This window comes from Capricornis sumatraensis, chromosome 21, assembly GCF_032405125.1.
Source record: "Capricornis sumatraensis isolate serow.1 chromosome 21, serow.2, whole genome shotgun sequence".
Lineage (NCBI taxonomy): Eukaryota > Metazoa > Chordata > Mammalia > Artiodactyla > Bovidae > Capricornis > Capricornis sumatraensis.
This window is the reverse complement of record NC_091089.1, coordinates 37693070-37925194: the sequence shown is the minus strand read 5'-3', so window position 1 is coordinate 37925194 and position 232125 is coordinate 37693070. Positions and strand designations below refer to the sequence as shown.

General features: G+C 38.4%; 1 protein-coding gene, 1 non-coding gene and 2 pseudogenes across 2 annotated transcripts; 2 read left to right on the top strand and 2 right to left on the bottom strand.

The window, feature by feature from the left end:
* Positions 1-10585: 10585 nt before the first annotated feature.
* On the bottom strand, positions 10586-135625 carry ROCK1 (Rho associated coiled-coil containing protein kinase 1). Its single transcript, XM_068993942.1, has 33 exons — positions 135533-135625; positions 100738-100819; positions 80036-80136; positions 79378-79515; positions 76211-76386; positions 75332-75416; positions 73900-74044; positions 73442-73580; positions 69611-69702; positions 61689-61848; positions 59531-59591; positions 55720-55808; positions 53126-53174; positions 46323-46458; positions 44059-44150; positions 43719-43965; positions 39808-39914; positions 38911-39061; positions 36732-36892; positions 35570-35754; positions 33928-33997; positions 31996-32090; positions 28738-28903; positions 27098-27191; positions 26339-26427; positions 23555-23743; positions 22797-22956; positions 17294-17364; positions 17012-17100; positions 14766-14844; positions 14348-14609; positions 13823-14030; positions 10586-12140 (listed from the first exon to the last, which is right to left on the bottom strand). Exons 1-33 carry the CDS (start codon positions 135623-135625, stop codon positions 12137-12139), a joined length of 4065 nt encoding a protein of 1354 aa, XP_068850043.1. The 3' UTR covers positions 10586-12136.
* TRNAE-UUC (transfer RNA glutamic acid (anticodon UUC)) lies at positions 117913-117984 on the top strand. The gene has a single exon. It is a non-coding gene; the product is annotated as a tRNA-Glu (tRNA).
* Positions 135626-151663: 16038 nt separating the features above from the next.
* On the bottom strand, positions 151664-152056 carry LOC138097478 (proteolipid protein 2 pseudogene; annotated as a pseudogene).
* A 60127-nt stretch (positions 152057-212183) lies between these two features.
* LOC138097638 (large ribosomal subunit protein uL6 pseudogene) lies at positions 212184-212762 on the top strand (annotated as a pseudogene).
* The last annotated feature ends 19363 nt before the right edge of the window (positions 212763-232125 follow it).

The window sequence follows — 232125 nt, the reverse complement described above, 5'->3', positions numbered from 1 at the left end:
CCCTTTCAGGATTTTGCACAGAAATTAACATCAAGGTACTTGGAGGGTATTTCATATAGGCTTGTCTTGGTTGTAACGTGTTACTGTTGTTTCTAACACCTGTTGGGACTCTAGGTTGGATCTAGTAAAGGAACGGACACAGCGCCCCTGACTGCCGCGCAGAAGACTTCCTCGCATCCTCCACTTAATTGTCCTCGACCTCTTTCCCCAGCCTGAAAAAGGAGGAAATGAGACTGGAAAGTTCCTGTTGTTATTTGGTTGTTCAGTCCCCTCTGACCCTTTTGCGACCCCACCTAGAATGTAGCCCGCCAGATTCCTTTGTCCGTGAAATCCCAGGCAAGGATACTGGAATGGGTTGCTGTTTCCTTCTCCAGGACGGTTTCTGAGGCCTCTTCAAACTCAAGTTGTCATGGCTGAAATCAGTTTCATTCTAGATGAGCTACAGAGGAAATAGAACCTGGAAATGAACGAAGGAATTTCGAAGAGGTCCAAATTAAATGTGTTTCCTGCCTAATATAGAGGTTTTATAATGATCCTTTATACTGCAAAAGAGGAGCTGGGATTGTGGCAATCTCAAAACTAAAATGGGCCATATTTCAACCCAGTTGGAGAGTGATTTCATCAGTCTACATCAGGAGTCTTATTCACCCTTCACTATTTCACTATTTAAGACCCAAAATGTGACCAAAAGGACACGAAGATGCTATAGAACATTATTTAAAGTAACGTGTAATATTAAGTCATCATAGGTTCAGATTTTTTTTAATTGGAGTATAGTTGAGTTACAATGTTGCGTTCCTTTCAGATGTACAACAAACATATATATATATACAAAAAATTCTATGTAGAATATATAGATTCTTTTTCAGAATCAGTTCAGTTCAGTCGCTCAGTCGTGTCCCACTCTGCGACCGCATGAACCGCAGCACGCCAGGCCTCCCTGTCCATCACCAGCTCCCGGAGTCCACCCAAACCCATGTCCGTCGAGTCGGTGATGCCATCCAACCATCTCATCTTCTGTTGTCCCCTTCTCTTCCTGCCCTCAATCTTTCCCAGAATCAGCATCTTTTTCGGTATAGGTTATTACAATATTCTTAATATACTTTCCTATTCTATACAGTTGGTCTTTGTTTATCTATTTTATATATAGTCAGTTCAGTTGCTCAGTCGTGTCCAAGTCTTTGTGACCCCATGAATCCCAGCACACTAGGCCTCCCTGTCTATCACCAACTCCCGGAGTTTACCCAAACTCATGTCCATGGAGTCGGTGATGCCATCCAGCCATCTCATTCTCTGTCGTCCCCTTCTCCTCCTGCCCCCAATCCCTCCCAGCATCAGGGTCTTTTCCAATGAGTCAACTCTTTGCATGAGTTGGCCAAAGTATTGGAGTTTCAGCTTCAGCATCAGTCTTTCCAATGAACACCCAGGACTGATCTCCTTTAGGATGGACTGGTTGAATCTCCTTGCAGTCCAAGGGACTCTCAAGAGTCTTCTCAACACCACAGTTCAAAAGCATCAATTCTTCGGCGCTCAGCCTTCTTCACAGTCCAACTCTCACGTCCATACATGACCACTGGAAAAAATATAGCCTTGACTATATTAAAAATATAGCCTTTTGAATATACTATCTAGGTTGGTCAAAACTGTCCTTCCAAGGAGTAAGCGTCTTTGAATTTCATGGCTGCAGTCACCATCTGCAGTGATTTTGGAGCCCCCAAAAATAAAGTCTGACACTGTTTCCACTGTTTCCCCATCTATTTGCCATGAAGCGATGGGACCGGATGCCATGATCTTCATTTTCTGAATGTTGAGCTTTAAGCCAACTTTTTCACTCTCCTCTTTCACTTTCATCAAGAGGCTTTTTAGTAGTTCTTCACTTTCTGCCATGAGGGTGATATCATCTGCATATCTGAGTTATTGATATTTCTCCCAGCAATCTTGATTCCAGCTTGTGCTTCTTCCAGCCCAGTGTTTCTCATGATGTACTTTGCATATAAGTTATATATAGTAGTGTCTGTTAATCTCAAACTAAACTATCCCTTGCCCCAATTTCCCCTTTGGTAACTAAGTTTGTTTTCTGTATCTGTGAGCCTATTTCTGTTTCGTAAATAAGCTCACTTGTACCATTTTTTTTTAAGATTCCACATATATGATATTTATCTTTGTCTTAGTGTAATCATCTCTAGGTCTATCCATGTTGCTGTAAATTACATTATTTTATTCATTTTTATGGCTAAATGGGAAGGTATGAAATACATTGTGTATATAGAACCCCTCCATCCTTATCCGTTCATCTGATGATGGGGCATTTAGGTTGCTTCCATGTCTTGGCTACTATAAATAGTGCTACAATCAACATTGGGGTGCATGTATCTTTTCAATTACTTTTCTCCAGACTTATTTCCAGGAATGGGATTGCAGGATCATATTGTAACTATTTTTAGCTTTTTAAGGAAACTCCACACTATTTTCCATAGTGGCTGCACCAATTTACATTTCCACCAACAGTGCAGGCGAGTTCTCTTTTCTCCATACCCTCTTCAGCATGTATTACTTGTAGACTCGACAATGGCCATTCTGAGCAGGGTGAGTGGATACTCCATTGTAGAGCTTCTCGGGTTTGTTTGTTTTTTGCCTTGAAGTGTGGCACACAGAACTTCTCAGACCAGGGACCGAACCCATGCCCCCTGCAGTGTGAAGCACAGTCTTAACCTAACCTGGACTGCCAGGGAAGCCCTTATTGTAGTTTTGATTAACATTTTGCTGTTTCTCCGATAGGGCTTCCTTGGTGGCTCAGTGCAAAAGAGTCCACCTGCCAATGCAAGAGATGCGGATTTGATCCAGGGTCGGGAAGATCCCCTGGAGAAGGAACCGGCAACGCACTCCAGTATTCTTGCCTGGGAAATCCCATGGACGGAGGAGCCTGGCGGGCTACATACAGTCCACGGGGTCGTAAAGGAGTTGGACATGACTTAACGACTAAACAACAACAGATTTCTCTAATAATCAGTGACGCTGGGCATCTTTTCATGTGCCTTCTGGACATCTGTATGTCTGCTTCGGAGAAATGTCTATTCAGATCTTCTTCCCATTTAAGAAAATGAAACTATTTGGCTGCATCAGGCCTTAGTTGTGGTACGTGGGAATCTTTGTTGTGTTTTTCCTCTGTTAGCTTTCAACATACATCTATTTCTTCAACATCTGTATTCCCCCCACCACACTATAAAACAGAATTGTGGCTTCCCAGTAGACACTCTGGACGTATCAGATGCTGTGAGAACTGGATGTAAGAGAAATTTTTTTGAGCTTGCTTGTTGTATCCATGACAGACTTCTAGTCTGTTTTCAACATACACAGCCCCAACTTTTGGTACAACTAACTTCTAGCCTCACTGGGGGACCTGAATTTAAGACAAAGGGGGCAAAGTGAGGATCTGAAGCAATGCTAGCAATGAAAGGAAGCGTAGAAGGAATTTTGCATGGCTGGTCTCCATGGATGTCTGCAAGAGTTGTAGATAACCAGCCACCCTGGTGCACACCTTATACATGCCTAAGTCCTGATCTACTTGTGTCAAATGGAGAGAATCTTCTCCTTAAGGTGGATTTCTTTAAATAATAAATATATTGGTAATATCTTAACCTGTTTATTTATAAATAAACAAGGTCTGTAAAAGATGGCAGATACCAGAAAGGCTTTTAGTTGGTGAACCCTACCGTTTGTTGCTTGGAATGCCCCCCATCATCTGGCCAACAAAAATCCTATGCATCTCTAATGTATTTAATACTAACTCTTTTACATTTGCTTCAAGCCTGCTCCTATAGCCCATTTCTATCCAGTAGCAACATCACAGCTGTTTGCTCTTCTGATTCATTAAGTATGTACTGAGTGCAAGACCTTCAGTGTAGAAGCTGTGGATACAAAGATGAACCAAACAAAGGTCCTCCCCCTCCTGAGACTTAGAATCTACTAGAAATATTGCAATTGGCTCTGAATTCATCAGAGGTCTTGGCCGTAAACAACAGAAACCTGAGACAAGAAGCTCATGCGTGATACAGGGTAAACTTCCTCAATTATTAGCAAAACCTGGGAACCAGGCACAGGTCATGGGTAGAAACCCAGGGACGTGGGCAGCAGGGAACATAGGCAGGGTCACATCATAGAAACAGTCTGGCCACTCCTGCATGAGTAATTTCAAATCCCAAGTCCACTTCAGTCCCTCAAAATTCTGTGTCCTGAGCAAGAACACATAGTTGACCAATGGCAAGGAAAGGAACGCCGGACTCCACTTCCCACTCAAACACACTGGGCTATGGGGCATAAGCTGCCCCAAATTAAAGGGCTAGGTATTTACTTCTTAGCTCTGCTGTAACAAATTACCAAAAATTTAGTAGCTTGAAACCACACACACACAAACACATATTTATCACTTTACACTTCCGGCAGATGGAAATCCAAGAAGGGTCTTAACCTTAAGGTATTGGCAAGACTACACTCTTTCTGGAGGCTCCAGAGAAAAATTCATTCCTTACCTTCCCCAGATTCTAGAGGCTCCCCACATTCCTCGTCTTCCGGCCCCACTCCAGCCAAGGCACCACTTGACCTCGGCTTCATCCGCCCAGCAATTCTTCTCATTCAGAGCCTCTGCCTCCCTCTTCATAAAGCCCCTTGTGCTTACACTGGCCTCCTCTGGATAACCAGGATATGTTCATTTAAAATCTCTAGAGTAGTGGTAGAGCAGAAACTAACACAACATTGTAAAGCAATTATAGTCCAATTTAAAAAAATAAACTAAATCAATTAAAAAATAAAATCCCTAATCAGACCTGCATATAATCTCCCAGATTTAGGAGATTCAGGCATGGGCATCTTTGGGGAAGCATTACACTGTCTACCATAGGCTTCCTCTTTCATAAAACCCCAGCAAATATGCAAACAACATATATGGATACATTTTATATTCCCAAATAATAAATGAGGAGCAACAGCTTTACTTCATGAGGCCTTCAACAAAGACCAACATTTCTTCCAAAAAGTTCTCTGCTATCCCCTAAAGCAGAACGTCTCAGTTTAATGTGGATGTGAATCACTTGGGATTCCATTAAAGTGCAGACTCTGATTCCACAGGTGTAGGATGAAGCCTGAAAGATGATGCTGTGAAGTGCTGCACTCAATATGCCAGCAAATTTGGAAAACTCAGCAGTGGCCACAGGACTGGAAAGGTCACTTTTCATTCCAATCCCAAAGAAAGGCAATGCCAAAGAATGCTCAAACTACTGCACAATTGCACTCATCTCACACGCTAGTAAAGTAATGCTCAAAATTCTCCAAGCCAGGCTTCAGCAATACGTGAACCATGAACTTCCTGATGTTCAAGCTGGTTTTAGAAAAGGCAGAGGAACCAGAGGTCAAATTGCCAACATCCGCTGGATCATCGAAAACACAAGAGAGTTCCAGAAAAACATCTATTTCTGCTTTATTGACTATGCCAAAGCCTTTGACTGTGTGGATCACAATAAACTGTGGGAAATTCTGAGAGAGATGGGAATACCAAACCACCTGACCTGCCTCTTGAGAAATCTGTATGCAGGTCAGGAAGCAACAGTTAGAACTGCACATGGAACAACAGACTGGTTCCAAATAGGAAAAGGAGTACATCAAGGCTGTATATTGTCACCCTGCTTATTTAACTTCTATGCAGAGTACATCATGAGAAACGCTGGACTGGAAGAAGCACAAGCTGGAATCAAGATTGCCAGGAGAAATATCAATAACCTCGGATATGCAGATGACACCACCCTTATGGCAGAAAGTGAAGAGGAGCTAAAAAGCCTCTTGATGAGAGTGAAAGAGGAGAGTGAAAAAGTTGGCTTAAAGCTCAACATTCAGAAAATGAAGATCATGGCATCTGGTCCCATCACTTCACGGCAAATAGACGGGGAAACAGTGGAAACAGTGTCAGACTTTATTTTTGGGGGCTCCAAAATCACTGCAGATGGTGACTGCAGCCATGAAATTAAAAGACGCTTACTCCTTGGAAGAAAAGTTATGATCAACCTAGATAGCATATTCAAAAGCAGAGATATTACTTTCCCGACTAAGGTCCGTCTAGTCAAGGCTATGGTTTTTCCAGGGGTCATGTATGGATGTGAGAGTTGGACTATAAAGAAGGCTGAGCGCCGAATTGATGCTTTTGAACTGTGGTGTTGGAGAAGACTCTTGAGAGTCCCTTGGACTGCAAGGAGATCCAACCAGTCCATTCTGAAGATCAGCCCTGAGATTTCTTTGGAAGGAATGATGCTAAAGCTGAAACTCCAGTACTTTGGCCACATCATGCGAAGAGTTGACTCATTGGAAAAAGACTCTGATGCTGGGAGGGACTGGGGGCAGGAGAAGGGGACGACAGAGGATGAGATGGCTGGATGGCATCACTGACTCGATGGACGTGAGTCTGAGTGAACTCCGGGAGTTGGTGATGGACAGGGAGGCCTGGCATGCTGCGATTCATGGGGTCACAGAGTTGGATACGACTGAGCAACTGAACTGAACTGAGGATGAAGCCTAAGATACTAACAAGCTCTCAGGAAATCACCCTTTTGAGCAGCCAAGCACTTGTCTTTTTCTGCTTGGTCGGAGTCGGGTTGCAAATGTACCTGGGTCTCAGCCCACAGGAAGAATATACGCGGGGGACGGGGGTAGATAGTTGCGGGAAGCACAGGGCAGCAATATCCTTTTAAGAAAGAGGAAGGAGAGGGATGTGGGCAAATCACGTCCTTTCACATTTCAATAGTGAAAACAATCATATGGCCAAGCCGCATGGAAGTCTGGGAAATGTAGTCTCTCTGAGCTCCAAGACCCCGCGCAATCATTTGATGTATTTGTTGAATAATGTACTTGGGGTGGTGATGATAGGAATTCAGAAATGAAAGAAATTGACGTGAATGGAAAGCAGTTTGGGGTAAGAAGGTTTTAGAGAGACAGAAGAAGAAAAACATCTAAGCAATCAAATTCACTGGTTCAACAAGTATTGATTGTCGACTCCTGGACCCTGCCTGGCAGATGCTAATGGTCCATCAGCAAATGCAGGGAAAAAACTAGTACAGGAAGAGTAAATACGCATGTGGAGGACAGGAAGGGAAGTAGCCAGAAGAGAGCAGAAGACGTGTGTGCAGGGCCGTGGCAACAGATAAGGTAGGGCGGATAATACGGGAGGCAGTTAGGGAGTGCCTGAGTGCCAGGATAAAAGGTTTAGTCTCCTTGAAGCAGTTTTCTATCTTTTTAAAGTCACTTGTCAGCACAAATGAGAAGTGTAATATTGAAATTTCTTCCATGTGCCACACATTTCCAAATGACCTTATTCCAAAGCGAAGATCTAACCTATATCAAGAAATCTTTTATAGGGATCCCTTCTAGTCAAGACAGAAAGACCACTTTAATTTTCTCTACTTCTGTTTTCTACAAGAAAAAGAAAATTTGCATATCGTGTAATTTGGAGCAAGATATTTAGAGCACTGAAGCAGAAAATTAAAGTGGAGAACTGGGTGGTAGTAGCGGGAATATTAGTTTAAAACTCTTCAAGTGAGTTTTCAGTGTGACTGGACGTTCTGTCAAAACAAACAAAAAACAGCAGTGTTGTTTTCTTTCTGATAACTCACCTGGGAACCAGGGCAACAAACTAGAAATTTCCTTCCTCCTAAAAACTTGAATGCATTTTAACGAAGATTGGTGGTGGGCACTGTGTTTGCGAGGAAAATAGGAGTAAAAAATGTAAACACTTTCCAAAGCAAAACAATCTTTTGTATTTTTACCCCCAATTTAGTACTTATCCTCACATTCAGATTTGATTCCACAGAGAACTTCACCATGTGCATGCTAATTTTTCGTATAGTGATTTCTCCTGTTATCTTTCACCATACACAAATCCATTTTCTGGTTGTTATTCAATTTTTAAAGATTACAGAATGTGCCGAAATTTCCAGGTTTTCCCCATAGAGAACCAGAGCAACCAGCAACGTAAGGAACATTTGTTGCGTTTGCCTCTAGCCTTTTTGGAAAAGAGAAGCCTGATTTTCCCTTTGCAAACCAACCCTTCTCCTCTTTCAATGTCAAGGTTTGTGTGAGTCTGACCTCACGTGTAACCGATCAGAACACTACTTCTCTTGAAACCAAGTAGACCCCTGTAAGGGCCTACCCGGGGACAGGTCCCCCACCACATCCACCTCTTGTGTGTAGAAAAGCTTTAGTCTCCAAAGGCTTCCACGAATTCCAAAGAGCAAATTCAATCAGTGAGAAAATGCAGAAAGAAAGGAAAACAGTCAAGCAGATGAAGTAACAATACTTTAGCTATAAAATCAAGTCAAGGAGCTTTAGTTTCCCCTCAAGGGTTCTAGATAATATCTTGAACTATATCCTTGATTTTTTAATTAATTAATTTTAATCAGAGGCTAATTACCTTACAATATTGTAGTGGTTTTTGCCATACATTGACATAAATCAGCCATGGGTGTACATGTGTCTCTCATCCTGTATCATTGATTTGTTTTGCAGTTACTAAAGCCCTGGGCTTCCCTGATGAGTCAGTCTGTAAAGAATCCTCCTGCCAGTGCAGAAGTCCTGGGTTTGATCCCTGGGTCTAGAAGATCCCGAAGAAGGAAATGGCAACACACTCCAGTATTCTTGCCTGGGAAATCCCATGGACAGAAAGGCCTGGCGGGCTATGGTCCATATGCCCAAAGGCTCAGACACAACTTAGTGACTAAATCACCACCAAAACAGAGAAAGTTAACTGCATGCTGACCACCAGCACACAGACCCAAAGCAATTAGAACCAGAAGGCTGATTGAGATTCCCAAAGCATCACCCTAGTACCATCACCATCAACCAGACAAGAATTGTGCACAAGCTGATCACACACCCTGACACACTATCCCTCCGTCTTTACCCATCCGTAAAAGCCACTGGAAGCATGAGGCTTTCTCACTTGGCCCTGCAATCAATACTGTACTTCCCTTCCTTACAACCCAGGGTCAGCAGATTGCCTTGCTGTGTATGGGGCAGGTGGACCCAAGTTTGGTTTGGTAACACCCTCTACACACAAGAACAGGCTCAAGGATAGACATGACTCCAGCAATAAGAGGATTTCCCAGGTCCTAGGAATGACTGCACCCCACTCCAGTACTCTTGCTTGGAAAATCCCATGGACGGAGGAGCCTGGTAGGCTGCAGTCCATGGGGTCGCTAAGAGTTGGACATGACTGAGCGACTTCACTTTCACTGTTCACTTTCATGCATTGGAGAAGGAAATGGCAACCCACTCCAGTGTTCTTGCCTGGAGAATCCCAGGGACGGGGGAGCCTGGTGGGCTGCCATCTATGGGGTCACACAGAGTCGGACATGACTGAAGTGACTGAGCAGCAGCAGCAGGAATGATTAGGCTTTTCGCTGTGATTGCTATACTTCTGGGCTTCCCCAAAGGCTCAGCAGTAAAGAATCCACCTGCAATGCAGGGGATACAGGAGATGTGGGTTCGATCCCTGGATCAGGAACGTCCCCTGAGCGCATGCAGCAGGCAGGGCAAGGTACTGCAGAGCACTAGCAGGCGGGGTGTTCTCCTGACCACGACACTCCCCTGACCTTCATCATGTTGGTGTACTTTAGGATCGAGTGATTTCCTGAACTTAGAAAAGAAGTGTTGACCTGGTTTTGCAATGTGGCATTTGAAGTCATTGCTGAAAACTCTGTCAGTTCTCAATAATTTTATGCTCAAGTTAATATTTTGTTTTGTTTTTAAAAAAAGTCCTCTAGGTCAAGTACATAAAATTCACTGTGTTCTCTGCACTCTACTGGACCTTATTACACTAGACATACTACATTGGGGTGATGGTGACGGTTCTGAGGAGCTAGTAAGGACACTGTCCAGAACTGTGAAGGATCTGAGGTTTACTTGCATGCTTCAAGTCAGCCCACCATCACTCCATGGATCCTGGGTCGAAGCCAAATGACTTTACACTTAAGAGCACAGCAAGCAGCACAAGCTTCACGTTCCCATCAGTTCCCCTCGCCCTCTGAGTCCCACAGGGGTGATGCAGAGTGGTCCAGGGGTTGCTGAGCATGCAGTGGGGTGGGTTTGCATCACAGCTGAGGAGTCCAAAGTTTAGGGTACCTGAATCTTTTACAATAAGCACAAGCAACTCTGCCCAACTTTTGCCCCGGGGAGAAACATTATGTTTATTATACAACAGTAAACAAACCTGCCCTCTCCTTGATGGAAACACAGTTATCTCCCAAGGCTGTTCACTATATAAATCTCCTTGACAAAGACAGGGTAGAACAAAGAAAGGCTGTCAAAGCTTCCATTCTCCGGATGTGAGAAACTTAAGATACTCACGGAGAATTGTTTCTAACAGACATTAGCCAACTTTTCATTTCAATTGTAGCCACTCTTATTTTACAGCACAAACCAGTTTTGTTTTTTAAAAATTCACTTTAATCTAGTCATGAGATTTTACAAACATTTGTATGCAGTCAGGGACTAATTTATAGCATGGTTTCTATTCATCTCATCCATGAGAAAACACCATAGCAGTCATTATTAAAGGTCTCCATCCATAAATTACTTTTATTTCTCATTAAATGAGCACAGAGTCATTAGCATATTAATAACAGATATGTTTATTATTACATATCCATCAGTGCGGCTTTTAATACCACTTGAAACATGCATATCATCCTAGAGACGAATCAGTTTTCCAGTGCTTCTTATCTGATAGACATTACTGCAAAGCCATTATAAATTACTGAGGAGGTATTTGGTTAAAAAAATAAACAATAAATCATACTGCCCATATGAATCAACTCTTGTTATTGAACAAGAGTTTAACAGTATTTATCTGGTAATTCCTATGTTAACTGGAAAACATCACAGATGTATTGCCATAATTTTCTTTTATACTGGGTGCAACTTTCTACATATTTTTGCAGAGTTTTATAAAGTCATTCATTATTTAAGCAGGTAGTTTGATGCAAACATTGTCTCAATTTATCAAAGTCCAACAAAACTCTAAATATTTTAAATTAAACCAATTATCAATGAAAAAAACCCTGAACACACATAATTTTTTGAAAATATGTTTTTTGAAATTTTTATAGTCATGGCAGTAAAATAATTCTCTCAAATTAAGGCACTAAAAGGGCAATGCAACTCCCACTGAAGGTGTTCTAAGAATAATTTACATTTCAAACAGTGCATACATTTCTTATATGTTTGTTAACTTAATGTCTTTATCACTTAAAACCACAAAGAAACACATTATACAATTACAGAAATGATGTACCCCACAAAATGCTTTTAAACTTGGTTCTTTTGTACAATTAGTTCCTAATGTCTCTAGTAGTAAAAATAACTCAATATGGCTTGGCAAAAATGCATAGATTAAATGTAAATTTTTTTTTTGCCTTCTCCCATTCCCCAATCTACAAACTTGCTGAAACACATACAGTATTTCATAAAGCATAATGTAAGATACTTAATTTCCATCAAGTCCACCATGGGCAATCAACAGTAAGGCTTTTAAATTCTACAGTGAGGGCACTGAAGTCAAGTGATATCACTGCTTTCTTAAAATAGTTTTGTATAGTCTTGCAAGAGCATGAAAACTGAAGTTATTTTTTTAAAAACCTTTCAGTTGTCTCATTTTGAGATATTCGCTTTACTCCTTCCATGAGCTGATCTTGATAGTGACAGCCATTCCACTTGAAAGTGAAAGTCTCTTCCCCTCACTGGGATGAGGAAAACTGTTCCATCATGATTGACAGGCGTTTTCTTAGAAATTCAAAAAGGCAGCACCTTTTTAAAAAAAATATATCTAGCTAAGCTTTCCCTCAATTGTACTTGCATTACATAGTAATAATTAATCTAATCTACCTGTAGGCAAACCCGCAATAAAAAAACAGAAAACAAAACAAAACAAACAATCCTCAGTGTGCTTTTGTGCCAAAGCAAGGACAGAATAACAGCAATCTTAACCCTGAAGCCTGTGATATTTGTGTCAAAGGAACAGCCTGTCTGCTCTGCATGGTTAGAGATGCCTGCTTCATCAGGTAGCATCCCACACAATTCCACAAGGCACCAGGTCATGTGGTTAACTGTTGAGGGGGAAAAAAAATAAAAATTGTTAAGTAATGTACTCAGCTGATAAATACAAAAAACAAAACTTGAAAGGAAAGGTACACATACATTATATGTAATAATTAAGTAACACACAAAATTTGGCAAACAGAAAAAGGGAAAAAATACACCATTATCTCTTTTCTGCTTCTACTGTTTCAAACACATTATTCCCCCTACAAAGCTGTAAACCAATTTTAAGTACTTTAGATTTATTCAGCTTTTATCCTGTACAGGAGAGGCTGATACAGGGTTCTACACAAATAAGACTGGAGTGAGGTAATAAAGCACTGGAACAGTACTGCAGCTGAGCAACACAAGGAGGAATGGATGTGAGTCAATCCAAAGAATTAGACTTGGTTACTGATGATACGGAATGAAAGAAACAGGATAAATTAAAGATGGTTTTTAAGCCTGCTTGGAAGAGTTGGGTGACATTAGCAGAGACAAATCAGTTCTAGACTCAAATATCCCTCTCAGTAAAGGATTAACATTCTAGGGAAAGTTTGTATTTGGGATAGGAGAAAAAACATAGGCTTAGAAAGAGATAAAAATGGGTTCCAATGACTATGCCACAAATTGGCTGTGTGATCTGTGCAAGTGGCTTAATTTCTCTGAGTCCCAAGGTTCCATGGATTAGAGAACTTTGAAGATAGCATAGCCACTTCTCAAGAAAGGGTTTAATTATGCCCTGAAATTGTTCATTTTACCATTTAAACTTTTTAAAAAATTTTGTCGAAAGTAGTTAAACTACCCTCCCCCCAAAAGAAGAAAAACTGGGTACTTAAATGAAAAGTTTGTTTGTAATAGTGACAATGTCAAATAATTTTGATTAAAAAAAAAAATCTATGCTAACACAGCTAAAAATAAGATGAGCAAAGTTTCACATGAAGTTATGACCAACCTAGATAGCACATTCAAAAGCAGAGACATTACTTTGCTGACTAAGTTCCGTCTAGTCAAGGCTATGGTTTTTCCAGTGGTCATGTATGGATGTGAGAGTTGGACTGTGAAGAAGGCTGAGCACCAAAGAATTGATGCTTTTGAACTGTGATGTTGGAGAAGACTCTTGAGAGTCCCTTGGACTGCAAGGAGATCCAACCAGTCCATTCTGAAGGAGATCAGCCCTGGGATTTCTTTGGAAGGAATGATGCTAAAGCTGAAACTCCAGTACTTTGGCCACCTCATGCGAAGAGTTGACTCATTGGGAAAGACTCTGATGCTGGGAGGGATTGGGGGCAGGAGGAGAAGGGGACGACAGAGGATGAGATGGCTGGACGGCATCACCGCCTCGATGGACGTGAATCTGAGTGAACTCTGGGAGTTGGTGTTAGACAGGGAGGCCTGGCGTGCTGTGATTCATGGGGTCGCAAAGAGTCGGACACGACTGAGCGACTGAACTGAACTGAACTGATATACCATATATAACACAACCAACGACAATAAAACCTGACATGGAACTAAATAAATACGATATTTATAAATATTCTGAGCTTGAAACAGGAATCAGTTAAACTACTTTGTAAAGTCGTTTTAAGTCATATATAAAGACCCAACTACAAATGATGCCTTTTACAGGGAAAAGAACAATTTGATTTTGGGTTTTGACAGCTATTATCCAGTCACTTAGTGTGAGAAAGGTTAATACCTCAATCCTTACCTAGCTTTTCCAGATGTATTTTTGACCACTTTCCGGAAAGACTGATTTGCAGTGGACCTTGTAGAAAGTGTTCGAGGGGATGCACGCACAAAACCAGATGGTGGATTCTTAGGGATCTTCTTTACTAAATGAGTTACCCATTTTTTTTGTTCATCCTGAGAACACGCTAGCAGCAGCATATCTCTTGCTGATGTTACATCATAACTTACTATTTTAAGAAAAAAGAGCACAATCAAAGTCACATAATACTTAAAGGAGCCCTCTCACAGGTTCTTAACAATTTGAAAAGATTTACTACGCTAAATTAAGCTTGGACAATATCTTCTCTTTTTAATTAAGTCAGAAAATTTAAAGAGAAAACATTAGTCATAACCTAGTAAAAATAAAGTAAAATCAGAAATATATATGTGGCTGGACCAGTGCCAAAACATTACATCTTATTATCTCTTTTCAACTTGTTACAGGAAGTGCTACACTGAAGAAGTTATCTTATTAAATGGTATAAGAATCAGTTTCATGCCTTACCTTTACATGGAGAAATCAAGTCCTCTTTCTTATCTATGTGGTCTCTGTGGCACTTAACATGGCATCTTCGACACTCCAGGGCAGGAGGTGGCTTAAAAACATGCCAGAGAGGTTTGGCACAGGCCTCACAGTTGGCGGGAAAGTGGTAGAGTGTAGGAATGAACTCATGGCCTTTGTGGTTTTGAAAACTTGTTTTTTCAGCTTGTTGTACTGGTTCCACCTCTAAGTCTTTTCTACATTCACCTTCATTTGCATACAGTATCTACATTCAGAAATGGTAAACAGAAGATTAAAAAAGCCTGGATCTGCACAAACAAGTTTCAAATGTATAAAAGTACTGATGCATTTACGTTTACTTCACAAATACACTTATAAGTTAGGTAAAGGATCTACTACAGTTATAACTTCAGATTTTTACCTGGAATATTTTAGGAATTTCTTCAGTTTCAGCTCTGTACACATCTCCTTGTGTTACAGGACGAACATGAAACAATTTACTAAAATGAAAAGAAGATGTAGGCGATTATAAAAACACATTTACAGTAAAAGACAAAAGCAGGTATTTCACTGAAGAGAACACAGAGGTGGCAGATAAGCATAGGAAAAGATTAGTTATTAGAGAAATGTAGATTAAAATCAGAGTAAGTTTCACTATAAACCTATCAGAATTTTTTAAGTAAAGACAGTAATAAAACCAAATGCTGGTGGTGATGCAAAAAAACTAGATCATTCATACAACTATGGCAGAAACAGAAAACTACGGAGCCACTCTGGAAAAAGACTACGGCAAGTTCTTACAAATCTGTATGAAAACTGGCATATGAATGTTCAAAGCAGCTTTATTTTTAATAGGCCAAAATTTAAAAAACGCAAATAAATGGTTAAACAAACTCTTGATATATTCATACAACAGAACACTCAATCATGAAAAGAAAAAAACTACATCTTGGATGGATTTCAAGGGAACTACACTGAGTGAAAAAGCGTATCTCAAACGTTACACACTATTTGATTCCATTTATATAACATCCTTGAAGTGACAAAACTACACAAATGGAGAACAGATTAGTGGTTGCCAGGGATTAGAGGGGGTACAGGAAGGGTGCCCTGTGGCTCCTATGGCCACAACAGGGCAGTGAGGGATCCCCGCGCTGGAATTTCTCTGTGTTTCAGCTTGGGCCTCTTTGACCTATTATTAATGACCAACATAATTATACATTTTTTGAGATGTTCTATGAATGTAATACCAATAAATACTTGACATTTTTAAAAAATGCTTTTCGAATACATCAATCAGGTATGCAATGTTTTCTTTCTCATATTTTGATAAAAGTAGAATTTAATATAAAGCTGTTATTTAAATTTGTTAGGGAAAGAAGTTTATAACATAGTTTAAATAACAAAATAACAACTAAATGGTAAGTCTAAAAATAATTTATACTGTATTGGTGTTTTTCTTTCTGGCTTACTTCACTCTGTATAATCGGCTCCAGTTTCATCCATCTCATCAGAACTGATTCAAATGAATTCTTTTTAACGGCTGAGTAATACTCCATTGTGTATATGTACCACAGCTTTCTTATCCATTCATCTGCTGATGGACATCTAGGTTGTTTCCATGTCCTGGCTATTATAAACAGTGCTGCAATGAACATTGGGGTACACGTGTCTCTTTCAATTCTGGTTTCCTTGGTGTGTATGCCCAGCAGTGGGATTGCTGGGTCATAAGGTAGTTCTATTTGCAATTTTTTAAGGAATCTCCACACTGTTCTCCATAGTGGCTGTACTAGTTTGCATTCCCACCAACAGTGTAGGAGGGTTCCCTTTTCTCCACACCCTCTCCAGCATTTATTGCTTGCAGATTTTTGGATCACAGCCATTCTGACTGGTGTGAAGTGGTACCTCATTGTGGTTTTGATTTGCATTTCTCTGATAATGAGTGATGTTGAGCATCTTTTCATGTGTTTGTTAGCCATCTGTATGTCTTCTTTGGAGAAATGTCTATTTAGTTCTTTGGCCCATTTTATGATTGGGTCATTCATTTTTCTGGAATTGAGCTGCATAAGTTGCTTGTATATTTTTGAGATTAGTTGTTTGTCAGTTGCTTCATTTGCTATTATTTTCTCCCATTCAGAAGGCTGTCTTTTCACCTTGCTTATAGTTTCCTTTGTTGTGCAGAAGCTTTTAATTTTAATAAAGAAAAACACCAATACAGTATACTAACACATATATATGGAATTTAGAAAGATGGCAATGACGACCCTGTATGCAAGACAGGAAAAAATACACAGCTGTGTATAACAGACTTTTGGACTCAGAGGGAGAGGGAGAGGGTGGGATGATTTTGGAGAATGGCATTCTATCATGTATACTATCATGTAAGAATTGAATCGCCAGTCCATGTCTGACGCAGGACACAGCATACTTGGGGTTGGTGCATGGGGATGACCCACTGAGATGTTATGGGCAGGGAGGTGGGAGGGGGGTTCATGTTTGGGAACACATGTAAGAATTAAAGATTTTAAAATTTAAAAAATAAATAAATTAAATAATTTTTAAAAAAAGAATAAAAAATAAAAGATCTGCATCTCAAAAAAATAAAAAAATAAAAATAAAAATAATTTAACACTCAACAGACTTAAGATTGAATAAAAGGCAACTTACTCAATGTCCAATACCATAGACGGATTAGATTGTTCCTTATCTTGTTCATCATTATAGAACAAAATTTTTTTGCTGCTTACCACAACATACTAAAATGAAAAAAACAAGGGGAAGAGAAAACATCAGTATTAACTTGGTTTAAAGTGGTAAGTATAATACTTGCCTTTTATGTCTAGATTATATTGTATCAATCTAAAAATAATGACAATTAATATAAGCTCTATGATTTAAAAATAAAATATACAACAAAATATCAACTAAAAAAAATGAGTTATATGGTACCTGTTTCTTCCAGCCATATCTTTTGATATTTCCTCTATTGGGTATTGAAAGCCAACCTTCAATTCTTGATTCTAGATGGAAAAAAATATATAGTATTCTGTCACAAAAGGAAAAGCTATTACAAGCTGTCTGACAGCATGCAGCAGCAGGCATTGGAACACAGCTACATGAGTAAGTGCTAAAATCTGCTCTTTCATGCTTCAATCACACAAATCAACTTTAATGGCCATACAAAAATTGCAGAAAAAAATTCCAAGCCACTTTCCCCTTAAAATTAACTTTCAGTACTCAATCATAAAAGTATGAAATAATGACACTACCCTTAACAGCCAGGCAAGACTGGAATGGATTGCAGCTTAAATGGGATATGATACAGAAGACTTTAAATATCACTTAACATTGATATAAAAGTACTGAGCCAAAAAAAAAAAAAATGCAGCAAGTGGAACAAGTCAGAGAGGCATGATTTACATGAGAAAGAGCAAGCAAAAGTACAGAAGTGTCCTATTACTCACAGAAGATAAGAATAGAAGATAAATAAATAAGGAATGCAGGCAGAACCAACTAGATATAAAGAATAAGAGACAAGCATTTTATTTGTTTTCTCAGTACAATATTCTGATAAACGATCTGGTAAAACATCTATTAACAATTTCATTGAAAGTGTCCAAATGTGGATGCGGAGAGATTCCCTAATTCTAGTGGTAAGTCCAATTACAATTCTTAGCAAACTAAAGAGGTATAAAGCCTTTAAAGTTTGTAGTATCAGAATCAACAGTAAAAGAACACGGAATTCAGCAGGTAAAACTGATAATCTTTTACCAGTTTGTGCCCACCAGAAACTCTCTAACTCAATCAAGGCATTTTATAATGATTATCATTAACGTTTAAATATATTAAATACATACTAAATATAATTAATGTTTATGATTCCATTTAGAAATTATTTTATATCAGGTGAGAGATAAGACAATAATTTAATTTTTTAGATCTATTACATTTGAAATACAGACGAAAAGCAACCAACTTTAAGGTACAATGCTATGTGACATTATACCTTTGTTTAAATCATGAGCCTTAGGGGAATATATATTACCTTCCTCTGTGTAACTTAAAAGCTGTAAAACAGTCTGGTCTTAAAAGTAATGATAATAGGTAACATTTATTATATATTTATTATTTATCAAGTGCAAGTAATACCTCATATATAATCTATATATAACCTCATGAACATAAGATATTACATTCTCAGAAATATAAAAGAAGATGGGTCCTCCTATCATCCTCCATTTACAAATAAAGAGACTAAGGCTTAGCAAGGTGAACTGACTTGCCCTAGAGTAATCCTAGCAACTGGCCAAGCTCCAGGGTTCACCCAGGCAATCTAATTCTGAGTTTCAATTCCTAGAGCACAGTGCTAATCTTTCCTTAGACAAACTGCAGTTAATTGAATCAGGAGTGATGATCTTGTTGCAGCTTCTTCCATGTACCTAATGGCCTCTGATTTTGTTATTCTCCTTCATTTAGTTGTTAAAGTGGAAGAAATAATGAGAAACTTCAGTTCAAAGTGATCCTCTTCTCCCAACTTTTTTCTTAGTTGGCATTATTATTTTGTTCATCAATAATTAATCTGTCCCATTAGGCAGTTCCTTTGAAAGTTTGAGAGCAGGGTACCACATCCTAACACTTAAAAAAAAAAAAATATATATATATATATATACACCCCAAGGCATCTGACATACAGAGTAGGTACCTGATACACCTGTTAAAAAATTATTATTCTGTAGTTCTTTCTCTCTTAATTAGCCAAGTAAGTGAAAGTGAAAGTGAAGTTGCTCAGTCGTGCCCGACTCTCAGAGACCCCATAGACTGCAGCCTACCAGGCTCCTCCGTTCATGGGATTTTCCAGGCAAGAGTACTGGAGTGGGTTGCCACTGCCTTCTCCAAGTAAAGTCAAGTAAAGTCACACTCTATTTAAATAATGGTTGTAATTTAGAAACCACATGGCTAATTTATATTCAATAACATACAGAAGGTTGCTGATTATTCACAAATATTCTAATTTACAAAAGGAAAAGTTATTGCTAGGAAAAGTTCCCTTCAGTGTGCCAAAGTCCATTTCATACCAGTAATTCCTCACTAAAAATAAAAGACATAAAAGCCATGGAAATCTTGACATTTATACAAAATTGTATATGCCAAAATATCCTCCTTCCAAGCTATTTCTCTATGAGAATAAGTGCCAGAAATATATAAGCTTTCTGGTTCTAGTTTGGATTAATTTGCCAGTGTTTTCTTTGAATATACTGACTGAAATATATTTTCAATGAATTGTTGAATGGTGCCATTTCAGTGTTCCTATAGAAATTTTATACATCAAAGGCATTTTATGAATTAAATAAGCCCAATTTTCTATCTGCCCTAATTGAAATCAAATGAAGAAATCAGAAACTCAAAAAAAGTGCTGAAGATATATGAAGGTTTTTGACAATTTAAAGTTATTTTTTGCCAATGTTATAACAGAATTTTAGTCTTTCCTTCCAGTGAATTCCCTTCAGAGAAGCAGGTAAACCAAACTCAGTGATTAAAAAAAATTACTTACTCTTGTCTTATATGCAACTTAATATACCAGTTTTTTATTCAGTTCTTTAAAATTATTTTTAGTTGTAAGGACCTCCTTTAAAACTATGACCACCTGTGACCTAAGTGGCAACCCGAAAGTATAATATTCTAAATTCTTCTATAATACAAACAGAAATCAGCTTCTCCAGATAAATAAATGTGGAGGACTTCTAAGTCTAGATTATTATCAATAACATACTATAGAAGTACAAAAAAAAAAAAAAAAAACTTGGTCCCAGGTCTCATTTATTTGTAGAGAAATTTGAACTTAAAAAAAAATTTTAGATGTGCATGATTGCAATATGAGCAATTAACTCCTTTAAGAGTTAATTATATGTAACTCATATAAGAAAGAGGATAATGTAAGAAAGAGGTGTAAATCAGTACCAAATACAGCCAATTCAAACATCAAGACTAATCTCTGAAGACTACCAAAGTTTACTTGGATGAACTACATATTGCTTAAGAAACACAGCTAGAGAACCATTCCAAAAAATTAATTGAGAAGTGATATAAAAAAGAAAAAAAAATCAATCAATGCTCAAGAATTCAGATGTACTGATTATCTCCAATCACTGATCAGTCTTCCAAACTAAATAAAATTAATCATTACCTTCAAAAAATCTTTCAGACATGTGAATGATAGGTAACTCTCAAATTAAGAATGAATGCCAAAACTTTTTACAATTCTTTCTAGATATGACCGCAAAAACTTAACTTTATTTGCCAGAGGTCTAGTAAATGGGAAGACTTTATAAACATAGACTTTCAAGTAAGTAGTACTCTTGCTTGGAAAATCCCATGGACGAAGGAGCCTGGCAGGCTGCAGTCCATGGGGTCAAAAGAGTCGACACGACTGAGTGACTTCACTTTTACTTTTCACTTTCATGCACTGGAGAAGGAAATGGCAACCACTCCAGTATTCTTGCGTGGAGAATCCCAGGGACAGGGGAGCCAGGTGGGCTGCTGCCTATGGAGTCACACAGAGTCGGACACAACTGAAGTGACTTAGCAGCAACAGCAAGCAGTAAGATATCTGATACAGAGGTAAAGTAACGTTGATGATAATTATCCATAATTTCTACCTCCGATATGAAAGTCACAGCCTCCAATATGAAAAGGTGCAGCACTGTAAAGACCTCTGTAAAATTTCAAATTCAGAACACAGTAATAGAGAGAGACCCTGACTGGTCAGTGGAGAATGGCCACCAGCACCTATTTTTCCCCTCTGCTTGAACTTTGAAAATATTAAAAGCAAAAATCTCTCAAAATACACAGCTATACTAAGTATAGCTCAGAATGGAACCAGTAGAACCATTTAAAAATTTCTTTTGCTGACCGATCCCTCCTGAATAGACTTATTAGATCAGGATTCTGAAAAAGACAACGAAGGCATACATAGTAAGACATTATAAACAAAGCTGAAGGGAAATGGATGGAATAAAGACAAAAAAACTTTTGAACGCAGGACCTCTCCAGTGAGAGCACAAAGCCCTTACAACTGAACCGCCAGGAATTCCCATGTCATATTCTTTCTTAACTGATAACTGGGTCATAACTTTACAATGATGCTCAAACAACAGCTGAAGCTAGAGATTCTTATTAAATCCAAAGTGATCCTCTGATAAGGAAGTGAAGCTACAAGATTTTCAAGAGGTTGGAGGTTTCAGAGAGCCAAAAATGGGAAAACAGAAGGAATTTTTTGACCATCGGAGTAAGAAATATTTATTCCCTGCCCTTCCCTTTCCAGATATCTCATTTATGGGCTGGCAAAGCCACAAAAGAATGACTATTACATAGAATACATATCAGAAGTGAATTCACTTCCTATTTTGAATTTCACTTTCTTGACCAATAACAACAACATGAAATTTTCTAGGTAGCCTATCACGTTTCTTATTTCAAATTCTCAACAACAACAAAAACAAGTAATATCTGTTAACATAGATCCTTATCATATCAAATGTGGTGATCTGTATCTTTCTTTTCATGCATTATTCAGGAACTACATTAATTAAAATCTACTTCAAGTTTAAGACCACTTAAAACTCTCAAGACCTTGAACTAAGAATATGTAGTACATTAAATGGGTATGTCTCTGTGTGTATATGTATACCTTTAACACTGACAATGCATGGTTTACTATTTATAACCTATTAATTTCTAAATTGAACCTGCATCACGTGTACTGCTCATCTCTGTTAAAGACATAAATGTACTAAAATCCACACTACAATGTATCCAAAAATGAGGCAGTATTTTTCTTTCAGATTCTCCACTGGAAAAAATAAAATAAAAAGAAGAGAAAGTCTGACATCCTAGCTCCTCACTTTTGTGTTTACTTCACTCCCTGCCACCTCTCTACACCTCCCAACTGCTTTTATCTACGTCTCCAAATTTGAAACTTTAAGTCTGGTTGAAGTTTATCACTATAGCACTAGGTAGGATTCTATATAGAGCTACTATGGTTCTGATTATTAAGTACAGTTCTTAGTTCCAGCACAAAAATACATAAAACACTAAACAGCTGCTACACATAAACACATGTACAATTTTCCTTAAACACTGAGAGTTGTAGCAGCAGTTTTGACTTTCACCACAGGGATGGGCTACTCAATACTGATTCATAAACTTCAGGTTTCTATTTAATAAGAGCCATTCAGACCTATTTTAAGAGCCTAAGATTGTTTATGACTATAAAATGCTTTCATGCTATAAAATGCAGTAAGTATGCAAATATCAGACTCTGGGCCATGAGAAACGTAAATCCCTTCTTAAGAATTCATGGACAAAATGACAGAGTTACAAATCCAAAAAAAGAAATCTACATTAATTCCCATATTTTAGCAAACTTGAATGAAGTAACAGAAATTATTCTTACCTGGAAGGTTTCCATCAGTTTCATCAGCACTGGGAAAACTAGCAACACTTGTAGAATCGGAAAGGTCCAAAAGTTTGGCACGCAGCTGCTCAATGTCACTCTCTTTGCTGGCCAACTGCATCTGAAGCTCATTCTTATGTGTACATTCTTCTACCAATTGCTATTTAAAAAATAAAAAAGTAACAAGATAATATAAACAATTAAGTTCAAATCTCCAACATTAGAAACTAAGAATCAGTGGAGTTATAAAATACGTAACCGAGAATTGCTAATACTAAAAACTGACTATAAACTTCACAAATGTTTACCACCACAGATTGTAATACAACTATAAAAACACAAGTTCTCTTCCTCAGTAATACACTGCATGCATAAGCTCCTTTTCTCTTTGCTTTAAAAAAGTATTTTGTTTTTTTTTCTTCTAAAACACAAAGCATTAAAAACCAAACTCAAACACCTGTTAAAACAATAGAAAATGCTTTTATGGTTCCAAATGAAAGTGTAAAAGATACAGAGGAAAACCCTTAGTGGTTTCTCCAAAAGTAGCATTTCTAATCAAGCAGATGCTAAGGGGTAAAAATTACTCAAGTTATAGTTAACAGAGTATCTTCCTAGTTTGTCAAGATCATGGTTCATATTAGAGTAATAGTAATCAAACTGGGAAGAATATAAACCTAAATATGCATTTTTTATACTCAACAAGTAAGATAAATAGCTAGGTATATACAGTAATAACAAATGCACACACACAACCTTACCGCTTGCATTTCATTCAGCTCCTTCTGATGTTTCACTACCATTTGGTTGAATTTCTCTCTTTCCTGGTTGAGTTCAAGTTGGAGCTTTCGATTTTCTTTTTCTTTCTTTCTCAAATCCTGCGTATTTGCTTTCTTTCTATCAATTTTAAAGTCCTTTCGATTCATTATTTCTGCCAACTTGTTAACAGCCTATTTTGATATTAAAATGTTATTAATAAGGTTCTTTATTGTAGCTATTCAATTTAAGCCTCCAGTAAAAAAATTTTTTTCCTTCAAAAACATTTCCTTCAAAATGTGGGTGTGAAAATTAGGAGAACCTAATGAAGTTTGGAATAGGATAACTGGTAGCACAAGTAAGTATTACTGACTCATCTCATTGTTCAAATGTTTAATAAGAAACAGATAAGCTTACCAAAAATCCAGTTACTGCTCAACAATTATTCAGCACTTACTATACTGCATGTAAGCACTCTGATAGGCACTAGATATACGGACAGAAAATACAGTTAACCCAAAGACATCCTAGTCTGGCAGAGGAGCTGGAAAGCAAGCATGACAGTGCTGAGTGGAAAATCAGGAAAAAGAAGCAAGCAAGGTGCTACAGAAGCAGTACCTAACTGAGACTAGGAGAGGTCAGGGAAGGCTTCCTGGAATACCTGCATTTGTGTCCACGTATGTTTCTTAAAAAGACCAACAGGAATCGAATGAGCAAAGTAGAAATGGTATTAAGGAGGGGAGCCAAGAATGACACAAGAATTAGACGAAACAGTACACAGGCAAAAAGGCTCAAGATAATTCTTTTCTTTTAGACAAATAGGAGAGCGGGTGGATGAAGCACCATACTCAGGCCCTCCTGAATGGGAAAGAGGTTGTAAATATAGTTGAGGCTAACCCCTTTGGCCAGAAGGAAAAAATATATTCTAAATAAGACAGAACTGTTAAAAGCACAGGGAATTAGTTACATAAACCAAGAAAAAGAAACATAAGCTATGGTATATCTGTCCTGTAGTAGCTAAAAAAAAAAAAAATCAGATTTTTCCATCAAGATAGAACAAATCCCTAACCACTATCATTTCCATGTAGATTAGATCCCATCAAGGATAAAGAACCCTTGAGTAATTTTTTTAGTGCAGTAAAGGCTTACTTCACCGAACTCATAAACGGCTATTTAGTTTTTTCCAGCAGTAAATCTAACAAAAAAAACACAGAAGTATAATGTGAAGAACATGAAAAGCTATTATAGTTATCACTCATCAAAGACTATCTCTGCTAAAGCCTTCTCTTTTCTTTCAATCTACTGGGTGCATATCCTTCTAGACTTTTCCTAAAACTATAAGTAGATTATATATAAATGTTTCCATTTTAAATGGAATTTTGCAACACACTGTGTGCTGCAACTTGCTCCCTAAATTTAATACTGTATTAAATATCTATTTCTCTGTGTCCTTACATGTAGATCTACTTCATTAATTTTTAATGGCTTCTTTGCATCTCATTGTATGGGTTAGTTTTAGTTTCTCACTTTTAAAAATAACATAGCAATTTTATTTCTGTATATTTCTTTTGAGAATTTACGGAAGTATTTAAATAGGATAAATTCCTAAATGAGCACATACTGGGTCACAGAATATGCACATTCAAATGCTTTCTTCTATTAAATTGTTTTTGTATGAATGAACGTTCCCCATGTGCTTATAATACTCACAGCTGAGTATCATGACTCATTAAAACCTGTCAATTTGATTGTCAAAAAGATATCTCATTATTGTTTCCATTCTTATTTCTTGCTTTACTACTGTGGCTGAACCTTTTCTGTTTTGGTCACGCCTTGAGGCATGTGGGATCTTAGTTCCCTAACAAGGCTCAAACACATGCCTCCTGCAGTGGAAGCACAGAGTCTCAACCACTGGAGCACCAGTAAGTCCCCATGGTTGAGCCTTTTAAAAAAATCTTTACTGCTTTTTTTTCCTCAAGTGTCCCTTGGCTTTTTCTTTTTTCTACTGAACTTTTTTCCTATTTGCAGATCCTCTTTATATTTATCTGTATATGCTGTAAATACTGGTCCTAGTTAATTTTCTTTCAACTTACGTTCTTTTGGAGTATGTACAAAAATAAATGTCAATCTTTATCTTCATGATCTATGTTTACAAAGAGAAGTAAAATCTCCACTGAAGGATTTTCAATGACTATTAAGTGCATTTTTGAAAAATTACTTTAGTTGAAGGATTACTGAGAGAGAATGGATTAGTGGTAAGGAGCTATAAGTACAAAATATTTTACTGTAATAAAAAAAAAAAGAACTGAGGTACACAGTACCTTTTGAAGAATTAAAAACTACTGGATGCCTACTGGTACAATGATAAGATATCAAGTTTTAGTGTAAAAAACTGATCTAGCTGCAAAATACAAAGCAAAATGATACATCCACCCCTTTTAAGTTTCTTACTCCCCATTCTTCTCTTTCTTTTCATTCTTCTCTCTTGACTTCAGTCAAGCATACGCTTTCTCCTCATTAAGTTTTCCTACTGTCAACTATGGGTCCTCCATACAATCTAAAACATATTTTTTACTAATCAGATAACTAGACAAATTAGCTTTCTTAACTCAACTGAAATCCTATTTCCTGAATAAGACTTCTATATTTAATGAAAAAAGAGTATTACATTATTTGTTCCAATGACTTGACAATCTCAGTTTAAAGAAAAAGGAAATGAAGAGCAAATACTAACTTCTGAATATGATACTCAAATACAAACATACGGGGAAGGCTAACCGCACGTATACCTGTGTTTTAAGGGTTCGTTCTGTATTGATATTCTTTTCAAAGGCAGCCTTAAGGATATTGATCTCCTCCTCCTTCTTCAATTTATATTCTGTCAACAAATTATATAAAATGTCATATATAATATGCCATTAATTTCTGCCTTGCAAAGTAACAATGTCCTTTATTATTCAAAATAGTATATACTACATAGTAACTTTCAGTGCCTTCATTAAATAATTCTTTTTTTCAGTTTATTGAGGTATAACAGACAAATAAAATTTTAAGATTTTAAAATGTACAATGTGAAGAACTGATATATGTATACACTGTGAAAGGATCCCCCCACAATCAATTTAATTAACACATACATCACCTCATATATTTACCTTTTTGTGGGGGGAGTGATGGTGAGAATATTTAAGTTCCCTAAGATAATACTTAGGGGCTTCCCTGGTGGCTTAGACAGTAAAAAATTCACCTGCAATGCAGGAGACCTGGGTTCGATCCCTGGGTCGGGAAGATCCCCTGGACGTCATAGCCACCCACTCCAGTATTCTTGCCTGGAGAATTTCATGGACAGAAGAGACTGGTGTGCTACAGTCCACGGGGTCACAAAGAGTCAGACACAACTGAGTGACTAACACTATTCAAGGTAAAACTTAAGGCTACACAAGTTATTTAACATATGAAAACAAATTCTTCAAAACCCTAACACATAACAAAGATTTACCTCTGAACTTGATTTTAATGTTACAATTTTTTAAAAAAATCTTACATACCTTCCTCTGCCTTCCTCATTTTATCAGTTAGCTCTTCATTTTCTTTTCTTAATAATTCAATATCTTTGGTTAGCATGCTGTTCGTTTCTTCAAGCTAAACAAAGCACAGAATGGTTGAAGTTGTCTAGTCTCTGCTACTCTCATATTTAAAGCAATAATCTTTAAAAAAATACTTGCATTTTCCATAGACAAGGACAGGTCAGACACTGCTTAACTATAAAAATGTCTGGTTTCCAGTTTGAAATATGTGGAAGTGATTAAAAATATTTTAAAGTAACTGTTAACTTCCAAAAATTATTTCAGTGTGCATGTATACATACACAGTCATACAAATGAAAGGACTACGAAATGTAATGAAATAAGAGCAAGACTAAAAACTAGGAAATGTACATTTAGTTCTCTGTCTCTGTGACCTCAGCAAGTCACAATCTTTCTGGGCCTCAGTTTCTTCATCTGAATAATGGTGACAAAAAGCACAATTTAAAATGTTTGGCTATTAGCATAAATGATACCACTGTGGACCCATATATTTCCTCCCTATTTATTCCTTCCCTGACCCTACCCAGACCGCACTGTGTGATAAAATCATTTCTTTGTCATCAAGGGCTTCTTAGGTAGTAGATATTATTTAATAATCAGAAGTGGCCTCTATGTTCTGTAGTCCTCAAACAATGATGAAGACCTTTGCTGACATATTCCTGATGCCGACAAGACTAGTTACCCATTCTTAGGAACTAGGAACGCGCTTCCTATTTTTAAGCATATGCCTTCCATACCCTAGGTTAACTATAAAATTGTTCCAATGGTCCTCTGGTGGTGTGGCGTGCAGCAGGAATGCTTCTAGATCATTTTCTGCCTGAACCCACTCTGTGACTACTGGACCCACAGTAACTTGTCCAAAGACTGTACAGAGCTGCCTACCTTGGTGTTTTAGTCTAAAGATACCTTCTCAGTTCAGTGGGCGCTTTTCATTCTCTCTGCCCTCCAACAATTACTTTCAGTAATTTACTTGTTCCCCATTCTATTTATATGACTGCATTTAATCTTCCTAAGAATCCTATGACACAGAATCTGAGGCTTGAAGAAATCAAAGCAAACTGCCAAGATGATGTTAACTTCTCAGGGGCAAAGCTGTGGTTTGAATCCAGATCTACTTACACCAGAGCACTTGATGGCGGCTTTACCACCAAGAAGATAACTCTAATTCCCCTTCCTAGACCCATAATCTATTGACGATACTATACATCTCAGGAATAGACAACTGTTTGTAGTAATGGTTTCTCTATAATGGATTTGTAGATATACACAAAGTATTTTTGTGGATATCCACATCCCAAAATACCATCTCTGAATCTTACAGAATTTTGGCCATGAAATCAGTTGCAATTTACTAAGATAATAAAGCAAAATATATTAAGATCTATAACCAGAAAGGGGGAAAACCCCCAATATACTGAATAAGAATTTCAATTATTAACCATTGTTTTAGATTATATAAACTATTTTATATATGCATACAAGGAGACCATTGTGTGTAAGGAAATACTCATGCACATACACTTACCCAAACACTTTAAAATGCGGCCTGTTTAGACTTTTCAATTAATTTTAATCACATAACTTAGCTAACTATCACTTACCCGACTAAGAGAGTGATCTTTATCTGTAATCTCTTGTCGATTTCTCGAAGCAGCTTTCTTGCTTTCTTGGGTTAGTTCAAAATACTGCTCTTCCAGAAGCCCTCGAGCCAACTGCTCAGATTCAGCCTTTGTTTCTGCTAGATCCAACTGAGTAGCAAGAGTTTCTCTGGTAGATTTAAGAGAGAGAGGAGTATAAACAAATCCAATGCATTCTTCCAACTTAACTATATGGTTAAAAACACAATTCTATTTAAATGATAAAAGAATCAAGTATTCTATTTCTTAAAACAAACCCTGAACTCATTACAAACTTTCTAGAAAAGTAACCTCTCACACTTTGAAAAAGGATGCTAAAATTTTGTCCATATTATTTTGCTTAACTAAGAAAAGGTAATAGAACAATGGCAAGCAGTCTACTCCTGAAAAGGAATTTGCTGGGATCTGGAAGGAAAGGCAGCATGGCACAGTGGGAAAGTCACTGGCTTGTAAATCAAGAGGCCAGACCTAGACCCTGATCCCCTTCTATCCCCATTCTATCCCATTGGGTAGGGACACTAGGCAAGTTCCTTACACTTAAAAGAACTCAACTTAATCAAATCCATAAAATGAGAAGATTAAGCTACATTATTTTTGAGGTCACTTCCAGCTCTGAAATTTAATAAGATTATGAAGATTTATAAATAGATTTGCAAACCACTATAAACTATTCTAGGAATGCTCCTTGGGAATTACCCTTTAAAGCCTCTAAGAATTGACATTCGGACCACAACCAGATCACTGCAGTTTGCCTGCTCTTCCTAGGAAGAGAAACTGTCTTCAATAAGTTATTTCAGTCATAACTGTAACCTGTACATACAGTAGGTGCTCAATAAATGTTTATTAAATAAATGAATGACTTCTACCTACTTTCTATTAAGGGAGTAATACAAATAAAATTTTCTGTCTCAAGCCTAAAGAGGAAGATATATAGTAACTACAAAAACCAGTAATAATATCCATTCTTTTGTCCAACAAATATTTAAAGTTCCTGTGTGCCAAACACTGTTCTGGGATTTAAGGAATACAGCAGTAACAAACTCCTTGCCCTCAGAAAATATATATTAGCAAGGTGAGACAATTTAAAGAAATGAACAATATACAGTACGCCACAGAAAACAATAAAAGGAAAGGTGAAGAGGCTGTAAGTTGTGGTCACTATTTGGTTGAGGGCGATCAAGAATGTCTCTCTACTAAGCTGATATTTGAGCAAAGAAAAGGAGGAAGTAAGAGAGGAGCCACACAGGTATCTGAGAATGCTTTCAGGCAAAGGAAACATCTAATAAGAAATGTTCTGAAGGAAGCTAATGTGAGGGGTGTTGGTGGTTGTGATAAGTGAATTGGGGAGAAAGAACAGTGTTAGAAGGCTTTCTAAAACAACAGAGGGACTCTGGCTTTCACTCTGAGTACTCCATTTTAAAGCGATCATTCAGGCTGCTGGTTAAAATCAGACTTAGTAGGGGGACAATGGCAGAAGCAGCAATATAGTGGCAGAAGCAGCGAGCAGAAGCAGTGAGGAGACACCTGAAATAATCAAGACTGGAGATAATGGCAGTTTGGATCAAGTTGGTAAATGATGAAAAGTGGTGAGAAATGATCAGATTCTGGACAGGCTTTTTAGTTACAACTAGGCTATATTGATGGATTGCATGCAGAATGTAAGAAAAAAAGACAAGAGTCTAAGATGATGCCAACTTTTGGATTTAAGCAACTAGGACTAACAAAATAGCTAATACTGACACGGGGAAGACAGCAAGGAACAGGCGGGGGAGTAAGGCATTTTTCTGGACATGTTATATATGATATGCTTGTTAAACACTCTAGTGGAGATGTCAGACAGCTGGATTTACAAGTCTAAAATTCAGGGGAGAATATACTTGTACACTGATGTTATTTAAAGCCATTAGGCTGGATGAGAACAAGCAGGGAGTGATCCCTCGGGCCCTCCATAGTTTAAAACGACAAAGGAGCAAAGACGGGTGAGGAAGAGGAGACACTTCAATAGGCGGAAAGGAGTTCGGTGTCACAGAAACCAAATGAAGCAAATTCAGAGACAGTAATCAATGATGACAACTGCTGCTATTAAATAAGATAAGATAAAGCTCCAGGTGACCTTGAAAAAGGTTATTTTGGTAGAGTAATGGGTGCAAAGTTTTGAATGAGCTCCAGAAAGAATAAGAGAAGAGAAACTGAAGGTAAATGGTATGTCAATTTTCAAGGAAGTTTGCTACAAAAGGAAGCAAAAAACAGGTTGTAAGTAGATATACAGTTTAAAGAAAAGGAGGTTGTTTTTTAAGAAAATGTTTACCTCTATGCCTATGTAACAATGGAAATGACTACAGAAAGGAAAAAATGATACAGGAGTGTAACTGATTCACTTTGCGGTACACCTGAAACTAACACAACACTGTGAATCAACAACACTCCAAGAAAAATTAGAGAGAAAAAGAAAAGAAATAGACGAAAGATGAGAGAATCATCGGAGTCACAGGCAGAAAAGGATGGGATCGAAGGGCTGCCTTTTAGGTCGACTCATGTTAATTTTGTCTATTTTCATGAATCAGAAGGAAGGTTGGGTTTACATGTACAGCTGCAGACAAGTCAGTGGCTGTGTTAGTGGAAGAGAGTAGATGTCCTATGACTTTCAGGAAACAAGATTATTTGCTGAGAATGAGAACAAGAAGAAGTTGTTGATCTGAGGAGGGAGGAAAAGCTAAGGCATACAACAATACAACAACGTGAGAAAACTAGCTTCAATGTCTTTTCTTACACCCTCCAGCTATAAGCAGTTATTAAACTTAATAGATTCATAAGACTGCCTCCTTGTAAAGCCCTAAGCACACATGCAATAGAAATTAATCTGCCTTATAATACTAAGAGGAAGACTCTAAAGTATCTTTACCTAACATAAAAATTATAATTTCCAAATACTACATGAACTATGAACTACAGATGTTTGAAGATTGAGAGACCTTTGAAAACAATTTACTGTCACAATTTAGTGAATCTGTACAACTGCTATAATGTTAAAGTACCAAATTATTTTTCACCATAAAGGCAAATTTTAGTCAACATTTAGTTTGATTTGTTCTGAATTGGGCCAGTAAGATTTGCTATTCCACTGCCATAAGAATAAAGACACATCTACTCTCTGTTTAAACTTAAAAGTTAAGAAATCTTTGCTGTAGGACTGATTCTTGTTCTAAAGTAAAATGGACATACTTTTCACTTTGTAGTTCCTGTATTTTCTTTAAGTGTTCTCTGTTTTTTTCTTCAATTTCTTCCTTAAGTTCCTTTACCTGGGTTTTATAAAGTGTCTGCAAAACAAGTGATAAGAATAAATAAGTGTATTGATGGGGTTAAAAGCAATTTGGTAGTTCTTTATAAAGTTAAACAATTAACGTATGATCTAACAACTCCACTCTGAAGTATCTACCGAAGTAAAAATATATATCTATACAAAGTCTTAGACCTGAATTTTCATTGCAGTTTTATTTCATAGTAACATGAATTTTCATTGCAGTTTTATTTCATAGTAACATGAATTCTCATTGCAGTTTTATTTCATAGTAATAGATGCAGAGGTTATAAACTTCCAATTGTGAAGTTAATTTCTGTTTTTTTAGCACTTTTTAGTTTAAAAGATAAGGAAAAAACAGTGAGGACCAGCAAACAGCTGTGGAGTATGACTTTTACACTGTATACTTAATTATCCCTCTGAGAGACAGCACTTCTCTAGGGGAAAAATACATTTCTACAAGAATGCAACTGAAAGAAAAATGATGGCTAGCTCTGGTTTGTTTACAATTTCTAAAATGAAATAGTCCATTCTGCCTTTAGTAATCAGATTCTCATTTCTCCAACTTCAATTACTGAAATTTATATGTGGAATCAATGAAGAAATAAAAATAACCTGATCTGAAAGCCAAAACTAAAGAAAATCTTAAATTCAGCTCATAAAAACTTATCAAATTTAGCAACGTCTAACCCAGTCCTCACAAGCAACAGAATAAACCAAAACTAAAGATAGTTAATAGTTTCTATTGTTTTATAAAGGCAAAAATCAAGAATCCATAAGAACTACCACAAATCACTTGGACATCCATCCCCAAATACGGAGGCACTGAAAGATTACCCTATGGAAGTCTACGGACAGAAAGGTGTGCTTGATATTATAGACCGCTGTGTAGAAGTCACCCCCACGCACTGTAAAAATGAAGGCTAATTTACATTCAGGGAAAAGGTTTTCAACAATCTTGAATTTTTTTTTTTAATTTAAAAACATATTCCAGGGATTGCATAATAAGCCAAGAAGAAACAGACAAAAAATGGAAAAGTCACCAAGTTTATTAGCATGAAGCTCATAACTGTATGAAATTCCATAGAGCTCTAACAATACCCAGATTTTTTACTGAGGAAATCATTACTTCCAATATTGTTCATACTTGGTTTCTAGGGCATATTCAGCAGTGCATCTCAAACTCTGTGCATTTAATTACACTGCTTAAAGCCCATAGTAAAGGTGGCTTGCCAGTGAAACAGAAACAGAGCAGCTAGATAAATGTCAAACTGAAATGTTAGGGCACAAGCTTGGCAACCAAAAATTCAGAGTTTTCAATAAAGCCTCAAAGCAATAGCTATAAATGCTCATCAACAGTAGTAATGAAAATAACCTGGCCTATAGTAAAAAAAGAAAATGATTTTTATGGAGAAAAAGTGTAACAGATTCATAAAGTGCACACAGAGCCAAAACAGGAAAAATCTCTTGAACATTAGTTATACCCACAACTGCATGCAGCGAGAGCTACACACACATGTACGAAGGCCACTGTGATGTGCACACATGAACCACACATGGTAATACTGGCACTCTAACCCACCAGAGCTTGGTACCAGGCAGACAGAACTCTCAACAGACTCTTCTAAGTAGCTCCAGTTTGAAAGCAATTCTGGAAATATTTGCACAAAAATAGTCATTTCTTTATAACTTAGACTACCAACACAGATGCAGAAATGAAATGTGGAGAAGGGGATATACAACGGGAGAAAACTACTTCATAGTCATTTGAAAAAGAATCACAGTTCACATTAAACATCCAAACCCCTTGTTAAGTCAGCTTTGGAAACAGTCTACATGTTAAAAGTGATTCTCACCGAGAAATACTGCTCCGCTTCCAGCTGATCCTGCAGCTCCCGCATCTGCCCTTCATTCCCTCTGTACTGTCTTCAGACAAAAGAGAAAGCAGTAAACAAATGCTCCTACTTTCACTAGACTTTATATTCTTTGTTTCTTAAAGTTGCTAAAACAAAAGTTTACTAAAATAACCTCTGTTTTAAAAAAAATCATACTTTGTTATTCAGTATTACTTAACTAGTTGTATTTGGTTAGGACACACAGTCTGGTGCCATTTTGGTCCTTGTAAAATGATAACTATGAAAAGCAGAGGGAACCATTTTCTACTGAAGTTCACTTTCAGGAGAATATTAACTGTGGATGAATCCAAATGCAAAAGTAAAATGATATTATTTTGGTAAATTTTTGTAAAGAACAGCTTTCTTAGGGGTACATTTAAAATGTCTTATGCAGTAAGTAGATTATTAAAAACGTGAACATATTAAATAAATGATAAGAAAAATTTAGTACTATACTTTATGATTAATTAAGCACAAGGGTGGGGTGGAAATGAATACTCAGATATGGAATGAGAAGGGAGACAATAACAACAGCTGACAACACAGATAAAGAGAGATGTACATATATAGAATACATATATGTAAACACCACTCACAGAGAGGAAAGGACTCAAAAAGTCAGATACACAATGCAACCCAACACACAGCTAATTCAACAATGAACAATTCCATCTGCAGCTCATGGTAAAAGCTTTTTACTTTCAGCATATGGTTGACAGAAATTATTAGCTGAATGAATTATTAGTTGAATGTTGAGTGCAAGTTACTGTGGGAGAATATTATAAAACACCTTAACTTGGTGAAAACAGTGGCTCTAAAGGGGAAAAGAATTTCAACAACATAAACTCAACGAAATTAAGAGAGACAATTCTACACAAGAGTTATAGTGTTGTACATGAAGCTGGCAAGTGAATGTAACATAAATTTGGAGGAAATAAAATCCCATGACTTGGCTTAAGGCATCCCCATCTTTGACATTAAATCTCTGAAGCATGTCCTTACACAAATTCTGAAAGTCTCAGTGACATCTTGCTGTGTTTCTATTTCAAGTAAGCAGACACATCACATCTCAAGAATAGAGAAAAAGGACACTGCATTCTGAGATGAACCAAAGAAACAAAACAAACACACACAGGGTCATCATGTCTAATTCTAGTCTCTAAAGTAAAGAAAACTTTTGAATATTTTCTGTAAGGTACTAAATCCTTGATAAGAAGGTTATTCCTGATGTTTGTAATTCTAGTGTGATGATAGATGATTTTTGTGGATATGGAAATCATATAAAAACACTATTTTTCTACCATAAACAGACTTATTGTAAAGTCAATAGTCCTGACAATGTCTTTTTTTCCCCCTTTAATAACTGCATTTTGTTTTGTTGTTTTTTAATAACTGCATTTGTTTTAAAGTCTGCCCTTCCAAAGCCTGAGCCTCCTTGCAAACTTTTGCAAATAAATTTTTATTTTTTCTAAACGTTTTTTTCCTAAATCTTAATTTCACAAACTCTAAGTACATAATCTATACACATATAAAATATCAAACACATAAGCAAATGTTGAACACACACACAAAAGAAATCAAGAATGTTATTTCCGAGACTTACTTTGTAAGCTGAGCTAATTCAAATTCTAATAATCTCTTTGCTTCCAATAAAGTATTTATTTCCTGTTTCATCTGCTTTTCTAAACCTTTTAAATTGTCTGCCTCAAATGCTTGAGTCTTCAATTCATTTTGTAACAACAGTCGCTTATTTGATTCCTGCTCCAGCTGCAGGGTTAGATTCTTAACCTATGAATGAGAAAAATAACTGGGATCGTAAATCTGTTTAGTAATTTATCAGACATTATTTGAACGAATACTAATCAAACCTCAAGTACACTATTAACCTCAAGTACACTATTTCCTTATACAAACAGAAAATATCTGTATCCTAAAGAGTCTCCACTGTTTTATGCATTTATTGCTAAAGAATTTAGTGTTAAATCAAATGAATCCCCAAATTTCAGATATGAGATCTTGGAGGGGAAAAAAAAAATCTGGTTTCTTTGTATGATACCTGTATGGAAATTCTGGAGGAGAAGGTGAGTATAAAAGTTACCTTTGGAGCGACATTCCTAAATGGTACTTAAGTTTATTAGTTCATTCAGAAATGTTGTGCTCTAATCTACAGCTCTGCAAAGTTTACCCCCAAAATTGAACATATATTGAATTCAATTCAATAAATATTTATCAAGTACTTATTGGGTGTAAGGACTAAAATGCTCCAAATTCTTACAGTGGTTATAATTTCCTTCATGATCTGTTGCTTACTTTTCTGGCACTGTCCCTGGCCATTCTCTGAATCCAATCGTACTCCTCAGACCTTCCAGTGTGATGTACTCTCCATCACTGCACAGTGCTATCACAGGTTATTCTCTGTCTTCCCCTCTTCATTTACTCCTTCTTCAGCTTGTAAATGTCAAACCCTTGGTGAGGTCTCCATTAACCTCCTGAACACGACTAGCCCTGATACTAACTTGGTATGTCCTTTTTAAGTATGTCATGCTTGTCATGACAATGTTAATATCTGTCTTTCCCCTTGGGTTGCAAATTCCACGGAGGTCAAGCCCAGAACTATCTTATTTCGTACCTTATAGCAGTGAACACAGATATATGTAGGTAATTTTATTTAAATCTCCACCATGTTTAAATTATACTGACTTTTTAGTCATAACAATGATTTTCTCCTTTATAAGATGAATGAAACTCAGAACTGTTTTTCTTACTTCATCCTCCATCCTGTCTTTATTTTCAATCAAATGCTCCAGCTTCTGCTGAGATTGTTTCAGATCAACATCTAGCATAGAACACTGCTTCTCAATCTGAACAACCCTATTTTCAGCCTTCTCTCGAGCTTCTCTCTCCTCCTTCAGCTTTTTTTCCATCTCTGTGAAAGAAAAAGTTAAAAATATACATTTAACGAAAAAGACTACTTTAATACTTTCACTTTCATGGGCTGCGTAAGACACTTAGGTGTCAAAAACCCCTACTGTTAACAGCCTGGGATCTTTTAGAGCTATTCATTACTGAAGTAAACTTAATTTTTGCAATGCATATAAAAAAGATTCCATGATAGTGTAATACTTAATTACTATCAGAAGATACCAGTCTATAGTAAGGTTCCTTTCTTGATCAACATCAAAGAACTAAGGTTCTAGAGGTTACTTTACTAGGGTCCTGAAACTCTTGCGTTGTACCATCAGGATTCAAATTTAGTAAATCTGCTATCTCACTTTCAGGCTGTCTTGTCTAGGTGACAAAATAGAAACCACCAGAATGGGGTTTTTTGAATAACTCCCAGATTTCCAGCTTGGATGCTGAATATCACTATCATCCATAGCCATGATAATATTTCCCATTTATTGAAAGCTTTCTGTGTAAGGCACTTTAGTGCATTTTCCCCCATCTAATTTTTTTGAAACAGTCATAAGAGAAGCTAAGCGGCAAAGCAGATTTGTCTGATTACAAGCCTGGGCTCATAAAAACAAGATAATCATTAACCAATACAGTAAGAATAGCAGGAAGAGCAGGTTTGACATATCAGATCACAAGTTTATCTCTTGAATAAACTGAATTTAAGGTGCCAGGTGACACTTCAGCTTACAATAGGTTAAGAAGTGAGTAGAAGGTGAAGAAAAGGAAGACATCTTTTTAGAAATCTGGCTATAAAGGGACAGAATAAAATAGTGCCAATCAGGAAGGACCACAGGTTGCTGCAATGGTTTGTCCTTTTTTTTTTTTAAACAGATGAGAAAGATTTGTACATGTTAACAAGAAGAAGGGATTCAGTGGAGGACAAAGGTTGAGAATAAAGGAAAGAAAAAGTAATTAAGTTGAGATAAGAGACTGGATCTGAGTATGCTGCCTGCTGCCAAGTCGCATCAGTCGTGTCCGACTCTGTGTGACCCCATAGACTGCAGCCCACCAGGCTCCCCCGTTCCTGGGATTCCCCAGGCAAGAACACTGGAGTGGGTTGCCATTTCCTTCTCCAATGCATGAAAGTGAAAAGTGAAAGTGAAGTCGCTCAGTCGTGTCCGACTCTTCACGACCCCATGGACTGCAGCCTACCAGGCTCCTCTGTCCATGGGATTCTCCAGGCGAGAGTGCTGGAGTGGGGTGCCATTGCCTTCTCCAGATCTAAGTATAGGTAGAGCATATTAGCAAGGACAGGAAAAGGATCACGCTCTGCTAAGATGAGAGAGATGATAATGAAGATGGTAAAGGAGCAGGACATCCTGCCCAAATCAGAGAATTAGATTCTGAGGAGTTCAAGTCTATGACTTCACAGTTTCTTTTTGAAATAGGAGAATGTTCACCTAAAAGCAAAGTGATAAAGACATGGCATAGGAAGCTAGAGGAGAAGAAAAATTTAGGAGAAGGAATTGATGAGTGACATATATAAAAACAACAGCTCACTTGAGGCTGAGGACAATGCACTGAGATAACACCCATCTAAAGAACTAGCTGAAGCAATGAAAAGCGGCTGGCTGGTCTGATTCAGGGTTGCATTTAGAGGCATAATTCAGTGGAAATACAAAGAAATAACAGAGTTGAAGGTACAAAGCATGAAAAGTGAATCAACAGACAATGGGTTTCAGAATGCATCTCAAAGAAAACAAAGGAAGGGGCTGAAAAACTGGGAGAAATGAGAATACACTGACTTTTACAGGGAGAGAAGGGTGGTACCGGGAGCAGAGCATGGTGGAGTAAGGGAACCAGCAGGTGAAACTTATTTTAAAAAAAGAAGGCTTCAAAAATGAAAAAAAGGAAGGCCCCCCTTTCCCAGAACATCACTTATAATGTCTAAGAGTTTAAACTACTACACAATGAAATTTGATCAAAATCAAAAATTTTTGTCATTATTTAGAAACTAAGCATGTAGAAAATATTAAAATTGACACTTACCACACATTGCAACAGTCTTTGCCTCTTCAATAGATTGATGTTTGTCAGTTAAACGAGCTTTGGTTACTTTATGTTCATTTACCTCTTGTTCTAACCGTTGCTGTAATGATTTAAGCTTGTAGTTTAAATCTATTTCTAAGTTGTTCTTTTCCTGTAAAATGAGAATGAGAGTCAAGTACTACGCTGTGCGAAAAGCAAATCATTAAATCTTACATTAATTTTATCTCTTAAGTGATAATATATGAATCACACTGGCTTGAAATATTACACTATATGTACTTAAATACTTTTACTCAGAACATAATTTTATATTTATACTTCTTGTGCACTTCACACTATCTATAATATCTTACTTTAAAAATCACAATGGCTGCTGCTAGGTCACTTCAGTCGTGTCCGACTCTGTGCGACTCCATAGATGGCAGCCCACCAGGCTCCCCCATCCCTGGGATTCTCCACAATAAGCACATATAATTAAAAACAAAGTATCACCTCTCTGTGCCCTCTACCCTCCTTTCCCAAGTGAATCATTAGCCGGGGCTGATGGCAAGGAAGATTTCTATCATATTCAAAAGGGTTCACTGAGAGTATCAGAGAACAACAGGACAGTTCTTCAGGTCATTTAAATTTTTTTGCTACCATTTAAAAAACTAATCTCTGTTACATTTGCATTGTGATGATCAGATATCTAACATCCTTCAAGGATAAAAACAAGTAAGTAACACTCTAAAAAAGCTCAAAATAAGATCCACATACATCACACACCAACCAACCATAAAAATTTTCAGAAATGTAAACATATAGAGATTAGGAACGAATGGTCTCTCAGAAAATCACCTTATAATATCTGGTAATCAGGAACACTATCTCATAATTGGTATACATTAAATCATTTACCTTTTCTGAATGATTAAGCATGTCTTGAGCCTCTTTTCTTTCTCCTTCCACTCTTTCAAGATTATGTTTGAGATGCTTCACCTCCTCTTGTAAAGATGTAATTCGAGCTGTCAAGTGAGAAAAAAGTTCAAATCACAGTCACTGAGAGAGAAATCCTTTTTTTTTCCCCAGCATGATTATTAAGATTAAAAAAAAGCTTTAAATCTCCAAGTAGTAAATTTATTTTATTACTTGTAGTTTGGAATAGCTACAACAGTACTGAAAAAGAACAATGAAACTGAAGAACTCAAACTTGCAATTTCAAAACTTACTATAAAGTTACAGTGACAAAAACAGTATGTTCCTGGCATAAGTACAGACATACAGACCAACTGAATAAAACTGAGACTCTAGAAACAAAACTGTACACCTATAGCCAACTGCTTTTTAACAAGGATACCCATACCCATCAGTGAAGGAAACCAGTCTCTTCAACAAACTGTAATGGGACACCCAGATGCATGCATGCTAAGTTGCTTCAGTTGTGTCTGACTCTTTGTGACCCCATGGACTGTAGTCTGCCAGAATTCTCTGCCCATGGGATTCTCCAGGCAAGAATACTGGAATGTGCTACCATTCCCTTCTCCAGGGGATCTTCCTGACCCAGGAATCAAACCCTTGTCCTCTTACGTCTTCTGAATTGGCTGGTTCTTTACCACTAGCGCCATTTGGGAAGCCCTTTGGCAATGTGTTATGAGATATGACACCAAAAGCATAAGCAATATATTTTAAACTGGACTTCATCAAAATTAACTTTTGTACATCAAAGGACATTATTAAGAAAAATGAAAAGACAAACTACAAAAGAGGTGTAAATATTAGCAAATCATATACCTGATAAGGTCTTACCTGGACTCTTTAAAAGTCAACAACAAAAAGACAAAAAAAATAAATGCACAAAAGACATGCACAGACATCTTTCCAAAAAGAATATACAAATAGCCAATAAGCACATGAAAAGATTGCTCAACTAATCACTCACTAGGAAAATTAAAGTTAAAACCACAATGAGACAATGCTGGTAGAAACTTAAAATGATGAACAATGCTGGTGGAAACATAAAATGAGATGTGGCTGTTATGGAAAATAGTCTGGAAGTGCCTCAAAATCAAACCTAGCATTACCACGTGACCCAGCAATTCTACTCCTAGGTATCCGAAAGATTTGAAAGCAAGTATTCCAATAAATACTTGTATCGGAATTTCACAACAGTGCTATTCATAACAGTCAACAGGTGAAACAACTCAAAACTCAAATGTCCATCAACAGATGAAGAGCTAAATGAAAATATGGAATATATATATATACACACACACACAGACACACACACACATACAACAGGATATTACCCAGCTATAAATGAATGAAGTACTGATACATGGTACATCAACCAATGTTAAAAACATGCTAAGTGAAAGAAGCCTAAACTAAAGGTCACAAATTATACGATGTCATTTGTATGAAATATTCAGACCAGGTAAATTCAGAAATATAGAACAGATGAGTGGTTGCTAGGGGCATACAAGGGAAGGACAGTTGAATGGGCACAAAGTTTTCCTCTGGGTTAATTAAAATGTTTTGGAACTCGAATGTACTGAACGCCACTGAATTGTATACTCTCAAATGGTTAACTTTAGGTTATATGAATTTCACCTCAATAAAAAAATATACAAAAGCAGTTAGAAATACAAGCGGGCAATGAATAAAAACTACAGTCATAGTGATTATTTTTCAAACATGTTTCAAAATTTGGCAAATCAAAGAGACAAAAAATAAATGGAATCTTAAAAATCTGATTAGATTAGAAAACTGATCTACTATTTCCAAAAGTTAAATCCAAAAACATACCAAGAAAAATGGTTACATAATTTCCAAATGCCTGTGTAACAGTTAAAAACAAAAGTACATTACACTATGATATATGACATGAAGCTAAGCTTTTTTTTTTTTTTTCATTTTTAAAGGGTTGCAAACCGTAAAAAAGAAAAACATGTAACAGAGATCATATGTGGCCCACAAAACCTAAAGAATATAATGTCCAATTACATTTGGGAAGTCATTTCCCACACACATGAAGAAGCTTCTGCTCATCAGTGTACATAGAGAGCATTCAACTAGCAAATAACCATCACTTTACCACAAGGCCAGCCTCCCAAACTGTAAGATCTATACTGAGGGATCTAAAATGTCTTAAGAACCATAAAAAGTTAATGCAAAAATTTTATGTGTGCATGTGTGTGTGTTTTACCACAATGTACTTTTTATATGTATGTTGAGGCTCATATAAATTCTGCACATTTTTTAATGTGTATGAGCTTCGATTCACATGTAAATAAAAAAATAAACCTTCAAGGAAGCATTGAAAAATGATACACATTAATGGTAAGTCATGCTATGAATCTTCCTTAACTTCACCAATATCTAAAAAGTCAGTTAAAACCACTGTTGATAAACACATAATGATGGTCTCTTCCTTAAAAGCAAGCACTTCAAAGCTCAGTAGTATCTGGAAAATCACTAACTCAAAGAATTTTAGAATTGCAAGAATTTATAGGAGTCACCCAATCTTCTTGGTTTACAGATAAAGAAGGCAGACGAAGTGACATGCACACAGCTAATAAGCTGTATATTAAGGCCTAGAGAGGCAATTTAAGGACGTGGCATATGAGGCTTTTCTAATACATATAATGAGGATACTTTCTTGGTTGTATTCAGATCTATTTTAAGCCTAGTCCCTGAGAAATAAGATTGTGCAACACTCCTCAGCTGAGAACCAATGGGAGACCCTAATTTCTGTTTCCAAAGTCCAAAAACTGACCCTGACCTCTCTCCACAGAATTAGAGCTGATCGTCAAGTCTCAGGAGACTCCAAACTATGTTCCCATCCTGTGACTTAGGTTAAAATGCACTACCCCACCCCCTACTTTTCCCTGAAAGATCTGGCAACTTCCATGCATGTCTGTTTTGATTAGGTAGTATGGATGCTATCGCTTACAGAAATAGAAAATAGAAGAAAAAAAAAAAGTGAGAAATGGTTAAAGCCAGGCATCCTGTTGAAAACAAACTGATTTTATTAGTGACGAGTATTCCTTTATTCACTGTTAGTTATATTCCATCTTTTTCCTTTTAGACTCAGAAAGACTGCTGATATCTCTAGTTCTAACCTTTCCAAGTACTGAACTTTTTATTTGCAGTGGGATTCTCTTACTGCTGTTTAGTTTCTATTTCTACCAACAATGCATGAAGAATCCCGGGTTTTAATAGTAATAATCTTCTCTACCTGGATTAGTTCCACTTTCAGTAAGACTTCTGTGAATTGGACACTTTTAAAAATTAAGGTTTCAGTAATCTGGCTGTAAGACTGGAAATAACCACATTACCTCCATCACAAGGGTACCTGAGAGAGGGAAGAAATTACAATTTGATACGAATTCTCCTGAAAGAGAAAGAATGCTAACCATTTCCAGTATTACCAAGGTCATTTTCTTTTTTTATTGAAGTATACTTGATGTACAATATTATATCAGTTACAGGTGTACTATATAGGACAATATGATCAAAAATACTTTACCTTACACTTAAAAATTACTAACACACAAAAGGACAAATACTGAGGTACCACTTCTATGAGGCGGTCAAATTCACTGAGACATAAGGTAGAAGGGTGGTTACTAGGGGCTGCAGACGAGTGGGAAACGGGCAGGTACTGAGTACAACTTTTTAGTCTGGGAAGATAAGAAAGTTCTGGAGATGGACAGCAGTGATGGTTGCACAACACATGACTGTACTTTGTGCCACTGAATTGTACAACTAAAAATAGCTAAAAAGGTAAGTTTTAATGTCTGTTTTACCACAATAAGAAAAAATATTACCTTGTAGGTCTCCAATCTTCTCAGAATCATGACCTCTATCTCTTCGTTCGGCTTCTAATACAGCCTGCAGTTGGTAATAATCTTTGTCCATTTGTGACTTGGAATTCTCTAAAATTCTATTTCTCTCTTGCAGTTCTCTGTTTAGGGACTCTAGCTGAGTGATGGATTTGCTCATCTCTGTGTGACTCTTCCTTAATCTAACCGCTGTGTCCGATTCTGTCCTAAGTAAGTCATTGGCTTCTTCTAGCTAATTTAAAAAGAGAGCAAGAAAATAGGTTTTGTTTTTTTTAACCAAAACACATATTTATTATAATTAAAAAATCTCATTCCAAAAACTTACCTGCTTTTGTAATTGTGCCAGCTTCTCATTAGCAAGCTGTGAATTCTGGCTGACTTTCTTCAAGTCTTCCAACTGATCTTTTAATGTAGAAACTAGAAAATGAACACAAATGTAAGTTTGTGTTGAGGAAGCATACAAAACCCTTTTAGAAAAAAAAGGAAATTTGGTCTTAGGCCATGAAAGTCAGTTATATTAGCTCTAAATTTCATCTTGGAATTACTTACATTTGAAATTTATTTAAAAGTAGAGTACTGTTTTATAATATACAATGCAAAAACAGATTTGTGTCCACTGTTACATTTCAAATTCTTCTATTCTTTTGATAAAGGTTAATCTATTAATGAAATGACATGGCTATTATTTCTTTTTTACTGTATTCTTTTTTGAGGGGGACATGCTGCATGGCATGTAGAATCTCAGTTCCCCAACCAGGGATTGAACCCACCCTTGCCTTGGAAGCACACTATCTTAATCACTGGACCACCAGGGGAGTCCTGATACAAAGCTAATTTTAATGTTCTCTGTTTTTGAAAGTAAAAATCTTTGCTTACTTCAATTACTTTCAAAATGATCCAAAATTTAAAAGGTACCAAATGGTATATAGTACAAACATGAGTCTTTCTCTGAGCACATTGTTTTCCAGCCCCTCTGGCTCTCCTCCTCAGCAACTACTAACTTCTTGCACATCCTTCCTCAGATAGTCTGTGTATCCATACCCAAATATATGAGAGCACAAATGTGTGTTTTCACATGCATATCTGTATGTATATATATATATATATAAATATACACACACACACACACACACATATAAACATACATATATATGCACTTCAGTTCAGTTCAGTTCAGTCGCTCAGTTGTGTCCAACTCTTTGCAACCCCATGAATCGCAGCACACCAGGCCTCCCTATCCATCACCAACTCCCGGAGTTCACTCAGACTCACGTCCATCGAGTCAGTGATGCCATCCAGCCATCTCATCCTCTGTCGTCCCCTTCTCCTCCTGCCCCTAATCCCTCCCAGCATCACAGTCTTTTCCAATGAGTCAACTCTTCACATGAGGTGGCCAAAGTACTGGAGCTTCAGCTTTAGCATCATTCCTTCCAAAGAAATCCCGAGGCTGATCTCCTTCAGAATGGACTGGTTGGATCTCCTTGCAGTCCAAGGGACTCTCAAGAGTCTTCTCCAACACCACAGTTCAAAAGCATCAATTCTTTGGTGCTCAGCCTTCTTCATAGTCCAACTCTCACATCCATACATGACCACAGGAAAAACCATAGCCTTGACTAGACAGATCTTAGTCGGCAACGTAATGTCTCTGCTTTTGAATATGCTATCTAGGTTGGTCATAAATTTTCTTCCAAGGAGTAAGCATCTTTTAATTTCATGGCTGCAGTCACCATCTGCAGTGATTTTGGAGCCCCAAAAAACAAAGTCTGACACTGTTTCTACTGTTTCCCCATCAATTTCCCATGAAGTGATAGGACCGGATGCCATGATCTTTGTTTTTTGAATGTAGAGCTTTAAGCCAATTTTTTCACTCTCCACTTTCACTTTCGTAGCATATATAAATATGCCGTTTTCTTTTAAACAATTAGTATTTTTTTAAGATACATTTTAGAGATTCTAAGTTTATAAAGAAATGCTTTATTCTTATAAAATGCATAGTACTCTACCATATACACTAAAGTTTATTATATCACAGATTACATTTACATTGCTCATAATTTTGGCAATTTAAACAACTCTAAAATTAATAATTTTATGTACCAGTAGGCAAATGCACAAGTGTATGTGATATAAATTACTAGAAGTGAAGTAATTGGATCCAAGGATGCAGAGAGATATTTTAAATTTGCATCACTAATATCAAGACACATAAAACTATAGTTTGGTAGTTCTCAAATGTGGCTACTTGTTAGAAGTGCTGAGAGAGCTTATTAAATATACCAATGCCCAGTCTACATGTCGAGGTGAATTAAACTAGAACTTCTGGGGTTTAGGTATTAGTATTCTTTAAAGTTTCCCAAGAGATTCCAATTCACACACAAGGGTAAAAATCACTACCTGAGCTATAACATTCTACTGTTTTTAAATATGCTATAAATTTATTTTGGGCCATGGGTATTAGCTCTTGAGGGGGCTTAGGACTGAGTCTTCAAAAATATATCATAGGAACTAAATTTAAGACAATCTGAAGACAAAGACCTCAAGACAGTGTTAGAAATTTCAGTGTTTTTCAAAGGAAAAGCAACAACTTACCTTCATTTTCTACGTTCCTCCTCTTCTCATTTTCCTGTTCTGCTTTTCTTTGGTATTCATTAATTCTGTGCTGTAGCAACATTTTCTCCTTCTCAATCTGAGATACCGTAGATTCTAGATTTCTTCTTTGAGTCCCCTGAAATTATAAGAAAAGTTCACCACTGCGATTAATACTCCTCATTTCTTCAACTGAGTTCTTCAAAGAACTCAGCTCTTTTTTAAAAAGTACACAATTAAATAAGATAGATATTTTGGCTTTAAAATCACATAGTATTTCCTAATAATGATACCTACAGTAGAATTAGCTTGCCTTAGAAGAAAACAGTAATTTTATTTTAACTAGATATATAAAATTTTCAGAGATTAAGAAAAAATCCATGAACATAAAAACCACCCTATGAATCTTGTCAGATTGAAGGTCACTGGATCAGTTTAACATGAACACAAATAATACCAATATTTTGGCTTATTTACAATCCTAAATTTAAGAAATGAAATACACAAGGGCTCAGATAACAACTGATATTATTATTATTTGATAATTCAATGGTACAAAACTCAAATGATACCAAAGGTTAGTGTTTGTGGTTTAACTTCACTAGTCCCTATATGAGGTCTCCCTTAATTTCTCTTCCTGTTTCTGTAACAATTTATCTTTCCTAAGATGTTCTATGTATGCATGTACCTACTTAATGTATATTAGAAAGTAATGAAAAAGATACTTTAGAAAATGAAACTAAGGGGAGAGGAGAGTTAAAGGAAAAAAAAATACTCCAAATTCTACAACTTAAGAAAAAAAAACTTCTGCTTCTGCATTACCACCATCAGCATATCTTACATTTAATGCTATATTTTTCTCTTTAAGATACCACATTGGACAAACCTTTTACAGTGTGTGTTTTTCTGGGCTTTCCCATCTATAAGTGAAACCCATCTTTTAAGTAAGATGCTGCCAGAGAGATACAATAAAATTTGACAGAGACCATCCAGACTCCTTTCAGTTATAAGATTTAACATTTTAACTTTCATCTTTTCATTTTGAAAATCTGAAATGATTCTACATTTCAGAAGTTCCACAGACAGTGAGTACATGTAGCCTTCCACTCAGTTTCCCCTAAGAATACATTATATTTAACAATGGTACAATAACCAAATCAGGAAATTGATACTGATATATATACATCATGTGTAGTTTTATGTCATTTTATCTCATGTGCAGATTCACAGAACTACTACCACAACCAAGATACAGAACTGCTTCATCAGCACAGTGATCTCCCTCCAGTCACTACTTATAGCCACATGCACCCCTCACTTCTCCCACCATCGACATCCCTGGCAACCAGTAACAGGAGGTCTTCCATCTGCATAACGCTGTCATTTTTAAAATGTTATCTTAATGGAATCATACAGTAGGGATCTTTTGAGATTAGCTTTTTACATCCAACAAGTATCTCTGCGATCCGTCCAAGTTATTGTGTATAACAATCGTTCATTTTCCCAGCCTACAGCTTATCATGTTATCATCTTATCAGAATCTTTCACAGAGCAAGCACTGCTAGTTTTGACAAAGTCCAACTTATCGAACTGTCTTCCTTATATGGATCACGTCTGTGGTGTAATGTATAACTTCACCAAGCTGTAAGTCCCAAGGATTTTCCCCTATATTTTTTCCCTAGAAGTTTTATATTTTTTATGTTCCTATTTAAATATATAATGTTTTTTAAGTTAATATTTGCCTAAGATGTAAGACTGGCTGAGATCCATATCTTGGCCTATGAATACCTCATTGCCCCAGTACCACTTGCTAAAAAGACTATCCTTTCTCCACTGAATTGCTTCTGCACCTTCATCAAAAATGAGGTGGCCATAATTGAGGGTAACTGATCCACAGTTTCTTTGCAGTACTATCTTTGCTTGGTTTTGGTATCTTGGTCATTCTAGCCTCATAAAATCCACTGGGGAATGTTCCTTTCGTTTATATTTTCTAGAAGAAAGTATAGAATCGGTGTTAAGTCTTCTTAAAACACTTGGTAGCTTCGTCTAGTAAAACCATCTGGTCCTGAAGATCACCTTTGGAGGAGCTTTTAAATTATGAGTTCACTTTAATAGTTATATAGGGATATTCATATAATGTATTTCACATTATATGAGTTGTGGTAGCCTATATTTTTGGAGGAATTTGTCCATTTCACCTAAATCTCACACTTCAGTGTTTAGAACTGTATTATTTCCCCAAGAATTTTTTAAATATAGCCATAAGAGTCTGTAGGAATATGCCCTGCCTTATTCCTGATACAGATCATTTGTGTCTTATCTTTCCTTTGACAATCTTGCTAGAGATTTGTCAATTTTTTGACCTTTCCAAACAGCTGGGTTTTTTATCATTGATTTTGTTTTCCTGTTTCCAATTCCATTGATTTCTGCTCCTTATTTTTCCTTCCTTCTCTTTGCTTTCAGTTTATTTTGCTCTTCTATTTCTAGGTTCCTGAGGTAGGAGCTTAGATGACTGATTTGAGACAGTTCATCTTTTCTTTTCTTCCTTAATATTTTATTGAAGTATGGTTGACTTACAATGTTTCAGGTGCAGAGCAAGATGATTCAGTTATACATGTACATGTATATTATTTTTGAAGTCACCTTCCATTATAGGTTATTACAAGATATTGACTATAGTTCCTTGGCTACAGTCATCTTTTCTAATGTAAACGTTTCAATGCACACATTTCTCTTAGAGCACTATGTTAGCTGCATCCCACAAATTTTGATGTTTATCTTCATTTTCATTGCTGAAATATTTTTAAAAGGAGGCAGACCCATAACTTTATGAGATATAATTAACATCATATTTTTTCATTTCCTTTGAGACTCTCTTCGTTCACCTATGCATTATTTAAAACTGTTTTGTTTAATTTCCATGTGTTCACAGAGCTGTCTGATACTTTTCTGTTATTCATTCTAGCTTGGTAACATTTTGGTCAGAGAACACACTGTTTATGACTTTAATTCTTTGAAATCTGTAGTTTGCTTGGTATGTGGTCTATCTTGGTACATATTTCTTGAGTGCTTGAAAAGAATGTGTCCTTTGCTATTGTTAGGCGGAGGGGTCTACAAATGTTGAATAGATCCCACTGGCTGATGGTGTGGCTGAGTTTGATATATTTGCTGATTCTCTGTCTAGAGGGTGATATTTAAAAGTCTTCAACAGTATCACAGATTTGTCCTTTCAGTTTTATCAGCTTTTGCTTCACGTATTTGGTAGCTCTTCTGTTTGGTGAATACAAATTTAGGAATGCTATATCTTCTCAGAGGATTGACATTTTTGTCATTCTGCAATGTCCCTCCACCAGTGATAATTTTATTTGCCCTGAAGTCTACTTTACCTGATTTCAATACTGCCACCGCTGCCTTCTTTTTGCTAATGCTTACATGATGTATTTTTCCATCTTCTTACCTTAAAGCTGTCCATACTGTTACATTTGAACAGTTTCTGGTACATAGCATATGGGTAGGTAATTTTTAAAAATTTACTCTGACAATCTGTTTTAACTGCTGCTGATTTTAATTTACATTTAATATAATTACTGATATATTAAAGGCTCCCGTTTTGTTTCTATTGTGTTCTGTTTTTCTCTTGTCTTTCTGTAGGTTACTTGAAAATTTTTTTAGAATTCCACTTGCTTTATCTAGTGTTTTTAAGCGTATCTCTCTATAATTCTCAGTGGCTGCTCTAAGTATTACATTATATTACTCGTATTGGCTTATGACCAGTTTGATTAAAAAGTGTAACGTTATCTCTGCTGATACCTACTTATAATTGTCTAAAAATTTCTTCTACACATATGGAGAACCACATTGAACAACACTGTAATTTCCACTTCAACTGTCAGATGTAATATAAAACACTGAAGAGGAGAAGGAACACACAGTGTGTTTACCCATAGTTTCACTCTCCGTTGTTGTTTCCTCTTTCCTGGTGTTTCAAGATTTCTTAATCACTTCCTTTCTATTTAGAGAATTTCCTTTAGCAATTATTTTAGGGATGGTGTGCCGGTGACAATTTCTCTTGGTTTTCCTTCATCTGAGAACATTGTGGTTCTCATCTAGGATGTTTTCACTGGATGCAGAATTCTCAGTCAACAGCTCTTTTTTCCTTCAGCCCTCAAAAAAAGCAGTACCATTTCCTCTGTTCTCCATGGTTTCTGTTAAGAAATCTGTCATTTGCATTGTTCTTCCCCATTAGGGAAATGTCATTTGCTGCATTTAAGATTTCTTCTTTGATGTTAGTTTTCATAAATCTATTGTCTGTCTTGGTGTGGATATCTTTGGGTTTCTCCTTTTTGTGGTACACTCAGTTTCTTGTAGGCATGTATCTTTTGTTTACAGGTTCACATCTTTCTCCACAATTGTGGAATTTTCAGCCATCATTGCTTCCTGCCCTCTTCACTCCTCTTTTTCAGCAATTCCAAAAACACAATATAAGAACCTTTCTGCTATAGCCCCAGCGGTCACTGAGGCTCTGTCACTTTTTCTGTTATTCAGAGTAGGTAATTTCTATCCATCATCAAGTTCCCAGACTCTTTTCCTTGTATCCTTCACTGTGCTGCTGAGCCCATCCCCTGAGATTTTTATGTCAGGTATTTTTAACTTTTGGTTGGTTCTACATCTTTTACGTCTTTGTTAAGACTTTCTAGTTTATAGTTTTCATCTGTTTCAGGTATATTTGTAGTTGCTCATTGAAACATGATGATTCTTTCAAATCTGTGTCAGGTAATTTAAACATCTGTGTTATCTCACTGTTGGCATCTGTTTATTGTCTTTTCTCATTCCAGTTGAGAAATTCCAAGTTCTGGCTATTATGACTGATTTTCTAATGAAATCTGGACATTCTGGGTATTATAATCTGGGCAATTTTTTAAGGTTTTCTGTTTCAGCAGGCCTCTCTGGTCACTGTTCTGGTGGGATGATGGAAGTGCTGCCTCATTTCTCTCAAATGGAGGTAGAAATCTAGGTTTTTCCACTTGGTCTTCAATGACACACGGGTTTGGAGGGGGAGTGGATCCTCTTCACCACTGGTGGAAAGGGGAGTTCTGGCACCCCACTAGGCTTCCTTGGATGATACCATGAAGGCAGGAGGGTACCTGGTCACTGCTTCCTACATGACCCCCATAGACACTGCAATGCGGGGGCGGGCACTCATTTGTTCAGTGTCCAAAGTGTTAACTCTCTACAACGCCTCTTCTGACACCAACACAACAGGGAGCAGGAAGGGGGCCTTGCTAACTGCCAGAAGTGGAAGATGAGATTCCCACATGGTCTCCAATGACACTGTCTTTGTGGGGGGGTGGGGAGGGTGGAGGGAGGGCGGGGGGTGGGGGGGGAGGGTTGGGCAGGAAGGCTCATCACTGCCCAGCAGAGATGCAAGTCCCTCCAATGGACCTTCCTGGTCATGAGGCTGGAAGTCTGAGCTCCCAAATCTGTCTCTGCTGGTGGGGATGGGGTTACATTTTCTATGTTGTGTTTGGTGAACAGAGCAGTGACTGTAAGTTTTCTGATTTGCTAGCCTGCTGCTTTCTTGGTCCTCTACTTAGAGAGTGGTGTTTTTCACCTGTGCTTCTTGGTGTTCCCAGACTGCTGGCTTATCCAGTACCCAGCATGGAATACACACTGCAAGCAAACAAAAACCCAAAAAACCCAGAGTACTTATTATTGCATCATTTCTGGAGGTTCAAGTATTCTAGCTGGTCTGTCTTCCCTCCACCTTTCACAATCTTTTAAATTTTTTTTTGTTTAATGCCCAGGGTTTTTAAGCTGTATTTAGTGGGAGAAATAGGGGAAAGGACTTTCACTCCATCTTTATAGAAGCAGGACAATTTTAATTTTATAATTAATATTTCCCTCTTTACCTTGAATTTAGAAAGCCGAGTAACTTAAACCTAGCATATTTGTTTTTTATCTGTGTTCTAGAAATGAAACAAAAAGTGGGGATATACAAAAAGAATTTCTTAAACATTCAATGTCAAATATTACAGTGCCAGGCCAAGTCCACAATGACTAACGGCAACTTGGTAAATATTACATAAATCTGTCCAGACTGTGTTTATTTGAGGCTATGAATATGGGGGGAAAGAAAACAAAAAGCCCACCACCACTGACATATGCTATTCTTTAGGAGAAAATTAAGACAGCACAAAAATCATCAGAAAGATTAAATCTAAACAGGACAAAGGATGTAAACAGTGAGAGGAAGGACTTTGGGAAGATATTCACAAGGTAACCAAAAGGAATAAAAATGTGCTACATACTTGCAAAAGAACATCTGAATCATAAAATGTTCATGCAGTATTTCCCTGATAGTAACAAGTTCTTGCTAAGTGACGATAGAAAAAAATGATTCCAAGATTCATATAATTCCCATTTGATCATATGAAATTATGTTAATGTAAGTCCTTTTGAAGCTGTATTCTTCCTTCTTTCCTATCTGTCTCTTTCTGCTACAGTTCTAGACTCAACTTCTCACCTCCTGCTCCTTTCTCTCTTCAACTATTAAGAACCACTAAACTGAAATTCATGTACTAAAATTTGAGCATGGTTCTAGAATAAAACCACACAAAAGGAACTAAAGCATAATCTAATTTCACATGAACTTTCAGCTCCAAAGTGAGGCTTTCATCATGATTCTTTGGTCCTGTTCTATACTGCAACCTATCAAGTTCAGATGTAACATTCTCAAAAAACAAAACAATCTGAAAGAGGGAAAAACTCTAAAAAAGGACAACTTCTGATGAGAAAACAAAAAGTACCTCTTCATCCAATTCTTTCATTATCTTGTCTAGTTTTATGTTTGACGTTCTGTAAAAGTAAAAGCAATACAGATTAGAAATACATTTACTTTTTACTGCCTATTTAGCTAAGATTTCTTAACCTTTTTTGTGTGTATGCTGTGGACCCTTCTGAAGTCAAGTCTGGTGAAGCATTTTCACAAAAATATTTTTAAAGCATAAAATACACAGGATTAAAAGGAAATGTGAAATACAGTCATGAACTTTTAAAAACAGTGTGATTCACTAATATACATGTTTTATTAATATATTAAATGACATAATCTAGCAGTAGTAATTTTAAAGTAGTAATAAGCATAAATGGAATTTAGAGATAATATTTGCATTCTAGGAAAATATTTGTGTGATTTCTACTGGTAATAAAAAAAATTCACAGCTACTGGTAATACTTGTAGATTACTATGTTCATAATTAAAGAAAATGCTGAATTTCAGTTAAAGGTTACAGAATAGATTCACTATTCTCCCCCAAGTTTAAGGACCTTAAATTCCATGCATGGATGCTTTAGGCGAGGTTCAAGGATTCTAGGTTAAGGAGCCCTGAATTCCCCAGGCAATACTTGCTACTAAACAAAGATCAATCATTTAAACTTTAATGCAGGATTAAAAAAGGTGGCATATATAAAGCAAACTTGGTAACTTGGGCAAAAATTTGAGATAAACTGAAAGGGTATCACCTCCATCACAATTCATATTTTGGACTCTAAACACATTTCTGCGCTTCAAATCTGTAGACACAATGCTTTACTTGGATGTCTCACCAAATACTTCATTCAGCATGTCCAAAGCTACACTTATTCCCTCTGCCCCACACCCCTGGCACAGTACCAATCTGCTGTTTCGCTGCGATCTCCAAACAAGGACCCCACCTGGGAATTCTCCCTGAATCATCTTCCTCCCTCATTCTCACTTAGTGAATAAATATCAAGTACTGCCTTATTAACCAGAGAGTTCTTTTTAAAAAGCAAATTTGATCTTTTGTTTTCCTTTAAGTTTAATAAATTTATTGCTTTAGAGAGATCAAATCCTAAAGGAAATCAGTCCTGAATATTCATTGGAAGGACTGATGTAAAGCTGAAATTCCAATATTTTGGCCACCTGATGTGAAGACTCATTGGGAAAGACCTTGATGCTAGGAAAGACCGACGGCAGGAGAAGAAGGGGACAACAGAAGATGAGATGGCTGGATGGCATCATCGACTCGCTAGACATGAATCTGAGCAAGCTCCAGGCTTTGGTGATGGACAGAGCAGCCTGGTGTGCTGCAGTCCATGGGGTCACTGCAACACAACTGAGCAACTGAACTGTACTGAATGCCTTTCAATCACCCTTAGGATAAATTCCAACTTTCTTATCTTTTCAAAAACAGAGTCTTCCAAGATTTAGACTCTCTTAACCTACCCAATAGACTGAGGAGCCTGGTAGGCTGCAGTCCATGGGGTCGCTAAGAGTCGGACATGACTGAGCGACTTCACTTTTACTTTTCACTTTCATGTACTGGAGAAGGAAATAGCAACCCGCTCCAGTGTTCTTGCCTAGAGAATCCCAGGGACGGGGGAGCCTGGTGGGCTGCCGTCTACAGGGTCGCACAAAGTCAGACATGACTGATGCGACTTAGCAGCAGCAGCAGCAACCTACCCAAACCGATTTGAGGTCACCACCTCCCTCCCCATCACACATGCACTCATTTTCGTATAATTACTGGCCACTTTGGCCATTCTTAATTTCTTCATTAAATTGATCCCTACTACCATCACTATCACTAATTTGTCATTTGCCCTTTAGCTTTAATTATACAAACTGTTCAACATTTATATAACCAATATTTATCCATTTCCTTCTCCTTATTTCTATGTTTTACACCCAGAAATTCCTTACAAATCCCGTGTTCAGGATTATATTAAAGTGCTTTTCTAAAAAAAAGCCTGTATTAAATGCTTCACCATTTAATCTATAGGCAGCGAGCAGTTTACTAGTTTCTTCTCCGCTAGTCACAAAATTGCCAGTCTTACCAATTCCATTTTTTGAATACTTCATCTCCATATTACCTACTTTTATTTATTCAATACTAACCACTAACAGTAACTATAAAATGTTAAAGTTTGTAATAAGTAACTCAGCATTATACTAGGCTACTTTAAATTCTCTTGATCACTTTACATTTTAATAAATATATTGGCTCTTATTAAATATAGACTCGCAGGACAAAAAAATTCTGAAAAAATACTGTTCTAAAGAAGCAAAGTGGAAATTAAGAGTGTTTGCATCAAAAATTTAGTGAATTTTTTAAATTTAGTGAATTTTAATCTTCAACAACTTTTACATTTTAGAAAGTATCTTATCTAATGTAAACTAATTTTCCCTGTCAGCTAATTACAATGGGAGAGAAAATGAGTAAATCAGTGAATCAGTATTAAGTGAATAGTCTGCACTGTATGTATATCAGTGGCAATCTTTACATCCCTACCTTACTTCCATCCACTTTTAGGGATTTAGAGTGCAAACAGGCATTTGCTATGCAACTTTTAATGGGAAAAATGTAAAGCATATTCTCACCTGCACTTCTGCTCCATTTCATCCTTTAATTGCATTTCATTATGTAACTGTTCTTCCAGCTTATAAATTGTTTTCTGCAAATTTTCCTGCTTTAATTAAAAACAACAAAAACTCACTTTAATAAGAATATTCAGAGAATTTTAAAATAGCAAGTTTATATTACCATTTTATTTATAGCTGTTCACAAGGAAAGTATCTGATCCAATCTTACCTTTTTCCCTTTTGTCTGAAATTTTTATTAACTCAACAAGCATTTCCTTCTAACACTAATATGTCAGGCACTGTGGCTGGCACTAGTAATATAAAAATTCAAAAGATTTGGTCCCAGTTCTCATAAAGCTAATAGTTAAATAGTGGGACACAGGGAATAGGAGGGGGAAAAGAACCTATAATAACTCAAAGACATATACACAAAATATTATGATGTGGTAGATATAAATAAAATTACACATAAGGTGTATTGCACAAGCAGAGGACAGACCTCATCTGCCAGGAAGATGGAATGTTTAAGATGAGACGTGTAAGAAGAGAAGTATTTACCAAGCAGAGGAAGTGAAAGAATGAATGCATTTTGGCCAAAATGAATGAGTCCGAAAGTAGAGAGACAAAGAAAATATGATCGGATAATGAGGAGAAATCACATCCAGAGAACAGAACATACAGGGAGACTGAGTCACATAACAGCTGAAAAGGCAAGTGGGACTATTTCCTTGTATGCAGAAAAGGAGTTGGGCACTTTAACATGTAAACACTTTAAAAGGGAAAATGACAGAGTGTTGGCATTTTAGAAATATCACTTCAGTAAAAAAGAAGGTGAATACATTAGATAGCAGAGAAATTCTAGACAAAGAAAAATCAATTAATAGACAGTCCAGGCAAAAAAGAATACACAGGTCTAATGCAAGGAAGAAGCTGTAGAAATTGAAGAGAAAATGAATTACTACATCAACCAGAAGGCAGAATTTATGATCCAGCAACCGATTAGAAATAAGAACAGAATAGCATTATAAAAGATGTATGACAAAAAGAATTACTGGGGAGAGGATGGAGAGAGAAAGGCTGAGTTCAGCTTTGGCCTAGGTTGAGGTGTCTGAAAGTTGTGCAGGAAGAGAAGTCCATTCAGAGAGAAAGAAAGGATTCAGGTCTAAAGCTCAGAGAAACAAGCTCGTCACACATGAGATTAATTATAGAAAATGGGCAGAGAGCCAATGTCAGAAGTACTTTGAGAAACATTTAATAATTAAGGGGAGGGGGAAGCAGAAGGAGAGCCTGCAAAGAGGACTGAAAATAAAATCCAGAGGCAGAAAGAGAAAAGGCAAGAAATAATGAGAATATGAGAGTTCTTAGAGTTCTGAGGACAACAGAGTGCTCAATGTCAAATGCAACAAAAGAGAAAAATAAGATATGAAATGAAAAATATTCATCATATTTGGCAACTGCAAAGCTGTTCTCTGGCATCTCTGCTAGACAGATTTCAGAGAAGAGTTGAAAATTAAATTGGTTGACTTTTATACTTTGTTCTGCTGCTGCTAAGTCGCTTCAGTCGTGTCCGACTCTGTGCGACCCCATAGACGGCAGCCCACCAGGCTCCGCCATCCGTGGGATTCTCCAGGCAAGAGTGCTGGAGTTGGGTGCCATTGCTAGGTTAACAGAAATAGTAGGCACACAAGTGTTTTCTTCTTCCCCTCTGATCCTGAACAGAGCGAAAGATAAGAGCCACTGACAGAAATTTATGGCAATCACCGCTGAACGAGATCAACCCAAAGTAAACACGCTACCACTGAATTATTTAAGTCCTAATGTACCTCTATACTTACAGATACGTAATACAGTGAGAGTGGAGTTATAACAGCTCCTTATTTTCACCTTCTCCAGATCAAATGTGCTTTAATTTTGAAGATTTCTGAGCCCTGGTTAGCTATATAACTTGGCAAATAGCTTTATTGGGATGAGAATTTAAAAGAGAAAAACCCGTAATAGCTAACAGGTACCCACACAGTTCATTCCCTTTTTTCTCACTTCCCCTTCCCACCATATGCTCTCTCGAATGTAAATGGAAACATATGAAGGAGAAAGAGAACAATTTTATCAGCTTTTAAAAATGAATGCTGCCTATTCCTCGTCTCAATTAAAAATACAGCCTACAGCACACAGAGTTCAAAGACTGGTTTAAGGACAGCCAGGTTTATTTAAGAATATTTCCAGTTAACCCAAAAGGACCTTCTCAAACATAAGCAAGTAAAAATTTTTTAAATCCACTCTCTTATGAGCTACTCTCACAATGAAAAGAACTCATGTTTCTAATATTTACTTCCTATAGTAATTCACTTTTCAGGGTCAAATGAGAGGACGCTCACTGTACTAGTTCCTCTCCATTGGCCACCTCTCCCTTTCAGGCTCGAAGATCCATCCTCTCCCTTCTTTGTCATGCAATTTACAGACTGCATTACATGGGCTCTTCTCTCCCATGATGTTAAAGTTGGTTTCAGCCAACAGGTGCCACTAGCTGGAGATCAGTTGGGAGAAATGAGATTTCCACTCTCCTCTTGCCTTATTGTGGCTTTGGCAGTGTTCTCTGTTCTATGCTCCTCTTTCATGATTCTCCACATTCTCTCCGAGCTGTGGGAACAAGATTTGGCTCTCCTCGTCCTTCAGACTAGGGGCGATGGCTTCGCACTGCTGTCAGTCAATGGCTGCTTTACACCCGTTATTTACTGCTCCCTGTGATTCTGCTCATGACACCATTTACAGTCCCTTCATTAAACTCTCTTCACTTCATGGACAAACAAAATGTGGTACATAGATATAACAGAATATATTAAGCCTTAAAAAGAAATGAAATTCTGATACATCTACAACATGTTTGAGCCTTGAGGACATTAAGTAAGATAAGCCAACCACAAAAGGTCAAATATTGTATGATTTCACTAATACTCAAATTCATAGAGACTGAAAGTAAAGACAGCAGTTATCAGGGGCTGGAGGGAGAGTGGAATACAGACTTTAATGGGTAGAAAGTTTTAGTCTGGGATGAAGAAAAGGTTCTTGAGACGACAGTGGTGATGACTGCATAACAATGTGAGGGTGCTTAATGTCACTTTAAAATGGTGTTAATAAAATGGTAAATTTGTGTTACATAAATTTTATCACACACACAAAAAAACTCTCATTTAAACTTTCTGAATGTGCCATCTGTTTTCCTGTCAAGATTCTACCTGATGCACTGATTTATCATAAATTCCTAATTCCAAAGATTAAAAAGACCATCTCTGAGGGGACTTCCCTGGTGGTCCAGTGGCTAAGACTCTGAGCTTTCAACACAGAGGTCCTGAGTTTGATCCCTGGTTGGTGAATTAGATTGCACGTGTTGCAACCAAGACCTGGTGCAGCTAAATAAATAAATTTAAAAAAAAAAAAAAAAGACCACCTCTGTCAACCTGTGTAGCAACGTGTAGTTTATTAACTGCTTCCACATATAATATCCCATTTGATATTCAGGCAAAAAAATCAAACAGGAGAGGAGACAGTAGGTAAAAAAATGCTGTAAAAATTTAGTCTTGGGACTTCCCTGGTGGTCCAGTGGTTAAGATTCTGAGCTCCCAATGCAGAGGGCCCAGGTTCGATTCCTGGTCCGAGAACTAGATCCCAAGAGTTCACATGTTACAACTAAGACTTGGCACGGCCAAATTAAAAAAAAAAATCAGGCTCACTAACTACACATTCGGAAACAATATATATATTAGTATCATGTATACAAAATACATTATCCACAAAACAGCTTTTAAAAAAGTAACAATAAGAAAATACCTACCAAGCTTTTATCCACATTAGAGCTAGTTCTGTTATCGTTAGGATTTGCTGAAGATAAGTATCTGGGAAGAAAAAGTTTTTAAAAGAAAACAAAACAGTCTTTAATATCAAGTAGTAACCAGTAACAAATACTATATGCCTATTTTTTGAACTTACTCTGCTTTTAAAAATTGAGTGCAGGTTCTTAATTCTTTATTTTTACAAACATAACACAGAAATAACACGTATATTAAATAAAACCCACAGCTAGGTCTGAAGTGGTCTTCCCTGGTCGCTCAGTCAGTAAAGAGTCTGCCTGCAATGAGGCAGACCTGGGTTGAAACCCTGGATAAGGAAGATCCCCTGGAGAAGGAAATGGCAACCCACTCCAGTATTCTTGCCTGGAGAATCCAATGGACAAAGGAGCCTGGTGGGCTACATACAGTCCATGGGGTCACAAAGAGTTGGACATGACTGAGCAACTTCACTTTCACTTTCATGAGACATGAATACAAGGAAAAATCACAGAACATAATCTAGAGTATGATAATGTAGTACAAATAGTGCATGTGTGTCTATAATGACTATTTAATTCAAGATTGCCTTTGTGTAGAAAAAGTAATCACTTTTGTGTAGAAAAAGTAATTAACTGCTGAACTCTACTATAGAAAATCTAAAAACACTTAGGGGGGTTGTTTATTTCAACATCTTGAATGTTTTAGAACACTCAAGACAGAATAATTGATAAAAACATAAAATTTTTTAAAGAGAAAAAAAGAAAGAATGCTGGAACAAACATACCACTTTACAGGGTCTCTGTGCATTTCAACATAAAATAGTTCCAATATTACAGTCATAGAGTATTAGGGAGGGAAAAGAGATTAAAATACTGTCTTTTTCTAGGGGTCAAAACTCAAGTATTACCTACTTGTCTGATGATACAGAGAAAGTATTCTAGCATCAAAAGAACAAAATTATTGTCTTATAGTTGGATTACTGGAGAAATTTCATAACACAAGACTAAACTGAATTCCTGTTTTCTAAACTTGACCTGAATTAACCTCTTTTTAAAAGTTTTGACTAAAATGACAAGATGTTTCACTTTAAAAGAAAGTGAGCTATAATAACCTCAAATTTAATCGTTACTCCAAGAAATTCAAATGTCTATTACCATTTGAATGGAGTATAATTTGACTAGAAGTACATATTCTAAAATAAAGCAGATTTGACATACCCAGTTGATGCTGCCACATAGTTCAGTTCACTTTTATATACTGGTGTAGCATTTTATTTAGATTTCTGTTGTGTAGTATTCGCCAACCTACATTGTACAACTCATCCATTTCCTCACTAGGATATGAACATCTCAAGAGAAGACTCTGTATTTTATTAATCCTTATACCTGACGAAGAGTAGACTGTCAAATGTGTCTGTTGAATGAATGCCCAGCATATAAAAATAACATTTCATTTGTATCTGAAGTCCACTAGAAAAGCTAAAACTAACACTGGCTCATACTAATGATAATAATAACTAATACCGAGTGCTTATGCCACGCAGAACATTGCTCTGTTTTACTGTGTTTTGATTCATTTAACCCCTACAACAACCCTGAGACACAATTATTATCCCCATCATCCCTATTTTTGAGGAAATGAAGGTATAAAAAATCAAAGCTATTTGCCTAAGGTCACAAGGCTTATAACATAAAATATGGTGAATTCACTGTGAAGTTTTATGAAGGAATCACTTAATTTTTTGAAGAATTGAAAACTATAGGCCTTTTGTAACATCAATATAGTGATGATAATGCTAGAAGACTACATACTGTTTAAAAATGCCTTATAAAACCAGAACTCTTTGGATAACAGGATTAAGCAAAATATCAATAGTAACAGAATCTCTTGAACTATTAATAGCTGTAATGTGAAGAAACATTAAGTTATTCAGCAAAGAATTTCTGAAAAACAATATCCTGAGCATGGATGAGTTTGAAAGATACTAAATATGAAATCCTGGAAATATAATTAATTGGTGAATGTGACATATTAATATATATTTTTATACACCATTAAATCTACTTTAAATATTCTAAGGTAAATTTTAGATATCCCTAAGAAAATAATATGACTACAACAAAATCAGTGCCTACCCCCAAAACCAATGTGTAGCATACTTACCTACGATTGCTATAATATGTAAATCCTACAAAAGGTAGTTGATTGCCAACAAAAGCTTTAGGTATAGGGAATGTTTCTTCATCTCCTTTATCTTCTTCCAAGTCATCAAAGTTACTTGTGTCTATGTCACTACTTAAATCAGGTACAACTGGTGCCACAGCTAAAAACAGAAACAAAATTAGTTCATTTCAAATTTAATATCAAGTGAAGCAATGATTTTGCACTAACTACTAATGATTTCCTACATATAAATAACTTGTGAACCACAAATTCTAAATGGGCTAAATTCTATTACAATAAGCTTTACTAGGATTATTAATCAGCAGCTACAGATCATGGATTATATAATTCTGTAAATCAATTATTTTCAAAAATAATTATGATAATTATCATATATACATCAAGTTTAATTTGAGTATTACAAGTCAAGTATTATTAAGGTTTGTTTTAAAATACACTGTAGTATAAGATGTGCAAAAGCAATTAGGACTATAGAAAAGACTGTTCAGAAACTACAGGGCAAAACAAATTGCACTTAAAGTTGGTTACCAACAGTATTTCATTTGTTAATCTGCTCTACAGCAAACTAGAAATCAGCAAACTAGAAAGCATCTCTTAGCAGTCTTGGATATAGTTAATAATTTGTTACTGAAATATTTTTACTTATCTAGAATCTAGATAATCAGTATTCCCCTACCCACCAGCTCAATAGCTCTATAAGAGCAAAGTTTTCTTTTTTTTCAATTAACTGATTTATAATATTGCATTTCAGGTGTAAAGCTAAGTGATTCACTTATATGTGTGTGTGTGTGTATGTGTGTGTATGTGTGTATTTTTATTTTTTCCCCATATTCTTTTCCATTATTGGTTATTATTACAATATACTGAATAGGGGCAAAGTATTTTGAATTATATTTTCAGATTCTTTTTCCATTATTGGTTATTATTACGATACACTGAATAGGAGCAAAGTATTCTGAATTATATTTTCAGACTACCAATAGTTATCTTCCTTGAATTAAGTGATTAGGGACAACTCAGGTAAGTCTTATAAAATGGCTGTTGGGAAAAGAGAACAGGGATACAAAACCTCAACAAAGAATCTTCTTCAGGAGTTCTAAACTTGATGGGAAACAAGACCCACATACACTTAAAATAAAGCTGTATGTGACAATGCAAATCTTCACGACATAGAAAACATCATATGAAACTAGTACTGCCACTGTCTTCTTTTGGAGCTTAAATATGCTACAGAAAGTACATACAAAAATAAATATTTGGAAAAACATTTTCTAGTTTAAAGATATAGGAGTATAATAAAATATAACTGAAATATTATCATCAAAACATTCAATAATTATTTTGCATACAATCATTTCATGTTCCCTAAGAGAAGAAGAGCAAACAGAAGTAACTGACATTACAATCTTAATTTCACACATAATTTGTATTATTGCTCTACTAAATCATCTGGGTATTCCAGGCAAGAAGTAACTTTTGTTGTGCATCTCAGATACCGTGACCTATCAGATAAATTTGGGAATAAAACAACACATTCAATCCAAAGAAGCTGCAGTTCTAACAGTGTAACAGGAAAAGAGCTTTTCCACCATTTTCTTTCCTTAATGGCCAAGAAAACTGCCCAACTAGACGATTCTAGCTTCCTGACATTAACTGCCTAATTTGTGGAAAGAGGGGGAGAAAAGGATTGTCATTCCTTATGTAGTACATCCTCTTAGCACAAATTTAACCTTAAAACAGTAGTTCTCAATCAGGGACAAGTTTGGGCCCTCAGGGATATTCAGTAATGTCTAAAGTTCCCAATTAGGGACAATTTTGGCCCCTCAGAGATATTCAGCAATGTCTGAATGTCAGAAATGTCTGGGTGCATAATTTTTGTTGTCACAACTGGGGGAGGGATGTTGCTGACATCTGGTGGGTAGAGACCACATCCTTTCCAGCATTTGTTATCTGTAGATTTTTTTTGATGATGGCCATTCTGATCAGTGTGAGGTGAAGACATTGTATATTGACAAAAGGGTCAATTTATGAAGAAGATATAACAATGATAAACATATGTGCATACAACAACAATTCCAAAGATACACATATACACATATAAATGACATAAAGGAAACAGTTCTAAGAGTGTCTTCAATAACCCACTTTTAATAGTGAACAAAAAAATCCAAACAGAAGATAAATAAGAAAATGGAAGACTTGAATAATCCTGTAAACCAAACAGATACAACAGAAAAATAAAGCATACCCCAACACCAATAGCAGAATACACATTTTTCTCAGGTGCACATGGGACTTTTCCATGACAAACTGTATGTTAGTTCAAAATACAATAAATTTAAAGAGGCTGAAATTATACAAAGCATTTTCTCCAACCACAATGGAATGAAACAAGAAGTCAATAATAGAAGGAAAATTAGAAGATTCACAAATATGTGGAAATTAAACAGTATTCTCTTAAACCATGAGCTGAAGAAATGAAAAAGAAAGAAAGAAAGAAAATGCTTTGAGATGAATGAAAATGAAAACAACATACCAAAACTTATGGGATTCAGTGAAAGCAATACTTAGGGAAGCACTTTATTTTGTAAATGCCTATGTTATATCAAAAAAGCATCTCAAATCAACAACCCAGACTGACACTCTAAGAAACAGAAAAAGAGTAAATCAAGCCCAAAGCTAGAGGAAGGAAAGAAAAAATACAGATCAAAATGCAAGTAAATAAAATATGTAACAAAAAATGAACCATGAAAATTCACAAATAATTGGTTCTTCAAAAAGATCAATCAAATTGGCAAATCTTTTACTTCAATAAGAAAAAAGGAGAAGAGACATGAACAACTAAAATTAGACATTAAAGTGGGGACATAATTATCAAGCTTCTACAAATCAAAGGAATAAAATTTAAAAAGTAATTCCAGAAACACAAACTATCAAAGCTTACTTGTAAAAGAAAATTTGAAAAGACCTATGGTAAGAGATTTAATAAACAACAAAAAAATGTCTCAACAAAAAGCCCAAGACAAGATGGTTTCACAACTGAATTCCATCAAACACATAAAGAAGAATTAATGCCAATCCTCACAGTTTTCCAAAGACAGAATAGGATAAAACATTTCCTAGTTCATCCCATGAAGCCAGAATTACTCTGACACCAAAGCCAACCAAGATGCCACAAGAAAAAAACACAAACCAATATCCCCCGGTTGCAAAAATCTTTAACAAAATACTAACAAATGGAATGTAGCCACATATTAAGAGGGTTATAAACTATGATCAAGTGGGATATATTCCAGGGTGGCTCACCACATGAAAGTTAATCAGTGTAATACATCACATTAATAGCATGAAGAAAAAAACCCACATGATTATTTCAGATAACACAGAAATGGCGTTTTACAAAATCCAACATACTTTCATTACAAAAATATTCAGTCAACAAGGCATAGAAGCGAACTTCCTCTATATAATAAAGGGCACTATTGAAAAATCCACAGCCCATACCATATGCAACAGGGAAAGATTGAAAGCTTTTCCCCAATGATCAGGAACAAGACAAGGAAGGATGCTCAATTTCACTACTGCTACTCAACAACATGCTGAAAGTGTAATCAGAGCAAACAGGCAAGAAAAGAAAATAAAAGGCAGCCTAACTGGAAACACATTCAGTAATTGCTCTAAAAATTTCACTGTTTTTTCAGGAATGGAAAAACCCATTCTAAAGTTCATATGGAATCTCAAGGGATGCCAAATACAGGCATACCTTACAAATATTGTGAGCTCCACTTCAGATCAGAGCAATAAAGCAAACAGTGGAATAAGGTGAGTCATGTAACTTTTTTTTGGCTCCCCAGCGTGTACAGAAGTTATTTTAACACTATAATGTAGTCTATTATGTGTGAGACAACAACATTATGTTTTAAAAACTGTTAAAATTAAAAACCTAATTTAAAATTATGGCCTTAACGAAAAAATATTTTACTGCTAAAAAATGCTAACCATCATCTGACCACACAGTGTTGCCACAGATCTTCAATTTGTAAAAAATTGCAGCTATCTGTGAAGTGCAATAAAGCTAGGTATGTCCATAATCAAAACAATCTGTAAAAAGAAGAACAAAGTTGGAAGATTTAGACTTTCTGATTTTAAAAGCAACTACAAAGCTACCACAATCCAAACTGTGTAGTATTGGCATAAAGACAGGTATATAGATCAATGGAGTACAATAGAGAGTTCAGAGATTAAACCCTCACGTTATATGTTCAAATGCTTTTTGATAAGGGTACCAACACTATTCAAGGAAAAAAGGACAGTCATTTCAACAAATGCTGCTGGGAAAACTGGATATCCATATGCAAAAGAATGAAGTTGGATTCTTATCTTACACTATATACCAAAATTAACTCAAAAGAATGGAAACCAATGACTCTGACAGATATTTGTATACCAATGACCAGAGAAACATTACTCATCATAGCTAAAAGGATAAGCATTCTGAAGTATCAGTCAATAGAAGAATGGATTTTTTTAAAAAGTGGTATAAACACACAATGGAATATTATTCAGCCTTAAAATGGAATGAAATTCTGATGCAGGCTATAATATGGATGAATCCTGAAGACAAGCTACTGAAATGTCAATCTCAAAAAGATAAAGAATGTATGAATTCACTTGTTTGAAGCAGCAAGAAAAGTCAAATTCATAAAGCAGAACAGTGGCCACTGGGGTTTGGGATAAAGGGAGAATGGAGATTTAAGCTTTATTGTGTTATAGAGACTTAGTTTAGGGTGATAGAAAAGTTCTGAAAATGGATAGTGATGTGGTTACACAGCAGTCTGAAGGTGGTTAATACTACTGAACTGTGTACTGAAAAATGGTTACAACGATAAATTTTAAGATATTTATCCTTTATGAAAATAAAAGAGAGAATCTTTCTTAAAGTTTATTGTTTTTAAAAGAACCCAACATAATGCTGAGGCAGTCTAAACTTCTAAGACCCTAAAACTTGCTAGCTCCTAAATTTTTTATCCACAAAGCCTACATTATCTTTTTCATGAAAATATAAAATCCTAAGAGAGGACACCAGACCTGATGGAAAAACAGAACCTAAAGTACCACATATGTGCATATAATTAATTGTGTTTGCTTTTAACTAAACTGAAAACTCGTCACATGTTTTGACAGTTACCACAGTTTACCATAAGTGTCTCCCATCAAGTAGAAGGTGGATTAAGTAATGACAATATCTTATCTGAAATGAGATCATGAATGGCAAAGTTTTTCAAGTAACCACATGTTATATGTAAGACAGCATTATTAATGTGTTATTATATGTAATAACTGTTATAATTTTGTTTTCCCTAAAATTTAACTGCCAACAAGTGCCAATCCCCTGCATTTCTAATCTATATAATACTGAATAGTAGAAATCCTTAAATGGTACATGGTATTTCACAAGATCAAAGATGTTGCAGTCAAACAAACTGAGACTTCAGTCCTGACGTTGTCATTTGCCAGCAGTGTGACCTGCAGAAAACCATTTAGGTCTTCTCATTTCTTCTTGTCTTTAATCTGTCATTTCTTCTATTCTATCCCAAATGAGTAGAAAAAGTAATTTTACAGTCTTAATACTTAGTGCCTCTAAATTAAGAGTGAGTAAGATCAGGAAGCTTGTGGAAATTCTGCCAAAAATCAAGCTGTTTTGTATTTGTACCCTGCTCCCACACGACCAAGGAACAGATGGTGAAGATTGCCGTTATAACTTGCAGACATGTTAAGTGATAAAACTACCAAAAGAACTATTATTTGCAAAACAGCAAGAAGTCTTGCCAAAGAAAATTAGAGAGGCAAAAGAAAATTAAAAAGAACTGTAACTGTTATATAATTTTTAAAATCTTGGCAGGTCAGAGAGGTCAGTTCAGAATAGAAGTATTCTTGGTATTTTAGGGGTGGGAAGTAAAGAAGGGGTAGGAAGAGAGAAAGGGAAGAAGAGAACAGCAAGTTCTACAGACTTCAATTTTTGTTTCTTTTTTTACAGTAAGCACAAAATAGGAGCTATTAGGATTAGGGAAAGCTCTCAAAATGCTCAGGTACATTAAATCTAAGTAGACTGTAGCAAACCATCGGTAAAAAAAAAAGATACAGAAATGGTAATACTACCTATTTATAGAAATTCTTTAAACATGCAGTTCATTTGATTTAAATCAATGACACAATTCATCTTACTTGCTTTTTCCATAAACAGTTATAGTAAGGGAGTATAATATAAAAAATGCCACTGCTGTGGACACCCCAATTCCACTAGACTATGAGCTGTTTTCCTAGTGTCTGCAATAGAGCTGTGCTCAGGATAAAGCAGATGGTCAATACTTGCTGACTAGACTGCCTCCTCTCCTAATTAATACCAACTTTCAATAAGCAAAAGGAATTATGTCTTCCCTACTTTTCACAGTGAATTACTGTATAGTTACTCTGGAATTATTTATGCATAGCTTCACTTTGAAAAAGAAGCAACAGAAAGATATTATTTGGTAGTTTCTGTAGTTCTCTTTTTAAATTTTCTCTGATTTACAATGGTAAACGTATGTTTCCCGCCTTCTGAAACTTTACTGAGAGCATAATTTGAATAAAAAACAGAATTTTTCAAAGCAGTCACTTATCATCTCACTCTACTCATCTCTGTCTTGCAAGCTTCTCTCGCAACAGGAAAACAATAATCATGTCATATTTACTTATGAGGAGGAGGAAGTTCCTTATTTCCCAGTGTATAACTAACTGTTAATAGAGTTTCTCAAGGTGACGCTGCTCCTGCAGCTTCTCCAGACAGCAATGTCAGTATCTGCAGTGGTGTCATTTCTTAATTTCCAGAAAATTTTTATTTCCCCTTTTCCCTCTTTAGTCAGTTTTACAGTTTAGTACAATATATGTACTGTACCTGAAGGCAATATGATATATAACAAGGATATTTCACTAATACTGGCAAACCTACATGATCTATTTCTTCAAAATTAAAAAGAATCATCTCTTGCAATTTCAACTAGATAGGGAGATCTTAAGAGGAACACCTAATTTGTAACTGTTTCTAAAATAGCTGAGTTCCTGTCATACTTACTGTCCATTGCTGATGCTGCAGCAGGAAGTTAAGGACTGACATACACTATTCTTTCTCTGCTAAGTGAAAAAGGGAACAATTCCTGAGACTTCAGCAAGGGAAAGGTGAATTCTTGGCCTCCCAAATCCACAAAGATCATGGGAACCTTTGGTGCCATGATGATTCCGATTCAGCTACATTAAACAAGGTTTTCTGTGAACTGTCATAATCTCAACTGTTTTTTAAACAGGGAAATAGTCTAAATGGACTTAAAATTAACTTCCTGTATACTACAAATTTTTATTTATTTTCATCGCAAGCAGCAAGTCTGAAAGAACCAAGCATACCATAATTTCTTACATGCTAACACAAATTAAATTCTGATAGAACCTCCTTATACTTTAGGTTTTAGCAAAAACAAGAGAATAAACTTCTTTCTCCCCACAAGAAATATTACCTCTTAATTACTGACTTCCTCTATAGTGAGATACTGAAGTCTATACAAAGCAATTCAACAAAGATCAAGTATCACATTAGGATTGCTGAGCCCAACTCCATTACATGTACAAAACATTTCATCTTGGCATACTGAATGGAACATTAGAGAAGGAGCAGTGTATTTTCCCCAATATTATCAGTCTCTCTTTAACTAGATTAGGACAACACTTACACAGCTTTGGATTTTCATCAGATTTTGTGTGCTTTGGATTTTCATCAGATATACATTTATTTTAGGAAGGCAGTTTCAACAGACTATTTACCACAACTACTTTCAAATATTCACTGTAACGTGCAAGAAGAAACAACTTACTGTCTCGAAGTGTTTCCCAAGCCCACTGATCATTTTTGAAGAAGAGATGTCGTTTGATTTCTTCTACACCATTTCGCCCTAATCTCACCTCTCTGAATAGAGAGAAAAGGAGAAAAATCATTAATCATTTAAGATTTTATTACTATTATCAACTCATATTTATTTTTGGGCATAATGCTAAGTTTGTGCGAGATGATAAATACAATTCTGTGTCACCCTGAAATTATGTTGACTATCAGGATAATTTTCAGCATACATAAAAAATAAGTTGAAGATTGAGAATATTAAAGAATTTTTTCCAAAGAAAAACACACACACACCAAAATACCCCACAGATTTATCGATCCTCCATGGTTTTTCTACTGACAACAAATAACCAGATGAATCACTTTCCTTGCTTCATTAGCCTAATGAATTTTCTTGATAGGTTTTTTAATAGAGGTAAATATATTTTTTGCAACTAACAACTTTATTTCACGCCAGCAACTTAAAAAAACTCCGAAAGATATTTTAAAAATAAAATTTCCATTTTATCCTCTAGTACATACTTCTGACCAAACACCAATGACAACTAATTCTTGACCCTCCTACAAAATTGAGCTTTATAGACTATGCCAAAGCCTTTGACTGTGTGGATCACAATAAACTGTGGAAAATTCTGAAAGAGATGGGAATACCAGACCACCTGACCTGCCTCTTGAGAAACCTATATGCAGGTCAGGAAGCAACAGTTAGAACTGGACATGGAACAACAGATTGGTTCCAAATAGGAAAAGGAGTACATTAAGGCTGTATATTGTCACCCTGCTTATTTAACTTATATGCAGAGTACATCATGAGAAACACTGGGCTGGAGGAAGCACAAGCTGGAATCAAGATTGCTGGGAGAAATATCAATAACCTCAGATATGCAGATGATACCACCCTTATGGCAGAAAGTGAAGAAGAACGAAAGAGCCTCCTGATGAAAGTAGAAGAGGAGAGTGAAAAAGTTGGCTTAAAACTAAGATCATGGCATCTGGTCCCATGATTTCATGGCAAATAGATGGGGAAACAGTGGAAACAGTGGCTGACTTTATTTTCCTGGGCTCCAAAATCACTGCAGATGGTGACTGCAGCCATGAAATTAAGAGACGCTTATTCCTTAGAAGGAAAGTTATGACCAACCTAACCAGCATATTAAAAAGCAGAGACATTACTTTGTCAACAGAAGTCCATCTAGTCAAGGCTATGATTTTTCCAGTGGTCATATGTAGATGTGAGAGTTGGACTGTGAAGAAAGCTGAGTGCCAAAGAATTGATGCTTTTGAACTGTGGTGTTGGAGAAGACTCTTGAGAGTCCCTTGGACTGCAAGGAGATCCAACCAGTCCATTCTAAAGGAGATCAGCCCTGGGTGTTCATTGGAAGGACTGATGTTGAAGCTGAAAGTCCAATACTTTGGCCACCTGATGTGCAGAGCTGACTGATTGTAAAGACTCTGATGCTAGGAAAGATTGAGGGCAGGAGGTGAAGGGGACGACAGAGGATGAGATGGCTGCATGGCAGCACCGACTCAATGGACATGGGTTTGGGTGGACTCTGGGAGTTGGTGATGGACAGGGAGGCCTGGCATGCTGCAGTTCATGGGGTTGCAGAGTCAGACACGACTGAGTGACTGAACTGAGGTGAATGGGACAAGCTACTGATCCTTGGCCTCTTCCGTAGGCACAGAAAAAAAGCATTTTAAAATGTGCCTTTAGTTGAGCTGGAAAGAGGAACTCAGTACCATGTGCTTTAGTACAGCACTTGTAAACAACAAAAATCCCAAACTTTTTCATGAGTTAAACTGTTTTAGATATAATGAGACACTTTAAATGACTTTCACTGACTCTCTCAGACTGGATTAGGGAACCTCTCCATGGTTCTTTGGTACATGATACTTGAGAGTACTTATCTCCGTACAGTAAGTATCTCATCTGTTTGTCTGCTTCCCACAAAGGGCTAGGTCACAGTGGAGAAGAGGCTGTGCACCTTGTTCAATTCTATACCCCAGCATGGTTTTTATATTAGACTACATTTATATAGTGCTTATATTAAAATACAGAAATTTCAAAAACTATCATGTTTCAGGTTCTAAAGGACATATTGAAGGAGGATAAATTAATTTTAATTAAAGTGAATCCAAAACTGAAACATATTTAAAGGTACAAAGCCCCTCTAGTACTTATATTAACCATATACAACCTTAAGCCCTAAATGTAATCTTAGTAAGTCATCTGGTTCATATTTAAATTTTAGAAGTAAATGACAAGGAGATATATATATATATATATATATATATATAATATGCCATTTCTGTTTCTAAGACACTTACGTGCATTTACATTTATAAAAAATGCTTGTTGAAACTAGAAGACCATGTTAATGAAGGAAGAAGGTAGGAAATAATACTTTTTTTTGTACAGCTCTGCACTATCTCCTTAATTTCAAAAAGTATATGCCAGATATAATTAAATCTTTTCCCCAGCTTTACTGAGGTATAACTGGCAAATAAAATTTTAAGATTTTTAGCTTACATTGTGACAATTTTCACTGGAGAAGGGAATGGCAAACCATTTCAGTATTCTTGCCTTGAGAACCCCATGAACAGTATGAAAAGGCAAAATGATAGGATACTGAAAGAGAACTCCCCAGTTCAGTAGGTGGCCAATATGCTACTGGAGATCACTGGAGAAATAACTCCAGAAAGAATGAAGGGATGGAGCAAAAACAATACCCAGTTGTGGATGTGACTGGTGACAGAAGCAAGTCCCTTGGACTGCAAAGAGATCCAACCAGTCCATTCTGAAGGAGATCAGCCCTGGGATTTCTTTGGAAGGAATGATGCTAAAGCTGAAACTCCAGTACTTTGGCCACCTCATGCAAAGAGTTGACTCACTGGAAAAGACTCTGATCCTGGGAGGGATTGGGGGCAGGAGGGGAAGGGGACGACAGAGGATGAGATGGCTGGATGGCATCACTGACTCGATGGACGTGAGTCTGACTGAACTCTAGGAGTTGGTGATGGACAGAGAGGCCTGGCGTACTGCGATTCATGGGGTCGCAAAGAGTTGGACACGACTGAGCGACTGAACTGAACTGAACTGTGACAATTTTATATTCATACATATACACTGTGAAAGGATTCCCCCAACAAGCTAATTATCACATCAATCACTTCACATATTTACTTTTCCTGTTTCGGCTGGGGGGAAGAACATTTAAGTTCTAGCCTCTCAACAAATTTCAGCTACACAATGCAGTATTAAATGGCATCAACTGAAGACACATCATCATTTTTCTATCACTAGGAAAAAAAAAATGCCCTCAATTAAATTAGTATATGCCATTGATCTTAAGATGCACTCTAATTTTAGAGATTTTGACATGTCTCTAAAAAAAAAAATAAAACCCTCAGGGAATTCCCTTTCACTGCCTGGGTTCAATCCCTAGTTGGGGAACTAACAGTCCACAAGCCATGCAGCATGGCCAAAAGAACAACAACAACAAAACCAGACTCAATAAAATATACTATCATCTTTGTACTTAAGCTAAAATTTTAACAATGAAAAAACTTACAATCTGATCTAATCATCAGAAAAGAATCTTTTACTATCCCAATTTCTTTAGGTAAGGTAATTGAGATCCAGAAAAATCAGAAAATTACATCAGGTTTTACTGTCATGAAAGACTTGAAGAATGGTAACATTTTTATTTCAACAGTGCAAATAAGGAGCTCAAAAATAGACCTTAAAAATTGAGCAGCAAAATGAAAGTTTCCTTGAATAGTGTTCCATGTTAAAATTATTTACCTGTCAGTAAGGAAGGCACAAATAAGATTTTTTGCTTCTTTTGATATGTCATTATCATCAGGGAAGGTAAGAGAATTTTTATGGTTCATAATCTTACTGTAAGTTCCAACCAGAGAATCTGCATAAAATGGTGTATCACCTGACAAATTGACAGGGAAACAAAGCAAATTAAGATACATTTAGAGAAATAAGCTTCAAAGGAAAAGTCAATGTTACTGCTTAATGATAATTAACTATGCATAAACTAAAAACATACACTGAATACATAAAAAGAAGTAACACATCAAGTTTGTCAAAACACACAAAATATGTGTTTTTGGATCACAGCTTGAATCAATCTGTTTTCTACTAACAAAATCAACATTGCTTACTTATTGTAATCTTTTATCAGAAGAAGCCAAGTCTAAGTATGGAGATGAACAACTGTTAAGAGGTACATAAAATTCTCCTTTACTCACCTACAAGCATTTCATATAAAAATACCCCAACTGACCACCAGTCACATTCTCGTCCATAATAACCATCGCCACCTTGAGATTTTAATACTTCAGGGGAAATATAATCAGGTGTTCCAACTGCTGTATCACATCGTACCATGCCTTCCTAAGTAGAGGTCAAATTTTCAATTAGGATATAAATGTAAAGCGTCAATTATTCCACATGAGTTTTTTCTTAATGTAACCTGTAGAACTGTAAGTCTTTATAAAAATATCATATTAAAACCTAATGCAAACTTGACAAAAAGTAATAAATAGCTTAATCCTATATACATACTACGTACATAATATATTCATGTGTATGTGTTTACAGATACTTTTACTTTGTAATAACTTTCACTAGAAAGACATAGTGAATATATTAATTATTTTTCACTTATTATTTTTTTATTAGACCATTTATTATTCCTCCAGTTGAAACAATAAGATGATCTCAACTGCAGAGAACAAGTATATAAGTCACGGCAAATATGTTGAGGAACTGACAACAGATCACTTGATAACATTAATACATAAAAGGTGATTTAACTGCTTTTTACTAAAATAGTCAGTCAATTTAACTATACTTGAAATAAGAGAAAAAACCATGTAAGAAGCGACCATACACATATAAAACAGGAAGGCACATGCATGGAGAAAGGGCATAATAGTGTTAAGCCCACTGACCTCCATTTACTATACATTTTAAACCTCTCTCCAAAATAAAAACAAAACTATATATACCTGTTACTTACTGTAGCTGGTATTAATGCAAGAGAATTATCAATGTTTATACAAAATTCTCACATAGGGCTTTCCTCCTAACCAGTTAAGTTTCCTTTGGAAATAAATACAACTTTCTGGTTATTCTTCTATGATAAATTTCAAAGAATATAAACTGTTTCAACTGAAAATAAAGCAGCATACTTGCTACTTCAGCCATGTACATGTTATTTATTATATAATCAGTGAGCATGGATATCTTTTATGACCAACTCCCAAAATAAGTAGTAAGATCTTTTCATGTTTAATACAAGGCTAAGTAAAACACTAAGAAATACATGTATTACTGAAATCTAGTTTTTATGAAAGTTGCATTTTAACACTGGCATTAGTATCTAGTGCCATTTAAACTAAACGCTTTTCTAGTTAAAATAGTGGACATTACAGAGTTATTTCAAAAGATTCAGTAAATCTGGCAATCCACACTTCCCCTAAATAGGGGAAAAAATTAAGTCCTTACAAGTTACTAACACAACAGTGAAACCATGGCATTTCAGTCCAACAAATATGACAGGGCACATCAGTTCTGTACACGTCTAGATATGGTTAGTAATTCTTAAATTCTTAAAATATTTTGCAAAAAGCACCAATCTTGAATTAGCAAAACTAAATTAAAATCTAATTATTTAACCTTATTCATCTTCATACAAGTACCAAAATCTGCTAACTTCAAATGTCCAGATTTATCCAGCAGCATGTTATCAGGTTTCACATCTCTGAGGAGGGAAAAAAAAATACAATATGTCTGAAATGGGTCATAAACTGATACAAATTATATGAGGCAATGATTTTAGGTCAGATATCCTCACTCAGTTTAGGTAAGACCACCTTTAAACTACATGAGCTCTCTCCACATCTATAAACTGAACTTCATCAAGGAGACTCTCTCATATGTTATGTCTCAGAAGAAGACATGTAATATTCCCTTCGAAGCAGAGTTTGATTCCTCCAAAAGGAAAATCAAGTCATTTGAGAGAGAATAACCATAAAAAATGTAACATTCAAACATAAAAAGTAACTGAAACACACAAGATAGATAAATACATAAATATCCCTAGAAGAGGGTCTTAAGTCACTTGCGTTTTTTTATCCCTGGCACTGAGCACAGTAATTGCACAAATTCAATTGGTGTTTGTAGAACAAATGAAACTACCCTTCTAACAAAGAAGTATGATCTATTCACTAATCAAAAGCAAATTAATTTGAATGTAAAAATTAAAAGCATTTAATACCCTGGAAGATACCTTTAAAAAATAGCTTATACATTTTACTTTTTAGGACACTATATAAAAGCCTTATAATCAAATTAAGAAATATTAAAGAGTACATTTATATCAACAGTAAACTGAAATGTTAGAACTACAAATTTCAAAGTTTTAAATCCTGAAATACCACTTATGTCATATGGAAGAATAAGTGGACTCAGAGGGGGATGTGTTAACCAAATAAAGTACTTATTTTTAGCTTCTCTCTTCGACAAATGAGAAAATTTAAACATTTTTCTCTTTACCTATGGATAAAACCCATGGAATGGATTGCATCCAATGCAAGAACTACTTCTGCAGTATAGAATCGGGCCCATTTTTCAGGCACATCATAGTTGCTCATTAAATTTACAAGATCTCCACCAGGCATGTATTCCATTACCATGTAGAGATAACGATCATCTTGGAATGCATAAAATAGCTACACAAATACAGAAAAACAAAGAAATTAATTAAGATTAAGCAAAACTGTTTCATTTAAGAATTGTCAAAAATACTAGTATAATTAAAATAATCAAATGCAGTAGTTGTAAGCACTGTTTTTAAAAAGGAAATAAATACAAACATAAATAGCACAAAGAACTTTGCATATGTCAAGGAATTATTAACTGGTTATTTCTGAGGAGCTGGAGGCTTTTTTCTCTACATTTTCTGTATTAATTGAATTTCTTATACTGAGAATTTTTAAAAATTATAACAGTTTCAATAAAGGATATACAATTCTTCTAAGCAAAGATATATTGTAGTTCTAATTTAAGTTGTACATAGTGGGGTTTAATGTTAAATTTATATTGATATCACAATTTTCCAGTAGTCTAATAAATTAGGCTTTAGTTTTAACTGTCTCTGACTAGCTGTGTGACTAGGCTATTATATAACCTCTCAAATTATCTGTGACTATATCCTTCTTGGGAGACTATATGAACTGTACTGGGACTATACGATATTTGACTGTTATTTGTTGCACAGTCTGCATCTAGATGCCTGGCAGTTGGCAAGTACTTAATGAATGTTCAATGAACAAAAGCACAAATTTAATCTATAAATTGAGGATGTAGCTAATGGGGATTAACTGCCTTTCTGGGTTGTTAAAAAGAGAATAGCGAATACTGAAAGCACTTACTACAACAGGTGCTCAGTAAACAACTGCAGTCAGTAGGAGGAGCAGCCAACAGAGAAGCAGGAAGAGGGCAAAAGAGTCAAAAGCAGGAAGGGGAAGGTCCATCAATATGAAATTGGCAACAATATCAGGCATAAATATATGACCAGGGTTGAAGTTAAAAGGAGAGCAAATTTACAAAAGAACATTTTTTTTTTTTCTTTTTTGGCCCTGACGTGCAGCTTGTAGGATCTTAGTTCCCTGATTAGGGATTGTACTGCGGCCCAGGGCATTGAAAACCCCAAATCCAAACCACTGGACCACCAGGGAATTCTCTACAAAAGGACATTTTAAGTAAACACGATAAGATTAGAATACAACTAAACTAAATGAAAGAAGCCCTAGAGAAAAAGTATAAATTATAACTAATTTACCTAGGCAGTTATATCTTTAAATTATTTTTGTATTTCATTTTTTTCAACAGCGTTTTATGATTTTAGCTACGGATTTAGTAACTTCAGTTATTTTAGTTATGGATTTAGTAACTTATGGGCTTCCCTGGTAGCTCAGCTGGTAAGAAATTGCCTGCAATGCAGGAGATCCTGGTTTGATTCCTGGGTTGGGAAGATCCCCTGGAGAAGGGAATGGCTACCAACTCCAGTATTCTGGCCTGGAGAGTTCTAAGACAGAGGAGCCTGGCAGGCTACAGTATATGGGGTTGCAAAGAGTCAGACATGACTGAGCGATTTTCACTTTCACTTAGTAACTTTAATTACAAAATATATACTTAGAGGGAAGGATAAGAAACTAAGTGGTGCCTCATGGCTATCCCAGGTTAACATGTACAGTGAATCACTCGGACACCATAATTAAAGGAACATTGCTGATCTGGCGGCAGTTTCCCTATTTACAGACAATGTATCAAGAAAAATAAAGATTAAAATTCACAAGTTGTAAATTTAACCTTAAACGTTTATGTCATGTTTTTAACTCTTTACACAACATTAAACATTCCTCATATCAGTGGTTCCCAACCAGAAAGGGAAACTGTTGGCGTCCCACAGCCCCGATTCGCCCACTCTCCCCAACACACCACAATGCCTGAACACAATTTTAGTTGCTAATAGCTGGTGTGTGGGGGGAGAGGGCTGCTACTGGGAGGACCTGGGCAGAAGTCAGGGATGCTGTTACAAACCCTATAAGGCACAGAATAGCCCCCAGCAGTAAAACATCACATGGCTGAAAGGAAAAAGAAAGTTAGTCGCACAGTCGTGTCTGACTCTGTGATCCCATGGACTGTAACCCGCCAAGTCCTCTGTCCATGGAATTCTCCAGGCAATAGTACTGGAGTGGGTTGCCATTCCCTTCTCCAGGGGATCTTCCCAACCCAGGGCTGGAACGTGGGTCTCCTGCACTGCAGGCAGATTCTTTACCAACTGAGCTACTGGGGAAGCCCTCACATGGCTGAAAATGTCAACAATACCAAGGCTGAGAGACCCTGCTCTATATAGCTGATACAAACAAGAATAGACATTTCAAGTATAAAAAGCCTTATTATGCAAATCTTAAACATATTTCATATTCTTTTTATACCAATTACTATTATGCTTATTTAGGACAGTTTTTATTACATAGTATAAATAAAGAAGCTACAGAATTCATCCTAGGAATTCAGAAATGATCTAGCTTAGTAGTTTTACTCCATTTTTTAAACCAGAATATCTTATCCCCCTCACATGAAATCTTAATAAGAACCCCAATATATAAGACAAATAAAACATGCAGATGCTCTAATTGAAGCAGCAATAGAAAACCCAGAATTATAACCTATCCCAATAACTGCTTGCTGCCATGACTCCCAGTGAGGTACCTATTCAGTTGAAAATAACCAATCTAAGCCAACTTTCACATTTTTGAGCAGTGAAACTGAGGCTCAAAGATGGAAATAACCGGGCCACAACTTCAGGTAAGCCTGTGGCAGTCAAGACCAGGACCTACAATTACTGACTTTCTGATGTATTTTTCCTTCCACTGAAAAACCTGAAGCCAATACAATATTATTTGGAGGCCTAGCTTAACTTTTTTTCCTTCCTTCTCCCATTTTCTTCCATTCCATATAATGAGAGACAAATATTTACTTCCTTCCTAGAGATGATTCAGTAACATTAAATTTTATGATTTTAAAAATGACACATTACTTTTATAACTGCCAATAAATTCTCTCTTACTGTTCACTAAAAACCAAAGTCAGCTTCTCAGATATGTTAAGTTACAAGCCAGTACAACAGCAATGAAACAACGGCAAAAGCATACCTGAACAACCCAAGGACTGTTAGCAAAAGCCATGATGTCCCTTTCTTCCCAGAAAAAAGCAGAATCAGATCTCTTAATCATTTCAAATTTGCTGAGGAGCTTCATAGCATATACCTTCCTGGTGGATTTATGCCTTACCTTTGAAATGGAAAATAATGAACCTTTCATTAACATTTAAAGATCAGCGTTTACACAAACAATTTACTAAATAATCTAACATTACTGTCTGGCTGTTTTAACGTCTCTTCTGAATTACCCCAGTAAGATCATGTTAAGGCTTTAAATACCGTAAGTAATATTAGGAAAAAAAACTTTATTCCCTATATTATGACATCCCTTCCCTTCTCCACTCTGCTACGGATGCTACTTCCTGTTTAAAAACTTACTATGCCACAGCATTTTAGATGGAGTAGTATCAGGAGTAAAGGCTTCTCTTTTGATGCTTGAAACCTCTTCTCTACCCTGAATGCTTGGGGAAAATATTTCACACTACTGCTGAATGAGACTCTAGGCTTTCATATCAGTAGGCAAGAAAGTCTAGAGCAATTTAAAGCAAGACTTTTATAAAATCAATACTTTTCCAAAACATCATATGTGAAACAAACAAGTAGATTTTTTAATTTTAAAAAGATTTTTTAATCTCATTAAAATAACGTACCAGTTGAACTTCTCCAAATGCACCTCTACCAATCACCTTCACTACTTCATAATCTTCAGCTTTCATTCGTAAATCTCTAATTTTATTTATTGTGTCTTTATCTGTATGAAAAGAAAAAGTTTATAATTTAAAATCACTGAAGCAGTATAACTAAAACTGCTTATTTAACATTCAAGTTCTTGAGAAACAACAAAAAACAAAGATGTGCATTAAAAATTATTTGATATAGGTAAAATATGAAGTTATAAAAGAGAGAAATGCTCAATGTGCTGAGAATTGTTTTCAACAAATTTTGGAATGACTTCACTCTAGCTGTTAAATAATTTTATTAAAATCTGACCAGAACATTTTTCAAAAAAAAAAAACATATACTACATATATACTGAAGATAATCAGTTCATTAGTTCCTGGTATTTCAAGTATATATCAACTTTGAACCAACGGGCCACAGGTAGATATTTTAGATTAATTAAACAAATCTTTTTATCAAGTCAGTTTTGATAATCCTTTTAAAAAGATATAATTTAAAATATCAAAGGTAAAATAAACATGCTAAAGAATGATATACTTATTATATTTCTCTATTTGAATGGAGACTTTAAGTTAAAGCACACAGTGGGAATCTGCAATTATTTATACAAACCTGTCACACTACAAACTACAATAATTTAAAATCCCCACTGGGTAGATATTCTAATTCCTAATTTGGTCATAGATTAAAATAGGGCTATTTTAATCCACATGGGTCAACACTGGCATGAGATTACATGGAAAAGCTTCACATTTCAGAGTTGTACAAAATACAGGGCAGCTGTTAAGTTCTAGTTACTAATAAAAGCTGCATATAATATCTTGTCTTTCTTCTGAAATGCACAATTTAAACGTGTGTTTGTATACCTTATGGCCTATAAACACATGCAACAGAGAGTAAACTTCCACACAGGAATAATATAAGTACATTTAATTTTAGATCACATATCTATTGGAAATGCATCAGCAAGATACAAACAATAATCAATTTACTGCAGAAACATTTGTGTTAACCATGCAGTGTCTACAGTAATCACTGTAGATACAGAAATGTAACTTTAAAAACATAGTCTCTGCTTTTATGGATTTCAGATGAAACAGAAACAAACAAACAAATAATAATACCAAAAACTGCAAAAAAGGGAAATAAAGTACAAGCACAGAGTTTGTGGAATAACAAGGATGACACCTAACCTAAGCCTGCCTGAGAGGGAGATAGCGAGAAAAGGCTTTCTGGAGGTGACAGAACCTGAAACAAGGCTTAAGAATTGAAAAAAAAGAAAAAAGGAGTAGCAGTTAGCTAGTTGGGAAAAAGAAAAGAGAGACTAACAGGCAGATGGGCAAATATTAGCAAAGGAACAGCAGAACTGTTTGCACTGCTGGGGCATCAAGTCTGTGGGAAGGACTTGCAAAGAGAGGCTGGAGAGTCCCAATCTAGTTAATAAGGAGCTTGAACTTTACCTATAGGCCAATAGCTGTAAAATTATTATTTCATCAACAAAAAATATTTTTCACATTAAAGTTTAAAAGCAGTACAATATGAAGAGAGATAAAAATGCTCTGCTTCAAGAGGATCATGGCGGTGGGTGGTAGCAGAGGAACTGCTTTGTATACCTCTCTTACCGCAGCCCTGACGAGTCCTGCGGGGTCTGCTGGGAACTAGAACCACCACCTGAAAACCACCACTCTGTGCGGGAAGCCATGAAAAGAAAGAGGTATAGAAACAATACAGTCAAATCTGCATTTCAGCTACTCCAGCGACTATGTAAAAGATAAATTCAATAAAGGAAAGGCTGGGGGGTGGGGAGTATTTTAAGAGTACTATAATACTCTAGATGAGAAATAAGGAAGTCATGAACCAGATAATGAGTTATATGATAGCCTATGGAGTTGAGAAAGACCCCTGGCTTTCGTTATACCAAGTTTAGAGCCATAAACAGGATATTAAGTCTGTAGTTTTGGGCCCCGAAAATATGTCTGCTGCAAATTTATGTGGAAGTAGAGATTTCGCTGCTTCTTTTAATTTCTAACAGCACAAGTTACAAAGCTGCTCAACATTACTTGCGATTCAGACAATATTAGTTGTCAAAAATGACTTCATTACATTTCAGTTTTGCAAAGAAGTGCTGTTTTGCCTTGTAATTTTAGGTTAAAGCAAAAACTAATGTCCAAAGTCAGTGTTCAGTGGTAACTCAATGACAGTTGGGAGTGGTTCTCTTCATCAAGAAAAATCTTCATTTGGTCAGTTCTTCCTACCATGCAAAATACCACAGACTGGGTGGCTTAAACAGACTTTCATTTTCTCCTAGTTCTAGAGACTCAAAGGCCAAGGTCAGGGGCCAGGAAGTTTGGTTTCTGGGGAGATTTCTCTTTCTGGCTTGCTGGCATCCAGCATCTCTCTGCATGCTCACAGGACATCTTGTGTGCTGTGCAGGTGAGGACACTAACCCTGTCACCAATTCCATTTTATCAGAGTCCCACCTTTATGATCTCATTCAACCTGAACTGCCTCTTGTTTGGCCCTATCTCCAAATACAGTTATACCGAGGAGCTAGGGATTCAACAGACAGATTTGGGGGACAAAAATCCATAAACAATCACAATGAAATATTACCACTGCTAAGACACTGACTTGCTGCATGCAAAGATAAATGGAAATATTCAGCTTCAATTACTGTCAAAAATGTACAGAATTGTTAATGTGTAAGTCCATGAGACTGAATGAGGTTTACCACTGATACTGTGGCTCAGTAACACATGATAGATCCAAATACTTTCCAAAAAGTACTTGCTGCTGTCTACAAACTACAGGCTTTAAACATCTTGTGTTTTCACAAGATCTGTTACTTCAACTAAGCCATTTTCTGCACCATACCTAATTTTAACTACCATCCCTTGTCACACATCTCATCACTCAATTATCTTGCTTTTAAATTGACTATTGCTGCTGCTCCCAACAGTCTTGATGCTTTGAGCAACTACTGTTCTTGCCAAGAAGCTAACAGTCTTAAGGAAGTTATTCTCCCTATACATATTTGCTCTGCTGCTGCAAACACGATCAGCAAACAGCTTTCTCTGTGTGGCTAACAAATAAGCCACTTGTAAACTTACATAAGGTCATAACATCATTTTTCTTCCTTCATTTTGTAAAGAAAATTCTGCTGTGATGGGATATTCTCTTTTAAATTTTCTGGGCTTTTCTTACTGTTACTTTCCTGTGAGTTGGGAATGTTATGGTGAGTGCTTATTCTGCTCCTGTCAATGCCCACTGCACTCTTTCAGCACAGCCACAGTGTCACTGAGTAGTAACACAATGCTTCACCCTCTAACTTGAAGAAATAATCCACCCTTCACTGTGGTGCAAAATAAAACAACATTCAAGTCCACGTTTCTTTTCCTTTTTTGTTCTGACATGATGGGCATGCACTGACAATGGAAAAAAAATAAAATGCTGTGGTATGGTGATACACATGGAATGCTACTGAGTTATAACTGCAGCACTGTGATTTACAGTGCTGAGCAATGGTGTGAAGCAGTAAAGAGGCCATGTGTGATTTCCGTCACAACTACTCAACTTTTCAACTTGTGCTGTAGCAGATAAGTAATCTGGAGAAGGCAATGGCACCCCACTCCAGTACTCTTGCCTGGAAAAATCCCATGGATGGAGGAGCCTGGTAGGCTGCAGTCCATGGGGTCGCCAAGAGTTGGACACGACTGAGTGACTTCACTTTCACTTTTCACTTTCATGTATTAGAGAAGGAAATGGCAACCCACTCCGGTGTTCTTGCCTGGAGAATCCCACGGACAGGGGAGCCTGGTGGGCTGCTGTCTATGGGGTCGCACAGAGTCAGACACGACTGAAGTGACTTAGCAGCAGCAGATAAGTAATCATAGACAATACAGAAAAGAATGAGCATAGCTATGTCTCAATAAAACTTTAGTTACGGACACAGAAATCCATATAATTTTCATGTATCATGAAATACTATTAATCTTTTGATGTTCTATAAATTATTTTTAAAAATATAAAAACCATTCATAGCTCATAAGCCATCCAAAAACAGATGGTGTGCCAGATTTGGCCTGTGGGCTGTAGCTTGCCAACCCCGGCTCCAATGGAAACCCAGCCCCCTGACCCCACTTGCCCACCAGCTCTACAGTGGTGCCCTTTACACTCCACGTGCTCACCCTCCAGTGGCCCTGGACGCAGGACAGGTGAACCCCACTGCCATCTCTACACACTTACTCAGTTTTGCTTTTCACGTTTAAAAGGTTGTATCTCCCACTACCTCTTACTGTCACTGTAATCTATTCACCCCCAGCTCATCACATCTCACTGCTAGATAATTCTGGTTTACTAACCTTCTCTCCAGGATTTTCCTAATTCTTCAGGATTTTAACACACCCACAGATGATTCTTCTAATAACCTGGCCTCTCAATACCTTTAACATCTCTCTTCCAAGGATCTTGTCCTCCACTTTATCTCAGCTGCTCATTTCCACATACTAGATCTTATCAATATCAGTAATTACAGTCCTCTCTTCATTTCAAATCCTACACTCACTAGGCACTCCCTCAACTTTCCCGCTCATTCCCTCCAACAACTCAACCCCAACAATCCCCAGCTCACCAAGATCTCCGAACCCAGTGACCCTATCTGGTTTTACTGTACCTCACTGCACTGAAAGGTTCTCTTTCTTATCTACCCAGCTTAAATTACACAATCAAACATTATAATTACTCGCTTACATACAACTTTAATGCCTTGGCTCTTTTCTGCCTCATTGTAGTTTGGCAAAACCGTAATTTCAGCTAAATCTAACTCTATAGCTAACTTGATGCCAGCCCCCATGTAGTTGAATATGTCTGGATAAATACATAAAATCATACTGACAGATCCCACTTTAACTCCATAATCGCAAACATAAAGCGTGCCCTTAATTCTGCTTGGCAATCATACATTTCTTTAGTATATTCACTCTTCCACTCTACTAGAGACAATAATTCACATTTTCTTTTCTCTTTTCAAACCTCCCACTGATTCTTGTTCATAGCTAATGACTGTGTTGGCTACTACCCTGAAACAATGAAAAGAAAACTGTCACAGACTTACCATTAAATATTTATATTATATATTCATATTCAACCACCAGCATGTGCCCTCATATATGTAGTCTCTTCACTTTTACTATCTGAGAAAACTGCTCTTTCACCAATCCCTCGACCAGTGATGTCATCCTCACTAGCTCAAGGACATTGCTCCAGCCATTCTCCCCTCTTTCTGCTGTGTCACTAGCTTTCCCCTTCCTAACAGGATCATATCATGCCATTTTCATTCCCATCTTAAACAAACAAACCTCCTGACACCATTTCTCTCACTAGCTACTGCCCGATTACTCAACCCCACTATGGCAAAATTCCTCAAAATCTGTCTATACTCTATGTTTAAATCCTTCTAATCTGCTCTAAAATCCTTTTGGGGTAGTCTTTGGTCATTACCTTTCTATCAAAACTGCTGGTCAAGGAGTTCCCTGGTGGTCTAGCAGCTAGGATTCAATGCTTACACTGCCAGGGCCCAGGTTCAATCCCTAGTGGGGTAACTGAGCTCCCACAAGCTATGCGGTGTGGTCAAAATTAAAAACAACAACAACAACAAAAGACAGGACTAAACTGCAAGTCACAGGTGACCACCATGTTGCTAAATTCCCAGTCTTCATCTTGATACATCAGTACTTTCTGACAGTCTGATGACCCCTGTTATACATACTCGACTTCCAGGGTACTACATTCCTACAACAGTACTAAGGGTAATTTTTTTCCAACATCAAATGATTTCTTCTCAGCTGCTTTTGCTGGTTTCTCCCAGATTTCTTAATACTAAAGCTTCTCAAGGCTCAGTCTTTCATGATGCATTCTTCTGTGTTTACACTCACTTATTTGGTGGACTTTGAAAAAGCACTGACATGTCAACCACTCCCAATTTTTTTTCTCTAGTTCAGAACTCTCTCTGAAACTTAAGATTTATATATTCAATTGCTTATACATTATATCCACTTAGTTAACAGACACCTCAAATTTAATGTATCTGACTGAAGAGGTGTTCTCACTTCAAACCTCTACCTAGGATTTCAACATGTCAGCTGATGGGTCAGTTTTGCTTGAGGCAAAAACCTAGGGGCATTCTTGACTCCTGTTTTATCTTGCACTCCACATCCTATCTGGCTGACTTTGCTTTTGAAATATATCCGGAACCTGATAATTTCTCACGCTCTACACTGCTACCATGCTGGACCGAGTCACCATCATGTCTTCTCTGGACTACTGCAATCGCTGCTAAACTGCAATCATTTCTTAACTGATTTCTGGTGTCTATCCCTGCCTCTCAATAGTCTGTTCTTAGGGGCAGTACTGTTACAACACAAGTCAGATCATGTCACTCCTCTGCTAGGACTCTCTAAGGTCTTGCCATCTTACCCAGAGCAAAAGTCAAAGATCTTACGATGGCCTACAAGACTCTACATGACCTGCGCTCCCCATTTCCTTCATTCTTTGACATCATCCTACTATTCTCTCCCTTGCTTAACCCTCTCCAGCTGCAATGGCTTCCTTGCTGCTGTCCAAACATGCCAGGTACACTTCTTATAGCCTTTGCATTGGCTGTTCCTCTGTATGCCATTTCTATCCTTAAGCATCCATATGGCTAACCCTCTCAACTACTTCAACTCTTTTCTCCAATACCACCACTGAGTGAACCCTATCCCAGTAACTGTACTTAAAACTGAAGAATTCTTAGAACTCCCAAGCCCATTTTCCCCAAAGTAAACATTAACCTGTTTCTTATGAAATTTAATACTAGCAAAATGATAAAATTGCTAAGCCCTTATTACTTCTAAGACCAATAAGCAGGAATGTGTGACCACCAGATCCTTTTAACAATTTGTGACTGACAACTGTGTTGAGCCAGGTGACGCTGGCAGAAAGTTAAAATTCAGAGAAGTATGAACTCAGAGTGGAGAAGGAAATGGCAACCCACTCCAGTATTCTTGCCTAGAGAATCCTGTGGACAGAGAAGCCTGGTGGGCTGCTGTCCATAGGGTTGCACAGAGTCGGACACAACTGAAGCAATTTAGCGTGCATGCATTGGAGAAGGAAATGGCAGCCCACTTCAATATTCTTGCCTGAAGAATCCCAGGGACAGGGGAGCCTGGTGGGCTGCCATCTAAGGGGTCGCACAGAGTCGGACACAACTGAAGTGACTTAGCAGCAGCAGCAGCATGAATTCAGAGAAGCACGGGTAGCGAGGATGAAATGGACAAACTGAGTCATAAGAAACCACCGTAAGTTTTGATAGGCCACAAATTAGCCAAACATCTCTAAATAAACACATCAAAAGATGAGCGCAGAAAGATTGAAAATTTATAGTTTCAGGGTTATGAAAAATTAAATATTTCAATCACATACAGACTCTTTAACTTTCTAGAAAGCAAACAGATGGTTTTTCTTTAGTCTTTTTTTTTTAAATCATACTTTATACACAATAAATTTTACTTCTAGGAATACATATACGTACAAAAGAGTATTACAAAACATTTAACTTGTGTTACTGAATAATAATTACATAGAATGTTGTTCAACATATGATGTTGAGCAGAGATTAAACTGCACATGGTATATGAACTCAATTTTCCAAAAACATAAATATATACTGTTACATACACACACACACACACACACACACACACACACACAGAAAAAAGCCAGAAGGGAATATACCAAAATAATAACTGCAGTAGTTTCCAAGTATGGTGGGATTGGAGATTATTTTATTCTTCACATTTTCCATTTACTTCAAGTTTTCTATGATTCTGTTGCTTTCTAATGAGAAAAAGATATATTTTGCCTAATTTAGGGTCCTCAATTATAAAGTGCATCATATTTTACGTACCACTATAGATTATAAGATATCCCTAATTATTTAAAAAATGTTTTAAGAAAATGTCAGAATAAAGTATGGCAATAAAAACTGTGTACAATGCACTATTTGTCCAATATACTGCCACTCACTGCATAAAGAAATCCAGTACGCCTTGCACACGTCTAGAGTAGTCAAGCAGTCCTAATAAGCTCTAAAATGATCTAAAACATATCTAGAAAATCTACAATGTAAGATTCAATTCCCTAAATCCTAATTTTGTTTCAATACAACAGTTAATAATAATAATAAATTATTCTAAGCCCCAATGTTCAAATAGGATTCAAGCTCCAGGAAGATGGGGCATGTTTTGCCAGTGTGCACACAGGTATACACACACATAAGGAGTAATCTAGTTTGAGAAATAGATCAACAAAAATCAAAACCAAACCCCAAACTCCTCAACACAGCATAAGATGGCTGTTAGATACTATTCTCCAGTCTTTTATTTCTAGATACTCTCCTCAACAATGCTCTGGCAATGCCCAGTTACTTGCAGTTTCCCACACAGAGATGCTGCTTCACATCTCCAGTCCTTTGTAAATGTTGATCACCCATCTGAAATGACTAGCCTCACTTTATTTGAGCAAGTCACTATCAAGCAAGATCTAATTCTTTATCCATCTCCTCCTCAGCCATTCCTGATGCCCTCAATCTAGGGTGTGTGTGTGTGTGTGTGTCTGGTGTGTGCGTGTTTTGAGCAAGTCACTGCTGCTGCTAAGTCACTTCAGTCATGTCCGAATCTGTGCGGCTCCGTGCGACTCCATAGACAGCAGCCCACCAGGCCCTGCCATCCCTGGGATTCTCCAGGCAAGAACACTGAAGTGGGCTGCCATTTCCTTCTGCAATGCATGGAAGTGAAAGCAAGTCACTACCAAGATCTAATTCTTTATCCATCTCCTCAGCCATTCCTGATCCCCTCAATCTGACAGGCTGCCTACCGCGCACATGCATGTGTCCCCCTTCCCAACTCTTTGCAACTTCACGGGTGTGTGTGTATGTGTGTGTGTCCGTCCCCGACTCTGCAACACCATGGACTGTTGTGTGGCCCACCAGGCTCCTCTGTCCATGGAATTTGCCAGGCTAACATATCCTACTCCAGGGGATCTTTCTGACCCAGGGATGGAACTCGTGTCTCCTGCATCTCCTGCACTGGCAGACAGATTCTTTACCATTGCACCCTGCCTTCCTCCTCTGGGACACTGCTATTTCCGTATTGTTTCATCTGTCAACATGGCCTGGAATTGTTTGTATTTCTTCTGTTAGATTGTATATTATCATTTCCTGAAGGGTGGAGACCACACTTCATTCATGAATATGTCCTTGATGTATGCATGTGCTCAATAGATACTTACTGAAACATACAATGATATTATTTACAAATGGCCACAATCACTCACTGCTCTTATCTGTTCAGAGAAAACCTATATGTTCAGGTACATACATTTACTCCAAAATAATAAAAGTATATACTTAAAAAATCACTCTTGGGTTTCTCAAAATGTTAAACAGAACTATATGACTTGAGAATTCCACTTTCAGGCATCTACCCAAGAGAAATGAAAACATACACCCACATAAAAACTTGTGCACATTCACAGCAGCATTTATTCATAATATCCATAAAGCAGAAAACAATCCAAACGTTCATCGACTGATGCATGGATAGATAAAACGTGGCATTATCTATAAATGGGGTAGTATTTGGCAATCTGAAAGAATGAAATACATGCTACAACATAGATGAACCCTGAAGAGATCATGCTAAGTCTAAAAATTCAGTCATAAAGGATCACATACTGTATGAGTCCAGCTATAGGAAATGTCCATATTGGCAAATATATACAGACATTCCCTAGGGTTGGGGAACTTGGAGAGAAATGGAAGTGACTGCTAATGGGTATCGGGTTTCTTTATGAGATGATAAAATGCTCAAAATGTAACTGAAGTAATGACTGTAACAACCTTATAAATGCAGACAAAAACCAATGAACTGTATACTTTAAATGGATCAATCTTCAGTACATAAACTATATCTCAATAAAGTAGTTTTTAAAAAAATCAATCTTGGGTTTGGCAATGATTTTTACAAGCAACACCAAAAGCACAATCCATAGGAGAAATAAATGATAAATAGAGCTTGTCAAAATCAAAAACATTTACTCTGTAAGATAGTATGTAGTCTTCTGAGTCTGGAGATGTAGCTTATTGATGCTCCTCTGCACTGAGCATCTGCTGGACTGGTGATCAGACTCCAAAGAATCAAGTATGGAAAGGAAAAATAGTAACTTTCCAAGGGAGAAGCCTGGCAGACACTATCTTAAAACAAGTGATAAAGATGAATATTATCACTAGTGAATCACAATGATATCATATATACCAAATATAATGTGATGAGAAGCACATGTCATCTCTGTGGTACTCATCCTCAAAACCCATAACCCCTGTGGAACTATGAGAAAACATTGGAAAAAACTAAACTGCGGAAAGTTCTACAAGATACTTTATCAATAATCTTCAAAACTGTCAAGGTCAGAAACATAAACAAGGAAAGCTTGAGAACTCTGACAGACTGGAGACAACTACGGAAAAATGGCAACTAAATACAATGATATATGCTAGACTGCATTCTGGAACCAAAAAAAAAAGGAGATTAGTGCAAAAACTGATATCTAAGTATGCAGTTAATAGTAATATACCAACTTTAATTTCTTAGTTTTGTCAATGTACCACAGCTATAAAAGATGCTAACATTACAGAAAGCTGGATGAAGGGCAGCTGCACGATACTGTGTACTATTTTTGCAACTTTTCCATGAGTGTATTCCAACATAAATAATTTATTTTAAAACTAAATAAAGAGAATATTTAACATTTGTATATGAAAATCTGATTTAGTAATATTTTACTTGTAATAACTTCAAACAAGATCATGTAATACCCTAAATTAGACTGCATACTATATTCAATTTTATGGCTCCACTAAAAAAATTCTAACTTTTATACCACTTTCTGGTATAAAACTGAATTTTGGCAATACATATATCAAAATACAAACTGGATGCAACTTTTGACTCAGAAATTCCTGGAATTCACTCCAAAGAAAGGAAAAGCAAGTATACCAAGCTGTATGTACAAAAATGTTAATTACAGCCTAAAACAGTGAAAAACTGGGAGGAACCTGAGAACCACCTATTATAGAGCCAGTTTTTAAAATCATGGCACATTTATTCATCAGACTATGTGTATTCATTTAAAAATATGTGTTATCTATACTCATTGGCATAAAAAGACACTCTACAATGTGCTTTTTCACTGAACAAGCTATGGAGAGCTGACAGAAATGTCCTACTGATTTTTATTTGGGCTGTTCTAACTTTTTGCCCAAATGACAATATAATCTATTGATATTCCAAAGTATTTGCAGACCTGATTTTGCCAGATACATTTCTTTAAGTATTAGATTATGCTCCTGAAGATTATTAGTTTTAAACTATCCTAACTTCTCTCCAATATACCTGACCAATCCTAGATATTATTATTTTTATCTTTCTTCCTCAGATTGCCAGAGGTTAAGGGTGTTCTTATTTTAACCTACATTTCTTGAAATATTAATGCATTTGTTCATCTATTAACTGCTCATTGGTCATTTTAATTTTTTCTTCTTTATACTACATTTTCAATTACTTTGTCCATTTTTATAGTTTCTGGTTTTCTTATGGACTGGAAGGATCTCTTCAAACATTAGGAATATAATTCTTTTACATATGTTGTCATTTTTTCCAGTTTTCTTTATAAAGTTCTGAAATGACAAAATCTGTCAATGTTTACTTTACAGTTTCTGGCCCTTGCTTTAAAAAAAAAAAATTAAAAAGTCAATCTCTACTAGAAGACTATACATGTAATACTTATAATTTCACCTAGTACTTTTTCATCTTTACATTGGTTCAAGCTGTAGAGACAATTTCATTTTCCTTGCATATATAATTTAATAAGCAGAAAAGTATCATGATTTTAACAAGTTTAAAAAATAAGTATTTTACATTTTGAAGCATGCCTGAGTAATGAAATATTAAGACTTTAAGATGGGGGAAAGAGGAACAAACTTAGTGATGATCATCACTGCCTGTTTACATATATATAAATATCTAATTAAGTGTATAACCCATGAAATGTTGTTTTGGAAAGGAATTTAAGTAGCCACTAAAGAAAAGATAAACTCCATTAAAATACTGTACAGTAGGTTACTAAATACAATTACTTGGAAAAATAAAAACTTGAGAAAATAAAAACAAAAACATCTTTTTACAATGATGCATGTCATTTAGCCTTTAGTGCAGTGATTTACTACAATAACAGAACCTATTGAAAGGGGATACCTCTTGCATTTCTCTAATAATCAGTGATGTTGAGCACCTTTTCATGTGCTTTTTGGCCCTCTTTATGTCTCCTTTGGAGAAATGTCTACTTAGGTCTTCTGTCCATTTTTTGATTGGGTTGTTTGTCTATATTTTCAAAAATTAATCCCTTGTTAGTAGCAATGTTTGCAAATATTTTCTCCCAGTCCAGTGGCTGTCCTTTTGTTTTATGGTTTCCTTTGCCATGCAAAAGCTTTTAAATTTAATTAGGCCCCATTTTATTCATTTTTGTTTTTATTTTCATTAATCTAGGAAGCAGAAAGTCCAAAAAATAAATTATTGCTATGATTCATGTCAAAGAATGTTCTGCCTATGCTTACCTCTAAGAGTTTTATACTATCTAGTCTTACATTTAGGTCTTTAATTCATTTTCAGTTTATTATTTTATATGGTATTAGAAAATGTTCTGCAGTCCCATTTTCCCAGCACCACTTACAGCAGAGATTGTCTTTTCTCCATTGTATATTCTTGCCTCCTTTGTCGCAGACTAATTTACCATAATTGCACAGGTTTATTTCTGGGCTTTCTATACTGTTCCACTGATCTATGTCTGTTTCATACCAGTACCATACTGTTTTGATTAGTAAAACTTTGTAGTATAGTCTGAAGTCAAGGAGCTTGATTCCTCCAGCTCTGTTCTTTCTCAAGCTTGCTTTGGCTATTCAGGGTCTTTTGTGCTTCCATATAAGTTAAAAATATTTTGTACTAAGTCTCTGAAAAATATTGCTGATCCATAAACTGCCTTGGGTAGGATGGCCATTTTAACAATACTGATTCTTCCAATACAAGAACACAATATATTTTCCATTCTGCTTGTGTCATCTTCAATTACTTTCATTAGTACCTTAGAGTTTTCAGAGTACAGGTCCTTTGCCTGCAGGTTTATCCCTAAGTTTTTTTTTTTTTTTTTTTTGATGCTATGCTATATTGGAGTGTTTCCTTAATTTTTATTTCTGATATTTCACTTTTAGTGTATATATACAACAGATTTCTGCATATTAATTTTGTATCCAGCAACATAATTCATTGATGAATTCAAGTAGTTTTCTGGTAGCATCTTCAGGATTTTCTGTCTATAGCACATCATTTGCAAATAGTGACAGTTTTACCTTTTTCCAATTTGGATTCCTTTTACCACTTTTTTTCTCTGACTGCTGTGGCTACGAGTTCCAAAACTATGTTGAACAGAAATGGCCAAGAGTGAGCAGCCTTGTTACTCATCTCAGAAGAAATGCATTCAGATTTATACCATTAAGTATGATGTTAAGGTTTGGTAATATATGGCCTTTATTATGTTGAGGTATGTTCCTTCTATGCTCACTTTGAAGAGCTTTTATTACAAGTGGATACTGAATTTTATCAGAAGTTTTCTCTATATCTATTGAGATGATCATGTTTTTTACTCTTCAATTTGCTAATGTGGTGTATCACACTGATTGATTTCCAGATATTGCAATATCTTTGCATTCCTGGAATGAGCCCCACTTGATCATGGTATATCATCCTTTTACTTCATTGCTAGAACTGGTTTGCTAGTGTTTCGCTGAGCATTTTTCCATCTACGTTCATCAGTGATAGTGACTATGATTTTCTTTTTCTGTGATATCTTTCTCTGGTTTTGGTATCAGGGTGATGGTGGCCTCACAGAATGAGTTTGGAAGTATTCCTTCCTCTGCAAAATTTTGGAATAGTTTTAGAAGGATAGGTATTAACTGGTCTCCAAACGTTTGGCAGAATTCACCTGTGAAGCCACCTTGTCCTGGACTTTTGTTTGTTGGCAGTTTTTAAATTACTGATTAAATTTCAGTGCTGGTAACTGGTCTATTTGTATTTTCTATTTCTTCTTGGTTCAGTCTTCGAAGACTGTGCTTTTCTAAGAATCTGTCCATGTCTTCTGGGTTGTCCATTTTACTGGTGTACAGTTGCTCATGAAAAGTGAAAGTCACTCAGTCGTGTCCAACTCTTTGAGACCTCATGGACTATACAGTACATAGAATTCTCTAGGCCAGAATACTGGAGTGGGTAGCCTTTCCCTTCTCCAGGGGATCTTCCCAACCCAGGGATCAAACCCAGGTCTCCTGCATTACAGGCAGATTCTTTACCAGCTAATCTACAAGGGAAGTCCAAGGATACTGGAGTGGGTAGCTTATCCCTTCTCCAGGCAATCTTCCTGACCCAGGGATTAAACTGGGGTCTCCTACATTGCAGGTGGATTCTTTACCAACTAAGCTATCAGGAAAACCCATAGTAATCTCTAAGATTCGTTGTACTTCTGTGGTGTTGGTTTTAACTTCTTTTTCATTTCTGATTGATTTGGGCCCTCTCCCGTTTTTTCTTAATGAGTCTAGCTAAAGGTTTATCAATTTTGTTTATCTTTTCAAAGAATCAGCTTTTAGTTTCACAGATCTTTTCTATTGTTTTTTAGTTTCTATTTATTTTTGCTCTGATCTTTGCTTCTTTAATTCTACTAACTTTGGGTTTTGTTTGTTCTTCTTTCTCTAGTTGCTTTAGGCATAAAGTTAGGTTGTTTATTTGAGATTTTTCTTGTTTCCTGAGATAAGCTTGTATAGCTGTAAACTTCCCTTGCTGGGTTTATTTTTTTAATCCAAACAAATTCTCTACCATATTTTTACTTTCAGGTTCATGGATTTTTTTTCATACATACAACGATCTCCATTCTGTTCCTGTAGACTGATAAGATTTGTTTAATAAGTATGCTTTTCTAAAAGATTCATATAATTATGAATCTTGTACCCCAAAATCTCTGTTAAATTCATAATGGTTTACAAACATAAACAGCCAAAAATTAATGTTTTCAAATCTGCCCCTCCTCCTCCTTTCATTGCATCAGTTCAGTTCAGTTGCTCAGTCGTGTCTGACTCTTTGCCACCCCATGAACTGCAGCACGCCAGGCCTCCCTATCCATCACCAACTCCCGGAGTTCACTCAAACTCACGTCCATCAAGTCGGTGATGCCATCCAGCCATCTCATCCTCTGTAATCCCCTTCTCCTCCTGCCCCCAGTCCCTCCCAGCATCAGGGTCTTCTCCAGTGAGTCAACTCTTCACATGAGGTGGCCAGAGTACTGGAGTTTCAGCTTTAGAGTCATTCCTTCCAAAGAACACCCAGGACTGACCTCCTTTGGAATGGACTGGTTGGATCTCCTTGCAGTCCAAGGGACTCTCAAGAGTCTTCTCCAACACCACAGATCAAAAGCATCAATTCTTTGGTGCTCAGCTTTCTTCACAGTCCAGCTCTCACATCCATACATGACCACTGGAAAAACCATAGCCTTGACTAGAGGCTTTTTGGGGCTCCAAAATCACTGCAGATGGTGATTGCAGCCATGAAATTAAAAGACACTTACTCCTTGGAAGCAAAGTTACGACCAATCTAGATAGCATATTCAAAAGCAGAGACATTACTTTGCCAACAAAGGTCCGTCTAGTCAAGGCTATGGTTTTTCCAGTGGTCATGTATGGATGTTGAGAGCTGGACTGTGAAGAAAGCTGAGCACCAAAGAATTGATGCTTTTGAACTGTGGTGTTGGGGAAGACTCTTGAGAGTCCCTTGGAATGCAAGGAGATCCAACCAGTCCATCCTAAAGGAGATCAGCCCTGGGTGTTCTTTAGAAGGACTGATGCTGAAGCTGAAACTCCAGTACTCTGGCCACCTCATGTGAAGAGTTGACTCATTGGAAAAGACCCTGATGCTGGGAGGGATTGGGGACAGGAGGAGAAGGGGGCAACAGAGGATGAGATGGCTGGATGGCATCACCGACTCGATGCACATGAGTTTGGGTGAACTCTGGGAGTGCGTGATGGACAGGGAGGCCTGGCGTGCTGCAATTCATGGGGTCGCAGAGTCGGACATGACTGAGCGACTGAACTGAACTGAACTGATACCTTAAAGTTGCTATACTTTACTGAGACGTGAGCTTAATTACTAATGAAAAAGATCTTACTCCATATTCCAGGTATATTCTTAGGTCACTACATGAGATACCTGTCAGCAAAAAATAATTCAAAACAAAACATTTACATTCAGAAAACAATTCTGATGTACCCAGTAATGAAAACTATAAAAATCTATATGAATTAATTCCAGAAATATGAAGAATACTATCCTATGAAAACCTATTACTCTCTGTGAAATAGTACATAAATACAACTTCAGGAGTTGAAGGTGAATGTCATATTGTCATGTAAATGAGAGTCCCACAGTATGCACCCTTTTGTACCTGGCTTTTTGGGGGCAGGTTTCCTGTTTTTTTTTCATTTACCACTCAGTGCTTCTGAGATTTATCAATGTTGTTGCACTTATCAGTAATTCACTCTTTCTCACTTTTGAATCTTCCATTACACGGTATACCACAATTTATTTATCTATTTACCAGCTCATGTACATTTCTGTTGCTTCCAGTTTACAGCAATTATAGACAAAGGCTCCTTAAACATTCTCATAAGTCTTTGTGTGTATACATACATATTATATTTCTCTTACGTAAATACCCAGCAGTGGGATCCCTGAGTTATCTGATAAATCCATGTATAACTTTGTAAGAAAAAGGCCAAACTGTTTTTCAAAGTGGCTCACCATTTTACAAACCAACCAGCAATGTTTCAGAGCTCAGCTGTTCTGCATTTTCACAGACAGTTGATACTGTCAGTTTTAAAATTTTAGTTATTCTAATAGGTGTGTACTGATATTTCACTGTGGTCATAATTTGCAACCTCCTAATGACTAATCACGTTGAGCAACTTTTCATATGTGTATATTTTTAAGGGGGAGAAACATCTATCCAAACCCTTTGCCCATTTTTAAATTGGGCTGACTTTTTATTATTGAGTTTTAAGACTTTAGATTATCAGTCCTTTATCAAGTACAGTAAGACCCTTACATACAAATGAGTTCCATTCCAAGAACATGTTCATAAGTTCGATTTGTTTGTAAGTCTAGCAAAGTAAGCCCAAGGTACCCACCTAAATCCACTACACAGTACTGTACTGTAAGAGGTTTATAATACTTCTCACACAAGTAATACATAAAAAATAAAGAAAACATTTTAAATCTTACAGTACTATACCTTAAAAAGTACAGTAGTACCAGTTACATTACTGCTGCTTTTACACTTGCTTACAGACAAGCTGAGCTTGAAATAAAGATATTGTACTGGACTTACAGAGTTCTGTACAGTAAACTACACAAAAGCACAACCACTTAAAGAGGATGCACGTATGTGACAATGAATGCCAGATATGTGAACTAACCTATATGACTGGACACATGGAACACATGTTCACATCTTTGAAAGTTCGCAATTTGAAGGTCCATATGTAGGGGACCTAACTGTATATGATTTGTTAATATTTTCTCCTATTCTGTAAGTTGTCTTTTCACTCTCTTGATAGTGTAGTTTTGAAGCACAAAAGTTTGATGCCCAATTTATTTCTTTCTTTTCTGCTGCTGTACTTTAGGTGTATATCTAAGAAACAATGGTCTAATCCAAGGTCATAAAAATTTATGCCTATGTTTTTTCCTAAGAGTTTTACAGTTTTACATTCTGAATTAATTTTGTACAGGGTGTGAAAGAGAAGTCCAACTTCACTCTTTTGCATATGGATATCCAGTTTTATGAGCACCATTTGTTGAAAAGATTCTTTTCCTCTTTCACTTGTCTTTGCAACTATATTCTCCCAGTCAGTGATTTACCTGTTCATATTCTTAGCAATATAATTCTGAAGAGAAAAAGTTTTGAACTTTGATAGCATCAATCTTAAAAAAAAAATGGTCTGTGCTATTTGTGCCCCATCTAAGAAATTCTTCCCTAACTAAAATCCTATATATTTTCTATGTTTTATTCTAGAAGGGTTACTAGTTTTAGCTCTTACATTTAGGTCTATGATACATTTGAAGTTGATTTTTGCATATATTGTAAAGTAAGATTTAGGAATTGAAATCCCTTGTCAAGTCTGTTGAAAATCAATTGACTGTATATGTATGGATCTATTTCTGTTCTATTATCTATATGTTTACTCTTTCATTTCATTACACTGTCCTGATGTTAAAATTCAACACTGTTAATACTCCAACTTTGTTCTTACTTTCCAAAATTGTTTTGGCTATTCCAGACCCAATATTGCCATATGAATTTTAGAATTAATGGTTACTTTATACAAAAAAGCATGCTTAGGTTCTGAGACCACATGGACTCTGGCTGGGGAATTCCTGACATTTTAATACTCAATTATCTAATCCATCAACACTGAGTATCTTTTTTAAGGTCTTCTTTCATTTGTCTCAGTATATGAAATCATTTTCAGTATACAGGTCTTACATACATTTTGTCAAATTTATCCTTAAATTTTTCATGCTTCTGCTTCTACTGTAAGTGGTGCTGTATTTGTTAGGTCTATTTAAAATTGCTTATTGCTAAAATATAGAAATAAACTGCTTTTTGTTTATCAATCTTCTAGCTTACAACCTCAATGATAAGTTCTTGTAGGTTTTTCTGTAGAATCTTGAGGATTTTCTGTACCAAAAAAAAAAATGCTGTCTGTATAAATTTTAATTCTTCCTTTTTAATCTCTATAATTTTTCCTTTTACCTTATTTCACTGTCTAAAACTTCCAGGAGAACAGTGAATGAAGTAATGAAAGAAGACAGAGTTGCCTTTTCTCAGTTCTTGGAGGAAAGCATGTAGTCATACACAATTAAATATAATCTGAACTATAGGTTTTTTGTGGCCTCTCCTATTAGCATTAGAAATTTTCCTCCAATTCCAAGTTTGCAGAGAGACATCTGCAAACCAAGAATGAATACTGAATTTTTTCAAATGCTTTTCCTATATTTACTAAGATGATATTATGGATTTTCTTTTTAATATGTTAATACACAAATTGATATTTGAACCTTAAATGAACTTTGCAATCCTGGTATAAATCCTACTCAGTCAAAATTTTAACAAGGCTAGGTATGAATCGCTAAAACTTTTAATATTATTCTCTGTATTTTTCTTCAATCTAAAAACTAGACTAAACTACACAGGTTAATCAGTTTACATAGTTTAGCTTTTTATCTTCATTTTACTTATTACATTTCTACTATGGCTCCTTTACAAAATATAATGTAAAGGCAAACTTAATATTATGAAAGCAGCAATGTTGCATAGTAAAATCAATAATCGATTTTTAAAAATGTGTTCCAATTCTTGTGATCTTACTTCACCAAACTATACTCTCCCACCACCCCCCTACTCTCTGTACTAACAAGCAATTATCCTTTTGCCTCCCATCAAAGAACTGGTCAAGCTTCTCCATCTTTTCAGTTCTTCTGTACTGTTAAGTAAGGAAGTGAAGCAAATTAAACAGCACTAAAATTTTCCTGCAATATCAGTAAGATGTGAGAAATTAATAAAACTTGTTTAAAAGTTCACTATTCAGAATCTGGCATTATATTCCAAAACAGAATTAAGGCTGAAAAAATATTTTTATAAAAAAGACAGAAACAGAAACCCAAAAAGATTGATAAGTAAAATTCTGAGGCAGGATTTCAAAGTGTAGAAATGATAAAATAAAGTAAATCTAAAGTTAAAAAGATCTGACTACTTAGAAAAATAAAACTTTTCCAACAAAACATACATAACCAAAATTGGCAGATAATACTACAACAAACTCAACCTAACTGTATCAATATGTATAGTTTAGGAATAGATTTTTAAAAATGGAGTGGGGAAGATTTTATGACCAAAATTCTTATTATCAATTATTTAAGATGAAAAATTTGAAACTATTTTATTAAGTTTTCTAATCAAATTTTAAACAAAATATCTAATATCAAAATCTTATAAACATCTTTTTATAAAAGAACATCTGTCAAACTTAAGTATACACCAGGTTTCATGAAGAAAATTCATATCTTACAGCTAGGAGGGCTTTTCATATGTAATCAATTCTTAACCTGCAGGTATTAAAATATAACAGCTAATTCATTTATAAAAGAAAAACAGAATAAATAAAACATTATTGAAATTCAATATGCACGTATGTTTAAAATACTTATGTTAACCATTTACTTTTTATTCCCTTCTCTGCGAGATATTTTAGATTTTCCTGATAAGCACTCAAACTGACAAAGTTTCTTTCCTATTTCCTTCTCATCTGATGTAGCTACTATTGATGAAATAGCCAGAGTAAATAGAAAGAAAAAAAAGGGCTTGAATTATCTAAGTCAATATTTCATTTTATATAGTCTAGCATTAACCTCTACAAAAAATTACTTACATCTGCTTAAAAAGTTGTCAATATTTTTGTTTTTTCTTAAGGCAGGAAAATCCAAATCATATACCAAAGCATCCAATCCATCCTAAACAAATAAACAAACAAACAAAGTTAGTTTTTTTGGATCACACTATGAACAAGTTCCTCTTTCATGAGTATAAAGAATAAAACTTATGCTTTAACATTTAATCTGCTTAATCTGCCTTTCTCTCACACATCCTGCATTCATTTAACACCTTCTATAAGGTTACATGAGTACTGGAAGAAGAGAAAACTCATTTTTATTTCATACAGAGCAGAGGTCCCCAACCCCCAGGCCAGTACCAGTCCACGGCCTGCTAGAAACCTGGCAGCACAGTAGAAGTAAGCAGTTGTCTTCCACAAAATCAGTCCCTCATGCCAGAAAGGTTCGACACCACTGATAACAGAGTTTTCACTCTCTAACTCTCCCAGGCAGAGGAGCAGCAAAATTACCACAAACTGGCTACAAGTGACCTCAATTTATGCTCTTTTCTCCATATAAGGGCATGAAATTTTACTTTTCACCTCCCTTTAACTACTGCATTTACTTATTTCAAACATTCATAAAAAACAAATGACATTCTGGACCACAAATATTTTATAAGGTAGTATCAAATATTAGTTCCTAAAATGTGAAGTTTAGTGTAAAATAAATTCTGCATTTAGACACATTTTTATGGTTCGTATATAAATATATTGGGTTCTCTTTCTTTGAAACACTTTTTAGAACTACCACTAGTAAGGGACAAACATGGACTTTTACTTTTAAGGGGGACATTAACTATTATCTAAGCAACAGCAGGACAATGAGAAGGTGTACCAATCAGTGTTGAAGTAGGAATGCATCTATTCAGATTATATCTTATCATGTGCCAAAGGGGAAACATTCAGACAATCCCAAGTCATCTTCATTGTATTTAACTGGGGAAATTTAGTTTGCTACAATAAAGCCCAAAAATAAAAAGCAGCAAAGGGAAACACACCATCTGGAGACCATGAACAGTCATGTTCATAAAAGTCTGAAAGAGAAATAGAAGCTAGGGGAGATATACTTTGTGTTAAGTCAAAGGTATGAATAACTCCAGCTATTTTAGAATACTTAAAATATTTCCCTAGGAAACTGAAAAGTCTAGTCAAATCTTTATAGGTTTTAAAATATATCACTGCTTAGGTTGGAAACTGACCATGGAGAAGATGACTAAAGAGACCAACTAACCCTACTGCTGGCTTTTTAGAACTCAGAGGTTTGCACAGATTTTCTTCAGAGAAAAAGTCTCCCCACCAGAACAGGTTCATCTATCCTTGAGACACATTTCTTAGTCTCATAAAGCATTTGAATATTTCTGTTAATGATTTTTACAATAAAGAGATGAGAATTTTTACTTGTATTGAAAACCAATCAATAAATATATTAATTCACTATTTTCTAGGACAAGATAAATTAAATGTATATACACCCCTTTGACTAGATTTTAAACTCTTTAAAGCAGAAACCACAGTTAACATCTCATTTTCTCCCACAGCATCTTCCAGAATGTCTTGAACAAGTGGGCATAAAATGATTTTTTTTTTGCTCCAGAGCAAATGTATTATATTACTCAAGAAATAACACTTTCCCTATTAGATAGTAAGTTTCAGCAGACCATGTCATTCCAAAAAAATTGCATAGATTATAGGGTAATGCCAATAACACTAGCCCCACAATTTTAGGTCGAATTTTGATAAACATTCCTAGGAAATACAAGTAAGCATAATGTAATAAAATCAACATATTATTACATCTTATAATAACTACTATTTTAAGAGCTCCTACTTCCAAAGACACTTTCCAGTTTTAAAAGGTTCAGAACATCTAAATTTATGACAATTTGTTTTCTAATATTGAATAAAACATTAGAAAGTGAGGGAAATGTGCATTAAACTTTACTCATAACACGCTCTTTCCAATAAATATACTGCAAAACTACCTACAATCTTACTCCAAATAATTTTTTTAAGTTACTAAATGTTAGGAAAAAACCTCAAAAAATCCCTTGTTTAATTAACCACTACATTTCATAGTCAAGGCAAATAACAATCAGAAACATTAACCGATTTGTCCAACGCCACAGAGCTAGTTAGTAAGTTGTGTTACAATCAAAATATGAACTCTTAGTCTAATAGTTACAGAAATAACATGACCATGATAAAAACATGATTTAAAAACCCTGTATCTCTAAAATGAAGTTAGGAATTGAGAACAAACATGTATATTTAAGTCCAAGAAGTACCATTTAAAAACTAACAGAAAATCACAGGTCATATTCTTCTAATTAAAACTAGAAAGTACACTGGTTAGGACTCAAACCTAGTGTCCTGAGTCAAAATACTACATTTTTTTCTAGTATGCCACCATGCCCTCTTCTGCATGACCTTCCCCAAACTACCTATGAAATCAAACAGTTTACCTTACATTAGAGTTATTTTTTACTTTAATCTCCACAGCTCGATTTCTGATGTGACGACTAAGCTGAGCCCCAGAACTGAGCATGGCATTTTACTCACAGCATCGCAGATACTGTTGGCTCTCCTACCCCAACTATTTCCTTCCTTCTACCTTCCCTTCCTAATTTAATCTTGATTTTGTTCGGGCAACCCACCTTTCTCCATGAAACTATGAGCTTCCGTGAAGGGAGAGATCTTCTCCAACTCAAGGAGGTCACTTCTAATTTAAGCTAAACACGGAGGCCTATTACTCTTGCCAGTGTTCAGCTGAAGTACAGGAACATGGTAATAATCTGGCACATCAAATGTGAGGGGAAAACCTACAGAAAGGTTTCTGGGGAAAAGTTTCTTCTCTCCTGAAAGAGATACATGTCAGAGATAGTCTCTTGTTTTATGAGAAACTGTCACATCTCTATATGACACTTAAACAACAGCAGCCACCTTGGGGCCTCAAGGGAAATTGGCAGGAGACAAAGCTAAAAAGTGAGGACAAGAGACATGAAAGATGGAAGGAGCCCGAGTCTGTGATGCTGCTTCTGAACCACTGAATTAATCTACTCTGGAAACTATCCTTCCCACTCTATCTCAAGATAATACATTTTCCTTATGGTTTAACTCAATTTACATTGGATCTTCTAATTCTTGTGACCTAAATGAAGTGAAAGTCGCTCAGTCATGTCCAACTCTTTGTGACCCCATGAACTGCCCATGGAATTCTCTAGGTCAGAATACTGGAGTGGGTAGCCTTTCTCTTCTCCAGGGGATCTTCCCAATCCAGGGATCGAACCCAGGTCTCCTGCATTGCAGGCGGATTCTTTTCCAGCTGAGCCACAAGGGAAGCCCAAAAATACTGGATTGGGTAGCCTATCCCTTCTCCAGCAGATCTTCCCGACCCAGGAATCGAAGTGGGGTCTCCTGCATTGCAGGCGGATATCAGGGAAGCCCCTCTTGTGACCTAAAGCACCCCGAAATACAGAGTTCATTAAATGCCAATGTAAGAGATATAGGACTTGTTGCACCAAAAGGGTAAGAGAATCATCCATTCAAACAGTGAAACCAGGGGCAAGACGGGGCTGACAAAAAGTGTCACTCTTTGGTAAACACTGTTTGTATAACTGAGCCTCAGTTTTCTCTTTTATAAAATGGAAATAACTCACTATGACTCAGGCTCTGTGAGAGTTAAATGAGTGACGTATTCGACCCTTAAACAGTTCCACTTTTCACTCTTTATTTCTCTAGCTGACATCTGAAAGCTCTACAAGTTAGTCTCACTATTGACAGAAATGACATAAAGAGAAAATATGCATTTTAGTCATGTGGTCATAAAACCTCAAGAGTAAATCTCAGGTCATGATATTAAAAACTTTCTGAGTGTAGAAATCCCATATATAGTTAAAAGTTGGGGGTTTTTTGGGGGAAAAAAAAAGATAATGCATCTGACTAGTCTTAACAATAGAATTCAAGCCTGCATTTGTTAATGGAAAACTAGCAGCCTCCACTAACTGGTGTACAGTCACTAGGACTAGGTGTCTGGCCCTATCACCATATACTTTGATTTTATAATTGTAGGAGACAGTATACAGTTTTTCAGTATCATTCATAAGCCAAAATTATATTTTTTTATCTGAGAAATAAAATGGGCAAGAAGGTATCCTTCTAGCATAATCTAAGGTATATACCAACAGAGGTTATAAGGGGAGTCAAAACACTGAGGTTGAGGAGAGGGATGCAGGCTTCCATTTTAATGAAGTAGAGAAGCTACACAAGGTAATACAACCTTAGAGTAGGACAAAGAATTCTGACTTTTATTCAGTACTCTGAAGTTCTGTAAAATAATGGAGAATAAGGCTTGCCACTTCCTAAAGTCCATATTCTAGTACCAGAATTCAGAACCTTAACAGAAATTAACATTATTATCCTCCCATAATAATCAATTATTATAGAGAGGAGTCAAGTGTCAAAGAATTACAAAAGTTAAATCCTTTGCTATGTATATTTGAACAATGATAGTAGACCACTTGGAGAAGGCAATGGCACCCCACTCCAGTACTCTTGCCTGGGAAATCCCATGGACGGAGGAGCAGGGTGGGCTGCAGTCCATGGGGTCACAAAGAGTCAGACACAACTGAGCGACTTCACTTTCACTTTTCACTTTCATGCAATGGAGAATGAAATGACAACCCACTCGTATTCTTGCCCCAAGAATCCTAGGGACAGAGGAAGCTGGTGGGCTGCCATCTATGGGGTCGCACAGAGTCGGACACGACTGAAGCGACTTAGCAGCAGCAGCAGTACACCAGTTGTGACAGTGTATTTTGAAAGAAACTAGTCACATTAGAGAAGCGTTGAAAACTTTCACATAAACAGACAAAGGCAACCATAATTAACAAATATAACATTTTGCAAGAAACTCTAAAGAATGGACATTTCATATGTCTTAAAAAGAGCTGGTATTAGGAGCGGGGAAAGCACTAGTTGTGTTACCTCACAACAGAGTTTAAGTAAAAGAGAAAGAAGCAGGAGGAAATTACTCAACTTAACACCGCTGCAAACTTCAGTCTCTGGATAGTTCTGAATTACAAAAGTAAGATTCCCGTGTAAAATATCATTTAAGATTAGGTCCATTAGTATTAATACACTTGTTATAAAGTACAAGCATATAAAGCCACTAGGAAAGAAACAAATACTATGTATAAAAAAAATTTCAAAATCAAAATCGTTACTATTCTAAATAAGTTTTTGAGAAACTATTACCCCTCTGCAAAAAAAAAAAAAAAAATTAAAACTAAGGCAGTAAAACAAGGACTTTTGAAAATCAAAAACATTTTCTTGACTATTGTCAAATATTTGATGACAGTTGGTGTACCACTTAAAGAAAATACTTTGGGTCCATGTTAATCTCTTTCTTATGTAAAGAGAGAAGAAATTTCGCAAAATTAAGTAGTGATATGAAAATGGAAAAAGAATTTCCTCAGGGAATTTTAACAACTTCTGATATTAAACTAAAATATGTTTAAGCAATGTGACATTACTATATACATGCCAGTGCATCCTAGGATAATTATACAACAAAAAATTTAGTATTCCAAATACTTAGTTAATTAAACATACAGTGGCTTTTCCCAACCAATCTCAAACTATACCTTTGCAGCCTCATTTTTCTCTACATGCATGTATCTGTCCTAGAGTCACCTCCCATTGCTCAGTCTACCCCGCTGCCTTCTTACCTGCTCTTTTCCCCAGCTAGAACATGAATATTTCTTATATGCAGACTGCCTCAAATGTTTGTGCTGCCTTCCCCAACACTCTGAGAAAATGTTAAAAAGTAAAACACCTCCTATGTACTTCCTGCTTCAGGAATTACTGTACTTGTTATAATTATTTGTAAGTCTGCCTTCAGAAAACAGAAAGAGGAGTAGTAGTAATAATACTGATGATAAAAACAGTAAAATACTTTGTCTCTGGGAGCTCACTGGTTAGTAGGTATAAAAAGTAAATTATATGGGATCCTGAGTATTACAAAGTACACAAACAGAGAAAAGAGTGCTTAACTGGAGCTTCATAAAGGACATGAAATATGAGCTGACCTTTATTTCTCTTTAGCCATTCTTTATATTGAATTATAGTCAATTTACAATGTTGTATTACCTTCAGGTGTACAGCAAAGTGGCTGAGTTACATATATATCTATCCTTTTTCAGATTCTTTTCCATTATAGGTTATCACAAGACACTGAATACAGTTCCCGGTCCTTGTTGTTTATCCCTTTTATAAATAGTAGAGTGTATCCGTTCATCTCAAACTCCTAATCCCCCCATCTCCTTTTATAACCAAAAGCCTGTTTTCTATGTATATGAGTCTATTTTGTAAATAAATTCATTTGTATTATTTTCTAAGATTTCACATATAAGTTATATCACATTTGTCCTTCAATCTCTGACTTACTTCACTTAATATGATAATCTCCAGGTATACCCATGTTGCTGCAAATGGCATTATTTCATCATTTTTTATGGCTGAGTAATATTCCACTATCCTATATTCCACTGTATGTATGCACGCACACACGCACGCACGCACACACACACACACACACACCCCACATCATCTTTATCCATTTATCTGTTGATGGACATTTAATGCTTCCATGTCTTGACTTTTGTACATAGTGCTGCTATGAACATTGGGGTACATGCATCTTTATTCCCATCAATAGTGTAAGGAGGGTTCCTTTTTCTCCACACCCTCTTCAACATTTGTTATTTGTAGACTTTTTAATGATGGCCACTGACCATTGTAAGGGGATACTTCATCGTAGTTTTAACTTGCATTTCTCTAGTAACTAGCAATGGTGAGCATCTTTTCATGTACCTGTTGGCCCTCTATATGTCTTCTTTGGAGAAATGTCTCTTAGGTTTTCTATTTATTTGATTCAGTTGTTTGTTTTTTTGACATTAAGCTGTATGAGCTGTTTGCATATTTTGTAAATTAATTCGCTACTGGCAGCATCATTTGCAAATACTTCCTCCAAGACCATAGGTTGTCTTTCGTTTTGTTTATGGTATCCTTTGCTGTCCAAAAACTTTTAAGTTTAATTAGGCTCCATTTGTTTGAGTTTGTTGATCTTTAAAGAAGAGAATTTGAAAAGAGCAAGATGGAGGTGGGATAAAGCAATCTAAAGGGAAGAAAGGCAAGAAAAATTTAAAGAATGAGAATAGGATGTTCTGGGTCCATAGATATGAGGAAGAGGTGGTGCAGGAAACAATGCTGTGAGGATGGGTTAACGAATGTGTATACCAGGCTAAGAATTTTGGTATTTCTGTCACTGGAACCATAGGAATTTCGGGGAGAGGAAGAGTGACACGACTAGCTTTTATTTTACTAAAGTCTGACAATGATAAAGACAATGGATTAAAAAAAGAAGAAACAGGTGGAAAAGGGAGTGGTCAGGAGCATACTGTGGTAATAAAGCACAAAAAGATCCAAGTCTGCACTAAATGGGGGCAACAGGAATGGAGCACTAGAAGCGAAAGAATCTGAAGAATGACTGAAAGAGGGGCAGGAAGGATTGAGAATGAGTATCTTCCAGTTTAGGTGAGTAGAGAGTGACTTCATTAACCAAGGCAGAGAATACATTTTGGAGAGGAAAGATAAAGATTTTAGATATACTGAACTTGATATCCCTGTAGGATACCTACCACTTTATGGATAACTAGATGGTAGTTCAAAATATGAGTTTGAGTTCAACAGAGAGACTGGGCTGTGATACAGGTTTGGAAGTCACAAGAATACATTTAAATTCATGATAACAGATGCAATTACCCAGCAAGTGTAAACCACGGGGAAAATGGAAAAAGAGTGAATAATAGATTTCTGAGAAACATTAACATCTGAAAGACAAGCAGAGCAAACATGACCAATGAGCAATGAGAGATGGGGAAGGAAGATGTAACAGTGTCATGAAAGCTGAAAAAACTGCAGAGAACTTAAGAGCAGAGCAAAATGCCACAGGGAGGTCAACTAAAATGAAAAATGCAAAAGGAGCCAAACGATTTGTAATTAAAATGTCACTGATGATAGCTGCAGAACAACGTAATGCCACTGAACTGTACATTTAGAAATAATTAAAATGGCAAGTTACATATTCTACGTTATTTTGCTACAACTTTTTAGAAGTCACTATTGGACATCAGCAAAGTGGTGGACTAGGAAATTCCAAACTCTTGTTCCCCTACAGGAAAACAAAACAAAACAAAAAAAACCCTACACAGCAGCTCTGTAAACCAAATTTGTAGGAGTTCAGGAAAACAAAGGTTTAGAGCAAAAAAAAGCAAATATCCCATGGAGTAAAAGCCACATTCAAATGGCAGGAAAATTTGTGACATGTTTACTCACTGTTACCCCACTCTCTCCCGGAGTCGGGGTCTTGGTCTTGAGCAGGTAACAGGTTGGTTCCCACTTCCCTCACCTTGAACTGGAGGGAGCAGTGAGACCACATTTGTCAACTGCTGTGTGTGCCTGTTTCAACCTATCCGAGGGATGTCTGAAGGACAGGGACAAGGACCTTTCTGTTCTGTGCAACTAAGAATACAGAGAGACAAAGCAGTGGGGGCAAAGCTCATAAAAGCTACCAGAAGACTGCAAACCCCACAGACACCTGAGGCAAGAGGTTACAGAAGAGATGTAGAAGACCACCTAGGCCCAGAAAAGCTACAGTGAGACTCCTGGGGAAGCTTTTCTTTTAAAGGTTACTATCGAGCCCAGGATGGAAGGGGCATAAACCAACTTATAATGGGTAGAAAAGCTAGTGGAAAAGGAACAAATGAAATAATGGCCAAAATAAATGAGAAAAATTAGAAGCTTGCATGATTTAAATTTAAATTTGATGAGAAACTTTTAGGTAGAGGAGATATATATTTATAGAATAAAAATGATTAAGTGAGGTTCCAAAAAAATCTAAGGGAGGACAGAATTAAGATACAAAGCTGAGACATCAACCTTCTAAAAAAGAAAAATATTTCTATGTAAACAGTATCACGTCATAAGCACACAGAGTCATATTCCAATCGAGAACACTTGACAGTCATGTAATCTTAAGCAAGTTACCTAACCCTTCACAGCCTCAATGTCCTCACCTGTAAAATAAGTGTAACAACAATAACTATCACATGTGAAATGTGACCACGTAGGGCTGTTGTAAGAAACTGATACATCATAAGAAGTCATAAAAATATATTCATGGATAATTTCACAGAGGATTTTCCTCCCGATCATTTTAACAGTTTACAGATACAGGTGCACACAAGCTAGATTTTGTGTGGGCATGAATAAGTGAAAACTTTCAGATGGTTTGAAACTTTCAGATGGCTTTATTTTGGGGGAAGAGAGTTTATTTTTCCAATTTTTCCTTCAAGTGTCTGATTCGTTTCCTTGGGGAAAAATAAAACACGTCATATGTTCAGTTAGCAGTATTATAAAAATATTTTCCAATAAACCCAGCCCAGTGACTTTGTAAATGAAAGTGAGAAAAACAAACTGATTTCCAGCCAACTATATTGACTAATAAAAAATGAAATGCACTTTTCCTTTCCAGTCTGAAGTCTTTTGATGAGTCACAGAAATGGCTTGTGGAATCTTCATTTTTCAGAGTCCTCACTGTCACTGGTTTGCACATTTCAAAGAGCCAAATCTATTGGTTATTTTAACAAGCACCAGTGTGTGATCTTGACTATTTAATAAAGAGGAAAAGGATGCAAAGCAGTGTTTCCTTTTAAAGGCACCAAAATAAGAATCGAATCGCCAGTCTATGTCCGATGCAGGATACAGCATGCTTGGGGCTGGTGCACGGTGATGATCCAGAGAGATGTTATGGGGAGGGAGGTGGGAGGGGGGTTCATGTTTGGGAACGCATGTACACCTGTGGTGGATTCATGTCAATGTATGGCAAAACCAATACAGTATTGTAAAGTAAAATAAAGTAAAAAAAAAAAAAATACACACACACACACACACAAAATAATAAATAAAGGCACCAAAATGAGTCACTTGCCTGTGTGCTTCATGTCACCCTAATCAACACATGTAGTTAAAATGTGGAATATTTTTTCAGAATGGTTACATTTGTTGTTGAATTAAAAAATAAAATAATTTTTAAAAAATACACAGCTCGTTGCTATCTTCTTAAAGTTCCTATACAGATTTTCACAAAGCCAGACCTTGATCAAAGGTGGTTGGGGGTGGAGGGAATGAACAAAGACTCAAGAGACCTACATAATCATAAGATTTAATGTCACTAGAGGCCCAGAAGGAGAAGAGAAAGATAATGGGACTGAAAGGCGTGAAATAAATAAAAGCCAAAAACTCCCTGTATTCGGCAAAAGACCTAAGCCTCTAAACTGAAGAAACTAATAGGACATAGCCAAAGAAATCCAAACCAACAAAAAAACTGTCCAAGTAGAATTCCATATCAAAAAACAAAAAAAGATAGTTTCAGATGACAAAAAACTAAGACATTTGTGACCAGCAGATCTATTCTAAAATAACAGTTTAAGGAAATTCTTTTTTATATATTTATTTTTAAAAAATAATTTAAAATTTTAATTGAAGTATAGTTGTGTACAATAATAAAGGAAATTTTTCAAATCAAAAATGATAAAAGGATGAATCTTCGGATAACAGAAAGAACAAATGAAAAAGTAAAAATAGGGGAAAATACAATATATTTTCATCCTCTTGAAAGATGAAACAAAAAATTTTAATATTACCTGATTGTTTCTCATTTTATATAGATATTAAAGATGAATATATTATATACTAGAAGGCTAAAGGAACACAAAGAAGATTCCTACCCTTTCCTCAAACCAGTAAAATGTCAACACCAATCCAACGTTGTGAATTATACATGTCTAATACCTACAGCAACCAAAAGAGAAAAAAGCTATACAAAGAAATACACACAAAAGCATTATAGATAAAGAAGCCTGTTTCCACCATTTGGTTTGAAGAATATGATGAACTTTCATTTTAAAATTCTAATTCTGGAACATATGATTACATCATAAGTCACCAAGGATAAAATCAGAGGCATCTACCCATGTACCAGACCACCATGATGCAGGTGTTTTGGTCTAAAGGGGCTTTTTCAAAACTCTGTGAGTCAAAGAAAGGTTGTGGAGGCACATGTCTACCAAAGCTCTCAGACTTATGATTGGAAAGGATTCTTTCCTTTGAAGCCTCCCCAGCTTGTACGAGCAGTTGAGAGAGCAGAGTGGCTGTCACCTCATTATATGAAGACCCCTGAGCTAAGAATGACTCAAGCCTGAAGAGGCATCCTTCTTCAGTCACAGCGATGGCTAGCCCATGTTCACATTCCAATGCACACACAAACATACAAACACACACACACACACACACAGAGGCAACAACCATCATTAGCTGCTCAAAGAAGTGATACTGGACTAGAATGGAAAGAGGGTTTAGTTGTAAAATAAGAGCTTGGACTTTCAGTCCTTGGGATGTAACACACAGCACGTTCACTATAGTTAACAATACTGTACTGAGTATCTGAAAGTTGCTAAGAGAGCAAATCTTAAAAGTACTCTTCATATATAATTCACTATATGAACGAGCTAAAGAAGAAAAATCACATGATATCAACAGATGCAGAAAAAGTATTTAGTTAAATCCAGCTCCCATTTATGAGAAAAACTCTCAGGAATAGAGGTGAACGATCTCTCAACTTATCAAGAATATCTACAAAAAACCCCTGAAACTAACATCCAACTTAATGGCAAAGAAAAAAAAAAAAAAAGATGATATCCCTCAAAAATCAAGAACAAAGCAAGGATATCCTCTCTCACCACTCTGATTCAACACAGCAGTGAAGCCTACAGCCAGCTCAATCAAGTAGGGGAAATAAAAGACATACAGATCAGGAAGGAAGAAAGTTATTCATTTATATTTACAATATCATTTATGCAGAAAATCAAAGGAAACTACAGAAGAAAAACAAGCAAAAACACCGAGAACTAGTAAGTTAGTTCCACAAGGTCATAAGACGTAAGGTTAATACACAAAAACAACTGTATTTCTATATATTAGCAATAAACATGGAAAACCAAAACATAAAATAGAATGTCATTTATATCTACTCAGGTAGAGGAATATTGAGGAATAAATCTAACAAAATATGCAAAGAATTTATGCTGAAAACTACAAAATATTGATGAAATAAATTTTAAAAGGATCTAAATAAATTGAGAGACATAGCATTCATGGACTGAAAGACTCAACATGATAAAGACATTAATTCTCCCAAAACTGACATCAAGGTTTAATGTAATTCCTATCAATTACCAGCAATAGTTTTCGTACATAAGGTAGATATAAGCAAAATTTTTCTAAAATTTATATGGAAAAGTAAAGGAACTAGAAAAGCTAAAAAAACGTTGAGAAAGAATCATGTGGAAGAATAACTCTGCCCAAGTTTAAGGCTCACATAGCTACAACAGTCAAGACAGTGCGCTATGCATGGAAGGACTGACATATGGTCCTCCGTTGGTGTCTCCAGGAGATTGGTTCTAGGACCCCAGGGAATACCTAAATCCACAGATGCTGAAGTCCTTAAATAAAACAGCACAGTGGAATTCCGTGGCAGCCCAATGGTTAGGACTCACTGCTTTCATTGCCAGAGCTGGGTTCGATCCCTGGTCAGGGAACTAATATCCGGCAAGTTGTGCAGCGCGACCAAACAAACTAAAAAGGCACAGCATTTGCACATATCATCCACACATCCTAGATTAAACCATCTAGAGAACTTATAATACTTAATACAATGTAAACGCTACGTAAATAGTTGTAAATACATCGTAAATGCCATGTAAATACCTGCTGACTACAGGCAAATACAAGTTTTGCTTTTTGAATACTTCTGGATTTCTCTAATGTTTTCAATCTGTGGTAAACTGAATTTGTGGATGTGGAACTTATGGATAAAGAGGGCCAACTGTATACATGAATGAAGCAGAATAGAGAAGCAAGAAATAGACCCACACAAGTATAGCCAAGTGATTTTTTGACAAGATACAAAAGCAATTCAATGAAGGAACTGAACTGAATAAACAGTATTGGAAAATTGAATATTTTAAAAGTTAATCTCAATCTAAAGTTCTTACCTCACAGGAAAATTAACTCATACTGGATCAGTGGTTTAAACATTAAAAGTGTTTAGAAAAACAACTGTTAAATTTTTTTGAGAACTACAAAACTGAGTGAAAGTTTCTGAAACATGACACAAAAATATTTTTAAATATTTTCAATTTAGATAAATTGAACTTTGTAACAATTAACTTTTGCTCTGCAAAAGATTCAGGTAAGAGGATAAAAAGATAAGCCAAATACTGGGGAAAATTTTTTTGCAAACCAAACATACTAGAATACCTGAATCACTCTCAAAATTCAACAATAAAAAATAATCTGATTAGAAAATGTGCAAAAGATATAGACAGATATTTCACCAAAGAGGATGTACTGATGACCAATAGGTGCATGAAAAGATACTAAGTATCATTAGCCACTATATACTCATTACAACAACCAACATGAAAAACAGTTACAATTTCAATGCTGACAAGAATGCAGAGAAATAGAATCTCTCATACATTGCAGGGTGGTATATAAAATGGGAGAGTCACTCTGGAAAACAGCTTTGTAACCAGTATCATATGACTGACAAAAGTACATACAGTCAAAGCTATGGTTTTTCCAGGAGGTGTGCGTGCACAGATGTGAGAGTTGGACCATAAAGAAGGCTGAGCACTGAAGAACTGATGCTTTTTAATTGTGGTTGTGGTTAGATCCCTGGGTCGGGAAGATCCCCTGAAGAAGGAAATGGTTACCCACTCCAGTATTCTTACCTGGGAAATCCCATGGACAGAGGGGCCTGGCAAGCCACAGTCCACATAGTTGCAAAGAGTCGGACACAACTTAGCAACAAAACAACAACAATTGTGGTGCTGGAGAAGACCCTTGAGTCCGGTGGACTGCAAGATCAAATCAGTCAATCCTAAAGGAAATCAATCCTGAATATTCACTGGAAAGACTGATGCAGAAGCTGAAGCTCCATAACTTTGGCCACTTGATACTAAGAGTCAACTCACTGGAAAAGACCTGATGCTGGAAAAGATTGAAGCCAAAGGAGAAGGGGGCAGCAGAAGATGAGATGGTTAGACAGCATCACCAATTCAATGGACAAGAATTTGAGCAAACTCCAGGAAATAGTGGAGGACAGACGAGCCTGGTGTACTACAGTCCACGGGGTCACAAACATGGACATGACTAAGCAACTGAACAACAACAAATCATATGACCAAGCATTTGCACTCATGGACGTTCATCCCAGAGAAATGACAACACTGTACATGCAAAAATCTCCACACAAATGCTCACAGCAGCTTCATCTCTAACAGCCAAAAAATAGAAACAACAAAAATTATCTTCAACAGGTAAATGGCTAAACAGACTGCAGTACATCATACTACGGAATAATGCCCCTTTGGGAGGCACAAAGAACATGCTCAGTTGCTCAGTCATGGCTGACTCTTTGCAACCCCATGTATTATAGCCCACTAGGGTCCTCTGTCCATGGGGTTTCCCAGGCGAGAGTACTGGAGTGGGTTGCTGAACCACCTGGGAAGCCCACTATGGAATAATACCCTGTTCTAAAAAGGAGTCAACTACTGATCCCTCCAACATCAGGAATGGATCTCAGGGGCATTATGAGGAGTAAAAAAAGAAAAAAAATCTCAAAGGCTGTTTACTGTATGATTTTACTGCATGATTTTCATTCTTCAAATGAAAAAATTATGGAGATGGAGAACAAATTAGCGGTCTCCAGGGGTTAGGGATGTGAAGTGTGGGGGGATACATCTATACGGGAGTAACACTGGGAAAACTTTGCCGTGATGCATTAGTTCTGTATCTTGATTGCAGCAGTCGCTACAGGAATTTCAACATGAAAAAACGGCCCAGAACTATAAACACACATTGAACCAACTACAATTTTCTGGTTTTGATAATGCACCAAGGTTACACATAATATAAGCACTGAGGAAAACTGGATGAACGGAGCACTAGACCTCTCTGCACTAATTTGTAACATCCTGTAAAATTAGAAGAAAGATGAATGACAGGACACCAACAGCAAAACGACACAAAGGTTGGAACTGTCTAACAAAGACTTTTAAAACAGGTATTATTAAAACGCTCCCCAAAATAAGGCAAGCACTTAAAATTAATGGTTAGGCAATGCAAGCAATAAGAAAAAGAACTAAATGGAAAATTGAGAAGGGAAAAATACAATAACCAAAAAGAAAAACACACCCTCAGTAACCTCAACAGCAGCATGGAGATGACAGAGAAAAGATTCACTATGCAGGCAAACCCTAGAGATAGTGTGGGTTTGATTCCCGACTACCACAATAGAGCAAATACTGCAATAAAGTGAGCCACACAAATTTTTTGGCTTCCTAGTGCACATAAAACATATTTACACTATACTGTTGTTTATTAAGGGTGCCATAACATTATGTCTGAAAAACAATCCACACACCTTAATTTTAAAATACCTTATTGATAAAAAAAAAAAAAGTACCACTGGAGACTTCAATAGTCATGGTACTAACATCAAGAATTACTAATCACAGATCCCCGTAACAAATAAAGTTTGAAATATTGCAAGAACTACCAAAATGTGACATAAAGACACAAAGTGAGCAAATGCTGTTGGAAAAATGACACCACTAGACTTGCAGAACACAGCACTGCCACAGATCTGTAAAAAATGTGGTATCTGTGAAGTGCAATAAAATCAAGCCCAATAAAACGAGGTACGCCTGTGCGTGAAGATAGATCAGTAGAGATTATCTAGTCAACACAGGGGAAAAAAATAAAAGGTTTTAAATGAACAGAGCCCCAGGGACCTGTGGGAAAACAGCAGAAGGGAACATGTGTGCTCTTAAAGAGTCCCAAAAGGAAAGGAGAAAGAGTTTGGTGTGGTAAAAATATTTGAAGAAACAAAGGCTGAAAACTTCCCATGTTTACTACTGATTCCAGCAGCTCAGTGAAACCCAACAGGATAATCCCAAAGGAGCCTACATCATAATCAAACTGCTGAAAACCAAAAACAAAGAAAATACCTGGAGGACAACCAGAGAAAAATGACATTAATTACAGGGGAAGAGCAAATTGGACAACTGCAAATTTCTCACCAGAAACTATGTGAAACCTCTGAAAGAAGTAGAACACCACTTTTAAAGTATCAAAAGGAAAGAACTGTCAACCCACATTCTATAGCCACTGAAAACATCCTTCAGGTATAAAAATACAATTTTTAAAAGCCTGACAGGAAGGAAAACTATGAAAAATCATAGCAAACTGACCTGCTGTAAAAGAACTTAAAAAAAAAAAAAGAAGTTCTTGAGACAGAAGGAAAATGACAGTGGAAGGAAACTTGGAACGTGAGGCAAAAAAGAAGAGCAACCAATGTAAGTATCTATTCTTCTCCTATTGAGTTATTTAAAATACATCTGACCAATGAAGACAAAAATTATAACGTTTTCTTATGGGATTTACAGTGGGTATAGCTGAAACCTGGGGAAGGAAACGGCAACCCACTCCAGCATTTTTGCCTGGGAAATTGCATGGACAGAGGAGCCTTGCGGGCTGTAGTCCATGGGGTTGCAAAGAGTTGGACACGACTGAGCGACTAAGCACACAGGCTGACATAGATAAGATGACTACAACATAAGGGAGGGTGAAGGGGCATTTACAGCAGTAAGGTTTCTACATTCCTTAAGAAGTGGTAGCATATTGTGAAAAGTTAGGCATGTATATTGAAATCCCTAGAATACCAAGCAGCCACTAAGAAAAACCGCACACAAAAAATATATAATCAAAAACACAATAAACTAAAATGGATACTAAAAAAAGTATAAATAATCCAAAAGAAGGCAAGAAAGAGGCAAATGAAACAAAAACAAAGGGAAAATGTACAAAATATGTAAGAAAATGGGAAAGAAACCAAACGCATTAATACTACATTAAATATGAATAGTTTTAGCACACTGACTAAAAGATCATCAGAAAGGATATTTAAAAGCAAATGCATTAGGGACTTCCCTGGTGGTCCAGTGGTTAGGACTCTGCATTTTCACTGCCAGGACCTGGGTTTGATCCCTGGCCAGGGAACTAGGATCCCACAAGCTACATAGTATGACCAAAAAAAAAAAAAAGTCAGTTACAAGATGGAATCTGAAACTGCAGCAATGAACTTCTTGTACTCTTTAGATCTTGTACTATAGATGATTTTACAATTGGTAATTTAGAAAATATTGGCCCACTACATTATGAGCTCTTCCAAATGTTGATACATTTCATCACAGTATATTGAAAAACCACATTTATTAATGTCACCACCAACTAACTACATGACAAAAGTTTTTAGGTACTGGAAAGTTGTCACGCTCACGGTAACAAATACAGGTTTTCCAAAATCATAATTTTCACCTAAAAGCCCTAATTTTATCACTGGCCACAAATAGTACCAGTGGTTTTTCAATGATACTTCAAAGTTTAGTCAGCACAGGTCCTTCCCAAGTGGCACATACATACACATAACTGAAGCCATGCACAGACACATCCTTCATAGTCCAAGACCACCTTACTGACTGACAGTAGCAAACAAATGCTAGTTCTGTCACAGGGCTACTAATCCTTTCACCAAATGAGCATTTTTTCTCTTTTAAAAAGTCAAGTTTATTGAAGAATAATTTACGTAAAGCAAGATTCATCCATCCTCTTTAGGTTTGAGTTCAGCGAATTCTGACAAACTAACAGCTGCATAACCACCACCACAACTTCAATCAAGACACAGAACACTTCCATCGCCCTGTATCCCTCATACCTCTCTGCAGTCAATCCTCTACCCCAGCCCCTGATAAATGTTCAGTTCTGTTACAGGACAGTAATCCCTTCACCAAATACACAGATATTAATTTTTTTTTTTAACATTTTCCCAAAGTCATCCTATTATCTTCAGTTCAGCTCAGTCGCTCAGTCGTATCCGGATCTTTGCGACCCCATGAATCGCAGCACGCCAGGCCTCCCTGTCCATCACCAACTTCCGGAGTTCACTCAGACTCACGTCCATCGAGTCAGTGATGCCATCCAGCCATCTCATCCTCTGTCGTCCCCTTCTCCTCCTGCCCTCAATCCCTCCCAGCATCAAAATCTTTTCCAATGAGTCAACTCTTCGCATGAGGTGGCCAAAGTACTGGAGTTTCAGCTTTAGCATCATTCCTTCCAAAGATTATCCCAGGGCTGATCTCTTTCAGAATGGACTGGTTGGATCTCCTTGTAGTCCAAGGGACTCTCAAGAGTCTTCTCCAACACCACACTTCAAAAGCATCAATTCTTCAGCGCTCAGCCTTCTTCACAGTCCAACTCTCACATCCATACATGACCACAGGAAAAACCACAGCCTTGACTAGACGGACCTTAGTTGCCAAAGTAACGTCTCTGCTTTTGAATATGCTATCTAGGTTGGTCATAACTTTTCTTTCAAGGAGTAAGCGTCTTTTAATTTCATGGCTGCAGTCACCATCTGCAGTGATTTTGGAGCCCCAAAAAATAAAGTCTGACACTTATTTCATGCCAATTTAGTAAAATGTTACTACTGTCTACTGTCAAAGTATCGTGCATGATGGTGCCATTAATCTTCACCATCATAATCATTTTCTTCCACTTCAGATCGCCATGCTTCACAGCTTGGATTGCCTACTAAAACTTTCCAGTCATGTCAAATCCAACAAAGATATGTTTTAGCAGAAAGTTATCTAAACCTTGCAATAAATACATTGCATTTTGATCAAAGAACTGACTTCCATCCCTTATCCAATCAAGTCCTAGACGACTGCTTCTGAGGTAAAATACTACAGAACTTACCTTCCCCTCCAACACTGTCAATAAACACTTGGCAAGATCTTTTTCCTACTACTACATATCTCACCTCCCCTACTCCGTTGTCTACCAACCCCCATACCTTTCAATTTAGATGTTTTTCACTTTGTACCTTCTGTGTTCAAAGCACTCTCCTAAGTGCTGTGGAAGCATTTCTCTTGGTGCTGTGTTATCTCCAACTTTGATGCTCTTTCCACTATGCTACAGAGTCAGGATCAGAAAGCCTGCCACTTACTGATGATATGCTGTATGCTGGGAAATTCATTTACCTTTTCTAAGGTTTAATTTAATTTATAAAGATTAATATCTGCATCAGCCAGCCCATGGAACTGTTGTAAAAATTAAATAAAATAATAAAGTAAGTGCAAAGTTATAAAAATGAGTATCACTGGCTTTTGGTCTCTCATCTAAAAGTAAAAGATATTGGGGTGTGGGGGACCCCACCTATTCCTTTACACATACCACTTATAGTTTTAAAATATATTACCCCCTTAAAATAGATACAGCTTAGATTTAAATCAATTACCAATTATACCTATCTCTTAACCTCAAGTCAGCCATTCCTGGATTTCATCACAGAAACAAAAAATATTTTCCAGTAATTCAACAACAAACAAATGTTTATTGAAAACTTAAAAATATGCCAGGCACTGCTCTCAGAACTAGTGGCCCATCAGTGAGTTGGACAATTGGGTACCTGCTCTCATGGAGTTTACATGCTGAGCATCAGTATCTCAATATATAATAGCTCAGAAGGTCAAGAGTTACTTAAGCAACTTAAATGTTTTCCTTTAGGAAAAAATATTAATCTCATAGGAACAGTAAACTTCTAATCTCTTTTGAGAGACCAAGTCAAGCATATGCAGGAGGCTTGAAGTCTAGCTCCTGGGCAACTGAGTCAGTCCTCCCAACCTGGCTATGCTGTCACCCAGACCCTCAAGTGTACTACATCTTCCAACTCCAATTCTCATATGGTAAGGCCGTGGTGAGGACTGTCAGAATCCGTATTTGGCTTTGACGTGGCTGATCCATGAACAGGCATTTGGAACTCTTTCACTAAGTTATCCAAAGACATATCATTAAAGCAAAGCAGCATTCAGGTATCCTTTCGTTAAAGGACAAAATGCTATCCCAGCTATGGTCTTAAGCTGGCGGTCTTTGGCAACTAGCTGACAATACTTATTCTAACTCTAACATCAGATAACAATTTAGTTTTTTTAAAAGAGCATTTCAAAACTGATAAGGGAGAATAAATTATCATAACTTGGGTTTCTCTTGATGAGGAGCTACTGCTCTTTGGGACTGCCCAGCAGGTCATCATCTCCCTTTATCTTGGAAACTGAAATTTTCATCCCGCCTTCATGCAACTTGAACACTTACCTTGGGATAAGCTGACTCTCTCCCAGTTCTGAGACTACAGCACAGGGTGGAAACCTACACTTATCATCACACCACTCTTCAGACCACTGTGACTGATTAAGACACAGGCACAGGATCCAGTCCAGAGATCGGTTAGAAGAAAAGACTTTTTCTTCCCACTGGACCCGAACAAGGAGTCGTGGAGCCTAGCGGCAGGCACCTTACAACCACAAAGAGTTATGTATCCGAGAAAGGAGACAATCCTAAAATAGCTGATTTAGCAAACTAGCTCCCAGTCACATTGCCTGGGCCCGGAAAAGAGACATTTCTGAAGCTAGAATCTATCATCTATTCAGAGGCAAGAAACATTTGTTGTTGTTTTAAGTTAATTGGGGTTGAGTTTTCAATCTGTTACAATAAAGATTCCTAGTAAAAGGAGTGCAATCTCCATAGGCCCTTTTAGCCTTCAATCACTACATTAAATGGCTACTTGGCCCCTACCATAAGTAAGGAAGGCACAGGGACAGAGCCTGAATGCCACAATTACAAAAATAAGCCTACTGTTTTTATTTAGATTGTAATTACAATTCATTTAATTATATTAAATATTTACATAACTTCTGCATGCTCTTCTACTCAAAAAGATGAGAAAAGCTATAGGGGAGCGGGTTGAGTCGAGTAATGCCAAAAGACAGCTAACAACCTACAATGGCAGGATTAACTCCTACAGGCAAAAGGCTTTGGGGCCAGGCCAGAGGAGCACAAGACACGAGGGCAAAAGGGACCGAGAGGCAGCCATTTATTCTCACAACTGTTCATGAGGTTTCAAACCCCTGCTTTAAAGATGATCACATTTAAAGTTTACAACCACCCTCTGAAATAAATTATCGTTTAACTCTATTTCACAGACTGAGGAAATGGCTGTTGAAGAGGGTTCAATCGATCCAAGATCAAACAAAAAAAGAAAAAGGGAGAAGACGATGTTAGAGACTGCCTTCCCCCACTGTTCTTTTCCTGGGAACTGCCTCCCCAATCACACAGTCCTCATGTGATCCTTATCACGGGGGTGAGCACCTGACCCAAGCTGAATCGATGCATCTTTTGCTCCACAGCGCTGGGTTTGAGACCCCAAGATTTACAGTCAGTAGTTGAAGTTGTTAAAAATATAGCCAGTGCTCTGGGCAAACATATCCTCCACAAGTGTCTAACACTAGTTTACTGTGTTAATAAATGAGAGAACGACAACACAAAGCAAGAAGAGAATAAACGCTTGCCTGCATTTGAGGTCCAAGCTTCAATTCTTATCGAAGTTCAACTGAACCTTTACTTTAAATGAGACCAGGTTCCCTGACTCTGGAAAAATTTTTTTTTTTTGCCTAGGAAAACTGCAGTTGAGAGATATTGTGTGTAACTGACAGAGTCCTAACTAATTCACTGAGAAAGAAGTGGGGGGGGGGGGGGGGGCCGCGCTGAATAACTATTTACGACAAATATTAATTGAACAGAACACTTAAGACCTTAAGACAGACTCACACAAGATAGTTTGATCAAGTTCTAAACTACCTGAGACAGATTACAAGTATTTATAGAAATTCAAAAGAGAAAATAGCAATGTAACACAGTTGTGACTTATGTTAGACTACAAAGATGAGAAAACTGGCAAAGACCACATTGAGAAGAACTCAAGACGACATTGAGAAGAACTCAAAAGGAGAGAAAGAGAAGGCCTAGGAGGAAAGAGCAGGCACATGCTGGAGACGGAGACAAAATCCACCTGGAACATACAGTCTGTTTTGGAGAACTGTAGGAATTAAGACTAAGTATAGACATAAGCCAAGACCATATGACCAAAAGCACTAAAGTTAAGAAAAAGAAAGGCACAGGTATGGACTATACTAGCAAATTTCGAGATGGTCCCACTAAACCCAAGAATATTGGCTGAAAATTTGGATTTAAGTTGGGCAGAAGTAACAGAAAGCAAAGAGCAGATTTGAGAAACATTTGAAATAAAGAATCTCCTACTCTTCTCCCAAGTTTCCAAGTACTAGTTTCTAACAGTGGAACCTTCATCCAATTTGTAACATACAAGTATAGCAAAGAAAGGAGTAACTATTACCAACCCCTGGATGGACTTAGGGAACTTGCAAAAAAATTATTTCACTTAATCCTCATGATTAAACCTATGAAGAAATATTATCATGATTCTCATTTTGCAGATTAAATATATTCAAGTTCAAAGAAGTGAGATAACTTGTCCAAGATCACTCAACTAAGTAAAAATTTGGTCTGTGGAGTGGGGCAGCAGATAATAATGCACTTGGTCAATCAACATCAAAGTCCCTTTTTCCCAGACAAATTATGAAGACATAATGACGACAATAATGATAATAATAGTCAACATTTACTAAATGCTGGGAACTAAGCAAAACATGTTACATGCACTAGCATTATCACATTTAATATTTTTAACAGCCCTGTAAGACTCTATGATTAATCTTATTTGAAGATGATGTATGGATTTGAGTTTTAAGGAAGTTAAGACTTCTGCTGAAACTCACAAGGCTACTAAGTGGTTGATCTGGTTGGGATTAAAAATCACACAATCTGACTCCAAAGCACATGCTCTCAACCACTAGACAACACTGCCTCCATGACTAGGCATTACTAGAAATAAGCAGAGGAAATACAATTAAGGTGAGACAAGTAAATACTTTTAGCGTGGATGACAAAAATCAGAGAAACATTTTCTTTGCCCTACTGTTAAGGAACTATTACAATTTTAAAACTTAACAAAAAGGATAGAAGACAAATCTAAAACAACTCCTTAACAAGGTTGAGAATTTAAAGCAACTTGTATCTGACAACAATTTGGAGATGGTTTCAATTAGTAGGAATTTTGTATTATACTCCTAATGAAAAACAAGGGTCAGAGAGTAAATATCAGTTGTCCAAGGCCATACAGCTTTTCAATTTACAGTGTCAACTAGAGTTCAATTCAGGATTTCAGACCCCACCCCACTATCACCCACCAACCATTCAGCAATGAGTACTCCTAGCATCCAGGATGGAGTGTCAGAATATTATTCCCCATTAACAGCTGACTTCCAAGTCTGGGGCAAGGAAGGTACAAGATGAGCATCTTATTACACCAAGAAACAAGGAAGTTCCTCAAAGATTATTAAGATCACCGACAAACAACACGGGAGTCAACATAAAGAGGCTTCCACTAGTCAAAGACAAAACAAACAGCACAGCAAAGATGACAAAAACTGACTGAAAAACATCGTGTATATATATACATTTTTAACGGTTTACACAATAACACAAAAAAAAAGAGAGAGAGATAAATAAGCGTTGGGTCTATCTTATTTGCTGACCTTTATAGACAGGGGCTTCCCTGGTAGCTCAGATGGTAAAGAATCTGCCTGCAGTGCAGGAGACCTGAGTTCAATTCCTGGGTCAGGAAGATCCCCTGGAGAAGGGAATGACAATCCACTCCAGTATTCTTACCTAAAGAATCCCATGGACAGAGGAGCCTGGTGGGCTACAGTCCATGGGGTCCCAAAGAGTTGGACACGACTGAGCGACTAGCACACTTTACTTTTTTATTGCCTGGAGCAATGGGTTCTTTTGTATACCAGCTTTTCACGTAAAGGGAGCCCACAACAGGAGACTATAGGGTGGGAGGGGATATATTTCCCTGGTTCTTTCTCTACTTAAAACCACACCCTAGCCAAAAAGCCCCCTCCATAAGGCTACCCTTCCCACCTGCTCTCTTCCTTTGTCCCTTCAGGCCTAGAGGTAGTAGCAGATCTCTCTCCAGTGTTTCTTGTCCCAGGGTACTCCACTATTCCTACTGATTTCCTTAAATATTGTCTGTATGTTTGTAAATAGCCCCTTTCTTTAACTTCCCTTAAATACCCGATTTGTGCCATGTCTAGCACACTAAACCTCTAAAATACTTACTCTGGAAAGTGGCAAATAAAGAGAAAGACTATAAGAATCTTAAAAAAAAAGAAGTTGATATATGTGTATCTGATTCATACTTTGCTGTACACCTGGAACTAACACAACATTATAAATCAATTCAGAAAACGAAGATCATGGCATCTGGTCCCATCACTTCATGGGAAATAGATGGGGAAACAGCAGAAACAGTGTCAGACTTCATTTTTGGGGGCTCCAAAATCACTGCAGATGGTGACTGCAGCCATGAAATTAAAAGACGCTTACTCCTTGGAAGGAAAGTTATGACCAACCTAGATAGTATATTCAAAGGCAGAAACATTACTTTGCCAACTAAGGTCCATCTAGTCAAGGCTATGGTTTTTCCTGTGGTCACGTATGGATGTGAGAGTTGGACTGTGAAGAAGGCAGAGCGCCGAAGAATTGATGCTTTTGAACTGTGGTGTTGGAGAAGACTCTTGAGAGTCCCTTGGACTGCAAGGAGATCCAACCAGTCCATTCTGAAGGAGATCAGCCCTGGGATTTCTTTGGAAGGAATGATGCTAAAGCTGAAACTCCAGTACTTTGGCCACCTCATGCGAAGAGTTGACTCATTGGAAAAGACTGACACTGGGAGGGATTGAGGGCAGGAGGAGAAGGGGACGACAGAGGATGAGATGGCTGGATGGCATCACTGACTTGATGGATGTGAGTCTGAGTGAACTCTGGGAGTTGGTGATGGACAGGGAGGCCTGGCGTGCTGCGATTCATGGGGTCGCAAAGAGTCGGACATGACTGAGCGACTAAACTGAACTGATACTCCAATAAAAATTAAAAAAGAAAGAAAGAAAGAAAAAGGCTGAAGCATTCGTCCTGTACTTTATGAACTCTATATCATGATAAGCAAACAGCCCTACAGATGATGAGTAAAAGTTCTTAAATGCTTATGTTCTCTTAACAGAAGAATTAGTTAATAAATGTGAAAGGACTGATATAATTAGAAAACCATTATTTTGCTTTCCCTAATGAATAACTGCTTCAACTAAAAATTATAAATGGATGGAACCATTAGCTGAAAGGACACTAAAGGATTTTACAAGGCAAGTTATTACAGGCTGTCTCCACCTGAACACACTGATCAACCTTAGCATTCTAAAGGGTGGGTCAGCCAGATACTGTGTGCCTCTTGATGTGATGCAAAAGAGAACACAATCGTGAAACACTACTGACTAAAAGGTGGAATAATTAAATCAAGCTTTTAGATCTAACTATCAACTCACGGGAAATATGGACGATATAGGAGAAAGTTAAATGACATGACAAGAAAACAAACAAACAAATCCAGAATGTGAAATACTGCATGGTACCAATGACTTAGTTCTTTCAACAAGACAATGTGGGTGGTAGATAGAGGGGATGGTGGTGGAGGGGGGAATGCTCTATATTAAAAAGAGATTTGTTAATAAAAGACCTAGGAACAAATGTAACACATAGAATCTGTCCAGATCTAGATTCTAACAAAATAACTGCAAAATAGACATTGTTTTAGACAACCAGAGAAATCTGAATATAAACTGGAAATTAATGGAACCAAGATGCTTTTCGTTTTGTTAAGACTCGATAATGGCCTCTGTGTTAATATAAAAAAAAAAATTGTAAGAGATGTTCATTGAAGTATGTAAGGGTGAAATGACAATGTCTGGAATTTGCTTTACAATATTCTGCCAAGAAAAAAAGGTGTTTGATGAAGCAAGTGTGACAAAATTTTGAGAACTGCAGAATCTGGGTAGTGGGGGTTCACTATATTATTTTCCCCACTTCTGTGAATGTTTGAAAATTTTCATTTATAAAATTACCAAACAAAAAAAATTCACGTTCCTTCCCTACAACCATAGTTTCCAAACTAGAGACTGTCTAAGAGTCTATGTCCCATGCAGAATCCTAGGACTCACCCCAAACAAAGAATTCTGATTTTGTTTGTCTGGGCACAGGCCCAGGTTCCATTTTTAACAAGTCCTCAAGGGAATCTGGTACAAAATCTACAGGCTCATATCTGAAAATTATATATTCAGACTACTTCACCACAAATCTTTAAGCGTACCCCACCCTAAAGAAAAGGCATGATCGTATCTCTTAAACCTCCCCTTCAAGGCTTACCCTACTGATATCTGCTCATAACTTATCCTTTTCCTGGGACTGTAAGTTCTATGAAGGCAGGGCCCTCTGTTTTTACTCACCATTGTGTCCCCAGTGCCTAACAAAACACCTCACACACAGTACACATGAAATAAACATTTGCTGAATAAATGAATTCATTACTCACTAATGAATGAATAACAGCAAAGAGAAAAAAGAAGAGTTAACTGCAGTTCACTATTTCAAAATTAGTTCCAGGAAACAACCTGAGATAAAGTTTCAATTTCTTGCCAAAAGTTAGTATAGGAAGTATGGTATAAAGACTATAAATAAGAGTCTGGGAATAACAATAAACTAAAATTAAATAATAAATAAGCATAGGAAAAAGGGGGACACGGGTTAGCCTACACTTTAAAATACAAGTACAAGACAAACCTCTCATCTAAGACATCAAACTTTGGACATTAATTTAAACACCCAACCTACTACTAATTGTTTAGAATTGTTTAGAAACTATAATGAAAATGTGTACTCTTACATTTCACAATCCCAAATGGGGGATGGGGTGGGCATAAAGAGATAAGAGAAGTAAACTAGCACATGTACATATTTTAATGGAAATAAATGAGTAACTCAATTATTGTGTTCTCTGTTTCAAAAAGCACAATTACTGCTTTCTCTGTTCAAACAGCACAATCCCCTAAAATAATGACACAAGTCACAAATGCAAAAAAGAATAACTGCCAAATATAGCAAAAATTATTTTAGGGTGATCTTCTGAGGCTATGTAGAACTAGCTGTAAAAATAGCACTTACCAAAGATGGTCCCTATTCTTATATTTCTACCCCCATATCACTTAACTTTAATTTTTTCCTTTTTAATAATAAATCAATAACACAACTTTTTAAGTTTTTAAGGAATTATAATAAACACTTATAAAATTTTAGAGATGCAATGGACACACAGCCCAACTCTTCACTGGGGAAATTGAAACCCTGTTAAGAAAAAAAGATTTACTTAGTTATACAGCGAGTTAACAGCAAAACAAGGATAGGCCAATGCTCTGAATTTCCAGTCCAGTGTGCTTCTCACTATACCATGCTAACAGGATTATTTCTGAAAAATGTTTCCATTGTGAAATAGTAGTATCTATTCACCTTCTTGTACACACATGTGTGGGGTATTCATCAGCTATGTTCTGGACTATACTAAATGGATGTCTCTCTTAGTAGGGATAGTAATGGGAAAGGGGAGCTGCCAGACCATCTTCAGCAACAGAACTCTGTATGTAGTCTTCTCTGATACGTAGGCCTGTCAGATGTCATAAAGAATCTCCAGTTTTTACTACATAAACAACAACATCAAAACTTGTAATTGTGAAATAAACTGTAGAGTTATACAAAATCTAATCGAAAACTGGATATTCACTCTTTTGTTCATTATAAATTATATGTGGTTCCTTCTTCTGGATTAAAAACATTTCTGACTCAAAAAACTACTGAATGGCTCAATTCATGTCTCAGCTGTTACTCTGAGCCACCTCTCTTTACACCCACAGGGTTCTTGTAGCGCAAAGCCTGTTTAACAGAATAGCGAAAGCGTAAGGTATGCAGAAAGAGAGTAAGAACACTACATCTCTACAAACCAGCTGCCAACTGTCTTTTTTTATCAATCTAAACCCTTGGTACAAAGTAGGGATGTTATAAATCATGACTAAATGAATAAACTGTCTTCAAAAGCCCCTCCTCATCTGTACTGAATCTCATCTAAATGTCTCCATTTTCAGTAACAAGTGGCTTGGAAACTTCAAATAAAGTAGAGCTGGATTATGAATTTATGAGAATGGTTTGAAGTGCCAGATAAATTACTCTGCCCTTAGAGAACACAATAAATATCAACTTCCAGCCTAAGCACAGTAACTAGCATGTAACAGGAATAATGTACATATGACAAAAATAATAGTTACCAATTAACAAATGCTAAACGGAGAAGGCGATGGCACCCCACTCCAGTACTCTTGCCTGGAAAATCCCCTGGATGGAGGAGCCTGGTAGGCTGCAGTCCATGGGGTTGCGAAGAGTCTGACACGACTCAGCGACTTCACTTTCACTTTTCACTTTCATGCACTGGAGAAGGAAATGGCAACCCACTCCAGTGTTCTTGCTTGGAGAATCCCAGGGACAGGGAAGCCTGATGGGCTGCCGTCTATGGGGCTGCACAGAGTCAGACACGACTGAAGCGACTTAGCAGCAGCAGCAAACTATGGAAAATTCTGAAAGAGATGGGAATACCAGACCACCTGACCTGCCTCTTGAGAAACCTATATGCAGGTCAGGAAGCAACAGTTAGAACTAGACATGGAACAGACTGGTTCCAAATAGGAAAAGGAGTACGTCAAGGCTGTATATTGTCACCCTGCTTATTTAACGTATATTCAGAGTACATCATGAGAAACACTGGGCTGGAAGCACAAGCTGGAATCAAGATTGCCGGGAGAAATATCAATAACCTCGGATATGCAGATGACACCACCCTTATGGCAGAAAGTGAAGTAGAACTAAAAAGCCTCTTGATGAAAATGAAAGAGGAGAGTGAAAAAGTTGGTTTAAAGCTCAACATTCAGAAAACGAAGATCATGGCATCTGGTCCCATCACTTCATGGCAAATAGATGGGGAAACAGTGGAAACAGTGGTAGACTTTATTTTGGGGGGCTCCAAAATCACTGCAGATGGTGACTGCAGCCATGAAATTAAACGACGCTTACTCCTTGGAAGGAAAGTTATGAGCAACCTAGATAGCATATTCAAAAGCAGAGACATTACTTTGCCAATAAAGTTCCATCTAGTCAAGGCTATGGTTTTTCCTGTGGTCATGTATGGATGTGAGAGTTGGACTGTGAAGAAAGCTGAGCACCGAAGAATTGATGCTTTTGAAGTGTGGTGTTGGAGAAGACTCTTGAAGAGTCCCTTGGACTGCAAGGAGATCCAACCAGTCCATTCTAAAGGAGATCAGTCCTGGGTGTTCTTTGGAGGGAATGATGCTAAAGCTGAAACTCCAATACTTTGGCCACCTGATGGGAAGAGGTGACTCATTGAAAAAGACCCTGATGCTGAGAGGGATTGGGGGCAGGAGGAGAAGAGGACGACAGAGGATGAGATGGCTGGATGGCATCACCGACTCGATGGACATGAGTTTGAGTGAACTCTGGGAGTTGGTGATGGACAGGGAGGCCTGGCGTGCTGCGATTCATGGGGTCGCAAAGAGTCGGACACAACTGAGCGACTGAACTGAACAAATGCTAACTAAATGCCACATGTTGTGATAATCGGTTTGCCTATATTATTTAATCCTTCTGACAATCTAGTACTATTATCTCCCCTCTTTCCTGAAGATGAAATAAGCTCTGAGAGGTTAAAATAATACCAACAATCACCTGATAAGTACTGTGGCAGGGCCTACATCTGAATCCAGGTTTAGAACCTACACAAAGATTTGCTGAATGAAAGAAGTAATTTTTTTTAAACCTTGCAACATACTATCAAAACATTCTGACCGAAACTAATTGGCTGTGCAACAGATACTGGTAACACTCATTAACTCATAAATTATGAACAATGGCAACCATATAGCTTTAAGGCCCAAAGATTCAATGACCTCAAAGTCTTTTCATTCCACCAACAGTAATACAAACCCAAATGTGATCAATTCAACTGGCAGGACACATAAAGGGATTATACAGCAATAATCTAGAATCTGGAATGCTAGCCACACTCTTTTGAAATAACACAACAATGTGACCTAGGATTGTCAAAGTTAAAGTACACAACAAAAGTCCCAATTGAGTGACAGTCATACTAGCAGTGTTAACAGTAAGTTACATGGGACAAAGCTTATTTTTGGAATATTAGTAATTTGAGTAATAATATGACATTCACGTAGAGACGCAGTCAGGTACTGAGGATTCAAAAACAGCAAAAAGACTGAAAAATGAAGACCAGGATATCATGAGTAAGGAGACGATACCAGTCAAAGATGTAAGAATGGGTGAATTCTTCAAGTGAAGAGAAGAGAAAGATAAGTATTATGGCACCCAAGATTGAGGATGAGAGAAAAAGAAGTCAGGAACGAAAAGATAGGAAATCAGTAGGTCAACAAAACCGAGAAAGAGAGCCTTCAAAGAGGAAAAACTCAAAAACAAAAACTTGAAACATTTGCCTTCTACATTCTGAAAAACTGACTAATGAAAGATGGTAGTAACACAAAGCGAACAGCAGTCTTGGAACTTAGCATGTATGCACTGTTCAGCTACTATTGGTTCCCTTCCCTTCATGCCACCAACTCACTGCTACACCTCCACTGACTAAACAAAACTAGGAGGGAAAAGGTCAAAAACTTAAAAAAAAAAAGCTACAGTCAGATAGCTATATTTTCAAGAAATGTATGTCAAACTTCAAGACAAATATATACCTAACCTTCCCACTCACCAGGCTTTGTTTTTCCTTTTTAATTTACAAATTATAGACATTTTTCCCCTCTGGAAAAATTAACATTAATTAAACTCTATTCCTTACTGTTTTCAGAGGTATTCAACAACTTGAGAAACTGCTAACAAGCCTTAGATAAAATAATTCTAAAGTTTAAAAACAAGTTGGGAAAAGGAAAACAGCTCTTGGATAAACTATTACATGGACAGTAAGAGAACCATTAGGACACTGGAAAGAATCTGACTGACAGAAAACCAAATTACTGAGCAATGTGGATGCTCCGATAAACAAGGGAATGGGTACCATATTACCTTAGGATCTGCAGACTCTACTAGCATTTGCAACATGAAAAATGTGCTTATCTAGTTCTTAAACTATGTGTTCAAGATAAGGTTGAAGAAATCATTCATCAGCGCTTCTCCCAGTTACATTATCGTATAACCACTAACACTCAACAAAAAAAGCTGTTTTCATGGTGGGTGAGATGGTTTAAAAGACCCTTTGCCAGCAAATTCTTTTGAAAGCAAAAGGTGTGGGAACTTTCATTTCTGAAGGAATCTAGTCAAGGAAACATAATTTGACTTTTTTTTCCTGAGATTATAAAATATATATCAGAACTTCAGTGTTTCACATGGCACATAATACATAATATGTATACATAATACAAACACAATACATGCTACTCAATAAGTACCAGCTAAATAAAGCAACAAAAGCCAAAAAATAGATCAAGTCAATCGATTTTAAAAGGGTATTGTTCCTACAATACATCAGATGTCCAAAGTCCGAACAGGAAAGAGTGAAAACAGACTCACTGAAAAAGATGAGGCTACCTGGTAGGTCATTCTAAATGGTTGAATGAATGAAAGAATGAACGCTTGATAAGAAACATAAAATAGAAAATTCATGCTAGATGCTACGAATCTGGAGAAAGGATTTTGCCTCCAAAGAAAAATTCAATCTTTACCAAATTCAGATTAATATAATAAAATTTTAACAGCTAACAATAATTAATTATGGAACTAAACAGAAAGAAGAAGGTGAGGGAATAAGTCTGTTGACTATATGGTTCTTTAAGATGGTGGGCTCTAAGATACTTGGGGGTCCTAACTCTGAGAGGCCCTGCCTGCCTGCCCACTTTTCCTCTTTGTTCTTTCACCCTTTCATCATTACATCAGTTTCAACTTGCACCTCTATCAGATGATTTCCAAACATTATCTTTAACTATGAGCTCAGTTTCACATCTCCAATAGTCTACAGATCGTGTCTTTGTGGTCGTCCCACTATCCCCTCAAACACAACAAACCTAAAACTCATCTGTTGCCAATTCTTCCTGAGTGATTTCCAAACCTGCCTTGTTTCACCCATGTTTTCATCAGTCTCCCTATAACCCAGGCTTCAGTTCAGTTCAGTCGCTCAGTCGTGTCCGACTCTTTGCCACCCCATGAATCGCAGCACACCAGGCCTCCCTGTCCATCACTAACTCCCGGAGTTCACTCAAACTCACATCCATCAAGTCAGTGATGCCATCCAGCTATCTCATCCTCTGTCATCCCCTTCTCCTCCTGCCCCCAATCCCTCCCAGCATCAGAGTCTTTTCCAATGAGTCAACTCTTTGCATGAGGTGGCCAAAGTACTGGAGTTTCAGCTTTAGCATCATTCCTTCCAAAGAAATCCCAGGCTTACAGTCATCTAATTTTTTAGCTGTCCCTTCTCCCCAACTCTGCCAGTCAAATTCCATCAATTCTCCTTCCCCATCCAAATGACCCAACTTGGAGCTTCAATCATTTCTGGGCTATCACAATAATTTTGTAAAATGTCCAATCTCACCCCATTTCTAGTCTCTCTCCACACAACCCATCCTGCACATGGCTACCACATTCACCTTCTTCATTCATCCTGGCATAATCTTATTTACAAACACTTAATAGCCACAACATTCTGAAAAACATCTAAACGCCTTAGCCTAGCAATCAAATCCTCCATGCTCTAACCCCAATCTATCCTTCTAGCTTTCTCTTCCCCTAAATGTGTGCCAGCCAGTCATGTTTCCACCCTCAATTCATGTTATCTTCCACTCCCTCTTTGAGTACCTTCTACCCAAATCCTATCCATCCAACATCCAACATACTCTATCAACTCAAGAGTTCTTCCTTTCAATATCCAAAAGTATACATTACCTATTCCAGTCATTTGAAACTTACTACATATTTTCTCAATCTGTGTTTTGCTTTATTTTTGTGTATATGTATGAGATTAGGATTTTCAAGAAAAGAGTTCATGACTTACATTTCCCCGTATCCTCCACATTTCAATAAATGTATGAGGTTCCCACCAAATGAAACTATGACAAGAGGCTAGAAGACCACTAAAACAAACAAAACAACCCCTACTAAACATTCCTTGTAAAACACTGCTCCATGGAATAAGGTGATCAAAACACAAGGCAAAATCAAAGATATACAAAAACTGGGTAAGTATTAAGAAGAATGAGACTTCTTAAAAATTCTGGAGATCCTTCCTAGAAAGATATGTTCTAATTCCTTCTCTCATTCAATAAAATGTTTTCCATTGTATTAAGCATCAACCCTCCTTTTTGTTTTTCAATATAAAGAGCATCCATAATGTGGGTGAGACATTTCAAATATACAACCCACAACTCTTATTTCAGTCAAAGATGCTCAGAGTCATTTAGAAAGCTTTGGAGAAAAACTCTCTTGTAGACCCATACATTTAAAATATATATATACACACAGCTATTTTGAGTAACTGAAATGTATATTAATTTCATACATTAACTTACATTTTCCTGATTCAAGATAAGATGTTAAAATGGTTATTATTTCTCTGAACGGCATCATTTAGTTCACCTAACTTTACTCCGACATACTGTGTACATCTAACATTAATTCCCTGAGAAGGTTGTAAATTACCACCTACGTACATATTCCTTGCAACTTTAAAGATAAAGTGGTTTTGTTTGGACAAAAACAGAATAATTATATAACTGCTAGTTGTTCGATAAAGGAAAAACTTGCTTACGAATAGACTGCAGCTATCAGTATTAGGGGAAACTGACAAATTTTAAGAACTCCAATCATCTATAGATAACTGTGCATGCTATCAAACACTGAAGAATTTTTTAAATAGTGTTTTGGCCTTTCATATCATAAAAACTTTTTTAGAATGCTACAAAATCTATCATGTTAAAGCACAACACCAAAAAAGGCAGTTATGACAAAATATCTGTGCAGTACTTTTGTAATCAACAGTACTGTAAAAGACGTTAATACTGTGATGATCTATCATTAGCTTGGGTTTTTACACTTAACAGTCCAGCAAAAAGTTCCTCTGACTCAAATCACCTATGACACTTTGGCTCAAAAATCACTTCCTCAAAATCGATTCTCCATTGTCACAAGTCTAAAAATTAAACCCTTAAGGAGCTAAGCAGATGGAAATGGAAAGCAGTCTTTTCCAACCTCACTGTCAAACCGATCGGAAAGTTCGTAACTAAGCTCGCGGTTCAACAAGCTACATACGTAGTAATAACTTTGACGTGGTAACTTTTTATATGATGCCTGCAACAGAGTTTTGTAAGTATCTTTTGTGTGATGATGAACTGAGTCAGAGCTAAAAGTTCAGAGAATTCAGAGCCAGCCCAATGACACACCGGGCCAAGGCAGGAGATTTTAGAGGGACTCCAAGATTCCTCAGGGAAAACGCCAGGTTCTGATGTTTTCTAAGATGATGTACACCTGAAACTTTCTTTCGCAGATAACCAGACTGAGAGCAAGAGGAAGGAAATAAATACAGAGACTCAGACAAGCACAAGAGAACAGGGCTACTCACCAGCAGACAATCTGAATTCACTTCCGATTTGGGATCCCGCAGCAGGTTGTCGATTTTTTCAAACCGCGTCTCAAAACTGTCCCCAGTCGACATGTTGCTGCTGCTGTGACAATACCCTCGTACCAGCACCGGCAGCGGAAAGCGATTTCAACCAACTTCCTCCGGCGGTGGGTTCGCGGCCGCGGGGCGGAGGAGCCGGAACCCCAGGGTCACCAGGTGCGCCCGGTGCCCCCTCCTCCCGCTCACTGAGAGGGTCTCCGCGCTCCGGACCCCGGGCCGGGGGCGACGGCGACCCACAGCCGCTCGGACGCCCAAAGTCGCATCCCACCTGGCAGCTCCTCACGACGGCCGACTGCGCCGTCGCTCCGGCGGAGGGCTGCAGCCTAGCGGGCCCCGGCCGCCTTCGCCATGGAGGGTTCCCGGTGCCGAGACGGGCAGGAGGGGGGAGAGAGAGAGAGAAGCAGGGTGGAGACTCCTCCGGGCAGCAGGGGAGGGAGAAGAGGAAAGGCGAATGCGAAGGGCGGGCGCGGAGCTGTGCCAGCTGCCGCCGCCGCCGCCGCTGCCCCTCGGGCCCCGGGCCGGGCCCGCTCCGCTCTGAGGCGCTAGAGGCGGTCTAGCCCCGCATCCCCGGCTCCACTCGGCCCGGCCCGACGCCCCGATCCGCCTTGGCCAGGAGCTGGTCCGCCACGGGACAGCCTCACTCTCCCATTTTGTCCCGGCGCTCCTGGGGCTGCTGTCGCGGTGTCCGGCGGGGCAGGGCGAGGTCGGAGCCCTTTGGAGGCTCGGGGTAGGACGGGCTGGCGAGCGGGCAGCGAGGATAGGGAGTCGGGTCCTGGCGGCTGCAGCTGGGGGAAGCTTCTGAGAGGCGCTGCGGCCCCGGCTGGGGAAAGGGCGAGTCGCGCGGCGAATGCTCGGGTGGAGGGGGGGGTGGGGCGAGGGGGGCCGTGAGGGACTAATATGTCCGCCTTCCTGTTCAAACAAACGGAGACCGCCGGCGCGAACTGCGCATGCGGGGCGCGGGCGTTCGGAAGGGGAACCGGGCCGGCGCCGCGCGCGCGCGCGCGCACTGCCCGCCTCCGCAGGGCCGGGCTGGGCTGGGCGGGGCGGAAGGCGGGGCGCACCCGGGGCTTCGCGGGCGGGCGGGGAGGCTGGCAGCCGGGACGGGTGGACTGGGTGCGGCGGGTGGCACCGCCTTCGCCCCGGCAGGCTCTGAGCAGCCACGCAGGGCTCGGGAAGCGGCGTGGGATCCACACGGGGAGGAGCTCTCGCCGCCTTCGCTCGCGTCCTGCCGTTGCCCCAGCTCTGCTTCCTCTGGGCTGCAGCGGTAGGGAGAGTTGTGGCAAGAAAGGATGCTTGTTATTGTTATTTTAGAGATACTTTTTTTTTTCTTTTTTTAAAGGCCTCTTCGCCGACAGGAACCAGCATTTTAGCACCAGCGGAGGCTGGTCTTCAGCAGTGCTTCAGCGTCAGCCCTCCGTGAACCCCATGTCGTTTTAACCCGTCTTTGCTTCCATGGGAAAATTACGAAGCAATGTAGTGCATGCATAACCCTCCAAACTCAGCGTGTGTGTCAGGGGAGCTTTTAACTATGGACTCCGGAAGATACAGTCAGTAGAAGTCAAGCTTAGTTTAGTTCGAAAAAAAAAGGAAAATAATCTCATAGGGAAAAAAAATCAATATTTTTTAAGTTATTCGTACTAGTTCCCTTACACCATTAAGCCTCCCACTGTAGTTTTCTTCTTGATGTGTAATTCTGCCATTTCAACTTAAAAACATTCAGTGAAACTTAAAATTGTGAGTTTACTAGACTGAAGTAGAACATGGAAATAATGGGCCTTTCCTCCTAATTCAATTGCTTCATTGACTGTTGTGGGAGAGGGTGAGACGCCTTACCTAACCTCCTGATAAGGTACTTTCAGCAGGAAATCCAACTTAATTCATTTCCAATCAATCTTCAGTTTGACTCATAGGTCAAATAAAGGACTGCTAAAAATCGAAAATGTGGATGTTTTATCCACCACTGGAAAAGGCTACAGACGAACCATTTGTCTTTCTATATAAAAAGCTCTGTACAGCATCTGAACAGCATACCAACTTTCTGCTGTGAGTCAGAGCTTAGGAAAATGTACTATTGTTTTAAAAATGGCATTCTGTTTGCATTGTGTTAGATGCAAGAAATATTGAACTATAAAATCCACAGTATCAATGAAGATAAAAGTCAGTCCTCACAAAAAGACAAACAAACAAATTTCAGGTATTTCATTAAATGCTTTTGCAGTGACTTTTCTTGGCTCCAGTATTTTAAGCCAGTCATGTGAATTAAATTTATTTTTAAGCATAGAGCTTAAAATAAATCTGGCAGTTGCCCTAAAATAAATTTCCTAAACCCTGCTTGTCCTTTTTTATTACCATTTTTAGGTAGTCTTAGGAATTTTGTTGTTTCTCAGAACGGTTAGCATTATGCTGCTTTCCACTTGAGCACATGAAAAAATGCTGGTAGCTAAGACAATACTTGAGTGGTCCTGACAAATGTAACTGGGACTGAAAGTCCATCTGGCCAAACTACTAGATATATAGGTGAGGCCTATATATTTTGTTGATCGACAGGGCTATCTGATTATTGTAACCCCACACTAGTTGTCTTTTACCATAAGATAGATAGACTGTATCAGTGTTTTTGTTTTTTAATAGAAAAATCCTCACCTGTAATAGAATAGACTTAGGCCTCATTGGAAAAGACTGATGCTGGGAGGGATTGGGGGCAGGAGGAGAAGGGGACGACCCAGGATGAGATGGCTGGATGGCATCACGGACTCGATGGACGTGAGTCTGAGTGAACTCCAGGAGATGGTGATGGACAGGGAGGCCTGGCGTGCTGCGATTCACGGGGTCGCAAAGAGTCGGACGCGGCTGAACTGAACACATACTGAGTGCTTCCCATCTGTTAGGCAATATGTTTGTGTGTGTGTGTGTTAAGTTTTTTTAGTCATGTCTACCTCTTTGCAACCCTATGGACTGTAGCCCACCAGGCTCCTCTTCCATGAGATTCTCTAGGCAAGATTACTGGAGTGGGTTACCATGCCCTTCTCCAGGATATCTTCCCAACCCAGGGCTCAAACCTGGATTTCCTACATTACAGGCTGATTCTTTACCAACTGAGCCACCAGGGAGGCCCTAGTATTATCTTCCAGTTATATTGTTTACATCACACAGACAAATGATTCCATATAAAAAGGGAATTATAAAACTTGCAAAGTGATCAATATGGTGGCTTCCCAGGTGGCACTAGCGGTGAAGAACCCACCTGTCAATGCAGGGGACAGAAGAGAAACTGGGTTCCATCCCTGGGTTGGGAGGATCCTCTGGAGAAGGAAATGACAACCCACTCCAGTATTCTTGCCTGGAGAATCCCACAGACAGAGGAGCCTGGCAGGCTACAGTCCATGGGGTCGCAAAGAGTCAGACAAGACTGAAATGACTTAGTGCCCACCCAATACGGTTTCAGTCCCTAGGGGAAAATGTGAAATGAAAAGAGCAAGGTGTGACTAGAAAGGATCTTGACAGCGTTCACTAACAGTGACTTGACTAGAGGTTTTTGAATACTGGGTCCAGGAACCACGCCATCCTTGGTGGCTTGTTCATAAAGTAAGCAGTTCTACTTTAAGACCATCTTTCAATCTCAAATTCTCTTGACTACTTAAAAAAAAAAAAAAAAAACTAAATGTGCTTTCCTTTAAGAAGAAAGAGTAATAGGAAATGGTACCATTTTTTTCATGTTTTCACTTGGAAATTGAAAAATTACAAAGTTGGCAGCTTAAGCAAATATATCAAGTTAGTTATATTTTAATTTTTCTGGTTTTTGTTATTCAAACATCTGGAAATGTTTAATTTAGATGAGACTCTTGCTAGGACCTAATGAAGAGACTGCGGTGCTAAAAGAATTTGAGTGAGGCATAGTTGGGAGAGATCATGGAAAAAGTAGAAAGATTTGGGTGTAGACTTGTATATAGTGAAAGACAATTAAGTCCAACATTCCTTTGCTTTTGGTTATTTGGTAGGAAATAGATTCCTTTTAATGTTTACAGAATTTCTTTCACAAACAATGATATAGTAATTAACCTCCAAGGAAGGTCCCCATTGAACCCTGTCTCCCAGTATTCACCCCCTTCTTCAAGGCCCCTCCCACACTGAATCTGGGCTGGGGCCTTGTGACCTGCTTTGACCAGCAAAGTGCAGCAAAAATGGCAGTGTGCCAATATCAAGCCTAAACTTTGTGAGTTTGCCGGGCAACTAACGGTTCGGTGCTCTGGGAAGTCCAGCTAAACTGAGATCACCATGGTGTGAAGAAACCCGAGCTAACTAACCACAAGAAGACATCAGATAGAAGATGACTGAGGAATCCATAGAGAATAGAGACTCCAGACTTCTGACCCACATCAAGCCATTCCAGCAGTCCCTAGCCATTTGTAATTCCCCTGCCGATGCCACAGGGAACAGAGACAAACTAATCCCTTCACACACTGCCCACACGTCAGAATCGTGAACACGTAAGAAAATGGTTGCTACTTTGAGCCACTTTTTGGGATAGTTTCTCAGCATGAGATGACCAAACAGTTGGATTTCAGGCAAAAAAAAAAAATTCATAGTTGAATGTGCATATAAACATATATTGAGCGTACCTTTTATACTTTTTTTTTTTATCTTAACCATGACACAAGGAAGTGGTCCACAATAAAGTGTTATAAAGGAATGACACAGTTTTCCCGGTGGGGAATCCACCTGTAGTGCAGGAGATGTGGGTTCAATCCCTGGGTCAGGAAGACCCCTTAGAGGAGAAAATGGCAACCCACTCCAGTGTACTTGCTGGGAAAATCCCTTGGACAGAGGAGCCTGGTGGGCTACAGTCCATAGGGGTCACAAAGAGTCAGACACGACTGAGCAAGTGAGCACACACACACACACATACACACCAAGGAATGACAAATTAATTCATGTTTATTGTCTTTACTTCAATAAAAACTTTGTACAAAAGAAATGTAAAAGCTTTTTAATCACATTAAAGAATGCTTCCAGATTTTTAAAAAAATTATAAAGCTATCATATTCCCATATAAACACATTTTCACCTGTATTTTAATATTTTCTCAATTTAGTGCATAGTGAGGTCTAGTCTGTCTGAAAAACGTACCAAAAATTCAGGTACATACTGTAAATTACATATCAATTGTAATTTAGTGCCATAAATTGCATGTAATTTCAAAACTGCATACCACAAATGTGTTAAGAATGTTATGTGGCTAAGTTCCTATAGAAACTATAGCTAACATTTCCAAGAAAGTATGATACTTATTATGTTTCATGTAACTTTCCTAAAGGGCATTACTTTTTTTTTAATCTAGAGCTTCAGTTGATTCTGAACAACTTTAGTAAACTCAAAGTTGTGAAAATTTACATTCAGTTCTGTTTTAGGAAGTTGGTTTTATATGATTAATATTTTCCCACAAAGTAGTTTATATGTACACATTTTTGTAGATCTGTGACGTGAATCAGGAAGAATATGTTCCTTTACTCAGGAATGCTCTTGAGATCAGGCAAGGTTTTCTTTTCTTTCTACAGAACATTCAAGCTTGGGAGTCAATATAATTTGACATGTTTATATCTACTAGGTGTACAGTAGTCGATGTACATGTTTACATTCTTTATGTGAGCAGTAGCAGTAACATGGTTACATCCTAGGCAGCCTAGGTGCTGCCTAGGAAAGTTGGGGATTCGGCATCTATCAAGATTCCAGCAAGGAAAAGTGTAGAGCCAGCCATGAGCACAGGGCGCCCTTAAGGGCTTCTCCTGACTCACCCTGGAATGCCTTTCTCTAACATCTGTTTTTTATTTCTTAGAAGCTGCTATTCCATTCAACTGCAAAAATACTTGCACTGACCCTGGAAACAGAATCGAGAAATAGAAGGAAACAGATTTCTGTAAAACAGCTACTTCCCTGCTCTATGTTATTGCCATCTTGGGGACCCTTCTGTTACCACACTCACAAGCTCCAGCATGTAAATGTCTGATGTTGCAAGGTCATTCCAAGGGTGGGTTCCACAATAGTTTGTATTTATGGAACCCCTGAGATGATGTATGCATGACCTTAGTGAAAGAGGAAAGGCCAGATCAAGGAGATAATAACAGATACGCATGGTTGGTCACAAACTCTCTTTTTCATTTTTTCCAAGAGCCTCCTGTCCACATTTCCCGTCCCACCCAGCAGCTCTCCATTGAGTCCCAGTTGTGAGCTTCCTGGCCCACTGCTTTTGAGGCACTTATATTCTTCCGCTTGCTGCTGCTGCTGCTAAGTCGCTTTAGGCATGTCCAACTCTGTGTGACCCCATAGACAGCAGCCCACCAGGCTCCCCCGTCCCTGGGATTCTCCAGGCAAGAACACTGGAGTGGGTTGCCATTTCCTTCTCCAATGCATGAAAGTGAAAAGTGAAAGGGAAGTCGCTCAGTCGTGTCCGACTCTTAGCGACCCCATGGACTGCAGCCTACCAGGTTCCTCCGACCATGGGATTTTCCAGGCAAGAGTACTGGAGTGGGTTGCCATTGCCTTCTCTGATTCTTCCTCTTAAGGGCCCTCAATTGGTGAATTGCCTTTTTTGGCAGTGACAGGCTCTTTGCTCAACATCTACTTCCCCTTTTTTTTTTTCATGACAACTTTTATCACTCATCTCTGTCTCAACTTCCATGCCAAGCCTGGCACTCTGTGACAACCTAGAGGGGTGGGATGGAAGGAGGAAGGGAGGCTCAAGAGGGTGGGGATATATTTATATATTTATAATTATGACTTATTCATGTTGCTGTATGGCAGAAATCAACACAACATTGTAAAGCAATTATCCACCAATTAATTTTTTTAAAAAAAGACTTCCATGCCAACCATGTGGAAACAGAAAAATGTCTGTTTCTGAGAGTTTACCATTTTCCCCCTCCCTTTCATTCAAAGCCCAGTTGAAATATAACATCTCTAAAATCCCTGTAACTTGAAGTGAGGCACTGATTTATACGTTTACCCATCAACATGTAAATATTACCCTATATACTCTACATATTCCTTCTTGGGGCTTCCCCAGTGGCTCAGCGGTAAAGAATCTGCCTCCAATGCAGGAGGCACAAGAGACTCTGGTTTGATCCCTGGGTCAGGAAGATCCCCTGTAGAAGTAAATGGCAACCCACTCCAGTATTCTTGTCTGGAAAAGTCCATGGACCAAGAAGGAGACTGGCAGGGCTACAGTCCACGGGCTAGCAAAGATCTGAGCTGCCTGCATATTCTTTCCTAATAACCATGACCCTTTATAAACTTTGCTTTTTATTTGCAGGCAGTGTTAGTGCTCTGCTAGTTGAATTAATACATATGCTCTTGTTTATGTGTTCTTGTCATTACTGCTTCATGTGTTCCCTAGGGCATATGCTAGGCCTTTAAAAGCAATACTCATTTTTTTTTCTTCTTATAAAAATAGTACATGCTTATTTTTAAGATTTTGGGAAATATGGAAAAGTAAGAGAACAAAATTCACCCATATTCTCACCACTCAACTATAATCACTATTGATAATTTTGAAGTTTTTTTGTGATTATTTAGTTCCTTGCAGAGGTTTGTTTGTTTTATATGTTGTATGTACATTTATTATATACTGGTTATTTTTCAGTTTACATAATGATTTGTATAAGCATATTTACCTTAAATATAAGGTTTAATACCTGCATAATATTCCAGTCCAGAAATTTATCATAGCTTATTTAACCATTACTATAAATAGCGCTACTAAAAAGATTTTTTTGTGCGTAAGTTTTCCTTAAGCTTTTTGTGCATAAAGTTTTTTCTTTTCCAAAAAAAAAGTTTTTTTTTCTTTTCCTTCTTTTTTTGGATTTTTTTCCCTTAAAATTTTTTTTTAAATTTTATATTATACAATTTTTCCTTAATTGAAAATTATTTCCTTCAAAATGATTCTCAGAAGTGGGCCAAAGCATTTTAAACAGTTTTGATATATTTTGCCAAATTGGTTTTCAAGTATTGATGCAAGTTTATACTCCAGCTACTTATATTTATTTTTTAATTTTTTTAAATATTTACTGTTTATTTATTTGGCTGCACAGGTCTTAGTTGCAGCAACTCTGTTGCTGTATGCAGGATCTTTAGTCATGGCGTGTGTAATCTAGTTCCCTGGGTCCCCTGAATTTCTAACACAGACAGAGCCTTAGCCGCTGAACTACTAGGGAAGTCCCTGGCTACAGACATTTATGTCCCTTTTAATACCTCCTCGCTGGCGCTGAATGTCATTATTAACATCTTAGCTCATTGTTGTATTAATTTGCATACCTTTCATTACTACAAGGTTGAATATTTTTCCATTTGTTTTTAATTAGTTGTTTTTCTTTTTCTATGAATTAATTTATGATTTGTGCCTATTCATCAGTTGGGCCTTGGGATTTTTCTTATTGATTTATGTGAGTATAAATATGAATGTATATATGTATCTGTATATATGTAGGTACACATATATATGTATGTCTTAAGGATACTAAGTTTTGTTTTAGAATTGAAAATTTTTACCAATTTTTTGTTTATTTAAACATTGTGAATGTATTTTTGTCAATTAAAATACATACTTTAAAGAATTCTATCAATGACTTTTTAGAAGGAATTCGTTTTATTATTTTTATGCTTAGAGACTCCTCCCACCTTCCAAAAGTTTGATTATATATATATCTCTATTCTTTTTTGTCTCCTTTCCCCACCCTTGCTATGACTTGCTTTCTACATAGTTTTAAAATTCCAACTGAAATTCATTTTAATATATTGAATAAGTTGAGAATCGACTTGTATCTTTTCAAATTGCTGAACAGTTCTATCAACATCATTTATGAAGTTAACTTTCCTTATTATGTTACACTCATTGTCATATATTAATTATAATATCTATATTTATTCTTGAACTATTGTAATTCATTGCAGATATATTAATTCTACCAACATAATAATATAATGGTAGTTAATGTGATTATTTTAATAACCCAGAAAAGTTATTCCTTCTTTGTTACTTTTCTTTTAAAATATCTTCCCAAACTATTTTAACCAGTTATTGTTCCATATGATTTTAAGAATATTTCTTCAAGTACCTCCTCATGCTGTATTGCATTCCATTACATTACTATTTTAACTGAAAATATTTTATGACTTAATTTGGAAGGAATACTTTATGATATTCCATTTTCCAGTTCAAAAATCAGTTCAGTTCAGTTGCTCAGTCGTGTCCAACTCTTTGTGACCCCATGAATCGCAGCACGCCAGGCCTCCCTGTCCATCACCAACTCCCGGAGTTCACCCAAACTCATGTCCATCAAGTCGGTGATGCCATCCAGCCATCTCATCCTGGGTCGTCCCCTTCTCCTCCTGCCCCCAATCCCTCCGAGCATCAGAGTCTTTTTCGATGAGTCAACTCTTCGCATGAGGTAGCCAAAGTATTGGAGTTTCAGCTTTAGCATCATTCCTTCCAAAGAAATCCCAAAGATCTCCTTCAGAATGGACTGGTTGGATCTCCTTGCAGTCCAAGGGACTCTCAAGAGTCTTCTCCAACACCACAGTTCAAAAGCATCAATTCTTCGGCATTCAGCTTTCTTCACGGTCCAACTTTCACATCCATACATGACCACTCTATTTATTCAAAAATTGTAAAAATGTTTCTTGACAAAATTTTATAGATTGCATCACCTAGGCAACACATATTTCTCATTGGGATTATTTCTGGGATTCTAAAATGTTGGTTGCTGTCTTGAAAAGGACCTATGTTCTGATTGTTTCATGATTATTGGCATAAAGGAGCAGTATCGAATTTGATATATGTAGTGGTCTTTTATCAAGCTATTTTGCTGAACTACTATTGGGTCTATAAAATCTTTTAATGTTCTCCAAAGAGGGGACAAAACAAACTGTGACAAATCACGAATTCTGAGATATATCTCAGTTTTGGAGAGGTTAAAATGTGGAAAACAGCAAGTCATAGATTTGATAAAATATCATAGATTTCTAAATGATGATGATTGGGTTTCTTTCTCACCAGTAATCATATCTTACATCTACTTCAGGTCTCTATGTCTTGGCCAGAGCAATAGAGGCAAATGACAGGCAGTCCTGTCCTTCTGTCCTGAGACGTCTGCTACATATGACCTCCAGAATGGATTTTGAGTTACTGCATTTAAAAATTTTGGTTTCCTTAAAGACTTTCTTTTTCCTTTTGCCCTCAATATGTTTTCATTTCAATTTAGCCTGCTCTCTCTTTTTGATACCCTATTTGTATTTCATAGACATCAGTTTGAAAAAAAAAGGTATAACTTAGATCTAGTAAAATGCACAAATCTTAAGGGTACAACTCAGTGGAATTTAAAATATACACACCTGTGTGAACACCACCAGATCAATTACTTAAAACACTTTCAACATTCCCAAAGTTCCTCATCCCCCTTCTCATAATTAGCTCGCCATGAATAGCTCATTAATATAGGTTAATCTATATTGTGATTCTTATCACCATAGATTAGTTCCACAAGCCTTAGAACTTCATAGAAATGAAATCATATACTATGTACTTTCTTCACTTTTTAAATAGATTTGGGGAACATTTTTTAATTGTAGTAAATACATATAAAATTTACCACTTTCATCATATATAAGAGTTCAGAAAAGTGGTATTAACTGTACTCACATTGCAGTAGAACCATCTCCACCCATCTTCAGTTTGGGGAGATAGGATGTGATTTCCAGAACATCCCATCTTCCCAAACTGAAATCTTGTACCCACTAAACACCAACTTCCCATACTGCCCCCCACCCCGCACCCCAACCACTGGCAACCTTTCATCTCTATGACTTTGGTACTATTCATAGTATTCTATGAATGAGGTACTATTTCAGGTACCTCAAATAAGTGGAATCACACAATCTATCTTTTTTGTGTCTGGCTTATTTCACTTAACATAATATCTTCAAGTTCACCCACATAACATGTGTAAGAATTTTCTTCCCTTTTAAGGATAAATAGTATTGCATTGTATGGAAATACCACATTTTGTTCATTTATAAATCCATTGATGGAGATATAGATTTTTAAAAATTCATCTTTCTAAATGTCTTCCTCTTTCTGTAATAAATCAGTATTGGATGAAGACTTCAAAAAAAGTTCTTAGGAGATTTTTTTGTCTTATCCTGCAGAAATTTATTCCATAGTTCTCACTTGCCACCCCCTACCCTCACCCCCATTTTCTCAGCTTTGAATTGAGAGAAAAATATCTAGGCCCAGAGTCTGAAAACAAATTAGAGGCAGAGTGTTGCTATTTAGTTCCCTCATTATCTAGCTTAGGTACTGATGGACTCTCTTTTCTAATACATATTTTTTGATGTGGACCATTTTTAAAGTCTTTATTGAATTTGTTACAATATTGCTTCTGCTTTATGTTTTGGCTTTGAGGCATGTGGGATCTTAGTTCTCTGATCAGGGATTAAACCTACCCACCTAGCATTGGAAGGGGAAGTCTTAACCCTTCAATCACTAGGGAAGTCCCCCTTTTTAAAACAAATATACATACATTTTTTATTTGTTTGGTTGCAACACACGGGATAGTTGATCTTTCGTGCAGCATGTGGCATCTCTAGATGCTGCACCACACAAACTTTTAGTCATGGCATGTGGGATCTAGTTCCCTGACCAGGGATTGAACCTGGGCCCTCCACGTTGGCAGTGCAGAGTCTTAGTCACTGGATGACCAGGGAAGTCCCTCTCTTCTCTAATATTCTGTGATTTGATATCCATAGGACTTATTCTAGTGTTTTTTTTTCTCTGCTTGCAAGCATTTCTTTTGTGTAGTTCTTCTGAAATGAAGTGGAATTATTTCCTGATTCTCTGTTAGAAAGAGGATGTTTAACCTAGAAAATTTAACTGTATTTACTCTTCCTTAAGGACAGCTTTACCCCTGCCCTCAACTTTCACTGTTTTTAGGGTTCCTCTACCTCTACCTGAAAAGTTATGACCAACTTAGATAGCATATTCAAAAGCAGAGACATTACTTTGCCAACTAAGGTCTGTCTAGTCAAGGCTATGGTTTTTCCTGTGGTCGTGTATGGATGTAAGAGTGAAGACTGTGAACAAGGCTGAGCGCCGAAGAATTGATGCTTTTGAACTGTGGTGTTGGAGAGGACTCTTGAGAGTCCCTTGGACTGCAAGGAGATCCAGCCAGTCCATTCTAAAGGAGATCAGCCCTGGGATTTCTTTGGAAGGAATGATGCTAAAGCTGAAACTCCAGTACTTTGGCCACCTCATGCGAAGAGTTGACTCATTGGAAAAGACTCTGATGCTGGGAGGGATTGGGGGCAGGAGGAGAAGGGGACGACAGAGGATGAGATGGCTGGATGGCATCACGGACTTGATGGACGTGAGTCTGAGTGAACTTCGGGAGATGGTGATGGACAGGGAGGCAATTCATGGGGTCGCAAAGAGTCAGACACGACTGAGCGATTGAATGACGACGACCTCTACCTGAAATTCTTTTTCCTCCCATAATTCATCGATTATATTTTCCCCTAATTTTTCCTCCCAGTTTTATGAGACAGTTGACACACAACACTCTATGAGATTAAGGTATTACTTCACCTGAAATTCTTTATCTTTGAGAAGACTACCTATCCCAAGGTCTCCATCCTCTTCATCCTAAGCCTTAGTGTGTTCTGGGGATTGTAGAAACTGAATTGGATAAGAGGGGCCGTGAATGAAAGGAAGGACACTCTGACCATTCAGACCTGTTTCCACACAGTTAAGGCCATGCATGTCTGAATTTCTCATTAGTGAACCGCTGTGTTTCCCAAACTGTGGGCAGTCAGTGAAGGGAATCAAGGCGAGTCATGAGACAGGGTTCCTTCTACCTAATTCACTGCTGAGCTTTCCAGATTCAAAACATGCTGTTATGGAGAATTCCCTGGCAGTCCAATGGTTAGGACTCCACTCTTTCACTGCCGAGGATAAAGGTTCAGTCTGATCAGGGAACTAAGATCCTGCAAGCCTCATGGTGGCCAAAAAAAAAAAAAAAAAACCACCTGCGGTATGCCTCAGGTATCAATTCTGTTTCTTAGTTTGACACTAATGAAAATTTAATACTAGAAATACTTCCAGCAATCTCATTCATGATTGACTTTTATTCTTTATTTCAGGAGTGATTGTGCATTTTCATCTTTTCATATGATTACATGAATATTTAGGCATCCCAGGTGGCACTAGTGGTAAAGAACCTGCCTGATCTCTGGGTTGGGAAGATTCCCTGGTGGAGGGCATGGCAACCCACTCCTATATTCTTGCCTGGAGAACCCCAGACAAAGGAGCCTGGTGAGCTATGGTCCATAGGGACACAAAGAGGTGGACACCACTGAAGTGACTTGGCACACACTTCTTACCTAGAAATCTCAGCTGTTTTACAAGCATCAGAGAAGAACTGGAAAGCACCATACAGATACTACTGCTGGACTGATCATGATCAAGACAGGCTCTCAACTGTAAACACGTGGCTCTCTATTTTGTTTTCAACCAGTGCAAATCTTAGCTGTTATGACATCTTACAACACCATCCAATAAGAACAGCAGATAAAAGTAGGCTGCTATAATTGAAGCCAATAGTAGTACCAGGACACCCACCCTCTCCCCACTGCTTTGGCAGAGAAAGGGCTCCATGGAATGCCTAAAGCTCTGAGCAGCATAATTTCTAAATCACTACCCTAGACATCACTAAGGGCCTTCCTAGTGGTTCAGACAGTAAAGAAGCTGCCCGAACGCAGGAGATCCGGGTTCGATCCTTCGATCAGGAAGATCCCCTGGAGAAGGGAATGGCTACCCAACTCTAGTATTTTTGCCTGGAGAATTCTACAGACCCAGGAGCTGGATGGTTATTACAGTCCCTGGGGTCACAAAGAGTCAGATATGACTGAGCAACTCACACACACACACACACACACACACACACACAGACACACACACACACACACACACACGACATCACTAAAGGATGTTTGTGCAAACTACCCACTAAAGAAGAGTATGAGAAAGGGCATCAAGAGGTCTCTCCATAACTAGAATGCTTGAGCTCTGACGTGGTGTTTTATTTTTAAGAATTCACTTGATTGGTGTTGTCTATACTTAGCACTCATCCCCTTCCTACTCCAACCACTGACGGAGCTCCATTGGACCGTGTGATCACCAAGACCCTACTCTTCCTTATGTTCATTTTACACATCTTTACAAACATCCTTAAAATTTGTTTTCTTACATCTAATATCAGGATGTGACTTCCAGTTCTGACCATGTTAAGAGTGTATCGACTATGGCCTGTCTCTTCTGCTGATTACCATGAAAACTCTGGACAAAGTACACAAAAATAATCAGCCGAGGACTCTTAAAAGTAAATGAAATCAGGTGGATCGCAGAGTGGAGTCAAAATTTGAAGAAGCAATGCATTTGAAAATGAGTTTTCCATCTTTTCCCCTCTTTTTTCCTGTGACTTTGCCCTAAGTGCAGAACTGTTCGGTAGTATTGATACAGTTACTTAAAAACTCTTGCCTTTTTGCACAGAAGGACTGGGAAAGGGGCCTCTCTGGGGCAGAGAGTGTAAGAGAAATCCTGGAGAGAAGTGAGCTGGAGAAGAGGATGTCTCAAAATTGTATAAGAAACTAGACAAGACTCTGGCTTAGCCTTGGGCTGCATATGCACACGTACTCAGTCCTATCCGACTCTGCAGCCCCATGGGCTGTAGCCCATCAGGCGCCTCTCTCCGTAGGGATTCTCCAAGCAAGAATACTGGAGTGGGTAGCCATTCCCTTCTCCAGGGGATCTTTCCCACCCAGGGGTCGAACCCGGGTCTCCTACATTGCAGGCAGATTCTTTTTTATTTTTTAATTTATTTTTAATTGAAGGATAATTATAATATTGTGTTCATTTCTACCACACGTTAATGCAGATAAGCCATAGGTATACCCATGTCCCTTCCCTTCTGAGCTTTCCTCCCACCTCCCACACTAGCCCACCCCTCTAGGCTGTCACAGAGCCCTGGCTTGAGTTCCCTGAGTCATAAAGCAAATTCCCACTGGCTATCTATTTTACAAATGTTAATGTAATCTGTTTGCATTCTACTCTCTCCATTCGTTCCACACTCTCCTTCCTACCCATCCCCCGTGTTCATAAGTCTGTTCTCTGTGTTGCAGGCAGGTTCTCTACCATCTGAGCCACCAGGGAAGCTGCATATGCATGGGACAGACACAAAGCATCAAAAGCGTAGGGACTTGAATTAAGATTTAAACCACCAACCAGATCTCAGACTAACCTCTTAGAGATGTGGTTGAAGCAGCCATCAGCAAGGTCAGGAAACTGAACTGAGATTAGAACCACTGCCCACAGAAAGTGCATTTTTGGTTGTTGTTCTAACAATCTGTTATTTGTTTATTCCTACATAGAACCACATTCCCCAGCCCCCCACCTCCACCCCTCCACACACACACATATTGAGGAAGTTATTTGGAGTGAGCCACAGCCTGGAGTATGAAACCTGAGGTACTCTTCTCCCTCACTGTAGCTCAGTTATCTCAGACTCTTTGCAACCCTGTTGCCTGCACCCCACCAGGCTCCTCTGTCCATGGGATTCTCCAGGCAAGAATACCGGAGTGGGTTGCCATTTCCTCTTCCAGGGAGTCTTCCCGACCCAGGGATTGAAACTTGGTCTCCTGAATAGGCAGGCAGATTCTTTACCACTGAACCACCAGGGAAGCCCCATTTTGTGCTTTAGGTGAGGGCATAGACCAGACCGAATTGGCATCTCCTTCTGGATACTGTATAAGGAAAGGGGACCAAGACACACCCAGGAGGGCTGGTGGGTAGGCTGGAAGATAAATTCTCTGAATAGCGGCACTGGCACCTCAATACCGGAGGGGCTCGGGGTTGGCTGAAAGTGTTGTGGGGTTGGAAAGGAGTTAATTTATTTGCAGATTACAGAGAGAAATGAAGGCAGCTCACGGACACTGGGTATCAGCAGGGTCAGTAGGTGTTGCTGTGTGTCTTTATTGTCGCATCGGGAAAGTAATAGAGGCATCATAGCCAAAAAGGGCCGTGGCGATTAGGCCGAGTATCCCTGCAACGATTCTGGAGCGATATCCTCTCTCAACAAGTAAAATAATGGAGGTGATCAGGTAGATGATGGCCGCTGTGAGGGATCGGAGGAAATTAGTCCAAGGCCAGTGAATGAATTGTATCTTGGTGTGCAGGTCACATGTGTAGACGATAAAGAAGATGATAGCTAGGATCAATTCAATCAGCGACAGAGAGATATAGCCTGATGTTGAGGCACTGTAGAGGGTCAGAATCACAAGGCACAATATAATCTCAGCAAACAGAAGTATTCCCTTTTGGGTGCACAAGAAGTTAGTGCAGCTGTTGTGCTGGAAATCTGCCATGGCAGGGCTGGAGTCCTTGGGGGCAGGGAGAGTCTGCTGGCAGGTTCAATGCTGGTGCACACCAGCTGTCTTGCTGGCCGTCTAGAGAGTGGTTTTCAAAACCTGTAGACTGCAGCTAATTGGTTCAATCACCTGCTAAAACAATAATAGAGATAATAATAATGAACAGCATTCTTCAGAGAATTTTAACAGGATTCATATCCACACATTTCAATAGTCAAAGAACCCAGAATATAATCCAAAATTACTTGATAAGCAAAGGATCAGGAAAACATGACCAGTTTTCAAGAGAAAAGACAATCACCAGATGCCAACCCCAAGAGGACACATATGTTGAAATTATGAGACTTTAAAGTAGATACTATAATAAATTTCATGCATGCGTATGCTCAGTCATGTTCTACTCTGTGATTCCATGCATTGTAGCCCACCAGGCTCCTCTGTCCGTGGAATTTTCCAGGCAAGACTACTGAAGTGGGTTGCCATTTTCTCCACCAGGGGATCTTCCTGATCCAGGGATTGAACCTGCATCTCTTGCTGTCTCCTACATCTACAGACAGATTTCTTACCACTGAGACTTCACGAGGTAAAGGTAAACACATATGAGATAAAATAAATGGAAAGCTAGGAGGTCTTAGCAAAGAAAATAAATTATTAAAAAAGGACAAAATTATATTAAAACATACATTCTCTGATATTTAAAATTACTAATGAACTCAATAACAGAATGACGATGACAAGTCAATGAACTCGAAGAAACAGAAATTCTCCAATCTGAAGAACGAAGAGAAGATTAGAAAAAACTGAATATGAGGAGTCAAGGGATTATATCACAAATCTAACGTTTGTAACAATAGAGTCCTATAAAGAAACTGGTTCAGAAACAGTGGCTGAAAACTTCTCCAAATTAGTGAGAGACATTAATTTGCAGATTCAAGAATTTCACAGAACATAAAGCAGAATAAACTCAAAGAAACCACAACCCAGACACGTTATAATTAAGCTATTGATAACTAAATATAATGAGAAACACTGGGCTGGATGAAGGACAAGCTGGAATCAAGATTGCCGGGAGAAATATCAATAACCTCAGATATGCAGATGACACCACTCTTATGGCAGAAAGTGAAGAAGAACTAAAGAACCTCTGGATGAAAGTGAAAGAGGAGAGTGAAGAAGTTGGCTTAAAGCTCAACATTCAGAAAACGAAGATCATGGCATCTGGTCCCATCACTTCATGGCAAATAGATGGTGAAACAGTGGAAACAGTGACAGACTTTATTTTGGGGGGCTCCAAAATCACTGCAGATGGTGACTGCAGCCATGAAATTAAAAGACACTTGCTCCTTGGAAGGAAAGTTACGACCAACCTAAACAGCATATTAAAATGCAAAGACATTACTTTGCCAACAAAGTTCCATCTAGTCAAGGCTATGGTTTTTCCACTAGTCATGTATGGATGTGAGAGTTGGACTGTGAAGAAAGCTGAGCGCCGAAGAATTGATGCGTTTGAACTGTGGTGTTGGAGAAGACTCTTGAGAGTCCCTTGGACTGCAAGGAGATCCAACCAGTCCATTCTAAAGAAGATTTGTCCTGAGTGTTCATTGGAAGGACTGATGTTGAAGCTGAAAGTCCAATACTTTGGTCACCTGATGTGAGGAGCTGACTCATTTGAAAAGACCCTGATGCTGGGAAAGATTGAAGGCGGGAGGAGAAGGGGACAACAGAGGACAAGATGGTTGGATGGCATCACTGACTCAACGGACATGAGTTTGAGCAAGCTCTGGGAGTTGGTGATGGACAGGGAGACCTGGCATGCTGCAGTCCATGGGGTTGCAGAGTCGGACATGGCTGAGTGACTGAACTGAACTGAACTGAAATGTAAAAAAGTCTTAAAAGCAGCTAAGGAAAAATGACACATCATATACACATCATATTAAGTCCCCTACATTTGAACTTTCAAGTTAAGAACATTTGAAGATGCAAATATACATTTGCATGTCCAGTTACACAAGTTGGTTCACGTGTCTGGTGTATATTGTCACATGTGTATCCTCCACAAGTGGTTGTGCTTTTGTGTATTTTACTGTACTGTATAGAGCCCAGTAGCACAGTATCTTTATTTCAACTGAGTGCTGATGAATTGATGCTTTTGAAAGGTGATGTTGGAGAAGACTCTTGGGAGTCCCTTGAACTGCAAGGAGATCAAACCAATCAATTTTAAAGTAAGTCAATCCTGAATATTCATGATGGTGAGGCTGAAGCTCCAATACTTTAGCCACCTGATGCAAAGAGCCAACTCATTGGAAAAGACCCTGATGCTGGAAAAGATTGAAGGCAGGAGGAAAAGGGGACGACAGCGGATGAGATGGTTGGACGGCATCACTGGCTCAACGGACATGAGTTTGAGCAAGCTCTGGGAGATGATGAAGGACAAGGACACCTGGCATGCTACAGTCTATGGGGTCGCAAAGAGTTGGATACAACTGAGCGACTGAACAACAACAACAAGGTTGGTCATAGCTTTCCTTCCAAAGAGCAAGCGTCTTTTAATGTCATGGCTGCAGTCACTGTCCATAGTGATTTTGGAGCCCAAGAAAATAAAATCTGTCATTGCTTTCACTTTTTTACATGTCTAAATCTAGTTTTCTCTGGTAACTTCAGTAGTTTATATGTTTCTAAAAACAGAATTATTTGGCTTATGGAACAAGTTGAGAGCTATATAGTGACTGAAACATATGCTCTCCAAAAACAAGATAATCTCACATTAGCAAAAGAGTAAAATTTTAGAAAGGATTCTCTGATGGTAGTAGAAACAGTAGACTGAATGAAATTTGAAATCCTGTATGAAAACTTGCTTGTGATTTTTCCCTTACATTTTAGGACCTCTAGCTCATTTCCTGGTCCTGTGTTCTCCAAAACTAATGTTCTCGTAAACACCAGTGGGACTGAGCATCAGAGTGATCCCTAATGCCTGAGTACACACTCCCACTCCCTAAATGCCAACCTAAATTCCAGAGGGAGCCAAGATCTACTTGATCTCTATTTCTGGGTCTTAGAATATTGCAGTTTTGTTAAGTTGTTTTTAGTCCTAAGAAGGCAGCATTAGCTGCTGTTTCAATGGTGGAGAAAATAGCAACCTCTCTTTACTATTTATGACTGTCATTTCCCTATCATGGGACTTAAAAAAAAAAAAAAGAACACTACAAAACCAGAAAACAGTTCTTACTGTCTAAAGAAAGGGAAAACTATCTTTGCTGTGATTTGGTAGAAAAGTTGAATGATGAAAGCGAGGAGTATGCTTTCTGCGTCTCAGATTTTTCATCTGGAATATGAAGATTTTGATAATGCCTGCCTCAGTTGTTGTGAAAAACAAAAAGATAACCAATAAGAAATAATAAGCTGTAGAATTCTAAGCAAATGTCAGTTATTAATATTGCCTTAATGGCACCCCACTCCAGTACTCTTGCCTGGAAAAATCCCATGGATGGAGGAGCCTGGAAGGCTGCAGTCCATGGGGTCACTAAGAGACAGACACAACTGAGCAATTTCACTTTCACTTTTCACTTCCATGCATTGGAGAAGGAAATGGCAACCCACTCCAGTGTTCTTGCCTGGAGAATCCCGGGGACTGGATTCTGGGGAGCCTGGTGGGCTGCCGTCTATGGGGCCTCACAGAGTCGGACACGACTGAAGCGACTTAGCAGATAAGATTTATCACATAAAGAATTTAACTTAATTGGAAAAGTTGATACTTTCAAATTCCTTTTTTACTTTATGGAGAAAAGCAGCTGGCATTTTAGCAATTTTCATTCTTTCAGTTTTATTGAGATATAGTTGACATGTATCACTGTGTAAGTTTAAGGCATAATGATTTGACTTATACTACAAGCAAACTATTTTTAAAAGTCCTTTAGCCTTTATACTAATTCCCCTGCTTTCTATTTTCAACAAGATGATTCAGTCTGTCCACATTATCTTCAGTGAAGCCATGTTCATTTAAAGGTATTTTAAGGATACAAAATATTCCCACAAATATACATGATACATCTTATCTTTTAAAGACTAAATTTGAGAAGCTAAAAATCTTTCCTCAGCTATTTCTAAAATACTTTGCCCCTAAATAACAGTCTTCAAGTTCTCAGAATTCGTATCCCATCTTCACTACAGCTCAAGATTTGTTTCAGATAAGGTCAGTCGGAATATATTCTTATTGTGTAATCTAGCTCTTTTAGTCTACACAAAGCATATTTTTACACTCTCTGCACACAGTGTTTGTGCTTTTTGAAATGTGTGAGACTGACAAAAGTAATTAATACATAATAAATTATATTTTAAAAGAATTTGATTAGCACAAATTATACCAATAATTCAAAGATGTTTAGTGAACTTCAACATTATCCTTTTTAACATCATATATCAATAAGAACCAGACTGTTCATAGAAGCTACCTGGAATTTTTGTTTTTTTTTTTCATTTCTCCAATGGAATTCCCTGGTGGTCCAGTAGTTAGGACTCTGCGCTCTCACTGCTGAGGGCTGGGGTTCAATCCCTGGGCATGAAACGAAGATCCCACAAGCTGAGCAGTGTGGCCAAAAATAATAATAAATAAAATAAAAGTTCTCCAAATCAGCTTGCCTATTTGGAATTAATTTTGATTTGGATTTTCTTTCAAAATATGAAGTATAGACAATTTTCAATTATTTGATTATCTCAATTGCTTGCACTCTAAATAAACTGGAGTCTTGTGTATTTTTCATTAAGTAGGCAGTTGGGAAAGGGAAAATGCATTCATAATGACTAAGAACTAGCATTTGTGAAAGATACAAACACAATAATTAATAAGTGGATTGTTCATTTCATTTAGTTTCTATTAAATCTAATGACTAGATTTTCAAATTGAAGCATCCTAAAAGATTAAAAAATTAATGAAAAATGCCTTTTGTATTTTTTCATGGTTAAGAAACAGACATAGCTATTTCCTAAGATAGTCAGATTTATTAATTTTAAATTTCAAACATTATATGAAGTATAAGGTCAGAGAAAGGTGTTGGGTGAATTTACTAATAATAGTTAAAATTTATAATTTTAATGAATATTTATCAATGTTTATTAAGTCCTTACTAAGTGCCTTATACCTCTATAGAATTTTATTTGATTATCTTTTTAAATTATTGTAACCCTCCAACATATCTCCATTGTATAGATTAAAGCCATTGAGCCTCAGAACATGAATTAACTTATACATATCAGGAAGGTAGTATATGACAGAAACAAATTTTGAACAAGGTCTCTGACCTCATAGTCTGTTAATTTGCATGTGTTTCTATGTATTTCTGAGTGTGTGTCTGTCTTAATATACAAGTAATGACTCTGTACCATTTTCACTATATTTAAAGAGGAAGCTAGGAAAATTTTTTCCTCTAGTATAAGAGACCAAATAATTATATAATTTTTAAGGGTTTTCAAAAATATATGGCTATTCTAAGAGGTAGGTAATGGTATCTCATCATTGTTTTAATTTTCAACTCCTTAATGACATAAGATATTGAGCATCTTTTCATATGCTTATTTGCCATCTGTATCTTCTTTAGTGAGTTGTCCATTAAGGTCTTTTGCCCATTTTTTAAAAGTCAGGTTGTTCATTTTCTTTTTTTTTTTTTAATGGAAAACTGAAGGCTGCATTTTATTGTACAGGCAGTCCATTCACCTCATCCTCTCTAATGAAGCTTTGTCAAAAAATAACATGAATTTCTCCATACTTTTGCTTCATGTTCTAAAAAAGTACAGTTTTCCTCAAAAGCTAAAAATTAAGCCAATTTAGTTTTCCCAGAACTGAATAATATTTTCCAACATAAAATTGATAATTTATATTACTTAAACCAAAACTAACAAGATCTTCTTCAACATTGAAGACTTTACAGCAAAAACAGGCACAAGTCATACTGTTGCTAACAGGCTGGTAAAACTAGTCATAAAAATTAATAATATACATTTTGCTCAGCAACAAAACAAATTTTGGCAAAAATCTTTGCCAAATGACACTAATGGATATTGTCCAACATAAACAGCATAATTGTTTAAGCAGGTTTGGTTGATTTATAATATTACATTAGTTTCAGCTTTACAACATAGTGATTTAAACTTTCATAGACTTTATTACACTCAGCATTATTATAAAATATTGGCTATATTCCCTGTGTTATATAACATACCTTCATAGCTTATCATTTTATATACATAGTTTGTACCTCAATCCCCTACCATAATCTTACCCTTTCCTGTTCTCCTTCCCTCTCCCCACCAGTAACCTCTAGTTTGTGCTGTGAGTCTGTTACTATTTTGTTATATTCATTTGTTTATTTTTCAATAGATCCCACATATAAGTGATAACATACAATATTGGCCTTTCTCTGTCTGAATTACTTCAGTAAGCACAACCTCCAAGCCCATCTGTATTGTCGCAAATGTCAAATTTTAACTATTTTTTATTGCTGAGTAGTATTCCATTTGTGTGTGCGTGTGTGTGTGTGTATACGCCACTTCTTTGTAAACTCATCTGTTGACGCATGCGTAGGTCGCTTCCATATCTTGACAAATACAGATAATGCTGTTATGAACATTAGGGTATGTGTATCTTTTCAAATTTGTGTTTTCATTTTCTTCATCTGAAGAAATAACCAGGAATGGAATTGCTGGATCAAATTTTTGTATTTTAGCTTTTTGAGGAAACTCAATACTGTTTTCCATAGTGGCTGCACTAATTTCCATTCCCGGAACAGGGTTAAAAAGTTCCCCTTTCTCCACATCCTCACCAATGTTTATTATTTGTAGCCTCTTTGATGACAGATGTGAGGCGATATCTCCTTGTGGTTTTGATTTCCATTTCTGATTGTTAACAATGTTGAGTATCTTTTCATGTGCCTTTTGGCCATCTGTATGTATTATTTGTATCTTCTTTAGTGAGTTGTCCATTAAGGTCTTTTGCCCATTTTTTAAAAGTCAGGTTGTTCATTTTCTTATTGTTGAGCTTTGAGTTCTTTGTATATTTTGGACAGCAGTCTTTTTATTAGATATTTTGAAAAATATTTGCAAATATTTTCTTCCATTCTGTGACATGTCTGCTCATTCTGTTGACATTGTGTTTCTCAGGGTAGAAGTTCTTAATTTTAATGAATCCAACTTATCCAACTTATGCATCATGCCTTTGGTGTCATCATATCTAAAAAATTTTTACATATTCAAGATTATGGGTTTTTTCCTATGTTAACTTCTAGGAATTTTACAGTTTGCATTTTGCACTTTATATCTGTGACCCATTTTGAGTTAACTTTTATGAAAGGTATAAGGTCTCTGTCCAAATTAATTTTTTTGCATGAAGATGTCCAGTTGTTCCAGTAAAATTTGTTTAAAAGACAGTCATTGCTCCATCTCATTGCCTTTGGGTTTTTGTCAAAGATCAGTTGACTATGTGAGTGTTTTTCTGGGCTCTTTTTTTGTTCCATTGATCTATTTTTTTATTCTTCCACCAATACTAAACTGTCTTGATTATTTTAGCTTTATAGTAAGTCTTTACTGGTACTTTAGACCAGTAACATTTAATGTAACTATTATTATTTTAGGAGTTGAATGTGCCAGTTTTTGTTTTATGTTCATTCTCTCTTTTTTACTTCTCTGTGTTCTTTTTCCTGTTTCCCAGTGGGTTATTTGAATCATTTTACAATTCCATTGTTATGTATCTATGGTTTGTTTGCATAAATCACCTTGTATACTTTTTCAAGTATGACATTTTATATATGTAGAACTTATCATAGTTTGCTGGTGTTGACAATTTATCAGTTTAAATAAAGTATAGAAACCATGCTCCTATTTATATCCCTTTACAATCCAAATAAAACAGGGATCTCTGTTTTATAGTTGCAAGAAAGTAAATTCTGCCAACAGCTCTTCCAACAGTCCTTGGAAGAGGACTCCAAGACTCACTTCATTTCAGCCTGATGAGCTCTGACACTGTTTCCCCATCTATTTCCCATGAAGTGATGGGACCGGAGGCCATGATCTTCGTTTCCTGAATGTTGAGCTTTAAGCCAACTTTTTCACTCTCCTCTTTCATTTTCATCAAGAGGCATTTTAGTTCCTCTTCACTTTCTGCCATAAGGGTGGTGTCATCTGCATATCTGAGGTTATTTATATTTCTCCTGGCAATCTTGATTCCAGCTTGTGCTTCTTCCAGTCCAGCGTTTCTCATGATGTACTCTGCATAGAAGTTAAATAAGCAGGGTGACAATATACAGCCTTGACATACTCCTTTTCCTATTGGGAACCAGTCTGTTGTTCCATGTGCAGTTCTAACTGTTGCTTCCTGACCTGCATACAGATTTCTCAAGAGGCAGGTCAGGTGGTCTGGTATTCCCATCTCTTTCAGAATTTCCCACAGTTTATTGTGATCCACACAGTCAAAGGCTTTGGCATAGTCAATAAAGCAGAAGTAGATGTTTTTCTGGAACTCTCTTGCTTTTTCCATGATTCAGTGGATGTTGGCAATTTGATCTCTGGTTCCTCTGCCTTTTCTAAAACCAGCTTGAACATCTTGAAGTTCATGGTTCAGGTATTGCTGAAGCCTGGCTTGGAGAATTTTGAGCATTACTTTACTAGCATGTGAGATGAGTGCCAAAATCACTGCAGATGGTGACTGCAGCCATGAAATTAAAAGACACCTACTCCTTGGAAGAAAAGTTATGACCAACCTAGATAGCATATTCAAAAGCAGAGACATTACTTTGCTAACAAAGGTCCGTCTAGTCAAGGCTATGGTTTTTCCAGTATTCATGTATGGATGTGAGAGTTGGACTGTGAAGAAGGCTGAGCACCGAAGAATTGATGCTTTTGAAGTGTGGTGTTGGAGAAGACTCTTGAGAGTCCCTCGGACTGCAAGGAGATCCAACCAGTCCATTCTGAAGGAGATCAGCCCTGGGTGTGCTTTGGAGGGAATGATGCTAAAGCTGAAACTCCAGTACTTTGGCCACCTCATGCGAAGAGTTGACTCACTGGAAAAGACTCTGATGCTGGGAGGAATTGAGGGCAGGAAGAGAAGGGGACAACAGAGGATGAGATGGCTGGATGACATCATAGACTTGATGGACGTGAATCTGAGTGAACTCCGGGAGTTGGTGATGGACAGGGAGGCCTGGGGTGCTTCGATTCATGGGGTCGCAAAGAGTCGGACACGACTGAGTGACTGAACTGAACTGAACTGAACTGATGAGCTCTGAGTAAAGGAACCAGCTAGTCTGTACCTGGACTCCTGACCTACAACCACTGTGAAATAAATTTAGTGTTGCCTTAAACTGCTATGTTTGTGTGTCTGTGTTACACAGTAATAAAACACCCATTACACAGTTCCTGCTTTCCAGCTTCGTTAGAGGGAACTAGAACAACTTTGAGTCTAGGCCTAATTTCGTCTGGTGCAAACCCTATCTGTTCGATCTCTGTGAATGACAAGATTTTCCATTCCAGCTATGGGAACCAAAGCCATTTCATCATTGGATTAACTCCAGGGATTATTCCTTTTCATCCTTTTGGTGGTTCTTTCTCCAGTGTCAGGTAATTTCTTCACATGAATATCTTAATCAGCATTCAGCTGAAGATTCCAGAAGGAATCTCTTCAGGTTCAAGGAAATGAAGCTTCCTGAGATGCCCAGCTTCATCTCCCTGACTCAGGCAGGCCAGTGAGCCCTGCCTGGCTTCCTTCTCCCTGAACCATAGCCTGAAAGCTCCAGGTAAGTTGGGACAATCACAGGGCTCATCTTCCTCATTTCCTATTTGGCATCCATCACTGTCCTTTGTTACCTGTGTATAAGATCTTGAAAACATCATTTCACATATTTTATCTGGTTTTACAGTTGATTCAGATGAGAAGGTAAATCTACTTGCAATTCCACCTTGTCTGGAAGCAAAATTCCAGCCCCATGCGCAATAGTTTAATTTTTAAAAAATATTTATTTGGGTGCATCTGGTCTTAGTTGCAGCATGCAGGATCTTTGCTGTAGCACGCGAGGTCATTTGTTGTGGCCTGTGGGCTCAGTAGTTGCATGCAAGGGTTTAGTGGCCCCAGTGCATGAGGGATCTTAGTTCTCTGGCCAAGAATCAAATCCATGTCCTCTGAATTGGAAGAGGGGACTCAACCACTGGACCACCTTGGAAGGCCCTGATACTGTGCAATTTTAAATCTTGCCTTTGCTCATTGTGTTCTCTCTTCTAGGTCATCCACTTGGTGAGCTCCTTGTCATGTTCCAAGGACAGGTCAAATGTTATCTTCTCTATGCATTCTAATCCCAAACTCTAGGAAAAAGTAACCATCCCCTCCTTTGTTCTCTCATTGTATCATATTTCTACTATAAGATGCATTAAACTATAACCAAATTGCTTGATCAGGTGTCTGACTTTCCTGTTGGGATGTGAAAGGAAACAGATTTTATTCAATGGACATTGCATGTATTCCAACAAAACAGACCGATGCTAGAATTGGGACTACCATGATGAAAAGATATATTCCTCACTATTAAGGAATTCATAGTTTAGGGAGAGGACATCCTATTAGGTCAATAAACAATCGCAATGCCATAAGAGAACTGTGAGTGTAAGAAGCTATGTGCGTAGGAAGAAACATCACAAAACAGAGGAGTCTGTCAAAGCATCACAAAAAGTGTTATCCCTCCATCTGAAAGCTGGAGTAATCTGTAAGTAAAAGGCTGTTCAAAAACATTCTACACTGAGTAAGCAATGGGTCAAAACACAAGGAGATGTAGAGAACATGGTATGTTTGGATAAGGACAAATACCTTTAGCATGACTGTTTTCTCTCTATTTGCATTTGGAAATGTTCAAAAAGAGTAAATCAAAGCCACGTTCAGTCACTCAGTCACATCCAACTCTTTGCAACCCCATGGATTGCAGCACGCCAGGCTTGCTTGTGCATCACCAACTCCCAGAGCTTGCTCAAACTCATGTCTATCAAGTCAGTGATGCCATCCAACCATCATATCCTCTGTCGTCCCCTTCTCCTCCTGCCTCCAATCTTTCCCAGCATCAGGGTCTTTTCCAGTGAGTTGAGTGCCTATTGTATGCCATGGGCTTCTCCAGGGGCTCAGCAGTAAAGAATCTGCCTGCAATGCAAGAGACATGGGTTTGATCCTTGGGTCAGGAAGATCCCCTGGGGAAGGCAACGACAACTCATTCCAGTTTTCTTGCCTGGAAATTCCATAGACAAAAGGGATCTGGCAGGCTACAGTCCATGGTGTCACAACAGAGTCAGACATGACTGAGCACATAGTGTTTCTATGTATTGTATGCCATGCTCCTCTCGATTCTTGGGCTCTAAATGATGAGCAAGCAGAGGTCCATTCCTGTTCTAATGTAACAAATGGCTCACATCAAGTGCTGTGTTGCCGAATACAGAATGTATATGTAGGATAAAATAGTATCCAGTTATCTCACCAAGGTCCCTCAAGTAGGTCCATGAAGCAGAAATTCCAGGTTGAATTTTTTTCAGCACACTATTAGTCCACATCTCATCACTCAGCATCTACCTTGGGGTGAGAGAATACAAACTCATGCTGATATTGGCTGCATCAACACCCAGGAGTGAAGGGCAAAAGAAGGAAGAAAAGAGGAAGGAAGGCAAGTCTGCTGTCCTTGAAGGCAATTAAAACATTTTTTCAACCTCCTGTTGAAATACAAATAACTCAAATAGTTTTTGTGTTATCCATGCCACTCTTTTTATTGGTTCATTATATTCAATACTGGCCTAGAGTAATATTGAACAGATTGTGTTTCACATCCCTGAAACTTCTATCTTTGGAGACCTGTATTCATGGAAAGTGGGTTTCTCATGGGAAGTTATTTGCAATTTTGATAAGCAACATGGTTTAGTCCATCTAAAACAAACGAATCTAGAAGAATAAGTTGTTGAGGGGGGTGATTAGGGCCTGGGAATCTGTGAGGCTCTGTTACCAAAGAATTGCTGTTTTCTGAGCATTGCACATGTGTTTCAAAGAGATCTCAAGAATTTATAGATCATTTTTGAAAGGAAAAGAGTTTGATACTAACATTCTGCCCTGATCTCACCATGGTTTTTTTTTTTTTTTTTTTTTTTTGGTGTAATGTGTTCTTCCTCAAAAGGGCAGAATCCAGGCCTGATGCAGTGTGAGAGAAGGGGTTAGTCTGTTTTATAAACTGTTAGAGAGATTTAAAAAATAGGCAATCTAATTGACTCATACATGGCTCACAGCCATTTAAATGCTTGCAAAATTGTTTCTTGCGCATTCATAGTGACCACAGAGAAGCAGAAGTAAAATGGAAGCAAGTGAGATGGGGACTCTTAGGAAATCTTTAGCAGGACTTTGAAACTTTTATTAAACCTTCACACCTTGTATAGAATTCTCCTTTGGAAAACTAAATGCATTTTGATGAGCATACCTCAAGCCAACAGTCACATACTTTGCAAAATAGTGCCTCTTTGGTGTTACATTTCATTTTCTATAAATACATTGTCTTTTAGAACAAACTTCTAGAGAAATAAACTTTTTTCCTAAGAAAAACTGTGGCTAGCTACATCGTTACTAGGAGATTTATAACCTCCTTTAAACATGTTACTAAAATAGAAGCTGAGGTGACTGAGTTTGCTAATTACATTTAATTAAAGGCATTGCTTAAATTAAAACATATTTGGGTGTTTATTTAAACCGTTAACATACACATATGTAACTTTCTCTTGGTTCACATTTAACAAAGATTTTCTTTCCCTAACTTCTTCAAGACTCTCTGCCTTTTATGATTGGCTTTCAGTTCAGTTCAGTCGCTCAGTTGTGTCCTACTCTTTGCGACCCCATGAACTGCAGCACACCAGGCCTCCCTGTCCATCACCAACTCCTGGAGTCCACCCAAACTTCTGTTCTTCGAGTCTATGATGCCATGCAACCATCTCATCCTCTGTCGTCCCCTTCTCCTCCTGCCCTCAATCTTTCCCAGCATCAGGGTCTTTTCCAATAAGTTAGCTCTTCGCATCAGGTGGACAAAGTATTGGAGTTTCAGCCTCAACATCAGTTCTTCCAATGAACACCCAGGACTGATCTCCTTTAGGATGGACAGGTTGGATTTCCTTGCAGTCCAAGGGACTCTCAAGAGTCTTCTCCAACACCACAGATTAAAAGCATCAGTTCTTCGGCGCTCAGCCTTCTTCACAGTCCAACTCTCACATCCATACATGACTACTGGAAAAACCATAGCCTTGACTAGATGGACCGTTGTTGGCAAAGTAATGTCTCTGCTTTTGAATATGCTATCTAGGTTGGTCATAACTTTCCTTCCAAGGAGTAAGCATCTTTTAATTTCATTGCTGCAATGATTGGCTTTACCTGTGATTATTTCCAGGTTCTCCTAATGCTCTGCCAAAACTTGCCTTGTATCTTCACTCAGTATCATTTGCTTCTTTTTCTTGACATCACACTCCAAAAAACAGTCTCATCTCTATGTACTTTACTTTTACTAATCAATTACATGTAATCAGCTGAAATATAATACCATCTGTTTGTAGTTTCAATCTCTAAATTGGTTGGTCAGTCAGTAGCTTGGATGTAAGGAATTCATTTCAAAGGTGTAAGAATTCATTTGAAAAGCCTAAGTTATCATAATGATCCCAGCATAGTTACTCAGCATGTTCTTTGTTATGAACAATGATCTCCACAGTTACCAGAGACATTTTTCAGGCATCCACTTGAATTTTTAAACTAACTTTATAATTTTTTTCATTACTCTGTTATTTTTTTTAAAACTAGAACTTTATGACATCATTTTGAGTCAAAAGGAAAGACTGAATTTTTTTTAGAAACTAACAGCTAAGATTCATTTTTTTAAACTTTTTTTCTTGCTGTACTGCATGGCTTGTGGGTTTTTAGTTCCTTGACCAAGGACTGAACCTGGGCCCTTGGTAGTGAAAGCACAGAGTTCCAGTCACTGGACTGCCAGGGAATTCCATAAGATTCATTATTAAAGATATTTTTTCTTTTTGGCTTCTTGTTGATTTAGTTATGAAAGATTTTTAAACATTTTGTGTATGCGTGTATATACCCACTAGACTATGACGCCCACTAATAAAAGAGTTAAACCATTCTAAAGGAATATAAGTTTTAAGCATTTAATTCCTTATTATGTACTCTTTGAAATTATACATAAAGTGTGTGTGTGTGTGTATATATATATATATATATATTTTTTTTTTTTTTTTTTGCCCTGGCCTCAGCTTCAGAAAATTTGCCCTTTATCCTATCCCATAGCTAGTTCCAATCATTTGAAATTTCCTATGGGTCTCATGAAATATTTTGGACATTTTCCAGATCAAAAATCTTCTCAATCATTCTCACAGAATTTAACGATTACCATGAAAATATGTGGGAAAAGGGAAGCTCCCACATTTAAATTACTGACACTGTCCTGTCTTCTTTCTCCCAGTGTTTGTGGCTTCAAACAGAGAGGCACAGGTGAAATGAAGTTTGGGGAAAATAACACACTTCTTAACCCAAAGAAAGCCTGAGGGGCAGAGCCATAGTCATGGCTGATTTAGCCACCACCACCATATTCTTGATCCTTCCTTTAGGAGAGCGAACAAATAAAGAAACAGATATCCAACACATCTAGATAAAGAGTAAATGTGAATCAATTTAACTTCTACAATGCTGACCTCTTAGCTTCCAAACTACTGGCTTCTTGGCAGAATGATTCATTTTCTTCTCCACTTCCAAGTTTACACTTACTGGCCTAGCTCCACTCTGGAACAGAAAGGCTGCCACTTAAGTTTAGTGGGTGAGCTCTTTACCTCTGTTGACAGAACTCCACAGGGCAGGCCAGGCAAATGAATATGCTTGTTGCTAGGACACCAAGCTGTTGCCAAGGCAGCAGGCCCCTGCTGTTTGCTATTCTCCTATCCACTAGCACTACACCTGTTCCTTAAGAAATATGCCTGTTTTCCTTCATTATAAAGCAAACACTTAGTGGGAAATAACACAGTTGCACCGCTGTAACTTATCTGTAGTTTTCCAGGAGGAATGAAATGCACCAAATACATTTTGATGTGTGGAAGAGGAATTCACGTCTCTCCATTAACACTGAAGTCTGCATATGTTAATACCTCCAAGGATGTAATGCAGCAATCATATTCTGAGGCCACCCTGACATTTGCCCCCTATGTGCTCACAGAGTGACTCTCGTTTTATGAATTTTTTGCAGACTGCACACAATGGCCTCCTGTGCAACTCACCACTCCCCCCCTCCCCACCACCGCACCCCATCCACCTACTAGCATCTTGTTGTCACCAAAATTGCCATCTTGCTGTCTATGATTGCTAACCAGGGCTGGGACCAGGTACTAAGCAACAAAATTTAGGGAGCCTCTTCACTTTCAGGGACATGCAGGTGCCCTGCTGCCAACATGTACCCAAAAATAGTAAATACCTGAATCAAGGGTACTGAGACTTATGCCAAAAGCCAGTCTCCTGTTACTGATGAAATGTTGAATTCCAAGGGTTCTTAATCTCTTAGCACAGTTTTGTTTTTTTAAACAACAAAAATATTTTGTACTGGGGTATAGCCAATTAACAGTGTTGTGGTAGTTTCAGGTGAACAGGGAAGGGACTCAGCCATATATATACATGTATTCATTCTCCCCTATACCTGCTCCCATCCAGGCTGCCACATGACATTGAGCAGAGTTCCATGTGCTATACAATAGGTCTTTGTTGGTTGTCCATTTTAAATATAGCAGCGTATACATGACCTTCCCAAGGTCCCTAACTATCCCATCCCCCCAGCAACCATAAGTTTGTTTTCTAAGTCTGTGAGTTTCTTTCTGTTTTGTAAGTAAGTTCATTTGTATCATTTCTTTTTAGATTCCACATATAAGGGATGTCATATGGTATTTCTCCTTCTCTGTCTGACTTACTTCACTCGGTATGACATTCTCTAGGTCCATCCATGTGACTGCAAATGGCATTATTTCATTATTTTTAATGGCCAAGTAGTATTCCATTGTATATATGTACCACATCTTTATCCATTCCTCTGTCGATGGATATTTAGGTTGCTTCCATGTCTTGGCTATTGTAAACAGTTCTCAGTGCAGTTTTTACTCCCTCCTTTGTTGTCTCCCCAGTACTCTAAGACTGAGGATAAGTCTATAGGAACCAAATTAGAGAACAACTGAATTGACAGACACCACCTTTCTGAGAACCACCCCTCTCCCACAACACTGACTATCCAAGCAGGATCCCTGGTCCTCCCTATAAACAGACTTCTGTGGCCCAGAACTGCTTCTTGAAACATGCTTGCACATTCACCTTGGACTCTAGGTAAATAAGGGTCCAGTTCAAGATGAAACATAGCACCTAATTTCCATTTTTTTGAAAACAGTTTCACTTGATGTAGTATCTATCTAAAGTGGCCTTAAAAGCTGTTGAGAATTAGGATTTGTATTAGATAACTGAGAGTTTGACCCAATTAAGAAGTTTATATAACCCAACAGGATGGGCTCCAAAGACATGATGACTCTCTGTAGTGCCAAAATTGTTTAGGAGAGACGTGATTCTTCTTTCAAAGGGTCTCTACAGCCCCTGATAACAGAACTCGAAGAGTTGGCCTTCTTCTTTCTCAGTCGGTCATCTTGCCAGTGTTTTGTTTCTGGAGGCTCTTTTATCTTTTCTTACATCTACTTCTATCAGCGGCAAGACTTGCCTGAAGGTATCTGGACTCCTTTCCCAATACAAATAAGAGGCCCTGCACAGGTCAAGGAGGTTACAGAAAAGGGAGCCGACATTCCTTACGATAAGGGTTTATGATCTGAGTGGTTAATGCTGCTCCATCTGATTTTGACTTGACCCCAAATTGTTACCTCTCATGTCAGCTACTTACTTGAACATGACCACCCAAACCCAAGACAGTCTCATTTAGGTCCTCACTATCTCTTGCCTCTACGCCACTGCCTCCAGTGTGTCTCACGCTGATGTAACAACATTATGATCAGATAACCTCCCCTTCTCAAAAGCATGAACTGAGTCCCTAGTGCAGAGGTCAACAAGCCATGGCCCGTGGGTTACAACCAGCTGCCTGTTTTTGTCTGGTTTGTGAACTAAGAATGGTTTTTACACGTGTATTCATGCATTCGGGCTTCCCAGGTGGCATTAGCGATAGATGCGGGAGACATAAGAGACTTGAGTTAGATCTCTGGGTCGGGAAGATCCCCTGGATAAGCGTGTGGCAACTCACTTCAGTATTCTTGCCTGGAGAATCCTCATGAACAGAGGAGCCTGCCAGGCTACAGTCCATAAGGTTCCAGAGTCGGACACAACTGACATGCATGCATTCATGCGTTTGTCCATAGGGCATGCTCACTTTGAACCTCAATGCAGTAAAATGTGATCCCCCCACAAAGAATTTCATATGGCAGGCCTGTATACAAAAAATAATGATTTTTATTATAATTTGAACTTCATTATGCAAACTTGATTTCTTATTGTGTAGGTTTGTGCCTTATATCTATGATTTTTGCCATTGACCTCTGAAACATTTGCCATTTGGATCTTTATAGACAAAATTTGCTGACCTAGGCCTTAAGCACATTCAGAGTCACTCAGATCTGTAGCCTGGGGCACAAGAATCAGCAAGACCATCCCTTAGTCTCTTTATAGTCTCACCCTGGATCCCAACACTTACTTTCATTGACCTACTTATTGTTGTCTATTTTCCTGCCTGTTTTCCTCGTGCTGTTCTCTTCTCCTGGAATGTCCATCACCTTCCATCCCTTGATATTAAAGTCTTCCCCTTTCTATGAGGTCTTTCAAGATTTCCATTGTCTGATTATATATTCTCCTTGTCTATTCTCCTCTTGCACAATGTATGTAAGTATAATCAGCCTTCAGCTGTTTAGGGTAATAGGATTAGATGTGTGTTGGGGGCAAGAAGTACAGGCTATAATAGTCAAAATGCAGTTTGAAGTGGAGTTAGTGTAAATATATTTGGCTATGATTACATCTTGTGTGCAGAGAGCACATTTATTATTTGCCTCTCCAGCAATCATTCACCCAACTTCTAACCACAGTCTGATTTCCAGCCTCGGGTCACATGATCTGAGAACAGCTCTACCCTCTTAGATTCTTAAGGAAAATATACGACCTTGGCTTAAACCAGTCAGGGCATCATCACGTTTCCTTTGCCAAAGTGGTCAGTGTGGACATGTGACCTCGGCTGATCCAAAGTGGATCTTGGGACCTTTCCTTGGCATTTGTGGAAATATGAAGTGGAAATAGGCAGCCCCAGGCAACCATCTTGTAACTAGGATGGAAGAATCTTCTGAGAATGAAGTCAGGATAAAGGAAACAGAGTCCGAGTTGGAGAGAGAAAATTGGAAAGCTAATAACATTTTTTGGAGTCCTGTATCCAGCCACTCCTGTATTCTTACCTGGAGAATCCCATGGACAGAGGAGCCTGGTAGGCTACACTCCATAGGGCTGCAAAGAGTCGGACACAACTGAAGCGACTTAGCATGCACACACACATCCAGCCACATCTGAAACTAGACCTTAAGTTTAGCTAGCCAGGCAAGACTTTGTTTGTTTAACTAGTTTGGGTGGGGATTTCTGTCACTAAGAACTATAATATCCTGAGAAAAGAATACATTTATCAGTCTGTAAATATCATTCAAAAATACAGCAAGAGGAACTTCCCTGGTGGTCTAGTGGCTAAGACTCCACCCTCCCGATCCAGGGGTTGGGTTTGATCCCTGGTCAAGGAACTATTAATAGATTCCATATGTCACAACTAAAAATCCTGAATGCTACAACTAAGACCCAGCACAGCCAAATAAATAAATTAGTATTTTTAAAATTATTGCAAGGATCCAAACACAGTTGTCTGGATGAGAGCATACTATTAAGTACATCATGCAGGGTACCGGCTGTGGTGCTCATTGCTTCCACTCTTCTGTTACTAAGATTCTCTTCTCCACTAAGCAAATCTGCAGTCTCATCCAAGAGGTTACAAAAGAAATTCATTTTTTAAAAATCTAAAAACAAAGTCATCGTCTGACCCCCATTCCACATGAAATTCAGGATGACATTTATCTACATGTGGCCTGGGAAGGGATAGATTGCAGCTAAGTTGACATAACATGGCAAGCATTGTAGTTCATAACAATATGAAGAGATTTTCACAGATTCATCCTTATTTTTATGGTTTTTAAGTATAAACATACACGTCTATTGAGTATGTATATATGTCTCTGTATATTTACTATGTTTGATCTCAAAACTGGATTAATCCATTGCTGACTTATTGAGAATTAATTCTATTATATTAAACTGGCCATAGGTAGAAAGCATATGGGAATTATTTTTAAAACCCTTAAAACCAGAACTTGCGGACTTCCTTGGTGGTCCAATGGTTAAGAATCCACTTGCTAACGCAGGGGACTCAGGTTCTATCCTGGTCTGGGAAGATACCACATACCATGGGTCAACTAAGCCCGTGCAAGAGAAGTCACCGCAACAAGAAGCCCACTCATAGCAATGAAGATCCAGTGCAACCAAAAATAAATAATTAATTAAAACAGACAAAAAACCTAAAGCTTGTTCTTCTACTCAGAATAATAGAGACTAGATTAACCCTCCCACTTTAAAGAGCTAGGAAATTGTTTAAAATATATAAAACCATGTGTCTCCAGACACTGGACAACAGGCAGCATGGGACAGCAGTCCCTGGGACAAGAGAACAAACGAATTGAAAGCCCAGTGCAGTGATTAACCCCACCCTAACAACAGCCCATAATGCAGGGAGGAGGAAGACACATCAAGCCCAGTAGTGTCTTTGGGTTGAAGAGCCAGAACTAAGAACTGGAAGACAGAGCAACTGAAACTAATGGGGCAAAGCTTCAGAGGAGAGAGCTATACAGAGAGAGGCCATCGCTGTCAGAGATTTGGATAGGCCCTCTTGAATTTAAGGCCGAAGATAAGAGAACTAATGAGACTGAGGAAAGAGCCACAGGAAAGGGGTAGGAGGGAAAATCCCTAGAGGATTATCCACCCATGGCTAAGAGCAGTTCATGTTCCCACTAGTGGCTGGGTCAAGTCTCCAGAGGGTCACTGTCTTCAGTACTGAGGTCAGCTTTAGGCCTAGACTGAAGGCTGTTCTGATAAAGCAGACCAATGAGCATCTGTGGCAGGGGGTGGGAGAGCGAGATTTATTGCAAATGGGCACACAATGACATTTTTTGGAGTGATGCTAATTTTTGAAAACTGGATTGTGGTGATGACTGCACAACTGTGTTAATTTACTAAGTATCACTGAAATGTGCGTGTTGAGTAGGCGTGTTTTATCCCATATACATCATATCTCAATAAAGGTATTAACAAACAACCAAAAGACAACCAAACAACCAAAAGACCACACACACACTCTGTAGACATCCCTATATCCCTGAGGTCATCTTCAAATATCTTATAATTTGTGCTATGATTTCAGTATTGCTATGATTTTGGAAGACCAATAGAAATAGAAACATCTATTTTTGCTTTATTGACTATGCCAAAGCCTTTGACTGTGTGGATCACAATAAACTGTGGAAAATTCTGAGAGAGATGGAAATACCAGACCACCTGACCTCCCTCCTGAGAAATCTGTATGCAGGTCAGGAAGCAACAGTTAGAACTGGACATGGAACAACAGACTGTTTCCAAATAGGAAAAGGAGTATGTCAAGGCTGTATATTGTCACCCTGCTTGTTTAACTTATATACAGAGTACATCATGAGAAACGCTGGGCTGGATGACGCACAAGCTGGAATCAAGATTGCTGGGAGAAATATCAATAACCTCAGATATGCAGATGACACCACCCTTATGGCAGAAAGTGAAGAAGAACTAAAGAGGTTCTTGATGAAAATGAAAGAGAAGAGTAAAAATATTGGCTTAAAACTCAACATTCAGAAAACTAAGATCATGGCATCCAGTCCCATCACTTCATGGCAAATAGGTGGGGAAACAGTGGAAACAGTGGCTGACTTTATTTGAGGGGGGCCCCAAAATCACTGCAGATGGTGACTGTAGCCATGAAATTAAAAGACACTTGCTCCTTGGAAGAAAGCTATGACCAACTTAGATAGCATATTAAAAAGCAGAGGCATCACTTTGCCAACAAATGTCTGTCTAGTCAAAGCTATGGCTTTTTCCAGTAGTCATGTATGGATGTGAGAGTTGGACCACAAAGAAAGCTGAACGCTGAAGAATTGATGCTTTTGAACTGTGGTGTTGGAGAAGACTCTTGGGTCTTGGACTCAAGAGACCTGGACTGCAAGGAGATCCAAACCAGTCCATCCTAAAGGAGATCAGTCCTGAGTGTTCATTGGAAGGACTGATGTTGAAGCTGAAACTCCAATACTTTGGCTACCTGATGCGAAGAGCTGACTCATTTGAAAAGACCCTGGTGCTGGGAAAGATTGAAGGCAGGAGGAGAAGGAGACAACAGAGGATGAGATAGTTGGATTGCATCACCGACTCAATGGACATGAGTTTGGGTGGACTCCGGGAGTTGGTGATGGACAGGGAGGCCTGGCGTGTTGTGGTTCATGGGGTCGCAGAGTCGGTCACGACTGAGCAACTGAACTGACTGATGATTTTGGTATGTAAGTTCATCAAAAGCAAGGACTGCATTTTATACACTTTTGTCATTTCACCAGTGGTCAGCAGGGTTCACAAACATAAAAATGCTCAAAAAAAACTGGTTGAGAGCTCTATGGCATATTTCTTGCTTCCTAGATCTCTAAATTTGGCTTTTCCTTGGTAGCCCAACTTTACTGTATTTCATATTCTACCATCACAAATACTAGAAATATAAAACCTATTATTATTATTTGCCCTTGAACACATTTTTTTGCAGTGTTCTATTATTAGAGGCCATGGGGCAGCAGGGTCTGAAGAGGCAGACAAATTAAGAGAAAATGACTAATTGGTGTTTTTCATTGGATCAGAAGTTATTTAGCTGTGCAAAGGGGGAGGAGAAAAGAGGATAATGGTTTTCTAAAACTTACTGTCATATTCATCAGACTTCCTTCCCTTTTTCCATAAGATATTTTCACTCTAAAAGAAAAAATGTAAGGGGACCTATTTAACCATCTGATTTATGGCATGAAAAAGAAAAACATTATTTCCAGAAACCAGAAAGTCTACAGAAGGACACACCTTGTCCCAATCAGATATCAAAACAAACATAAGGAAATTCACAAAAACCACTTCAAATATATAGTATTGCTCTGAACTGAAATTCTTAGGGAAAAAATAAAACCAAGAAAATGTGACTGTTCTATGTAAACTAAAAATAAGGCATGATTGAAAGCAAATTCCTTTGAAATGGGTGGAAATAGTGCTACCACCAAAACAAACAAAGCTTGTCCTAAAGTAGTAAACAGATGAATCTCGTATGCTGACATCATTTAAAATGTATGTAGAATACCAATCAGCAATCTTGATTATCATAGTCATAAATTCTTTGACAGTCATCTTTCTTTTCTGTTTTAACTTAGAACAACTGCCGATACATCACTTTTTCTCTCCCTCTTCCTTGCCTCATCCAAGGATAAACAAACTGGCCTTATTAAAAGAATTATCAGAACTTTGAGAATGTTGTCACTTAATAAAGTTGGAGAGAACACTTGAAAGCAGGTTGATAAAGGAAAACTTGAAGACCTGTTTCATGGAAATTGACCCCAAAGGATTAATCCTTAGTAATGTTACATGGCTTCCGCAGAGGCTCAGTCAGAAAAGAATCTGCCTGCAATATAGAAGGCTGCCTGTAATGCAGGAGCCCTGGGTCAGGAAGCTCCCTGGAGGAGGAAGTGACAGCCTACTCCAGTATTCTTGCCTGGGAACTCCCATGGAAACAGGAGCCTGGCAGGCTACAGTCCATGGGATCGCAAAGAGTCAAACATGACTCAGCGACTAAACCAGACCACCACCACCACCACCACCAATGCTACCTATTGGACCCACATGTACCAGGAATCTTGCTCCTAACATCTCTGTATTGGTGTCCTCAGATTCCAGATTCAGCATATTTATTGCCAATCCTTTACCGTCCCGCGGAATAGATATGGCTGACATCAGATTCTTTGCCTTATTCTATCCCGTGCATTTCTGGGTCTATTTCTCCCCTATGTTTTTTAAAGGGAAGAATCCATGGTAAAGGTCTCCAGTTTTGGCAGAATCCAGACTGAAATTAAAGAGAAAGAAATGAGATAACTGTGACTATTCTAGTCTATTTTAATACAGCTAGTTTGAATTATATTTTCCTTATTAGGACTTAATCAACTTTCCTATTTATTTACAAGGACTTTACACTATGGCCTAGGACTTAAAATTATGAGATTACGAATATATTATAGTTCACTTTCACATAAGCTTGCCTTTATGCCATCTTTTTTGTCATCTCTCTCACTTCATAGAATTATTAAGTAAATGAAGTTTTGCTACAGATTTTGCATACTATAGATATCAAAAGTATCTATCTAGATATTATACTATAGATTTTTTGAGAAAAAAATATAAAGCTATCAGTTTTTTAAAAAATAAAAGCTAGAACCCGTTTAAAATAATTGTTCTTTATTGATTTTAATGTATGTAGCAACGTCGCCCGGAGAAGGCAATGGAACCCCACTCCAGTCCTCTTGGCTGGAAACTCCCATGGACGGAGGAGCCTGGTAGGCTGCAGTCCATGGGGTCGCTAAGAGTCGGACATGACTGAGCGACTTCCCTTTCACTTTTCACTTTCATGCATTGGAGAAGGAAATGGCAACCCACTCCAGTGTTCTTGCCTGGAGAATCCCAGGGACTTGGGAGCCTGGCGGGCTGCCGTCTTTGGGGTCGCACAGAGTAGGACACGACTGAAGCGACTTAGCAGCAGCAGCAGCAGCAGCAATGTCGCCTCTTTGTTCAAATATAAGTTGTATATTTTGATGTCTCATGTCAATGATCCAATAACCTACAACCATGAACTTCTTTGGCACATGCATGATCAGACTATATCCACACCAAACTCAACAGCCAGGAATCATTTTATATACAGATAGGAGACCCTCCTTCATGGTGTATCTGAATGGTTCCAGGGAATGTAGCCCTTTTGAGTACCTTCCCCATGTGTTGGTGGATGCCCAGAATCCACTGTATTAAACATAAGCAGTGGTGGTAGCAGTGACCACATACGAAATAATTACTGTGTGCTAGACTCTGATGCATGCTTTTTATATGTTATATAATTTTTGTGAGGCAGGAATGATTTATCCCCAGTTTACAAATAAGGAGTTAAGCTCAGTGATGTTAAGTAATTTGCTCTCACTTACTGTGGGAAATAAAGCTGGTATTTCAATAGGCGTGGGGCACTCCAATCTCTTTCCACTGGTCCATATAGCCTTTCGAAGGTTTGAACATCTTCCTGCAATCCACATATACAAACAGGTAGCCCACAGATAAATGCAACTGTCAGGTGTGTCCAGTTTAGCCCTCAAACAGTAGAAGTCTGAAATTTTTTAAACTGGGGTTTCCACAAAAATCTGAACTGTAAATGAAACGTCAGATTTGGGAAGGCTGGAGCCCACAAACCCATTTGGCAAAAGAGTGTGGGAGCTGGAGGCCATCTTTGCCAGAGGCCAGTGATCTTTTCTGTCTGGGTCACCCCTTATTGCTTTCCTTAACTGCTGCATGCTTTGCTTCTTTACATCACCTGCCCAGCCCCTGGGACCCCTGGGACGTGCGATTCAACTACACTGCTTTTGCTTTAGGCTTTGATCTCTATAATTACCTCTGGGAAGAAACAGATGAAGCCATGTTAGCCATTTGTATTTCGCTGGGAAAATATCTGATATGTTCCTGAGAACAAAAAGGAAGAGACTATCGGAATGAATAAGTAGAAGGGAGGGGAAGATTCTTGATGTCAAGTAGACACGGTCTCCTTCACAAATCTGCCTGGAGCTGTTTTTTAGTGAAGACCAGCATTCTCTCGTGGAAGACAGATGAAACCTCTTGCCGGTGAGCAGCCACACTGCTTCTGATGCAGCCGCGCCTTCAACGCCTCACTCATACTAGTTGCGTTAGCGCGTGCGTGCTAAGTCGCTTGCTGCTGCTGCTGCTGCTGCTGCTGCAAATCGCTTCAGTCGTGTCCGACTCTATGCGACCCCATAGACGGCAGCCCATCAGGCTCCTTTGTCCCTGGGATTCTCCAGGCAAGAATACTGGAGTGGGTTGCCATTTCCTTCTCCAATGCATGAAAGTGAAAAGGGAAAGTGAAGTCAGTCGTGTCCGACTCTTCGAGACCTCATGGACTGTAGCCTACCAGTCTCCTCCGTCCATGGGATTCTCCAGGCAAGAATACTGGAGTGGGTTGCCATGCCCTCCTCCAGGGGAAATCTTCCCGACCCAGAGATAGAACCCGCATCTCTTTCGTCTCCTGCATTGGCAGGAGGGCTCTTTACCACTAGCGCCACCTGGGAAGCCTCATTCGCGTTAGTAATAATCTTGAAATCTAACATTAGTGATAATGCCTTACATTTATTTTATTTTTATTTTTTGCTTTTTCAAAATTTATTTACCCTAACTTAGTGAATCTGATATTGGGGCTGGGATTTTGCTCTCCTTCCTCATCCCCAGGCCTAGGTTACACTAATTTTTTTTTTTTTAATGCCTTCTTGTTGTTCAGTTACTAAGTGCAACCCCATGGACTGCAGCACACCAAGCTTCCCTGTCCTTCACCATCTCCTGGAGCTTGCTCAAACTCATGTCCATTGAGTCAGTGATACCATCCAGCCATCTTATCCTCTGTCGTTCCCTTATCCTCCTATCCTCAATCTTTCCCAACATCAGGGTCTTTTCCAATGAGTTGGCTCTTTGTATCAGGTGGCCAAAGTATTGGAGCTTCAGCTTCAGCCCTTCTAATGGTGTTCCAAAATCTCTATACCACTTTCCCACAACACAACATTTGTAAAACCTTAGCCATGAGACATCTTTCTCAGCATGGTGCTGTATTTCTTAAGTCATCATCCGAAAGATGAAAAGCATTTATGTTAAATGAAAAGCTTTTGTGTTAAGTTTTGGGGACTGCTTTTCTACACATCCTCAATAAGATTTGGCCAAATTATTTCTGGCCTTACAAAAATTCAGCAAGGTGAATGCATTGTTTAAAAGTTGGAAGTCTGTTCTTTTTTTTGTTTTGTTTCAAAAACAAAACTTGTTTCAAGTTTTGTTTCAAAACTTGCCTATCTTCCCAGGAAGATTTTTATTTGTATTCACATGCAAAAGAGGGAAATATATTGGCAACATAGCATATTATGCCAAAGCGCTTCTGAATACAAGCCACATGAAAGCAGTTTAATTTCCTTCTGGGTCTTGTATGGGAAAGCAAGTCAATATAATTTTCTCTTTGAGGCTTTGATTCCATTCCACATGACAGCCTCCTCAACACACTAGAAAGATGATCTGAGCTATGTTATCACCAGGGAGGGGTGGCTCAGGCATTAGTAATCAAAGCATATGAGCTTGTGTTAGAAGGAAAGGAAACATATTTTTCACAGAGCCTCGAGTATGTAATAAAAGTATTAAGATAACATTAGAGTATATTACCAGGAATCCTATTTTAATTCCTTCAGTTTGAGAATTTATAATTTAGGAGGAATGAGGAGAAACTTAAAAGTATGGAGGAAAAAGTAAAGACTAAAAAAAATAATATTTAGAAGGAGACTGAGGGTTGGAATGTTAAGGAAGATCAAAGGGCAACAGAGATGAATTCAAAATAAATGAAGAGTCACTATAATTAGTAGTCATCTCCACAAACAATTCCTAACTTGAGATATTTGGTCTGTGAATTTCATGACAGTAGAAGTGACTGACTACATCACATTAAAACAATATTTAAACAGAATTTTAGAAATCATGATGCTAATACCAGTCACGGATCAAACTTAGGATCTATAATTTAGGGGCCGCTACCAGTGATACGTGGTGGAAGATTGCTTCCAAGACTCACAAGGAACAGTTAATTTACTTACTATGCTTTGACTCATAATGAAGTCCAGCTCAAATTTTATTAGAAGATCTGCTCTTTAAATCTGAGAAAAGGTGTGTAACTGGAGAAGTTCAAGAATCCTACATTCCAGCCCACTGGACTTAAAATTATTTTTGTCTTTAAGTTTCCTCGAGGTTAGCTGCACTCTGTTTGTGACATCACAGCCACCATCATCTCCTTTCTTTCCTTTCCATCGTCTTTCTTGACTTAGTAGTTGCATTCTCATCTATGTGGGTGGTAGTTATGTACAAGGGTCCAACAGAACATTTTGAAACACCAGCATTGCATGAACTACTTATTTGACAGGTGGAAATGAAAAATAGTAAAGGTAATATCCAGTAACTGCACGTGAATCTGTGGCTTGTTCTTTCTTGACACAAGTTACAACCTTATTGGGTTAGGCACTGTTTGAGTTTAGTATAATAGAAATACATTAATAAGCTAGTTTATCTAATTCATAAAGAAAAATTTTATTCTGTAGAGAAATGTAATTTGTAAGGTAAATAGGCTCAAGTTGATCAAAACTCACACATAAAGTAATTTAACAATGGAACATCCTTGCCAACAGACACTAATTCAAAACAATCTGTCTTTGTTTGTAGGATATGATCGAATCCCCAGCAGAAAAAAGAATTTGCTGGTCCATTATACCAACACAAAGGCTGTTAGAATGTGCATGCCTGGTGAGTATTAAGCACAGGCATTCAGGGGTCAGGTGGAACAGTTTTTTCTAAACACAGTCTTTATTACAGAAGCAATAACAAATACTTTCACAGAAATAATCAATGTAGTCATCATATCACAGAGAGTTCATATAATTTTACTCTGAATGGCCACATTTGAAAAATAAAATGTATTTTCTATATAAAATAATGAAATGTTCAATTTGAAAGCATAGCAAGTGACAATTGATTCAGGAACACTTATAGGAAATAGTCACATATTCATTTACAGATGAAGAAGGTGGGGCACAGAAATGCTAAGTAACTTTCTCAAGGTCACATCAGTAAAAAGTGGCAAAGTGCAAGCTGGTACCAAAGTGTTTGGCTTTAAATCCAAGCACTTTCGGCTTTAAACCCATTGCACCGTGCTGCCTGCATCTTTTCAAGACATGCATCAGAGATTCAAAGTCATATGAATTGAAGAGATCATAAAGACCTCATATCTGTTGATTTAGAGTCCAGTATTTCAAATCCTAAAAGAAGATGCTGTGAAAGTGCTGCACACAGGATCCCAGCACATTTGGAAAACTCAGCAGTGGCCACAGGATTGGAAAAGGTCAGTTTTCATTCCAAACCCAAAGAAAGGCAATGCCAAAGAATGCTCAAACTACTGCACAATTCCATTCATCTCACACCCTAGCAAAGTAATGCTCAAAATTATCCAAGACAGGCTTCAACAGTATGTGAACTGTGAACTTCCAGATGTTCAAGCTGGTTTTAGAAAAGGGAGAGGAACCAGAGATCAAATTGCCAACACCCGCTGGATCATTGAAAAAGCAAGAGAGTTCCAGAAAAACATCTACTTCTGCTTTATTGACTATGCCAAAGCCTTTGACTGTGTCGATCACAACAAACTGTGGAAAATTCTGAAAGAGATGGGAATACCAGACCACCTGACCTGCTTCTTAAGAAATCTGTATGCAGGTCAAGAAGCAACAGTTAGAACTGGACATGGAAAAACAGACTGGATCCAAATCGGGAAAGGAGTACGTCAAGGCTGTATATTGTCCCCCTGCTTATTTAACTTATATACAGAGTACATCATGCGAAATGCTGGACTGAATGAGGCACAAGCTGGAATAAAGATTGCCAGGAGAAATATCAATAACCTCAGATATCCAGATGACACCACACTTATAGCAGAAAGTGAAGAACTAAAGAGCCTCTTGATGAAAGTGAAAGAGGAGAGTGAAAAAGTTGGCTTAAAGCTCAACATTCAGAAAACGAAGATCATGGCATCTCGTATCATCTCATTGCAAATAGATGGGGAAACAATGGAAATAGTGACAGACTTTATTTTGGGGGGGCTCCAAAATCACTGCAGATGGTGACTGTAGCCATGAAATTAAGAAATGCTTGCTCCTTGGAAGAAAAGGTATGACCAACCTAACTAACCAGCATATTAAAAAAGCAGAGATATTACTGTGCCATCTAGTCCATCTAGTCAAGGCTATTGTTTTTCCAGTAGTCATGTATGGATGTGAGAGTTAGACTATAAAGAAAGCTGAGTGCTGAAGAATTGATGCTTTTGAACTGTGTTGTTGGAGAAGACTCTTGAGAGTCCCTTGGACTGCAAGGAGATACAACCAGTCCATCCTAAAGGAAATCAGTCCTGAATATTCATTGGAAGGGCTGATGCTGAAGCTGAAGTTCCAATTCTTTGGCCCCCTGATGCAAAGAACTGACTCATTTGAAAAGACTCTGATGCTGGGAAAGATTGAAGGTGAGAGGAGAAGGGGGTGACAGAAGATGAGATGGTTGGATGGCATCACCGACTCAGTGGAGATGAGTTTGAATAAACCCCGGGAGTTGTTGATGGACAGGGAAGCCTGGCATGCTGTAATCCATGGGGTCACAAAGAGTCAGACACGACTGAGCGACTGAACTAAACTGAACTGATCATCTAACTTAATGATGTGAGGTGCCAGAGCAAAGGAGAAGTCCCCACATTTGGGTTTCACAGACATGTATTCCTGACCTCATGGACTGAGTCAGGCATTTTCTCCTCCTTGGTTGGTAGTGACACTGCTCCCAGGCACTCAGAAGTGAGCAATAGATGCTTAAAGGGACTGGTTTAGTCTTGGAGAAAGTGATTCCTCCTGGCCTTTTAGGCTGGCTACAATCATACCAGCTTTCATCGCACATGTGCTAATTTACTGAGTATTTTGTGGCCAGTCAGTGTACCAAATATTTTTATACATTTTATCTCATTTTATCCTCACAATGTGTGCTTAGTCGGTCAGACATGTTCAAGTCTTTGCGACCCCATGGACTGTAGCCCTCTAGGCTCCTCTGTCCATGGGGATTCCCCAGGCAAGAATAGTGGAGTGGGTTGCCATGCCCTCCTCCAGAGGATCTCCCCAACCCAGGGATCAAACCCAGGTCTCCCGCACTGCAGGTGGATTCTTTACCATCTGAGTGACCAGGGATGGCCAATAATTTAGGGAAACATGTACCATTCTTATCATCTCATTTTACAGATGAGGAAACTATAACTTAAAGGATGTTAACCAGTTTGCTCCAGATCAAGAGGAAGCAAAAGTTGGGTGCAGAATTCAACTCCAGAGAGTAAAGCTCCAAGGTCCAGCCTGTTTACTCTCTTGCCTTTGAACGTGGGCATTGTTGAGGTTGTTCCGTGACGAGCTCCCACCTCCACGGCTTCAATCACTGGGCCGAGCAGTTATGACCTCTGAAAGGTTTTGTATAGTTTCAGACTGATAGCTTACAAAACAAATAGCAAAAGTAAAATATACATTTTGGACCTCAAAAAAGTCTCTAAGGTTTAACATGGTAATAGACTATCACTCAGCAATGTAGATAAAGAACACATGTGAATTCTGTGTGTAAAAAGCATTATATTAACTGAAAGAAACTAGATTCAGAAGATCCCATATTGTATAATTCTATTTATATGATTTTCTGGAAAAGATAAAACAATAAACCCCCCCAAAAAAGAAGAACCGACCAAAACCCATTAATGGTTAATAGGAATTAGGGAGGGAGGGATGAGTTAACTGCAAAAGAGAGCAGGGAACTTTGAGGGGAGATGCAAATATTCTGTAAATATTTGTCAAAAATTCTTATTTTGTGCACCTAAAAAGGTGAATTTACTGTGCACAAATTATAATTCAGTAAAACCACCTTTAAACAATAAATGAATAAATACAGTCTCAAATGCAACTTTCAAATCTCCTCTGGTGAGACGTAACCCATCAGTGAATTGTGGACTCAGTTTTGAGGCTGTGGCTGGCATTTTATAAAAATGAGATAGAAGAGGAAATATCAGAACCAATGCACAAGGTGTCGAAAAAAGGAAAACTGTTAACAAAACATTTGCTTCAGGAAATTAATGTATCAGAAAAACAGAAACCATTGTCAGGGGCTTTCCTGAGGAGGAATCGCCTGCCCATGCAGGAGATCCAGGTTCAATCCCTGGTCTGGGAAGATCTCACATGCCCCAGAGCAACTAAGCCCAAGTGCCACAGGTGTTGGGCCTGTGCTCTAGAGTCTGGGAGCCACAGCTACTGAAGCCCACGTGCTCCAGGGTCCATGCTCTGCAATAAGAGAAGCCACTGCAATGAGAAGCCCTCGCACCACAAAATTATATATATATATATATAAACCACTGTCAAAATAGAAGGAATTTAATACAAGAAACAGGTTACACAAGTGATGAAAAAAATGAGAAGCGAAACAGAAGAAAGTGAGGCAACTCAGAGATCAGCAGTGGCAGAAACCATAATACTCAGGGATCCAGGGAGGGGGCGGTGTTGATAGACCCTGGAGCTGGGATTATGCAGAAGCAGCTGAAGTCACAGGAGGCTGATTTGGCGGAACTGGAACATCTGTCAAAGATGCACTACAGGCAGGGGAAGATGGAGAGAATCTTCTTTGCTTTTCCATTCCTCCCACCCTCCAGTGTCATAGCAGGGCTGCCCATGGATCAGACCCAGCCAGAAGTACATACATAACCTGGGAGCCTCAGAAACATAGCCTGCTGGGATTAGCAACCCTGAGACACAGAAGAGGAAGAACAGGAAACGGATTTGAGAGGGAAAAGGCCAGGGATTGGCATAGCTGTGTAATAAAATGTATTTCTGATTGAAGGTCAGCTTTTAGAAAGTTTAAAGCCCATTGTTTTAGAAGGCAAAAGTGAAAGAAAAGTTGCTCAGTCGTGTCCGACTTTTTGCGACCCATGGACTGTAGCCTACCACGCTCCTCCATCCATGGGATTTTCCAGGCAAGAGTACTGGAGTGGATTGCCATTTCCTTCTCCAGAGGATCTTCCTGACCCAGGGACCGAACCCGGGTCTTCCGCATTGTAGGCAGACGCGTTACCGTCTCAGCCACCAGGCAAAGCTATTCTCTAATTTATGCTATTCTCTCTATATCAAAGAACAAAATAAATACAAAATAAAATCACAATTTGGACCACTAGAAGATACCAAATGCTTCCATTTTTGGTGTGTTTGAAAAAGGCAGTTTGAACTATGGAAGTTGAATTGGAAGACTCACCTACTTCTCACGTTAGTTTTGGAGTAGTTACACAAAGTAAGACTTAGTAGAGAAGAGAAATATCCTGCCAGATGTAGGTGAGGTTTAGGCTAGTAAAAATAGGACGGGAATGAAGTATATAAGTGGCAAATACATAAGCAAAGGAATCCCTTTGATAGTGTGCAAGAAAAATATGTGTGTGTTCAGTTGCTCAGTCGTGTCCTTTTTGCGATCACAAGGACTATAGCCCACGAGGCTCCTCTGTTCATGGAATTTTCCTGGTGGGAACACTGGAGTGGGTTGCCATTTCCTTCTCCTGGGGATCTTCCCAATCCAAAGACTGAACCTGTGCCTCCTGCATTGCAGGTAGATTCTTCACCTCTGAAACACAGGGGAAGCCTGTGCAAGAAAAATAGTAACAGTTAAAAATTGGTAAACTTGGTACCAAACTGCCTCTGTCAGCAATTAACAGGGTGACACCTTTATAAAATTGCCTGAGTTCACAAATAAAAGTGGCCAAATCTCATCAACATCACCTTATCCTGACTCTGATCATGATTCACTTCCTCTAGTTCCAAAGCTTTGACCTTGAATTATTTGGGGTTTCTGAGTGCAAGAAATGGCTCTCAAGGCTCCCTCCTTGAGTCAGATCTAATGCTTGACCCCTTGTGCTTTAAAACATCCAGTGCTTACATTTTGATTTATTCCTCTGTACCAATTGTGCAGTAACTCTGCGCTTCAATCTGTTCCTTTTCTAGCTGGGCTCCTTCAATCTGTCAATCAATCAATTAATCAACCAGTTATTCGGTTATTTCAAAACATGGTTCTAGTAATAGTGTTTTAAATTTAACTGTGTCTGTATCAAGAGATTTCTATATTTTTGGCCACGGGTTGTGGGATCTTAGTTCCTGGACCAGGGGTGAACCCATACTCCCTGAAGTGGAGGCACAGAGTCTTAACCACTGGACTGCCAGGGAAGTTCCATCAAGAGTTCTTTTTAAAGGCAGTGAATATTTGTAGGATGAATGGATGGTTGGATAGATGGATGGATGGATGGACGGATGGGTGGGTGAATAAAGCCAATGTGAGTCTCAGTTCTAAGGTTCAGCCAGGCTGAGGCGAGTCTTCAAACCCGTTTCCTGGTTGTGATAGACATGCAGTTTAAAGACCATCAAAACGCCACTGCACTGCCATCTAGTGGTAATGCAACCCACAGGTAAGAAAAGTACTTGCAGAAAAACAAGCTCGAATGCAAAATGATGGTGAATATCACTTTTCTTTTTTTTCTGGTTCCAGCTGCTTATAACTGCCTCTTTTCACTTGGCTATCTTTGATACTAGCAGAATTTTCACTTTGATTGTTTAACACGTGTACAAAGAACATGAGCAGAATTATATCAATGTGTCACCAGCTTAGGCCACATGTGATGGGGTAGGTCTTCCTTGGTGTAATAAATACCAAAGGTCTGTGTGTATTTTGAAACAGTCAAAATGGGTCCATTAAAAAAAAAATTATAATAACCTTTTTTTCACAGAAAATCATGATAATTTTAAGGCTTTTGGACCTCAGTTTCATTTTGATGATTCTCTTTAAAGAACATACCTTTTTTTTTTTCCTTTTAATACAAGCACTAGCATCTTAATTGGCAAAAAACCACTTATCTTAGACTATAATTATATAAAAATAAAATGGTTTCAAAGTTTAGGATACCAGGAGTATAAAATGCCATGTAATAATTGTATTTTATAATAAGTTATCTTGGCTGAAGGGAGTTGGAATTGAGAAAGGCTAGCCTAAGATGTTAGGAAACACCTTCCTCAAGGATCTTATGTTTGCCCTCTTTTTTTTTTTTTTTGGCTGCTCTGCTTGCAGAATCTTAGTTCCCAGACCAGGGATTAAATCCAGGCCCACGGCAGTGAACGTGCCAAGTCCCAGCCACTGGACTGCCAGGGAACTCCCTTATGCTTGCCCTCAGTGGGATGTTTGAGGACTCTCACACATGTACCCAGAGATATTTCAACATTTGAACGGGTCTGAAGAGTCCTGTGGGAAAGGAGTTGAACTCTTCTCACAATTGAATGGACTCATTCAAGTTTGATGGACTCAAGGGTGGAGCAAAAAATATCCCAGGAGCCAGACCATGGAGGAGACTCTTGAGGGTCTTGGACAGCAAGGAGATCAAACCAGTCAATCCTAAAGGAAATCAGTCCTGAGTCTTCATTGGAAGAACTGATGCTGAAGCTGAAGCTCCAATACTTTGGCCACCTGATGGAAATAGTCGACTCATTAGAAAAGACCCCGATGCTGGGAAAGACTGAGGGCAGGAAGAGAAGGGGATGACAGAGGATGAAATGGTTGCATGGCATCACCGACTCAATAGACATGAGTTTGAGCAAGCTCTGGGAGTTGGTGAAGGATAGGGAAGCCTGGCGTGCTGCAATCCATGGGGTTGCAAAGAGTTGGACACAACTGAGCAACTGAACTGAACTGAGAGCATGAAGAAAGTAAAAGCCCAAGGGGAATCCTCATGAGTGTTGAAGAAGTCTGCCGGGTGGGCCAGGCAGTGCCTCAATTTACTAAGGCCTTCCGCTGGATGAGGCCCACCCCAATTATGGAAGGCAATCTGCTTTACTTCAAATCCACTGCTTTAAATGTTAATCTCATCCAAAATACCCTCACAGAAACTCCCAGAATAATGTTTTACAGAATATCCTGTTTGGGTATCTGACCCATCCAAGTTGACACAACGAAATAACTCATCACATGAACCTTGGAGCAGGCCTATTTTTGTCCATTGCGCTGTGCTCTCAATGGACTCTTTTAACCTGCAGATTGGCATAGTTGAGTTCTGAGAAATCATATTGAATCTTTTCTCTGAATACTTTCTTATATATTTCCTTTGTTCTATATTTATGGAACTCCTATTATTAGGGTTTTAGACCTTCTCTTTGGGCCTCTAATATTTCTATTTGCTTTTCCTATTTTTCATCTGTTTGTCTTTTACCTTGTTTTCTGGAAGATTTCCTTAATTTTCTTCTTTCAATATTTTTATCGTGTTAATTTTTTCTATAAAATTTTAGTTTCAACAATTTTTCCTCTGAGAGACCTGTCCCTTGTTTTAAAACAGTATCCTGTTCTACTTTTATGCAGAGATACCTTTTCTTATCTCTTTCAGGATATTAATGGCATCATTTCTTTAAAAAGGTGGTTATTTCTCTTGCAAGTTTTGTATCCTCCAAGTTGCTTTTTTTCTGTTTATTTCCTTGGCTTCTATCTTTCATATTGGGAACTTCCCTCAGATGTCTGGTAATTCTTGGCTCTTTTCATATCTTCAGGAGTAGGGAATTAAAAAGCTGCTTGCAGGCTCTGACAGGGGAAGGGGAAGGGAGTACGTGTTGAATGTGGCCTCCACAACAGGGCGATCTGGCCTGATCACAGAGTTAAGAACCTTCACTGTCAGTCTGTTTAGATCTGTTTTATTGAGTGCCCAGTGCTCTGTCGTGTCTGACTCTTTGCAACCCCTTGGACTATAGTCCACCAGGCACCTCTGTCTGTGCAATTTTTCCAGGTAAGAATACTGAAGTGGGTTGCCATGCCCTCCTCCAGGGGGTCTTCCTAATCCAGGGATTGAAACCCACCCCCACCTCACCCCTGTCTCTTAAATCTCCTGCATTGGAAGGCGGGTTCTTTACCACTAGCGCCACCTGGGAAGGTGAGTACACTTTGTTTTATTAGACTGGTCAAACTCCTCAAAGGGAACTTCTGATCTGCTTTCTTCAGGATGGGACTCTGGTTTGCTGACTGGGAGACGAGGCCAACGAGTCTGAGGATGAAGATATAAAGGTTTCCTTAATCTCTGTTCAGTACTATATGCCCTGCTTCCAGCCATGCCTGATGTCCTCTGTTTTAACCTCCCTGGTTTCATTGGGTCTCATCAGTGGCCCAGCTGCAGAGTGGAGAGGAGACCTGGGGCCAGTTACTTAACAGACTCTCAAAGCAATGGTCCTGTCTTCAGCCTCTCCCCACTTCCCTTCCTGCTTCCCCACGCTGCCCCTGCCTAAGCCCCTTGGACACTCTGTAGTGTAAACTGGGGCGGGCTTCAGCTTTCCCACTGCTGCCTTCAGATCCTGTTTTCGGGTGGTTTTCTAAGTCATTTACTACCCCATCTGCTTCCTCCCTTCAAGATCTTACTTCTGTCGCCTCCTCTCTCTTTTCTCTCCATCCTTGTGGGTTTATGCCTTTGTGACAATCACCTTGCTGTCATTTTAGTGGGTTGTGAGGAGGAGCAAAAGCAGGTGCCTGTGTATAATCCACTGACTTTACCTGGAAGACCTTCTACGGGATCATATCTTCTGTTTATGAAGTTCCCTTTCATCCTAAAATTCTTTAAATATTTTTAAAGTACAGAAGTTGAGGGTTTTTTTTTTCTAAAGGCAAGCATAGTTAACCTGTGTGTTTGATTTCTTTCATTGTTTCCAAAATTAGTCTTTTTCCCATAATAAGATTGGGTAAATATTTACTTAGATTTGTCTGAATTAAGATGGCCAAGGAGTCATGTGGCTTTCTTGGCGCCAGCTCCCAGCCTTCTATTGGTGATAAGTCCTAGCTCTCCTTCCAGCGGGTCCCCAGTGCCCTTCAGAATCCCTACGATGCTATCTATTCACTAACATTCTCAGCCAAGGCCTTTTCTTTCTTTCAATGGTATCTCTGTACGCCTTCGACTTTTTCTTTTTTTGGCCATACCAGGTAGCATATGGGATCTTAGTTCCCCATCCAGGGATCAAACCTGTGCCCTCTGCAGTGAAAGTGTGGAGTCCCAACCTCTGGACTGCCAGGAAAGTCCCACTTTACATGTTTTCTGACCTCATATGTCGCATCAAAACTTAACCTCTCCAGGGTCTTATTTCATTATTCTTTGTTCTTTCTTAGCTAACAAAAGGTACTACAAACTATTTCAGAGGAACTTTACATTTATTGTTAATCTTTACAAGAACCTGGCGTGAGGGATACTATTAGTCCCCTTTCATAGATGAGTAAATTGAGACTGAGAGGTTAAGTCGCCCTTGCTCAAAATCACAAGGCTACTAAGTCAAAGAGGGTCTCTAGTGTAACAGCTTTTAACTGCTACATTGAAAATCCTATGGACGGAGGAGCCTAGTAGGCTGCAGTCCATGGGGTCGCTAAGAGTCGGACACGACTCAGCGACTTCACTTTCAGTTTTCACTTTCATGCATTGGAGAAGGAAATGGCAACCCACTCCAGTGTTCTTGCCTGGAGAATCCCAGTGACGAGGGAGCCTGGTGGGCTTCCGTTTATGGGGTCGCACAGAGTTGGACATGACTGAAGCAAATTAGCAGCAGCAGCAGCAGCAGCAGCAGACTCTCCCTATATGAAAAAGTATTTACTGTGCAAACTAACACTGTAAGGAATTAAAAACTTTTAGTGGCTATTTTTCAAGACAATACTTTAACCTGAATAGTGAAAATTTCAAAAAACATCTTTCACTACCATTTAGGGTTAACTTCTTCCATCCATGCCCACAGAATGCAGCATAGATTTGGCATTTTTAACACTGAGGTTAAAGATTATAAAAATAAAACCATCTATGACCGTGAATAGTTCTGTGGAGGTTATGTTGTAAACTGTAACTGAGAAAGACTAGGTTTTAAGCAGTGTACTTAGATATGTTGGCGTGTTATTAGACACATACTTGAGCCTATTCCCCATTTCGCCCTTGTGTTTTTCAATTCAAAGAAGGATTTTTATTCTTCATGGAGACAAACGATATCAAAATCACAAGGCATCTTCTCTAGATTATCTCCATCTAAGGTTATGTAAATCATATGCAGTACTTATGATTTAAGACACATTCTTTATCCTTACTTGGCTCAGTTGGTTTCCAAAAAAGAAGAGCAGAAGATTTCAGATCTTCTGCAGAGATGTGGGATGCTGTCTCCTCCAACCCAGAACATCCAGCTCCTCACCTCTGACACCAAGCTGATCGGATCCCCCTACTTTATCTGTCTCTCTCTCTAACACATTTATTAGACCACTCTGAGCATCGTATATGACAGCAGAATGAATAAGACAGTCACTCTCTCTTCAAAGAGTTCATGGCCTAGAGAAGAGACTTAAAACCATAATATACAAGAACAATCTAAGAAAAACACATTGGAAGATTCAGTCTTATAGGGAGAATATAAACTTTCTCTTTTATGCTTCTAGCCAAAGAATGGAGGTTTCAGAGTCCTTCCTTGGTCACTGTCCCATCTTCATTCCTCCAAACAAACCTGAATCTCTTCATATTCTGCCTTCTCTTCTCAGTAAATGGCATGCAGGTCGTTTTTCAGGCCCCAGATGTCTGCTATTAGCATCAACATTTGCCTGTTCCTTTCTGCCTCAAATCCAATCCATTGGCAGTTACTTCCAGTTCTAACTCCAAAGCACCTTCAGCAGCCAACCAGTCCCTGCCTCTGTTGCGCCAGGGACCGAGCACCATCGCCTCTCACTTGCACAACTGCAGTACTTCCTGAATAGACCCTTTGCTTCCATTTCTTCCATTTTTGCTCCATGACAACCCATTCTTCACAGAGCAGGCAGAGAGCTTTTTTTAAAGTGCACACCAGCTCTGTCTCAGCCATAATGGTGTAACAAGGTCCAGACTTATCTTCCCCCATGACTAGAAAACTGGAAAATTTTTTCAGTTTTCAGTTTCAGAAAACTGAAAACTAGAAAATTGACTGGACAACATCAGACAACTGAAAGCCTAGGACCGTTATCCCTGAGACAAAGGAAACAATAAGGTGAGTCATATGGTTGTCCTGGTTACCTGAGGCAGTTTGCAGGCAGCAGAAATCCAAGCATATTGTGGCGGTTTTACTGAATTGAAGAGACAGAGATTAGAGTTTGGCGAGGCTAAGGCAGCACTGTTTTAAACAAGGCTTTACTTTTCACATCAAATTACCTTGGTTCCTAGGTCACAAATCAACTGACTGTGGGTCAACTTTCAATTTCAGTTCCCTTTACCTATTTATCAGTCATTACATCCTTATATGTCATCCTTATTTCTATCTCTCTACACAAAGTCTTATGGTAAGAGTGTTTGCCTCCCAGCCTTGTTCTATTCTGTGTCTTTTGCATTTCCATACAATTTTTAGCATCAGTTTGTTAATTTCTAGAAAAAATCTGTTAGGATTCTGTTTGGAATTATGTAGAATTTACAGATCACTTTTGCAAGGTTGTTTATTTAATAGTCTGTCTTAGAATCCATGATCATGATACAATTCTCTATTTACTTAATTTTTCTTTAATATCTCTTATTAGTGTTTTGTATTTTTCAGTGTAGAAGTCTTACAGAATTTTTGTAAGTCTATTCTTACATAGTTTATATTTTTGATGCTACTATATTTAGTATTTAAACATTAATTTTTGAATTATTTGACAGTAAACAAATATAATTGATTTTTGTATATTGACCTTATATACTATGACCTTAAATTAAGGTTTTAGACCTACTAGCTTTTTTGTACATTTATTTTGTTATTTCTTATAAATAATCATATCATCTGTGAACAAAGATGACTTTACTTCTCTTCTATTTGTTAATTCCACTGTGATCAGGGAAATTACTCTGTAAAATTTCAATATTTCTGAAAGTTCATGAGACTTGCTTTGTGGCTTAGCTTGTCACCATATTGGTGGGTGTGCTGGAAACACACTAAAGATAACATGTCCACTGTCTCTGTCTACTATTTCTCATGAAATATTATTTCCCTTGATGGAATGCTATCATATACCATAACAAATGTGTAATATTTTCCTTTTACTGGTTTTAATGTAATTTCTTTATTTTTATTTTTGGTAGTTGAACTATGAACTGCCTGGTTGTGATTTTCTTGTATTTATCTTGTTTGGAAATTGTTGACCCTCTTCTCAGAGGGTAAATAATCTGCCTGCAATGTAGGAGACCGGGGTTAGAGCCCTGGATCAGGAAGATCCCCTGGAGAAGGGAATGGCAACCCACTCCCGTATTCTTGCCTGGAGAATTCTATGGACAGAGCAGAATTCCATGGACAAGAATTGGACATGACTCACAATAAACTGTGGAAAATTCTGAAAGAGATGGGAATACCAGACCACCTGACCTGCCTCTTGAGAAATCTGTATGCAGGTCAAGAAGCCAACAGTTAGACCTGGACATGGAACAACAGACTGGTTCCAAACAGGAAAAGGAGTACGTCAAGGCTGTATACTGTCACCCTGCTTATTTAACTTATATGCAGAGTACATCATGAGAAACGCTGGACTGGAAGAAGCACAAGCTGGAATCAAGATTGCCGGGAGAAATATCAATAACCTCAGGTATGCAGATGACACCACCCTTATGGCAGAAAGTGAACAAGAACTAAAGAGCCTCTTGATGAAAGTGAAAGAGGAGCGTGAAAAAGTTGGCCTAAAGCTCAACATTCAGAAAACTAAAATCATGGCATCCGGTTCCATCACTCCATGGGAAATAGATGGGGAAACAGTGGAAACAGTTTCAGACTTTATTTTTTTGGGCTCCAAAATCACTGTAGATGGTGACTGCAGCCATGAAATTAAAAGACACCTACTCCTTGGAAGAAAAGTTATGACCAACCTAGATAGTACATTCAAAAGCAGAGACATTACTTTGCTGACTAAGGTCCATCTAGTCAAGGCTATGGTTTTTCCTGTGGTCATGTATGGATGTGAGAGTTGGACTGTGAAGAAGGCTGAGCGCCGAAAAATTAATGCTTTTGAACTGTGATGTTGGAGAAGACTCTTGAGAGTCCCTTGGACTGCAAGAAGATCCAACCAGTCCATTCTGAAGGAGATCAGCCCTGGGATTTCTTTGGAGGGAATGATGCTAAAGCTGAAACTCCAGTACTTTGGCCACCTCATGCAAAGAGTTGACTCATTGGAAAAGACTCTGATGCTGGGAGGCACTGGGGGCAGGAGGAGAAGGGGACGACAGAGGATGAGATGGCTGGATGGCATCGCTGACTCGATGGACATGAGTCTGAGTGAACTCCGGGAGTTGGTGATGGACAGGGAGACCTGGTGTGCCGCGATTCATGGGGTCGCAAAGAGTTGGACACGACTGAGGGACTGAACTGAACTGAACTGAGCTACTAACACTTTCACTTCTGATATGTAAGTAGATTATTTCCACCAAATTTGAGAAAATTTCAACTATTTTTTGTCAGCTCTTTTGGGTCTCATTTGATTTCTTTTTTCATTCTGGAACTCAAATTATACTTGTGTTAGACCACTTAAAATGTCCTACAGACTGAAGAGGTTCTGTTCATTATTTGCAATCTTATTTCCCTTCACTTTTCAGAATGTGTAATTTCTAATATTCTTTCTTCAATTTCACTGACCATGGTGGTCATGAGAATTGCCTCCCAGGCTCCCAGCTCTCACGAGCACAACTGAGTGAGGACTTGAGATGCTGTTCTCTGAAATTCATCATGTGCTTGTACTGAGCCCACACTTGCTGTGGCCTGCTCCAGCCAAACACTGGGAGTGGTTCCAAGCACTCCTCTGCTGGTTGACTTGGTCTCAAGGAAACCACTGGTCTTGCTGAACTCTCTAAGTTAACATTAGCAGAAGCTGGGTGAAGGATATAAGGGAACTTTCTGAACTATTTTTATAACTTGAAAATCTAAAATGTTAAAAGAAATTGCAAGTATCATGAGTCTTTCTTTTAGGATATTAAAAGTGCAAACCAGTTTAAAAATGTGTAGAGATTTGGTTTAGTCTATTCATTTTTCTAGCAAACAAGAAAATTAAAAGCAGTGATCATCTATTACTTTTGTCTGCCTTGTAAACCTTCCTTTTCAGAACTGCTCTTTTCCAACCCCATGTGCTTATCTATACACACACACACACACACACACACACACATATGTATTTGTAATTCAAGTTCACAGCAGCACTATTCACAACAACCTAAAGGGGGAAGCAACGCAAGTGTCCATCGGGGGGTGAATGGATAAACACAGCGTGATATATACATTGAATGTAACACCATTCAGCCCTAAAATAAGAAGGAAATTCTGAGGATGCTGCACCATGGATGAAACTGGGGGACAGCATGCCAAGCAAAACAAGTCAATCACACACACACACAAAATAGTGCATGATGCCACCTGCATGAGGGACCTGAAGTCGCCAAATTCATAGAGACATAAAGTAGCAGCCAGGGGCTGGAGGAGCAGGGAATTGTTTCATGAGGATACAGTCTCAGTTTCACAAGATGAAAATAGTTCTGGAAATGGATGGTGGTAATGCATGCACTAATTCCAAAGAAAGGCAATGCCAAAGAATGCTCAAACTACCGCACAACTGCACTCATCTCACACGCTAGTAAAGTAATGCTCAAAATTCTCCAAGCCAGGCTTCAGCAATACATGAACCGTGAACTTCTAGATGTTCAAGCTGGATTTAGAAAAGGCAGAGGAACCAGAGATCAAATTGCCAACATCTGCTGGATCATGGAAAAAGCAAGAGAGTTCCCAAAAACATCTATTTCTGCTTTATTGACTATGCCAAAGCCTTTGACTGTGTAGATCACAATAAACTGTGGAAAATTCTGAGAGAGATGGGAATACCAGACCACTTGACTTGCCTCTTGAGAAATCTGTATGCAGGTCAGGAGGCAGCAGTTAGAACTGGACATGGAACAACAGACTGGTTCCAAATAGGAAAAGGAGTATATCAAGGCTGTATATTGTCACCCTACTTGTTTAACTTCTATGCAGAGTACATCATGAGAAACGCTGGACTGGAAGAAACACAAGCTGGAATCAAGATTGCTGGGAGAAATATCAATAACCTCAGATATGCGGATGACACCACCCTTATGGCAGAAAGTGAAGAGGAACTAAAAAGCCTCTTGATGAAAGTGAAAGAGAAAAAAAAAAAGAAAGAAAGTGAAAGAGGAGAGTGAAAAAGTTGGCCTAAAGCTCAACATTCAGAAAACGAAGATCATGGCATCCGGTCCCATGACTTCATGGGAAATAGATGGGGAAACAGTGGAAACAGTGTCAGACTTTATTTTTTGGGGCCCCAAAATCACTGCAGATGGTGACTGCAGCCATGAAATTAAAAGACGCTTACTCCTTGGAAGAAAAGTTATGACCAACCTAGATAGCGTATTCAAAAGCAGAGACATTACTTTGCTGACTAAGGTCCGTCTAGTCGAGGCTATGGTTTTTCCTGTGGTCATGTATGGATGTGAGAGTTGGACTGTGAAGAAGGCTGAGCACCGAAGAATTGATGCTTTTGAAGTGTGGTGTTGGAGAAGACTCTTGAGAGTCCCTTGGACTGCAAGGAGATCCAACCAGTCCATTCTGAAGGAGATCAGCCCTGGGATTTCTTTGGAGGGAATGATGCTGAAGCTGAAGCTCCAGTACTTTGGCCACCTCATGCGAAGAGTTGACTCACTGGAAAAGACTCAGATGCTGGGAGGGCTTGGGGGCAGGAGGAGAAGGGGATGACTGAGGATGAGATGGCTGGATGGCATCACTGACTCGATGGACATGAGTCTGAGTGAACTCCAGGAGTTGGTGATGGACAGGGAGGCCTGGCGTGCTGCGATTCATGGGGTCGCAAAGAGTCGGACACGACTGAGCAACTGAACTGAACTGAATGCATGCACAACAATGTAAGTGTACTTAAATGCCACTGGACTGTATACCCAAAGATGGCAAATTTTATATTATGTAAAATTTATCACATATACACATCCACAGAAAGTTTGTTAAAAAAAAGATTGGTAAAAGAAGAAAGGAAGTATTGGGGACTTCCCTGGTGGCACAGCAGTAAAGAATCTGCCTGCCAATGCAGGAGACACAGGTTTGATTCCCAGGTCAGGAAGATCCCCTGGAGAAGGAAATGGCAACCCACTCCAGTAGTCTTGCCTGGGAAATCCTATAGACAGAGGAGACTTGTGGGCTATAGCCCATGGGGTCGCAAAAGAGTCAGACACAACTGAGCAACTAAGCAACAACAATAAAACAAAAAACAAAACCCAGCTCCTTGACAGTCACCTTCAAGCTACTGGGATCTGAGGTCAATCTGATGCTGAAGAAATCAGAGTGTCTAATAGGTCAGAGCAATGTCCATATGCAGACGCAGTTCCAAGAGAGCTCAAGCTCAGTTCAGTTCAGTTCAGTCCCTCAGTCGTGTCCAACTCTTTGCGACCCCATGAATCACGGCACACCAGGCCTCTCTGTCCATCACCAGCTCCTGGAGTTCACTCAGACTCACATCCATCGAGTCAGTGATGCCATCCAGCCATCTCATCCTCTGTCGTCCCCTTCTCCTCCTGCCCCCAATCCCTCCCAGCATCTGAGTCTTTTCCAGTGAGTCAACTCTTCGCATGAGGTGGCCAAAGTACTAGAGTTTCAGCTTTAGCATCAATCCTTCCAAAGAAATCCCAGGGCTGATCTCCTTCAGAATGGACTGGTTGGATCTCCTTACAGTCCAAGGGACTCTCAAGAGTCTTCTCCAACACCACACTTCAAAAGCATCAATTCTTCAGTGCTCAGCTTTCTTCACAGTCCAACTCTCACATCCATACATGATAACAGGAAAAACCATAGCCTCGACTAGACGGACCTTTGTTGGCAAAGTAATGTCTCTGCTTTTCAACATGCTATCTAGGTTGTCATAACTTTCCTTCCGAGGAGTAAACGTCTTTTAATTTCATGGCTGCAGTCACCATCTGCAGTAATCTTGGAGCCCCCCAAAATAGAGTCTGACACTGTTTCCACTGTTTCCCCATCTATTTCCCATGAAGTCATGGGCCCAGATGGCATGATCTTCGTTTTCTGAATATTGAGAATGTTTAAGCAAACTTTTTCACTCTCCTCTTTCACTTTCATCAAGAGGCTCTTTAGTTCTTGTTCACTTTCTGCCATAAGGGTGGTGTCATCTGCATATCTGAGGTTATTGATATTTCTCCTGGCAATCTTGATTCCAGCTTGTGCTTCATCCAGCCCAGCGTTTCTCATGATGTACTCTGCATAGAAGTTAAACAAGCAGGATGACAATATACAGCCTTGACATACTCCTTCTCCTATTTGGAATCAGTCTATTGTTCCACGTCCAGTTCTCACTGTTGCTTCCTGACCTGCATATAGGTTTCTCAAGAGGCAAGTCAGGTGGTCTGGTATTCCCATCTCTTTAAGAATTTTCCACTGTTTATTGTGATCCACACAGTCAAAGGCTTTAGCATAGTCAATAAAGCAGAAATAGATGGTTTTTGGGAACTCTCTTGCTTTTTCCATGATCCAGTGGATATTGGCAATTTGATCTCTGGTTCCTCTGCCTTTTCTAAATCCAGCTTGAACATCTGGAAGTTCACAGTTCATGTATTGCTGAAGCCTGGCTTGGAGAATTTTGAGCATTACTTTACTAGCGTGTGAGATGAGTGCAGCTGTGCGGTAGTTTGAGCATTCTTTGGCATTGCCTTTCTTTGGATTTGGAATAAAAACTGACCTTTTCCAGTCCTGTTGCCACTGCTGAGTTTTCCAAATTTGCTGGCATATTGAGTGCAGCACTTTCACAGCATCATCTTTTAGGATTTGAAATAGCTCTACTGGAATTCCATCACCTCCACTAGCTTTGTTTGTAGTGATGCTTTCTAAGGCCCACTTGACTTCACATTCCAGGATGTCTGGCTCTAGGTGAGTGATCACACCATCATGATTTTCTTGGTCGTGAAGATCTTTTTTGTACAGTTCTTCTGTGTATTCTTGCCACCTCTTCTTAATATCTTCTGGTTCTGTTGGGTCCGTACCATTCCAGTCCTTTATCGAGCCCATCTTTGCATGAAATGTTCCCTTGGTATCTCTAATTTTCTTGAAGAGATCTCTAGTCTTTCCCATTCTGTTGTTTTCCTCTATTTCTTTGCACTGATCACCGAAGAAGGCTTTCTTATCTCTTCTTGCTATTCTTTGGAACTCTGCATTCAGATGCTTATATCTTTCCTTTTCTCCTTTGCTTTTCGCTTCTCTTCTTTTCACAGCTATTTGTAAGGCTTCCCCAGACAACCTCACTTAATCCTCACAGAACCCCTGCATGGAGAATGTAGAAGTGCCTCATCCAGGCAACACACCCTCTCCAAGGAGCAGAGCAAGGTCAAGGGAGGGAATCCAGCTCTGAAACCAAAACAATGCTCCCTCTGGTTGGTCCTCAGATCAGGCTTAGGTCCAAATCAGCTCTGTGTGCCCAGCATTTGGCACAGGGCACATAGTAGATGCCCAATACAAATTTGCTGAATAAGTGTAATGTACTGAGCTAGACATGATCTCTCCTTCTGAGCAACTCAAGGCTGAGGAAGGAGGATTGTGGGTTGGTGATACATCAGTAGAGTGGGGGCTGGGTTATATGTCCCAGAATTTCCTCCCCAAAGGTTTCCAGTTAGGAGAGGCCACAGGGGGCATCTTCTCATGGTATTTGAAGGGCAGAGATAAAGGGGCTGCTGCTTTTATGTGTCTGTGCTCAGCAGTCTGGGCAGGCCCTTGTGCAGCCCCACGTGGTTGGCTTGGGACCGGAGCCTGGTCTTCAAATGCCCCATCTTCCCCTGCAGGCCCATAGGCTTCCTGACTCCAGGACGGATGTGTGTTTAGCTCTGGCATCAAGGACATTACTTTGCCAACAAAGGTCTGTCTAGTCAAAGCTGTGATTTTTCCACCAGTCATGTATGGATGTGAGAGTTGGACCATAAAGAAGGCTGACCGCTGAAAAATTGATGCTTTTGAACTGTGGTGTTGGAGAAGACTCTTGAGAGTCCCTTGGACAACAAGGAGATCAAACCAGTTGAATGGTTCTATGAAGACCTACAAGACCTGCTAGAACTAACAACCAAAAAAGATGTCATTTTCATTATAGGGGACTGGAATGCAAAAGTAGGAAGTCAAGAGATACCTGGAGTAACAGGCAAATTTAGCCTTTGAGAACAGAATGAAGCAGGGCAAAGGCTAGTAGAGTTTTGCTAAGAGAGCACACTGGTCATAACAAACACCGTCTTCCAACAACACAAGAGAAGACTCTACACATTGACATCACCTAGATGGTCAACACTGAAATCAGATTGATTAGATTTTTTGCAGCCAAAGATGGAGAAGCTCTATACAGTCAGCACAAACAAGACCAGGAGCTGACTGTGGCTCAGATCATGAATTCCTTATTGCAAAATTCAGACTTAAATTGAAGAAAACCACTAGACCATTCAGGTAAGACCTAAATCAAATCCCTTATGATTATACAGTAGAAGGGGCAAACAGATTCAAGGAATTAGATCTGATAGACAGAGTGCCTGAAGAACTATGGGCGGAGGTTGTGACATTGTACAGGAGGCAGTGATCAAGACCATCCCCAAGAAAAAGTAATGCAAATGGCAAAATGGTTGTCTGAGGAGGCTTTACAAATAGCTGAGAAAAGAAGAGACGTGAAAGGCAAAGGAGAAAAGGAAAGATATAAAAAAGACCAAAGAGATATAAGAAAGCCTTCCTCAGTGATTGTGCAAAGAAATAGAGGAAAACAATAGAATGGGAAAGACTAGATATCTTGTCACGAAAATTAGAGCTACCAAGGGAACATTTCCTGCAAAGATGGGCACAATAAAGGACAGAAATGTAATGGACCTAACAAAAGCAGAAGATATTAAGAAGAGATGGCAAGAATACACAGAAGAACTATACAAAAAAGATCTTCACGACACAGATAACCATGATGGTGTGATCACTCACCTAGAGCCAGACATCCTGGAATGTGAAGTCAAGTGGGCCTTAGAAAGCATCACTACAAACAAAGCTAGTGGAGGTGATGGAATTCCAGTAGAGCTATTTCAAATCCTAAAAGATGATGCTGTGAAAGTGCTGCACTAAATACGTCAGCAAATTTGGAAAACTCAGCAGTGGCAACAGGACTGGAAAAGGTCAGTTTTTATTCCAAACCCAAAGAAAGGCAATGCCAAACAATGTTCAAACTACCTCACAATTGCACTCATCTCACACACTAGCAAAATAATGGTCAAAATTCTCCAAGTCAGGCTTTCACAGTGTGTGAACAGTGAACTTCCAAATGTCCAAGCTGGATTTAGAAAAGGCAGAGGAACCGGAGATCAAATTGCCAACATCTGCTGGATCATCGAAAAAGTAAGAGAGTTCCAGAAAAACATCTACTTCTGCTTTATTGACTATGCCAAAGCCTTTGACTATGTGAATCACAACAAACTGTGGATGATTCTTAAAGAAAAGAGAATACCAGACCACCTGACCTGCCTTCTGAGAAATCTGTATTCAGGTCAAGAAGCAACAGTTAGAACTAGACGTGGAACAACAGACTGGTTCCAAATTGGGAAAGGAGTGCGTCAAGGCTGTGCATTCTCACTCTGCTTATTTAACTTATATGCACAGTATATCATGTGAAATGCCAGGTTGGATGAAGCACAAGCTGGAATCAAGATTGCCAGGAGAAATACCTATAACCTCAGATACACAGAGAACACTAGCCTTATGGCAGAAAGTGAAGAAGAGCTAAAGAGCCTCTTGATGAAAGTGAAAGAGGAGAGTGAAAAAGTTGGCTTAAAACTCAACATTCAGAAAACTTAAATCATGGCATCTGGTGTCATCATTTCATGGCAAATAGATGGGAAGCAATGGAAACAGAGACAGACTTCGTTTTGGGGGGTTCCAAAATCACTGCAGATGGTGACTGTAGCCATGAAATTAAAAGACGCTTGCTCCTTGGAAGAAAAGCTATGACGAACCTAGACAGCATATTAAAAAGCAGAGGCATCGCTTTCCCGACAAATGTCTGTCTAGTCAAAGCTATGGTTTTTTCAGTAGTCATGTATGGATGTGAGTAGGACCATAAAGAAAGCTGAACGCCAAAGAATTGATGCGTTTGAACTGTGTTGTTGGAGAAAACTCTTGAGAGTCCCTTGGACAGCAAGGAGATCCAACCAGTCCTTTCGAAAGGAATCAGTCCTGAATATTCACTGGAAGAACTGATGCTGAAATTGAAACTGCAATACTTTGGCCACCTGTTGCGAAGAACTGACTCATTTGATAAGACCCTGATGCTGGGAAAGATTGAAGGCAGGAGGAGAAGGGGACGACAGATGATGAGATGGTTGGATGGCATCATCGACTCAATGGATATGAGTTTGAGCAAGCTTCAGGAGTTGGTGAAGGACAGGGAAGCCTGGCGTGCTGCAGTCCGTGGGGTCACAAAAAGTCAGACAGGACTGAGTGACTGAACTGAACTGAACTGATTATCATAGTGACCTTTTTCATTTGCTACCTCTCATTCATGTTTATGTTGCATTCAATATTTTGCAGGTGGGGTGAATGCATGAAAATAGTGGTAAAAGTTGCAGATAGTCTCAGTGAACACTAGATGTCACTCATATCTTTTGTTTGAACAAATGAACAACCACTGATACTGCATTGTAAAATTGTGTCTTCTCATTTTGTTGATGGTTTTCTTCATCCTGCAAAAGCTTTTAAGTGTAATTAAAAGCCTCATTTGTTTATTTTTGCATTTGTTTTTCTTGTCTGAGGGGACAAATCCAAAAAACTATTGCTAAGACTTATGTCAAAGAGTGGACTCTCTCTGTTTTCTTCTAGTTTTATTGTTTCCAGACAATATGTTACAGACCTTACATTTAGGTCTTTAATCCATTTTGAATTTAGGTGTGAGAAAATATTCTAATTTCATTTTTTCACATTATAGCTGCCCAGTTTTCCCAACACTGAAGAGACTGTCTTTTCCCCATTGTATATTTTTGCTTCCTTTTCATAGATTAGGTAACCATAGGTGAGTGGGTTTATCTCTGAACTTTCTACCCTGTTCCATTGATCTATAGTTTTGTTTTTGTGCCAGTACCATACTGCCAGGGAATTCCAAAACTGAGTCTTGAAAGCATTTCTCTTGTGACAATAATGTTTTGTGGGAAATTCCTTGCTGGTCCAGTGGTTAGGACAATACGCTTTCACTGCCAAGGTCCTGGGTTCAATTCCTGGTTGGAGAACTTAGATCCTGCAATCCAAAAAAAAGAAAAAGGAAAGAAAATCAAGAAAGTATTTAATAATAATATTTTTTTTTAATTTTAAAATAAAATATTTAAATATATTATTTAACACCTTAAAATATTTAAAACAATAATAATATGTTTTATTATACTGTGAATGCAACTTCTGCAAATAATTGAAAATTTCATCTTCTTATTTTAATCAAGCAGTTCAGCCTCTTTGCAATTCATTTTATCTGCACACATCTATTTGACAAGCCTCTGGTTCCAAGGTGATTTTTAGTGATCGAGTTAGAGTGACATTTTCCTCCTTTTCTCAAAGAGAGGTTATGTCTCGCACAATCCTTACTGCGTACGACATAGGGTTGACTAATCTATGAAATTTTCCTACCTATTATTAGTTTCGTTAAGAAGATCAACCTTGAGCCTGAAACTAGACAATGCTTGTGTTTCGTTGCCTGACATGAGAGGGGTTAAGAATCATATTTTAGGCTATTGGAATGGGATGTTCCTGTGCTCTCCAATGTTCCTTTGTCGCTCAGGGTCTCCTGATTCTGGTTACATTGCGCCATGTACTTTGATCCAATACCTTCCTTCATTCTCTGTTTAGCACAGAGAAGGGACATTAAACACACAGAGCTATCGGCAAATAAGATTTAGGCACCACTTTCAATGCACAGAGTGTTTTGTTTCCAAATGAAAATTAATTTTTTTAATGTTTATGTAAAACTATATATTTATAGGTATGCTGCTGCTACTGCTGCTAAGTCGCTTCAGTCGTGTCCGACTCTGTGCGACCCCATAGACGGCAGCCCACCAGGCTCCCCCATCCCTGGGATTCTCTAGGCAAGAATACTGGAGTGGGTCGCCATTTATATATATAAAACTATATATCTATAGGTATAGAAAGCTTTTATCCTTACTCCAAAAGTTTTTTTTTTCCAAGACTGGATAAAAGAAAGGGGGAAAAACTGTCCAGTTGATGGTAAACACGTTATAAACGGACAGCTAGACACTTCTTCCTTCTCGGTATTTTTGAAAAATATTTTTCTTTCTTTCTTTTTGGCTGCTCTGGGTCTTTGGTGCTGCTCGGGCTTTTTCCTAGCTGCAGCGAGCAGGGACTACCCTCTCGTTACAGTGCATGCGATTCCCATTGAAGTGGCTCCTCTCATTGTGGAACACGGGCTTTAGGGCACAGGCTCAACAGTTGTGGCACACGGGCTTAGCAGCTCCACGGCATGTGGGATCCTCCTGGATCAGAGATCGAACTTGTGTCCCCTGCAATGGCAGGCAAATTCTTTACCACTGAGCCATCAGGGAAGCTCTTAATATGTTTTTAATAACATTGGTTACTGGGACTTCTCTGGCAGTCCAGTGGCTTAAGACTCCACACCCCCAGTGCACAAGGCCTGGTTTGAATTCCTGGTCGGGGAAACTAGATCCCACATACTTTGTTTGGCAAACAAAAAGAGAAGATTGCCTAAGATCCCAAGTGCCGAAGCTAAGACCTGGCACAGCCAAATTTAATGCATATAAATAAATATTAAAAATAATTATATTGGTTACCATTTATGGACTATGTTCTATATGGCATTTGCTAAGTTGGACATCTATCTTCTGTGCTTTCTCAGTTAACTTACTTACTCTGTATATCAACCCTATGAACTAGGTTTTACTCTCCTTTCAGGTGAGGAGATGGAGGTCAGTGATGTTAAGCAACCACCTAAAGTCATGCTGACACTGTGTGACAGCACAGGGACTCAAACCCAGTTTTTTTCTGAGCCCAAAGTACATTTCTTTGCTTTTAGCCCCCCTGTGCTTTCTTTTATGCCTCTCTCCCCAAAATATCCTCAAGTAGATAATGCCACGAATAACTTAACAACCTTCAAGAATTTGGGAGATTCTGAACCATCGGCATTTTCCATCACTTTCAATGAGTTAGTCTAAAATGTAATGAAACGTGGAGGATTCAACTGAGTCGAGTGGACAATTTTAGAAAGCACTTACCAGATTGTCTTTTAAAATACAAGAAAGAAACAGACATATAAAGTATTTTTCAAAATCAACCAGAGAGATTAGATACCCTTTGTAGTACTAAAAAAAGTCTTTCCCCATTAGCTACATTCTGTGTTCATGAGAGTTGATATAAAGCCAAAATCTGATAAAGAACTCAGTTTTTATTGTGAAGTAGGGAAGAATCCTGTAGATGTCGAAGAGCCTCACAAACCTCAAGGACTGTTAGTCCTCTGCCCAGACTGCTAGGGAAAACTATGAAAGTTTATTTTGGATAGATATGCTATAGACAAAAGGTTTGAAAGGTCTGAAAGGACAGATGATCACAAGTGAAGTCAGTGGACCATATGGGAAGTCCCAAAGAGGTGCTATACTGACGTGCTATGCAAGTCAATTTATGACTGTAGCTAACATCTTAAAAAAAGAATAAACATAAATGTAACTAGCAATAGTTAATTCATTACTTTATTTGCCAAATGTTACTCTTAATTCCTGTTATCCTCTAGAAGGCTTGCTTTATTTATTTAATAAATGTTGGATATGAGATGCAAGTTTCACTGAAGAGTGACATATGATTCATTTAAACTGTCACCAGAATTAAAGACATGTATAACTTAATTTTTCATCCCTTATTTTACCCCTAGGGAAAATGTTAAAATTAAATTTTGATTTGATCACCAAATATTTTTTCTTCCTCACAATATCAGCTGTGAGATTCAGTCGTAACCAAAAACAGCAACAGCTAGCACCCTGGAAACTAGATGCCACACAAATGAATGGGAAATTAATTTCATCCTGATTATAAGACAGCTTAAATTTATAATTATATAAATTATGCATTCTAAAGGCAAGCTCTATAGAACTTTTAATAACTATTGGGTGTTTCAAATGAAAAATACTCTGTTCATCATCTAAGTAAGAAGGAAAAAAAAAACTATATAAACCTATAACCCTTTAAGAAGTCAGGATTTTAGAGGGGAAAATGCATAGGCTTAAAAATAATACTTGGAACGAGCTATTGAATGATGTAGGTTTTCCTTCCTTCAAACCAAGCATGGCAGTGCTATTAAGGGAAGTAACACCTGTTTAAAGGATGTTAAGAAAGTAAAATTTTGTTTTGTTTCACACCACTAGCCTAACATTGCAGTCTGAGGTTGGTCAGATGACACCTTTTGTAATTACGGTGGCAGATGCTGGTCTGTATAGAGTCCCAAGAGAATTCCAGACTCTGGGCTTAAAATCTTGGTTTCTCTTTGATATGGAAGGTTAGAGGAATCTCCCTGCCTGTCCTCAAACCCTTCATCTCATCATTTCTCACCCAAAAGTCAGGTTCAGCAAAAACCCATTCAATTTTTCTTTATTCTCTTTTTAGTCGATCTTCTTTCTTTCAATTTCATGTCTCTTTATTTGTAATATATTTTTCTTTCATCATATTAGTCTTTACCTATATTCTCTTTTATCCTTTTATTTCCCAATAATTTTAAGCCCACATTTGTTTAGTAGTTACAGAATAGGCTCTGCATTTAAAAGAGGATGTCATTTCTCCTGCATATCACCAGCAAAAAAATCATGTGATAGCTATGTCATTGGGACCTATTGAACTTTATAGCTCAGTTTCAATCACTAACCATGGTTAAACTTTATTTAGACAGCATTTAACTGTGTTGAAAGCTACTTTACTTTTTAAAAAATGTTTTTGTATACTGATTTCCTAATGTATATGATCTTTTTTGATGTTACAGTAGATTGGTTAAAATTTGTTGTTGTCCCTGTTTTCTTTGAAAATAGTGTTGATGCACATGTAAGTCATGGTCCCAGATGGCAGCCAGTAGGAGCTCCGATGGAGAAGGCAATGGCAACCCACTCCAGTACTCTTGCTTGGAAAATCCCGTGGATGGAGGAGCCTGGTAGGCTGCAGTCCATGGGGTCGCAAAGAGTCAGACACGACTGAAGCAACTTAGCAGCAGCAGTAGCAGCAGGAGCAGCAGCAGGCGCTCCGAACATGGAGAGAAGGCACATTGCAGAATTGCTGAACAACAAAGGCAACAATAAGGTAAAGCAGCCCAGGTACTTAAAGCTCCCAAAGTAGCTTTAAGTAGTGGAGACTTGAGTATACACTCATTTACTTTGAATTTGAAAATGAATCATACTTTAAATCTGACCACAGCCTCATAGCCCATTCTGCCTTATCTTGGCACAAAGTTCCAATATTCTGGAAGCAACAGCAGCATAAAAACTGAGGCTAACACAATGACAGTTTCTAGGGTTCCTTCTGTTATGTTCCTTATGTTGTTTCATCCACATACAACAATCCTTTAGGGAAATGGATACCATTACCAAGATCTCTCCTCTTCTAGAAATTGTGTATGTGCTCAGTCACATCTGACCCTTTGCAACCCTTTGGACTGCAGCATGCCAGGCTCCTCTGTCCATGGTATTTTTCAGGCAAGAACACTGGAGTGGGTTGCCATTTCCTTCTCCGGGGGATCTTCCCTACCCAAACCCACTTCTCCTGCATTGCAGGCAGATTTGTTACTGCTGAGCCATCAGGGAAGCCCCTTTCTAGAAACTGTGGGTTGAACTATGGGTAGCCTATTAAATTCTGACACATATAGAATCATTCCATGGTTCCTGAGGGGACATATGTCCCCACGAGTGTGTCTGAGAGTCATTCTTCCATTCATTCCACAAGTGTATGCTGGGTACACGCACACATGACACAAATGTGAACAAGACACCACAATCTCTTTGCTGCAGAGTCTAGTCAGAAACATCTGGCTTTATACTTGGAAATATACTCAAGAATTTGAACCCTTTGAATCCACTCAGTTTGTTTCTAATCCTGCTTCCACAAAACAAAGTTATTTTGATGGTTCATCCTTTTCTTCAAAGAACTCACCTGAGAAATGAAAATAATAGTAATAATGCCTGATAATTAATTAGTACATATTATATTCCAGGTATTGTGCTAAATATCTCATATGTACTTTCTCATTTAATCCTTAGAACAATTCATGAGGTATATACTGTCACTATTATTCCCTGTTTTACAAAAAGGGAGACCAAGGCTTGGAAAGAATGCAAAACTTTACCAAGTTTATGCCTATTAAGTGGTAGAAAATTGAATTTCAATTTGGATTCAAAGTTCCAATTTTTCTCCTTTTCCTATTTTATACTCTAATTTAAAATTAGCACAGATTTTTTTTTCTGTCATGTAGCTCTTTAACAGAACTGTATAATCTGGGATTTTTCATTACTCTGAGGGGGCTATCATGTTCATTTCTATTCCTACTCCAGGCCAGATTACCCATATTTGTTGATTGGTTTTAATAAATACTTTCAGTTGCTTATTCACTTAATTAACATGTGGCTAGCGTGTTGTGTTGCCCTGTGGTCACCACCATCATATCATCTGGCTTCTAGCTTCCTGCTAGCTTCCAGCTTCTAGTGAAATATCACTTGATGCTTTTCTAGCTTCCAGCTTCTAGTGAAATACCACTTGATGCCTTTTTTCCTGTATTTTTCTTTTGAGGTGACGGACTCACTCAAGCTGAACTTTTGATTCTAGATTCTCTCCAGGCAATTCTCAACCAACTGGCATCTCACCCACTTAATGACTGACTTGTACAACCCCATCCACTTTCCCATTCAAGACTGCCAAGTTTGGCCCCATCATTGATGTCCTAACTTCCCCCATGGTGACAACCACCAAAGTTAATGTTCAGCTTGTGTCTAATTTCCTGGGGAGGGAGTGGGGACAAGGATGCAAACAGTATCTGAAGAGAATAGAAATAAAAGAGTGTTTGCTTCTGTAATGGTGAGTAAACATTAAAGCTAAATAATTGTTACTTATTATAACTAAGTCATTATGTTTATAGTTCAGTCGCTAAGTCATGTCCAGCTCTTTGTGACCCTGTGGACTGCAGCACACCAGGCTCCCCTGTCCTTCACTATCTCCCAGAGATTGCTCAGGTTCATGTCCATTGAGTCAGTGATGCCATCCAACCATCTCTTTCTCTGCCACCCCCTTCTCCTTTTGCCTTCAATCTTTCCCAACATCAGGGTCTTTTCTAATGAGTCAGCTTTCACATCAGATGGCCAAAGTATTGGAGGTTCAGCATCAGTCCATCCAATGAATATTTGGGGTTGATTTCCTTTAGGATTGACTGGTTTTGATCTCCTTGTAGTCCAAGGGACTCTTAAGAGTCTTCTCCAGCACCACAATTCAAAAGCATCAATTCTTCAGTGCTCAGCCTTTTTTATAGTCCAACTCTCACATCTGTACATGACTACTGGAAAATTGACTAGACAGAATATGCTGTCTAAGTTTGGCATAGGTTTCCATCCAAGAAGTGTCTTTTAATTGCATGACTGTGGTCACCATCTGGAGTGATTTTGGACCCCCAAATGACTATGACTTATCATTAAATTTGTTTTCTATTTCAAATTCTCCAAAATGTGAAGGTCTTTATTCTTGAAGTTCATCAAGCTCTAATGGCACAAGAAACAAGAATAAAATCTAGCTTTCAATAGGATGGTTTATAGCACATTAATCAGCCCTTTCAAATCTGCCTGAAGCAAAGCTTAAGGAGAATTCTTTTGGTGATGCTATTTCACCACAAGTTATGCTTGTCATGACTTCCAGTGTTTACATAAGAATAAAAAGATGACCCTGCACTCTCTTAGACGTCACATTTTGCCCATCCAGATCTTTACCATAGTGCATAAAAAATAAATACAATTTAACAGCTCAGAAAGTTGATCGCATTTGAAAGCTCTTTAAAGTTCTAAAGGACATAGCAGGTGGGACACTCATGCAGACATGGGCTATTTTTTCCTGCCCAGAATCATTAACACTTCTGTGAGTAACCATGTCCGGATTTTCCTTTGGAACAGCATCCCTGTACCTTTCTCAATGGGCGTGGTCTGCTAGCAAGGAGCGACCCTGTCTCTCTGCCTCTTTCCTGTTCAAGACTTGATCACAGGACCTACGCCTTATTAGTGAGAGTTGCTGTGACTGGTTCAGGAGTGAGTATATGGCCCTCTCCAGGCCAATGGGAGTCAGCCTTGGGTAGTTTCTAAAACAATGGAGAAAAATATGCATTCTTTCTGCCCACTTTACCAAGCTGGTCAGATGTACCTTCTATTGTTCTATTGTTGCTGGCCACCTTCGCTAAAACCGCCTGAGCTCATTCTCTCAGCGGAAGGCAGGGCCAAGAGATGGAGACTAACTTCTGATGATGTTGTACCTAAGCACCTAAGATCCAATGTGCTTCCAAATCTTGCTGTATTCTTAGCTTCTTCATTTAGGTTGAGGAAAAAAAAAAATCTTTTTGTTTAAGAATTTGAATCGAGATGCTACTGCTTTCAGCCAGAACATTTCTGACTAACTCAGAGAGGAGGGCTTCCCTGGTGGCTCAGATTGTAAAGAACCTGCCTATAATCCAGGAGACTGGGGTTTGATCCCTGGATCAGGAAGATCCCCTGGATAGCAACCCACTCCAGTATTCTTGCCAGAAAGAGTGCCATGGACAGAGAAGCCTGGTGATCTACAGTCCGTGGGGTTGCAGACTCGGACTCGACTGAGTGACTAACACACAGACACACACACGCGCACACACACACACACAAAGCGAAGAGAGTAAAGATGGAGAGAATCATAAATACATAACAGAGCTAACTTGTTCTCCAGGAAATGATAATCTGCTTGGAAAGGAGAGGTAGCCAGCACATACGCAAATAAGCAGATATTTAAATGTCAAATTAGATGGTGCAGACTTTAAATGCTCTATCACTTTAGCAAATGCAGAGATCAACTTCCTTTGAAGTCCCTGGGAGAGGAGGTAATGGAGAGGCAGAAACTGAGCTTGCCTTAAAAGACAGGTAGGAATTTGAATAAGGAAAAAAAGATCAAGGGAGGGAATTCTCTGTAAGAAGAGCCTGAAGGCAAAACCCTAAACTGCAGACGGTGCATGTAGAGAGTGGAGGATAAGAAGATCAGGCAAAGTGGAATGGAGGTTTAGGGTCAGAGGTCACTTATAGCAAAGCTGCAGAGGTGAACAGGACCAGGTGTTGTTGGCCTTGAATACTGAGCAGAAAATTAGTAGTTTTTAGAGGGTAGACATTAAGGAACCACTATATAAATCCGAGTGGTGAATAAATATTACACAGGAACATTTATCTGACAATTCTATGAATGATTGGGTAGGTTGGGAATGTGGGGGATACTGAAGTCAGTGTGATTAGATATACAGCCACTGTAGTAGTTAAATATAATTGTTCTGGATTGCAACCCCATGGATTGTAGCCTGCCAGTCTCCTCTATCCATGGGATTTTCCAGGCAAGAATACTGGAGTGGGGTGCCATTTCCTCCTCCAGGGGATTTTCCCAGCTGAAGGATCTAACCTTTGTCTCCTGTGTCTCTTGCATTGGCAGGCAGATTCTTTACCACTGAGCAACTGGGAAGCCCCAAACACAACAATAACATAATTATTGCCATAACATAAGTGGCATAATAGATCTGCCTTATTATTATTAGGAGGACTTTCACTGCCTTGGTTAAATTTGCTCCTAGGTATTTTATTCATTTTGATGTAACTGTAACTGGGATTGTTTTCTTAATTTCTCTTACTGATAGTTCATCATTAGTGTCTAGAAATGCAACAGATTTTTGCATATTGATTTGGTATTCTACAAATCATTTTAGAAAGAATAGAATATTTGCAATTTGCAATGCAGGAGACCGAGGTTTGATCTCTGGGTCAGGAAGATTCTCTGAGTCAGGAAGATCCCCTGCAGAAGGAAACGGCAACCCACTTGAATATTCTTGCCTGGAGAATCCCATGGACAGAGGAGCCTGGCGGGCTGCAGTCCATGAGGTTGCAGAGAGTGAGACACGCCTGAGAGACTAACACACTTGGTATTCTACAACTTCACTGAATTTGTTCACTAGTTCTAACAGTTTTTTGATGGAGTCTTTAGGGTTTTCTCTATGTAATATTGACTTCCGTAACATTAAGTCATTTGCAAATAGTGATATTTCTTTCTTTTCAATGAGGATGCCTTTTCTTTCTTTTCCTTGCCTAATTTCTCTGGCTACAAATTCTAATATTATGTTGAATAAAAGTGTTAGGAGTGGGTATCCTTGTCTTATTCCTGATTTTTTAACATTGCACTACTGAGTGTGATGTTAATTGTGGGGTTGTCTCTTAATTTATTTAAAAATAATCTTGGCTCATGAGAATGATGAGATGATGAAACATAAAGCATCCTTAAGTTCTTTTTAAAAGTCCTTAACAATATAGTTGTTGTTTATTCGCTAAGTTGTGTCCAACTCTTTTTCTACCCCATGGACTGTAGCCCACCAGGCTTCTCTGTGCGTGAGATTTCCCAGGCAAGAATACTGGAGTGGGTTGCCCTTTCCTTCTCTAGGGGATCTTCCCAACCCAGGGATCGGACCCACGTCTTCTGCATTGGCAGGCTGATTCTTTACCACTGAGCCACCAGGGAAGCCCCCAACAACACAGTAGCTATACATTAAAAAAGCTAACTGAAATAACTCTAATGTTAGAAAATGTGAGCACATCAAATGTTTGTACCAACATTACGATGTTCCAAGGTTTATTAACTAGTTTGGCTTTTTAAAAATAGATAAGCTACACTCTTTGCCACATCTACTGCGAGAATGAAGACCATTCTCAGCAATCAGACTGTCGACATCCCAGAAAATGTCGACGTTAACTTGAAGGGATGGACAGTTATTGTGAAGGGCCCCAGAGGCACCCTGCGGAGGGACTTCAATCACATCAGTGTAGAACTCAGTCTCCTTGGAAAGAAAAAGAAGAGGCTCCGTGTTGACAAATGGTGGGGAAATAGAAAGGAACTGGCCACTGTTCACACAATCTGTAGTCACGTACAGAACATGATCAAGGGTGTTACACTGGGCTTCTGTTACAAGATGAGGTTGGTGTATGCCCACTTCCCCATCAATGTCGTTATTCAGGAGAATGGTTCTCTTGTGGAAATCCGAAATTTTGGGGGTGAAAAATACATACGCAGGGTTCGAATGAGGCCAGGGGTTGCCTGTTCAGTATCTCAAGCCCAGAAAGATGAGTTGATTCTTGAAGGAAATGACATTGAACTTGTGTCAAATTCAGCTGCTTTTATTCAGCAAGCCACCACAGTTAAAAACAAGGATATCAGAAAATTTTTGGATGGTATCTATGTTTCTGAAAAAGGAACAGTTCAGCAGGCTGATGAGTAAGATCTCAGTGATCCTGCTGCAGAAACAACAAGATAGCACTCAGTTGTGATATTTTAAAGAGACAATAAAAACTCTTGATTTGAAAAAAAAATACATAAGCTACAAACCAACATGATTTACTTGGCACCTGGTTTCACTGCATCAGCCAGTTAAAGCCACAGTTCCCATCAAGAATTTCCAACAGAAGAAAAGCAAAAGCAAATAATAGTTGCTAAGTCGTGTCCAACTCTTTTGTGACTCCATGAACTATTGCCAGCCAGGTTTCTCTGTCCATGGGATTTCCCAGGCAAAAATACCGAAATGGGTTGCCATTTCCTTCTCCAGGGCTCTTTCCAACCCAAGGATCAAACCCCCATCTCTTGCACTGGCAGGTGGATTCTTTACCACTGAGGCACCTGGGAAGTCCCCCCAAAACAAATAATACAAAAGCCAGTTTAACTACTATCTCTGAAATGTCTTTTATCTATCCCCAACTTTCAATTTCCATCAACCCTGTTCAAGTTCAGGCCCTAACATCTCTGTTCTGGGTTATTAAACGGGATTCCTCCTTATTTCTTTGCCTTCTTTTTCTCTCTTTCCAATTCAACTCATGTATTGCTGCCAGATAATCTTCCTAAATTGCAGGTCAGGTCATACCAGTACCCGGCTCCAAAAAGTTCACCATTTCCCATTGTTTTCCAAAAGCTTTAACGGAGTTTTTGAGGTCATCCAAAGGTATGTCTTCAACTTCCCTGCCCAGCCTTATTTCTCAGCACTCCTTGCTTGCACTGCGTACACCATCAGATCAGATTATGCTTTCCTTCCTGGACAAGTACATAGTTTTTCTGCCTGTCTGCCTTCAACTCACACAATTCCTTTACCTGGACTATCCACCACACTGATCTCTCTACCTGCTAAAATTCTCCCAGTTCCTTCCAGATCTGACACTAAAAGACTATAAAAAATTGTTTCTCTCTAAAGCCCATATCTTCTCTTTCCTTAGGGTTCCCACAGCTTTCTGTTCCAACCTCTTAGAGCACATGTCACTCACATTCAGTCTTCTACACAATAGCTGAATATCTTTCTTGCCCCAACTTGACAATGAACAGTTTGAGAGACTGAATCTTGTTCATGTTTTATCCTCCATTTGTTATTGTTTAGCTGCTAAGTCGTGTCTGACTCCTTTCGACCCCATGAACTGTAGCATGCCAGGCTTCCCTGTCCTTCAGTATCTGCTGGAGTTTGCTCAAATTCATGTCCATTGAGCCGGTGATGCTATCCAACCTTCTCATTTTCTGCCGCTCTCTTCTCCTTTTGTCTTCAAAGTTTCCCAGCATCAGGGTCTTTTCCAATGAGTTGGTTCTTTGCATCAGTTAGCCAAAGGATTTCTATTCTATTCTTTCTAAAATGATATTGTTTTTTCATGAAATGTCACACAGGACTGTGTTCTGAAAACTTAATTTGAAATAAGAATGCCTTTTCTGGCTTAAAAAATGCTATGAGTTCTCATTTGTACACTAAATGTATATTTGTAGATCTATATGAAACAATTATTTTGCTAGGGCTAATTAGGCAATCATGTGACTTTTATATATTGCAAACTTGAAGAACATGTTCACTTTCATCCTCAGGTAATCCAAAACAAATTGTAGTTATGGGTAAATCTGTATGGTACTATAACACTGAAATTGTGCCAAATATATAATTGAAGCCCAATAATTTTTTTGATATTAATTTTGTAGTTTCTTGATTCTCTAGTGTTTTCTCCAAAGATCCTGCCTTTAAGACAACTTTTTGTGTTTAAATTTGCCCATTAAATGGATTCTGTTTGATATATGGTGGAAAATTACCTGATTAAAATAATAGCTGTCTAAGAAAAGTTATCTTTTAATTAAATGAAGCCTAGAGAGCTTTATTTAATTGAGTTTGCCATCTGATAACTGCAAGAGAGCTTTTTTTTCAAAGAGACAAAAAAAAAAAAATGTGAAGTCACATTTGTTTGTTGGTTTCAAGAATCTGCAAACACTTTTATGTTAGGAAAAAAACTCGCCCTACACTGAGATGTCACAGCCTCTGAGGTTTTGTAAGACCCCTGCTGACTGACCCTACCCTTGACCTTAGCTCTAAAGCCCAACTCCATTTTGGCATGTTGATGTAGAGAATTTATTTATGTTAACAGTAGGGAGTCAGAATTCCTGGAACATTCTTATAAGAATCTGCTGCATTCTTACAAAAATCAGATCCATTTACCAAATCTTCACCCCCACACGACTGGGAAGCCTCCATTAACACAGAGAGTGGGTTCTAGTGAAGGGTTGCTGTCAAGGCCTATGTGGATATGGTTTAACTCTAGGCAGTAGGACCTAGAGGGGTGTGAAAGAGTTCCACTAGAAATGGCCTTTTGATCATCAAGGAAAACAAGAAAATAGGTGTATTTTCATAGCAGATACCTTTTGGTGCAAATAATTGGTGCATGCATGCTCAGTTGCTCCGTCGTGTCTGACTCTTTGCGACCCCGATGGACTGTAGCCTGCCAGGCTCCTTTATCCAAGCAAGAACACTGGAGTGTGTTGCCATTTCCTCCTCTAGGGGATCTTTCCAACCCAGGGATCAAACTCAAGTTTCTTGTGTCTCTTGCACTGGTAGGTGGATTCTTTACCACTGCATCACCTGGAAGCCCTATAAGTAAGTCAGATAATATTTATCAAAGCAGAGAGGCAGTCTTAGGGCCAATTCTCCATTTAATCTACCTGCTTCTATCTGTTGATTCCTATTCTTTCTCATGAATCCTGCTAATTTTATTGTAGGACTGTAAGGTGCAATTTACTATGCATTTTTACTTTTTAAAATGCTTTATTTTTAAAATTTGAATGTTATAACATTTGTAAAATGCTAAAAAGTACACAAGGGAAAAATCAAAATTTCTGAACACATTTACTAGTAATAATTTAGTAAATTAGTTTTCTTGGGGGGGAAGGGACAGAGTTTCTTTTCATATACAATTTTCTCATGTTTTAAAATATACTACTTCATTATAAAATTATTTCTTATTGTTTAATACATTTTCACAAGATTTTATTATAAAAATTTAGAAGCATAAGTCAAAAACATTTTACTGTGAAGAACCATATTCTCATTGCTTATATTCATAAATATAGTTAACATTTTACTGTACATGTTTTGTCACATATCTATTAATGTCGCCCTATCCATCTATCAGTCCATTTTTTATGTATTTCAAATTAAACTTATAGATATTAATTTTGTAAACAATCCTTATAGTGAAATAGTATTTTCTTTTAAATTATGTCCCTATTATTGACAGATTGCTCAGTTGCCATTTTCCACTAGCTTACATGAGACCTCATAGGAAGGTTACATTTCTATGGTTTAATATTAGTTTCTGGCTAAAGAAGAAGAACAAGACTGAAAAGACAGATAAGGATCATATTATGGAAGGCTTTGAATACCAAAGAAATTACAGCAAAATGTAGTGTTACAGCTGCATTCTTGGAATCAAATAGATCAGACAATTGTTAGATAACTGCGCCTAGAAAAAGTTCTAAACTTCTCTGAGGCTCTGTTTCCGCATATGTCAAGTGACAAGAGTATTGTTTGTCTTATGGGTAATTGTGAGGGTTAAGTTACACGTATGAACTCTATCTGTATTTCATAAATAGAAGATTTCCCAAAACAATAGTTTCATGAAAAATTCAGAAAAAAATTCCTTGGAGGTTTTACAATCATAGTACAGAAACATGATCAGATCCAGATTTTAGGTAGCTTAATCTTATATAATTACGTGTGGTGGATAAGAGTTAAGGGAGAAGTTACAGAGAGCTAGATTTAATTCAATTTAACATTTACAGAGTTTGTATGAAATGCAGGGCACTATGATAGATGCCTTGGAAATACAAGCAGAAATCTTGACAGGTACCATAAAAGCTTGTAATGGGTAAGACGATCATGAAGACGAGCTATAAAACTGAGCAGAATTCATCAGTTTATCCAATGAATATTTATTTTGCTTCCACCCTATGCCAATCACCATTCTAGGTGCTGAAGATAAAGGACCAAGAAAAACACAGACAAAATTCCTTTCCCTCATTAGCACACATTCTAGTGGAGAAGACATATAATGTACAAATAAATAATAATAAAATATAGATTGTAATAAGCACCTTGAAGAAAAACAAAGCAATATGAAGGGATAAACTGTACAGTAGTGATGAGGGTGCTGTGTTAGATAGCTTCTGCGAATGTGCTGTTTAAGCAGAGAACTGAGAAAGATTAAGAAGTAAAATGTGCTCCTCTCTGAGTGAACAGATTTCTAGGTAGCTCAAATGGCAAAGAAAGGAGGCAGGAATGGCCTGGGGGAACACCAGGGAGGGTAATACACGTGATTGGAATGGAGAGAGAAAGAGGGATGCAGCAGGAAGTCAGGGTGGAGACCTGGTCTCAGGTAGGGCCATTTATGGGGCTTCACAGGTGGCGCTAGTGGTGACCCACCTACCAATACAGGAGACGCGAGAGACCCAAGAGACACGGGTTCAATCCCTGGTTCAGGAAGATCCCCTGGAGGAGGGCATGGCACCCCATTCCAGTTTTCTTGCCTAAAGAATCCCTTGGACAGAGGACCTGGCAGGCTACATCCGCAGGGCTGCAAAGAGTCAGACATGACTGAATGGACTTAGCCTGCATGCACAAGGACAGAGTAGCCTTGTGCTCAGTGTACACCCAGGGTGCAGAATTAAGAAAGACTCTCCCAGGATGGTGGAGATGCGGCTCCTGAAAGCAGTGCTTCCTTACACATTGCACCCCAGAGGCCTTAATCCCCCACAGTCCCAGCTCTGTTACTCGAAGATGAGGTAAATGAGCACGTCGGCTGAAGAAACCGCAAGAGCAAAGGGAGGAGATATAAGAGACTGGCGAAAAGATGGCTGCAGTTGTCTGAACAAGAGGAGTTACAGGTGTTGGGAAACCAGAGAAACTTCTAGGCTGCTGGTTAGGCCCAGGCAGCTCCCTATCTTCTCCTTTTCTTGTGTGGGGGAGGGGAGGAGGCCCCAAGGGTAGCCTTCTTGTCTTTCCTTTTTATGTTGTCATTGTCCCTGCATTCTTTTGTCATTTTCTTTAACAATACTGACTGTGGTGTCTTGGAATTTCCATAAATTCTTTTGTCCTCAGATGCCCAAAGGCCAACAACCTGGTCCTTAGGTTTTGTGGAGTTTACTGTTAATCACTAAAGAATCTAATAAATATAGAGAAACGACAAAGTTAAGAAATTCCTAATACACAGGCTATGAAGAAAGCTCATAGAATTTAATATTTTAAAAAATGAATACTTTGATTTTTAAATGGGCAGAAGATCTGAGTAAACTTTTTCTCAAAGAACACATACAGACTGCCAACAGGTACATGAAAAAAATGTTCAACATCGCTAATCAGGGGAATGAAAATCAAAACCACAATGAGATACTACCTCACACCTGTCAAAATGGCTGTTGTCAAAAAGACAAGAGATAACAAATGCTGGCATGGATGTGGAGAAAAGAGAACCACTGTGCACTCATGGTGGGAATATGAACTGATACAACCAGTATGGAAAATAATATGGAGGTTCCTCAAAAAATTAAAAATAGAACTACTATATATCCAACAATTCCCCTTCTAGGTATTTATCTGAACAAGATGAAAACACTAACTTCAAAACATATATATACCTTCACATTCACTGCAGCATTATTTGCAAGAGCCAAGATATGGAAATATATATGGAAATAATATATGTCCATTGACAGATGAATAAAGAAAATGTGATCTATATCTATATAAAATGGATTATTCAGCCCAAAGAAGGAAATCTTGCCCTTTGCAACAACAAGGATGTACCCTGAGGGTGTTATTCTAAGTGGAATATGCCAGACATAAACAAAATATTAAATGATCTCTCATTTATATGTGTAATCTGAGAACAAAACAACAACAAAAACAAAACAAAAAACAAAAAAGACCAAAAAAAATCCACAAAAGAACAAGCTTGTGAATATAGAGAATGGGTTGATTGTTTCCATGGAGGGGACGGGAGGGGAGGCAGTGGATGAAATGGGTAAAGGGATAAAATGGGTAAAAAATGGATCCATTTAAAAATGGATAAAATGGGTAAAAGATACAAATTTCCAGTTTAAAAAATAAATAAGCAATGCATCTATAATGTACAGCATGATGACTATAGTTAATAACACTGTATTGCATATTTGAAAGTTGGTAAGAGAGTACAACTTAAAAGTTCTCTTAACAAGAAAAAAAATTCTGTCAATATGTATAATGACAATTTTTTTTTTTTGGCTGAACCACATGGCATGTGGGATCCTAGTTCCCTGACCAGGGACTGAACCCATCCCCTTAGCAGTGTCCTAACCATGGAGTCCTAACCAGGAAATTCCCTGCAGATGTTAACTAGACTTTCTGTGGTGATCATTTCACAACATATAAAAGTATGGAATCGTTATGTTGTACACTTAAAACTAACGTCATGTGGTACGTAAATTATACCTCCCCACCCCCAAATTGTATCAGTGAAAGAAATAGAAAAGGAAAGGAAGAAATTCCTTGAAGTTTTCAATAGCCTTTATTATGACTATATGCCTGAGATGTTCATGTTCTTATTAGTTGCTCAGTTGTGTCCAGCTCTTTGCAACCCCATGGACTGTGACCTGCCAGGCCCCTCTGTCCACGGGATTCTCCAGGCAAGAATACTGGAGTGGGATCTCACAGCCCTCCTCCAGGGGGTCTTCCGGACCCAGGGATCCAATCTTCGTCTCCTGCAGTTCCTGCATCGCAGGCGATTCTTTACCGCTGATCCACTGGGGGAGCCCAGGTATGTGTTTTCTTACATTACCCAAATCATCACTGCATGGGCTCGAGGGATCTGAGTTCCCTAATAAGTGATCATGCCCCCTGCAGTTGGAAGCACAGAGTTTTAACCACTGGACTGCCAGGGAAGTCCCTCAATTGTCTCTTCTATCTATTTTTGGTCTATGAGATCTATCCAGTTCTTTGAGAAATGGGTTAAAATTTTTTAAACAACTTCTTCTTTTAGCTCCACTCGTTATTTATTTCAATATTTTGGTGCTACAAATGTACACTTTGGAATTAGCACATCAGGGTTTGAGTTCCGCGTCATCTATTGTTGTGTGGCACATGCTGAGAACACTTAATCTTTCTAAGCCTAGTTTCTCATCTGCAGAACGGAAGTGTGAGCTACAGTCACTCCTAAGTGTTGTAAGGATTACTTTAGGAAATCCTCAGTTGAGTGTTTGGCATGTAGTGAGTGTATAATAAATGTCTGCTACTCTTCCAAGTAAATTGGTTCTATTTTCCTGCTTGATACTTACTTTTCAATCATGAATTTCACTTTGATTTTATATTGCTACTGTTTTCCCCCTCTACATGTGTTTGTAACGTTAATAGCCCGTTCATTTATTTTCAATATTTCCATGTTGTTTTATTTTGGGTCTAATGTATAAGGAGAATATAGTTACATTTTCTTGTTTCAAAGATTTTTGTCTTTCACTAAGGAAATCTAGCTCACTTAGTTTTTTGTTATTAATGCTAAGAATGCATATACCAATGTCAAACCCACGTCTCCTACACCGGCAGGTGGATTCTTTACTGCTGAGTCACCTGAGAAGCCCATATCCTATATCACTATGGATCTGGCTATTTTGGATATTTCACATCAGTGGAATCATACAATATATGACCTTTAATGCCTGGCTTATTTCATTTAGCATGTCTTCAATTTCATCCATTTTGGAGCATGTATCAGTATTTCATTTTAAAAAAACTGCTGAATATAAATAAATAAATAAATAATAAAAAAACCAAAACAAACCAAAAAAAAACTGCCGAATAGTGTTCCATTGCATGGATAGGACACATGTTGGTTATCCATGCATTGGCTGATGGACATTTGCATTGTATCCACCTTTCGGCTGCTATGGATAATGCTGTTGTGAACATTCATGTACAAGTTTCTGTGCAAATATATGTTTTAAATTCTCTGGGGTATACATCTCCGAATGGAATTATTGGATCATATTATAACTCTATTTTGAGGAACTGCCAAACTGTTTACCACAGAGTTATACCATTTACATTCCTATCAGCAATATATAAGGGCTCCATTTGTTATTATAGCTTAACCAACATCTGTTATTACAGCTTAAAAAATGTTCTAAATCTCTTTTTTATTATTATGGTTAACTATGGATAACATAGTCACCATTTCAAACATTTTAAGTGTACATTCTAGTGGGATTAAGGACATTCACATTGTTGTACATTCATCACCACCATCCATCCCAAGATTTTTTCATTTTCCCAAACTGAAACTTTAACCTTACCCCTAAACATAACTGTATCCATTAAACAACAACCCACCATGATCTCGTGCCCGCTTCAGGGTCCTCATCCCCTACCCAACTACCATTCATTCTAGTTTCTGTCTCTAGGAATTTGACTGTTCTAGGTATCTCATATAAGTGTATTTGTATTTGTGTATACAGTATTTGTCCTTTTGTGATTGGTTTATTGCCGTTAGCATAATGTCTTAAGGTTCATCCACATTGTTATATGTGTCAGAATTTTGTTCCTTTTCTTGCTGAATAACATTCTATTCTATATATCTTGTTACTTAAAAAAAAATGTAATGGATACATGTATATACGTATGGCTGAGTCCCTTTGCTGTTCACCTGAAACTATCACAACTTTGTCTGTTAATCAGCTACACCCTAACACAAAATATAAAGTTTTTTTTTAAAGATAATTTTGTGTACTTGGTGCCACTGAACCATACAGCTAAATATGGTTAAATAGTATGTTTTATATTATGTGCTTTTTTCCACAATAAAAAAAATGACAAAAGAAAGATTGTCTTGGCTGAATCCCCTGCATTTCCATTCAATTCCTAAATTATGGGATTAACTTTTCAATTCCTTCAAAAAAAGAAAGGAACAATTTTGGAATCTGACAGGAATTGTGCTGAATCTGTAGATCAATTTGGGGAGTATTGCTACCATAACAATTGGAGAAGGAAATGGCAACCCACTCCAGTGTTTTTGCCTGGAGAATCCCAGGGACGGAGGAGCCTGATGGGCTGCCGTCTATGGGGTCGCACAGAGTCAGACACGACTGAAGCGACTTAGCAGCAGCAGCAGCAGCTACCATAACAATATTAACTCTTAGACTCCAGCAACACTTGTGTTTCCCTTTATTTAAGCCTTAATTTCTTTTAATGATGTTTTATGGTCTACATATCTTGTAGTATTCATATACTACAAAGTAAGTATTGTAAAATATAATATCTATTCCATTTTTTTTGCTTCTAAAACTTTTAACATATAAATATTAGATCTCCTGGATATATTTTTAATATTTAAAAAAATCTTTTCCTTCACAATTTCTGTTTATCTTTTTGGTATGCTCGGAAGGACTTTTTGATATAGTCTTATAATTCACTAATTCAGTATTCAGTAGCATCTATTTTCCTATTAACTTCTTTCATAATCTTTTCAACTTAAGCATTCATCTATTTTTAAAAAAAATTCTGAGGACATTCTAGCTTTTAGATGCTCCATTTTCACAATTACTTGCCCTTGTCACTCTTTAAATTTCAGTTAAGAACCTGAACAGGATTTTTTTAAAAAAGTTTTCTATCTCCTGCATTAATTCCATTTTAGTGAGTGGGAGTTGCTCTAATTTGGTCCTCTTCTTTCAAATAGTGGATCCTCTTTTCATGACTAGTGGATTTGTGTGTATGTCTTGCTTCCTTTTTGAGGTTTATGTATACCTCATCATGTCCAGTATACTTCTGTGATTATAAAATATGACAGAGTGAGGACTTTGTTCATATTTAAAAGTGGAGATCTAGATCATTCAGCATCAGTAACTGACATCCCATCTGGAATTAGAGAGACCACCATTCAATTCCCTATAATGGTCTGACCCTCTTAGGACGATGGTGGCAGAGTGGAGGCTGGGATTAGGTAGTGACGCCAGTGAACTGGCACTGAGTAGCAAAGTAGCATCCCCTTTCCTCATGGAAGATACTGGTTATGATGGTACACAAGATGCTGAGTCACCAAGTCTCAAACCTGAACCTAGAGAGAAAGGATCAGGGTGAGGAAGCAAAGAAATCAATTATTAGAAACAATGTCCAGAAAAGAACTTTACATGGAACTATTGGCACATAGAACTCAATGGAAGCAAATAAATATGAAGTCTACTAAGTGTGGGCTTCCCTGGTGGCTCACTGGTAAAGAATCCACCTACAAATGCAGGAGACGTGGGTTTGATCCCTGGTCCGGGAAGATCCCCTGGTGTAGGAAATGGCAACCCATTCCAGTATTCTTGCCTGGGAAATCCCAAGGATAGAGGAGCCTGGCGGGCTTCAGTCCATGGAGTCACAAAGGAGTTGAACACAACTTAGTGACTAAAATCAACCAACAGCCTACTAAGTGTATGAGGGAATTGTGTGGCCAAATCACAAATCCAGTTGTAAAAAACTAACTGTAAATAAGCTCTCAGGACCCCAAACTTGTACCAACAGGAAATGGGTTGTGAAAACTGTCTCCAAGGAGGGCTTACTTCCCAAGGACCACTTCAGATGTGGGCATAAAGGACAATGAACAAGGAAGAGACTGTAAGCCAAGGGGCACAGAAATTAATGCAAAAGGGTATTCATTCTTGAGAGCAGAACCAGGATGTAATCATGGAATGTCCCCCATCGTTCAGATGGAGGACCTTCCCAATTATCACAAAGAAGGAATCCATCATTTCTATGGATCCTGACTGCTATGAGTCATGTGTTTCACTGAACTTGGTTCTAATGCAGTGAATCTCTGCAGAAGCATTTGGGAATCATTGTTACAGAGAAGAGGAGGGATTCACAGATGATAGGAGTTAACATTTTATAGTCAGCTCGGCACTGTGCATTGTCTTAATCTGCACGGCTACTCCCTCAGGTGCGTACTATCATGATGCTATTCTACAAATGGGAACACTGTCAAGGTTACATAATAGGTAAGCCTTGGAGCCAGGATTCAAAACCATGGGTCCAAAGGGTTCACCTTAACTCTAAAGGGTTCACCCTTAACTCTGTCATATTTTTATTAACAATTTTTTGTTTAAATCTATTTATTTATTTGATTGTGGTGGGTCTTAGTTGCAACATGCGGAATCTTTCACTGAAGTGTGTGGGATTTTTAGTTGTGGCATGCAAACTCTTTGGTGTGGCATGTGGGATCTAGTTCCCCGACCAGGGATAGAACCCCAGACCCCTTATATTGGGAGTGTAGAGTCTTAGCCACTGAACCACCAGAGAAGTCCTGATTCTGTCATATTTTATAATCACAGAAGTCTACTGGACACGAGGAGGAATCCACAAACCTCAAAAAGGAGACAAGACATATACACAAATAAATTCAAAGCAAGGGAGTGTTATTTAATGAAGGAGATCCTGAAACATTTTCAGACTACCAGAATACAGATAGATTGCCATCACTAACTTTTTAACCTTGTTAGGGACTTGTTTTGTTTACTGATAAATTACCAGTTCTCACTTCGCCATCTGGCTCACAGTAGGTGCTCAATAAATATTTGTTGAATGAATGGAGAATGAATACCAGAGCTCTGTAATATTGGTCTAAGGTTCTTGAGCAACTGTGCCAAATTTACCTTCACATCTTCAGATTTAGTGTGTTTGATGCTCAACAAATGGTCCTTGAACTAAACTAAGAGAAAACTGCTCTGTGGTTTTACATAAAGGCTGCTCATTGTTCCCTGTTTCCTTATCTTTAAAATGGAAGGTGTTCCCCTCCTCAATTCGACCAACCCTGTAACAGACTGGGTTTTTCAAAAGATGGTTACTTGTTTTAACCTCTCAGGAGCTTAGTTTTTATGCACGGAGGTGAAATTGAAATGTTCAGTTTCTACTCACCACTTTTCCCACATATATGGCCGGTTCTTAGGTTGAGTTTGTGAACTGACATTTGATTCCTTTTTGATACCTTGAGCTTTAATGCTACTAATCAGCGGCACCTTTCTGTATTGTAGTTATTTAAAAACCGCATTGATCTCATCCACTAAGCCTGTATTGTGTGCAAGATCTAGGACAGTGGCATTACAGACCGGGAATGAGAGAGACACGGCCCCTACTCTCATGGCAAAGAAAAGTGTTCTTATGTGTTTTAAAAGATGGGACAATGAGGATTCAATTGTAAAGCAAGGCCAAAAACCTATCTACTCCTTATTCCCACATGGAACAAACGATTAAAAAAAAATGGTACTTGGGCTTGTGTTCCCAGTAGAGGAGGAAGAGAAGATAAACCCAAATCACAAACAAATCGCTTACTTTTTGCAAGACACAACTGAACTATGCCCTGAGTTATTGTCTTCCAGTCAGTTCCCTCTGTATGGACCAAAAGAGAAATGGGGAGGGGAAAATGCATTTCGGTTCTTTAAAAAAAAAAAAAAAAGCAAGACGAGCAAACAAAACGTACTGACTTAGAGATCTTATGAGATCTGCTTTAACTGAAGCTGTCTTTAAACTGGAACTGACAATGATACCTTTCTCAAGACTGATAAACAACACGCCCGGGGCCTGGCACCGCGGTCCGTTCCCTACAGCCACCCATCGGCTGACCTACCCCGGGCTATGCTGGCCCCAAAGGCACCTCAAATAGATCAGCTTTTAGCTAGATTCTCCCATCACATCCAGCCTGGAGCGGCTTCTTCCAGTGTGGGCCATCCAGCAAAGGCGTCTAGTCGCATCTCTGGCCACAATGACCGTTTTAAAAATAAATGAGCTCCAGCTCTAATCACAAAACCCACCAGCTGTGAAGAATAGAGCCACATCTGTCACCACGGGGCCCAAGCATTTCTGCAGAAGCTCTGCCCCCGCCGCTCCGTCGAGGCCCCGCGGTCGGTCGAGCAGCCCTCCCGGCCCGGGAAGTCTCGGGTCTGGGGGCGAGCAGGCGGCGCCCGGCCGAGATCTGCCGGCCGGAGGCAGCGTGCTTGTTTGGGAGGTGTCCAGGAAGATCAGGCCGGAGCCCCCGGGCGGAGCGGGGGGTGTCACTTGGGGTTTGTGCGCGTCCCGTCCCCGCCCCACCCCCAGCCCCACTTCAAGCAAAAGGCCGAAGGGTTTCGACCCCCGATCGCCCACTTTGAGCTCACGCTTAGGGCCCTTTCGCCGCCGTCCAGCGGACAGAGAAAGCAATCCCGCACCGAGGCAAAAGCACTCTATGAATGAAGGTGGAATCGGCGAGAAAATAATTTTTCTTCTCGGCTGAGCCCGTCAGCCGCCCCGGGGGCGTTTGTGGGGGACAGTCCTCCTCCCGAGGAGACCCCTCCACTCCCCGCAGTGGACATACACGTCCCCCCCGGGGGCCGTGTGAGTTCGGGAATGGAGGCGCGAGCCCCCGGGCGAGAGGATTCACCCGGGGCCGGGGGCCGCGAGCCCACTCCCCACTGCACTCCGCGAGGGTCAGGGAGGGGGGCGCCTGGAAGTGCGGTCGGGCGAGAGGCGGGGCGGATGGGGGGGGCCCGGGGGTCCCCGCCGCCGCCGAGGTCCCGGCGAAGCGGGAGGGGCCGCACCTGAGGAATCCGCCTCCGGCCGCGGCGGCCGCCGCCTCGCTCCGCCCCGGGGACCTGGGCGCGCGGCCGGCTTGTCCGGCGCACACAGACGCCAGCCAGCGGCGGCGCTAGCTCCTCGGAGGAACGCGGCCGAGCGAGCGGAGCGCGGCGCCGCCACCCGGCTGGGGGTGGGGAGACGAGCCCCGACCCAGGCGAGGGCCACCCCCGGTCCTCGGCCCTCGCGCGCTGCCAGGGCCAGGTGAGCGGCTGTGGGGACTCGGGGCGCGGGGAGGCGGCGGGGCGCGGGGAGGCGGCGGGGCGCGGGGGCGGTGGTGATGAGAGGTGGCCAGCCGGGCGCGAGCGCGCGCCGCTGCCCTTTGGCGGGCTGTGCACACCCTGCCTGCGCAGGCCGGCGCGCGGCTGACTTTTTCCGGAGGGCTAGCCCGGCGGAGCGCGGGTCGTGAGCGCTGCTGCGTTTGTACGGCGAGGCTGGGCGCCCGTGCCAGCCTCAAGCCCCACGAGGAGACCCAGTCCGTGCGGTCCGCGCCCCAAGGCCAGAGGCCTGTCACCGCCGCCTTTGTGGCGGGAGCGAGGGAGTCCGTGCCGGAGGGCTGAGGGAGGCGGGGAGCGCCCCTCGGGAGCGTCTCCTGGAGCCCGCGGGCCGCCGAGGGGGGTCTCCCGGGCGCGGGGTCGGGGGCGGCAGGTAGGGAGGCGCGGAGGTGACGCGCGAGGATGGAGAGAGCCGAGCCCCGGGTGGAAAGTTGGGAGCGTCCGGCGGTGGCCGGGCGTTTGCCCGGGGTGCCCGGGCGGCTCGGCTCCGCACGAAATGTCACTCGGTCACGGGCGGGCGCGCGCGCGCGTCCTCCGGCCATCGTTCGAATTTCTCTGAGAGGGGCTGGGGACCGTGCTTGTGCCGACGGAGACACAAAGGGTTGTGCTGACAGCTGACCTGACGCGAGCGGACGGCGCGGAGCGGTGTGTGCAGGGCCGGGATGGGGAGGGAGGCGAGGGATGCGGAGGCGGTTTGTTAAAGTTCATCAGTTTTCTCAGTCCCTCTTCCGGGCTCCGGGGAAAAACGAACGCTCGGTGCCGACGCACTTCATGGGGCGGATCAGTCCGCCCGAGCCCACGTCGGGTCCAGAGCCGGGTTCGCCCGCGGAGCCGGACGGAGCCCGGAGAAACACCTACTCGATCGGTTCCTTTCCTCCGGTTGCGTGACTGATGCAAGGTCCTTATCCACCACCGCGGCCCTCTGGCCCGGGTGGAGAAGACAGAAACCACGTTTTAATTTGTCCTCCCTCCACCTCGCCCGGGAGGTGGGAAATCCCACTGAAATATCATTTTTTAAAAAATAGAGCTATTTAAAGATGGGGAAGAGTTTGTCCGCAAAAGGTTTTTTGAATGAAACGCCCCTTTTAGAAACCTCCCCTTCCTCTGTACATCTTTTTTTTTGGGGGGGAGGGGTACTTTAAATCCTGGAATTCTCTTTTGAGTTTTGGAACTGTGTTGGGTTCCCCCCCCCCCTTTCGGAATTTCTATGTAGTTTTACAAATCGCAATACTGAAAATTTCAGATAGAGAAAAATTTAAATAATTGTTTTATTAAAATAGTATTACGTGCATGTAGGCATGTGTTTCAAGGGAAAGATTTAATTAATGAATATTGGAAAGTTATATGCAAAGGATGAAAATTTCAAACACCAGTGTAAAATATGCCCTCTGTCTCAGAGACCCATATTCCTAATGCCCTAGTCCTTCCTCCACCCTGAGGCAACCACTCTCCTCCTTTGTATATCCTTCTATAAACCTTCTGTTAGAATGGAATTACATTGTGGAAATCGAGGATGAAAGGAACTGGATATGTAAGAGTGAACTGCGTCTCAGTGGTCATGAATCTTAATTTGATATTCACTTATGATGATGTTAGACCCTTTCATTTGGCCTAAGGCACTTATCAGTTAGAATGCTGAAAATCTTAGAACAAGCATTCAGTGCAAAGCAGAACTATTAAATGGTTATCTCCCTCCATCGCAAGTTTCTCCTGGTTTTTATAAGCTTTGTTATTTATAATCTTTGATTTTTCTTCCATTTCGGAGCTCTTTATGAAGTAGAGAATGAGAACTATAGCTATTCTATCCAGCGCAGCACATATCTGCAAGACATTGAAAGGATATATGAATAACTCCTGCTGACACGAGATAGTATAAAAATTTCAATAGTATGAAGGCCAAGGTTAAGATATTTGGTCATATCTCTTAGTTCCAGGCTTGGATTTGCCATAAACTAGCTAAATGAATTAACTTTCTAAGAAATGCTTTTGTTTCCTCCCCCAGTTAAATAAAGGAATTGAACCATGTGGCTTCTGAGCCTCCTTCTAACTCCAAAATTCTGTGATTTTTGGTAAAATGGTAGTTCTGTAGGTGTCCTAAGACTGGGTAAGGATAAACCAGTTGGATCTGTAGGTATTAGTGGAGGGACCAAAAAGAAAAAAAATCCTAAATGGTAGATTCATAAAGAAAAAGTTGAGATGTTTAAACAACATTCCTGCTTTTATGAGATTGATATCATTGGAGAACAGCTACTTTATTTTCCCACAAAATGTCTGTTTATGCTACTGAAAAAGGTCGAACCCTGAATGGGCCTCTGTGTATCACCTTGTATGGCTAAGGAGAGTGAATTTTCTTCACAGCTCATGGTGCCATTTTTAGGGAAATTACTTTTACCAGACTCTTACTTTTCTTCTTAAAGTGGAAATAAAGTTCATTGACCTACTTCAAAGGAACTTTACCTAATTTAATTAGCGATTCTCAAAAGTATTTAGACTATGAATAATCCTTATGGCCAAGCTATTTTAGCGACTTTATAAATATTCACTTAGAGATCATGTTCTTAGTAGGAAACTTTTCTAATCTCTAAGACACCTGCAACTGTAAATTCCTAGAGGGCTGCAGGGAGCCGAGGAGTGATTTCAAGTTTATGACAGTAAAAAGAGTTAAGTGATTTTAGTCACTATATGGGATCTCAGTTAAGGGTTTCAAAAGTACACTGTAATTAGGGGTTACAGAAATCATTCTTGTAAAAGAAAGAGATCTCATACTTTGAGGATTCGGAGTCAACAACAAAGAATATGATGTATTTAGTTTGAATATCTGTAATATAAATACATTACAGTGAAGTTTTAGGAGTTGTTCAATTGGGGTGATAAGAATATGAACTAGAAGGTTAGATTTGTAAGGGTGCTGAGAGTAATCTTGATTGACAAAACTAACAAAAACAAAAGAAGATTAAGTACTAGTAATGAAATTCTTCTAAAATGGAATCGTTTTTGTTTTTGACCTGCTTCCTTCCCATCCTTACCATGTGAATATGTATTTTTACAAATGTCTTATCATATTGCACATGTTTACTCTGATTTTTTATGAACATTTTTCTATAGTTTACTTTCTACTGTTTACAAGTAGTTTATTGTATCGTAATTTACTTAGCTCTTTCTCTGTTTCATGATTTTCCTGTTTTTTAAAAAATACAATGGCTACCCTTATGAATGGGACCTTCTTTAAAACAAACAAACAAACTTAGAATTGTTTCCCTAGAGAGGTAATACAGAGTAGTTCTAAATAGTTGGGGTCTAAAATTAAAGGTTCTGTGTCCAAAACAGCTCCATCCCTTATAAGCAATATTGGGCAAGTAACTTATTTTCTCAGAGCTTCCTAATCTGTAAAGTAGGTGTAGTAATAGCTGTTAATATGGTTAAGATAAAAAAGCAGTGATACATGTAAAAAGCATTTACATATGTAAATGTTAGCTGTTTTTTAATTAGGAAATTTCCTGATTTCTTGTAATCTCCAAATTACTTTCCAGGAGGATTACATACATTTGTACTTATTTGTGTGTACTTATTTTAAATATTTATGTTATTGTGACTAATTTGATCAGTGTAAAATTGTATCCGTTTGTTTTGATTTGCATTCCTTTGATCTTGTGTGAGGTGAAAGGTAATTTTTTTTTCAATAGTATTGGTACAGTTTTCTACTTGGAGAAGTGGAAATTTCATCACCTCAGCCATTTTGAACAAGACTATAAGACAAGCCAATAGGACAGGTCAGTTACAACCACCAATGAGTGAACCAACTTTTCCAGGTTTCTTTCAGATTAGTTTTAGTTTTCTTGTATTCTCAACTGATGATGGATTTTATCCATTATTCTTAAAAATATGGCTGTTAAAATTAATGAATAGTGTTCTCTATCAATCCCATTTAAGTGAAAATGCAATCCTCTCTTTTTTCCCTTGAAGGGCTGGTTTTTATTAATTAGCATTACTGTGATCCAAATTGGTGGATTTTGGCTAGGAATGCTTTCTAAAATGGGGGAAGAAAAGATCAGAGAGAGAAAGTTTCATGATCGTTAAATCATGTTATTTTTTGGCTACCAGTGGATGATGAAGTTATATCTTCTGACTTGAGTTCTTATACAGTCAAGGTAATTTAGACTACACAAAAGCATGCCCTTGTTAGTTCTGGAGTTCCAGCAGTCCTGATATTTCTGGCAAACACACACCCAACGTGGATAACAGCAGCTCTTTGTGCTCCTGGGCTCCAGGAGGGCTTCCTATTGTGTACTCTTCCTTGCCTCCCATTCTTGACTGACTGGTGATAGCAGCTCCTCCAAGTCCAGATGTGAAGTCCCCACAGGGCTGCCTCTCTGCAGCCTGGCTCTGTGTTTATCCCCACCACCCACCCCTTCAGTGCCTTTACTTTTGTCCTCTGACATAGAGAATTCACTCTTTTCAAGGTTGTGGTTTCAGATTTTATTTTTAGTTTATCTCTGTGCTTTATGAGTGTCTTCAACAGTCCCTACAGTAGAAACTGTAGGCGTGATTAACATAGATTAACGCTTAATCGACACTGGATAAATGTTTGTTGCTGTGAACCATATCTCCTATGGTCTTCTCTGTTCCTGGGCATCGTGCTATTTTTATGGTAAAATAGAAAACAAGCTCGGGTTGTGTGCTGGATTGCTGTGTTTGCCTGTACTACCAAGGTTAGGAGTTAGGGAACCTGCTTGCTTTGGCCTTTTGAACGTCTTGTGTGTTTAGAGGAGATTCTTAATTCTTGTGTCTTTCTTTTCTTCTGTAAAATGGGATGAACAATTAAAGGACTGCTCTAATTATCCACCTTCTGCACGGAATTGTTGTGAAGGTAAAATGAACTAATAAATGCGGCCATGTTTTAGAAGGAAAGGGTGTATGAGTTCACACTGTGTCGTCATAATTACACATTATCACTACACATCCAGAAGTGTCCGCGTCATAATTACATATTACCACTACACATCTAGGAGTGTCTGTGTCTTTGAGGAAGCCCTGTCCCAGTGTGGAGCTGTGCTGGGAGCATGGGGTTACATGAATATTCTTGGGGTCCAACCCAAATCGTGGGGGTGGGGCCTTTTCTACATTTTAACACTTCTGATACTGACACACTCACATTGGGAGTAGTAAATGTCAATTAATCCCTAGAATAGTATTCTCCTTGTTAAATGTTAGTGGTAAGATAATCCAGAAATACAACATCACTTTTGTGTGCTGAGTATGAAATGAAAGTTAGCTATTATCGTTCACCTTTTAACCTCTCTGAATGTGATTCAGAGCAGGAATTGTAAACTCAGGTGCCTTGGAGCAGGTAGTTTGCCTGAGTGAAGCAGGACCCCTGTAAAATGATAGGGTATGCTGAGTTCTGGTGGGCAAGAAAGACT

Coding starts and splice junctions, on each gene's coding strand:
- ROCK1 (XM_068993942.1), bottom strand. CDS start 135,625: ATGTCGACTGGGGACAGTTTTGAGACGCGGTTTGAAAAAATCGACAAC. Junction 73,581..73,899: donor TTTATATGAAATGCTTGTAG/GTGAGTAAAGGA, acceptor TCAATTTGTCAG/GTGATACACCATTTTATGCA. Junction 14,845..17,011: donor TCTATGGTATTGGACATTGA/GTAAGTTGCCTT, acceptor TTTTCATTTTAG/TAAATTGTTTCATGTTCGTC.